The 288,358-nt window shown below is 47.5% G+C and overlaps 2 long non-coding RNA genes and 1 other non-coding gene across 3 annotated transcripts; all 3 read right to left on the reverse strand.

Annotated features, from left to right (window-relative positions):
- Positions 1–29,989: 29,989 nt before the first annotated feature.
- Positions 29,990–163,724, reverse strand: LOC104662249. Its single transcript, XR_004060114.1, has 3 exons — positions 163,581–163,724; positions 48,778–49,136; positions 29,990–33,327 (listed from the first exon to the last, which is right to left on the reverse strand). It is a non-coding gene; the product is annotated as an uncharacterized LOC104662249 (long non-coding RNA).
- Positions 61,931–62,048, reverse strand: LOC115900563. Its single transcript, XR_004060240.1, has one exon. It is a non-coding gene; the product is annotated as a small nucleolar RNA SNORA71 (small nucleolar RNA).
- Positions 163,725–180,040: 16,316 nt separating the features above from the next.
- LOC104662248 lies at positions 180,041–182,441 on the reverse strand. The gene is made up of 2 exons (XR_747960.2): positions 181,866–182,441; positions 180,041–180,657 (listed from the first exon to the last, which is right to left on the reverse strand). It is a non-coding gene; the product is annotated as an uncharacterized LOC104662248 (long non-coding RNA).
- Between the last annotated feature and the right edge of the window lie 105,917 nt (positions 182,442–288,358).

A 288,358-nucleotide genomic window follows, 5' to 3' on the forward strand; every position in this document is an offset into this window, starting at 1 on the left:
CATAACATATTCACTAGTTCCAGAGTGAACATCTTTAAGGGACCATATTCTGCCTACCACATCATCTAAAACAGGGGGGGAAAGTATGGACAAATACGTAAAACGACTGTTCTCAGACATTGAACAACAAGCATCAGAGTACTGTAGTGACTAAGAAAAAGAAAACAAAGGAGGTGTGCCCTACAATTCTGCAGATTTCTGCCTAGAAGCATTCAGCAGACATGGCAATTGTTCACAAGAACCCAAGCATATCGTGCAGTCTCCGTGAGCTGAAAAGACAGAGATGCAGGTTTGGGAAGGCTGAGGCTGCTGGAACTTGTGGGGCAGAAAACTAAAGAGGAAGAGGCTATGCAGAGTATGACGTCCAGATATCTTCATGAAGATACCCTGAGTCTTTGACTGAAGGCTAAGCTATAAATGTGTAAAGATTCCATTAAGCCAAGCAAAGAACAATCACCAGAGAGGGAGTAACTACTGGGGAACTATAAGCTGAACAAATACTAACTCTTGGTATGGTTGAAAGATATTTGAGTTCTGACCAAATAAAGAGACCTTATCAAATACTTGGAGCATTTCAGAAAAGTCTCATAAAAGGCACACCTTGGTGGTATAACTTAGCTATCCTTCGAGTAAAGACTACTTTAGACCCTATGAAACAAAACCAAGCTCAGAAGTGCAAGATGATCTGAAAGTCAACTATTGGCTATCAGAACACAACTCAATGTGCTTTATGGGAAAAAAAAAAATCTAGACACTCAATAACTTCAAATACACAATGTCCAGCATCTTATTAAAAATAACCAAACACGCAAAAAAAAAAAAAAAAAAAAAAAAACATTAAAAAGTAACCCAATAAATTTCAATACAATAAACCTATAGAATCAAGACCAGGAATTACAGAGGTAATGGAATTAGCAGAAAAGAACTTTAAAACAGCTACTATAAATATATTCAAGGCTTAAGAAAAACATAGCACACTGAAGAGACAAAAGGTTTTTTTAATCAAGAACACCTAGAACCAAAAAAATTATAATATCTAAAATGGAATATTCACCAGACAGGCTTAAGAGCAGATTAAACATTGCAAAAAGAAATTGTAAATAAGACTGAATAGAAGGCAAGAACTATCCAAATAGAAGCAAAGAGATTTTTTTTAAAAAGCTAATAAATTAAACAGAGTCTCAGTGACCGAAAGGACAATATTCAGTGACCTACCATTCTGAAGAAAAAAACACATTGTTTTTTGTCTACCCTCACGCACACAACACAGAAAACGTCTGTGTCCAAAATGTGTGAAGATTTCTTTCCACAAACAACCAATTCTTCGGCAGATACCAGCTGGGTGTCCTATAATTCAATTCAGTTTGATACTATCTACCTGGAGGTAGGGTCAGATCCCACAGGTGAAGGACTCAGTTCCACAAGACTGTGCCCATCAACTTCAGATGCTAATTGTAAGTCTGGGTTTTATATCTTGTGACTAACCAGATCTAAACTAGGCGGTCCCATGACCTTCTCCTCAAGTTTAATTAATTTGCTAGAGGGCTCACAGAACTCAGGGAAACATTTTATTATACTTACACTTACCCATTTAATACAAATACTATTGTAAACAACACGAATGAACAGTCAAATAAAGAGACAAATGATTCAGAAGGGTACCAAGCACAAGAGTTCTGTCTCTGTGGATTTGGGGCACACCACCTTTCCAGTGTATGAATGTGTTCTTATTGACCAACCTGGAAGCTCCTCAAACCCTGTCCTTTTGGGTTTTTATGGAAGCTTCATTATGTAAGCATGATTGATTATATTATTGAGTGATTTGGTAATCAACTCAACTTTTAGCCCCTCTTCCCTCCCAGAAGGTGAGGGAGTGAGGCCAAAAGTTTCAACCCTCCAATCACATGGTCAGTCCCACTGGCAACCAGCCCCAATCCTGTGATTATCTAAGGGCTTTCAAAAAATAATCACCTCATTAATATAAACTCAGGTGTGGTTGTAAGAGACCTGCTATGAATAATAAAAGACACGTTTTTCACTTGTATCATCATGCAGCTATTTCAGGAACTGAGGACAAAAGTCTAAATTTTTAGCAAAAAAAATATCCCTATTGCTCTAGTCACTTGGGAAATTATGAGGGTTGTAGGAGCTGGGAACCAGAAGCTGTGACAAAAGCCAAAATATGTATTTTTTTATTATATCACAATAGCACAACTATATTATATAATATAGAGTCTTCAAAGAAAAGGAAGAGAGCACTAAAATTATTTGAAGAAGTAATAGCTGAGTCTTCTAAATGTTTTTGAAAGTATAAGTTGACATAGTCAACAAACTCAAGAATACCCCAGTCAGGATAAATACAAAGAAAATCATGTCAAGGCATTTCATAACCAAGTTTATGAAAATGAGAAAAATCTTAAAAGTTGCCAGAGAAAAAATACTCATGTACAGAGTAAAATAACTAAAAAATAATAAAGACTCGCATGAAACTATGCAAGCCAGAAGACGATGGACATCTCTAGTGTATACAGAGGAAAAGAAAAGAGACTGTTGATCTAGAATTCTATAGCCAGTGAAAATATCCTTCAAAGGTAAAGACAAAATAAAGAATTTTCAGACAAATTTTCATTATCACTAGCAGACCTGCATTATAAGAATTATTAAACAAATTTCTTCTAGCTGAAGGAAAATGTCAGACAGAAATCAAGTTTATACAAATGAATGAAGAGTCCCAGAAATGCTAAATATGCAGGTAGCTTAAAAAAAATCTTTGTGTTTTCTAATTTATTATTTTCCTTAAAAGGTGGTTGATGATTTAATGTAAAAATAATGTGGTGTGGGGTTTATAATGTATGTATAAGTAAAATACGTGACAATAAGAGCACAAAGGACAGGAGGGAAGAAAGGAATGATATTGCTGTAAGATTCTTATATCACACATAAAGTGGTACCAGTAACTGACAAAACAAGGAGACAGAAAATCTAAAAGGATATAGGAGACTTAAACAACATATCAACCAGCTTAACCAAATAGACCTTTATGGAACACTCTACCCAACAGCAACAAAATACATATAACTTTCCAGTGCACCTGGAATACTTACCAAGCAGACCATATTCCCAGTGTTGTGCTGGAGCTGGCTTGTAGCAGCTCACAAAATTGTGCACATTTCTTTCCAGTAGTACATTTAGTAACATCATGTTGAATTTGGCCATGGTGCAGGTATTTATACCATGAAAATTGGCAAATGCTACAAATCCGACCTTTTGTTTCCACAAGACCTGATTTACCTGTACATTACCACATAATCTGGTGTGCATGACACAGGTAATTGACATAAAACAGATACCAATAAGTTTTAAAGTACTGACATAGTATTGTGTATGTTCTCTGGCCACAGTGGGATTAAATTTTAAATTCATAATAATAAGATATATGCACAAGCCCAAAATATTTAGAAATTAAACAAGGTACTTTTAAATAACCCATAGCTCAAAGAATGAATTACAAGAGAGATTTTTAAATATTTGGAACTAAATGAAAATAAAAGCAAAATATATGAAGTTTGTGAAATACAGATAAAGCAGCTCTAAGATGCAATGACAACTTTGTATTGATATCAGAAAGGACAAAGTCCTAAAGTCAATCATTTAAGCCCCTATTTGATAAATGAAGACAAAGAAGGACAAAATAAACCCAAAGAAAGTAGAAGGAAGAAAATAGCAAAAATAAGAGCATGAAACACTGAAGTAGAAAATGACAAACACAGGGGGAAATGAGTACAAAGGCTGGTAGTTCCACAAGGTCAAAAAACTAGTACTGTTGACAATTGGTAGGCCTCTAGCCAGACTGATCAAGAAACAAGGAAGACGCAATTTACCAGTCTCAGGGAAAAAAAGAACATCACATTACAGACCCTACTTTAATTAAATGGCTTATATGGAAATAGCATGAACAATTCTGTGTCACAAATTCAACAACTTAGAGAAAATGTACAAATTCCTTGAAATGTACAAATTACCAAAGCTCACTCAAGAAGAAATAGAAAGCATAAATAACCCTATATGTACTAACGAAATGGAATTTGTAGTTATAAACCTTCCCACAAGGAAAGCACTAGGTTCCAATAGTTTCACTGGCAGATTCTATTTTTAAAAATTAGGTTAAAAATATCAGACCTATCAAATTATTTTAGAAAACAGAGAAAGAAAACTCTTCCCAATTTGTTTTATGGAGCAAACTTATTCTGATACCTAAACCAAAAAACATATATTATTAAAATAGAAAACTACAGACCAATACCCTTCATGGAGCACAAATGCTGCTAAAATATAAGCAAATTGTATTCAACAATACATTAATACAAAAAAAGATAATACACGATGACCCAGTGGGGTTTATCCTAGGAATTAAAGGTTAAAGGTTAGTTTAATATTCAAACGCAAGTGAATTTATATGATTATCTCAATAGAATCTTGAAAAAAATTGACACAATTCAACATCATTTATGGTAAAAAAAAAAAACTTGCAGTGCAAGAAAATATATATATATATATATATATATATTTGCTTCCAGGCTGCTCTTTGCATTGAGGCTCAAGGTATTGGTGCTTTCTTCCCTGCACTGGCCCCCTCCCCAGGACCTCAATTACACTGCAGCCCAGCAGTCCAAAGTCTAGTTCTATTCAAGGGAGCTTCTCTACCACCTTGGTGTAAGCCCTCAGCACCACATGTGCAGAGCCATTGCACTGGGAAATCAGGGTTTCCCAGTCAAGGGAAAAAGCTTTGATTTAGTCAGCACTTATTTTTGTCTGAGCATGAAAGAAACCTGGCTCAGCCCGGATTAAGCCAAAAAGAAGTGTTATCAACTCACATGACCAGAGTTAGGCCTGGCTGAACCCAGGTGCCAGGTGGAATGATTTGTTCTGTTTCTCAGCTTCCGTTCTTCTCTGTTGACTTCATCCTCAGGCTGGCTGTCCCCACATGGTGGCAGAAATGGCCCCAGCAGCTCCAGGCTCACGTCCTACTGTGTCCAGAGTTGGTTCCTTTTGGTGGGTTCTTGGTCTCTCTGACTTCAAGAATGAAGCTGAAGACCTTTGCAGTGAATGTTACAGCTCTTAAAGGTGGCACAGACCCAAAGAGTGAGCAGCAGTAAGATTTTTTGTGAACAGCAAAAGAGCAAAGCTTCCACAGGGTGGAAGGCGACCCAAGCAAGTTGCTGCTGCTCACTCGGGGGTGCAGGGAGGGGGGGGCAGCTTTTATTCCCTTATTTGTCCCCACCCATGTCCTGCTGATTGGTCCATTTTATGGAGTGCTGATTGGTTCATTTTACAGAGTGCTGATTAGTGCATTTACAATCTTTTAGCTAGACACAGAGGACTGATTGGTGCGTTTTTACACAGTGCTGATTGGTGCATTTACAATCCGTTAGCTAGACACAGAGCACTGATTGGTGCATTTACAGTCCTCTACCTAGACAGAAAAGTTCTCAAAGTCCCCACTCCCTCCAGGAAGTCCAGCTGGCTTCACCTCTCAATTCCAGCACTTTGGGAGGCCGAGGCGGGTGGATCATGAGGTTAGGAGTTTGAGACCAGCCTGGCCAAGATGGCAAAACCCCGTCTCTATTAAAAGTACAAAAATTAGCCAAGTGCAGTGGTGGGCACCTGTAATTCCTGCTACTCAGGAGGCTGAGGCAGGAGAATCACGTGAACCCGGGGCAGTGGGAGGTTGCAATGAACTGAGATGGCACCACTGCACTCTAGCCTGGGCAACAGAGCAAGACTCTGTCTCAAAAACAAAAACCAAAAGAAAGGGGAAAAAAAAGCTATACGAGGCTGGTAAACAGGGGCAGGTCACTTCCCTGGTGAATGAGCCTAGCCAACCCCGCAGCATCTTCCGCTCTTGAAGGAGGAGTTACAGACTCTGCCAGCCACTTTGGTATTCACAGCAGCCTTGGGACCGGGCTACTGGGAGTGGGTTTTCCCTGGTAGAACGAGTAGCTACTTAGGTGCCAGGCATTTTACCAGACAGACATTCCACATGAATTCCACGTCTCCTCAAGACAGTCTGGAGAGAGGAACATTGTTCTCATGTCATAATCAGGGAAACCAAGTCCCAAAGACTTAAGTGACTTCACAAAGTCACGAAACACTGGTGATAGATTCCATTCTAGATCTAGAAAAAATACGTTTCCCATAGCACCTCTATCTTTTCCCATTAACGTTAGTAGGTGTTCAATAAATATGCATGAGATAGGGAAGAGAATTTGAACTGTCTGCACTCTGCACGCTAGCCATTTGGCCAGTAAACTGGAAGGCAAGAATATGGTCCCCGTATACACTTACAGCATGTTGAGAGAAGCAGGGCTTCCCAGATGGGCGAGGGCTCTTTTCAGGAAGGGTGGAGCAGGCTCTGAGCAGCCTGGCTTTTTAAACAAGAATCGAAGGTGATTCTTGTGATTAAGCGTTGTCGGCAGCTGTGCCACAGGGACCCACAAAGGACAGAAAATGGCCATGACACTTGTCTTACTCAGACTGCAGTGGAGGGAGCAGAGCCGCATAGTTTCTGGAAGAGGGCAGCCTATTCTCTCTCCCTTGAAGCCAGTGGAGGCTTGAGAAGGGTGGGGCCAGAGGTGATGAAGGAAAATTACTGCTGCCCAGAGTAGCAAACAGAGTCCTGTCTTTTCTTTTCCTTTTTTTTTTTTTTTTTTTTTTTTTTTTTAAATGGAGTCTCGCTCTGTTACCCAGGCTGGAGTGCAGTGGCGCGATCTGAGTAGCTGGGACTACAGGCGCCCGCCACAAAGCCTGGCTAATTTTTTGTATTTTTATTAGGCTTCCACCATGTTAGCAAGGATGGTCTCGATCTCCCAACCATGTGATCTGCTCGCCTCAGCCTCCCAAAGTGCTGGGATTACAGGTGTGAGCCACTACGCCTGGCCCAGAGTGTTTTCTTTTTCCTCAAACCAACCAGTAATGACCAAGTGTTTCTCTGTGCCTAGACGGTGGCCAGGACTGTTGGTCTGTGCCGTTGAGCAGGTCACACTACTTGGAGAAATATCACATGCGTATCTTTGATTACCATTTCACTTCTTTGACCCGTCTCTACTGCAAAGGTGATGAATAGAGCTTTCAAGACATTGACTAAAAGCTCACAGAAGAGAGTAGACCCAAGGATGCCTCAAATGTCTGCTGCCAACGTCCACTGCCCCATCAGACCAGGGAGCCTGACATGTGTCAATCACATGTATGACTCCCCCACAACCATTGCAAGGGGACGTAGGAGACCCCTCTACTGGATGGGTCAAAGCAGCCTTTACCTGCAACTATATTCGCCTGGATGTGGGGAAAGGTGTTGGCCTCCCTTTCCACATCTGAAAATGGGGGTAATCATTGTATTTCTCATAGTCTTCCTTTGATGATTAAATGGGTGTAAATACTGCATATAAAGTACCTGATTTAGCAATTCAAAATGTTAGCTAATATGATATCTGTTGTTGGTATTCTCACCCTCATCTAAATGCAGATTCTACCTGCAAAGATTCATTGGTTTTTTACCTGACTCAGAGCACATAATTACATAGTGCCAGGGCTGGAGAAGAGGCTTCTAGAGGTGCCCTATTCAGTCAAACCCCTTTATTCCACAGATGAAAGAACAATGAGACCCAGCAAGAGTCAAACTCTTAGAAAGGTCACATAGGAGTGTGTACAGAGCCAAAAGAAGCCCCAGCCCACCCAGCCCTCAAGTCCCCACCACCCCACTGGCAATCAGCAGCTTCTCATACTGCTGACGTGGTAAGTCCAACAAGAATTTTGGTGTATTTTAAAAAAAAAGATTGATTTTGATGTTTTGAGGCTTCGTGAAACCAGCAATTTTAATCAATTTTTCAAAATTGCTAATTTCATCCATCCAAGGAACTCACACACAAACAGAAGGGCTGATTGAAATTTAAATGGCGGCTGGCGTGTTAGCTGCAGGCACAGGCTGGGTATTTTCATATGCAAGTCTGGAACTGTGTCCCGGCCTGCCAGCAAGAGGAAGCAATCTCCCTGAGACACTCAAAGGCATTAAGAATTCAGGCAGCCAAAATGAGAAGCAACAACAAGAAATGATAAAACAAAGACAGATCATTATTAGCGCCAACATAATGTGTTCCAGTGTCCTCAAATCTCATTTAGAACCCGGTCCGTTGTCTATTGAAACTGTAATTAGGCTGATAGGAACCAGAGGATTAAAGTAACTTTCTCCCCTCAATTGCAGGGATTTCAAATGAGCGAGATGGGGAGAAGATAAACCTGAGAAAGATTTTAATATTCTGAGCCACAGCTCCTAGGACAGCACAGGCTGACAAACAATGGCTATTCCCACCGAGACAGCCCAGGGAGGGATGTGACATCACTGCCTGCCCCTCCTCCAGCATGGGGAAGGTGAGTCCCCCCAATCCCCAGCCAAACCTGGGGCACTGGCACCAGCACCATGGTCCTTGACGCCTCCCTCTCCTTGACCCCTCACCAATCCATCCCTCCTCTCACTTCCCACATCCTCTTTTGGGACAGTTCCAACACACCAGTCTTGCCCCAGTTGTTGCAAGGACCTCCTGACTGACCTGGGAGAGCAAGGAAGGCAGTAGCTCCCCTACGTCTTCCTTGCTTCAGCCTCTGGTGCCTTTAGTTAGATGCCAGTTTCCTCACCTCCATCGGGCCACCAGGTGACTTTTGCAACCACACACTTGATCTTGTCCCTTCTCTCTTTAAACCCATCCCATGACCCCTACCCCATCCAGAGAATAAAGGCAGACCCTTGGCAAGGCATTGAATTCTCTTCCTCACCTGTCCCCATGCTGCCTCTCTGGCCCCTCTTGTCTCAGGCTCTGGTCGCACAGGACCCCTTGTCCACCCTAAATATACTGCAGGCTTCACCCTCTGGCTGGTGCACATGCTGTCCTCTGGCCTAGAACACCCTGCCACCCTCTTTTATTTGGCACCATTCAAGCAGCCTTCACGGTCTTCCATACTTCATTCTTGGCAAAGTCTTGATTGGAGCCCCTGCAGGAAGGAGTCCGACATTCCGTCTTCAGGGCACCCAGAGGACCCTGTTTAGACATGTGTCTTATTAGCCCTCCTCCAAGCTCTGCCCCTCCATGTTGGTGACCACACAGTGACCTTCCACTGGACTATAAGCTCTACAAGGGAAGGGACTAGACTGTTTTCACCATGACACTGGTGAGACCTGGTGCTTGGCTAGAAATTCAGCATTAAAGTTTATGTCAACACTCATCAGCTGGACATGTTATTTGGGACTCCAGTGGCAGGCAGCCTGGGGACTCCTACTGCCTCTCCCTGTATCTGCTTTTACCTGTTACCAACCTGGACAGGTTTTCTTGTGTGAGTCTGTAGACAGAGAGAGAGAGAGAGGAGAGTGTGTGTGTGTGTGTGTGTGTGCATACGCACACGCGTGCTCCCACGTGTGCCTGCAGTGGGTGTACACTCATGAGCACAGCAAATCCCAATGAGCTGGGTGAAGGGGAGCGCTCATGTGCTGGGTGAGGTGTTGACACAAGGCAGGGAAGAGTGGTCGCATTACCCAGGACTAGAGGAGCAGACCAGCCTCCACACTCCCCTCAATCCTTGTATGAAATTTAATATTGCCTTGTCGAGTCCCTCATATTCCAAGTCCTCAAAGCCTCATGAGCTGCTTGGAAGATGGCAGAAGAGCAGCATCTGACAGTCATTCACCCAGTGTCCACTGGGGAACTGGCAAGTGACAGTCATTGTTCTAAGCGCTCGGTCCTTAATCTTCCTGTGCCTCAGTTTCTCTACCTGTGAAATAAGGGAGAATCTTTCATGGTGTCAGTGTGTGCAGCTCTGACAGTGTGACCCTTACGAATGTCCCTTCAGGGTGTCACTGCCACATTTCCCTACTCAAGCCAGCAGGGCATGGCTTGACCTTGGAATAGGCTCTGTGACCGGTAATGGGGAATTCAGCCTTGAGGAAGCCCACCCAGGACTCATCTGAACAGTTTCCCATCCCTGCATCGGATGATATGATACCCACAGAGGCCATGGGAAGGGGCTGGAAGGGAGTTTTATCCCCACTTAAGACTTGCGGAAACTGAAATCTAGAGGGGTAAAAACACCAAGCAGTTCATCCCCAGAGAGATCCTCACTAGGCCCCCAGCCACCTCCAACCTGCCCTCTTTTGCTTTTGCTTTTCTGCATAAAAAGCTTGTCACCTTTGAGAGTTGTGGGAGATGACAGAAAGCAGCTAAGAACTGCTGGCTCACTTTCCCCTTCTCTCCTAGAAAAGATAGAATTTCTTTGCTCAGAGAAGAGCTGTGTAAATGTGAGTTTTCTCACTATGTGGATTAGTCTGTTGTGTATGTGTGTTAGCATGTCCACCTGAGAGGCAGTGTGTGTGTGTGCGTGTGTGTGTGTGTGCGTGTGTGTGTGTGAAGGCAATTTGATGTGAGCTGTGTCTATTAAGTAGTCCTGTGGGTATGTGGGTGTGAGGACACACGCAGGTGTACGTGAGTGTATCACATGTGAGCATCATCATGACCGTCTGTTCATACGTGTGAGTAAGGATGTATGTAGACAGGTGTGTGGACTTTTAAGAGTGTATCCATAGTTGGGCGCGGTGGCTCATGCCTCTAATCTCAGCACTTGGGGAGGCTGAGGCAGGCAGATCACTTGAGGTCAGGAGTTTGAGACCAGCCTGACTAACATGGAGAAACCCCGTCTCTAAGAAAAATACAAGATTAGCAGGGCATGGTGGCGCATGCCTGTAATCCCAGCTACTCAGGAGGCTGAGGCAGGAGAAATGCTTGAACCCAGGAGGCAGAGGTTGAGGTGAGCCGAGATCGTGCCTTTGCACTCCAGCCTAGGCAACAAGAGTGAAACTCTGTCAAAAAAAAAAAAAAAAAAAAGAGAGAGAGAGAGTGAATCCATGTAGATATACGTGTGTTCATTGTGTGTGTCGCCTATGTACATTGTATTTGAGATTAGAGAGAGAAAGAAGCCACAAAATACACATCTTTCCTAGGATGAAAACCACAGCCTGATCCCAGCCTCAAGAGTTGATGTTTTGCTCCCAGACCTCTGCCATATAAAATCATCCTCATTTAGGCTACCTTATAACCCCGAACTTCAGACAAGTAACTTGCAGATCGTGTTGCATGCTGTTCCCCATGTCCTGAATGGGTTCATTGGCTTCATGGCACCAAGGAAACTGCTGTGAGTTCCTTTGAGTTCTAGTCGAGTTAGATTTGCTTGGAGTCAGGCCAACTTCAAGGCAGCTTCTTGATCTGTAACTGGATGGACAGTGTCTACATGGCAGGGCTGTGGTAAGGGTGCAGGGAGATGGCAGATGCGTGAGGCCCAAAGCCAGCACCCTGTGCATCATAGATGCTCAGCCCCCATCCCCAGCACTTCATCCCACATGACAGCCAAGGGGACTGGGCTTCGGCTGCCAAATGCTATTCACACTCGCTCCTCTGGTGCTGGACCAAACAGGCTTTGGCAGTTTCCACTGGGGCCCACCTCCCCCACCCATAGCCCCTATCATACATGCCCCATTAGGTGCACAGTGCCCCAAAGTACAAGAGAAATGTTTCCTACGCCATTTCCTCTGCTAAATGCCTCCATGACAGCTTCCTGGCAGGAGGAAAGCACCAAGGTTAACACATGCTAAGAACATGTGTTGCAGGCATCCCACCTCAGCATGGAGGCAAGAGGGGGCCTCACCTCATTGTGGCCTTTCCTGTTCCTGCAGCCCATGTCACTGACTTCCCAGGTGTCCCCTCGGCTTCTCCCGGGAAGTCACCGAGGAATCTCAGCCCAGACATATCTAGATGGGCATCTCTCTGTTCAGAACGCCTCACATGGCCTCCCTGCCCAGTGACCTCTGGCCTCAGCTAACACATCCTGCCAACAGGGACTTGCCACTGCTGGGGATGTCAGTAGCCCTTCAGCACTATCCATGGGCCAAGCTCTGAGTAGGCCCTGGGAATAGATTGTGAAAAAGACACAGCCACATCCCTGAAGGCCTGACAAGTTTCAACTCATATCATGGTGAGGGCAGGGATCACTTGTCCCCTCATAGTTTGAGCTCTAGTTTGCCAGTCAGTCCCAGTCCAAGAAAGGGCAATGATTGGATCATGTGGTAGGCCATGGTCTGTGGGTTTGTGGCTCTACAAAGCACCTCTCTCTATTATACTATAGTTTTAGCTTCTTTACTTCCAAAATCCAGGAGCATCATAGCTACATCGACACAGTCACGTGGGCCCCAGAAGCCCCTATCTCCTGGAAACAGGATGGCCTTCCTAGAAGGGCAGTGATGGGGGCTCCAGGTCCTCTAGAGCTCTGATATCATTTGGTCACTTTGCAGATGTGGAACTTGTGGCTTTGAGAGGGCACATGATTATCCCAAAGTCAACAGCTAAAGGAATCTCAGTCCTGATTTTGAATCTAAGTCAGCATGCTACAGCATCCCAGGGTTTGGCCAATGAAGTCAGGATGGATAGTGGCTTATCCAGGAGGTCAATTTCAAGAGTAGTTTTCACTGGGCATGCTGCTGAGAACACCCTCTTAAGCTGTTTCATTTATGAATTCCACATCTATTAGCATCCCATGAAATGCATCATTTAGATGAAAAAGCCCACTGAATCCATGCTGGGTGACCAGTCTGTGCTCAGAGCTGCCAGGCAGAGAACAGTGGAGGTGGAGGGAACAAACAAGATGTTGTATTAACATTGAGCAATGCTAGCTGCTGCAGCAGAAAAAGCCCAAATCTCAGAGACTTAAGATGATGGAGTTTGTTTCTTGCTCATATTACATGTCTAATGCAGGACAGTGGGAAGCTTTGATCCACACAGATTCAGAGAACCAGGCTGACAAAGGATCTATCATCTTATAACTGTAGCATCTGGATCACATGGCATCTGTGGTCACTGTGGCATAGAAGAAAGGAATGGAGGACTTCTGCCAGCTCTTAACTGCCTCAGTCAAGAAGTGACACATGCCACTTCTGCTCACAGCCTACAGCTAGTCACATGGCCCCATCTTCCAGCAAGAAAGGCTGGAAACGTAGGAATGCACACGAGAGGTTTAATGAGTACTCACTGTCTCTGGCATAGACTTTTGGTCTGAGCCCTCCAGGGACTTGCAAATTAGCCAAAGAGAAGAAAGAGGCCCACCAGAGAAGAGAAACTTGTCTGTGTGGGTTTGTGCAATACTGATGATCAGAGGTGGAGGTCAGAGGAGGGAGAAGACAGTGAGGAACATAAAGATATTAATTGTGGGGAAAACTGCCTGTAGGAGGTCAGCTTAGAAAGAAGTATTCACCAACACCAAAGTGGGGACAGACAGAACCTCTTTGACTAGTTTCTGAAGAAGGAAGATGGAGGTCAAGGTTGGGGAGAATTTGGCCAGGTCCATGGGGCCAGAGAATAAGGCCCTTGGAAGACAAGCCTGGGAAGTCATGTTGGGAGGGGTGGGCAGTTAGGATAAAGCAGGCAATTAGCAAAGGTAAGGCTTGTGGTGTCCCCAGGACAGGCTGGGAAGGATCAGAAGTAGGGACATATTGAGGGGATCTTCCGGGAATCATGGAGAAAAGAGAGGAAGACAGAGGAGATGCCACTGAGCTGGTTAGACAGGAGAGACATCTTGGAGGGAGCCAGAAGTCCTGAAAACTGTCACTGAGCTAGTGAGAAAATGCATCTGAGCCCATAAAATTTTGACCTCCATTCCACATAAGTTTCCGGAAAAGCTGTAGCATTAAACCCAATGGGAATGCCTGTTCAACAACTGCCCTGAAAATTAGATGATTTGATTTCAGAAGGTAAAGTACTTCTTGAAGTAAAATTCTTGGCTCTACTTTGAAATCCTCTCAGGTAGGCTAGAACAGCTGGTTCATCCTTAATGGATGAAGTCAGGCACTCCCTTCCCCTCCCAGCCACTTGAGAGGTGTAAGGACACACAAGGTCTCCCTTCTGATAGCACATCTCTCCCATGCACAGAGGAACAGATTGAACTACATTTGAGGGTTCAGGGGGAATGCCTGCCGACCTGGATTCTAGAAGGCAAGAGGGAGCAGGCAAACCTCCTCTGCAGAGGGTCCTCTTGCGTTTCAGCTAGCTTCTGTTCTGGTGCCAGTGATCCTCTTATGCCAAGTCTTGGATCGTGTCCTGAGGAATGTGGGAAAGTGGAGGGAAGGGTCCTAATGTCATGACCAGCAATGTACTGGCAGATGTTTGCTTGGAAGGTCCATGGTGTGGACTTCAATGGTCCAATTGGTTGATTAACATCATATGCTTGGCCCTGTGGGGTAAAATTCCAGCTGACAATTGGATTCATGGAATTTACTGGAAGGCTAAATTTTCCAAAAGTTGAACTTATCCACCAATGGAGTGAATAGGAAAAGGACTTAAACTTACTCACCTTTAGGAAAAGGACTGGTGTTTCCATCACTGGAAAGCCCAGACAACCATCACTGACTCAGATGGCATAAAGAGGGGACAGGACCACATCTAAAGCCTGGGTAGTTCTGACACGCTAAGTTGCTTGTTTATAATCCTGGCTACCAGACAAATCTACACTTTGTAGTAAAGTAACTAGTCCATCTTGGTTTGCCCAGGACATTCTCAGTGTTAGCAATGAAAGTCCCTTATCCTGGGAAATCCCTCAGCCCCCAGCACACAGGGACAATTGATCACCCTACTTTGTAGGCTCCATAGGTGACAACCTCATAACTCACCATGTGTCACTATTATTTGTTATAAATACTAGGTTTTGTTAAAAAAAAAAAAAAAAAAAAGACTCAAACTTCTGGAAGACTTTAAAAACTAAGAGTCAATTCAAGGTTGTCCACATATAAACCTTATTCTAACCTACATGCATCTTAATATGCCTTTTAGTGGGGGACAGAAAGGGGCAAAATAGCACGCCAAGAGTCTGCATTCCCAGCAGCTGTGATGAGCAGCCTATGCTGATAAGCCGAGGATGCATTCCTAGAGTTACCATCTCAAAGCACACTTCATTTGAATAAGGAGGGAGGTGCCACCCATGAAGGATTCTTGTCAAAAGAATAGAACCTGAACCTAAGCCTTTGGACCTAACACTTAGTGTAAGGAAATACCAGGATAGAGGAAAAAGTTCAACACCACCACAAGAAGGGCGCCAACCAAATCCCAAATGCAGGGTGCCCCATGGAACAACGAACCCATATTCTTCACCAAGTCAACAGCATGAGAAATAAAGAGAGTCAGGGGAGGCTGATCTGTTCAGAGCTATAAAAACCAACTACGGAGACAGGGCTGAGTCTGAACTTGGTTCAAAGTAACTAGGGTGCGGGGTAGGCATCTTTTCTGGAATAACAAGAACATTTGATTAAGGATCATGCATTTGAGTACTCTACTCAATTCCCTCTGAATTATGAGATTTTTTTTCCAGCCTAGCTGGTGGGAACAGGAACTATTCACACCCCTGTGAGCACTCCATGCTGTCCCCTCAAACCCTTTTAGACGTTTTTTTTTTTTTTTTCCCTGGTCTCAGGTAATTTCCTCACACATATGTGCCGACCAGAACTCTGCCGAGTACTTGGCGGAGTCTCTGCAGCTCTCTAGGGGTGTGTGTGTGTCTTGTCTCCGGTACTCTGTCCTCTGTACCATCCTGTGAACTCTTGCCACCTGGGTGTCCCTTCACTCTCAGCTCCATCTCATCAAATCAGGGAGTCCACTGGGCTCCATTTTGGCCCGCCTCCCTGTGCTGCAGCCTGGGAACTCTCTCTCCAGGCAGGTGCCTAGGGCCATCCCAGGGCTCAATTCCTTGTTTCCCATCTCTGAGAAATCACAGTACTTCACTTCTTGATGCCCACTGTCTTGAAAACTGTGGGTTCATAGATTTTGTCTATTTGTTGCTGTTGCTGACATTGTTGCTGCTATTTCAGGCAGGAAGCTGGGGACCATTCCGGTGATCCCACTTTGGCCAAAAGTGATGTCCTCCCAGTGGTTTCATTGGGAGGACGGTGCAGAAATGACCGTGTTACCTTCACAGACTAGGACCTGGCACTCTGAGAACGGAGCAGTCTGCCTGTGCAATTAGCCCCAGGCTCCCATTTCAAGGCCCTTTCCACTGGAGAAGTCTCCTCAGGTAGGTTCCTAGGCAAGCATCATGTTCAGCAGGGGGGCTGCCCTGCTGGGAGGAAGTACGTTCTAGCACTTCCCACTACGGTCTAAAGAGCTGGCACCAGCCTGTGCTATTTGTGAGTTTCCATCAGCATTTTTTCCCTGTTATCAACACTAAATAAAATAAACATTTGTCTGACTTGAGGTTTTTGGCTTTCACGGACTGTTTCCCATCTGTCTCTTTTCTCCTTCCCCCTGCCCTATTCCCTGACTCTCATTCTCAGCTCCTGCCTTCCCCCCACACCACAACACCATTCCCACTCACCCCCCAACACACACATGTGCCCTCACACACACACGCTAGACTGTGTTGTTTCAGGAAGCACTTGTAATCTCTTTCCTGTCTTCCCACTTCTTTGTTTTTTTTTTTTTTTTTTTTTTTTTTTTTTTGCCCTTTTGTCCCATATCATACTCTTTTCTGAGTATCTTCCTATTCTGGCATCAAGCATGAGAATTCTAACGCCAACTCTGCTCTTGCTGTGTGACCTTGGACAAGGTAAAGGTACAAAAAACCCTCTAAGCTTTTATTTTCTCTAAGTTGTAAATCCCCATTAGGTATTGAGGATATGGGCCTAGAGATTTCTACTGGAACCACTTCCTGCTGACCAGCAGCGGTGGCATGGTGTGAGGCAAACCTGGTCTGGAAGTCCGAGTTCCAACCCCAGTAGGGCTGCTCCCTGACTGTGTGGCCCTGCACAAGTCACTAGACCTCTCTGAGTCTCCAGTTTCTAATCTGTAAAGGGGAGGTCATTGTTCCTGCTAGCAGTAGAGGATAGGACTGAAGCTCTCTGCCTTCCTCTCTGGGAAGGAATATTTATGGGGTCCTGGCTGCACATAGACACATGTGACAGGAATGATCCCCATCAAACAGGCTCAGGAAAGGGAGGGTCCCTCTGGGGACACAGTCCTGACCTAACACCTTCCTGTGACCTGGTTCACACCATCTACTGGCCCAATTTGCCTGACTTGAAGAACAGTGTAAACCCACAGTTCATAGCTATATAATTATTCTCTTTCTGATCATAGAGGTAGTTCATGTTTACTTTAGAAAATTGAAAAGATACAGTAGAGTATATTAAGGAAAATTAAAAGTAGTCCATAATCCCTTCATCCAGAGATAACCAATAAACTTTGGTTAATTTTCTTTCTTTCAGTTTATATATTAACACACATAAGTACACATATTTTGAAATTATGTACAGGAAGGATAACATATGGTGGTGAGATTTTCATAAGCCACATAGGCATGTACACAAAATATATAATTTTCATTATTTTTCTATCACTGAACTTCATTTCTCTCTTGAGCCTCATTCTCCCTGAAAGCAGAAATTTCCACTCTAGTCAATCCTGGATAAATTCAGTCACTTCAAGTTTTTTCTTTGGTAAATGCAGATTACAACTCAGTCAACTGAGAATTTTTCTCCCTCCATCTGGTCTTTCCTGAAAGGCTTGTCTAAGTTGCCGGTGAGGATGGGGTGGGGGGCTTTGGGCAAGGATGGAGAGATGACATCTGGTCAGCTGTCCTGCCCTGGCACTCGGCTGTGGTCATCATGGAACTGTCCATGGCCTTGCTAACCCACTCAGTCCACTCTGTGTCACCCTGCAGCATCCCCTCCTCACAGCCACAAGGCCCCCGCATGGGCCACCACCTCCTCTTCACGTGACCTCTCCATTAATACACACTCTGTTTAAAGGACCAGAGAATTGAGCTGCCTCAGGTGTCACACAGGGTTGTGGGAGAGGAGAAGGAACTGAGGTATGCAGAATAAGGGAAATATACTGGTTACTCCCTTACAAGGCCCATGCACTATTATCAATGCATCTACCTCTCCATCTAGCTCCTTCCATCCCTATTTACTGATTATAGTAACAAGCACTTACTTAGTGATTACTAGAGGCCACACACTGTTCTAGGTGTTCTGTGTGTAATAATTCACTTTGTCCTCGCAATAACCCTGTCAGGTATCGTGATTACCCCTATGTTACAGAAGGGGAAACTGAGGCCCAGAGAGCTTAGGCATCTCACCCCAAATCACAGAACCAGGATGCTCCAAACAGAACTCAGCGCCCACACTCCAGTCATGACCTCCAAGCCTCCCCAGTTTCTGTGCCCTGCCTCCCCAGACACACACACACGGCATGTGTGCACACAGCAGGTTTCACACCCTGCTTTTTCATTTAAGATTATAGGACTAGAGCAATTGTTCTCAAGTTAGGATTCCAGTGAGGCCCATGGGAAGGGTCAGAGTCACAGATTCACTCATTTGCCCCTTGTTTAGCCAACCAATATGAAGCACCCACTTGCTCTTGGGGGCTGATGGTATGGAGCAAAGTTAGGCATGATCCTCACCCAGGCAAATCCATGCCTCTGAAGGGGTATCTGGGCATGAAGACAAATGAGGCCTCCCTGAGATGGGATGGTCATCGGGGCCTCTCTCACAAGGCTGGTGTGCAGATGAGATTAGATAAAGTGTGTAAGTGCTCAGCTACGAGACTCCATGTGGCATTGGATAAATATCAGCTATTAACAGTATTTTAAAATGTCACCACCCCAATGAGCTGGAGCAAAGAAGAGAGCTCATGCTTCCCCGAACAGGCTGGATAGACGGGTTACAAAGGGGGGACATCGTGGGAGCCAGCACCGGAGCGCAGACACTCTCAGACAAGGGACCTGCCCACAGCACAATCGAGGCCAGCCAGAGAGCCCTCTGCAATGGGTGCCACAGCACCCAAAATCCACTACCATTTGCCAGCTCCCCTCAATGTTAAAATGCAAATGTTCCCCAAAGGGTGGCCCATCAAGGAATCCAAGAAAATCATCTCAGGGCACATGGTATCTTCCCCACTCTCCTCCTGAGACACTGAAGGGAAAGGGACTCGGGTCACCCGGTTCCCAGACCTATTGCATTGCCTCCACTCTTGGCTCATGCATGCTGTCCTTCATCCATGTAATCCACAAACATTTTGGGAAACTGAAAATGAATGGGCTGTGGAATTTGCCCTCCAGGTTCTCATGGTCTGGAGAAGGCGAAGGGCCCTTTCGGTCACTTCACACCCAGTGGCCTAGGATGCCGAAGGAGCCCAGAGCAGGGGAGAGGTCTCCTCCTTAAAGATAGGCTTCAATGTGGCCTGACTGAGGAAGCTTCTGGGACCAAGGCACAGAGGAGGGAAGGCAGGGACTGAGATGGAGAAGATCAGCCTGTAGCAGGGAAAGAGCAGTGAGGACCTCGGCTGGAGGGCCAGTGTGGAGAGCCAAGAAAGCCATGCAGTTGTCCCATCAAATTTTCAAGCGAGAGAAAGAGGATTATTGAGTAGTCACGGGCACTGGAGAGAGGCTCTGCCAGGAGGGGAGTCTTCAAGGACAGTGGATAGGCACCAAGGACTGCCACTTCCCTCACTTCTGGGCCCCAGGTATCTACAGATGACACTGCTCATCCACACAAGGGACCAGGACAGAGGGCTGAGACCATGTCCCCCACAAGGACCTCAAGCTGGGTAGTACACAGGGCCCTCGTCCTTATCATATAGTCCCTTATGTCCCTGCCAACTCTTCTGAGACACCCTGCCCTTGGTACGTGGACCCTATTTGTGGGCACCCTAGCTAACATAAACCCACCTGGCATCTATACATGTAGCACCTATACTGAATTGAGCCAGCTCCACCTCAGTAAGATGCATTGCACTCCAAGGGAGGCAGGGAGTGGAGGGGGCAGGAGCATGGAGGCTGCTGTGGGACCAGAAGACCTAGGACCCCCTCCTGTGCTGTTAAGGTGGGAAGTGGGCTCTGGAGCCCAACAGCCTGGCTTCAAACCTGGAGTGACTGGCAAGTTCTCAACCTCATAGCACCTCCATCGTCTCAATCTTAACTAACAATCATGATCCCCATCTTGCAGGGATGTGGAGTGACTCTCTTGGGCGATGTAGAACACAGGCCAGCAGGGTCTGTGAGCCGAGCCTCCATCCCTGTGCAGCATGAACGGAGACAGTGCACATGGGCATGCCTCCTAAAGGATGATGCTTCCATGCAGGTCCCCTCCCTAGAGGCAGTTAACAGGCATTGGTGTGAGTTCCCAGCCCAGCTCGCACAACTGGGAGTAGTTGGTCCCCTGTGTGGATTAGGGGGCGCTAACAACCATGCTCCCATTTTTCAGCCAGGGCCATGCATACAGAGGCCGGTTGCTGGGTCCCTTCAGGCCTCCATGAAGTTGGTCTTCCCACTGCTGAGAAGTGCTTGACACAGAATGACTGGAGCCCCGCCAGACGCTCAGACTGAGCCTGCTTGGCACCAGCCCCTGGGAAAGAAAGCTGCAGAGCGCAGACAGTTCCCAGAAACCGGAGACCCAGGGCTTCTGATAAGGCCAGGCTGCTTTCCCGAGCCTGCCAGCCAGCCCCAAAACACACACAGGCAGGGGAGAGGGGACTGTTTGTGGCACGTCCAGGCCAAGAGGGGCCATCTCAGAGCCCCTGAGAACTGATGCATTGGCACTGGGGAGGCACAGGCCAGCTCCCTGCCTTCCCCAGTAGCTTGGGCCTATGCAGGGCTCTGGGGCATTGGCCAAGACTCACCCAGGATAAGGGGGCTCCATGGCAGAGGAGCAGGCGGGAGCTGCCCCTGCCTGTCCACAGAGCCAGTTCCCATCCCACATCTTTGTCCTCAGAGCAACTGCTTGAGGAAAGCTACACACAGATCAGCATCCCTGGGCAACACCCAAGGAAATGGAGGCTCAGAGAAGGAGGACAAATTGCTCAAGGTCACATCAGTAACAAGCCAGGACTCACGGCTGGTCTCCAGCTTCAGCCCTCAATGCCTTCCTCCTTGTCTCGTGGCCAACCCCTTCTAGTCCTCCTGACCTGGTGTTAAGGCCACCGAGAGCTTTATGTGATTTGCTGAGATGAGTGGGATGAGCACCTGAGAGGGACGAAGAGGACGCGAGTTCCGGTCCTGGTTATACCACTGAATAGCTGTGCAGCCCTGGGCAAGTTTATTTCCCTCTCTGGTCTGTCTCTGTTACTTAGGAAGGATACCAGGCATCAAGCACACTGACTGGGCTGTGGCAGACCATGGGAGCCCAGGTACAGACTGGCCGGGCCACCATCACTTCCTCGTGCTCAGTGTTGAGATACAGAACCAGCTGTGGATGAAGTCAAGCTCGCCACTTCCTCTGCAGGCCACGGTGAGCCCAGTCACCCACCTTTCTGTGCATCAGTTTTGTTGCCTGTAAATGAACTCAATGAAGCTCAGAAGGTAGTGTGCATGAAACGTCCTCGGGAGGGGTAGCTGTTAGCCTACACATTGCCCCATTTGAGATGGCTGAGTAATTGCATTTGATTTCTCCAGGTCATGAGTATAACAAACATCACATGGTACCATGTTTAATATTTAAAAGGCTGTCCTGGACTGAGACCACCCCATACCCAGCCCCTGAGCTAGGTAAGGTAAGTGAGGGGGGTAGGTAAGGTAAACACAATCATCTTCAGTTTCCTCCACTTACAAAACTGAACACAGAGACCTACACCACCAGAGATGACTGAGTAAGCCCTGAGACCAAGATCCAACTGTCTCAGGGGACATGAGGAGGACCCAGGGGTGCACCAGCTTCACACCTACAGGCAGACGTACCCAGGGGTGCACTGTCTTGACATCCACAGAAAGGAGTTCTCAGGTATACACTGACTTCACACCCACAAAGAGGGGGACCCAGAGGTGCACCAGCTTCATGCCCACAGGAGAGGGACCCAGGGGTGCACTGACTTCACGCCAACGGTGGGGGAGGGCCTAGGGATGCACCAGCTTCACACCCACAGGCAGAGGTACCCAAGGGTGCACTGGCTTTCACATCCACAGGAGGGAGTGTCAGGGGTGCACCAACCTCACATCCACGGGGAGGAGGACTCAAGGGTGCACCAGCTTCATGGCCACAGGGAGGGACCCCCAGGAGGGAGTGAACTGGCTTCATGCACACTGGCTGCAGGAAAGGGGAGTTCTTCAGAGCAGCTTCACAATGAGCTAAGCTGGAAACGGAGAACCACCAAATCCCCCAGAACATGCAGGCCCAGTCAAAGCCCCTCCCCCAGCCCCCAGTGGCTCAAGCCCAACTGGCAGCCATGGAAATGGGGCAGGAATGTTTACCGGCTGCAGGCCTTGGCCAGGAAGCCTGAGACTGCCCTGCCGCCCCCGCAACATCCAGCCAGGTGGGGTCGATCATGGATGCTGTGAAGAGGTCCAGCTGGGCCCTCCCTCGTCTCCCTAGGTGGAAATCAGGCCTGCTAATACCCTGAATCGTGTCTGGTATTTCGATACGGTGAGAGATCTTGGGGGAGGAGAACAGGGAGAGCTGGAGGGACTCAGCGACCCTGGGAGTGGTGGGTGGAGCTAGGCAGTTCATTGGCTCCTGGGTGTGTCAATCACCACGGCTCTGCAATGATGAGCAGAGGAGCGGCAGAAAGGAGGGCAGGCGCCTAGGAGGCATATTAAGAAAAAGACCTGCTTCTGGGAGCTGTCGGAAAGATCAGAAGGGATGCAGACAGGCTCTGGAGAGAGGGTGTGAGCAAATGCATGGCCTCTGTTTCTAGTCCTGCCCGAAATGAAACGTTAGTACCGAAGCCTTCCCCAGCATGAGGTAGCTTTGCCAGCAACGCCATCACTGCTGTGAGGCATCCCCAGGACTGGCCCCCTCCCTTACCCAGGGGCTCCAGCCAGCTACCTAGGAGTCCTCTGACAACCCCCTCTTCCTCACCTACCTGCTACAGCCAACATTCCATCAAGCACTGATGAATTCTTCTATTCTCTGTCTTTGGACTCCATCCACTTTCCCTGGCCCCACTACCACCCTCCAAGCCCACCCCACACCATCTCCTACCTGAACACGGCCCTCACTTTCAACCTTCTTGGATTTCCCCCCAAGACTTCTATAATCCGTCTCACTCCCCTATTCCACACTACAGGAGCTCCCCACTGCTCTTCCATAAGGGCAGGGGCGGTATTTATTCTCCTCACTCCAGGGTCCCCCAAGACTTAGGGCATTGCCCAGTATCCTAGGAGGCATTGCAAGAAAGAATTTGCTGAACAATAATTTGTTAAATGAATGAAAGGAAAGCAGGAAGGGAGAAAAGAGAGGAGCACGGGCTCCTTGCCAAAGGGAAGTTAGACCACCAAAGAGAAGAGTAAAGGGAGGCCGGGAAGGTTGGTGAGCACCAGGACAGCCACAACAATTTGTTCCCCTCCTTTTACCCCAGGGGGTTAAAATCTTGCTACACCAGGATGGGCTTGTCTCTTCTCAGAGTCTGAGAATCACACATGGCAAGGGGTCTCCAAGGTCACCTGGTCCCTTCTCCTTCCATGGGAGCCTCGCTGCAGAGCCTAGATGGGCAGTTAGGTCTTCTGCTCAGCCACCTCCAGAGACAGGGTAGTCACTCCCCATCAGGATCACCCATGTGGAGTAACCTCTGCCTCCCCAGAACTGGAACCATCCCAGAGAGAAGGATTAGGAGCATGGGCAAAGTCCAGCAATGCACTCAGCCACCCGGCATCCTCAGGGTGGAAGCCAGCTCTCCAGCCCCCGGGTCTCCTCCCCTCAGATGACACTTGCACTGCTCTATCAGGAGTTGGCGTTCCTTCCCCACTCACCCTGGCTGTCTGCTCTGGCCTCGCACCAGTCACTTAATGCCACTCCTTGAGTTTGGAGCCGAGAACAAAACACAGCTCTCCCAGGAGTCTTGGAGGGAAACTGACCAAATGTGAAGGAAGCTGAAGAGGAGAATGAATGTGCCCATACCCATGCCAGGGATGGACTTCATTAGCTGGAGAAAGACATTTTCTAGAGCTGCCACCGGGCTTGATGAAGGCCGGTCTCAGGCAGGGCATGGGGCTTGTCCCATGCCCCATACTGAGGATCTATCATCTTGATTTTCCAAGCCCACCATCAAGCTCCATCTGGAAAGAATGGAGAAAAGCCTGAGCTAGGAACCTGTTATGAACCCACCTGTTTCTCTTCCGTCCCTGAAAGCAGCCCCTCTACCCCACATTCCCTCCCACAAAAACAGACTCTCAGGAGAGACGATGGACCTCAGTCTGCCTGGGGTAGGTGATTAATAACATCTTAATGCATCATCCTTCGAGAGGGATTAGCATTGATAGGATCCAGGATTTAAGCTAAAGCAGCAAAGCAATAATGAGGGAATTTCAGGCCCTGACCAGCAGCTGGGGATGAAGCACAGCCCTGGGAATCTTCCCAGCATCTTTGAGACCATTCAGAAGTCATCAACAGTAGAGACGCTGGCCTGAGTTTTTTCAGGTTGGCCACTTGCTTGCTGTGTGGACACATCACTGAACCTTTCTCACCCAGTTTCATCTGTACAATGTGGATAATACTTCTACTCTCATCAAATCATTGTGAAGAGCAAATGAAATAATTGAGGTCAGCCACCTGGCACAGAATGGGTGCTCCATCACCATTTCCTTGCTTCCGTCTTCCATATACTAAGCATCTAGACCATTTTCTTGGAGTGGACAGTACAGGGACCAGGATGTGTGTAAAGGCGTTGTACCTGTGCACTTGCACCTAGTTATTCCCCACAGTCTGAGGAAACTAGACCTTGAAACAGTCCCAACCCTCCCTCTGTCTTTTGCCCCAGAGCAGTGTGCAAATTGGAGAAAGCATCTCAGAGGCTAGCGGGCCTTACAATGGAGATCTTGTGGTTCCCAACTCCAAGTCCCTTCCTCTACATCCTGAGAAATCATAGGCAGGGGGCTTTCTGGAGTCACCCTTTGGAGACAGAGAAGTGGTCAGCAGTCACTTCTTCCTCCAGTTGGCACCAAGTCCAACTTGGTGTTCTGTTTATCTATTGCCACCACAAAGCTTGGTGACTTCAAGCAAATATTTATCACCATCTCTCACATTTCTATGGATTGACTGGGTTCAGCTGAGCAGCTCACACACCAGGTCTCACATGGAATTGCAGTCAAATGTCTGCTGGGGCTAGCATCATCTGAAGGTTTGGCCCGTCTGGATATCCCAGATGGCTCACTCACCTGGCTGGGCTGTTGTGGGGAGCTCAGCCAAGGCTGTCCACCAGAGCACCTACACATGGCCTCTTGTATGGCTTAGCCATCTCATAGTGTGGCGGCTGGCTTTTCAGTAGGAGCATCCCAAGAGAGAATTCTAAAGGACCCAGGCGGAAGCTGCACAGCTTCTTATGGCTTAACCTTGGAAGTCTCAGAACATCCCTTCCATCCCACTGTATTGATGAAGTAGGCTCAAGCCCACATTCAAGGTGGGGGAGATAGGAGTCTGCATCTTCATGGGGGAGGGGCAAGTTCACGCTACGGAAGGGAATATGGCATGGAGACAGTGTGGTGAACATCTCTGGAAAGTACCATGTTTCATGTGCATCAACCTGCCCCTCCCAGGCAACTGAACATGTGCTAACTGGGGAGAAGAGCAAGCACTGTCCGAAGAGTCAGACCAGGGCATGTCTTGCAGCTGCCTGGGGCCAGCCAGCTGTCACTTATACCAACAAAGTAGCAGCTAAGCCCCAACAGGCTGCTAGTATCTCCCCATCTGCTTTAGGGGTTGTAGTAAGGACAAAAGGAGATTAGCTGCTTCTTCATTCTAATCTGGCAAGCATTCACCAAGCATCTTGTTCATTCATTCCTTCAACAACTGTTTGCTGTGAGTCTACTCATGCTGGCCCAGAGATGACTCCAACATGGCCAGAGGACACCGAGTTCAATGGAGACATATGCTTACTCGGGTGGTTACAACACACTGCTTAGCACAGGAGACCTGGGGTAGACAGTCAATGGGGGAGGTCACAGGAAGGCTGGCTTTGGTTAAAGAAGGAGAAATCAAGGAGGGATTCTCTACCTTCAAATACAAACTGAAGGACCTCTTGAAGAACCCATGTAGGACTCCAGGGAGGTAAGGAGGAGAGAGCAGAGGTCCCCCAGGAACAGCAGGGGATGAGAAGCTATGGCAAGTTTAGCAAATGGCAGGCCATCTGCAGTGTCTGTAAGGTAGAGAGGAGAAAAGTGGGCATGGCCGTTTGGAAAGGTGATCAAGAGGAGGAAAGCAGGGGTCTGAAGGCCATGGAAAAGTTTGAACTTTCAACAGAGCCTTTGAATGACTTTACTATAATCAGAACTGACCTAGAAAGATCGCTAAGGTTGTGTGATGGAGACAGCCTAGAAGAAGGTGACTCAAGAGGTAGCACAACCGAGTCATTATGATTTTGTTACTTATGGACGAGATTCCAGGCCCTATTTCACACTCTTTGCACTCATTAACCTATTGAACTTCATGCCAACTACATAAATTAAGGACTGCTGTCATCACCCCCACTCTTTATTTATTTATTTTTTTAAGACGGAGTTTCACTCTTGTTGCCCAGGCTGAAGTGCAACAGCGCCATCTCAGCTCACTACAACCTCTGCCTCCCGGGTTCAAGTGATTCTCCTGCCTCATATCTCGAGTAGCTGGGATTACAGGTGCCCGACACCATGCCCAGCTAATTTTTTGTATTTTTAGTAGAGACGGAGTTTCACTATGTTGATTAGGCGGGTCGTGGCACAGAGAAGGTAAGTTTCTTGCCCCAAATCAGAACCCAAGGGAGAGGTGAGCTGAGAGCTGAGCCAAGGTGGTCTGGCTGTAGAGTTTGCCTGCTCCACCACGTGGCTTGCTCTGCCTGTCATCCAGGCGGAGACATGACAGGGCCTTTGCAAAGGGTATCAGAGAGGCAGGGGCCATGCTTCCTGTCCCTGACTGAGTGCCCAGGGGCTGAACTAGAGGCTGGCAGGGAATTACTACATGCAAGCACATGAATAAAGAAGAGGCAAGGCCCAAGTGCCCACTATAAACCTCTGCATCACTGAGATTCTTAACAGTCTTTTCTTTTTCCTTTTCTTAGACACAGGATGTCGATCTGTCACCCAGGCTAGAATTCACTGCAGCCTCAGACTCCAAGGCTCAAGTGATCCTCCCACTCAGCCTCCCAAGTAGCTGGGATACAGGTACAGTCCTAGCCAATTTTTTAGAAAAAAAATGTTTAGAGTCAGTGTCTTGCTCAGGCTACTCTCAAATTCCTGACCTCAAGCAATTCTTCTGCCTCTGCCTCCCAAAGCATTGAGATTACAGGAGTGAGCCACTATGCCTGGCCTAACCTCCTTTTCTTGAAGTAACATGACCAGTAGCTATCTGGCTGCTTGTCTCAGTGGCTGCACCCCCTGCCAACCCAGCTCACCAAGTGCTAGGGGCATTGATTGACAAATGAGGCACTAGGCCGGCCTGCAGGCTGATGAGTCAGCCTCCGCAGGCATGCACAGACAGACCCTGTGTGCCACAGCATCCCAGAAACCACGAACCAGGCCCACTGCCTCATCACCCTCCATCCACCACCATCCCTTCCCATCCCCTGCTGAGTGCAGCAACTAAAGCCCCTGCTGAAGCTCACATTAGGATTCAAAGCAAGAAGCCCCTGCTGGAAGGCTGCTGGCAGCCAAAGTGAGCTGGGAAGGCATTGCTTTGGAGCACACAGGGGGCCTGCCGAGAATTTCCTGAAGGCTTGGTGCTGAGAGAAGCAAAACAGATGCTTGCTGGGGACAAGTTGCACTTCACAAACAGCTAGCGCCAACCCAGTCCTGGGGACACAGAGAGAGGCACTCATTGGCATTGGAACTGCAGGTGCTCAAATCGTCCTCTCATTAAATCCTCAGTCACTGTCCTGCCTGTCACAAGGCTCCAGCAAAAGCTCAGCTCTCTCTGGCTTGCTGCTCTCCTGTGTTCTTTCTTTCGAGAAGTGCTGGGGTGGCCTAATGCACCAGGCATTGGCCTTCTGATCATCTGCTCCGTGACCCAAGCTTTTGCACAGCACTTCGTCCCCCTGCCCCCTGGCATTTAGCCCTCCTAACAAGTAAGGGCATGAGAGAGGTGTAATCAGCCCCATGCAGCAGGGCAACAGGTAGGGAAGACAAGAAAGTGAAGCAACTTGGCTCAGCAAATATTCAGTAGAGTCAGGATTTCAAACCCAGATGTTCTGACTCCAAGGCCAGTGCTCTGCCTCCCTCATACCTTTCATTTTTAGTTTTTTTTTTTTTCACATTAAACAAGGTTATAGTTTATACTTTGCTAAATATTTATAAACTGAATATACCCATTTAACCAACACTTGGATTAAGAAATAAGGACATCACTGCATATGATGTATACATGTGCATCATATATGTATATGTATGTATATGTATATGATATCTATACTTATATGATGTAGATGGTCTCCAAAATATGATAGTCTGACATACTGATTATTTTATGATGGTAAGAAAGTGATACATGTTCGGTAGAAACTGGACTTCAAGAAAGCTGAGCACAATGGCTCACACCTGTAATCCCAAAGCTTTGGGAGGCCAAGGCAGGTGGATCACTTGAGGTCAGGAGTTCAAGACCAGCCTGGTCAACATGGCAAAGCCCCATCTCTACTAAAAATACAAAAGATTAGCCAGGTGTGATGGTGTGCGCTTGTAATCCCAGCTACTCGGGAGGCTGAAGCAAGAGAATCACTTGAACCCAGGAGGCAGAGGTAGCAGTGAACTGAGATCGCACCACTGCACTCCAGCCTGGGTGACAAAGTGAGACTCCATCTTTAAAAAAAAAAAAGAGAAGAAAGAAAGAAAAGAAACTGGATGTAAAATACTTATACAACCATAAGTTTTTCCATTTCAGTACAGTATTCAATAAATTACACCTCACGTCTATCTTTCTCATGACACCATTCTGGGGGAAGACCTTACTAAAGGTCAGGCTTTGGGCCAGTGGACATGGAGAAGGACACGTTGCAGAGAAAGGCTCCTGCAAGGAGAAAAGTGAAACAGAGGACTTCGTGTTGGTGAGCCGTGAATACCCCAGCAGGTCAGAGCTTCCTTCTTGAGGCAAACAGCATGGAGGAGCAATGGAGGAGGCTAAGAGGTGACTTTTTCATCCTCAACCAGTCACCTGGACTAGTAACCAGAAGCCTGCAAAGCATGGCCAAGCAGAAGGTCTACTGAAAAGCTGGGTCACCTCAGTCCTGGGAGCATTTACTGCATGGGCCACTCACCTATTTCTTTGAAGGAAGTTCTGTATCTGCAAGCAACAGAGGCACTAGGAGAGAACACAGACCTGGATTTTATATCTGAGCTCATGAAGCAGAGTATAAATATTCAAAAATACAAGAGCAAGTTTCAGAATCTGCTAAAATACATGTCCCCAAATCTAACCCTTTTGTATTCTTAGATACTCCTGGGCGAGATGCCACCAAGCGGCTTCCACCAGATCTATAGATCCTCCCTGTCATGTCAGTCTGACCCTGGGACCACATTTGGATCCTGGGACACTGTCCAAGGTCACCTGCTGGGGACACTGATGGACCAGGCAGGAAGCGGTGTGGCATATTGCAGCAGTGGTGGGAGCTCCAGAGCCCAGGTTCCCTGCATCTGTTTCTGTGCCCAGCATATAGCAGCCACACGGCAGTGTGATCCTGGCCAAGTGTCTTTGTCTCGTGCACTTGCTCCATTCTCTATCTCAAAGACTCCTCTGGGCACTGACATTCAGTGATTCTTATCACACAAGGCCCTGGCCAACCCTGAATCTCCAGAGAGATGTCCAGGGAGGAGACTCTGGATGCTGAACCCACGGCATCAGCTAAGCCCAGAGATTGGGGCAGGCTGGTCTAGGGGCTGGCCAGGGTTACACTCATTTTGTCCAACTGACCACTCGGGCTGAGACACAGACTCCCCAGGGCCTGAAAGTACCAAGTTGCATGGCCTTGATTTTTTTAATCTTTAAAATAAGAATTTATTTCTTTGTTTTATCATAAAACAGTGTTAACTGTGTGGAGATGAGAGAGCCTATGTCAAGCCCCAACAATTATGTGTCCCCACCTTTCCTGTTCTTTCTGGATTACCCACTTTTCGACATGATGAGTGGAATGGTTGTTGTAAGGGGTTTGAGATGGGGAAGGCTTCTTGAAGATCTACCACTGGTTGGCTGTGGACCATGGGCAGGTTATCTGATTCTCACAACCCATGAAAAGGCCAAGCCAGAGTTATCAGACCCACAGATTAGTCAGAGTCCCTTTCACTGCTAAAAAAATACTCAAGTTCACCAGCTCTCTCAAAAAGAGGGGTGGTCCAGACTCAGCACAGTGGGATCCAGGCACCCAAGTGCCCTAGGATGCTGTCTCTAACCTCCATCTGTTTCTCAGACTGCTGACTTTATTCTTCGAGTTTCAGCTTTTCAAGAGGTTGAAACACTGGCCACAGGCATCTCTGGCTTATATCTAAACAGCTTTATACGAAAAAGGATAACAAGCTCTTTGGGCCAGCTTAAGTGGCAAAAAAATGCCAGGGAAAGGATCTGATTGGCCTGGCTTGGAGCCCATAGCCCCCATGGTCACTAGGAGGAGCAGATGGTCAGGACAGGAGAACGCAAGGTGAAGGGCTGGGGCAAAGACAGTAGCCACCACACCCCAGTTGGCAAAGCAGGCTGGCTGAGCCCTAAAGAGGGTAAAGAGTGAGGAAAGACTCTGAAAAATGGCACATGTCACTGGGGCACCAGTGGACTATGCCAGCAGGTGCCATGGTTGGCATGGAGGAAGCTGCAGTCTCCTGGGTGCTGGGCCAGTCTGTCAGAGGCATACGAATCAGCCCCTCTCTCAAGTGTTCCCAAAACTGTGTTCCCAAAGTGATGACCAGAATGAGGACAACTTTTATTTTCTCAATTTCATCATCTACAAGGTCCCCAGAGTCTGAATAGAGCAGCACAGAGAAGAGGCTGCCACAGTCCTGCCCCAATCCTGTCGGCAAGTGAGCAAAGGAAAGATTTCTGAGCAGAAAATGTCATGGGCCAGATCATGCAGGTGGAGAGGCTGTGGCGGGTACAGAGGTGTGGCACAGTGAGGGCTCACAGGCTGGCTTCCCAGGATTCCTGGGCATCCTCTGCTGCTGGCTCCAGGGCAGGCGCAGCTAGAGCAGGGTCTGCACCTCTTGCTGGTGTGTCCTGATCAGAGAGAAGTAGGACCACCAGGAGGCTGTTCACTTCTTGTTTCTCCTACCACCTAACCAACATTCAGACACATTCCTCTCTCTACCTCTTGTTAATTCTCCTTGCCCTAAGAACATTGGCTTTCAACTTGCCAGAAGCAGTGGGGTGCAGTGGAAAGACCACGAGTCTAGAACCAGGAACCATGTTTCTATTCTGCCTCCAATTTGCTGGGTGACCTAAGGCAGAAGTCATTTCCTCTCTGGGCCTTATCCACTTCCTCTGCAAACCCATGGAGGTGGACCAGTCACTGTCTGAGCCCTTCCCAACTTTTTCTGGGAGGACATGGTGTAGTTGGGCCTCGCATTGCTGTTTAACCTCTCTCCATCTCCCTTCTCTACCACTTATCAACTCTGCCACACTTACTTCCAGCATTTCCAGCTTTAGTTCCTTACAAGCTTAGCCACCCTACAGACCAGCCGCAGGCTATCACATTAGCTTGGTAATGATGAAAGGGAGAGATAAATCATAGTAACACTCTACCCTGTCTCCCTGCCAAACCTCAGGGCAGGAGGCATCTGAGCTTAGAGAAGCTATAGACCAGCTCAGCTAACAGAAGGCCTCTCTCCCAACAAGGGCTCTCTTCCAGGGTTTGGTGAATCAAGCAATCTCCAAAGATATGCATTACAGGGGCAACATACTTGAGGTTGTTCTTGTTCTAAAGCACCCATTGTACAGATGACAACATCAAGCCCCGAAGAAGGGAGATGACTTGCCCAAGATCATAGAACAAGTCAAGGTCAGAGCCAAAGTTTGATTCTAGGTTTCCTAAGCCTTGAATCCGGGCTGAACTCTGGGCTAAAACCAATGCTACCTTCTAGATAGACCATGATACAACCAGAGAGCACGCCAACCCTCCCCTCTTTTCTCTTTTGTCTTGCTCCAGAATATACTCCATTTGCTCCAATCAGGCTGAGCTTCTTCCCATACCTTTTTTCCTGCTGTTGCTCCTGCCTGGCTCTCCATACCCTGAAGCCTTTGCGCATGCAGATTCTCCCTGCAGAACTCACCTGCCTCCTTGACTTTCAAGGCACCTTCCTTGACTCCTGCAGTTCTTGGTAATCTCTCCAGTGACTTGGCATCACACTCAGGGTAAAAGCCACAGTGCTTACCGTGGCCAATCTGATTTTGTGGCCTGGTCCCTGCCTAACTCTTCAGCTCCTCTTCGCATCTCAGGTCCCTTCTACCCTGGCCACGCTGGCTCCACTGTTGTCCCCAATCCCCTGCAGGGTGTTCCCACCCAGGGCCTGGCACCTACTGTCCTCCCCAGCTCTCCACACAGCACACCCTGCACTTAATTCTGTCCCTAAGTCACCTCCCTAGAAAGGCCTTCCCCACCATCCCATTGAATCTGACATTGTGCCCAGGAACTTTGTATCCTAAAGCTAATTCATTTTCTTTCGAAAGACTTGTGATTGCCTGAAATTGTATTAAGTATTTGATTAGCAGTTAGTTTGTTGTCTGTCTTCCCCATGAGAACACACACTCCATAGGGGTAGAAACTTTGCCGCACCCACTGCTGTGCCTCTCACTCCTAAAACAATGTCTGGCCCATAGGGGGCCCTCGACAAATAAATCAATAAACAAACTGTTGTAATAAAACGACGTCTCAGAATTCAAAGATGCTAGGATGCCCCTAGTGTGTGTAAGGCAGATCTTATTTTGAAGTTTTTGTCTATCTAAACAAGTCATTAAAAATCAGTGCATCCGCACCATTCATGAGCAATCACATACTATCCCACAAAAGAAATATCATATAGTGAACAATCTCAAAATGAAACTAAGAAAACAACTTCATTTACAACAATGTCAAAAAGAATACTTTGGAATACATTTAACAAAAGAAGTGTAATATTTTTACTCTAAAAACTACAAAACGTTGTTGAAGACAATTAAATATCTAAATACATGGGAAAATATAATATGTTCATGGGTGAGAAGACTTAATACTGTTAAGATGCAAATGCTCTCCAACTTGATCTACAGATTCAATGCAATTCCAATCAAACTCTCAGCTGGTTTCTTTGCACAAATGGACAAGCTGATCCTAAAATTCATGTAGAAATTCAAGGAATCTGGAATAGAAAAAAATATATATTGCAAAAGAACAAAATTGGAGGACTCACACTTCCTGATTTCTAAGCGTACTTCTAAGTTACAGTAATAAAGACAGTGTGGTACCAGCATAGGAGCATAGGATAACATGGAGGCTAATTTAACTGGCTTGAGAATCCAGAAATTAATCCTCACATTTAAAGTCAATTCATCTTCAGCAAGGATGTCAAAACAATTCAATGGGGAAATAATAATCTTTTCAACAAAATGATGCTGGGACAACATGCAGAAGGATGAAATTGGATCCCTACATCAAACCATATGAAAAAAATTAACTAAAAGTGGATCAAAACCCCAAACAGAAGAGCTAAAACTATAGACCTCTTAGAAGTAAACATGAGGGTAAATTGTTGTGATCTTGGATTGGACAATGGCTTCTTAGATGTGTCCCCAAATGAACAAGCAACAAAATTAAAAATAGAAAAATTGGATTTCATAGAATTTTAACTTTTAAAAGTTTTAAAATTTAAAACTTTTGTCCTTCAAAGGCACCATGAAGACTGTGAAAAGACAACTCACTAAATAGGAGGAAATTTTTGCTAACTGTATGTCTGCTAAGGGACTGTATATAGCATATAAAAAGAAGTTTTATGACTCAATAATAAAATGACAACCCAATTAAAAATGGGCAAATGATCTGAATAGATATTTCTTCAGAAAAGACTTACAAATCACCAACAAGCACATAAGCACGTGACAAGATGTTCAATATCATTATTGAGGGAAATACAAATCAAAACCACAGTGAGATACCACTTCACACCAACTAGGATGACTAGCATCAAAAAGTCAGAAAATAGTAAGTGCTGGGCAGCATGTAGAAAAATTAGAACCCTAATACACTGCTTTCAGGACTGGAAAATAGTACTGCCACTTTGGAAAAGAGTCTGATTGTGTAACATAGAATTAACACATGACCCAGCAATTCCACTCCTAGTGGGTTGCTGCAAAAGTAATTGTGGCTTTTGTCATTAAAAGTAATGGCAAAAACCACAATAATTTTTGCACCAATCTAATTGATATATACTCGAGACATGAAAACCTGTGTCTTTACAAAAACTTGTATATATGTTCTTAGCAACATCATTCATAATAGCCAAAAGTTGGAAACAACCCGAAGGTCTATCAGTGGACAAATGGATAAACAGAATGTGATATATCCCTACAATTGCATATTATTCAGCCATAAAAAGGAATGAAGTACTGATTCTTGCTACCCTGTGGGTGAACCTTGAAAACATTATGTTAAGTGAATGAATTCAGTGATGAAAGACCACATAATATATTATTCCATTCATATGAAATGTCCAGAACATGAAACTCTGTAGAGGCAGAATATACATTAGTGGTTGCTTCGGGCTAGGGGAAATAGGGGAGATGGGGGGGGGTGATGGCTAAAAGGTACAAGATTTCTTTTCAGGCAATAAAAATGTTCTGAAATTGATTGTGGTGATGGGTGCACAACTCTTGAATACACTAAAACCCATTGAACGGTCACTTAAAATGGGTGAATTATATAGTGTGTGATCTGTATCTTAATAGTACTGTTATTTAAAAGAAAAGGGGAAAATACTACGCTGGCCAACATAGGTAATCTACTCAATAGTTTGCCCTTCTAGAATTGAGCCAGGAACAGCCCCATAGACACAAATCCCACAACCTACCCGATTTGCAGGGATGGGAGAAAACCAGCCAAGTGAAAAAATGAGGACTGCGGTTAGCTACACACTTTCTGAAAACTTGGAGAAAGGCCCTGCAAAGCATGGGAACTGGGCAGAAGCTGGGCTTGTCCAGGTCTAAGAACAGGAGCATCTAGAGAGGTCACATAGACCTAGATGGAAAATCTCATCTGGCAAGTCTGATCAATTGCAGAGCCCACCTGGAGCCCATGTCAGGAAGCACTATGAATGAGACAATGTCCAAACTCCACCAGGTGTCTGTTCCATCGATAATGTCTGCTAGGGACAGGGAGTGCTGGTATCTGAATCACACATTTGACAGCTGTGTGTCAATTCACCCCCTCCTGGCAGAGGAGAAACTAAGTCACTGGGAGTAGTGGAGTGGCCAGGGACCTAGACCCCAGGAAAGATGAAGCCCAGCCTTGGCCTGCGCTCTGGTCTCAGCTCTCTGGACGTGCCTACCAATCCAGCCACACATCTCGTCACACCCTCACTCTTGCCAATGCTGTCGCTGTGTGCATTACAGCCTGGACAGCATATAGCTGGGCCTGAACCCAGGCAGGCAGTCTGGCTCAAAAGTCTGTTCTCTTAACCACCATCCTGTCCCTCAGACAATACTGATGCTCTGACCATCTAATCCATGTCAGACTCTTCTACAAACCTTTTCTCATTGAAGCCCAGAACTACCTTGGGAGAGAAATATTGTTATCCCCATTTTAGAGATAACAACACTGAGTTCCAAGTACTTGGCCCAGATCACACTGTGGCGGAACCAAATATTCTAAACCAGGTCTGTCCAACCCCAATGCCCATGTCATCCCACAGTCCCAAGAAAAGAACAACTTTTCCTTCTCTCTCTTTAGTCCCAGCACACAGACATATAGACACACTCACACAACGCACACACACGCGCACGCACACACACACACAGTCTGAAGGAAAGAAAACTTGGAATGCAAACCCTGAAGTCCCTCAAGTTCACCATTATCCTTGATCTTTGCACATTCTTCATCCTCAGTGAGTTCTCCATTCTGTGTCTACCATTGGTTATTGTCAGATTCCTTGTCTTTCCTTCACAGCTGACAATCCAGAAAAAAAAAAATCACTTATGCCATTTTCTCTGCTTCTTCACTGCCCTCTCATTCCTCAGCCCAGTGCAACTTGGCTCTGACCCTACCTGTCCACTGAACCCCAATGCAAACCCAACTCTTTCCATCCTGGACCTTTCCATCCAAGACTTCTCCATGACAGGAAACCTGCCAACCCATCCTCCTTCTTGAAACTCACTCTTTCCTTGACTCCTTTAGCAAATACTTTGTGTGCTCCCTGTCACATCTTTTTGGTCCTCCTGACATCAGCACAGCTGAGAAAGACAGCTGTGTACCTGCTGTCAGCGTTTCACTTCAAGTGTGCTGATGTGACTCTCTCCCTTTCTGCGTCAGGGTGACCCTTTGGCTCAAACACAAGCATGGACAAAAAATAGAGGAGTTAACACCCCCAGGGGCAATCCCAACCAGTGGAAGATGGGAGCGGGTGAGTCAACTTCCCATCCTTGGGAGGGAGAGTTCCAAGGCATCTTCTCCACAGTTCTTTAGAGGGTGCTAGTGGGCTTGTGTTCAGTTGCGCACAGTAATTATGCACTCTTTATTCCCCTGTTCTCGCACACTGTCTCTCTCCCCGCTCCCTCACTCCAGCTTTCACGATCACCTGACAAATAAGCTGCCTGCACCTGTGTTTTTGCAGGCTCTAGGCTCTACTCTGGGGCGCCTATCATTGTCTCATTGTCTTCCTTCACCTTCTGACCCATTCATTGCCATCTCCTTATGGACTGCTCCTTTAAGGGTGAACCCCTTCTCTGTTGCTGCTGCCTGGCTCCTCTGCTAAGCCCTGCCCTGTGCCCTTCCACTCACTTGCCTGGGTCACATGAGTCCCTTCCACATGGCCTTGCCTCTGTCCATGAGGTACTTCCTGCCCACAGCACCATGGCCTCTGTCCCTTAACCATCAGGTGAGCACCTCCCCAGCTTGCAACAAGCAAATCACACATCACCCCTCTACTGAGCCTTTTCCAATGCTCCCCCAGGACCAACCGCTCCCACCTGAGCAACCGCAACTTGCTGAGGGCGATTCCATACTGCGTCTAGTGACAGCCCTTCCAATAGGCTCTTTGCTTCCTTTTACTGTAATGTAATCTCCCTGAGAGCAAAGGCTGTGGAATTTTTACTTCATATGCCCAGAAGTCAGCCCTATCCTGGCCCATGATCCATGCTCAATAAATGTTTGTGGATAAAGGAAAAAGTATTCACGCTACTTTTATCAGACTCGGAGCAAACTTCTCTGCTCCTCCCTCTTCACATGCCCCTCCCCCAGTAGGATTTGGGTCCTTACGTACACGGTTTTCCCTGCATAGGGTGGGTACATCCATTAGTTTCAGCAGGGAGATGGGAACTCAGCTACCTCTTGCAAGCACAGTCATTCCTGGGTATCCTCTAGGGACTGGTTCCAGCACCCATCATGGATACCAAAATCCAGGGATGCTCAAATCCCTAGTTTAAAATGAGATAGTATTTGCATTATAACCTATGCACATCCTTCCGTATACTTTGTCATCTCTAATTACTTATACTATAGTAGCTAATACAATGTCTACACATCACTTCATTCGTGTGGATTCAGCATAGGACTCAGTGCACAGCAAATTCAAGTTTTGCTTTTGGAACTTTGTGGATTTTTTTTTCCTGAGTATTGTTGATCCACAGTTGGTTAAGTCTATGGACGCAGATCCCATGGATACAAAGGGGCAATGGTACTTCAATCCCAATGTGGTAAGACTTTAAACTTGCAAACATCCCCAGGTCTCTTTAAGGAGCAGGAAGCAGGCACAGAGCCGAGAATATCTGCCTTCAATTCCTCTCCTGGGTCAGCACCTGAGAAGTGGGGCTTCCCACATATGCACCTTCTTGTGAGATTTTCCTGACGAGCCAACAGGAAAAAGGAAAGACCAACAGGCCCACCTGATGGCATCTGTGGCTTGTGATGCTGGAAAGGACCCAGGGATAGCCACAGGTCAGCCAGAGTGAAACGGATGTCCACCCAGGTCAAGCTGGAAAAATGCCAACTGAGAGAGCATTGCCCACCGCCTCCTGCAGGCCAGGCCTGTGCTAGATGCCAGGAGAATAAAAGGAGATCCCTGTCCTCAAGTGGAACTTAGTCTAGTGGTAAAATACACCTAACCTCAGCCCCTGACTTCACCAAAGTTCCAGTCGAGAATCATAATAGTAAGTAAGAAGATTAGCTAACATTTTATGGAGGGCTTACTCAATATGTCAGGGTTTTCTGAACATTTGGAAAACATTCAATTATTTACCCCCCACAGTAACCCTGGGGTGGCATGCTGGAGCCAGCTTGTACCGGTTCACAAGAGCCAATTGTTAAATTTTCAGCAATTTTACAAGCTGGGTGTTAAATATGACTATTATTTTTAAATTAAATTACATAAATTCAAAATAAATTATGCTAAAAACAAAAGTAACAAATCCTCAAAACTCATCACTTCCGAATGATCTCACTGCACTTTATTATTCTCTATACTACCAGGGCCATTGTATTTCTGTGGTGGAAATGCCATGTCATGGTGGCTACTAAGCCTCTCTTCCCAATGCTGTGTTTAGTGATGAAACTATGAAAATTGACAAAGGCTTAATTATCTTTTATTGATTTTTCTAGACTTAAAAAAGTGATGGAGAAAATATTAATTTTCCAAATGAAACTTAAAAGTATGTCTGTGTCGGGTCTATAGTTGTTGGTTTGTGAGTAGCCCCCCAAAAAAAGATTTTTTTTCTGTATTCAAAAGCTATCATCCAATTCAGCAAAGTCACTCATGCTTTTGACAAGTGAGTGTCAAGTCTGTACCTACCTCTTCATTGTTTCACGTTCCCCTCAATCACTGAAGTACAGAAAAATACCAACCAATTTTCAGGTTGGAACTATACTCCAAGAGCCGGTTGCTATGCACTGACTGGCCTTGGAGGTAAGCGCTATCTGTAAGCCCCATTTTACAAAGGAGGAAACTAGTTAGGAAGGGCCAGAGCAGGATTCCTACCGAGGAGCCCAGCACCACACCCCAAGTTCTTTTTTTTTTTTTTTTTTTTTTTTGAGACTGAGTCTCACCCTTTCACCCAGGCTGGAGTGCAGTGGCACCATCTCGGCTCACTGCAAGCTCCGCCTGCCAGGTTCACGCCCTTCTCCTGCCTCAGCCTTGCGAATAGCTGGGACTACAGGTGCCCGCCACCACACCCGGCTAATTTTTTGTATTTTTAGAAGAGACGCGGTTTCACCGTGTTAGCCAGGATGGTCTCAATCTCCTGACTCCGCACACCTCAGCCTCCCAAAGTGCTAGGATTACAGGCTTGAGCCACCGCGCCTGGCCCACACCCCAAGTTCTTAACATATGCAAGGGAATAGGAGACCCTGGTCACCCCCAGTTCTCCCAGGCAGTCCTGGGAAAGCCCTCAGGGAGACTTGGTTTCTGGTACCGTCTGTCAGATTCCCCCACCCCAGATAAGAGAATAGCCCTGTCCCAGAGAGAGGAGTGCAGGACAGACATGGGGATGGGGATGGGATGGGCGGCGTTCAGCCTGGGCTGAGATGGTGCTTCACAGGACAAAACCGCAGGCCTGGATTCGGGAAGGCAGGTTAGGTCCAGAGGATGCAAAGCAGAAGGTGGGACATGGGGCCGCCTAAGACTCCCAGTGCAGAGGTCAACTCCATAGGTCACTCTTACAGGGACTGCCACCTCAGGCAAAAGCCAGGAAGTCCCTGTGATGCCACCCAAGCTTGGAAACTTGCCCACCTCCTGCCAGACATGTCATTTCAGGCTCCCTGGTGCACCCTCACCAAGGAGCAGCTTCCAAGAAGGCTTAAGGGCAGGCCAAGATCAAGAGATTCAGTGGCATTTTGTGAGTAAGAAAAGCTGGCCTGGATGGCTCATTCTCACGGTGACAATGGAGCCAAGCCCCATTGTCATCCCAGGTCTTTTCCTCTGGCTTAGGTCCCTTTCCAGGCTCTTCTTCAAGTAGTGGACATTCCAGTCACACAAAACTTCCCACTGTCTTCCAGATGAATAGGGCCCTCTCCTACCTCTGACTCTGTGCAGGGCTTGACTTCTCTGGATGGGGAAGTTAGGGAAGGCTTCATGGAAGAGGTGATGCCTATGTCTGATATGCCCAAATGAGCTAAGGTGTAGGGGAAAGGGATTGAAAATAGCCTGTAGCTCCCTCTTCCATGTGCACAGCCTTCATTACATAAACAGCCCTCCTGTAATATTATTAGTGCTCTAACAGAGGACACACCATCTCTCTGGCGTCCAGTAGGTGCTCCAGTAAAAGTGCAGGCTGCATAGCTTGGGCAGGTTGCCCAGCTTTGAGACCTGCAGTCATGCTAGCTGTGAGCCACAAGCAATTGCTGATACAGAACTATGTTTGACCTACAAAACTAGCAATTTCATATGTTCCAACCTAATAGCCTCTCTGTGACTCTGTAAATGGGGTTAATAGCACTACCACTCTCACAAGATTGTTGGGGAGATTAAATGAATTAACACCTGTGTGAACACCTGGGCTGCTGCCTGGAACATGACAAATAGGTGGTAACAACAGCTAACACTTATACAGCACCTACTATGTTCCAGGCACTGTGCAAATCATGCTATCTTATCATCTCATGGGCTCCTCTAGCCAGTCTCTGCAGCTAGCCCTGTTCTTAGGCTCACTTCTCAGAGGAGGAAGCTGAGCCACAGAGACATGGAAAACTCACCTAAGTTTGCACAGCAGGTTGTGGGGAGCCAGGATCTGAAGCCAGCAGCCTGTGCTGTTATGCTATAATTCAGCCTCTCTGATCGGGTCAAGCTGAGCTATTATTACTCGAGGATGACTCCACCGAATGTGTAGGTGTTAAGCAACTAGTCTTAACATAGCATTTGAGTTTTTAGTGCTTACACAGATGCAGGTGGGCTGGGCAGATCAAGGTCTGGGAGAGGACCAGAGGAAGGCACCAACAGCCTGAAGCACGGGAACAGGTGGGTAGGTGGGAAGGAAGTGGGGGCTATGGAGGCTGCTGCCTCTGGGGGACCTGCAGTTCAGCACTTGGTGGCTACCTCGGGGGCCTCCACTGGTGAGGTGGGTAAGGCCAAGAGTCGGAAAGATGAATGGGACCCTGGACGCCTGTGGGCACTTCTGCATCTGTCATAATGTCTGATGGTCCTGACCTTCTGAGAATGATTAATTCTTCTCTGCTTTCACCTTCCAAATCTCCCACAGCTTCACATGTGGCCAGCCCTAACACAGAACCCCAAAGAGAAGGGGACGTGAGGAAATGCAGACCCCAGCCTTGTCCAAACCTGCAGAATCCAGTCTACTGCATATGGTAATCCTGGGATAGTGCCACCATGAGAACCCAAGGAGGGAGGGATTGGGCTTGCTCAGCGTGTTTCTCATTTCCCTTCTCCTGTCCACAGAAGTCCACTCTCCTAGGGAGATCCCATTCCCCAGGATGGCATTCAAGGGCCTGCCCTTGGGCATCAGCCTCTCAGCCCCTTCTCCATCTGACTCCTATCATCTCCCAAACACACAAGTCCTGACGCCAACCTTTACCATGGCCTGTTCCCTCAGCCAGAAATGCCCTTCCATGCATCTTCCCCTCCTCTGATGTGGACTCTCTTCATTGCTACCCATCCTCCCTGCCTCCTGTCCGGCCTCTGTTTGGTTCTGTTATCCCCCACCCCCGATTCCCCGCACAACCCAGTGGCTCAAGGGCAGTTGATCTCATCCTCCCCAGGGGTGGGCCCTATTATTCTAAGTCAATCAACACAGGGGACTGCCATGTGACTTAATGGTCCAGGGGCAGGTTCTTTTCCAAAATTGTCCAATCCAATTATAATTTACGCTTGGAAGAGTGATTCCCCTCTCTCCCGCTAGACAAGGACAAGGACACACATAGCCCCCAATGTTGCTGACAGCCATCGTTTGACTATAGAATGCGATCAACACTGTGGGTGACAGAATAGAGAAAGAACCTGAGTCCCAGATAGCATCTGAGAGCTGCTAAATCAGCCAGCCCTGAAGTCTGCCCTACCTGTTTGAGATTTTCTTTTCCTATCACTGTAATTCATGAAGTATCCTGGCAGATACACTCCTACCAGGTATACTCTTGACCAGCTACACTCCTACTCATTCCCTCTGAGCCCAGTGCAAATGCTACCCCTCTGTGAGTCCCTCCCTCATGTGCCCACCCATAGTGCCCTGAACCTCCATCTATTCCAGCTCTTTGGTCCATTCTTCATCCCCATCCCTGAGGTGACATCTCGCCTGTGAGTTGCTGAGCTCTTAGACAGCAAACCATCTCATGGATGCTAGAGCAAGATAAGTGTATCTGTTTAATCTAATTCATTCCACATTCATTCAGCAAACATTTACTGAGTGCCTTTAAGACAGTGAGTGCCAAGACAGGATGGGTTTTGCATACACATCTGTGCAGGGAGTAGGGGTGCATTCATGCAGGAGACAGAGAGACAGCAGGGAAGAGCAGGACACCACCAGACGTGGCATGAGTGGTAGGCAGGACTTGGCTTAGTGCAGGGGTGGGGTTGACCTCGGGCTTTGGGGCTTTGACCCTCTTTCTATGTAGCTCTCCTTTTAGGGAGGGGGTGCAGGCGAGCAGGGGACAGGGAGGATTGGAAGGCTCTGGAAGGAAGCCAGAATTGCTAGGACATGTCTAAGACAGAGGCTGCATCCTCCTCCACTGCTTTGGAAGAGAAGTGAGCTTAGCAGAGCTGAACATGCATGAATTTTTGCATTCATTCATTCATCCAGCTCACATTATGATTATGAAGTACCTCCTGTGTACCAGGTACCACATTTGGCACTCAGGATTAATCCGTGAACACAGAGTAAATGGGCCTTGTTCTGGCTCAAGGGTCAGACGTCCTCTCCCTGAGATCTGGCGATATTCGTGCTCCTCCTTCAAGGTGAAGACGTAAGATGTTAGAATCTGCTTTTGGAGTCATGAGTCCAACCCCAGGCTAGGTGACATCTGGGAATCAGGGGTGTCCCTTTATATCCTTGAGAGTCACTAATCAGCCTGTACAAACTTGTCCCCTGCAGATGGATCCTGTCTGCACCCCAAATCTCTGAACGGAACCCCCTTCTCCATGCTCCCCTGCCCAGTGACCTTGCAGCTGTGCACAGTGCCATGCACGTAGGACCAGCCCTGTAAATATCTCATGAGCATATGAATGGCAAATGCTTCCACATGGGGCACGTGTCAGTCAGAACTCATGTTGCCAGTGACAGAAATCCAACTCTAACTAGCTGAGGCCGAAAGGGGAATGTATTCACTCACAGAATCCAAAAGAAGGTTTGATGATCAAACTGAGGAAAGGCAGGAAGCAGCTGGGCCTCAGAAAGATGGGAACCAGAATTGGAAGAGAACGTCCTCCCTCCATCTCTCATCTCTGATTCTCTTGGCAGGGGCTTCATTCCCTCTCACCTGCAGGCCAGCTCCTCAGCATGGCATGCAATGCAGAGGCCAAGTGCTCCTGGCTTTGACCACCCTAGAGCCTGCATTGTGGGGAGAGTCTGGAGACTCCCTTTCAGCTCCATCTTAAAAATTTCAGGCCAAAGATTTGCCTGGGATAGGCCCAGCTTGGATGCAACGCTCAGCCCTGAACCAATTATCCCTGGCCAGATGGGAAAAAGCATTGAAATTGGCTCAACTTTGGTCACATATCCATGTCCAGGCCAATCAAGTGAGGCTAAAAAAGTGGGGTCCTCTGTAAACATGGCAGAATCTGCAGGAGTCTAAGGGAGGGAGCAAGAACAGAAACTTCTAGAGGAGGGAGGATGTTTAGGAGAAGGGGGATATCCCAGTTAAAGTGGGCAGGCACTCGTTCATGACAGTCATCTGTTAGAGTCCAGAAGTTGAATCAGAGAAAAGATTTCTAGGTCACTTGCAAAATTCACCCCCCCTTCCAGCATCGCTGTCCATTCAGTATCTGATAACTGAATTATCTGGCTATATGAAAAACTGCCCTGAAGCTAGAGTCAAGAAAACTAAGTTTAAAACTGAATTCTGCCACTTACTAACATAGGCAAGTCACTTGAGCTATCTACCTTGACTTTCTCATCCATTAAATGGGTGCAGTACCTGCTCCTCACAGGTTTAAATGGACCGTGCAAGTGAACATCACCAGCACCATGTTGGCAGGTGCTTCATCAGAGTTCATGAAAGACCTTAATCCAAACATCAGTTCCAGGTCAGCCAAGTGGATCACAAAGCTCCTAGTGCACAGCTTCGTTCCTCACAGCCATGTGTATCAGCCGAATAAGGATAGCTAGAAAATGTCTGCTCATTTCATCTGGCACACGCTCCTTCCTCTATCAGTTTCTCTTCTCCTTAATCCCACCACTAGACTCCTGCAGATGAGGCCAAGTTTTTAGGGGACCTCACTTCTGGGGTTGATTGCTTGGTGCATGGGAATGGAAGGAAAGCATAATCTGGCTTCTCCTACTCAATGGACCAATGTGTGCACCTGGAGAGGTTCCTTTTCCCTGCAGTGGCCAGGCTGCTCCAAACAGGAGCACTTCCTCCTGCTCATGTTCTGCTAGGCTTGGCCAGAAATGCCCTTCCATGCATCTTCCCCCATGTCAAAATAGTCCCGTGTAGCTCTCCTGTCCAGCAACAACAACGGCTCCCACTGCTACCAACTCTACCTGGACCTCAAGCCCTCTGAAGTCAGAGACCAGACTTGGCCCTCGGCTCTTTCTCCCACAGCTCCTCAACACCTTGCTCCCTGACATGTACCCTCCTCTCCCCTCCACCTACCCCATCCTGCCCGTTCTTTGGGACCTTGATCAGCCCTCTACCTCTCAGGGAAGCTGACCTCTATATGCTCTCGCTGACTTCTGATCCCCTCCCCTCTTGCAGCCCTAACTCTGTACACAGAGTGATGCTGGCTATACTCCTTACTGGAGTTTTCATGCGTAGTTACCAGGACACCTGCTCTCCTGAAACTTAAAATCAAGTTGGGAAGATAGTAGGATCTGACCTCAGCATAGCCTCTTTGAGAGGTTAGATAGCATGAACACAGGTTAGCAGGCAAAATTTGGGAAGATAAGAAAATACTATTTGGAAAACAGGTGCCAGATACAGAGATCTGCCTTTAGGAATGGCAGATACATGACACACGTGCTACTAAAGCCTCCTGTATTATCCATGGCAGACATCACTAACTGATTACAGCACTCTTTCCAGTGAACCTGGACCCAGACTCAGAATCTACAGCCTAGCACTCCAAGCAGGCATGACCAATCAGTTGGAGTTGGCAAATGAAGTAAAATCCATTTACCGATTGTGGTATAATACAAAGAACATATTTGGTTTTTGAGCTTCAAAAACGCATAGAATTTCTTGAGTGATAGGAGTGTCTTTTGTTGTTCATAATAGGCCTTTTGGTTATACCTAAGTTTGTGAGGTGATTCAAGGTGGGACCTTAGATAGTTTCAAGAGAGGGGTTGGCCACACCAGAAACACTAAGCATGTGATTAGAGAGCCAGAACTTTCACCATCCCCACCAACCCCTGGGGAGAGAGGGTACAGCTGGAAATTGAATTCAATCTCATGGCCAATGATTTCATCAATCACGCCTACTAATGAAGCCCCAGATAGAAACTCTGGAACAAGGTTTGGGTAACTTCCATGCTGCTGGTAGAGTGACACACCCACATTCCACTGGGAGAGAGTATGGAAGCTCTGCAGCACTCTATTTGTGAAATGTATACACATAAAATACAAGAGAATGCAATATTTTCCTGAGGCTTGAAAATTAAACAGTTGAAACTTAAGGGGGGATCTGGGAGGTATAATGTGGCTTTGGAGAACATTTCCTGATGCGGTGGTCAGGATCGTCAAACTTTTTCTGTAAAGGGCAAGTTAGTCAATATTTTAGGCTTCACGGGCCCCTCACTCCCAAGACCTTGCCTGGTGAATATGTTCATTTGTATCATTTATAATAAAACAATAGTCATAAGGATAGCACTTTCCTGAGTTCTGTGAGTCACTCTAGCAAATATTCAAGCCTGGAATGGGGATAGGGGAACCCGGAAAATTGTAGTTGGCCAGGCAGAAGTGCATATGAAATGGAGGTTGAGCCCTTAACTTGCAGGATCTGCCTTGGGAAATTTGTGTCAGAATTGAATGAAACGTAGGACACCTAGTTAGTGTCATACACTGCTCTCAGATGTGTCTACTAAGAAACCTATAAAAACAAAGCAGGGTACCCACACAGACCTGGAGCAGGGACCAGCAACTATGGCCAAACCCAGCCCACCATCTGTTTTTCTAAATAAAGTTTTATTGGAACACACCCACACCCATTCCTTTACATGTTATCTAAGGCTGTTACTAATTACAAAAGCAGAGTTGAGTGATTGCAACAGAGACTATATGGCCTAAACTACTTACTGTCTTGCCTTTTACAGAGAAATTTTGAGGACCCTGTTCAAGAGCACCAGAAGATGTTATCCAAAGCAACATTATAACCCCCAAATCCCTTTCCAGTCTCACGTTTTATTTTGAAGCTTCAGGTGAATGTTGCATTCTCTTCTATTTTGTGTGTATACATTTCACATAAAAGCAATGTTTAAACTACTTACTCCTTGTTAAGTAACAAATTCTGTTTGCTTAGTGAGTGGGAGTCATTCTTCATTTCCCTAAAAGCTTGCAATTTCAGGATGGGAGATAGAGTACTGGTGTGAGGCTGGGACTGAGCGGTGAGGGTTCCTCCAGAAAAAAAATTAGGAATAACAAGGAGATTCAAACTCTAGGCTGAAGCACTGATTCAGATATTCATTCTAAGACTTGCTTTTACCCTATAAAAATGAACAGTTGCTAAGGGCTTCTCAAGTTCTGCCCATCTTGTCTCCAAGATGATGGTTTCAGCGAGGTATCTGCTGGTGTGTTCAATGGGTGGCTGGAATCTTGTCACTTATTTGTTCTGAAGGAAAACCATTTGCAAACTGTGTTCTGTGGGGCCCTAGAGTTCCCACAAACTTTGAAGAACTACTGGGGTAGAATGTGGGGTCCAAGTGAGTGGGATTCCAAGTCTATGCCAACCTTAACCGTGATATTCCCGATAGATGTTCTCTATTGCCCATCTCATCTGTTTGAGAAAAGGCAGCTGCTGATAAAATAAGATTTGAACATCACAGGTCTAAATAGTTCACTCAAGTTCGAACACAAACAGGTATGGAAACAGACAGATAACATAAGTGAATAAGTCTGGCAAGGCATGGGATGATAGGGAGTGGTAGGACCTGTGGCAAACTGTCTTAAAAGAGCAGGTGCCCCTGAGATCTAGCCATACAGAACTACAAATTTAATGTGTCCAAGTCTTCCAATTTCTCAGTAAATCTGGAAATTTAAGTGTCTGTTTCCCAATTATTAAGACATGTGCAGGTCAAACAGATTCATACCTACAAACCAGATGCAGCTGGTAGACAGAATGCAACTGCTGGCTTGGACATTGCCTTTAAGAAAACCAGCCAGGAAGGGCTGCTATTTCCTTGAATTCGCTTAGTAGGCCAACATGGAGCAGCAGAAGAACCCACAAAAAAGACAAACATCCTATCCTGGCACTAGCCCTTGCTAACCGTGTGAACCTGGATAAGGCCCTGAACCCTTAGCAGGTACCTGCCCAAATGTGGTGATCATAGCAAATCCCAGGCAAGTGGTAGGGACGGAAGAGAACACACTGTGGGTGATGGCACCCCTGGCCCAAGAGGCACCAGGTGGGCACATATGAAAGGTGTTCTCTGCTGGCAACAGGAGGAGTGCCCAGGGTGAGTGGTACATGGGGCATGGGTGGATCCCGATCAGCCCTAGGGATGTGGCTGGCCCAGAAAGCTTGAGCCCCCACTACTAAGGGAGATGAAAAATGACCACCTTCCATCTCCGCTCTTCTGTGCACAGATGAGGAGCGAGAGAGGAGCGGGCGCCTGGGCCCGCGGCTGTCGAGTGGGATCATTAATAAGATAGATGTTCCTAATGGCTCCAAGAAGGATCATGGAGCTACTCATTATCAGGGGTTGAAATCGCTAATTATTCGTTTCTCTGCAGCTGTCACTCGCCGCGCCCACCCAAAACACCGGTCCCAGCAGCGGTCCTTTCTCTCGTGGCCAACAGGGGGCCGCCAGCATGCATGGCCAGGCCTGGGGGCTGAGGGCAAAGTCTCCATCCTGCATTAAATACTTATTAAACTTGATTAGAACTCAATGCACCATAAAATCTCTTTCAAGTCAGTGAAACGCCTTTGGCTACAGATTTTTTTTCCCCCAATTCTATCCAAAAGGAACTCCCAAGCACTCAGAGAGTATTGGAAAAATTAGATGATGGTTGAGGCGGGGGAGTGTGGCACCGGATTGGGAAGGGGGGAGGTGGATTTGGAATATTTATGGTAGAAGACAGCAACGCCTGGAATGAGGGGCATCAGGAACGAAAAAGGGAGTGTGGATTCAGGCGGGTGGGAAGGCTGCCGGATGCACATATTTTTAGGAACGATATTACCCTGGACCTAAAAATATGAGACATGGCTTTCTTTAAAAGCGATCTAGGTCCTATTTACATTTCAGAGCAAACAGCATATTGTTTTCATCAGGGGGAAATAAGCACTCATGTTTACCTTATGTTTCCTTCAAAATATTTGCATTTCAAAGCCTTCTGAGCTTTAAGTTTCAGAGCTGTTCAAAATGTGGCACCTGGGCTTCTCCCAGATGGGCCATGTTTACAGCAGAAATCCATACCACCCAGCCAGGATGACACCCCAAAAAGGGACAAGGGCCCCTTTCAGGGGCATAATGCATCCCCCAAGGGCACAGCAGCTGGGACCAAAGCTGGTGGCCAAATGAGCGATGGGAGAACCAGACAGACCAATTCTCAAAACCTCTCTATGAGGTTCTGTGAGTCTTTCTCTTGCCATGTTCTTTCATCCTCTCTGTGGATGAAGGAGACAGGGCTGGTCTGCACAGAGCCTTTGGGGGCCTTTTGGGAGAAGGAGGAAACAGGCAGTGCTGGAACCCACAGGAGATGTTCCAACAGAGGCAACAACCAAGTGGGCAGGGTAGCAATCCCAGTGCCAGAGGGTTGGACTAAATAACCTCAGCTCCCTCTTCCTGTCCCCAAAGTTTCATTCATTCATTCCACAAACAGTTATTGAGGGCCCACTCTGTGCCAGGATTTGGGCTCACGACTGGGGCCACAATGATGAACTAAAGCAATCAGAGCTCACCTTTACTGGATGCTTCCTCTCTGCTAGCCACTGTTCTTGGCTGCATGTGGCAGCCATCTAGCAAACTTGTAAAAATCCCAAAGCCCAAGCCACACCCCAGACCTGTTAGATTCCAGTGTCTGTATCTGACACAAGCCTTGCTGTTTTTTACTTTCTCCAGTGACCAGGACCAACCCACTGCACCCCCCTTTCTAGAGGTTCCCTGTGGACCTTGGTAGAGGGACAGCTGCTGGTCAACTTGACCAAAAGCACCAAATTCCCAGGTAACCAGCCTGAGAAAGTCCAGGGTAAATTTCAGGGTCCAGGCACCATTAAATTTTCAAACTCCCCACATGATTTTAGCCTGCAGCCAATTTTGAGAACTGGCATTCTGTGCTTCACATATATGAACCCACTTACTCCTCAAACAACCTTCTGAGGTAGGTGAGAATGCTTGCCTCTCCCCCTTAAATGATGAAGTGCAGGAACGTTAACTCAGCCACAAGCAGTAGAGCCAGGATTTGAATCAGGCTCCAAAGGATGCACTCTTAAGAGCTCTGCAATGGTGTCCCTGGTGCCGGCTACTGTGCTTAGGGAACTCTCACTCCAGAGAGAGGCCAATGAACAGACACTACACAGAGGGATAATGTTAAGGCATTGCTGCCTTTCCAGCCACCAGCCATTCCCAACCCTGGTCTTTGCCTGACTCATCCAGAGACTAACTGTCCCTGCCTCCCTTGCAGCTATGGTTCTGGCCAACAAGATGCAGTGGGAAGCCTGCTTGGAGCTTTTGGAGAGAGTTTTCCTCCAAGGTTAAAGGGCAGGGGTATGAGAAGGAACCTTTTCCAACCCATGCTCATCCTTCCACCTGAGATGTTTCCATGTGAGAATATGATATTTGCAGCTGCAGAGGCCATGCTGTGACCACAAGGAAAAGGCTGAGAGAACCATAGACACTGATCAGACTGTCCAACCATTCCGGAACAGGCCCCCTCCAGATGTCTTGTTAAAAGAGAGATCTAAAATGTCTTCCTTACTTTCAGGTGTTCAATTACTTGCACCTGCATCAATTAGAATTAGATTTGACTGTGATTAATAGAAAACCCCCAAATAACAGTGGTTTTTGCAAGATAGAGGCTTATTTCTCTTTCATATATAAGAAGTCTGAAAATAAGCAGCTCAGAATGACAGGGGCAGCTTTAAAGTCATCAGAGAGCCAAGCATCTTTTCTCTCACTGCCCTGCCATTCTTAGCATGTGACTTCCACTCACATGGCTCAAAGAGGGTTGCCCAGGCTCCGGGCATCACATTTGCTTTCCAGCTAGCAGGAAGGAGGAGAGGTAGAAGAAGTATCCCCTCTCCTTTTAAGAACACCTCCCAGAAACTCTTCTGTCTATATCCCATTGACTAGAATTCAACGACATGACCACATCTGGCTGTAAGGGAGGCTGGGAGCCACATTTGTCCTGGGAAGCCATAAACCAAAAAGGGGGATTCCATAGATAAGAAAGTAGGATATTTGGGAAAATAAACCGTCTCTTTTATACAATTAAGGCCATCCTAATTAAGAAAGATAATGTCTCTGATGAAGAAGGGATAGGAGTTAGCCAGGACAAAAGAAGGGAGAACAGTGTCCCAGGAGCAATAGCTTAGACACAGGCCTAGGAGCAAGACAAAGTGCCATATATTTGGAGAACTGAAGAAATCCTGTGACTAGATGACAAAGCAAGGTTGATGGGCGATGAGGTGGGAAAGCATCAAGACAGCAAGATTTGCAGGGCCCTTACATAACACCGCCCTAAGGAACTTGGACTTGGAGACCCACTGGAAGGTGTTTGGCAGGAAAGCAATATGGCCAGGGTTACATAGAAAACACACTCTGGTTGCAGGGTGGAGGATGCTTTCGGTTGGAAGACGATAAGATTGGAGGCAGAGAGACCCAGTGGGAAGCTCCTGGAGGCCCCTAGAGAGGGAATGTTGGCCTGGGCAGCACAGAGGCAGATCCCATCTCCACTGGGAGGCAGGTGAGAGGTGGTGGAGAGCAGTGTTATTCAGAGGGCTTGTCTGCAGTGGCATTCGAAGCTTGCACTAGAACCTGAATCCATGCATTGCTGCCTTCATCGAGAGTGTCTTGTAATACAAATTATAGGCATGTGTGTTTGGGTGCATATATAAGCTGAATTAAATATGTGTTTAGTGTTGTATTTGCTTTATGCTCTGATGCAACCTCCTTACTCCTTCGTGGACCACTAACGGTTTGTGAACCAGCAACACAGATCTGTGAACCACACTTGGAACATCACTGGTCTCAAGGAGAGAAAACTGAATTCCTCATGTAAAGCTGCCCTTCTGTATCTGACATAGGCCTTGCTATTCCTTACTTTCTCTAGTGCCCCAAACCACCCCGCGGCACCCCTCCAGAAGTTCCCTGTGGCCCTTGGCAGAAGGACAACTGCTGATCAACTTGTCTAAGAGCCAAATTCCCAGATAACCAACCTGTGAAAGGAGGCTGGCCTGAGGGTTCCTCACCACCCGCAGGGAGCCCCAGGGGCCTACAAAGCCCTCCCTAGCCAAGCTTTTCCAGGAACAATGCGATTGCCTTAGGGAAGGCAGAGGGAGAAAATGGTCCTCAAACTCACTCCCTGGAGAGAGGCCAATGCAAACTGTGGGATTAACTCCTGGGGGGCGTCTCAATTCTGAGGCCATTCTAATAGGAAAGAATGAAGGGGCCCCAGTCAGTTCTCCTGAAAGCAAGAGCTCCCCTCAGCCCAGTGAAAAGGGCTGGAGACCCTCAGGGGCTCCCCAGGCTCCAGGACCAGGCTACATTGAGCACTCCCTCCCCACTTGTGCTGAGACTGTTCGATGTTGGGCTGTCCCCTCTCTCCCAGCTCCTTGGAGGCAGTGGCTGTGCAAGTGTTTCCGCGTCTGCACAACCTTCTCATGCCACCATGGCCAATGAGCACCGATGGCTCGTATGTGCTGAGCACTCATCAAACTGCTTCGCATGTATTAGCTCATTTAGTGCTGACCCTCATGTCGCATCAATTCAGCAAGTAATCTGAATGCATCAGTACTTGGAGGTGTTGGCCTGGTCACTCACCAGCTTGGTCCAACATCCCTCTGGCAAAGGCCAACATGCAGGAGTGGGCTCCCAGAATAGGAGCCTTCTGATTTAAGCTCAGAAGTACAGGCAGTCAGTTCCCTTAGGGCAAGCTCATCCCTGTGTCCACACAGGCTTCCCTGGGATATCTCAGTGGTCAATTTATCAGTCACAGAATCTGAGAGAAAGACAGCTTCAGACTCTTTGGGCAGAACTCCAAGGAGAGCTGGGGTCTGGAGATCTGCAGGAGCATGGGGACAGGATCTCAGACTCTCAGACTCTCAGAGCAGGCTCTGCCAAGGGCATCCAGCCCACGTGCTCGGGGGCAGATGGCAGATCTGAGGTCAAGAAGGGGAAGTAGTGAGTCCAGTGTCACACCAAGGAAGACAGGACTGAGGCTGGCTTTATCCCCAGTGCACTGCCTGACAGGGATGAAGCAGCTGACATGGTTCTGCTGAACACACGGGATACCTGGAGGCCATGACCTTGAAGAGGACACCAGCTCCTAACTTAGGCCCTTTGCAGCGCTGACCAAGGAGTGGGGCTGGGGAGCTCGCAATCTTCCTCTAAGCATGACACCGAGAAGTCAGGCCAGGGTCCTGGAAGCTAGTCGAGGGACATCGGAGGACCCGGCCAGCTAGCTGACCCCACAGCCAGAGCTAAGGCACCCACCCCCAGACCTGGCTTCTGGGCCCCTCCGCCATAGGGGACAGCCCACACTGGGCTCCTCCACCCTGGCTAGTGGAGCCCTGCCCTCTGTGCAGGCCTCATCTCCAGCTTCATGTTTTATGTAAAGGGAATTGGTGCTCGGGAGGGGAGGGTAGCCAGTAGCAGACCAGAGAGGCAGGAGGGAGGCAGTGAATAAAATTCTTTGTTTAAGGAAGGCGTGAGCTATGCGTCCGCAAGCCCGGGAGAGGCATGTCATTTTGCTGGAAATGCGATTTTCCCTAACAAGTACAGAATTCTACATGACATGTTGAAAAGTGTATCTCTTTGAGAAGCTGCTCTGTATCTCAGAGGCATCGTCAGTACAGAAGCGTGTAATGTGGCAGTTGCCATGGCAACGCCTCGTTTTCCATAACAGGAAAATCAGAGTGGCTACGTCGATTGAAAGGCCCCAAATAATGTCTCAAGACCAGGCTGAGATCTGGCAAAGGCTTTTGCAGAGGCTGAGGTGCTATTTGGGGGTCTAGGGGCCACTTTATATGTGCTTCGTAGAGAATCCCCAAGATAATGTTCAGTGCCTCCTCCTAATTTGGCTGAGTCAATGGGATCTGTCCAATGCCACCCAGAAGGGCAGTGACAGGGCCAGGGTGATAAAGCTCCCACTTCGTGGACAGGCGATACCTGTGGCTGAGGTGATGTTGGCCCCTGCTCCCCTCCCTCCAGCGACCCCTTCTATCACTGTTTCTACAAAAGAAGTCGTTGTCTTGAAGACAGACATTGCGCTTAGCACCAGACAGTTGCAGCCAAGTCAGAAGCAAACATGTTCCCCGCATCTACCCCCATATGCACCACCCACTCATGCGTGCCTATGGTGCATGTGCTTCCAGTGTGAGCACACGGACAGACTTACCCAGAGTAGGTGCTCCACCCATGGGTGCAGCTCTAGCTTTCATACCCACACCTGGGCCCCCCAGGTACAGAGGCTACAGCCCCATCACCCCAGGGCCTGGCACAGTGTCTAGCAAGGGTGGATGTGCACAGATGTGACACCCTGAATTCAACACACACATGTGCACACTCACAAGCCTGCACACACTGCAGCCAAGGCTCTGCCCCAACCTCCTGCCCCCCTACACTGACAGGCATCAGCATGAAGCAGGGTGGCCTCCTCCCTCAGTAGAGTGCCCTGTGGTTTGCAAGGGGCAAGGGCAGGACTCTCAGAGGGAATCGGCCGAATTTGGAACCCAGCAGGAACGAAGTATCCTTCCACTGTGGGTTCCTGAGTCACCAGGGCTGGCTCTGTGCTGCTCCCCTCTCCCACCTGAGGGAGCTCAGGTTCGGGGCTCCCTCTCTTGTCTGTTGGCTGTGCACTCCACCTTCCGACTCCCAGGAGGTGACTGGCAGCTAACACAGGGCAGGAACAAGAAAAGCATTCATCCTGCTCCGTCATCTCCAAACATAAGTTAGCGTGGGGGACTGGGGAGTTACAGTGAGGGGAGAGGCAAAGGCCCCCCTCAACTTCCCAGAGGAAAAATTTTATATAACTGTCAGAGATGTAATAGAACTGTCAAAAGTACAGGAAATCAGCTCCACAGATTACAAAAACACATGTCAGGGACCTATTGGTTTAGTGACAGTGTGAAAATCACAATTTTTCTGTCAAGATAGAAAATAGAAACAGAGAAAAACCAGGAGCACCTCAGCATACACCCACTGACAGTGGCTAATGCAGCTCACCATATTTGGGACACCCCCAGAAGCAAGTCTGAGTGCTCCAGGCTTCCCTGCCCCAGCCCCAGCACTGAGCCACACCAGCCTTCACCTCCCAGGAGAGGCGCCTCGCCCCTTGGATCCCTCTGTCTGAGAAAGTAGAGGCATGGCCCTTCCCGCTGCAAGGTCAGCTGCTCCCAATTGCACCATGGTCGCTAGCTGTCCTCCAATGACAGGTCCCAGACAGAGATCGGGTCTCACGGTGGTAAAAGAGCCAGCCTCAATCCCAGGCCTCCTTGCCTTTCATTTAAGGTCAGGAGAAAGCCAGTGTGCCCCAACCCTCCGACTCTGGGCGTGCAGGAGGAGGCCAAGTCTTGAGCAAAACCATGGTGCTGCAAAAGTTGTCTACACATCTCTCAGCTGTGTGGGGGTTCTGTGGCCTGCTCTAGAGAGTCACGGCCCGGCACGGTGGCTCACGCCAGTAATCCCAGCACTTTGGAAGGCTGAGGCAGGAGGATTGCTTGAGTCCAGGAGTCCACGACCAGCCTGGGCAACATAACAAGATTTGATCTCTAAAAAATAAAATAAAATAAAAAATAAAAAATTAGCTGGGCATGGTGGGCATGGTGGTGCACACCTGCAGTCTTTCCTACTCAGGAGGCCAAGGCAGAAGGCTAGCTTAGTCCAGGAGGTCAAAGGTCAAAGCTGCAGTGAGCTATGATCGTGACCCTGCACTCCAGCCTGGGTGACAGAGCAAAGCCCTGTCTCTAAAAAAGTAACTAAATAAAAATAAATTTTAAATAAATTTTAAAAATGGAGAGTTGCCTTTTCTCTATACAACTTCGCATCCCAGGTCAGTCAGCCTGACCGCATTTCCTGCTGTTTCAACTGGAGTGTGGGTGGAAGTATCCTCCTGCCAACTGGAGCCGAGGTGACAGGTTTTGATTGTCCCTTGGCACATGAACAGCGTCTAGACACCCCAGAAGATTGGGACACACTTTGCCGTCAGACAGACCTGGGTTCCCATCCCAGACCCAAAGTCGATGCACCAAAGGTGGTGCATATCTGAGCCCCTCTCTCCTCCGGCGGTCACGGACACAAGTGCACTTCCCTTTCTCCACCGGGGGGATTTTATGAGATGGAAAGTGTGCCTTCAGGTTTCCAGGAAGTGGCTGCTCCAGCACCTAACCCCTTCCACAGCCATCAACAGGGCCTATCTTCAGAAGTCATGTTGCAGCTTAAAAAGTATTTTGCATCTAGAACTTTGTGGAGGCTTTGTTCCCTTGTTGTAAAATGGAAATCACAATTTCACCCTCACACTTTACCCAGAGGCCAGAATAAACTCCCTTCAATTCCTGAAGCACTTCCTGCTTGTGTTAGTCTGGGTCCTACAAGAAGCAGACACCCATATGGGATGCAATGTGTGAGGAATTTATTAGGGAAACGTCCATGTGCGAGAAAATGGAGAGGGGGTGAGGAAAGGCTGGGAGAGCTGCCGCCAGATCCCAGAGCAAGTCTGGCCATGAGTGAAGAAAATATGCTATGCAGTCTCAAGAAGGCTTGGCAAGGCCAAATCTAGGGGTCAGGGCACGGCCCTTATCTACTGGGACACGCCTGTGCACTCAATCGCTGGCTGGGAGCATAGACACAGCGGTGACATCAGAACATGGCAGCTGGAGCTCTCATGGGGCTGTGCTCCCACAGCGAGGTCTTCAGGGCACCCCTCATAGCCACCACAGGGTCCCCTCTCATGTGCCATGCTCCTGCCGACAATACTCCTTTCCACTCTTTGCCTGACGAATCCTGGCTTGTCCAGTGAGTCTAGAAGCAGAGGCTCTTTCCTCCAGGCAGCCCACTCTGATCTCTGTCCCCTTTTCTCACCGGACATTGACTGCTATGTGCTGCAATTGTGTGGAGACTCCTTCTTTCCGCCACTACATGGTATGTCCTGCTGTCACTTACCCACTTCCCAACCCCAGCTGGCCCTGGGCCTGGGACTGAGCCAGAGCTCACAAATATGGACCAATGGTAAAGCAAGATAGATGCCCCCAAGGCTGGCAAGGTGTCTGGATTTGGGAGTGCTGATTCTAGAACCCTTCGTCTGTCCCATTATGAAGCCCTCCAACTCATATTATTAGTCATGGGAAGGGCCTGGGCACCAACTGCTCAGAATGGCAGTAGACATGAGCAGATGTCTGCCCTGCCGCTGCCTCAGCTCACATCCAGGATACTGGGGCCCATGTACCCCTGTGCCAGGAAATAGACAGGTACTCAGCGTCCCTCTGGATTCTGGTCCAGGAAAGACAGATCCAGGAAGCAGAGTTCCACATCAATAAGCAGGAAGACAGAGTCACCAAGCATCCACTGCAAAAGGGACATCTGAGCTCATCTACCTGATAGTCCCCACTGGTGTGCCCCACTCACTGAGCTGTCAATCGCCTTAACCCTCCTGATCACCAGAGGAGGTTCTGGGGCACCCAGGGTCTCCTAATCTGGTCACTCCTTGCCTGTTGATGCTGTAGGCTTTATGAATTGTATCCTACTGTACGCATGCCATGACCTTATAAAAAGGCCAGGAGGCATTCTAGTCTGACCCCATTATGCGGAGGAGGAAACTAAGGCCCAAGAAGAGAAAGGATACCTATTCAGAAGCACCAAGAATGAGGAAGTCTGGGATCTCATCCCAGAGAGCAGCTGGATCCACCATCCTAGAACATCTCAGCTCTGCTGCTACCCACCTCAGTACCCCGTCAGCTTCAGCTCCATCTGGGCCTCCATTCCCAGAGCAGCTTCCCCTCCTCCCACCAACACTGTGGCCCAAAGATCCCCACATCCCTCCTGACATTCTCTGCAAAGAGTGAGCTCATCTCTCCAGCAGCCACCTCCACCTTCTCTGGTTTCCCATCATGGGAAGGCCTCGTCGGGAAAGGCATCATGCCGGAATAGGAAGTTCAGCTGATAAATATGTATGCAGGATTTTTATTACTTAATAGTTGTAAGGTTAATCGTCGTGGTGAACGCCTATATTTAATGTGTCAATGGAGCTGCAAAATGCCAAACTGAATAGCTTTAACACACATTAGTTCTACTTGTGAATCTACAAATAGGAACCTTGTCAGAAAAGTATTCAAACTGAGATCAGTATTGATTGTGGTCCTCGGGAAAGGCACTGGACTGTGACAGTTTAAAATGATAAATGTCTAGAGAATTATTTGCCTGTATTGATAAAAAGAAGCAGATATAAAGCTGACAGTCTCAGAGGAGGCGGCACTGGTGAGTGTGGCCAGCACATCCAGCATCGTTAGGGACTTGGAGCTAATCTCCCCTTTGATATGGAGACGATCCCCAAGGGGTCTGGCCTTGCCCTGTGCTGGGGCTTGTAGTAATTGCAAAGGAGGGGGCTCTCTGGGCATGCTCAGTCTGCTCCTGGGTCCCTGCACTGGCCAACCCACTGTAATTTTGGAAGGGAGCCTTCTGCAGAGACCCAAGGGCTTTTCATTCCATTGCTCACCTCCTGCACAGCAGCCTTCTGAGGCTCACCAAACAAGACTGAAGTCCTCAACCCAGCCTTAGAACTCTCATCCAAACAGCACTGTCTCCTTTCCAACCTCACCACTCAAAGCTCACCCCCACAGAGTCTCTGCAGCAGCAGGACTGGCGGGTTGCAGCTCCCATGAACTCCTCCCCGAAGGCTTCACTCACACTCCCTGTCCATCAGAGCTGAGCAAAGCCAATGCATTCTTTAGGACAAATCAACCCCCACATTCTCTTCAGGTATTCTACTCCAATACCACCCCCTCTAGAAGCTTCCTCCGGCTGCCCTAGTTGGAAGAGCATCCCCTCTCACTCTCAGTCTCCTTACCCTGCAATGATATCTTCTGAGCCTGCATCACCACCTGGAATGCATGTTTATATGTTGATTAAGGTTTGCCCATTTCCCACCCACAATGTAAGTGCCATGGGGAAGACACTCTATTACATTCATCACCATGAGCAGTGTCTGGCACATGGAAGGTGCTAGATAAGCCTTTGTTGAGTTAATGAATGAATGAATGAATGAGTCCTTCAGGAAGCCTTCCAAACCACTCCCAGCTCAGTAATTACCCGTTCCACCCTTCTCTTTAAAATCACTCAGGACCTTTCCTGTCTCTCACCACTCACATCCGTGTTCAAAAACCACCCATGGCTCCCTACTGCCTGAGGACCAGGCTTGAATTCCTGAGCCTGACCTGCAAAACCATACCCCATCTGGGGCCATTCCCAGACTCCACCTCTGCTCCTCTCTTCTGCAGTTTCAGGCTAGGTTTCTACTGCCCTCCTGCTTCACAGGATCTGGCTATGCTCTCTCTGCATACCACCAGCAGGACTGAGGCTTCTGTGGACATCCTGCATGACCCAAGTATGGCTTCGTATCATGGTTGGCTCTCGGTTATACAGCCAAGGATCTGTCCTGTCCTGTCCCCACCCTGGGGCCTGGGTGGCACTGCAGAATCCAGTTTATATCTGAGCTCTGCTTGTTTCATGGGGACCTTAGTCACAAGCCTAGGGGCAGGCACTCATGTTCACATGTGCTTCTACATGGGAACATAGTATCCGGGATGGTACCCAGATACTACTTTAAAATCCCATCTCAGATGGCCTGTTCATTCCTGAGTTTTCTGCTCTCCCTTTCCTGAGTTTTCTGTTCTCCCTTTCCTGTCCCTTCCCGCTGTGCACCCTTGTTTCACAAGACACCAGCTGCACAGGGGAAAGCAGAAGGCACCCACGGGATGTCCTGGCTTTTGTTTCCACAGGCATAAGTCTGTTAGAAAATGTGGAGGCTTTGCGGAGAAAGAAAGCAGGACAGCCAGGCTCTTAGCAAGAAGCAAGGGATCTTGGAAGAAACGTAAATGTGGAAGTATTGCTCCCAAACCAAAAGGAGATTTCCCCAAGCTGGAGGGAGGAGAGTAGTGAAAGCTGTTCCTTGAGAGAGGGACCCTGCCTTCTCTTCTCCTGCTGAGCAACAGCCTACAGCAAAGGCTCCTGGGGAGACCTCTGGGGGCCAGGGCTGGGGAAAGGAAGCCTTGTGCCTTAGTCAAGTCTAGAAGGCAGCAGAGGGCAGGCTGTGCCCTGAAGGGGCCTTACAGGCAGGGAGAGTGAGGGCCCAGGGGCCTGAGGGGTGATACCCAGAGGACCCTCCCTCTGACTCCTGGGATGAACCATGCCCAGAGGGGTAATCTGAGAGGCAGGAGGACAACCCCAGAGGAGCCGAGGTGATGAGTTTCCACCAGCCCCACAGAATGGATCGTGGAAGCAGCTGTGGGACAAGTGATTTGTGTCACCAGCTGAGGGAGGGGACTAAGATTCATGACCTCAGCAGCAGGTACTGCTGCCTGTCCCGCCAGTCTACATGGCCTGACAGCAGGTGCTGAGCTTCCTCCTGTCACTTCATACCTGCCCAGGTTGGTGCCAACATGAATAGGTGGGACTTTGCTACATGTGGAGGGCCGACTTTCTGCACTTCGGCAGATGTTTCCTGCCCACTTCCCATCAGGGAGGCATTTGTCACAAGTGGATCCCTAGGAAGAACCATGGAATGAAGATACAGAGCATGGAACTGCTCACTGCCCCAGCGAGGGCTTCCAGGAGGGGCAGCAGGCAGGCCCCACACTGCACTCACTCTGGGGCCCCGAGACAAGACCATGTGGGGAGAAGGAGCTGTCATGGTCCTTCTTCCACGGGAATACCAGGGTCATCCCGTCCTGCTCCACGTGCTCTTGTCTGCTGCCACAAGCTTCTCCCTCATGCCTCGAGAAAGATCCTGACATTACCTAGAGCAGAGGGACCCTGAAGAGGCCTTGACACTTCCCAGAGTCAATCCACTCACTGTAGAACTAGAGGTGCCAAGGCCCAGAGAGGGCAAGCTGCTCATCCAACATCACACAGCCGCTTAGCAGATCTGAGACCACAAGCAGGTCTCTTGCCTCCCAGGAAGTTACTTCCTCTAGCACCCCATAGTATCTTGCCAGAGTTTGTTTGGGCCTCCATGTAACTGCCAGACCTCCACAGTCACAACAAGGGTCCTCTAGTTAATGTACCTGCTGAGGGACATGTGGCTTCAGCAGGAGTGATGAGAAGTGGACTGAGAATCAGAGACCTGGCTTGTAGGGTCACCTGTGGCACGTCCCATGCCAGAGCCTCCAGGAGTCTGGAAGGCTGATCTCCTCAAGAAGGAAGGGAGGGTCATGGACTAGGCCAATGTGAGTGGGAGTGGGGGAGGCATGGGTGCACGATAAGAGAAGACTCCAGAATCCACCCCCCTATGGTCCTCCAAGAGGCTTGCTTCCAGGCAACTTGTTTTCAGATGTCTTTCACTGGGGCCTCTGCTTACAGTCGTCCCAAAAGGGATTGCACTATTAAAATAAATAGGTGACCCGCCAGCCCCAGCCTGGGCAGACTCTTTCAGAGATTACACTGTGGCTTAGTGGGAGGAACTGCACTTGGGCAAAGGATACCCCAAGAGAGCCTTAGCCTCTGACCCAGCCACTGTCCCAAGGCAAAGTTTTGAGAAGGAACTGAAAACCAGCAGGCAATGTGTGGACTCTGAAGGGGGCTGCCAGGTGCTCTGTGAGACCGCGGTGGTGCTGCCTGGGAAGAGAGCTACCATCATCTTTTCTTTAAAAGGCCACATCCAGGGCCCTTTGCCTGGTTTGAAATAGCTGCCCCTTCTGCAGAGCAGGCCAGGAGCTGCTGCCAAGGAGAACAGGCTGGGCTGGAGTCCAACAGAGACCAGAGAGACACATCTGGCCAGCATAGCCTGGGTGTGCAGGGAGCACTAAAGGAGTGGTGTTTCTGAGTTTCTGGGATGACCAGATTGGAAAACCCACCCAGTCTGCCCTCACCTTTCCCCAGGCCTGGGCTGACACAGATAGAGGGTCAGACAGAAAAAAAGTTTCTTTTCTTTCTTTCTTTCTTTCTTTCTTTTTTTTTTTTTTTAATGTATACCTTGGTTAAAGCCTCACAGACACCAGCACTGAACCTCACACAGGGAGCACTCCATAAGCCAGACTTCAGGTTTCAGGAGGCATCTAAAAGGTGATGAAAAGGAGGAGGTGTGGAAAAACTCCAGAGTTTAGAAGGGACAGCAGTGGACCCTCCAAACAAGGGGAAATGCTTTCAGCAGTTTCTCTCCCTGGACTGTCAATGACCAGGATCACCTTAGAATATAGGGGCGCAAAATTTTCAAAGACCCAAAGGTGAGGAAGGAGGGGAGCCTTGGAGCTTGAAGTGCCTGGCAAATGAGGCAGCGGATACAGTGAGCCTTACAGACTTGAGAGCCTGAGACCCCCGACCCCAGGGGAAGACGGGGAGACTGCAGGAGGACCAGAGACAAATCGCAGGGAGTTTTCAAGAGGCTGGGGAGCAAGAGGTCAGCAACAGAGAGGCCACAGTAGCCTCCACCGACAGCTCAGGCAGTTGACGGATGCCAGAAGGAGATGACCAGGCTCCATGTGGATCGGAGCCGGAGGGCTGCGCACCCCGCTCAGAGATGACAGCCAAGGAGGGCGGGGGACCCAGAAGAAAACAGCTCTGCTGATTGAACACAGGGAGGACAGCCATCTCCCCTGCCTGGGGCATTCCCAATGACTTGGAGCCCCAGTGGGCCTGGGGAGGTGGGCTGTGGGTAGTTGGCCCCTGGTCACTGCTTTGCAAGAGCCGTTCTTGCCCCTCTGCGTCTGATTCCGTGGCATCCTCACACTCCCTCAAGTCGCACTCCCTGTCTGCACAGATGTGACTGTTTTTCTGGAGATATCAAATTCAGCACAATAAAACTAGTTATGAAACACACACTTGTTAAAGGACGTAGCAAAATCTGGTTTTCCGAACCTAGTACCTTTACCACACAAACACGAGAGACTCTAAGTGATCTTGGAGCCCAGTGGTGGTCCAGTGCTTCTGGCAGCAGAAAACTGTTCTTCATGTATAACCTTCCTTAGAAAACTGAATGTAGGACCAATGAAACAAAAGCCAATGTGGTTGGGGTAAAGGAGGTGGGTCTCACCCCTGCCTACCCCCTTTCCTCTTCCCATCTCTGCCAGTGAGCCCCAGGGTTCCACAAATCAAGAGTTTGGAACCTGACAGATTTATCCAATCCCCTAATTTTACAAATAGAAAAATGGGATAACAGAGAGAAAAGGGCACTTGTTCGAGACCACACAGTACCCAGAATTTGGGACCTAGAACACAGTAAGAAGGAACAGTCCTGGTCATTATTTTTCTAGTATCAGAAAACCATGATGAATGCAGTGTGTGAACAGAGGTCCTAGGAGTCCCTAAACAGTCTCAGGCAAAGCTCCTTCCCCTTGGAGAAGCTGCACACCCTCCAGTAAAGAGAAATCCTCTTATTGCTGCAGAAACTGCTCTTCTCCTTCCTGGACTGCCTTCTTGGGTCTTTCCCTCCCTTTCTTTTCAACAGTCAGAGCAGACGCAGCCCCACACAGTTCCCCGACGCAGGGCCTGGAGCCCTCACTCCCTGCCTCTAATTACCCTGTGATAGATGTTGGCGTTGCTGCTAAAGGTATCTGCGTTCAGCCTTTATGGTCATTTTCCAACAGCCCAGACCTTTTAAACTCTCTTGTGGGAGCAGGTTAAGATGATTATGCAGATGGATGGACCCCGGTGCAATATTATGTCAGCGATGGAGATGTAGGAGCTGCAAATGGGCCATGATTACCACCAAGAGGAGGCTGCTGCAGCCACTGCAAGCCGAAGGGAAGTGCACAAGATCCCTGGGCTCCAAGAGCAGCCTCAGACACAACACACACTCACACACACTCCTCCTCAGCCTCTCTAGTTAGTTGTCTGGCTACAGTCAGACTCTGTTCCCATGGAAACGTGAAATGTCAACCATGGCTGTTGGGATGCCAGGAAGACACAGGTCTCCTGGAAAGAGAAGCAGCCAGAACCCAGGGAGGTCCTGCTCTCCAGCTGGCTTGATGAGGCTGGGGAGAACCAAGTCAGATGCAGAGCTGGACCCCAAAGGACAGCACAAAGAGCAGTTCTGGGAACCAGCAGGCTCCGGTCAATCATTAGACAAGGGCGAGGTTATACACCATGGTGTCGATGCTTCAGTCCTGGGAACCTCCTAGAAATGGGCTATGCATTGGGCTCTGTGCTTCCTAGCAGACAAAGCAGAGAGGAAGACACAGTCTCATTCAACCTGGTTTCCATAGATAAAAAGGAACTCTCCATAATTGGCCCTCCTTTTCCTGGTTCTAAAGGTGAGAAAAATGTCTCCCAGCAATTTCCTTGGCACTCTTCCTCCTGCAACAGGCACAATAACTAGCTACTTAAGGGCTGCTTCTCCCAACATCCTGCCTTCAGCACAAGCCCATGATACCATACATAAGTGGAGCTGGGCGGTGAGGCAATGCTACCTGGAACAGAACACACGGCAAGGCAGGGGATGGTCTGACTTTAAATGAAGGAAAGGCGCAGGCTCTTCTGGGAGATGAATGGGCAGCACAACCTTCTGGTAACCCTCCAGAAACAGAGGGTCTCCTTCAGACTGCAGAGTTTATGGTTGTCATCTTGGAAGGGAACCAGTAGGGCAAACATCCTGTGTTCCAAGCAGTGGATGTGGGTGATGTGTGTGGAGCACCTGGAGAAAACAGGTCCCAAATGCAAGACTTACAGCAGCAGGAGCATTGAACACATGGTTGCTCCAGACTCACCCTGGCCTTGGTCTTTGTAACTAATCTTAAGACCACCTGTGAATGGGGTTGACGTTCCATGCTGAAGGACCATGTCTGGGCTAGAGACCCGGGATTGGGTTGAGCCTGGGCCTGAGAAGGAACAGCCATGGGAAGCCAGGGGGCAGTGATGGGGAAACCAGGACAGGGAGGGAAGCCAGGGGGCAGTGATGGGGGAAACAGGACAGGGTGGGAAGCCAGGAGGCAGTGACGGGGGAAACAGGACAGGGAGGTCACTGCCTTTCCCATACAGATCCCTCCCCTGTGTCTGAGTTTAGGAGCTTGAGGAAGCCCAGGACCTGTATCTTCTGAAGCCAGGAACTGGAAACAGACAGAGGTGGATTCTTTCTTGTAATAGAAGCAGGGAATCAACGCCAACTCACATCGTCCCGCACCATGATTAGAAGCCCTCATTAGCCAGGCATCCAGTGACAGGCACTGTCCTGAGTAACGTGTGTTCATCACACCTCTCTATGCCTCATAATGAGCCTGGGAGGGAGATGTAATTATTCCTAGTTTATATGTGGAGATACTGAGGCCTAGAGAAGCTGTAAGACTTTCCCAGGCGTACCCAAGGTACAAAGGGGCAGGCCTGGCAGAGGGAGCCTGCATAGGAGCCCAAGAGACCAAAAGAATCAGCATCAAATGGCCCAGCCTTTGGAGTCAAGCTCATATGGACTGGAAACCCAGTGTGGTTAGTTCCCTAACTGTGCGACCTCAGCCAAGTGATTGAACTGCTCTGAGCTTCAGGACCTTCATCTGGAGGTTGAGGTTAATTATACCCATCCTCAAGAGTCATTGTCAAGATGAGTGAGGTGATGCAGGAAGTGCACCTAGACCCACCACGGCAGGTGCCCACTAACTGCGAGAGAGGGTTGCACTCTGGGAAGGCGAGGGCTGCCCTGTCTAGCGTATCCCTGTACCAGTAGGGTCTCTGAAGACTGGCACAAGATAAATAGGCACTGGTGAAATAGCTGGGGAACTAACGTGGGCTTTTTCCTTCTTGAAAAGCAACATATGCTCATGGAACATGAGAAATGGAAATATGCATTTTTAAAATGTCATGCCAGAGTCCCACCTCCAAAAAAAAATAATCCCTGTTCTGCTTTTTCTTTTAGGTAAATCATTCGAGTCCTGTGGATTCCTCATTCCCAGCCAAGACTTCTGCTGCCGGTATTTTAGTCAAAGACTTCCCCAGGCAAACCAAGCCAGGAATTGTCCTGATGCTCATGTCCCTCCTATTGGAGATAGGACCCAAAGGGAGCTGCCTCGTCCTCCATCCTGCTCAGGTCTCTGCTGCCCACCTATCACCCCCACCTGCTCTTCTGCAATCAATGTGGGAAGTCCTCCCTTCTCAGAAATGCTGGTGACTCAAGTGCTTGCAGCTTAAGGGCTGCCACCATGTGAAGAAAGTGTCCAACTAGGCCCTTCAAAACAGAAGCCTTGGGGTGGAGGGAGGACTGCCCAACAGCTCACTCTGACATGTTTCTGGGAAGTGCTCCCTACTGTGGCACAGTCCCCAGGACGTTTCGTGACCTGCTCCCTGCCTGTCCCTCATGCCTTCCCATAATGTCATCTCCTCTATGCTCCAGTCACACCCAGCATCTTTGCATTCAGCCCCCGCTTTCATGCTTCAATCACTCAACATAAAATGTTCTTCTTGTGTCTGAGTGGCAAACTCCTACTCATCCTTCAAGGTCCCACTCAGACACCACCTCTTCCAAGCCAGGAAGCTTACCCTAAACCCCCAAAGTTGGTGAGTTGGCCCTGCCCTGTGTTTCCACATCCCTGGGCTTGCCTCCACTAGAGTCCGACCACTCTAGTATCACGGCCTGGTCACTCGGCAGAGCAGGAGCTCCTGGCAGATGTGGGATGGTGACTGGTAACTGTTGGAGCATTCTGCCACCTCTGTACGAGTGCACTGGGAGCTGTCCCATATCTATGCCCCCCAGGGTTTAAAGCAGGGCCTGGGACAGAGTCAGGCTCACTGAATGTCCAGGATAGGAAAGTAGGGAGGACATAATGGGGAGGAAGACCACTGGGTGGGAAGACAAGAGGAAGCTGAGTGGGACCCTCCTATGGGTCTGGGGTTGGCTACTTGGGCCCATAATGTGATGAAGAAACACCAACTCCACGCTGAGAAAGCTATTGACAAGCAGGGCCAGCTGGCTGTCTATGGGACGACCACCAAGTGCCCTCTGCTTCTTCTCGCCCCTGTCCCAATCTGGAAGCACTCAGGAGAGGCAAGAGAGAAAACTGCTGAGTCGTATGGACTTGCGCAAGGGCAGAATTCATGGTGAGAAAAATGCCCTCCTCCCCTAAGTCAGGCAGGAGAAAGGCCTCCAGGAGAATCATGCCTAGAGACAGGAATGACTCCAGGAAAAGGAGATCAGCGCCTCCCCACCCCAGCTGGATGCTGGCTGAATGCGGAAGTGGGAAGCGCGGCCTAGGGAAGGGCATAGCATACTCCCCCGGAATGTGAACACAGGAAGTGGTGCCTTCTTGCCTGGCAGTCTCTGCAGGAAGGAGGCTGCAGCTTGCTGTAGAGGCCTGCACTTGCAAAATGAAAACAGACCAAAGCTTAGAGGGCTGGGATCACTGACCCCATGCTTCCTGGCTTTCCCAGGAGAAAGAACCCATGGAGAGGACCTTGAGGCTCCACATACACAAGCACAGAAGTTAGAGCTGGGGCGGGACGTGTGGGCTGCCCAGGTGGCTGCCACCCAGATGAGGTCCTTCCTGGGGGCACACTCAGGAATGAGGGAGGCAAAGTGAAGCTGGACACTGCCCCTGAAGAACCCACACTCACCTTCTGCATGGAGACTACCACTAGAGAGGGGCCACTAATGGGATGGGCAGATGCACACCAGGCAGATGCAGCTTTATCCAGCCCAAGCAAAAGCTGGCCATCTCACTGAGAGGAGGCAAGTGAAGCAAGACGGTCTCCACCCTTCCCATCCTGGAAAACCCAAGAAAGGAGGAAGAAGAGTGGCCTCAAGACGAAAAGCCTGTTTCTCCTTCCCCACTCCATGGAGACAGGTTTGACTCAGCGGTGAGACTGCTGTTTTGTGTCAGACCAGAGGAGGTCCTGATACATGAAAGTGGCCAGAAGTTATGGGACAAAAGGAGTCAACAGAGTGAGAGGGACAGGAGAAAACAAAACCATGTAATAACTCCACTCCACTGTGTGGCATCTTCACTAAACTAGTTACAGGGGGAAGAAAGAGAGGCAGATGAAAGAGGTGCTGCAAGAAAGTAAAAGAAAGAAAGAATTGGGACAGGAAGGAAAGGTAGACTTGGGCATCGGAAGTCAACACTCAGAAGCAGGTAGTAAAGCCAGCACCCAGGTGTCCACATCCTGCTAGCTATTGCTAATCCAAGCTGAACCTCTCAGCAACTGGGCGAGAGTTCCCCTGGAAACAGGCCTACATTCCAGGAAAGGGCCCCCACTCAACCCAAAGTGCACATCAGAGTCACCTGGAGAATCTTTAAAAAATATCTACCCTGACCCTGCTTCAGCCCACCAGAACCCAGCCTGGTCAGAGGGCTGGGAAATGATCAGTTTAAAAACTCCCCAAGGGATTCGAATGTTCACCCAGGATTGAAAACCATAAGACAAGATGACTCTCAAACGGTGGTCTTTGGACCAGAAGCAGCAGCAGCACCTGGGAACTTCTAGGAATTCAGATTCTCAAGCCCTGCCCCTCCTCCACTGAATCAGAGACCCTGGAAGTGGGGCCCAGCAATCGGTTTTGACAAGTGCCCCAGGTGATTCTGACACAGGTCAAAGTCTGCAAACCACTGGACTAGAGTCTACCTGAAGAGAAAAGGTGAAGTGGGGGAGGAGGGAGGAAGTGGTGGTGTGGGCTGTGGGGTAAGGAGAACTGTGGGAGCATGGGGCAGTGATGCCCTTTCCAGGCAAACACACCAGGTCCCTGACATCCCATCCAGGCCCACGTCCCCACGTCCCACTCTCTCCAGTTCTTCAGCTCCCCAAAGACCCATGGGGAAAGCCATGAGCACAAGGCATCCTGTGATGCAGACGGTCTTACTCCAGCACAAAATGCTGAACTCCTGTGAACACGGTCCATGGATTCACTCTTGGTTTCCAAGGCACGTCGGGAGTGAGGGGAACTGCTAGCGCTCCCATTAACCAACCCCGATTAAATCAGCTGAGATTCTCAAAGGCTAGCACCACACAAATGGAAACTAATCATAATAATTTACTAATTGTCTCCAAGCTGGAGTCACTCTAATCTCCATGGACAAAAGACAGCAATTAAAAGTCTTCCAAATTCTAAGAGCTGAGGCTGTACCCTTCTCCCAGCCAGGAGGGTGCAGGTGGCAGGGAGTTGTTCTGAGGACCAGAGAAGCAAGGCAGAGGGAAGGGTACAGGGATGGATGCTTCCTGGATGGGGACGTAGGCAATGATGAGAAGGTCCAGGAACTGAGGAATGGATGCCACCCAGGCTTACTGCTGGGAGTCCTACAAAAGCTCAGCTTGCAGTGGTCAGACTCAGCTGGCCCTGGCTTTTATGCAGCATCTAGCTTCTCTGCCACCTCCTCCAGGAAGCCTTCCCAGGCTGCTGCGTGAGAGAATGGGCTGAGCAGGTGTGGAGTTACACGTTGGAAATGATCTATTCCTATGCACCAATGAGCTTTAACCGTGTTTTACAGTGGAAGAATCTGAGGCTCCAAGAGGTACCATGACTTGGCCAAGGTCACACCTGGAGATACAGCTGGGATTAAAACCCAGCTCTGCAAACACAAGACTCTTCTCCGAGGCAGAGCTAGAGGAGCATGTGGGAAAGTAGCTGTTCTTTTAAAGCACTTTCTACCCAAGTGTCATCTTTTCAACTATTTTTAAGGTAATAAGTTGACAGGAGAGTTGTTTTGACTGTGGTGAGAAGTCATTAAAGAAAGCAGTGTAAAAACAAGCCTGTAAGACACACAGAGCAGACAGGCAGAGGGGCTGGAACTTTCTACACACTGGCTCCCTCTGAGCAATGCACAGGACCCGCCCTCCGGGACCTGCCCCCAGGCTCCCTCCTGCTCACCTCTAAAGCAGCTTCTCTTCTCCAGAAGCCCCCCTAATCTCCTATTACCAGTTCCCAGACCCACTTATGTGAGACTTGACAGCTCCCTGTCTAGACTGCAGACTCCTAAAGTCTTAATTGCTCTTTCATCAACAGAGAAGGGCTGCTTCTTCGTCAAGCAGCCAACCACTCAGGAGTCCTTGTTGAGCTCCTACAGGGTACCAGGCTGCACAGGGATTCAGAGATGCCTAAGGATTTGATGGATCATCTGGGGTCAGAGGAGGACAAGTTCAGGCACTGCTTGGCTCAGGCCTCGTGCCAGATGTGAGGCTCCCAGCAAAAGTGAGACTCAAGGCTTCTGGATGCTGCACTAGCCCCCCTCACTGCCCAGAGGGAGAGTGGGGAGAGAAACTGGCTGCAAACAGCCTCTTCATGTTGCCTTTCAACAACCCGTTCTCAAGGTGCAATGGCCTCTGAGTCCTCCAGACCAATGCCTTGGCACCCACTCCCCTCAGCAGGGATTCCTGGGCCCTCACTTATCACTCCACTCCTGTATTGAGCACTAGTATGTGCTGGGCCCTGTACTCAGCTCTGGGAGAGTGGACAAGATCCACATGGCCCTTGTCCTGGAGTGTAGCCTTTAGTGTTGTAGTGATCTGCTAATTTAAGGGTAGGCGTTAATGGGTTACTAATGCTCCATGGGTCCAGCTCCCACTGGCTGCCTGCTTTCTCCCTATCCTGTCTTCTATACTCACCCCCGACTCTGAGCCCACATAGGCAGCTACCTCTCCCATAGCAGTCAGCTCTGGGCACCCGCGCTGCCTTTTTTCCCAGCCCACCCACTTCAGCCTCCGTGCAATGTGCTTGTCACCATCTGGCTTCATGTGCTGTGGCTACAGCTGAGTGATGATGCCATGTCTCCTGGGGAAGACTAAGGCAGGGGGTCCATGGGCACCTTCGGTGCCTGTCCCCAAAGGATGGCACCTCAGGGCTTAGTGGAACCACAACCAACCCCTCGCACCCAGGGCAAAAGACAAGAGTCCTTCTCTGCCATCATTCTGGAAAGGATGGCTCCCTGGGGACAAGGCTTTGGGTTGTCACAAACAGGACTGTCAAACCAAGAGCCATTTACTCATCGCACAATTGCCCAAATGTCTCTGATTTTTTTTTTAAATCATTGATTGTGCACAACATGTCAAGCCCATCACCGGCTTCCACCTTGAATCCCCACCACCTTCTGCAGTGAAGAAGCTGGGTTCAGGGTGGGAAGGGCACTGTTCAGTAACCCAGCAAGCCCAGAGATGCTGGAATCCAGCCCCAGCCTGGGGCAGACCCCTGCCCGTGGGCCCCTTGCCTGCAGTCGCTACCTTTGTCACTACTCTCTCAGCTTCTCCAGGCAGCGGAAGGCATCAGCGTTGCTGCAGGAGCCCAGGGGATGTACTGTGGATTAACTACCTGAAGTTGTGCCTCGCTCTCTCTCCCAGCCACCACTGCGGCAGCAACTGCAGTCAAGAAGAAATAGAGCCTCGGAAAGACCAGCAGAGCCGAGGCCATAAACCATCTCTCTCTGCCAGGAATTGCCCAGTGCCTCTCATAGGAGGGGGGACGACTGTCTCAGGATATGGCAGCTAGAATAGGAGAGGGGAGAGTGAAGGGGCCCTTCCTTGATCCACACCATACTCTGGGAGGTTGGAAAGGGGAGGGGGGAAGATGGATGTTCTGCTAGACAGAGGCCAGATGCTGTTCTATGGACTGCAAGCAGGGGAAGGGTGGCCAGTGGGGGGCAGCCAGTCCCATCTGCAGCTGTTTGTATTGAGGGACCTCTGGCAGTGGCCATATTTCTGTAGGAGAGCCTCACAGTGGCCTAATAACAGAATAGTGAGAGCTCTGCTGTACTGATATGTCCCTCAAATCTGCCTGAGGGGGGAATCATGCCTTCCAGAGAGGAGAACAATGGACACCCAGCCGAGGATGTGTGTGAGTGTGTGTGTGTACATGTTAGCATTCTCCCAGACACTGCCAAAGGAAGAGATCAATTTAGAGAATTAGAGACCAGCCCACTTTGCATGGCTTCTAGGAGGCATGTACGGTAAATAAGGATTCGAGAAAAGAAATGTTGCATCATTCAATTAATTTTAGCCTTGAACCACAGTGGCTGGGTGGGGGAGATTGTGGGGAGAGAGTAATCAATACCAAGCATTCAGCTTGCTAACATGAAGCACATTTCATACAAAGCTGGACATTTTTCTCCTTGTCATACAGAATTATCTTAATTATTGTTTCAAGGAACAGCCTTATATAGCATCATCTAGTAGTCCAGGAGGCGGCTCCGAAACTCGTCACTGGAATAATTTATGATTTTTCTTTCTAACATCTTGGTCTTGTTTGATATGCTTGCCATTTCTCCCTGACAGGGAGGTCGATTAAATCACATTTATATTGTAAACGTATGCATTGCTTTTTACCCAAGGCGCTGGATGAAGAGATACAGGGGCCCCAAGGGAGGGAGAAGCCAATCCACTTTCATATTGCAAATTTCTGCTGTTCGGAAGAAATGAATGGTTGCCAGGGAGAACTGGGAATTACTTGAGGATGCAAAATGTTATTTTAGAATCCTTTTGAGAGGGTTTTTCCCTCCCCCACCTCCTCCAGCATTTTCACTTCTCTAGCTGCTAATGGGGGACAGCACCAGTCTCTAGACAAATGCACTTCACCGGCATTCTTCAGGGGATTGGCCTGAGCCAAATTTGGGCTGGCCAACCTTTAAACAGGCTGCCTCTTGGCCTCAAAGCCGGGTGGGTGACGTGCAGAGAAAAAAGGAGCCATTCACATTCTGCAAGGCATTTCATCCTTCCATCAGAGGCTAGCTGGGGCCACACTCCGGAAGCTGGTTTTTGGATTTGTGTTGGGAGGGAACTTGCAAATAACACAAAGTGTTCAAAATGAAGAGTGGAAAGGTCATTAACGGGACCGGGAAGAAGTGACGCTGCACCATCATTAACCTAACCGAACTAATTAGGAAACATTCAGGTTTTATAAATTATGCAAGACGCTCAATTTATACTTTTTCAAATTCCTACCATAACATAGATAATGAGGGAACATTTACAGTAACAGCGTAACCTAATCAAGAAACCCTTTCATTAGCATGAAATCTTCCAACACGGTGTTTGCGAGCACAACAAACGGAATTATAGATGCCAGGGGAGGCCAGGGGGAAGGATGGATTTGGGGGAGGTTGGGAGGGTGCGCTGACTTCACATTTGGCCAAGCCCAGGGCTCTAAGATACCTCCCCCTCCCACCCTCGACATGAAATGGTGTTTTCCCCAGGTTGAGTCTTCCAAAAGAGGCAGAAAGGTTCCACTCACTTTCCAGCTTACTCTGGGTGATTTATAACCACCTTCTGTGTACTGACCCTTTAATACTAGAAGACTGATAGCCACAGCTCAGACCAGCCCTTTCTCCGGGCCAAAAATACAGAGGTAATGAGTCAGGCTCCCATAGAAGGTGCCATCCTCCATAAATGCTAGACACGTGCCTTCAGTTCCACTGCCAGTGGTTACTTTGCCTGGTGGTTTTGAGCCTGCTGCCAGTGGACAAAAGGCAAGGGGCATGGTCCAGGGGCTACCATGCAATCACAGAATTCAAGGGGACCCCATCACATTGTCCCAGATCTGTGGAGCCCATTGAACCCCCTCATAAGAACTCAATGCCTCCTTGGGAAGCGGTGTCTATGCTGGAAAGTCAGAAAGGCTCTGAAAGGCTTCCATGGGGAAGAGAAGAGGAGCATTGGCTGCCCCTGACCACTGCCCCTGACCACCACTGGCCTGCTCCATAGTGTGTTGAATGGTAGTTCCTGTATTAGCCAGCTCAGGTTGCCATTAAAAAAATACTATAGACTGGGTAGCTTATAAAACAACAGAAATTTATTTCCCATGCTCTAGAAGAGTCCAAAATCAAGGTGTTGGTCAGGTAGCTTTCATCCTGAGGCTTCTTCGCATGGGCTCATGGTAGCCAAGTTCTCACTCTGCTCACATGGCCTCTTCTTCCTGCAAGCTCTCTGGTCTGGTCTCTCCAGTAACAAGAGCACTAATCCCATCACAAGAGCCCTACCTTCATGACCTCCCTTAACCCTAAGCACCTCACAAAGGCCTCATCTCCAAGTGCTATTACACTGGGGGTTAGGACTTCAACATATGAATTTTGGGGGGAAGCAGACACCCAGTCCATAACACCCCCATACTCAGAGCATGTGCATGTGACCTTATGTGGGATAAGAGTCTTTGCAGATGTAGGCCGGGCGCGGTGGCTCAAGCCTGTAATCCCAGCACTTTGGGAGGCCAAGGCGGGCGGATCACAAGGTCAGGAGGTCGAGACCATCCTGGCTAACACAGTGAAACCCCGTCTCCACTTAAAAAATACAAAAAATTAGCCGGGCAAGATGGCGGCGCCTGTAGTCCCAGCTACTCAGGAGGCTGAGGCAGGAGAATGTCGTGGACCCGGGAGGCGGAGCTTGCAGTGAGCTGAGATCCGGCCACTGCACTCCAGCCTGGGCGACAGAGCGAGACTCCATCTCAAAAAAAAAAAAAAAAAAAAAAGAGTCTTTGCAGATGTAATTGAAAGGAAGGATTTGGGTGATATCACATTGGACTGTCAGAGTAGGCCCTCAATCCAAATCAAGACACAGAGGAGCAGGCCATGAGAAGACAGGCAGAGACTGCAGTGATGAGTCCACAGCCAAGAACAGTGCCAGGATTGCCAACAGCCACCAGGAGCTAGGAGAGGCAAGGAAGGATTCTTCCCTAAAGCTGTCAAACAGAATGCAACCCTACCATCTTTTTTTTTTTTTTTTTTTTTTTGAAATGAAGTTTTGCTCTTGTTGCCCAGGCTGGAGTGCAATGGCCCGATCTCGGCTCACTGCAACCTCTGCCTCCTGGGTTCAAGGGATTCTCCTGCCTCAGCCTCCCAAGTGCTGGGATTACGAGCATCTGCCACCTGGCCCAGCTAAATTTTTTGTATTTTTAGCAGAGACTGGGTTTCACCATGTTGGCCAGGCTGGTCTCAAACTCCTGACCTCAGGCGATCCACCCACCTTGGCCTCCCAAAGTGCTGGGATTACAGGCATGAGCCACCGCACCTGGCCCTGCTATCTTGATTTTGGATTTCTGACATTCAGAACTGTAAGACAGTACATTTCTGTTGTTTAAAGTCACCAAGTTTGTGGTCATTTGTGACAGCAGCCCAGGAAACCTATATACTCCCTAAGCCTTAGTGTCTATCATCTGCAATAGCAAAAGTATGCCCTGCACATATGAAGCACTCAATCAATGTGAGCAGTGATATTGGGGGACCCCAGATCTGCCTCTGAGTTCTAGGCATTGGCCTTAACTCTAACTCACTAGTGTCTGCTGCCTTCAGAAACTTGAAGACAGGAAACTGTTATGCTAACCATTAAATACCTTTCATTCTTTCTACTGCCTTCTGAATGACATAGTTGAGCATCACCTCATTATTCTGACCGCTATCTTCTGGGCAAGCCAAGGTGTAAGCCATGAGATGAACACAGGTGGAACACAACAGAACTGTCAATTCACTTATTCTAGAGTCATCCATTTATTCACGCATCATTCATTCATTCATCCATTGAACAAAAAATATTAAAGATCTCCTAAGTGGCAGGAGCCATGCTTGAAGCCAGGGATATGGTGCTGAAAAGGCAGAGTCCCTCCCTTTGCTGAGATTATGCTTTAGGCTCGCCTTCTTCCTACTTCTACTACCCAATGAGGACCCCACTTTGTGAGTAAGGGCCCAACTTAGTTATAAGTTTCTGGAAACCCTGGGACCTTGTATGGGTCCAAGCCCAAGCATCCCTGATTCTGTCTCATTCATCAGTGTCTGACTTCCCCGCCACCACCCTCCTCCCTGTACACTGGGAAAATTTCAAATGCTGCCATGGAGATTACCTTTGCTATAACCATTTGGCACATGAGCTTCAATTACCCCATCTCTGGTTCTCTGGCACAGGGAAATCCACGTCAGCACTGGGGAATGTTCTCTCCCACATCATGACCCAGGTTTCCATATTCCCTCCAGTAATTTGCAAGCTGCAGACTATAAATTCTGCCAGGTGGAGCCAGGGACTACAGAGTCCTGCTTTCCCTCCTTAGCCGTGTGGGAGGGAAGATTTCAGGGCTTTTCTCCCTCTCCTCTTACCACTTGCAAAGAAAAAGGAAAGAAGCAAAATGTTTCCAAAATTACTCCCAAATGTTCCTCTAAAAACCTTCAGCTGACCCTGAATGCCCGTGAACTATTCATAAGGTGGCAATTTCATAAATCTTGGTCAGTGAGCATAAATCTCTGGTTTGGGGGTGTGGTGGCTTATGGCCTCAGTTTTGGCCAGCTTTTATACAGATATTCCCAAACTTGTAACTGTTTGACAGCAGAACAGCACATCTGGATAAGAGGTTAAAGGTTTCACATCCAGAGGTTTGGAGGCCAGGCCAAGACAGCGCAAGCTAGTAGCTGAAATGACTGCCTTCCAAGGGCATCCCCTTTAGCAGCCGGTGGAAGAAAAGCACCCGAGCCCCATGCCTGGCACCACTTCCCCCAAGTTCGCAGAGCCAGCCAGTAGAAAGAGATCTCTCCATTTTATAGACGAGGGAACTGAGGCCCCCAGAGGCCAGAAAAGGAAACAGCTTAGAATTAACAGATGTCTTAATTAGATTATTTTTGAAGCTAGATGGGGAGATGATGTGATCCAGTGCGGTCAGCAGGACACAAGGGTCATCTCCATCCAATGGCAGGGCCAATAGAGGCCTGGTGAGATGCTGTACAGAACTCGCAACCGTCATCAGTCATTACAAAACTAGGGACGTAGACTCAGCCATAGCTCTTGCCTCCACCACAACCGCCTCTCCATCCACCGGTCTATGTTGAGTTTGAATACTGCCCAGCTCTGAAGGAGAAGAAGAAGTGTGTATTCACCTCTGAACATTGGGTCTTAGATATTTCATGGGCACAAGTGAAAGGCCTGGGAGGCAATATAGGTTTTAATTGCATCATTTTGGTACTTTAAACTTAATAAGAATAAGAGGTGAGGGTGCGGGGTGGGAGGAAGTACAAAAAGGGCTGTCTCTTAAAGTCTAGATAAGGTTGAGCCTGCAAAAGGAGAATAAGCAAGGCTGGAAGTCCATACAAGTCAGCACAGAAGAGGCTCTTCTGCTTATTGACTATTGCTTACGGTTGGTTGAAGTCCCTGGGCCTTAGTTTCTTCATCTGTAAAATGAGGAGAATAACCACTACCCTTTAGGGTTATTGTAAAGCTTAAAACACTATGATATGAGCAAAGCGAAAAGCACAGTACCTGGTGTATCCTAAGCATGCCAACATCGTTGGCCAGTACTTAAGGCTGAAGCTAGAAAAGACAGTGTGTGGGATAGCAGGGAGGAGGTGTGGCCAAAGCAGTGGAGGGAGTGCGACTGATAATGTTGTACACATGCAACCTTCCAATGCCACATGGGGAGTGTCAAATTGATACAGTGGGAACACATGACTCACCTTGAGCCTGGATGGTGACAGGATGAAGCTGCTGTTTGTGGGTTATAAAGGGTTTTTGAAGGCCAGAAGATCCTGGTCCACACCCGAAGACTACTTGGTCAGTGCGTAGCAGTTGTGGTCCTCTCTCTCCCAAGGCCATGCCTTGGACACTGGTTGACTTTACACTAGTCCTCCCCAAAGCCACACATGGTATCCACCTTTGGTTCCTCTGCACAGCATGTGGCCGTGTATGGCTCTGGTTAAGCAGATATGACTTACTATTAAATACATCTATATCTATATATCTATCCATACATATATAAAATTATGTGTGTGTATATGGATGTAAAATCTCCTTTTCTCTTGCATTATAAACTGTGATCTAGAAAGTGGTGCTATAGAACCATTTCAACTGTCTGCCAAAGAGATTCCACTCTACCATCCATTATCCATCACCCACACTTCATCCATCCATCCATCCATCCATCCATCCATCCATCCTCACATGCTTTTAGCTATCATATGCTGCACAGTAGCTACTCGTGTATAAAAACCAGTGTTGTAGAATACTCCCTGCTTTTACCTAACCCCCTTTAAAATAATCTGCCTCACCCCAACCACCATTATCTAAAAGATCATCTTCTGTACCACCTGACCCTGACCCCCCAGACACCAAGTCCTGGTGCTGATCCAAGAGTACTGCATCCATTCATTGGTCAGCAACCTTTGTTGTATTGAGTTGGATTATAAATTCCTTTCTTAGAAATTGAGATCCAAGGAACTAGGAAACTGTGAGAGATAACAGAAGGACCAGGAGCCCAAAGTTCACAGGAATGTAATGGAGAAGCTCAGCCAAATTGGACTTTGACAAACCCAAGTTTCCAGGGAGTGGAAGTTATGAGCAAAAGAAGGAAGCCAATCTGAGGATGGAGTAGGGCAGAACCAGTGTGCGGGGAGAAGCAGTAACACCTGAACAGAAGAAGCTGCTCCACACAGCACTGTAATTCCTTACTGGGCTCAATCCTGTGAGGCCCCACTAGGATGCAAGTTCTGCATCTAGAACCCCATGATAGCCTCGTATTCTCCAATAAACATTTTTCAACAGGTGCTTGAGCAGGTCTCTATCCGTAGCAATTAAATGAGCCCAGCTGAAGGTGCCCGTGATTATGTCTCCAACCAGTCTTTGCCAGTACACAGGGTCCATCCTTTCCTCCTCCAAGATACATAGGAGTAACAACTTTCCAATGCACAGCCCTCTCTTGTGATCTCTGTGTCCTGGCTACAAGTGAAAGGGAGAAGTCATGGCATAGAAATGCCCAGATCCATGCCAAAGTCATTAGCTGCAATGCTTTATTGACAGTCACAGCTCACCCGCTGATGAAATGTGAGTTGCTGCACCATGGTGGGACACACTCTGAGCTATTGGATTTTTGTTACAGGCCAGGGACACAAAAGTAAACAACATTGAAGATGGAACAGAGGAGCAAGCAAAGTTTGTTGGGGGCCAGAAGAGACAGCAACCAGGGAAGGTCAAGGAGGTGTCCCAGAGGGGAGGCCTTCTTAGCTAGACCTTGATAGAATATCCCCTTTGGGAAGGGTGGGGAGAGGGCAGGAGGGGCATTCCGGGCAATGGAATGGCATAGGTTAAGGTACAGGAGCATGAACACATCGAGTTTATCTGGAGAATGCTGATGTATCCTATCGACCTCAGCTGGATTCATCAGCTATCAGCTGTGGCCACTAATACCTCTGGGGAACATGGGCAGTAGGGGAGAAGGAAGAAATGTAGGCATATTTCCTTTCAAATTCTGTGCTTTGGTCCTGTCTATTAAAGGCCAGTGATGTCACCAGATGTTATTGTTATATGATACACCAGCCCTGGGGATGGGTTCCCTCCAAATTTCACAGCAGAGGTGCTTGTGGCCCAGAAAGGTGAAGTAATTTACCTGAGGTCACCCAGCAAGACAATGAAACAACCATGACAAAGATCCATTTTTGCTAACCCCAGACCCCTAGCATCTTCCACTAGACCCTTCCCAGGGCAACCAGCTGTGAGCATCTTTTGATTCTCTCCCCAGTGGACTCTATAGCAAGGCCTTCCAGGGTTTGGCCTTTCATTATGTTTAATGCTGTTTACATATGAGAGAGAAGATACCAAAGGCAGTCAAGAGGTATAAAAAGGCACTCTGTCCAATTTCAAGCCCCTGGAGGCCACATTCTCTTACCTTTCCTGCTCTACCTCTCCTCCAAATCCTTCTGGTTGTTAGGAAAATAATTGAGGCCACCATCTGACTCCCATCTGAGGGCTAGGGCTGGGTCAGGGAACTGATGGCCTCTCCTGGCAGTGATGGAGGGGCTGGAGGCAGAGAGGGTGAGAAATGCAATTTCACAGATGAGTTTAAGGTGCGATGGGGGAGGGGCTGTGGGGCAGAGGGGAGAGGGGATGCCTTATCGCAGGAGGAAGGAGCGATTAGTGTGGATTGCTGCAGAGGGCTAGAGCAGCCTCTGCAGTCAAGCTCTGGCTGCTCCACGGAGCCTGCAGGAAATTGAACTCTCTTGCCCATGGGTTTCTACACAGAGTTAGTTCTTTCTGAGGGGAATAGCTTTTCCCCCTACTGAGTCCTTCCTGTCCTTTAAAATTCAGCTCACTTCCCCCAGGAACCATTCCTTGACACCCCTCAAGGCTGAGCTACAAAACCCTCCTCACTTGCAGTCTCCAGATATTCATCCACCTCATCTCTTATTGCATAGTGTTGGAACTGCATGCACACATGCGTGTGTGTGCATGTGCATGTGTATGCATGCATGTGTGCATGTGCATGTACATGTATGCATATGTGCATTTGTGTGTGTTTGTGTATGTGCATGTTGATGTGTGTGCGTTGGTTCCTCGCTGAACATGGGCTGCTTAAGGGGAAACACCAGATTCATGCCATTTCTGCATCCCAAGAAAAAACCTCAAACTGTGAAGATTGAACAAGTGAATGAAAAAACTTAAGGGGGAAACTAACAAATGAACTACCTTCAGGGCACCACTTGGAGGACAGGGACCTGCTCTGAGATGATCTGTCCATCCCCACTAGCACCTAGCTTTTCTGAGGGTAGGGATTTTGTCCAGATCTGTCACCTCTGGGAGCCCACTGTGCAGAGCAGGCTTTCCCAAGCCCAGCATTGTTCACATCTTGGGGCAGATTGTGCTTTGCTGTGGAGACAGATTCTGTGCTTTGTAGAATGTGTAGCAGCATCCCCGGTCTCTACCCATTAGATGCCAGTAGTAGCCACTGCCTCCCAGCTGTGTCAATCAAAAATGTCTCCAGACATTGCCAAATGTCCCCTGGTGGGTAAGGTTGGGGGGAGGGGCACATAATAGCCCCTGGTTGAGAACCACAGATGAGAGTATACCTGGCACAGAGTCAGTACCACCTAATATTGTTGACTAACTGGCTGACTTTTCACAGAGTGGGGCCATCTCAGGCTTGTCCAGAATGCCTGCCAACCCAGGACATTGGCACCTGGGTCCGGGCTGAAATGCCAAAGGAGTGTGAGGGCAGAACTTTCAGTCCCCATCCGCAAGATCGGAAGCCTGCACTGCGCAAAGATAGGTTGTAGAATCTGGGCTCGCTGCTTTGAGAGAGTTGCCAGCCTCCCCCGGCAGGCAGGAGCCACCTTTAACACACCCCAGCCTGGGCCTGAGATGGTAAGGATGACACTTCCTCCTCCACCGCTCAGCATTCACACACCTAACGGAGACTGACTCCAGTTCCTGAACAGAGAATAACCACCCCCATGGCTCCCCTATGGAGCCTGTTTCTCCAACGGTGCCTGAGGTAACACCCAGCTCTCAGGTTAGCTCAGCCAAACTAGGCTAAGTCCTTTTGGCATTTTTCCAAAATGCCTCCCTCTGAGATCAATGTGTAAATGTTGTCTCAAGAAGAGGCTACCAAATTCTCCAGCCCCTAAGCCACAGTGGATGGTAAGCAATGGGACTTGGAGGCTCTCCACTTGGTGGGAAAATCGAGAAATTTCATGTGTGTGCACATGTGTATGTGTATGTGTCCCATTTACCTTTCCTGAGAGGGTATGGGACTGAGACCAGAGGCTGAAGACTGCCAGGACAATGTCCCAGGGGGTGGGGGTGGTGAGGAAACAGTTATGACTTGGCTGAGGCAGAAAACTGCAGAAGTACAAAGTAGAAGCTGGGCATGTTTTCAGAAATTGGACCACCCATCAAGAAAAGTGGAGAATGAGAAGAGCCCAGAGGGCTGAAAGGCCTTCTTATGCAGTCCCTGCACCAATCAGCATCAGCATGCTGGGCACTCTTACTGGAACCAGGAATACAGGAACAACAATGGTGATCATTACAGGGCTGAGATTGAGAGGCCATCTAAGGACTCATTCAACTGAATCTGCTGGTGTTTTTCCAGCAACTACATTGTCAGCATCTCAAGGACAGGGACCAGGCACCTCACATTATGTTATCTTCCACAGTGCTTTGCATATGGTACAGAGAGTGATAAGGGTTTCTAGATCCATGTTTGATGGGTAAGACACACGATGCACATTTACTGAGAAAAGTGGGCTTTTGGATACTGTTGGACCCCTTTGACTTTCTGGCTTCAGGCCAGGTATACCTGCTGACTCCCAGGAAACAAGAAACCGGAGGCAGTTCTGACCATTCTTCCATTCAAAAGTAATCCTGAGAACCTTCTGGGCCACCTGGACCCCCTGCCATGTACATCCACCCTCTACAGGGAGCTGGGGATACATGATAATAAGAGAGGTTCCCTTCCTCCGTGGTGCTGAACAATCCCCAGAGTGCTAGGGACACAGCCACTACTTGGGAGGGAGTGTGGATGGAAGGGATGTACACATGTCAGGAAGGCACCAGCTAGACTAGCTGGAGGGCCCTGCCGCAGCAATCCTTCTAGATAGAATCACAATATGCACCCCATCCCTCCCACTTCAGCTCCCTAAAATAGCCTTTCTCCCCCAACCCTGCCTGCTGCACTCAGGATGCAGACCTACCTGCAGGATCTTCTCCAGTCTCCAGAGGACTGAGATGCCCAAATTACATCTCACTTTCTGTCTAAGCCATATATTTACCTAACCAGAAGACTCCTATGGACTTACCAGTAACTGCAGTGATCCATGATCCACTGAGCTCAGGCCCCACAAAAGGCTTTTAACTGTGCAAGGGCCCACACACAAAATTATATGCCTCTATAAACAACCTGAATCGACCTATATAAGAAGTAAAGAGACTGAATCAGTAATTTTTAAACTACCCACCAAGAAAACCCCAAACTCTGATCTCTTCACCACTGTCTTCTACCAATCATTCAGAAAACAACCAATACCAATTTTTCATAAACTCTTCCAAAAACATAGAGGAGGAGGGAACACTCTCAACTCATTTTATGAAGCCAGTATTACCCCGATACCAAACCCAAAAACATTACAAGAAAATCACAGAGCAATATCACTTATAAATATAGATACAATAATCAGATCTTCAGCAAAATACTAGCAAACCAAATCCAGCAACATATAAAAAAGAATCATATACCATGGACTAACTGAGATTTATCCCAGATACACAAAATTGGTTTAACATCTGAAAAGTCAATTAATATAATACATTGTATCAACAGAACAAAACAAAAATCACATGGCCGTCTCAACAGATGCATAAAAATCATTTGAAAAAACATGAACAATTTCATGATCAAAAACATGAAACAAATTAGGAATAGAAAAGAACTTCCCCAGTCTGACAAAGAGTGTCTGTGAAAAACCCACAGCTATCATCATTTATTTTTTGAAACAGGGACTGTCTTTGTCACCCAAGCTGGAATATAGTGACACAAACGTGGTTCACCGCAGCCTCAACCTCCCACCTCAGCTCCCCAAGTAGCAGGGACTACAGGTGCATGCCACCACACCTGGCTTATTTATTTATTTATTTGTTTATTTATTTATTTATTTAGTAGAGACAGAGTTTTGTCATGTTGCCCAGTTGCCCAGACTGGTCTCAAACTCCTGAACTCAGGAGATCCACCTGCCTCGGCCTTTCAAAGTGTTGAGATTATAGGTGTGATCCACTATGCCCAGTCTTACTTCATATTTAAGGGTAAAAGACAAGGTGCTTTCCTCCCAAGATCAGGAACAAGGCAAGGATGTCTAGTTTTACCAGTCCTATTCAACATTGTACTGGTGATTCTAGCTAGGGTAATTAGGCAAGAAAAAGAAATAAAATTTATCCAGATTGGAAAGAAAGAAGCAAAACATGAAGACGGCATGACCTTATATAGAGAAAATCCTAAAGAATTCACTAAAACTATTAAAATTAGTAAACAAATTCAACAAAGTTGCAAGATACAAGATCAATATACAAAAACCAATCATTTTTCTATATATTGTCAATGAAGAATCCAAAAATAAAGTCAAGAAAACAATAATTCCATTTGCAATAGTATCAAAAAGAACAAAATACTTAAGAATAAACTTAAAAAGAGAAATGCAAAATTGTACTCTGAAAACAAGAAAATATCGTTGAAAGAAATTAAAGATCTAAATAAATAGAAAAAAATTCTCACATTCATGAATTGAAAGACTTAATAATGTTAAGATGATAACACTCCCCAAACCAGTCTACAGATTTAAACCAATCTCTATCAGAATCCCAGCTGGATTTTTTGTAGAAACTGAGAAATTGATTCTAAAATTCATATGGAATTGGACAGGATAAAGAAGAGCCAAAACAATCTGGGAAAAAGAAGCACAAAGTGGGAAGATTCACGGTTTCTGATTTCAAAACTTACTGCAAAACAACAGTAATCGAGACAGTGTGGTCCTGGCATAAGGATAAACATATATGTCAATGAAATATACTTAAAAGTCCAAAAATAAACCCATAAACCTATTATCAACAGATTTTGGACAAGGGTTACAATGTGACAATTCCATGGGACAATAGGTATAGTCCTTTCAACAAAACGGAGCTGGGAGAGCTGGCTAAGCACCTGCCCAGGAATGAGGTCAGAGGCCAGGCACAGTGGCTCATGCCTATAATTCCAGCTATTTGGGAGGCTGAGGTAGGCAGATTGCTTGAGCCCAGGAGTTTGGGACCAGCCTGAGCAACATGGCAAAATCCCTATCTCCACAAAAAATACAAAAATTAGCTGGGCTGATGGTGTGCACCTTGGTCCCAGCTACTCAGGAGGCTGAAGTGGTAGGCCGAAGTTGGAGGATTATGTGAGCCCAGGGAGGTCAAGGCTGCAGTCAGCCATGATCGTCCCACTGTACTCCAGCCTGGGTGACAAAGTGAGACCCTGTCTCAAAAAAAAAAAAAAAAAAAAAGAATGAAGTTAGATGCCTACCTCACACCATATGCAAAAATTAACTCAAAATGGAGCAAAGACCTAAATGAGAGAGCAAAAACTATAAAATTCTTAAAAGAAAACCTAAGAGTAAATCTTTATGATCTTGGACTTGATAAATAATTCTTAGATATGACATTAAAAGAACAAGCAATAAAAAATAGATAAATTGAACTTCATCAAAATTAAGTTTTTGTGCTTCAAAAGGCACCACCAAGGAAGTGAAAACAGAGCCCACATAATTGGAGAAAATATTTGCAAATCATATATTATTTGATAAAACATTTGAATCTAGAATATATAATGAATTCTTACAATGCAATAATAAAAGGACTAATTACCCAATTAATAAAGATGCAAAAGATCTGAATAGATCTGTACTTCAAAAAAAGTTACACAAATAGCCAATACACACATAAAAGATGGTCAATATTACTAGTCAATATTATTAGTCATTAAGGAAGTGCAAATCCAAACCATGATACGGTAGTACTTATACTCACTAGCACAGCTGGAATTTAAAAATCAGGTAACAGGCCGGGCGCGGTGGCTCAAGCCTGTAATCCCAGCACTTTGGGAGGCCGAGTTGGGCGGATCACGAAGTCAGGAGATCGAAACCATCCTGGCTAACACGGTGAAACCCCGTCTCTACTAAAAAATACAAAAAACTAGCCGGGCGAGGTGGCGGGCGCCTGTAGTCCCAGCTACTCGGGAGGCTGAGGCAGGAGAATGGCGTAAATCCGGGAGGCGGAGCTTTCAGTGAGCTGAGATCCGGCCACTGCACTCCAGCCTGGGCGGCAGAGCGAGACTCCGTCTCAAAAAAAAAAAAAAAAAAAATCAGATAACAGTGTCGGATGTGAAGAAATTAAAACCCTCATACACTACTTATGGGAGTTTAAAATGGTGTGGCCACTTTGGAAAACTGTATGGCAGCTCTTCAACTGATTAAACTATAAAGCTACCATATGATCCAGCAATTCACTCCTAAGTAGATGCTTGAGAGAAATGAAAACATATATCCATACAGAAACTCACACATGAATGTTTATAGCAGCATTACGTATAATAGACAAAAGGTGGAAACAACCCAAATGTGCATCAAAGGACAAAAAGACAAAGAAAATGTGGTATCTTTACATAATGGAATATTACTTAGCCATAAAAAGGGATGAAGTACTGATTCATGCTACAATGTGGATGAACTTTTAAAACATTAGGCTAAGTTTAAAAAACAGTCACAAAATATTATATGATTTCGTTCATATGAAAAATCTGTAGAAATAAAAAATAGAGGCCAGGCACGGTGGTTCATACCTGTAATCCCAGAGCTTTGGGAGATCAAGGCAAGCAGATTGCCTAAGCTCAGGAGTTTAAAACCAGCCTGGGCAACATGGTGAAACCCTGTCTCTACTAAAAATAGTTTTTAAATTAGCTGGGCATGGTGGCGCATGCCTGTAATCTCAGCTACTGGGGAGCCTGAGGCAGAAGAATCGCTTGAACCTGGGAGGCTGAGGTTGCAGTGAGCTGAGATCGTGCACCTCCACTCCACCCCAGGTGACAGAGTGAGACTCTGCATCCAGAAAAAAAAAGAAAAGAAAAGAGCTTAGTGGTTTCTTAGGGCTAGGGGTGCAGGACAGGGGTACAAGGAGGTAATAGTTAAAGGATACAGAGGGGGTTTTTTGAGATGATGATAATGTTCTAAAACTGTGATGGTTACACATATCTGTGAACATACCCCAAACCATTGAATTGTATCCTTTAAATGGGCAAATTGTACGGTATGTAAATCATGTCTCAATAAAGCTGTTTTAGAAAACTTTTTTTTTTAAGAAAAGAAAGAAAAAACTACATGCCCTCTAACACATGGGTTGGGTTAGAATTTTAGCAGAGACATCTTCCACTCTAACCTTGTCATTTTATGAATGGGGAAACACGGGGGCCCAGAGAAGGGTCTTAACCAAACCTAGGTCACACAGCATGTAGGTAGCAGGGCCAGAACTAGAACTGCTCTCTAACTACCACAGATTTGAGGCTGCACAGATCCTCTGACTCAATTTCCCTATTTGTAAGATGGAAACTCTCCTTCAGTCTTTATCCCCCAAACCCTGGCTCTAGTGCTGAAAACAGAGAGGATGTGCATAAAGGTTCAGGATTTCAGGGAAGGAGAAGCATTGCTCCTACAGCATGGTTTGGGGTGTCATACTTATTTCCCGTGTGCCTGAGCCTTAGCCTTGGGCTCCACTGCTTCCTGGAATCATCACCCAGGGCAGGTTAACCAAGCGATTCTCCTGATCCTGATTCCCCAGACAGCGTCTCACAGACTCACTGGGTTCTTGTTTCTGGAGAGTGTCCATGATGTATTGGTGATGCCTGGAAGCACTTTACAACAAGCGACAAATCATCCTTAATTCTTGTGTTCATTAGCGTGACATTAATCCTGATAGACTCAATTGGGGTATAAGGTGAGAGCACTCTGCACACCCAGTTCTCCATGAACCACCCAAGTCTCATTCCAGAATAACTGGGAGACCCTTTTCTTTAAAAGTCCGCCTGGGATTCTGCAGATAACTGTCTTTATCAGGAGGTGGAGATGTGATTAGGAGACACGCTGTTGTCTCAGTGTCCCACTAAGGAGTGGAGGAGAGAGTCGTAAGGCCCTCCGTTGAGGAGGGAGAGAGGGAGGCAGCAGTGTGGGAGGTAACAATGTTGGCTGCAGTGAGCCAGCCCCTGCCAGGGAGGCCTGTGCTTAATGGAGAGGTATGGGGTTCTGAGATCCAGACAGCAGCCTGGGCTCCAGCCACCACTGGGGCCGACCCGCAACCCACAATTTCCTCCGTAGCATACCCAGGATTCCCAGACGTCAATGTTCTGCCCTGGGCCTGCAGGAGCTCCTTGTCATCCACAGGGCTCCATCCAAGCTCCTCCAAGGGCCCTGGACCACGTGACAGGCAGCCTGGCATGGAATCACGCTGCGGCTCTCACCCTGTGTGCAGACCAAGCAAGCAGCTTCTACTCATAAGACTGCAGTTCCCTCATTCTTCAAATCGAAAGAGGGGCATGGTTGGAAGCTAGAACCAGTAAGTCACGTCAATGGGTGGAGTGGAGGAGACTGGGGGTAACTGGAAAATGCAGGCTGTATCTAAAAGATTTTGAAAATTAACAAAAGTAATAATAATAGTTAACAACAGGTGAGCCGAAGAGATATCTGCAATGTGCACTATCTGGTCTAGGGCCACCGGGTGATGATCCCCAACTCTAGGCTTTTCCCAAGGTCCCTTATAACTTTGATACTCTCTGGTCTTAAAAGCAATCTATCGAACCTCCCCAGCCCTGACTCTGCCCATCCCTTCACTCCTGTATCACCAGGCTGACTTGTTCTCTATGACCCTCTGCACCAATCTCGCCACCAACCAGCTCTATGCTGTGCACTCGTCATACACACTACTTCTCTCTAGGGCCTCCGTCCAAGCCCTCCCTGCCTCCCAGGCCCAGGTCAAGGCTGAACTTGTCCCATCAGCCTCCCAAGGCCTGAATAGCCTCACCTGATTCTCTTGCTGTGACTGCAGATGTGACTCCCAGAGACACATTCATCATTGCAAACTTCTGACAGCACTCATGTGGGCCCTTGGTGACGTGACGACAGGAGCCGCATGCTAAGGTCCAGAGATGCACCAAGGATGGTGCAGAGGCCCAAGGCACTGCTCACTGATGCAGCAAGGAAGAACCCACCCCCAGCCAGGCAGCGGCCTCGTGTGAGACGTGGGTCTGTGTGTTCCTCCACGTTCAGCCCCTTTACCCTCATAATAGTCCTAGCACGTTTGTTCTTTTACCCTAATTTTACTTATGAGGAAACTGAGGCTCTAAAAGGACCTAAGAAAGGCAAAAAGGGATCCAAAAATATTGGATCAACATTTGTCTTTGTGTTTTAGTAAAACAAAATGGCCACAATCTCCTCTTCCCAGCTAGAGCAGAGAAAGGGATGGGAATGGAGAAATGTAATTCTCACTGGGTCAGGCAAAGTCATCAACATCCTGTTTAAGAGAAATACGTGGTTAACTAATTACGACATATGAGGAAGGGAATGGAGGCAACAGCATCCAACTCTCCTTAGTAATCCCTTCTTCCCACAATATCAAAACATTTTGGCATCTTTAAGATTAAGGCAGGATACAGCCCCTGGCCTCTAATTGCTCTCAGTCAGACTGTAGCTAACATGTTATTAAATATGTAAATAATATGAAAGCCAGAAGAGAATTAATATTTCATATCTAATGAAGTTAAGATGAATTCTCCTGTGTCTAATTTTCTGTTTTTAAATACATAATGCACTGTGGAGTCCAAAGTGATTCATGGTATTTTATATTGGTTAAAGACTTTCGGGGTTTCTCTGAAGCAGCTTCCTAAATGATTAACCTGAATATTATTATTACAAATAGGGTTTGTTTTTTAAAAAATTAATTTTGTAGTTAATCAGAATGAAGAGCATGGTGTTCTATGCTGGTGGGCCAATTTTAAATGGGAAAAAGGAACTGAGAGGGGCTACAAATCCTAACGCCTAGAGGGGCCCGGCAAGTAAATGACTGAAGCAGTCTGGGTGGCAACAGGGAAAGGTAGAGACTATGGCAAATTGTGAGAGCACATGCCCTTCAGAAGTAGAGGCCAGAAATTCAGATTTTTTTTTTTTTTGGTGAAATTTACTGATACATAAAGTTGGCTGTTCACACCAACACGGCACATGTATACATATGTAACAAATCCGCAGGTTGTGCACATGTACCCTAGTACTTAAAGTCTAATAAGAAAAAAAAGAGAAAAAAGTTGGCTGTTAATTCAAATATATATATTTGAGACAGAGTCTTGCTGTGTCACCCAGGCTGGAGTATAGTGGTGCTATCTCAGCTCACTGCAACCTCCACCTCCCAGGTTCAAGTGATTCTCCTGCCTCAGCCTCCGGAATAGCTGGGATTACAGGTGCACGCTACTGCACCTGGCTAAGTTTTGTATCTTTAGTAGAGATGGGATTTCACCATGTTGGCCAGGCTGGTCTTGAACTCTTGACCCCATGTGATCTGCCCATCTCGGCCTCCCAAAGTGCTGGGATTACAGGTGTGAGCCACCACATCCAGTATAATATATATATATGTGTGTGTATTTTAAAAACAGAGTCTCACTGTATCACCTAAGCTAGAATGCCATTGTACAATCATAGCTCACTGAGGCCTCAAACTCCAGGACTCAAGCTATCCTCCTGCCTCAGCCTCCTGAGTAGCTGGAGGTGCAGGTGTTAGCAACTGCACCTGGCTTTACTTCAAATATTTTAAAACATCATAGATTCAAAAGAAGATGGTTCATGGCTTCCAGTTTACAACCTCCAGACTGAGATATGTGACTTGAGGGAAAGTTGCTACCAAAGACAGGTCCTTCAATCTCTGGTGCAAAGAGTTTGCTCTCACATTGACAGTACAATAAACTGGTAAATATAAACTCTGATTAGTCAACCTTTTGGGAGGGCAATTTGGCAAAATGCACAAAAGTGTAAATCCTTCACCAGTTCTACTTCAGTTCAAATTCTAAGAATGTATGCTAAAGCAATAATTAAAAATTGGCCAAATTTTTCACTGTAATGATGTTCTTCATTGATCTGTTTATAATAACAAAAAATAGAACCAACTTTAAGATCCAAAAATCATGTCTGATTACTGAATTATATTGTAGCGCAACTAAAAACATTAAAACTATACAGTCTTTGACAAATATGAATAGAGACTTACAAATATGTTTAAAGCATGGGTGAAACACATTTGTAGTGTAATCATAGTATTGTTTTTAAAAATGGACATACATCTATCTGCCCAGGGAGAAGAAGGGAAGGTAACATGCCAAGTAATCAGCAATGGTTATCTCTGGTTAGGCGGTGCAATTACTAAGCAAATTCCATCTTTTCTCTTTTTGTTTGTCTGTATTTGATGAATGATTTCACATGAACTTTCAGTGCTTCTGTATAAAGTCAACAAAAGAAATAAACTCTGCATGACATAGTAAAATGTTAAAAAAAAAAAAATACAGTGGTCTTTGTTTGGAAGTTCACCAATCTAGATTCAATATTTACTCCTTCACCGAGAACTTTCACCTCCTCGATGAACCTCACAGTTCTCATCTGTGGAATGAATCATTAGGCTACATGATTTCCAAGGTCCCTCTGTGATTTGAGACCACAGTTGAGGGACTTTGGGGGTAGGCCAGCTTGCCTATTTTTTCATGAGAATTGATTGACTGCCAGACAAGCCTTGTGCTGGGCTCTGGACTCAAACTTGCCCTCCAAGAACACACAGGGGAGAGGAGGGGCAGCACTCCCTCTGCCTTCCCATAGCATGTTTATATACAGGAGTCTACAAGAATGCAGAGGAGGCACACTTACTTTGGGGACTGTTAAGAAAAGCTTCCTAAAACAAATGATGTGTTAACTGAGTTGGAAAAGTTGAGAAGGAATTAGCCATAGCCATCTAGACAGAGAGGAAGCAGAGAAAGGCATTGCACGACAAACAGAGAGTGTGCACAAAGGGACAGAGTTGGGTGTGGGGTGCAGGGTGGGGGAGAGAAGAGGCTGCAGAAGACACAGGAGCCTGGATCATAAAGGTGCCCTGTTTTGGAGTTTGGATTTAAAACTGGGGTGAAGGGACCCTTGAAGGTTTTAAAAATTAGGGAATTCATTGAACTAGATTTTTGTAAATCCCTGTGGCAGCAGGGAGATGGATTGGAAAGAACAAGGTGCGGAAGAGCCTGCTGTCCTATTCCAGGTTGGAGATGGTGGCAGTGGCTATGGAGGAGGTCAGGCTTCAGGACCTACTGTGGAGACAGGCAGAAGAAGGAAGCAGGGAGGGCTCTGGAGTTTCTGGTTTCCACGGCTGGTGGATACGTACACCATTGACTGAAACAAGAATGACTAGACACGAGGACAATTTGGGAGAAAGGCCATGTTCAGTTGTAGGAGCTTGTTGGATATCCAAGTGGACATGTCAACTAGGCACATGGATGAACATACCTGGAATTCCAGAAAGAGGTCTGGGTTTGTGATTCATCAATGATGGGCTGCAGAAGCTCATGGTAGGGATTAGAAGGCCAAAAAGAGAAAACATGAACTATGGATGGAGCTCTGCAGACCATAGACACCCAGGGGCCAGATGGAGAGACAGTCCCTGCTCCAGCCTTTCCCACTGTGCCATGGCACTCCACCAGCCTCTGCCAGGGTGGGGTCGACCTTGTAGCAGCAAGAAGAGCTCTGCGCCTGGAGTTCCCTAGCCCTGAAAGGAAGCCATGGCTCATGTAGCAGCCACTAATGCTGTTCTTCTAATAGTTCCAGTTCTCCACCTTCTGGACACTTAGTAGGACTGACCATCCTGGCCCCTTTGCTTGGATAGGGGCAAGTGACCAGTCTGACCAATGAACTGTAAGCAGAAGTGATGTGTGTGACCTCCAGGCCAAACAAAATCTCCAGCATGAGACCAATGCCTCAGATGGCTACAGTTTTGACAGCCTATGTCCCAGAGGAAGGATGGCAAGATGCAGAGCCCCCAGCCGACCCCTGATGGACAGATAACATGAGTAGGAGCCAAGACCTTATTGTCTTGACCCACCAAGCCCTGGGGGTTGTTACAGCAGCAAAACCTGGCTTATCCTGATTGATACAGGCTGGCTCCAGGACAACCTTGAGGAAGCACCCATCCCTTTGAGGCCAGCATCTTCACCTGCAAAGCTAGGGCATGACCATCAGCTGCCCTGAGAGCTGGTGTGGATTGGAGGATGGGGAGCATGCGACATGAGCCTCGCTCACACACAGCAGGCACATGTTAAGGGCACCATGCTTCCCATGGCAGGAGGCAGTGCCCCTGGAGCATGCCTATTCCAGGAGCCACAGAATTCTGACAGCTACACAATTTGTCCTCGGGCTCCCCCTTGGCCCTCCCAGAACATGTTCGCTCCTTCTTCTTTATGACAGTCATTCAGAGATTTTAGGAAATGTGGAGTGTGTGTGTGCATGTTTCAGAAAAAGAGAGATGGAGAGTTTGAAGCTACCCAGCACATGCGGAGCCTTGTGCTGGGACTGTCACACACCTTATCAATAATCCTCCCCTTGGGGTTGTGCAGTGATTATGACAGCCATCATTGTAGGGAAAGAAAAGAGGTGTGCTGGTATCCTCTCTTCTCCCCAGGCTGCCCCTCAGTTCCTTGCCCTTCCCTTGCCCTGCTCCAGCCTGGGAGGTGGCCCCTATTGACTACATCAGTGGCTCCCTCCAGCAGCTGGCAAGGATCTAGAAAGGAGTGAGGAGAGAGCTTGTGCATTTCCTCCCCTCTTTCTTCCTGCTCAGGCCGCCTTCCAGGCAGTGGCTGCTGGCACCCTCTTCTGTGAGTCTGGCTCTCCTGGGGTTCGGCTAGCACTGTCCCTCCCACCCCCACTGACCCTTCAGCCTTAGGGAGGGTCATGTGGTGCCACTGTTGCTAGTCAATGAGAGCATCCTTATCTCTTGGGAGTTTCCCTGACGCTGCTCACACAACGACCTTGTCTCTTCACTGGAAGCATCTGGAGTGAATTCTGTTTCCTGCTAGAGCCCTGAATTCACACCCAGGCCTCTGCTGCTAGGCCTTGCCTCTCTTATCCCCCAGCCCACCCCTGCCTACCTCCCAGGTCCCCTGCATCTTCTCTCCTCAGCAGACACATCCAATGCGCCCACCGTGCTGTGTGGGACACTGTCTGGAGGCCCCTCCCTCCTCCACCTTGCTCCCAGGGTATGGAAACTTGGGCAGGGGAAGGCTGGAAACAGTGTGTGGGCACAGCTCTGGGAACCTTAGAGGTTGCTCTCGCTCTGCTCCTTCTCACTTTTTCCCTGGCCTGCACCTAGATGGGTGGGGACCTTGGGTACTTCCTCTATCCTGGCTGACCCCAGAGCTCCAGGGCACCAGGATCCTGGCCAGGCCTCAGGGCACAGCATTCTGGGAAGGCTCAGAGCCAAGGCAGCGGAGGCCAAGGGAGGCCAGGCCTGTTTCCAGTTTGGCCTTCCTTTGTTTTGCTGTTTCTGCTGTGGCCAGTGTGTCAGATCAATGTCATCCTTAAATCAACAACTTGCATGGAGCCATGGCCCTCATTGACCATCAATTACCACAGGCCTGTCATCTTTGAAAGCATGTCAGCTGGCGCTTAGCATCCGCTCCTGCCACCTGCACCCTGCAGCTGAGCAAACACGGAGTGACCAGAGCTCACCAGGGTCAGCCAGGGGTGGCTTCATCTTCCTTCCCCTCCGTGGCCCGATCCCTAAACCAAGGGGAAGAAAGCTGGCTTCCTTGTGGGAAAGGCCCTAAACACTGCATGAAAGCAGGTCTCTGAGTATCTCTGGGAGTGATGGAAGCAGTTAGCTCGGGGAGAGATTTCTGGGTCAGGCCTGTCTCTGTCACTTATTAGCTTTGGGATCTTAGACAAGTCTCTCCACTTCTAAGCCTCATTCTCATCTCTATTTCACCAAAAATGAAGACAGTCTTGACTCTTAAGAGCTGCTGTAAGGTGCACACTCGGTAACCATAATAATGCAAATATTTCTAGAATGTCTCCTATGTGCATGGCACTGGGCTGAGCACTTGAATTCCACCATTTGATTCCTCCACCATCCCATGAGGTTTTGCTTAGTGAGAGCCCATAGAGCAGAGGAAACCAAGGCTCAGTGTGGCCAAGTGGCTTGTCCAACATCTCACAGCTAATGAACAGCGAAGCTGAGATCCCAGTCCTGTGCTCTCTGATTTCAGAGTCCTCATTATTTTTAATCTTTTTTCTTTTTTAGGCTTGCATCTCTCTGGCCTTACTTTTTAAGTTTTTTGCTATGGATATTTTCAGAGATGCACAAACATAAAAGAATAATACAATGAACTCCCATGGGCCCATTACCCAGCTTCTATGATTACCAACACTCTGCTGTTCTTTCATCTATCCCCATTCCCACTCTTTTTTCTTTTAGGGCATTTTAAAACAAATGCCAGGCATGGGATTCCACCAGTAAATACATGAGTGCCACAGAGCCTCGATTCTGCATCATTGTCTGACCCCCTTGAATCACTCTTCATCAAGGCTCTGCAGACGGGCAGTGCAGAAAGATCAGGGGCCAATTCAGACCTGGGCTCAAACCCAAGCCTTGTTATTGTGTCTCTGTGGGCTTTTAATATGTCACTGCACCTCTCTGACCATCCAGCTTTTCTGTAAAATGAAGACCATGATTGGAACTTCTCTGAGGTATCATGTAAACAAGATAATGAATGCTGGTGGGCCAGCATGTGGGACAGGCTTAATACACCAGGTTCCCCTTCCTGGGCCCACTGTATTTGTTTCCTGGGGCTGCTGTGACAAAACACCACAAACTGGGTGACTCAGAACAACAGCGATTTATTCTGCCACAGTTCTGGAGGTCCTAAGTCTGAAGCTAAGTTATCAGCAGGGCCATGCTCTCACTGCAGGTACCAGGAGCGGCTCTGCTTGGGCCTCTCCTGGCCTTCTGGTGGGTGCTGGCCATCCTTGGCTTGTGGCAGCATCACTCTGACCTCTGCATCCATCTTCACATGGCTTCTCCATCTGTGTGTCTGTGTCCAAATTTCCCTTTTCTTTTAAGCACACCAGTTATTGGATTAGGACCCACCCTGATCCACTGTGGCCTCATCTTAACTTGATTACATCTGCAAAGACCCTATGTCCAAATAAGGTCACATTCACAAGTTCAGGGTGGACATGAACCCAGCACCCCCAAGCTGCTGCCTACTGCTCAGGTTTGGGGGAGCTTTCTAGGGCAGGTCTGGGGACCTCCCATGCTGCCCGCTTGAGACTGAGAAACTCAATTCCCAGAGGAGGGAAGAGTCTCCCTGATGCCCTTTGCCCTGCACCAGTCGTCCTGGTCGCCATCTTCCCAGAAAGCAGCCACTGAGCTCTGGCACTTGCGAGAAGGAAACCCATCCTCAAGGTGGCTGCCTGCCACATGCCTTCCCACCACACTCAGAACAAAGTCCTATTTCCTGGTCCACAGCCCTTGCTGGGTTCACCTCAGCACCCCCTTTACCCCCTGCCACCCACATCAGCCTTCCTTGGGGCCCTAAGTGCCATGAGCCCAGCTGCCTCCTGTCCCTCGCTTGTGCTCTCTGTCTCCACAACCCTTCACCTGGGTAACTCCCATCATCCGTTGGGCCTCACCTTAACCATCACCCCCCCTTCCTGATCCCACACAGCAGTCCTTCATGCTATCCTTTCTTGAAACATCCTGTTCTTTCTCTCCAATGCACTAATCACAATATCTATCCATTCTAGTGTTTACGTGTGCCCTAACTTTCTCCCCCACTATAAGCCCCATGAGGGCAGTAACCAGATATTCCATCTACCTCCGCACCCAGCACTCAACACAATGTCTGGCACACCGCAGATGCCCAATAAACATATACTCACCCATCAATAATGAAGTCACTCTTCAGAACCTTCTAATTGTGCAGGGGAGAGAGGTCAAAGAGAGAGGGATTTCTTCTTTTGCTGAGAAGGTAGGGCCTCCATCTGGAGGCCCACAAATGCGCCTTTGTTGGAAAATCTCTGCTTCTCATGGGCTCCACACACAGCTCTGGGCTTGGTCTTTGGAGTCACACGGAAGCCCCAGCACCTCTGCACCATTCCTGCCTTTCCTTCATGAGCAGATGACTCCATGCTCCTCCACATGGGCCTTTCCTTCCCCATGGTGGCAGTCCCAGTTTGTTCTTTTCCTCCCCTTCCATCAGGGTCCAGGCTTCATGCCTTCTCCTTCTCTGCTCCATTTCCTCCATGTCCCACCTCAGGTTCCACGTCCGGATCTGAGACCTCACAGGGAGCCATTCCAGGCATTCAAGATGGAGGGGCCCTTTGGCCTGAGCCACCAAATAAGCCTCACAGGGAGGCGTTCCATGCACTCAAGATGAGGGGGAGCCCTTTGGCCTGGGCCACCACACCTCAGGTTGGCCTGGCCCTTATTTTAGGCTGGCTTTCCCTTGCCAATGTGTGGGATTTCTGGAGGGGAGGCCCTGGACCCAAAACATGAAGTTGGCGATAGGACTGGCCCTAGGCAGCAGATGAGTGGGAGGTGCCTGTGACCCTTGCATGGGAAGCATGGGGACAGTATCATGATGTGATCCACCCAGAACTCAAGGCACAGTGTGTGTTAGCGGCACCCTTCCCACACCAAGCCCTGCAACCCAAAGATGCAGCTTATTTGGCTGCCACACGACATAAGACCCCACTTGTGCCTATCGACCACTGGAATCCCAAACTGAAAGCCAGAGGACACAAAAGCACCCTTTTATGAGGACAAACTCTTTACAATCCAAATTAGACCCACAAGGTCTAGCTGGGACTGAGTTCCACAACTTTGAAGGTAAGGCCTGCACATGATCCCTGATGACCAGACAGAAACAAGAGATGTCATTCCCTGAATGCATGACACGGGAGAAAAATGACTATATAGGGACATTGAGCTGGAAAAATGCCACAAACATTATCAGGTTCAGCCCTCTGCCTTCAAGTAACAAAGGAACCCTGATAAGACACCTGAGACCCTCACTGGGGAATCATCCCGGCCAAAGTGCCCCAGCGAGTTCGGGTGGGAATCAGGGCCCTGTAAGCCCTGGACAGTGTTTGCTCCACCACTGCTGCAGGAAAAGGCAGCAGGAGCCCATACCAAGGAGGAGGTGGAGAGGATGGGAGGACCTGGCAACACCCATTTACACCTATGCCAGCACCTCTGGGCACTGTCCAGGGCACATCCTCTACCCAACAGCCCTACTCTACTGCACTGGGAAGGCTGCTCCCAGTGATTTCTCGCCCAGCAAAGTGAAATTGACCACGGCATGCTAAAAATCTAAAATCCAAGGAAATGGCAAACAAAGGGACCGAGGCTTCAGCCAGTTTTTAAGTAAACAGAACCAGACCTTGCACCCCTGGCCTTTGCTGGTCCTCTCTTCCCTGTTGCAGACATCTTCACTCCCACTCTCTTGCCCTGAGTGTGCCTTGGGTGTCACTAGAAAACCTAGGCTGTTTAGGGAAAGACCCAGCCCTCCCCAGAAGCACCCCCACAAGGCAGATATGGATGAGTTTCAAGCAGGCGTCATGGAAATGTCACTTCCACCAGCCGCACCCCTTCCATTCACCCCCACACAGCAGGGCCCTCTTCCCAATCCTGCCTGTCTGAAATGGGAGGCCAACCCTGGAACTTTTCAATCAGACAGAATTCCCACTGCTCTGCTTTTTGTTTTATTTTCTCTCTCTCTCTCCCTCCCCAGCATTAGTAATAACTGGCTTGGATGCTGGGATGAGTCAGCCCCACTGGAGGACCAATTAACTCGCCCACAGGCAGCCTATTAACTCTTCCCAGGACCCCAGGTATCAGGCAGCAGGCTCCCCTCTTCATGAACCCCAAGGGCTAGTGCATTCAGGGGCTCCTCCTTCGGGCCCTCTCCAGCCGTGACATCCAACCCATTTCCCTCGCCTCCTGCCACTGCCTGCATCCAGGCCTCATCACCTCCTCTGGACTTGTTCCCCACCCTCTAACAGGTCTCCCTGCCTCAGATACCATCTCCTGCCATTCTCTTCCCTCCCTAACTGCTTGTACAGTGACTTCATAAAACCAGATCTGCTCATGGCACAACCCTGCTCAAAAACTCTCTGTGGCTCCTTGTTGCCCAAAAAGGTAAAATTCACTCTTGCCAGACTTGCACTTACCGTCCACTCTAAAATCTGTTGTCCTCCTTTTCTAACCCTCTCTGGAGCTGGTCCCCTATGTGAACCCTGCCCAGGGCCTAAAGAGCTACCCAACCCCTAGACTCTGCACCTTTACTGTTGCTGGTTCTTCTATTTCCAATACAATCTCTTAACCTGTGGAAATCCAGCCCCTCTCTCAAAGCTTGGCTCCAACCCTACCTACTCTTTAAAGCCTCCCCACCACCCTTCATTCGAGTGAATGTCAGGCTTTCAGAACTCTATTTCATTTCTGCCACTCAGCACATAGCAAGTTCCAATTGTAATTTCATGGAACTACTCCTCACAGGCTTGGTCTTCTCAACAAGATTGGAACTTTCTTATCATCAACTTCAGTATTCAACAATGGGGGATCATTTTAATAAATTACAGAATATCCTAACAGTAGGTTAAAAATAAGTGACAGAAGAAAGGATTGAAGATTGATACAAAAAGATATTGATTATATATTAATTTGGGAGAAAAAAGATTACAAAACAAGGTGCGGGGCCGGGCGCGGTGGCTCAAGCCTGTAATCCCAGCACTTTGGGAGGCCGAGACGGGTGGATCACGAGGTCAGGAGATCGAGACCATCCTGGCTAACACGGTGAAACCCCGTCTCTACTAAAAAATACAAAAAAAAAAAAACTAGCCGGGCGAGGTGGCGGGCGCTTGTAGTCCCAGCTACTCAGGAGGCTGAGGCAGGAGAATGGCGTAAACCCAGGAGGCGGAGCTTGCAGTGAGCTGAGATCCGGCCACTGCACTCCAGCCTGGGTGACAGGGCGAGACTCCGTCTCAAAAAAAAAAAAAAAAAAAAAAACAAGGTGCGCCCGAAGTGTCCAGTTTTGCTTGAAATACATGCATGCATAAGAAATGAGTCAGATTCTTCAACATAAGGTTGAACAGTATTTTTTAAACCTGGATAGTGATATTATGAATCATTTTCTATTTTTAATCTGTATTTTCAATAGTAAATATGTATCATTGTATAATAAAAAGCAATAAAATGTGTGTTTAAGATTGAGGGATTAGATATTTTAAAGTACTTTGGGACCAGGAAGATGAGTTCTTCAGGCTCTTCGTATTCATCACAGGGCTGGAAATATAGAGCACACTCATTTTGTGCGTGCATTGGCAGTGCAGCTGTTGAGGATTATGAAGATCTAAACTTTTCAGCGTCCATCAGTCCCAAACCCTTCCTTTTGAAGTGGAAGGAGCCCACGGTCTTTTCATCCTACTCTTGAGCATTTCTCTGGGCCAGACCGTTTGCTGGGTGCTTCACCTGTAGTCCAAAATCCACCACTCAGGACCTGCCTCCTGGCTTTGGGAAAAAAGCCAGGAGGGTTAAGATCTTCTTTTGTTCCCACCTTTTTAGTTTTTGATCTGAAAAGTGAGAGATGCTATTGCCAGCCTGATTTAAGGATTGAGAGAAGCAGCACACACAAAATACAGCCAGGCGCAGAGTAAGCAATAAATGTTTGCTATTATTGCTATAATATACTTGTGTGGTCCTGACAGACTCTAAGTGGGCACTTACCACTGCCATTTTATACTTAACGAAAACAAAGAGGAGTAGAGAACTTAAAACTTATACACACGGCTGGATGCAGTGGCTTATGCCTGTGATCCCGGAATTTTGGGAGGCCAAGGCAGGCGGATCATTGGAGGCCAGGAGTTTGAGATCAGCCTGGCCAACATGGCGAAATCCCATCTCTACTAAAAATACAAAACTTAGCTGGGTGTAGTGGTGTGCACCTGTAGTCCCAGCTGCTCAGGAGGCTGAGGCACAAGAATCGCTTGAACCCAGGAGGCGGAGGTTGCAGTGAGCCGAGATCATGCCACTGCACTCCAGCTTCAGTGACAGAATGAGACTCTGTCTCAAAAGAAAGAAAGAAAAAAAGTACACACACACAAATCAAATGCACACACAAATAAGCAAAAATCCTGCTCAGAGCACTGCATCTCAGAGACAGAAGAGGCAGATTTCACATTCAGGTCTGTGGACTGTATGGAAGCTATGCTTCCAGTGGTAAACTGCTGTGATATCAAGGGTGGGGCTAGGAGAAGTGGGGTGACTTGTCCAAGGCCACACAACTAATTAGGGGCAGAGCTGGGATTAAGCCCAACATACACTTCAGCAAGTCATTTACTGAGAGGGCTTCAGGATGGCTGAATAGAGGTGCCTGGCGCCAGAGGAGATAACCACAGGTGAACTAGCGTGTCTAAGACAGAATGGTGGGATTCAGCAGGGAGGCAGCAAGGAGCCTCAGAGGCATGGAAGAAGAAGGAAGTGAAGCAGCTGGACTGGCCAGGATCAGCTCAGAGCCTGGATAAACTCCCCACTGCAATGAAAAGGTAAGGAGAGATCCCAGTAGCCCACATTCCCCTCGTGGACTCCTGCAATCCTAGCCACGGGAGAGCCCCTTGACCTTCCTGGGCCCTGAGACGAGTAGAGGGAGCTGTATGGAATCTGCATGATGGTTTTGTTCGAGAGAGACAGCTTGTGCTGGGTGCCACACACCCCCGAGATGCAATCAGCTGCAGCACAGCACCATGTTGAGATCCTAGCCCCCACTAGACTGCATCCTGTCCTGGAGCCCAACATCCCCTGCATCTCCACATCCCTGAAGCCCCACTGACATCCCTCACACATCCACCCAGAGACCTGCAGCATTGTGATGCCAGGACCTGGCAAGAGTGGCCAGGTCTCCAGCACTCTAGCCCACACAGTGTGCTACACCCTGGGGAATGAGTGGCACAGCACGCCAGGAAGGCGTCCCCTGAGCCAAAGGAACTGAAGCACGTGCTCCTCAGAGCCAACTGCCTGGGGCTAATGTCCCTAACAGCAACCCTGACCACTTCAGTGGCAGAATCACTGGGCAGCTGCGTGTATCTTCAGGGGGTCTAGAGATTGGCACATATGGATGCCACCCTAGGGCCTGAGGACAGGCTGTCCCCACCTGTCACTGCCATCACTGGCACTTGCATATGCCATTTAGGGTCCTGAGGACATCGCCATGGCACTCACTGCCACCACTGCCAGTATCTGTGCACACTACCTAGAGTCCTAGGAGTCAGTCCACCTCACCTGCCACCACTGGTACTCTTGCACACCTTCCAGGGTCCTAAGGACAGGCCTGTCCTGCCTGCTGAATTGACTCACCCTGCCCACTACTGCCATCAGCACCCGTGTGGATTGTCTTGGATTCTGGGGATTGACCTACCCTGTCTGCTCCAGCACACACTATCTAGAAGCCTGACAACAAGGCTGACCCACCCACTGCCACCACTGCTAACATACAAACACACCTTCTGGGGGTCTGGGGATTGACCCACCTTGCACACCATTCCCAGTGCCCACACACACCTTTCAGGGACCTGAAGACAGCTCCGTCCTATCCACCTAAACTGCCTGAATGCACTAATTGGAGGCCTGGGGATTGGCCCACCCTGCCAGCCACCAGCACCCATGTGTGCCTCTCAGGAACCTAGGAACTGGTGTATCTAGTCTGCCTCTGCCACCACCAGTGGCATCCACCTGCACACCACTGCTCATGCTTGCACATGCTGCTTGGAGGCCCAAGAATTGGCCCTCCACCACTGCTGCCTCCACAAATAAATACTACACACACCAACCAGGGGCTCAAAGACATGCCCACCTACCTGGTCCACTGCTGCCAATTCTGGCATTCAAGCAAGCTGCCTGGTGGCCCAAGGACTGGCTCACTTGGACCCACCACCAACAACACCCACATACACTATCAGGGGACTGAGGACCAGCATGCCCAGCTTGCTGCCACCACCACTGGGTACCCAAGGACTACTGGCCTGCCTGACATCCCTGTCCCTAGTAAAGTCTTGCCACAGCCTCCACTAATGAGCACTGCCTAAGCCACTGAGGAACTCACAAATACCACTGATGCTGATTACAGATGAAAAAATCATACAAAGACCACACTACTGCAACTATCCAGAATCAAAGCTAAAAAACCCTACCCAACCAACACTACAGATACACCTATGGAAAAAAGTCTTTTCCTACAAAAGCCAATCTATAAAATTGGAAAATGTAATTAGTAAATTAGATGTCCAGAAATCAGTGTAAAAACACATGAAGGAAACATGACACCTCCAAAGGAATACAATAAGCCTTTAGTAATAGTTCCCAACAAAAAGGAAATCTATAAAATGCCTGACAAAGAATTTAAAATAATTATATTTAAGAAACTCAGTGAGATATAAGAGAACACAGAAAAGTAATACATGTAAGTCAGAAAAACAATTTATGATATGAATGAGAAGTTAAATAAAGAGATAAGCATAATTAAAAAAAGAAATTCTGGAAATGAAAACTTCAATAAATAAAATTGAAAAACAACTGAGAGTTTAAACAATAGGCTAGATTAAGCAAAAGAAAGAATTTTGAAGTAACCCAGTCAGACAAAAAAAGAAAAGAAAAAAGAATGAAAAAACCTACATGGTATATAAGACACCATAAAGTGATCATATAGTCGAATTTTAGGATTTATTGGAGAAGATATGGGCAATGATATAGAAAACCTATTTAACAAAATAATAGCTGAAAATTTCCCATGTCTTACAAGAAATATAGACAGATACAGGAAGTTCAAGAATCTCCAAAAAGATTAAACCCAAAGAGCTTCACCAAAGCATATTATAGCCAAATTGTCAAAAGTTGAAGATAAAGAGAGAATTCTAAAAACAGTAAAAGAGTCAAGTCACATATAAGGAAGTCCAGTTCAACTAACAGTGAAGATTTCTTAGCCAAAACCTTACAGACCAGGAGGGAATAAAATGACATATTCAAAGAGCTGAAAGAAGAAAAAAAACTGCCAGCCAAGAATACTTTACCAAGCAAAGCTATCCTTCAAAAATGAAGGAGAAATAAAGTCTTTCCTAGATAAGAGAAAACTGAGGGAATTTATCACCACTAGACCAGGCCTATAAGAAAAGCTTGAGGAAGCCCTACATCTGGAAGCAAAAGAACGGTATCTACCAACATAAAAGCACACAAAATATAAAACTCATTTGTAGAGCAGGTATAAAAGTGAGAAAAAGAGAAAGAGAAATGATTCAAATATTACCACTACAGAAAACCAGCAAACTGCAAAAAATCAATAAGAGAGGAAGAAAGGAAAAAAGGACATACAAAATAATGAGAAAACAATTAACAAAATGACTTGAATACATCCTCACCTATCAATAATAACCTTAAATGTAAACAGATTAAATTCCCTACTTCAAAGATATAGACTGGCTAAAGGGGAAAAAAGAAACATGAACCAAATATGTACTTGCTACAAGAAATTAACTTCACTTACAAAGATACATACAAACTGAAAGTGAAGAGATAAAAAAAATATATTCCACACAAATGGAAATAAAAAATGAGCAAGAGTAGTTATATGAGATAAAACAGATGAATGATCTTTGCCTCTTTTTACCATTTTTGACTTAAAGATCATTATATGGCTGGGTGTGGTGGCTCACACCTCTAATCCCAGCACTTTGGGAGGCCAAGGCAGGTAGATCATGAGGTCAGGAGATTGAGACCATCCTGGCTAACACAGTGAAATCCCATCTCTACTAAAAATACAAAATATTAGCTGTGGGGTGGCAGGGACCTGTAGTCCCAGCTACTTGGGAGGCTGAGGCAGGAGAATGGTGTGAACCCAGGAGGCAGAGCTTGCAGTGAGCTGAGATTGTGCCACTGCTCTCCAGCCTGGGTGACAGAGTGAGACTCTGTAAAAAAAAAAAAAAAAAAAAAAAAAAAAAAAAAAAAAAGATCGTTATATGATGATAAAGGGATCAATTCATCAAGAAGCTATAATAATTTTGAATATATATATGCCCAACACCAGAGCAGTATTACTACAAATAATAATAGTTGGGGACTTGAACACCTCACTCTCAGTATTATACAGATCATCTAAACTGAAAAATCAACAAAGAAACATTGGATTTAAACTACACTTTAGGCCAAATGGACCCAACAGACATTTACAGAACATTTCATCCAACAGTAGCAGAACGTACATTTTTCTCATTAGCACATGGAACATTCTCTAGGATATACCATATGTAAGAACACAAAACAAGTCTCAACAATTTTTTTTTTTTTTTTTTTTAGACAGAGTCTCGCTCTGTCACCCAGGCTGGAGTGCAGTGGCATGATCTCAGCTCACTGCAAGCTCCACCTCCCGGGTTCATGCCATTTTCCTGCCTCAGCCTCCCAAGTAGCTGGGACTACAGGCGCCCGCCACCACGCCTGGCTAATTTTTTGTATTTTTAGTAGAGACGGGGTTTCACCATGTTAGCCAGGATGGTCTTGATCTCCTGACCTCGTGATCCACCTGCCTTGGCCTCCCAAAGTGCTGGAACAAGTTTTTAAATATCAAAATTACATCAGGTATCTTCTCAGACAACAATGGAATAAAACTAGAAATCAATAACAAAAAGGAACTTTGGAAACTATAAAAATACTTGGAAATTAAATAACATGCTCCAGAACAACCAATGGACCGATGAAGGTGTTAAGAGGAGAATTTAAAAATTTTTTGAAACAAACGAAAATGAAAACACAACATACCAAAACCTATAGGATACAGCAAAACATTGCTAAGAGGGACATTTATAACAATAAATGCCTACATCAAAAAAAGTAGAAAGACTTCAAATAAGCAACCTAGTGATGTACCTTAAGGAACTAGAAAAGCAAGAACAAATAAAGCACAAAATTAGCAGAAAGAAAGAGATAATAAAGATCAAAGCAGCTAAATGAAATAGAGACTTATAAAACAATACAAAGAATCAATGGAAAAAAGTTGATTTTATAAAGCGGTAAACAAAATCAATAAACCACCAGTTAAACTAACCAAGCAAAAAAGAGAAATGACCCAAATATATAAAATCAGCAACAAAGAAGACATTACAACATGATACCATGGAAATACAAAGGATTATTAGAGACTATCAGGAACGCTAACAAACTGGGGAACCTGGAGGAAATGGTTAAATCCCTGGACACATACAACCTACCAAGATTAATCAGGAAGAAACAGAAAACCTGAACAGACCAATAATGAGTAGTAAGATTGAATTAGTAACGAAAAGTCTCCCAACAAAGAAAAGCCAAAGATTTTTCTTTAAAAAGTAGCTTTACTGCTGAATTCTACCAAATTTTTAGAGAACTAACACAAATTCTTCTGAAGCTATTCCAAAAAATTGAAGAGGAGTAAATTCTTTCTAACTTATTCTATGAGGCCAGCATTGTCCTGATATCAAAATCAGACAAGAACATAACAAAAAAAGAAAAATACAGACCAATATCCCTGATGAACATAGGGATTCTGAACAAAATGCTAACAAACTGTATCTTACAACACATTAAAAAGATAACACACTGTGATCAAGTGAGACTTAGCCCAGGGATGCAAATCCACATATGCAAATCAATAAATGTGATACATTACATTAACAAAATGAAGGCAAAAACCATATGATATCTCAATAAGTGCAAAAAACAGTTGATAAAATTTAGCATCCCTTCATGATAAAAACTCGACAAACAAAGCATAGAAGGACTATATCTCAACAAAAAAAAAGGCCACACATGACAAACCCTAAGCTAACATATTGAATGGGGAAAAGCTGAAAGCTTTTCCTCTAAGAACTGGAACAAGACAAAGATGTCCACTTTTACCACTCTTATTCAATACAGTACTGGAAGTCCTAACCAAAGCAATCAGGCCAGAAAAAGAAATGAAAGGCATTCAAGTTGGAAAAGAGAAAGTCATATTGTCTCTCTTTGCAGATAATATAATCTTACATCTAGATGTTGTTACATCTAGAAACAAACTCATAGAATAGATGAACAAATTTAGTAAAGTTGTGGGATACAAAATCAACATTCGAAAATCAAAATATATATATATATAGTTTTTTCTACATGCTAGTAAACTAGCTGAAAAAAGAAATCAGGAAAACAATCCCATTTACAATAGCTACAAAAAACGATAAAATCCCTAGGAATAAATTTAACTCAGGAGGTGAAAACCTCCACAATGAAAACTACAAAATACTGATAAAAGAAATTGAAGAGAAAACAAACAAATGGAAAGACATCCCATGCTCATAGATCAGAAGAATTAATATTGTTAAAATGATCACACAACGCACAGCAATCTGCAGACTCAATGCAATGCTTATCAAAATGTCAATGACATTCTTTACAGAAGTTTTTGTAAGACACCAAAATTCCTACGGAACCACAAAAGACCCCAAATAGCCAAAGCAACACTGAGCAAAAAGAACAAAGCTGGAGGCATTATACTTCCTGACATCAAAATATATTATATCTATGGTAACCAAACCGGAATGATATTGGTATAAAAACAGACAGAGCAATGGAACAGAACAGAGAATTCAGAAATAAATCCATGTATTTACAGCCAACTGATTTTCAACAAAGGCACCAAGAACATACCCTGGGGAAAGGGCACTCTCTTCAATGAATGGTGTTGGGAAAACTGGATATCCATATGCAGAAGAATGAAATTAGCCCATATCTCTCACCATATACAAAAATCAACTCAAGATGAATTGAAGATCTAAATCTAAGACTCAAAACTTCAAGATACTTAAAGAAAACAAAGAAGAAACACTTCAGGACATTGGTCTAACAAAGACCTTATGTCTAAGACTTCAAAAGCACAGGCAACAAAAACAAAAGTAGACAAATAGGACTACACTAAGTTAAAAAGCTTCTGGATTCCAAAGGAAACAATCAAGAGAGTGAACGGATAACTTATAGAATGGGAGAAAATATTTACAACTATTCATTCAACAAGGAAGTAATATCCAGAATATACAAGGAACTCAAACAACTCAACAGCAAAACAAATAATCCCATTAAAAAGTGGGCAAAGGACATGAATAAACATTTCTCAAAGGAAAACATACAAGTGGCCAATAGGTATATGAAAAAATGTTCAACATCCCTAATCAACAGGGAAATGCAAATCAAAACCACAATAAAATAGCATCTCATCCCAATTAGAATGACTATAATAAAAAAAAAACAAATGCTACCAAGGACACAAAGAAAAGGGAACTCTTACACACTCTTTGTACGAATATAAACTAATACACTCGTACAGCCATTATGGAAAACAGTCTAAAGTTTCCTCAGAAAACTAAAAGTATAACTACCATACAATATCACAATCCCAGTACTGAGCATTTGTCCAAAGGAAAGGAAATCAGGACATCAAAGGGATACCTGCACCCCCATGTTTAGCAGAGCATTATTCACAATAGCCAAGATATGGAATAAACGTAAGTGTCCATCAATGGACAAATGGATAAAGAAAATGTGGCATATATATACAGTGGAATACTATTTGGCCATAAAAATGAATGAAATTGTATTATTTTCAGCATTATGGATGGAACTGGAGGTTATTATGTTAATGAAATAAGCCAGACACAGAAAGAAAAATACCACATGTTCTTATTCATATGTGAGAGCTAAAAAAACTGATCTCATGGAAGCGGAGCTTAGAATGACAGCTATCAGAGGCTGGGAAGGATAAAGAGGGGAAAAAGAGATGTTGGAAAATGGGTACAAACATACAGTTAGAGGAAGTAAGTTCTAGTGTTCAATGACACAGTAAGGTGATTAGAATTAGCAATTATTTAACGTATATCTCAAAATAGCTATAAGAGAAGATTTGAAATGTTCCCAACAAAAAAAAGGATAAATATTTGAGGCAATAGATATCCTAAATAACCTGATTTGATCGTTATACATTGTATCCATGTATCAAAATATCACGAGTGTGTACCTCATAAATGAGTTTAGCCCATTTATGTTCAGCGTTCCAATAATGGAACGCTAAGCATGTGGGAATTATTTATATCCTACTGCTCAAGGGCATCGCCAAGGTCCGTTTGCAAAAATTTTAAAAATTGCAACCTCAGCATAAATGAGTTAATATATATGATTATTATACACCAACTTAAAAAGACATTTATATTCATACGTCTTTCAGTGTATTAATAAAACAATTGGGGTCATCCTTTTCATGAATAACTAGTCTTTCAATATTGTGGCCACAGAGAGCCAATTCTGGGTTTTCTAGGAATGGGTATGAACTGGGCCAGATCCCCAAGGGGTGGGTCTGCTTGGAAAGCTTGTGGACACCATGCCTCAGCCATGTCTCAAGGAAGTGCTCAGAAAACAAGCAGTGTCAGGGATGGACACAAGATGAGCCTGCAAAGGGGTGGACACAGTCCCCTAGCAACGACCTTGTCCTCAGGAGATATGAGCAAAGTCCAGTGGGCCAGGCAGCTTACATGAAGTAAGGAGACCACAAGGTCAAAGGGGTTTAGACGCCAGCTGCCTTTACACCCCTAGACTGGTAGAGGGACAATATCTGCACTCAAGGGTCCACCAACACCTGCCGTGAGAAGACATGTGTGGCTACACCTCAGCCAAGTACTCTTGCTCTACACTTTCTGCTGCGTCAGCCATGGCCAGTCAAATATATGACCAGGGTAGTTAGAACTTCAGGTTGATTCTGCTGCTAGCAATTTGTAGGGCAAGGAGAAATCAAATATCCCTGAGGTCTCTTGTCTGAGACACTGTGAAGCAGAGAGAGTTGTACTCCACCCCCAGGTTAATTCTCAGGACATAACACTACTCTCCCCAACTCCTATCTCCCCACTCCCCACCCAGCCACCATCCCTGTTCTTTTGTCCTGGCTCATCTGTGAAAGCACCCCCGCACAGTGGAGTCACGTGCACACACCATATGAGCCGACGTGGGAGTTCCCATCAGGGCCCAAACCCACACATGAAACCTTATCTGTCACCACTACATGTAAGTCTGCAAATAAATTTCAAATGTCAGCAAGCAACTGGGAGATGAATGGGTGAATGCAGTCACATGTTCCTTAAGTTTTGTACTATAAGACAGCACTATATCAGATGTAGGGAGAGAACTATTAATTTGGCAGACTTTGACTGAGCATCTGATGTGTACAAGACACTGGGAGCACTCATCCTTTTTCTGCCCCAGAAAGCAAACCAGAAGGACATCAAAGTCCCTGCCTAGTTGCCCATCCAACTTGGTGTTTCTTGAAGCTAAGCATCACTTATGAGAACAATGAGACATCCACAAAGCTGTGATTTTCCCCCACTGCATTAAAGACTGTCACTTATTAAAATAAGCGCTGTGCTTTACAAAGCAAGCTTCAGGACTCAGGCATGCATAATGCAATGCATCCTGCAGCTTTATACACTCAGCATCCTTGCATCTCTTTCTGATGACCAGCCACTGTGTTACCATATTTTCCTGTGCCTCTTGGTAACAAAGGAATGCCCGTCCAGGGCACATGATTGCTGTTTGCTGTGATACTGCAGTGAACAACCCCAGAGTTCTATAGAACCCCAACTCACTCTATCTTCTCTCACTGTCAGCCTCAGCACTCCTTCCTTCCTGTCCTTACAAGTTCATGACATCCATCAACAAAAATACAGAATCCCTGCCATATTCTTGTTACCCAAGTTCAATACCCATTCATTCATTCATTCACCAAAGGCTCTCTGAGCACTTGCTCTGTGCCAGGCTTTCAGAGATCCCTAAGAGATCAGAAATGAATAAAGCCTGTCCCTACCTCCCTTCCAGCCACATTTGCAAACCGGGGCAAACTTACACCTGTCAGAGCCTCAGTCTCTTTCTCCACCCAGGTGGGAGGTCAAAGCTTAAATAGTCCTTAGAGATGATCTAGAGTGAAAGTCCCCAAACTATGACCAGGTGGTCAAATCCAGCCTCTCATAAAGGAAAGTATCTAAGATCTACATAGTCAAAGAAAAGAGCCCTCCACCTGACTCCCAGGTGGCCACCTCCACACAACCTTCAGGCTTCCTCTTTGGGCCTGGAGACCCCCTCTTCCACGTACGATCTCAGCCAGGGAACAAGGATACAGGAGGAGGGACTGTGTCTCACTCCATGTGTTCCTGGAAGCCAGGGATACCTGCCTCCCTGTTGTGGGCCCTTGGCCTCTCTTTTGTGCCTGAATTCTTAATGTCTGTCCCAGATCTGACTGCTCCAAGGGTAGAGTGAGCCTTTGGGGTGCAACTGCCTTCTTCTATCACCTGGTCTCACACTCGGCCCTAGGCCCATGTGCCATACCCCTTCTCTCTAGGATAAAATTACAGCCACAGACAAAAGTTAGAGGTTAGGAAGGGATTCTCAGCCCACTACAACACGAATACTCCAGGAAAGTTATTTTATAATCTCATCAACTAGAGAAACATTCCTTTATGCCCCCGAACACACAGGTCTGAAGTCCGAAGGGGGTTGTTGTGTAATGACTGCGGGAAGTACACAGGCTTTGCACTGCTTCCAGCAGTGTGGACTTGAGCCTGTACATTACCTCTCACCGTCTGAAGGAAACCAGGACACAAATAAGAGGCATTTCACAATGATGTGCTGGGGATTAATGAGATTACAGAGGCAGAGGCCTAGCACAGTGGCCAGCACAGGGCAGATATTGAGTTAGCCTGAACCTGCTCCCTGAGACACGTGCACACACCACCGCTGGATGTGGAAACTGCCGGCACCGCAAAGGCAAATAAATAAGTTGCCCAAGGTCACATAGCTAGTAAAATGGCAGGGCCGGGGTTTGAACCTGTCTCCTAAGATGGCCTGTGCTTGTTACCTCTTACAGGTAGACAGAAATTAAATCAGTAAACAAATGAATGGACAAGGTAGGGATAGGTGCTGTGAAGAAAACAAGTCAGGTGGATGTGATTGTCTCATGGGGACTGCATTAGATTTGCTCATCAGAGCTGGTGTTTGAGCAGAGAAAGAGCCAGCTTTGAGAACATCTGGGGAAATACCTGTAGACAGAGGAGGCAGCAAGTGCAAAGGCCCTGAGATGATGCAGTGAATATTCATCACTCTCAGTTGGGACTCCCCTTGAAAACCAGGGCCTTCCATAGGACATAAAATGCCAGATACTTGTTTCATCAATGATATGGTTTGGCTGTGTCTCTGCCCAAATCTCATCTTGAAATGCAGCTCCCATAATCCCCATGTATCATGGGAGGGACCCGTGGGGAGGTAATTAAATCATGGAGGCAGGTCTTTCTCATGCTGTTCTCGTGATAGTGAATAAGTCTCATGGGATCTGATGGTTTTATAAATGGGAGCTCCCCTGCACAAGCTCTCTTGCCAGCCGCCATGTAAGATATATCTTTGCCATCCATGATTGTGAGGCCTCCCTAGCCACGTGAGACTATGAGTCCAGTGTTCTTCTAGAAAGAGAAAGAATCTCTTTTTCTTTTTTAATTATCCAGTCTTGGGTATGTCTTTATTAGCAGTGTAAGAACAGACTAATACAGTCAGCCTCCCTTGCAGCTAGCACATGGCTCATTTAGGCTCCTCAATCAGACATGCTGACCCTAGACCATGAGTCAGAAGTGAGTGACACAAAGGAGCTGGGGCTGTTCAGGCTGCAGGCTGACAAGGGTGTCCCTAATGCAGTAACCATGTCCAGTCTCTGGGGCAGCTATGGCTATGGCTATGTGGCAGAGTCCATGTTCAGTGCCAGCACTGTTGGCAGGGGTGGTCATGGTGTCTCTACCCAGGAGTAACTTCTCAGAGCTGCTCTGCAGCATGACTGGGGGTGCTATTTCTAGCTACATCACCTTCAAGCTTAATTTTCTGGCTCTTTAGGCGATTCAGTAAACTCCATAGTATGTTTTAGTAAATTTATTTTCTGCTTGAAACACCTAAAGTCACTTTCCATTGCTTGCAATTTGGAACCCTGACAGATACATGCCCAGACCATGAGTGCCCACCCAATATCCATGTGCTCCCGTTCAATGCCCATGCCTCCCCTGCATTTGTGCTTTGGCTATGTGACTAGTTCTAGCCAACAGACTGTGAGCATAAGTGACAAGTGTCAATGCTGGACCAAATAAATTTCCCACCAGGGCCACATTGGATGCCACATTTTGGGCCAGCGGCATCATAAAAGGGAGGGAACCTGTATTCCTGAGTCACTAGGTGGAGAACAGACCTGCCAGCCCACATGAATAGTCCATAAAGAAGAATCAAACACATAAGGAGCTGAGCCACTGAGATTCCAGGGTTTGTATGTTACTGCAGCACAGCCCAGTCTATCCTAACTAGAGGCCAAGTTTAAGGGTGAGAAAAAGGTAGGTGGCATTGAGCACGGTGAACAATGGAGAGAATGGTATGAAATAATACAGAAGTGACTACTGACTTGGGAAAATTTTTCTTGATTTTATTTTTTTATTTTTTATTTTTTCGAGACAGACTCTCGCACTGTCACCCAGGTTGGAGTGCAGTGGCACAATCTCCTCTCACTGCAACCTACACCTCCTGGGTTCAAGCAATTCTCCTGCCTCAGCCTCCCAAGTAGCTGAAATTACAGGTGCCCACCACAACACCTGGCTAATTTTTTGTATTTTTAGTAGAGACGGGGTTTCACTATGTTGGCCAGGCTGGTCTTGAACTCCTGACCTTGGTCTCCCAAAGTGCTGGGATTACAGGTGTGAGCCACCACGCCCAACCTTCATGATTTTATTCTAAGTGTGATGAAAAGCCACTGGTAGGTTTTAAGCAGAAGCAGGCATAGCCAAACACCAAGGCAGATTGCCTTCCACATAGTTTGCAGACACAGGGAGCTTAAAGGTGCCTCAAAAGGCATTTCATCAACCCTTAGCTACTGTCTCACGCTCTCCCATGTTGATGCTTATAAGGAGTTTCCTGCCTCTTCTTGCGCATTTCCACTGATAGGAAGTGCACATCTTTCTAGGACTTCTCATTTTATTTGGGGACTGTGCTGAACTTTTTTTTTATTACTTCCCTGTGACCTCTCTCTACTGGTAAACCTCAACAAAAGTGAACACATCCCCTATTCCTCAGCAGCTAGCTCAGCTCTTCACAGACTTGCTGCCCTGGTTCTGCTCTGCTGAACGCATAGCCACTGGCCATTGGCCTCCCAAAAATCTATTTCTAGCAGAACTGGATTCTGAAAGCAGAGTATGGGATTACGGATCCAGGATCTCTGCACTGACAGCATAACCAGCCCACTGTGCAACATTCCAGTGATGGATTCACAGGATCTCTTATGTTTTCATCACCCTCCTCACCCCCTGGAGAGAACACAGGGGACATTTGAATCTCCGTGTCTAGTTCCCTCTGCCTGCCCTGGCCCACATCCCTAGCCTAACCTTCAGCTCCATGAGCCGATGCAGCAGGAATTTATTTACCAGCTCATTATCCCTGTGAATCATGTCCAGCTTGAGCTGGGACTTAACAAGGAGCTGAGGAGTGGTCCTTGGAGCAGCTGAGCACGTGAGGCCTGGGGAGAGGTTGGGCCAGGACAAGCAGGGCTTCACTGCACGAGGAGTCAAGAGGGCAAATGGGAGCAGTGGATGGGAGGTGGCTCCTGCCAGTCCTGGAGTTTGTCCTGGCTCCAGCAGTTCTAGGGCTTTTCCAAACTCTGGCTTAATTCCAATACAGAGGCTGCAAATGGAAGATTTGGCTGGCCATTCATTCTTTACTTCCAATCCCCAAAATACACCAGGGAATCCAAGAGAGGAGAAAAGCAAGTGACCAACGTCTTTCTGACTTCTATCCCACCAGAGCAGCCCCTGCCCTCTGGCCTCTGCTCCAGCGGTCCCCAGGTGAGAAGATTTCACAGCGTGGTGTTATTCAAATGCAGGATATGATCATTAATCTATTCAAACTTCTTTTACAACCATTGTTTTACTTGATGGCTGCACATAAGTTTAACCATGTTCATTTGAGAGAGAAGGGCTCAAGACTCCGAAGAGACTGGCCCAAGGTTGACTTGCAACTAGTGGCACAGTCCAGGACTTAAACCCAAATCCTTAACCCTCAGCCCACTACTTAATCCAAGTCTCAATACCTGCCTCTTTAGTGAGCCTTTGTGCATTAGCAAGCCCAACCAAGACCAGAAATACAGAGTGATGTTACATCTTCAAGGTTTGTTTAGGGAAATAAAAACTCTCCGGGTCTTTGAAGCAGGAAGGTTATTTAACATAAGAAATAGATGCTGTGGTAGACTGCAAAATTGGCCCTGATGATTCTTTTCCCTGTATCCATGTGATATAAATTTGAATTTGGCCTGCTCTTGTAAAATGCATTACTGAGTCTAACCAAGACCAGAAGAACCACTCAGCTGTGCCTAGCACAAATTCTGATCCACAACCTTGTGAACTAAATATATAATTGTTGCTTTAAGCAACTAGGTTTTGGGTGATTTGGTGTACAGCAAATGTTATACAGCACTTAACAGAACTTTTGGAATAGCGGGAAAAATGAAGATCATTGGATATTTATATAATAAAGGTTCTCTACAAATTTTCAGAAAGCAGAAAAGTTGCAGGATCTGCAGCAGCTCCTGCAAGGATCACAGATGCCCCCAACACTGTTGCTTCAGGAAAATTTTGAGGTTGATTTAAAATCAGGCATCTGCCAAAGCCCACAACTCTACTCACCACAGCTGAAGGTGAGTAACTCCAGGGTTGGCAGGAGCCACCTCCCATATGGCTTTTCTGCCTTCTGAATCTCATGCATCTGCTTCTCATGGAAAGATTCTAACCTGTAACCTATGTTGCATGAGTTCTTGGAAATACAGTTCTCAGGCCTCTAGCCCTCTGTGCAGAGAGGAGAGTGTGGAAGCATTGAGTTGTTAGCCAATAACCCAGGTCCAAGAGCCTACTCTGTTCCAGGCATCGCTTCTAAAGATGCTTAGTATCAGGAGGGACTTTCTGTTCCCCTGTAACTCCCTCTACTACTCCTGATTGGCACTAGTTCTCCCTTTGGAAATACATGGGCATTGTTAGCTCATTTGATTATCATCTAAACTGGTTCGTCAACTCCAACCCTGGTGAACCTCTATGAAAGTAAGAAGATTTCACCTGTGTGCCTGTTATTCTCCAGGTTGAACAATAGAAGGAAGGAACAGAGTGCCTGGATGTGTTCACTAAACCCTATGCATTAAAATCTCCTTGCTTCCTCTCTCATCAGGCTAGTCTAGCACTCACCGCAACCAAGTAGTGGCTGCGGATGCAGGCACCCAAAGGTGCAGAATGGTTTGGATAAGTCCCCAGAAATGAGGACAACCTGCATCACTTCCTCAGCTGTCACTCTGCTGACTCCATCCTTCTTGTGTCTACAATAACAACTTTGGGGCAGAAGCAGCTGACAAAATCCAGTTCTCCCTTTTGTAGAGATGGAAACTGGTACAGGGTACGATAAAGTGTGGCAATGACAAGGTAACAGTAAAGAGCAGGGGCCCTTAGATATCCTCTCTTGGCCCTTAAGCCACTATGTCATACTAGGGTCTAATCATAATAGCCTGGATTCAAGACAGACAGACAGGATTTGAGGAGAGGGGAGGTTTCTCTTGAGGAGAGAAACCAGTTCCTCCGAGAATTTGAATCTGTAAGAAATCTGGACTGCTAGGTGTCTGCAGAACCTCTTTAGCAGAATTCACTTCCCTGCCCCCCTGAAGGGTCAAGCTACCCAGGGTTGCCTTGATCTTGACCCTCTCTGAACAATCCCATACACTCTTATGAGTTCAATTACTATTGAAATACCCTCAGTTCCCAGATCTATCTCTTCGGCCCACATATTCAACCGCCTGTTGAATACTGCGACTTGAATTGCCCACAGAGTCCTCCAAGTCAACATGATTCAAGCTCAGGACTTACATCTAAATCAGTACCAATCATCAATTCAATTAGTGGCATCGTCAAGTCACCCAAGCCAAATCTTTCCCCATCTCCCAGTTTGATTTCAATAACCAGCTCTCCCTAATCTCTAGGCTTCCAGGCTTGGCTTCTCCAACCAATGAATCCTATCACATGCCAGAGGGAGCTTCCTAAATGCACATTTGTCATGACACTCACTTGACAGAAACACTCTGCTAGCTCCCTAGCCCCCATAGGATAAGACCTCAACTCTTTGCTCTGGTGTTCAAGGCCTTCCCTGTGATGGTCCCTACCATCGTCTTCAACACCATCAATTCTCATCTCATTCCCTGGCCACACCAGACTGCCTGGGATGCCCAAAGCTGGCTGGCACCTTCATGTCATTGGCCTGCAACATCCTTCCCATGCCCCTATTACCCCTGCCCCTCAGTCTGGGCTAGGTGCTCCTCCTGTGGGCTCTCATAGTACTCTGTTCTTACCATCTCTCTTTGTAATAATCTCTAACATGCCTGTTCTACCCCCACAGAATTGGGAGCCCCATGAAGGCGGGGACATACCACCAGACTCATCTCTGTGTCTCCAGTCCATTAGGAGTAGACACCAACAAGTGATTGTTAAACATGAGTGCCCCCAGCACTGTGAATTTCATGGCAAAGAGTGTGTGTATTCAATCCATAATAATAGCTCAATACTTTTGCACTTACTATGAACCAAATAGTTTAATTAGCTCATTTAATCCTTACTACAACCTCAAGAGATATTATTATTATTCTGATTTATAGATAGCAAATTGAGACTTAGAGATATTAAATAACTTGTCCAGATCATTCAGCTAGCATGTGGTGAAATCAGGATTCAAAAGCAAGCAGTCCATGCCCCTAACCATTAGACGTATAGCCTCTCTAGTATACATTCTTCACAGTAAAGTCAGCTCCCCATCACAACAGGATGAGAGCCAGGGTGGGAAACTTTTCCTCTTTAATCACCTTCTCAACAAGTATACCTTATTCCACAAACATTTTAGGGAAGTGCTTGTCTACTTAAATAAGCTTTCTTGCTGCAAGACTTATCAGAGCCTTTAATATGCCAACGTGCATATTAAGACAAAAAAGATAAGTAGCATTTCCCGAACTCACTGGATCACAGAACATTTTATTTTCTCAGGCATCTGCTAGGAGTAGGAAACCATGGAACACACTTTGGCAAATGTTGACTCCTGGGTCCCATGCCTCAGGAGGTTCGGCAGCCCTTGTCTTGTGTGAGATAAACCAGATTCTTTCCAGTGAATTTCCTTCCCTGCTGAAGTTAACTCAAGTCAGTTTCCATTACCTACAACAACAGAACCTTGACTGAGTCATGCCCTCACTTCTCAGAAAGGCCAAACCTCTGGAGCCCGATGGGATTACACGCAGGATAGAAGGCGAGGGAAGTGTCTAGGGAGGCACCAGCCTATCAGAAATGGTCATGGCAGGCTTCATCTGAGACCCACCACTGAGGGGTCATCCCCAGAAAAGCACGCTAAAGTGCTTGTAGCTCTTTTTGGTTTTCAATTTTCCTTCCTAATAAGAAATTTGCCATTTTTACATAAGAACTGTGACTTGTGTTTTCAGATTCCTGTGGCTGAGGTCATGTCCTTTGGACAATTCTATCCTGTTTCTGGCCATTGCCAACAGTTCCCCTTCCTCTGGGAAGTTGAGGGAGGGGGTCACATGTTCCTCTCCCCAACCCGCCAACTCACCCCAGCTCTGACACATATACACGCGAATGCCCTACTTCTGCTTAATTTCCCTCCAAGCATGTTCTTTAGATAGATGAGGGATTTGAATGTAGGGATTCTGCCCTCCCACAACCAGTGAATATTCTGTGTGGGTCTGATGGAAAGCCAGAAGCTCTGGCCATCAGAGCATCCCCTCTCCAGGTAATTAGATAGCTGAAGTTCTGTTCTGGAGGCCAGCACAGCCTACTTCGAATGCAAGTTGAGCTGGGTTGGATGCTGCCAAGGTGACTTCTCAGAAGTTCATCTAGGAAAATAGAATTGTGCTAGATTTCTCCAACCCTCCTCTTTCAATCTGTCCTGACTGCCTGAGCCATGCTGTTTGGACACTGTGCTAGTTCATTGTGTGTTGCTGTAACAGAATACAACAGAATGGGTGATGAAAGAAAAAGAGAGAAAGAGAGAAAGACAGAGAGAGAGAGGGAGGGAGGGAGGGAGGGAGAGAAGAAGGAAAGAAGGAAGGAAGGAAGGAAGGAAGGAAGGAAGGAAGGAAGGAAGGAAGGAAGGAAGGAGGGAGAAAGAAAGAAGGAAGAAAAAGAAAGAAGAAAGTAAGGAAGGAAGGAAGAAAAAGAAAGAAGGAAAGAAAGAAAGAAAGAAAAAAGAAAGAAAGAGAGAGAGAGAGGGAGGGAGGGAGGAAGGAAAGAAGGAAGGAAGGAAGGAAGGAAGGAAGGAAGGAAGGAAGGAAGGAAGGAAGGAAGGAAGGAAGGAAGGAAGAAAGAAAGACAAACATTTATTTCTTGGAGTTTCTGGGCTGAGAAGTCCCAGATTGAGGGACCCGCATCTGGTAAGGGTCTTGCTGCATCATCCCGTGGAGGAAGGCCAATGGGCAAGAGAGTATAAGAGAGCAAGAGGGAGCTGAGCTCACATTTTTAACAAGTCCACTCAAACCATTACTATCTCACTTTCATAATGACATTAATCCATTCATAAGACAGAGCTCTCATGACCTAATCACTGCATATTAGATCCCACCTCTTAACACTGTCAAACTAGGGATTAAGTTTTCAACACATGAACTTTTGGGGACACATTCAAACCATAGCAGTCCTTCTAGGAGCAAAGGCAGTGACTTCAGGACAGAGCCAGACCTGTGACCCTGCCTCAAGGGGAAGACACTGCTTACCTGAGCCCTGGCTGGCCAATCATTCCCACACTCTCCACACCCCAGGCTAAGAATGAGTCCATGCCTCTCTCTCCTCACCATGACCCACCACCATATGTGACATTCCCCCCTGCTCCTTGAGGCTCATACCACCTGGCTGCAGAACTCATGCTCCAACATCTTATCTGTGTCATCCACTAGTCTTCAAGTCCCACCCCAACATCATGGAAGACATTAGCATCAGGTTTACAGCCTTTATCTCCACCCAGACCTCACCGTGGTGACTTCAGTTTCCACATGGATGTGCTGCCCAACACCCTAGATGCTCAGTTTCTTAACCTCATCTCTGATGATCTGTTCTTCTCTCTTCTCCAGCCACCCACATCTCTGGCCATGATCTGGACCTATCATCATCCAGGACTGCTGTACATCTGAAATCATAATTGTAGATCATCCCTTTCTTTAAAGAGTATCTCCAATCCTTCTGCATCTCTCACTTATAGATGATCCAGGATTTTTAATCACATGGGGACCTAGCTACTCTTGTCCGTCAACATTCTCCCAAACTATCCCTGTCTTGGCCTTACACTTTTTTCTACCCAGTGAAGACCCCATGGTTCGTTCTCTTGTCAGTACCATTTACTCTTTGCCTTCTTCTCCTTCCTAATAAAACTCTAACCTCAGATACATTCCAGGCTCTGATTTTCTTTTTATCTCACACTGGAGATACTGAGCATAATCAGGAAAAAGGTCATATACAACCATGATTGTGGGTGTCATTGCAAATGTGTGGACTCTGACTTTGAATGAGCCCACTCGTCTTGGCCCTGGTTGTTTCTTTCTCTCTCTCTCTCCACAAATATGTCAAAATTCATACATTATCTATAAACATACTACCTACCACCACCATAAACCCTCTTGTCTAAACAGAGAATTTCACTTCCTTCATCATTCAAAAACCAGAGCAATCCAGCACTCTGCTTTCTGGTCCCATCCATCCACATCTAACCCTACCCTTGCCTTCTTCCTCTCTTCCAATGAAAAGGGTGCCCCTTCCTGCCCAGAGCTATTTTCATCTCAATGCTCTGGATCCTAATCCTGTCGGTTTTCACACACACACAAAAAAAGGCTCACTTTCTTTCTTGATGATCCCTATTAACCAGGCTTCAAAGATGCCCCCTGCTGCCAATGAACTGTGCCTCCTGGTATTCAGACCCTTATGTAGCCCCCACCACACTGACTTTGGCCTGGTCATATGTAACCAAGAGAATGCAATAGAAGTAACTCTGCATGACTTCCAAGACTAGGTCATAAGAACCTTGGACTTTGCACTTGGGCTCCTGGGACCCAGGGACCCTCAGTATGCTGTCAAGAAGCTCGAGCCAGCCATGTGGAGAACTCACATGGAAAATGAGTGATGCTGGCCAGACCCTAGCTGTTCCAGCCATCCCAGCCCAGGTGCCAGACATGAAGAAGCCATCTTACATGCAGAGAAAAATTGAGGCACTCACACAGCGCCAGCCACCCCCTGAGTCAAAGGCATCCCAAAGGAGGCCTGTACATTGTAGAGCAGAGACAAAGTGTCCCTGCTGTGCCCTGTCAGAATTCCAGACACAAAGAACTGCAAGTATAATAAAACAGTGGCAGTTTTATGCTTCTAAGTTTTGAGGTGATTTGTTACACAGCAACAGATAACCAGTCCCCTCTGACTCCTGTAACTTGCAGGGATTCTTCTTTACTAGCTTGCTATCACTAGCCAAACATGCACACTTTGCCTCTTTTAAATAATAATAATTATAATGAGGAAGAGGCAAGGAAGGGAAAGAAGATGGGGACAAAGAAGGAGGAGAGGGAAAAGGAGGAAAAGGAAGAGGAGGAAAAAGAAAAGGAGAAGGGAAAAATGAGAAGGAAAAGGAGCAAGAGTAGAAGAGAAGGAGAAAGGGAAGGAGGAAAAGGAGAATAAAGAGGAGACAGGAGGAGAAGGAGAAGGAAGAGAGGGAGTAGAAGGAGGAAAAGGAGGAGGAGAAGAAAAGCAGAAGGAGGAGGAGAAAGAGAAGAAGAAAGAGACACCAACAAGCTGCCCTGTCTTCCATCAGCTTCCACCTTCTCATCTTCCTTTCATGACCAAGCTTTCTGTAAGTGTTTACTATATCCAATTCTGCACACTTCATTCTCTCCTAAAGATTGCATTCAGGCTAACACAGTCACATACCCAACTGAATTGAACCCACTCTCACTGAGGTCACCATGGACCTGATGAACACACTGACTGCACATCTCCAAGTCCTCATCTAAATTCTTAATGTCTTTGCAGCATTCAGGCCAGGGTCGTAACTCCTTCTTGAGCAGTTCTCCTTGGTGGGCTTCTCCAGTGCAACTCTCTTCTGCTTTCTCTCTGAAACTCCAACTGCACAGGCTTAGTCTCTGTCATGGGCTCCCTATCTTCTGCTCACTCTGTTATTTTTGTGGGGAAACCCTACAGAGGTAATGTATTTTCAATTTCCAAAGGTATAAAAATGTGTATAGCAAGAAGTTTCCCTTCTCATCCCCGCCTCCCAATGATGAGGTTCCTCTCCCCAGAGACAACCAACCTTATCAGGTTCTTATATATTCCTCCACAGACATATTAAGTAGAAGTGTGCATGTATGCACACATATATCTACAAATTCTTCCACACAAACACCTTTACTTTTTCACAAGAATGGCAATATTCTATGCACACTGAAGTATGCCTTGCTTTCTTCCCAACAACCTAGCTTGGAAATCTTTCCGTATCTGTACATCACAGGAATACTCGTATATGCATGCACATGATTTATCTTAACATCTCTCTTTTGATGCCTATTTGGGCTGCTTTCAGTGTTTGCCATTACAAACAATGTAACAACTCATCTTACATGCATCATTTTTCATGTGTGGGAATCTTTCCAAAGCATAAATTCTTACAAGTGGAATTGTTGGGTCAGAAGCATTTGTAATGTCTGTAGATACTCCAGATATCCCCCCATTGAGATGTGCCCCCCAATTTTCACTTCCATCAGCAATGCATGTCTGTTTTTCCTTCCACACTGTTATCCACTGTTTGATCTTAAGCAAACTGAGAGATGAAAATGATGTCTCAGTGAAATTTTAATTATATTTTTCTTATTATGTATAAAGAGGCATATTCTCCTAGATTTTGATAACTCTTTATATCTTGTCCATCTATCTTTTGTGTTATTGATCTGTTTTATAGTGTATTGTGGACACTTTTTATGTTATGAGGAAATATGCTTTTTGTCAGTGATACGAGTTACAAAGCTTTTCCAAGTCTGTCTTTTAGCTTTGTGTATTTGGGTTTTGCCATGCAGTTTTGTTTTAAAAGTTAAAATTAGCCAGGTGCGGTGGCTCACGCCTGTAATCCCAGCAGGTTGGGAGGCTGAGGCGGGCGAATCATGAGGTCAGGAGATCAAGACCATCCTGGCTAACATGGTGAAACCCCATCTCTACTAAAAATACAAAAAATTAGCTGGGCGTGGTGGGAGGTGCCTGTAGTCCCAGCTACTCAGGAGGCTGAGGCGGGAGAATGGTGTGAACCCAGGAGGAGGAATTTGCAGTGAGCCGAGATCAGTGGCACGATCTCAGCTCACTGCAGGCTCTGCCTCCCAGGTTCACACCATTCTCCATCGTGCCACTGCACTCCAGCCTGGGCGACAGAGCTGAGACTCCATCTAAAAAAAGAAAAAGTTAAAATTATCAGTCTTTTATGGCTTCTGGGTCATGTGTCATACTTAGAAAGCTCTTCCCATTCTGAGAGTTTTTCAATTCTCACGTTTCTGGTACATTTATTATATTATCATTTTGTTACAGTTACATTTTTGTTTCTTATGGAGTTTATTCTAGTATAAAGTATGAGATATGGATCCAACACTTTTTTCTAGATGGTTCTTCAGTTGCTTCAACTCCATTTATTGAATAATGTATATGTGTAATTTCTGGAATTGGATTTTGTTCTGCTGTGTTGTGTAGTACCACATTGTTTATGTAATATGGTTTTATAGTATGGTTTAATGTCTGATAGGGCAAGGTAGCCCCCATTCCTTACTGTTCTTCTTTCAGATATTTGCTAGTTATTCTTCTTGTCAAGAATTGTGAAGGGTGTAAGAGGGTTTTTACTCTGCCTGCAAACCAACAAGTTAGCCTGTCCTGTTTCTGTGATGGCAGAAGACACAAGACTTCTGGGTCAGAGACAAAGGACTTTATTATTCATGGCAATAGCAGTAGCCAGAGTGTCAGCATTTGTGATGGTTACACAAGCCCCAAGTGCCACAGTATGACAGGTGATACCTGCACAGGCAGTGAGTTGTGTTACAGGAGAAAAACCTTGAGTTTAGGGAACCTAAATCTTTTATAATGTGCAGTAAGCTTGCCTGATTTGTACCTTAGAAGGAGACATTATCTTTGTTATACTGGACAGTAAACAAATTGCCCTTTGCTCCAGAGGAAAACACTATCTCTATCTTCCAAACATGTTCACTAGTCTGTCTTTGCAAAGACAGTCTGGAACAGAGGTAGTCATTACTTCTGCTCATGCAGAAACATGAGAAGTCCATGGAGAATTGCATCTCAACACTTATTTATTTTTCCATGTGAATGTTAGAATCAGTTTGTCTAAACAACAACAACAAAGCCTTCATTTTTATTGAAAACCTTATTAAATTCTAAATTATCTGAGGGAGAATGGACAATTTTATGATGTTAGTTTTCCATCCAAGAGCATTATTCAGATGCTTTTTTGTCCCTTGGAAGCATTTTAATGCTTTCTCCACTTAGATTTTGCACATTTCTTGTTATGTTGATTCCCAGGTTTTTTATCTTTTTTGTTGCTGTTATAAATGTGTTCTATTCCCATTTTATCTTTTAACAGGTTGTCATTAATTCCTGCTCTTTAAATGAATGGTTTCCCTCCAGAGTCCCTCCTCTCCCTTCTTCTCTTCTTATTTCTAAGATTTCCCTGATGATCTCATTCTTTCCCAAAACTTCAATGAGCATCTGTCAGCCGATGCCTCCTATACTGTCATCTCCAGCCCTGGGCTCTCTCAGAAGCTCCTGGCGTCTATGCCCTGGACGTCCCACAGGCTCTTAACATCCAGGCAGCTTTGAAATTAAATTCCTCAGCCTTCCCGCTAGACCAGCTCCTCCTCCTCCTGAATTCCAGTCTCAGTCTACCGTGCCACCACTCACCCAGGTGCCTCCCAGAAAAAGGGGGAGGTCTTTCACTCTCTTTTCCAGTCATTCATCAAGTTCTGTCTACGCTTCCTCCTCAGTTTCTCTTTAACCTGTGCACTGACTCCATCCTCACTGCATGGGCTGAGCTCCACACCATTGACTGGGAAGTCCGCTAGGTGACTACCCAGTCTTACATCTCCGCTCTGGAATTTCTTCCTAGCCTGCTGCAGGAGTGGTCTATGGTTGGGATTATGTCATTCTCCAGAGGCTCTAGGATCAAACAAGCTAGCACAGAATCCTTGGCTGGCTATTGATGACCTGGCCTCATTCTCCAACACCTTGAACTTCAAGTCTTCCATTCCTACACTATCCTGCACCTGCACTTCTGTACATCCCTGTGCCTTAGCACTGACCTTCACCTGGAGTATCTCAACCTGCCACTGCCCTCTCTACCTGGCTCCCTTCTATACCTCCCTAAGGATGCAACTCAGGTGTCAACAACTCCAAAAGACTTCCCAACACTCTCATCTGGATGAGATGCCTTTCATTCATTCATTCATTCATTTATTTATTCATTCGTTTACTTCAATAGGCATTTAATTGATTTTCCATTTGTCAAGCTGTTAGCTAGGTACCAGGGATACCAAGATGAACTGAACACAAGTCATTGCCCTCTAGGGACTCGCTTTCCAAGTATTTGTCATTTAAAATATAGTCCTCAACCAGCAGCATTAGCACCACCAAGAAGCTTGTTAAAAATGCAGAGACACCAGACCAGACCAGCTGGATCTCCATTTGGAAAAGATCCCCAAGTGGTTCATGTGCATGATAAATTTTGAGAAGCATTGGTCTGGGTGGTATGTAAACAGAGAAATACAACAAATGAGGTAAATGCAAAATCAAGGCAATATATGCAGGGTGCTCTAAGCAGAACATGAGAGAGAGGTAATAAACTGAATATAAAGGGAGGCTGGAGGGTCAGGATAGGTGAGCTCAGGACAGAAAGCAGAGCTGGAATTGTGGGGAAGGGGGTTTCCAGGCAGAGAGCACAGCTTGGGCAAAGGCATGGAGGGGAGAAAGTGTGTATGCTAGGTGGGAGTGAAGGGTCCACTGGCTGCTAAATGTGAGGTCTGGCAGACACAGGACGGTCAGAGAAAAAGCACACATCCAGCTTTACTTCCTAAAATTTCACCCTAGACCCATGGCTATCCTTTCAGCCGCGCAGTGACTGCCAGGTTGTGAAGCTTGGACGTGCACGTTAAGTGTGGAGTGATACAGTGTGCGTTTCAAAGGCAGCAGTAAGACTAGATTTAAGTTGGAGGAGCCTGCAGCCTGGGAACCTGGCTAGGGGCCACAAGTGTACAGGCCAGAGGCAACACCAAACCAAACCAGAGCAGAGGTGACACCAAACCAAACCAGAGCAGAGGCACCCTGGGTGAGAGGAGAGCGCAAACTCCAGAGATATTGGGGAGGTCAAATTGACAGGACTGAATATGTGGAAGATGCAAAGAGAGGAGCAGGAGTAATTCTCAGCATCCTGTCCTGGGTTGGTGAAAGTACAAACCAACCAAGGTGGCAGCAGTGGAAGGAAGAACCAGCTAAAGTTAAAAAGCACTGGTATTGACTGAGCACTGGATCTGTGTTGGGCACCAACTCTTTGCTTTGTGTAAATTTCCTCAATTAATCCTCACTGGGCAATCCTCAAAGCAGGTACTATTATGGTTCTCAGTTTGCAGAGGAGGACACTGAAGGCACAGAGGGCAATTACTTGCCCAGGGTGACACAGGGAGGGAGTAGGAGATCTGGGATCTGAGCTCAGGCTATACTCACTTTGGACACCCCACCTGAGGTCACCCCACTTCACAGACTGGCTTTGGACATGCTGAGAGTCAAGGATATGCCAGATTTCCAGTGGAGAAGAATAAGTGAGACAGATGCTCAGGTGAGCCATCGGGCAGGGTGTCAGCCCTTGGAGGTAGCCAGAGCCCTTGAGTGGACGACATGATGCAGGAGTAAGGGGTGCCAGGACTGGTGGGCTGTGGGTGGCACTAACATTCACATAGCTCCCCATTGCCTCTTGGGCCATTCACTGGTTTAGCCAGAGCCTGACATCGTGCAGACACCCAGAAGCTTCAGGAACTGGCCTCTCCCTCTGTGAACCAGGTGTCCCCACCAGGCCAGAGGCTGAGAGGAACAATATCAGAGAGGGGAGACAGATGTGCCAGAGCCAGGCAGGAACCAGCTTCAGGGGCACCTTGAAGTAGAGGCACCCTGCTCCCCCTCCCACCCTTCAGCTACAGTGATCGCAAGCCCCATCTGCACTTTCCAGCTAGGTAGTTATATCATTACTCCCAAGCCGCCATCTTCTCAACTGTAAGATGGAAGCACTAGGGCTATCCTCCCGGAGCTGTCAGCAGAACCACATGGTCCTTGCCTGAAAAGGGTACTTTGCAGACTGCAGAGGGATTTCTTATGGCTGGCAGCACCCCCAACATCATACAGTGGGGAGGGTCTCCTTGCTGTGGACGTCAGGGCTAAAGCTAGTTAGCCCAACTCCAAAGTCAGGGATAGGGCTGAGGCTCCACGTGGGAATTCCTGGCTAGGGAAGAAGGAACCAGCATGGGGAGGGGGCCATTGGGTGGAGGTAGGGGAACTTTAAGCACAGACTGAGGCGGTCCCGGCAGCTCAGCCCCAGCTCATTATGGTAAGCTGGGAGTATACCTCAATTTTCCCGGGCTTCTGATTTTGCAAAAGAAGCCAGAAATCCAGACCTATGGGTGAAATCTCCAGGTTTTTTACGTAGTTTCTCAAACGCAACTAATTTATAAGTAGTGTAAACACTGGGGAAGAGGGGTACCGAGTCTACACTAGATCCTGTCTCAGATCTAAATTAGGTGTTTTGTCCCTCCCTCAACCTTTGGCAAGGACAAGGGCCGCACCTGCTGTGCCTGTGAGTGTATATATAGACGTGCCCACGGGTTTTCCTACATTTGAGTGTGTAAAAAGCGCATGGCTGCACGAGTCCACACGTGATGCGTGTGCCTATGTGAACACACGTAAAGACATTTTGGAGGTAAGTCTGTGGGCGACCACGGCCCCCACGTATGCGTCTGTGAACACGCATGGACGAGCACGGGTGTACAATGCACGACAACACGTGTGACCGTGGGTTCGTGCACCTGTGCGTTAATGCACGTGCATATAGGCTCCGGTATGGGCCCGTGTTTGCAGCCACTAGTGAGGCCGGCCCGGGGCAGAGAGGCATTGCTGTTCCCTGCACTGCCCCTGGCGGGGAGCCGCGTCCTCGCGGGCTGGCGGCCAAGGGAGGGCGCAGGAGGACGCGCATGCGCGCTGGTGGGGCGGGGCGGCGCGGCCGGCTGGAGGTGGGCGTCCTTGGCCCTTCGGAAACCAGGGCATCGATCCTGCCCGCCCCGCGCCCCCGCGCTGGTCCACCGAGCGGAGGGAAGAGGAGGGGAGAAGAGGGAGGAGGAGGCAGCGCGGCAGCTGCACCCCGGGCGCTGCGGGAGGGAGGAGCGCGGCGCGCAGCCGCGGCCATTAGTCACCAGATGTCACCTTCTGCTGCCAAGGCGGCGCCGGGCGCAGACAATGGCCGCGCAGGCCGAGGGGCGGGCCGTGCCGACCCCAAAGCCGCGCCTCTGCTGACACCTACAGCCCCGCTCCACGTTCCGCTGCCCCTCTGGGCCCCTTTGCCCAGGCCGTTCCTGCCGCCGCGCCTGGCCAGCGCCAACTTCCCCACGTCCCTTCCCCCAAGTCCGCGTAACGCCTCATCTCTCAGGGCACAGCGCAGGTGTCACCAACTGAATTTCCTGGCCGTCCTCCCTGCCCCTCCTTCCATTCTCATAGCCCCTTCTTCCAACTCGGATACCCAAGAGGGGCTCCCCTGCTTCCACACACTGAGCTATATGAGGTCCGCAGGGACCGTGCTTTCTTCCTGTGCACCTGGCACTATGCCTGACACTCAGGGCTGGTGCCTGGGGTGGCACTGGTGCCTTCCAATTTGCAGAGGAATCACGCTAGATGTCGAAGTTCATTGCCACCCACACATAGCTGCATTTGACCCCATGCTAAGATAAAACCCCTTCACCCTAGTAAATCCAACAAGGATCACTGAGCTTTTCCCTGGGCACAGATATCCCCCCAAAATATATGTGGGAAAGTGAGTCGATCTCCCTGTGTAGCAGTGCCCTAATTGTGGCAGACCTTTTACAGCTCATTTTTAAAATGCCCTCCATCACAGTGCTTTGATGCCGCAGTCACAGCTCGCATGCAGCCTTGGACCACCAAATGTGGAGGATGAAGACGTGCGGGACCTCCTTGGACCTCAGGACCCTAAGCTAGGAGTCAACTTTTTCTCCTAAGGCCAGGAAGTAAATACGTTAGACTTTGCCCAGCCATGTATATTTCTGTCACATAATCTTTGAGTTTTGTTTTTACAACCCTTTAAAAATGTAAAAATCATTCTCAGCTCAGGGACCATGCAAAGGCAGGCAGAGGGCAGTATTTGGCCCTAGTTTGCCTCACCTGTCCTAGACTGGCGGAACACCAGTAGCCAGAGAAGCAAGATCACACAGAAGCACACTAGGGTCAAGATCAGTGTCAGAGAAACCTGAGCTGGAATCCCAGGTCACCCTGGGCAGCCGGTGATGCTGGGTAAATCATGCCACCGGGCAAGCTTAAGGGTAAATGGGAACATCATTAGAACCTACCTTGCAGGTTTGCTGGAAGAAGAGTTTCAAACACAGTGCCTGGGTGGGTGCCCACTAACTGTTTTTGTCACTCTGTCACTCAGTGTGTATGTGTCTGTGTACACACACACACACACACACACACAAACACACAGGCCTCTGGCAAGAAGAGGCTAATCCATGATAATCTGGAGATGCTGCCACAAGATAAGGAAGTCATCCAAGCCAGACAGATTGAAGCTGATATCTTGGCTCTGCCCTTGCCTGGCTGTGTGACCTCCAGCAAAATACTGAACCTTTCTGAGCCTCAGTTTCCCCATTTAAAACCAATAGAATATCAGTACCAACTTAGTCGCAGCATGCCCATGGTGACTTATTGAAGTTACCTGTGAAGGCACTGAACACAGTAGCTTGACACGTGGGAAGATGGGCAGATGGGGTGACTCACTACGGCTGTCGTGGTGTTAGCCTCCGTGGTGGAAAGGCAGGCTCATCCAGGAGAGGGACTGCTTATTCTGGCACTCCCAAAGGCCTCCAATGTCAAGAATCCAGGGCTCAGCCTGTGCTCCAGGGCGTGGGGTCCTTCTCAAAGTGGCCTTGAGGCCTTCTTTCTCAATGCTGGTGGCCTGTCATTGCTCTCTCTGCCTCCCCAGCCCTTGGTCCTCTTGGAAGAGCACTGCCCGGGTCGTGGAGACACAGGCACTCCCAAAATCCCCAAGAAACCCAGCCTCATTTCCGTTTGGTTTTGTGTGTTTGTTACCTTTTAAAAATAATGTTTATTTTTAAAAATTTGACTCCAAAAGGCATATGTATTGTTAGAAACAACCTGGAAAAGAATAGGAATTTTTAAAATTACCCTTTCACCTACCATCACTGAAAAACAGCGTGACCATTTCGTGCAAGTTCTCCAGGCTTTTTCCTATATATAGCACACATTATATACGTAGATCCACATTTTCGTAAAAAAATGGGAACATATGCTGTATTCTGCAATCTTTTTTTCTTTTCACACAACACAGCTTGAACATCTCCTCATATCCTCGTCTCCTACATTATTGTTTTTGATGCCTGTGTAATATTCTATCATAAAGAGAGCTAAACCATTTTATAAATCAACTATCTATCATCAGAAGCAACACAGATATTTTAAATGGCAAAGAGTCAAGAGGATTTCCAAGACTCGTGAGCACATCTGTGAGGGAGGATATTCAACCCAGAATGGGAAAACGGGAAGGGGTCTGTATGCAGAGAGTATTTTCTTCACTTTCTCCTTGAGGGTCTCAGGTTTTCCACCAGCAAAGGGCCATATTGCTCTCCTGGACGCTCCAGGAATGCCCCTGCAGCTCAGCTGCTCTCTGGGAGAGGCTTGTTAGCCATAAACATGAAGTCAGCATGGCAGGGAGGAGGCAGGTCTCCCAATTAGGGGACCAGTGGCTACCCTGCCATGCCATGCCACACAGCCTCAGTGCCTTGCCCACTGCCATGTGAAACATGGTGCTCACGTGAACTATCTCCCTCCAATACAGCAAGAGGAACCCAGTTGTGAATGCTGGGAAAACAGAAAGAAAGTGAGAGGTGAGGCCAGCTGGACTTCCTGGGTCAGTGGGGACTTGGCAAACTTTTCTGTATAGCTAGAGGGCTGTAAATGCACCAATCAGCACTCTGTGTCTAGTTAAAGGATTATAAATGCACCAATCAGCACTCTGTAGCTAGGATTGTAAAAATGCACCAATCAGTGCTCTGTGTCTAGCTAAAGGATTGTAAATGGAACAATCAGCACTCTGTAAAATGGACCAGTCAGCACTCTGTAAAATGGACCAATCAGCAGAATGTGGGAGGGGACAGATAAGGAAATAAAAGCTGGGCACCCCAGCCAGCAGCAGCAACCTGCTCAGGTACCCTTCTAGGCTGTGGAAGGTTTGTTCTTTCACTTTTAACAATAAATCTTGTTGCTGCTCACTCTTTGGTCCATGCCACCTTTAAGAGCTGTAACACTCACCAAGAAGTTCTGTGGCTTCATTCTTGAAGTCAGGGAGACCAAGAACCCACCAGAAAGAACCAACTCAGACATGAGAGACAGAGAAAGGAAGGAGGAAGGGAGGGAAAGAGAGAGAGAAAGAAAGAAAGAAAAAGGAAAGAAAAACTCTGTGCAGTCAACAATGCTACAGTTGCCAGTGCAGCAAAGAGGAAGTGTGGCAGGCAGGCCAAGGCTGGGAGCAATCTGAGGTCTCTCTGCTGGTCTGAGCTCTCCGGCGATGAGGCTTCAAGCTAGAATTTCTAGTCGCATGACCTTGGGTGAGCCATTTCTCCTCTCAGAGCCTCCATTTCCCTGAAAGTAACAAAGAGGTGTAATAGCTACCCACAATCCCTGCTTACATTGTAAGGCTGTGTACACAGCAAGGACTTCTTAAAGGTTTTTCACCGACCTGCCTCCACTTCCATGCTGGGCCCTGACAGTCAGATGCCGGGTATCTACTGAGTGCCACTATGTGCTGGATGCCTGGGGTGCAGAAAGGAGGAAAACAAATGGAATGCCTGCCCTCACAGCACTCAAAATTAATGAGCAAACAAAGCATTTCCAGTAAATAAATGATTGTTAAGTGTGTGATATGCTATGAAGAAGTATTACATACCCTGAGAGTACCAATCACCTCTTGTGGTGGGAGACGGGGTATCAGGGAGGATTCTCTGAGAAGCAGTCATTTCCTTTTTTTTTTTTTTTTTTTTTTTTTTTTGAGATGGAGTCTCGATCTGTCACCCAGAAGCTGGAGTGCAATGGCACAATCTCAACTCACTGCAACCTCTGCCTCCCAGGTTCAAGTGATTCTCCTGCCTCAGCATCCTGAGTAGCTGGGATTGCAGGCACACGCCACCATGCCCAGCTAATTTTTGTATTTTTAGTAAAGATGGGGTTTCACCATGTTGGCCAGGCTGGTCTCAAACTCCTGACCTCAGGTGATCCATCCACCTCGGCCTCCCAAAGTGCTGGGATTATAGGTGTGAGCCATGGCGCCTGGCCAGAAGCAGTCATTTCTACGAAAGAGAAGGATTAGTAGGAATAATATACAGAAGAGAAGTTTAGGAAAGGGTGCTGCATGCAGAAGAAGTGGCCCTGAGGTGGAAAAGGGCATGGCCTGAGCCAAGGCTGACCACAGGCCAGTGGGGCTGGAGTGTCAAGAGTGGGGGCAAATGGGTAAAGATAGGGCTGGAGGAGGCAGGGCCTTGCTGGCCGTGGAGCTGTCTTGCAAGAGTGTGTATCAGGCAGGTATGTTTGAGGAATAACAAAGAAGCCACCAATGAGCAAAGGTGAGGTAAAAGGGCACAGTCCAGACACAGTCTGAAGCTAGGTTATTCACAGCTTCATAGGCCATTGTGAGCATTTGGGTTTTTGAGTAAAATGGGAGCCATCGAGGGTAAGGAGAGTTGAGGGGAGGAATGGCATGGTCTAAGAAGTTTTAAAAAGAACACTCTGGAAGTTTCTTTTCCAGTGGAGTGGAGTGAACTCTTAACAGATATACCCTCCCACAAATAATATCTATAAATTCTGGGTATAATACAGAAAACAATTGCTGGAAGGCTCTGAAACAGTCAAAATGTTCAAACGACCAAAATGACCAAAAGCAGGCAGATTTTGGAAGGATGTTGAAACTTGTAAGAAGGGACGAGCATGTGGTAAGTTTTCCACTTTGATGGCTTTACCCAGAGGGCAGGCTGCAGCTGTGGCCTTATGCAGGGCTGCTAAACGTCCAGTAGAAAATGCTGTCTGTTTGGCCTGAAGAACCAGACGACAGAATTTAGAGCAACCAGAGCCCCTGGAAAGGAACGGGGATTTTCTGGAAAGGAAAGTGCCAGAAAAGGCCCAAATTCTGTTAGTAAATTCTGATCAAGTATCTGGCTCACTTCTGAATCACACATACATAGACAAGATTCAAGACAACGTGCAACTAAGGCTTAAAGAACTGAGCTGTGATTTGAGGTGCAGCCCACGAAAGGCAAAATGGTTAGTAGTTTGAGTCTAACGAAGTGAAATGCCTGCTAAAACAAAGACATCAGCACTCTTTGGAGGAATATGACCAACTCCAGAATCTCTACAACATAGCATTTCCAATGTCCAGGATAAAACCCAAAATCAACACACAAGAAATTAGAAAAATATAATCCATCTTCAAGGGAAAAGATAGTCAATTGAGATCAACTCTCAGATGACTTAGAATTTGAAGCTATCAGACAAGTACCATGGTTATTATAATTGTGCTAAACAAGGCAAAAGAAAATACATTCATAATGAATGAAGAGATAGGAAACCTCTAAAGAGAAATAAAAATATAAAAAGAACCAAGTGGAAATTTCAGTAATTTCAGTACTAAAAATACAATACCTGGAATATTTTAAACAATTACTGTATGGGCTTAAAACAGAATGAAGATGGCCAGGCATGGTGGCTCATGCCTTTAATCCCATCACTTTGGGTGGCCGAGGAGGGCAGATCACTGAGGTCAGGAGTTCGAGACCAGCCTGACTAACAGGGTAAACCCTGTCTCTACTAAAAACACAAAAAATTACCTGGACATGGTGGCACACAACTGTAATCCCAGCTACTCAGGAGGCTGAGGCAGGAGGCCTTGACCCCAGGAGGCAGGGAGCTGTGATCATGCCACTGCACTCCAGCTGGGGTGACAGAGCAACATTCTGTCTCAAATAATAATAATAATAATAATAATAGTAATAACAGCTATCCGTGAGCTTAAGTTGATCAACAGAATCCATTTAACCTTAAAAAAAAAAAAAGAGGAAGGGAAAGGGTGGTATAAAAAAAATGAACAGTGTCTAAGAGGCTTGTGGGATAACATCAAAGATCTAATATATGCATAATTGGAGTGCCGGAAGGAAGAGAGAAATAAGAGAGCATATTTTTTTTCTTAAGAAATAATGGCAAAACGGCACGGTGACACACACCCACCTGCTCAAGAGGCTGAGGCTAGAGGATCGCTTCAGCCTGGGAGTTCAAGACCAGCAGCCTCCTCAGAAAAAAAAAAAAAAGAGAGAGAGAAAGAAAAAGAAATAGTAGCAAAAAAACAGCAACACCCACTTTCCAAATTGGTGCAAAACAAATTTACATACACTCATTCAAACCGCTAAAAATAAAAGATAAAAAGAAAACCTTGAAAGCAGCCAGAGAAAAAAAGACACATTACAAAGACAAACAAAGATTCAAATAACCACAGACTTCTTACCAGAAACTATGGAGGCCTGAAGCCGAACACAGTCATGGGACCTCAGATGGAAAATGGTTTTCAAAGATAAAATATAACAATACAATGATAAAAAAGAGTAAAAATTTTTAAATGATATAACAACTATTTACATAGCATTTACATTGTATTAGGTATTATAAGTAATCTAGAGATGTTTTGAAGTGTATGAGAGAATGTGCAGAAGTTATATGCAAATACTACGCCATTTTACGTAAAAGACTTGAGCATCCATGGATTTTGGCATCCATGGGGAGGTCCTGAACCCAATTCCCTCTAAGGATAGCAGGAATACTATAACATCATTTAAAGGGCAAAGAAAAAAAAACTGTAACCCAGAATTCTAAATCTAGTGAAAATATTAGTTAATAAGGAAGACAAAATATATTTTCATTTAAAAGAAAATGTATGGAATGTGTCACCAGAAGACCTGAACTATAAGAATACTAAAAGAAATTCTTCAGAATGAAGCAAAATAAAATCAAAGAGGCACTGGATCCTCAGGGAAAGAAAAAAAAAAAAAGAACATCAGAAATGGTAAATATTTGCTAAATATATAAAATTATAAGTTAATTTTCCTCTTAATTTCCTTAATATGCAGATAATTAAAGCAAAAATGATAACATTGTCTTATAGGGTTTATAATGTATATAGATGTCATGCATGTGAAAACTATAGCATACACGGGGGATGGCAAATATTTTTAAGAGGTTTATATTTTACATAAAGTGATACAGTATTAACTCTAAACTGTGAAAAGTTAAGGATGTATATGTAATCTCTAGAACTGACAAATAAACCACTTTAAAAAATGTAAAGTAGTATAGCTAAAAGGACAAATAGTTGCGTGAAAAGTGGAATTCCAAAACAATCTCCCTGGCTTCTATGCAAAGGGTGACAGGAGGCAAACTAGTCAAGGTGTTACTGAAATAATCCAGGTGGGTAATGTTGCTGGCTTGGACTAGAAGGGAGCTGTGGAGATGGTGAGAGGCAGTCAGATTCTGGATGGATTCTGAAGGTAGAACCCAGAGGATTCGCTCATAGATTGGGTTTGTGGTGTAAGAGAAAGAGCCAAGGATGACCCTAAGGCCTATGACCCTATAAGCTGTAGGGACAGAGCTGCGTTTACTGAGACTACAAAGAAGACTTTTCTCCTCCCTTGCCCTCCCCACTTCTCTGTGGCTTCTGAGACCTGCAGCAGCTCCATGTTTGGGAACGAGCTGGGCTGGAGGCCCAGTGAGGAAAGAGGGGGACAGAGTCATATGCCACCCAGCCTAGCCCTCAAGTTGGAGCAGGGACGACAGAGCATGTGTGCCTCTCGGCAAGGTTCACGTCAGATCAAAACATCATCCTTATGGCTTCTTCCAGCTTCCAGAGCTCCATCTCCAAGAGTCCCTTCCCAAAGAGAAGTAATTGAGAAATAATTGCTAATATTTCACAGAGATGGCAGAAGCCTCAGCCCCAGCCTCTGGAAACAAATTAGAGATGAGGATGAGGTTTAGAAATGGAGAGCAGCCCTGCTTCTCATTAGCAATTGCAAATAAGATTACAGAAAAAAATGTTTCTGCCATGAGGATGGCGTCTGCCTGGAAAAAATTAAACCAGTTGCAGGGTAATTTAGAGACCCTGGACCAGGATTCAGATTCTGGGTTGGGGGTAGGGTTCTAGGACTGACTTGCCCCAAATCAAAGAGCAGATCTGCGGCAACCTGTCTGAGCCTCAGTTTCCATGCCTGTTAGATGGGAAGAGGCTGTAGGACTCAACTCTGGGACTGGACAATGACTTATGGGTCTAAGTCACTCTGGGCAGCCAGTCAGCCCGGGCCCCACCAGCACAGGTAGCTCAGACTCACAGACATGCGAAGACAGCAGGGAACACTGGCTTAGAGGTCTTTGCCTTCCCTGGCGTGGCCTAAAGCCCCTGTATCCTGGCTCCATCCTGAGTAAGAATGGCTGACATTTATCGAATGATAGCACTGTTTGGAATTCTTCGTGGGTGTACATTCATTTAACCCTCACAACAACCCTGTGAGGTAGGTACTATTAATATCCCCACTTTATAGAGAAAGAAAGTAAACTACACAAAGGCAAATTAACTTGGCCAAGGCCAGACAGCAAGCAAGCTACAGAGCCAGGAGAGTGAACTCAGTCTAATTTCAAAACCTGTGCTCCTAACCGCCAGCCTATGTGGTCCTTCGAGGCTTGTGGGGCTCCCTAGCTCTGCCCACTGACTTCGAGACTGCAGAAGTTTTGGCAGTTAGTCCACGAAAAGTCCCAGGCTCCAAAGGCCCCATAGACTTAAGTGTGAGTTCTGATTCTACCACTACAGCTGCACAACTCTGAGCCCGTGTTTGCTTGTGTGAATTTTTTTTTAATTAATTATAGATTTGGCACAGACTTGCTCTAAGGAAGAAAGAAGACCTAGATATAAGAAATCAGGCCGGATGCAGTGGCTCATGCCTATAATCCCAGCACTTTGGGAGGCCGAGGTGGGCAGATCACTTGAGATCAGGAGTTCAAGAGCAGCCTGGCCAACATGGCAAGACCAAATACAAAAATTAGCCAATTGTGGTGGCACATGCCTGTAATCCTAGCTACTCGGAAGGCTGAGGCAGGAGAATCACTTGAACCCGGGAGGCAGAGGCTGCAGTGAATCGAGATTGTGCTACTGAACTCCAGCCTGCGTGACACAGTGAGATTCTGTCTCAAAAAAAGAAAAGGAAGGGAGGGAGGGAGGGAGGGAGGGAAAGAGGGAGGGAGAGAGAGAGAAATCAGGCCCTGTCTAAGGGTCAGTTACTCTCCCTGCAGCCCCATCTCTGGCCAAGAGCTAAAGGACCCTCAGGGCTCCTTGAAATACTCTCACCCCTCCAGGCTTGTCAGTCATCTTCCTGACCCAGCCCCAAGGCCACCCCTGAGTGAATCCCTCCTCTGTTCTCCCACCTCAAACCCAACCCCTAACCCACACGCACCACTCCTTTCTGGGCACCTGCCACTCCAAGTGTCACCTGTGTGGTCCTCTTTCCATCCTGAAATGTAGTACCCCATGGCTACCTGGTCTTCAGGTGTTTTCCCATCCCTCCTTTGCCATTAAAGGTGGTGTTTGAGGATGGCCAAATTCTGCAGCCTGGCTTTCAAGGCACTCCCTACCCTAGCTTTTGCACTCTGGAGAAGCTGACCTCATTTCTATATCCTCCCCAGGTTCATTGCCCCTACACACACTAGAGTCTTTGTCCAAATCCCTCTCCCCAGCCCCCACCCAGAAGCCAGGAGAAGAGAATGGATTCTGAAGTACTAGAAGAATATTCTGGCCACAGCTGCCCTGGAGACAGTCCATGAAAGGGAATCCTGAGACCAAGGCAGAGGGGTCGGGTTACTGGAGAGCTAATCTGATTAGATCCAGTTAAAGGGGGAGGGGGAGGGCAGTGGGGACCGGAGCCTTGAGACTGGAAAAATAGAGTAATAGACCAGGATGCTGATGCCGGATATGGGTACAGGGCAAGGAGAGGACAGAACACAGAGGGAACAGAAGGACCTGGTTTCCAGTCCCAGCTCCAGCACTTACCTGTGTCTACCAGCTGGGTGGCCCTGCATAGGCCACATAAGCTCTTTGAGGCCCAGGATCTTATTTCAAGGTCAGGCCAATCTACTCAGTGCCCCAGGATTTCTGGGGATTCTTTAAGAAAGCACAGGGGACCATGGGCTGGGTGCTGAGCTTGGCCCTACCAGGGCTTTCTAAAGGGAGCTTCCCCTCATCCCCTCTCCGTGCACAGAGCAGGACAAAGTGGCCCCCATTGCACCCTGGGGGCTGGCAAGGACCCTACAGCAGCCAGCAGCTGGTCTGTCAACCTGAGAGAGCCTCTGCCCCTAGGGAGGCTCCTAATTTAATCAGCTTTGCAAATCAGCTCGATGGGCTTAATTGATCTTTTTCACTCCTAATATTGTCGCTGTCACTTTCTGGGTTGTGCCTCCCCCAGCCACCCCCTGTGTCAGCCAGCTGGAGAGGGAAAAGGAGCGCAGAGGCCACAGCAGGAGGGAGCTGTGAACGGGAGGGTAAGGAGGGCAGGGAGATTGAGGGAGGACCCAGACTGACACCTCAAGCCAGACTTTGGGGACTGCGAAATGCCGTGGTGGCAATGGTGGGAGTGGAGAGCAGAAGGGCTTCTAGAGATTCACCTGGCTGGGGCATTAAGCAGGTCACTCTAGGGCTCTCTGGGGCTCCACTTCCTCATCTATAAAGATCACAGCAGTACTCTGCCTCTCCAGATCCATTTATTCTACATGTGTTTGTTGAACACCTACTATATTCCAGACATGGTGCTAGCTAGACACAGGGAATGGTGGTTAGCAAAAACAAATCTGTCCCAGACCCCGTGGGGCACTCTAGACAGGCTGTCCTCCCCTGGGTGACATCCCCATGGAGCACAGACTAGTGGGGGGTCTGCCATCAGTGGAATAAGTACTCAAGCACATGTCAAAGTGCAGCAGTGAGAAGCGCTATAAAGAGGAAGTCCCTGGTGCTGCATGGGTGGATGCTGGGTGAGGGTAGGGGTGGGGAAGGCCAAGGAGGGCTCATGGAGAAAGCAGTGCCTGAGCTGAGATTGAAAGAATGAGGTCAGGCTGGGCGCAGTGGCTCACGCCTGTGATCCCAGCACTTTGGGAGGCCTAGGCAGGTGGATCATCTGAGGTAAGGAGTTCGAGACCAGCCTGGCCAACATGATGAAACCCTGTCTCTACTAAAAATATTTTTAAAAAATTAGCTGGGCATGGTGGCAGGTGCCTGTAATCCCAGCTACTGGAGAGGCTGAGGCAGGAGAATCGCTTGAACCTGGGAGGCAGAGGTTAGCTGAGATCATGCCATTGCCCTCCAGCCTAGTCAACAGGAGTGAAACTCTTTCTCAAAAAGAAAGAAAGAAAGAAAGAAAGAAAGAAAGAAAGAAAGAAAGAAAGAAAGAAAGAAAGAAAGAAAGAAAGAAAGAAAGAAAGAAAGAAAGAAAGAAAGAAAGAAAGAAAGAAAGGGATCGAGTTATCCAAATGAAGAGGCAGGAACAACATTCCAGGCAAAAGAAAGAAAGAAAGAAAGAAAGAAAGAGAGAGAGAGAGAGAGAGAGAGAGAGAGAGAGAGAGAGAGAGAGAGAAAGAAAGAAAGAAAGAAAGAAAGAAAGAAAGAAAGAAAGAAAGAAAGAAAGAAAGAAAGAAAGAGATCGAGTTATCCAAATGAAGAGGCAGAAACAACATTCCAGGCAAAAGCCCTGTGTCTTTGACTAAAAGCTGAAAGGGGCTTAAAGCTGACCATGTGACTGTGAGCTAAGAGGCAGGGGGTGTGGGCTACATGAACTTGGATCAGGAGCTCCTGTATAACTGAATTCCCACATTTTTTATGATGTCCTATGGTAAGAAACACATTTTGCATGCTGACCCAGAACACAGAACACACACATGTGCGTACATGTATAATTACCTGCATATATCCACTTCAAAAAGACTGATGAAACAGTTATTCTTGCCACATTAAATGTGACCTCTCAGAGTTTCTATTCTATTTCTATTGTAGCTCATTCTATGTCTTTGCTTTAAGGTCACAAGCCATGACATTGATTTCTCAGCCCACTGATAGCTCATGGCTGCTGGTTAAGAGGCCGTGTGATTGGTAGGGTCTGGTGGGCGGCATTCAGGAACTACGTCCTTAGCCCATAAGCAATGGGAATCACCAGTTCTCTGAGACACTCTATTGAGATTTGCCTGCTGAGGTCACCCTGGCTGCTGCCAGGGGGAGTCATTTGGAGGGACAGAAGGGGAGTCAGGGAGCCAGGGAGGAGGCTACTGCAGTAGCCAGCCCAGAGATGGGGCAGCTTAGAGCTGACTGGTTTGCAAAGCCATTCAGGTAACAGGTATGAAAAACAGTGCCAACTAGAACAATGTTTTATGAAAAGCTGCCCAATGGCACTGCAAGATTGCCGTATCTAGATTCAGGTAACCCAGGTACCAAGACCAGCTGCATCATTTCTCACTTGTAATCTTGGAAAAATCACTTTGCCCCAGTGGGTCTCACTTTCCTAACTGTAAAATGGAATGTAAGAGTCCCTATCCCTTAGAGGCATTGCCAGATTAGATATAATGCAACATGCTTGGCCAAATGCCTGGCCTGTAGCAAGCGCTAGATAAATCATAGTTATTAATATAGATGGATATGTTAGAACTCATTCAGTCATCAATGCATTCAGTGTCCCTTCAGTGCCAGGTGTGGAAGAGATGATGGGGAATAAAGTCACACAGCCCCTGTTCTGCATTCCTGGTCCAGGGAGAATTTCTAGAACCATAATAGATTTATTTTGGTCAAAACTGATCTTTAATCTGACAGCTGCCAAGCTCACCTGGCTATGCTCTCCCATTTACAAGCTGCTTTCTCATTGCAACTGGCCCAGACCAGTTAAGGTTCCTTTTAAACAGGTTGCACTTTCATACAAACACTTACCTAGTGCCTATTGCCTGAGCTCAATTTATGCTTGCAGAGTAACATGACCATTCTGGTGTATCTGGTTTGTCTGTGCCATATCTCTTAAACATGTGTGCTCCCTCTCCTCCTCCCCCTCAGAAACTTCTGAGGGGCAGAGTTGTGGGGAGGCCAGAGCGACAGCAGGCTGTGCAGCCAGGAGCCAGCACAACAGAGCAGGCTCTCTGCTCCCTGCAAGCCAAGCTCGAGCTGGCAGATGGGGATCAGGGCTGGCACCTTCTTGACAATGATCATCGCCACCGCTGAGGCTCAGTAAAATGGCCAGGGGCAGGTGGGTGCAAGATCTGTACTACCCACCCTTGAGTTGGGCTCTGGATACCTCATCCAGGTGCAGAGGGAAGGCTCGGCCTTCACTCCACACCCTCTCTGCAGCCACAGACTCACCAACCCCAATTTCTGAGCCATGTGCTGACTGACCATCAGGGGACTGACTCTCTCAAGATCTGCTGGGCTTCATCCAGCAAATTATTTTCTCCTCTCCTCGGCTGATCTTCCTGGGAATAAGAGACTTTGTGTGGCTGGCTCTGTCTCTCTCCTTGTCTTGCTATCTTCATGCCTCCATGTGCATGCATTAACATCTCTCCTGCATCTCTGCCTTCCTAGGTATCTGGGTGCATCTCTCTGGCTACTCACCTGTCTCTCTAAGTCTGGACCACTCTCTCAGGCTTCATTTGCCTTGGGTATTTCTCTCTGGCTTGCATCTCTGTGGATGCTGGTGAGCTCTTCTCTCAGTTGCCCCTGTGGCTCCCTATGTCTTGGGCCAGTCTTCACGTTCCTTTTTCTGTTTGTTGTCTCTGTGTTTATCTCTTTCTGAGGTTTCATGTGGCTGCGTCTGTCTCTCTCTGTACCCCACCTGGCATGGGGGAGTGAGGAGGTGTCTCTCTCTGAGTCTCAAGGCACCTGCCTCTGGTGACAGGCTGTCCTTGAAATGAGCCAGTTAGACTGCAAAAGTCATCTCTCCACATTCCCTTCCCACCCACCAGCTCCCACCAGCACACACAGAGACACACCTGCTTCCCTAAGCTTTGCGAAGACAACATGCCCAGGAACCCTTGACTCTGCTGAACAAGTCTCCCCTCCCGCCCCTAGCAGTTGAAGTTCTCACTCTGATCCATAGAAAGTAGCCCTCAAATGCTGCCCCTGCATCCCACAGCTGTGTGACCTTGGGCACATCCCTTAATCTCTCCTTCCCCTGTTCCCCCAAAAAAGGTCTCAGTACAGCATGATGCTGCCTTCTCAACTGACCCCTCCAGGAGAGGATGATGAGGACTCGATACCCATTGGGAAGTCCTTCCCGTTAAAGGAGGAAAACGTTGAGTTTGCCAGCATGACAGCACTCACCTCCTCCCAAGAGGAGCCTCAGCATTGGGGCAGTAATGGCACTCAGGATCAGAGGTGGGACCAGCCATTTCACCTGGAGAAGAGCCGGGCTGTCCTTCCAGCAACTTGCTGGACAAGAGGGGAAGAGATCCGCTCCTTAAGAGGCTGTTGCTCAATGAAAAATAAAACTAAATGTAGCCATAGATAGCACACTGATGGTAGGAAAATCTTACCTGACCCTCCTAATTCTGTGCCTTTCTGAGGGCAAGAGGAAAATGGAAGTAGCCTTATCTGATGATTCCTGTCTAAGGAGGCAGGAAAACGCCAGCTGGTAATAGGTCCCTACTTTCTTCCAGATACCCACACAGATGCTCCCAGTGTCCAGAAGAAGCCATGCATGGAGCCTGCAGGAGAAGGGGGCAGTGTGTACCATCTCTGGGGGCAGTTTTTATAGATGAAGGGCCTGGACTATGGGGTCTGCAGAGTTGCAGCAGATGTGTGCAGACTCCACTCTCTGGACCAGGGGCTGTGCTGAGGCCAACTGTGATAGGGAAGGCTTTTGGAGCACAGCTGCACACCAGGCACTCGACATATGATGCATCATTAGTGACCACAGCCTCTGATGAGGTAGGTGTCATTATTAGCCCCCATTTTACAGATGAGGAAGGTGAGGCACAGAGAGGTCAGGAACTGGCCCAGAGTCACTCAGTCCCCTAGCTAGACATGAACCCAGGCAGTCTAATTCCAGAGTGTGCACTCTTAACTACTGTGTGGTGTATGTGAACTAGAAAGCAGGACACTCAGCCAGCAGGGAAATTCACTCCGTGTGGTATGGGCACTTAGCATGACTTCTTGGGAACCAGAGAGGCTCCCACTATCATATTTTGTTTTTATTAGTAATGGTTTTATAAAATGCCAACAATCACTTGAGCCAACTTCTCATAATAAATCCTTTATATTTAAAAAAAGGTCAAAACAAGGTAACAACATCGTGGGTGATTTTAAATGTTTACATTTCACAAATTAATGTTTTTAGCCTTATCAATACAATGCAATAAAAATTGTGCTCTTTCCAAGATAGCTACATTATTTTCAAAAATAACGTGATTTCAGAGTGCACTCAAGTAATATGGGCTGGCAATGGGGCAAAAGATGTAAGCCGTGGATGATCATCTCTCTTTGAATGTTGTTGCTCTGAGGCTACAAGTCTAACTATCCTCTTTAGAGGATAACATCAAAAGTCCAATCTGGGAGGAATCAGCCCGATGTTGCTGGCTTTGAAGATGAAGGAAGGTGGCCATGAGCCAAAGAAAGGACTTCTGTTCCACAGATTTGTAAGATAATAAATGTGTTGTTTTAAGAAAAATAAAAGAAAGTAAGTAAGTTTAACCTGGAGACCCTTCATGAACCTAATGTTTCTTCTCTCCCACTCCCTTGGAAAATACTAAGTATTTACAAAAAACAGAAGTAGTGTAGGAAGGAGGTGTGATCAGTCTGTCATGGGGAGGGGTTGGGAATCAATCAAGGATGGTGTCACAGAGGTGATGACCATGGAACAGGGGTTCTGCAGGCTGAATAGGAGTTCGTCAGGCAGATAAAGGGGGAAAGAGCATTTCCGACAGAGGGGAAAGCCTGTGTAAAGGCTCAAAGTTAATGAGCAGTCTGTGTAAGGCCACGAGCCATGGTTCCGGACTACCTGATTAAAGCACAGAGAGAAACTGTGGTTGATGGGAAGATAAAGCTCGAGAACAGATTTTGCAGGGCCTTCATGGTAAGGCCTACTCTGCGGAAAAGAGAAAGAAATAGAAGAGGCTGGAGTTCACTTCCTTAGAGGAAGTTTCAAATATCCTGGAAATGCTTAGGCTGGAGGCTAAAGATTTAGGGGAAGACCAGAGTGTGATTATATCTACAGGACAACTTTCACATTTTTGTGAAGAATTTTTCATTCCACCCAGATGCACGGGGCTAAGAATATGCATGAAAGTTAACAAGTGGTAATGATAATCAAAGGTGTCTAAGAATGGAATGGGCCACAGAGGTAATGAGTTCCCTATCATTGGAGGTATTTAAGTAGAAAGCAAAGGGCTGCATGGCAGAGATGTTGACAGAAGACTCAAACATCAGGTGAAGGCTGGACTAGTTAATTTCTGAGTTTCCTTCTAGCCCTGAAAATCTCAGATACTATTTTGCCTTGTATTAGAATAGATTCAAGACATTGCCTTTGGGGGGGAAATAGTAATCAAAATGTAAATACCGTGGGAATAATAGATTTGGCCTAATTATCAGCGATTACTCAGAGTTTGTCATTATTTCCGTACAATATATCCCAAAGTTCCGGAAAAACAAATCAAAGAAAGTACCACGGTTGATGCCATTTATAGAAGCAAAACACTTCAAGACGAGAATTTAATTTACTGGGTGAGTTCTTGAGGCACGTTTTTGTTGATGAATATTTATAAAAGTGGATTAGGCTGGACCTGGTAACGACTGCGAAATATTTTAATGCTGTCCCCCTCATTAATTTACTTTTAATGAATGACTTGGTAAAGCGTAACCATTTGTACGTAATGATTTCATTAATGGCTATGGCATATGCAACCGTTTTTCACACGTTTGAATGTCACTTGAATAAAATGATACCTTAAATTATACAGTATAATAAAGTATGTTTGTTGAAAAGTGACAAGTTTCTGCCTCTTTGTACTCAGGCTCCAAGAATTAGTTGCATTTGGAATAGCAACAGTTTAATGGGACTCAAGTGATGGATTACTTTTTCCATTTCTGAGTTTTCTCTCAAAACCGGTTCCGGTGAACCCTGTGCATGAAAACTTAGAGCCAGAGAACGGCAGTGAGCCTCTCCTAGGCCCCCACCTCCCTCTCCTCTTCTCAGTCTTTGGGATTCACTTAAACCCATTCCTAGGAGTATCAGGTCAGGCAGATTATCCTATGTAAGAAGAGTGCCAGTGGGCAGAACCAGGCCAGGGGAGGGGCCATTATGGGGATGGGACTCAGACAGGAGAGGAGTCTGGGAGGGGTGTGGCCTGGCCAGGAGGCTGGGCCTGGGGAACATTGCCTGGTGAAAGCAGCACACCAGAAGATGCTTCCCTTGGCTTACTCTTTCTATTCATCTCACTGTCTGACTCTCATCTGTGTCCTCTAAGGACTTTCTAGCCTTGGTCATATGGGGTGCCATCCCAACATAGGTCAGCTTTGTAGAACCAGCTTGGGAAAACAGAGAGGCCTCCACCTATTTAAAATGGGTCTCCTGTCTGTTTCTCGCAGAGTGCTTATCCAGTATGCACCTGCTGGATTTATTTGTTTGTTGCTTATTTAGTGCAGGGACCACACTGCTCATGTTTGCTGTTGATTCCCCACCCCTGGAACACTAGCAAGTGATCCGAAAACATTTGTTGGCAGAGAGAGAGACAGACAACGAGGAGGGAAGGGAGGAAGGCAGGAAGGGAGGAATGGGAAGAGAAGAAGGGAGGAGTGGGGAGGGAGGAAGGAGGAAGATGGACTGAATTAGATTTGAAGCATAAAGCAAGGCAAGCCACTGGCCAGGAAAAGAAAGGCTTAGGACCAATGCCCTTGGCTCCGTAGAGCAGCCATGCCCCTTCCTGCCACCCACCACCCCGCTCCCATCAGGCCGTGCCCCCTGCCTGCTTCACCTCTCCCCACCCCTGGTTTCTTATTCCCTCATGTCACCATGAAAGTGATTGGGAAATGAATCAGGTGTTTAAACAACAATGAGACCATATTCCTCTGCAGGTGTATGCTGGTGTGTGATTTTCAAAGTGCTTTCCCATCTTTGATCTCTTCAAATTCCTGCCCTTCCTGTCTACCTCATAGGGTTGTTTCATTATTCCCACTTTTTTCCAGAGGAAACAAACTCTGTGGAATTGAATGCTGCCTCAAGGTCATGGAGCCAGGAAATGGCTGAGCTAAGACTTCAACTCAGGTCGTGGATTATGCGGCTGAACAGCTTTTAAAGTTTCTCAGCCACTTAATAGGTTACCTCTCCCAGGAGTGTTTGCATTTTAAAAGAGAACTAAAAGAAAGAAATGTATAATCCAAATGAATGAATGGTGTCTAGTGCAAAAGCAGGGGCACAGATGATACTTTGGCACAAGGGCCAGAGGGACACGGTGGTCCTAGAAGACTCTTAACACATAGGCTTTCAGGGCCAACAGACCTGGGTCCAGATTGCTTCTGTTCCACTTACTAACCCAGTGATCTGGAGCCAGCTGTTTCTATTTCCTGAGCCTATTTCCTAATCTGTGAAATGGGGATGATAATCCCACCTCGAAAGGTTGATGTAAGGTTGACAGGTGTGCAAATTGGCATACAATGGGTGACAGCAAACAGCATCACTACACAGAGCACCAAGAGAACAGGGCCCATCCACAGCTGGCCTCAGCACGAATAAGGGTGCTGAGCAGGAACTGGGTCCTCACCCTCCCAGCTCTGCAGGGGAAGGAGAGAGAAGACAGGAGATGGTGAGCCCAAGACTGCTTCTCCGGGCCCATCTCGGTGCCCAACTCTGGGTTGGAACCACCTACATTTGGGTTAATTCCTCCGTTATTAGGATCAAGCCCAGACAGGAAGGGCCAGGGTACCTGCAACTACATTGCAGCCCTCATCTCGGAGTCTTCCCCCACCTCCTCGGAAAGATTTATGGAAAGATTAAGGGGCCTTTTTTTCAATATCTATTAATATTCATGGCAGTCTTCACAGCCATCTGCTTTTAACGATTTTGTTTGCAAAGACCTGAGATTAAAATATGGCCTGCTAGTGCTCTGAAGCATCTGAACTGAAGGCGATAAAACAAAGGCCTTTTCAGGAGCTCCTGAGCCTGCCTGTCACTCTACCTGCAGCGGGGGAGACTAATGACTAGTGGGAGGGAGGCTGAGATTGGATCCTGGGCCAGTGCTCCCCTCGGGCAGGCAGGGTTAATTGTGGGGGAATGAACAGCCCCAGCTCCCTCCTCACCAGCATGCAGAGGGGCTCTGGGGACAAGGGGGCTTGGATAGGGCAGAAGGGAGATGCTGCCAGCATCACAGGGGACACTCAGAGCTTTGAGGGCTCTGAAACCCTGAGATCAGCATTCTGGAGAGAAGGCTGTCAGCAGTGGATGTGCCCAAGGGTCCAGAGAGGGCAGAGGGAGCCCCTTACTGTGAAACTGCAACCCAAATCCCACCAGTGTGGGTTTTAAATGAGATCTAAGAAGAAAGGGAAATACATAATCCAAATGAACGAGTTCTGCTCAGTTCAAAAGCATGTGGGCCGGGTGCAGTGGTTCACACCTGTAATCCCAGCACTTTGAGAGGCTGAGGTGGGTGGATCACTTGAGGTCAGAAGTTCAAGACCACCCTTGCCAATATGTCAAAACCCCATCTCTACTAAAAATACAAAAATTAGCCAGGCATGGTCTTTCACATCTGCAATCCCAGCTACTCATGAGGCTGAGGCAGAAGAATTTCTTAAACCCGGGAGGCAGAGGCTGCAGTGAGCCAAGATCGCACCACTGCTCTCCAGCCTGGGTGATAGAGCAAGACTGCATCTCAAACACACACACACACACACACACACACACACACAAGCATGTGCACAGGTGACACTTTGACACAGGGGTCAGAGGGACAAGGTACCCCAGAATATTCTTAACACAGAGGCTTCTAGGGCCAAAGAGGGCATCAGTACAATGCAAGCTAAAGCCTAGCGTCTTTGTCCAAGCTTCCAAAGGCAGTCACCTCAATATAGCTCTGACTTGCATGGAATTCCCCCTTAGTTACCAATATCTAGGGGTGCCTTGGCCAATCTGGTGACCCTCACTTGGCCTCATCCAGATGATGAGTTTTCAGTGAGCTTCTAGGACGTGGCTTGGGGACAAGGGCAGGACAACCAGTGGAGTGGGCCAGGGCCAGCCTGTGTGGCTGGGCTGATTGTGCCTTACACAACTACAGGGGGTGTCCCTCCTAGCCTCTGCAGCTGTCCTGAGTGGGCCTGCAGGCCTCCCACCTACAGCAGGCCCAGGTCTTTCTACTTTATGTGAGGAGGAGGCTCATTTGACTGAAGGCCTCTGCTGCTTTGGAATGTTTGCAAAACAGCGGAATTCCATTCACTCCTCCCAGTGCACAGACTCCTCTTCTCTCTGGCTCAATTTGAGGTTGCACACTTCCAGAAGATCCCAGCAGGGCAAATGCCTGCTTCCTAGAGCAGGCAGGTGTGGTCAAAGATGATGGGATTCCATGTGCCTTGCCCTGGTGTCCTTCTTGAGCCAATAGGGTCACCTCTTAGTCCAAGCCTCAAATTTCCTGCCCCAGTCTCCTGCTTTCCAGGGTATAGAGTCACCAGTCTTCTCTACCTGCCTGCTTCTGTGGGTCAAGACCTGACCACAAATACCAGGAAATCCCCCTTGCTGATTGTCATGGGAAAGGGAGAATTTGAGGACAGGATCTCCCCGGAAAACCACTTCGCGCTAAGGGAAGAGACTCTGTGACCTCACGAGGTTGGGATATTCTCGCTTTATTCTGGCTCCCTCCCTACTTATTGTGTCCACCTGTGACTCTAGAGTCAGGCAGCCTTTTTAAAATGTGGCGGACCCCACTTGCCATGGGTCTCCATGGCCTACAAACATCCATGCAATCTTCTGCCAGGCTTCCGAACCTGAAGCGAGGGAAAGTGGTGGCCGGTGAAGCCCCCACAATCCTGCAAAAACATGGGTTTTTGCCCATAGTAGTACGCCACCTCTTCTGTCAAATCCGATTAGACCCAAGTGGGACCCATAAGATTCTCTCCCCAAAGAACCCTGGTTCCTCAGTCTAGGTTGTGGCAAACTGAGAAGGAGTGGCTGTTTTCCTCACAAGCCAGGCAGCCTCAAGTAGAAAAAAAAAGAGCAAAAACGGTATGAGAAGAAAACCAGAGGTTGACGGGTCCCCCAGGCTGGCCAATTGTGCGACCAGCAGCTCCTGAAGGCCAACAGCTCCTCCCGCCCTGGTGCCCATAGGACACTTTGTGGAGCCTTCCTGAACCTCCCTGCCTCCACTGGAGCCACTTTGCGTTACCGTCTAAAACAAGACTAAGGTCTCCAAATACCCACACCTTCCTAGCCATGCCCCTCCAGGTCTCACTTTCTGAGCTCCAGGCAGTCAAAACGGGTCCCAAGCACATCCTGAGCTTCTTCCTGGGCCCAGGCTATGCCCAGTGCCTGGGATGTTCACCTTCCCTTTCCCCCAGAGGCCTGGCTCAGTCTACACACGCTGCCCCTTCCAACCAAATGGAGTGCCACCTCTCCCTCACTCAGCACCCAGGGACCTTGGCGTCACCTTCCAGACAGTGTCTGTCCTCCAGGGACTTCCACTGTAACAGGAGGGCTGGGGCCAGGAGGGAGCAGGACAGAGATATCCTCTCCCACTCAGGTTTGAATCCCCTCCAGCACCTGGCTCTGTGCCTGGTACTCAGTAGACTGTTATCCCAAAACTGCCTTTTGCTTTGAAATGAGCTCACTGCTTTGTGGGGGGCATTTCTAGCATACACTGATGTGATTGTTTAGCCCTCATGAAGACCCTAGAACAATCTCATTAGATGGGCTCTTGGAGAACAAGTTCAATTCTCCCATTTTACAGCTGGGGAGACTGAGACCAGAACCAGATGCCAGGTCTCCTGCCCAAAGCTATTGCCAGCCCGTGCTTCTCTACCTCAGAGGCACTCCCTTCATATCACAGAGGAGCACATAAGGCCTCCAGAGGTTTATTTTGGCAATTTCTGCCATTAATCGCATCTCTGCCAACCCACTACCAGGTAATTGAGGAGTCAAGAGCCACTGCAGAGAAACGGAGTTTCACTTTAAAAGTCCACCTACAAGTGCCATTTGGGAAACAAGAGGAAAGGAAAGTTTGTGTGCATTGGTGTGGAACTGTAAGCCTGTGGATGAGTGGTTATGGACACATGTAGGTGTGCGTGTGTGTCAGCGAGTGAGTGTGGGGGTGCCCCATGACCTCTCAGAACACCCTGGTCTCTTATTTCCAGGCCCACTCCAGGCCATTCCCACCTGCCCCCTGATTCTCCATGGCTCCCCCCATCTGACAGGCGTGCTCAACAGACCACAGCCCTTCAGCAGCCCCCAGCTCCTCAAGGGAAACTCCACCCTCAATGAAACCCAAAGTCTGTGGCCACTCAAGTACATCCTGCCTACCTTTCCAGAACCTTCACCCATCCATTTCTCCTCCTGATACCTCACACTGTCCTCCAGTCACACCAGATGTTCACCACGGACGGGACATGAATGCACCGCCATGCCTGTAAGTCTTTTCACAAGCTGTTTTTTTCTGCCTGGGATATATGCTCCTTTTCCTCTAACCTTCAAGCCTGCAAACTCAAATATCGCCTCTTCCATGAAGCCTTTTGGTAACGCCAGGCCACTCCTCCTCAGGCAGAGTCAGTCACTCTGCACACCTCTAAATGACAGCTAGCATTTGGGGAACACTTTGTCTGTGTTACTTCATGTACCTCATCTTGTACCTCCTCCTGTCCGGGACACCCTATTATTGTCCCCATTTTACAGGTGAAGACATTCCAGCACAGAGAAGTCGAATGACTTGCCCCAGGTCACACAGCTACAACAAGATAGCGCCAGAATTCAAACCCAGGCAGCCTGGCCCACAGCCTGTGCTCCTGCTCCCTTCACCACATGGTTCTTAGGTGCCCACATGGCACACGACACCTGTGCAGTGTGACACAAGAGAAAACAGAAAACAAGCTACTGTCTGCCTGTGTGTCTTCCCTGCTGTCCCGCTACCCTGAGAGGACTCTCTTTCAAGCCTGTGTCCCTGGCACCAACTGGGGGCATGGGAGGGGTTCTGAACCATCCAATGAAGGAAGGAGTACTCTACTCGTGTGATTGTGTGTGTGTGTGTGTGTGCATGCGTGTGTAGCAAAGGACTTTGTGAGAGGGTTATGAAGGTGAGTGCCCATAACCACATGTATGGTGTGTAAAGGGGTCTGGGAGCAGATCCGAGTGCGTGTGTGCGTGTGTGCCTGTGTGAGTGTGTGAGTGTGTGTGTGCATGCACCCTGAGGCACACTCAAGCTTCCCAGTGGGAGGGTAGAGGCCCCATCTCAGCCACATGAATACTTAAAGCCCTTAAACCGCGCCACTTCATCACTGATATTTTTACAAAGTTGTCACAGAGAAATATCATTTTTCTCCCTCCTTTATTTCATTTTCTTTGGGATATAGTAATTAACAAAAGCCGTTAGATGCCAGCAAAACTGTTTCTTTTGAAGTTTCTACATGGCTGTCATCCGGGAGATAAAGGCAGATTATTCAATCTTGACATTATAATTGTGGATGCCAGATGAAAGCCTGGATTAGACTTCACAGCCCACTCGGAGGGGAGGCTGAGATCACCAGGCGGCGATCCTCCCTCAGCTGGGAGGGCAGGGGAGCTGGGCGGGGGGCAGGGGGCACCCCACATTGGGGAGGGGGTGGCTTACTGCGTGGCTTGGCTTCTTTCATTTGAGTTGGACGGTCCCCAAATCACACAGTGTTAGACAGAAGGAACATATTCCATACAGAGGTGGAAAAATCCAGAAGTCAGGAGTAGAACCCTCAAGCCTGGTCTATTAGCTCCCATGCCCCAAGGCTGCCTCCCCCACCAGCCCACACCCCCTCCTTGATTGGCAGGGACTTCTTGGCTCCCTGACTGGAGGCCAAGTTCCCCAAATGCAGAGGGGGTCCGGATCCTCCGAGGCCATGGACCCTGGGTTCCAGTGCTGACGACTCCCTCACGTGGCTGGGCTGTGGAGAAGGCTGGAGAGGTCAGGGGAGGGAGAAAGTCATTTGCCTGCATGGAGCCCACCCAATCCCCCTTCATAAAAGAAGTCACCAGGCTAGGCGCAATGGCTCACACCTGTAATCCCACTTCCCCTTTGGGAGGCCGAGGCAGGCGGATGGCTTGAACACAGGAGTTCGAGACCAGCCTGGGCAGGTCTCTTTTACAGAGACCTTATCTCTATAAAAATACAAAAAACAATTAAACAGGCATTGTGGTGTGCCTGTGGTCCCAGCTACTTGGGAGGCTGAGGTGGGAAGATCACTTGAGCCCAGGAGGTCGAGGCTGCAAGAAGCCATGATCATGTCACTACCCTCCAGCCTGGGGTGACAAAGAAAGGCCCAGTCTCAAAAAAAAAAAAAAAGAACCACAAATCAGGGAGAGGGTGAGCAGGGCAGGGCCAGAAGAAGTCCCAGCAGTGGAGAATGAGAGGTCATATTTTAGTGGAGGAAGAGGGGCCAGATGCCGATGCCCTGGAGAGTATACAAGACTGGAAGCTTCTACAGTGACTGATACTGTCTGATTTCCCAGGTCTACCCTGAACCAAATTATAACCTGGAATCTTCACACCCTATCCAGCCACCCACAGACAAGATTTTTGCTCTTCATTATGTTCATTAATAATAATGTCTAATAATAAAATTATGAAATGTATCAGTCAGGATCCAACCAGGAACCCAAAAACCATGGGAAGTATTTAAAACCGAGGGAATTTAACATGAGGGCTGGAGACTCAGGTGAGGAGAAACCAGCAAGGCAACCCAGAGATCAGCACCAGCTCCAGCCCCTAGGGAGGTGAGGAGGGAGGAAGGTGGTGTTGGTGACGAAACCCAGGAGCTAGGATGACCCAGCCACCCTGGACCCTCAATAGGTCACAGAGAGACATGGCCAGCCCCTGAGAGCAGAGCAGGGGATGTGGAAGAAGGGGCTCTGAGGACAAATGGAGCAAGGGCTGGCCCGCTCATCAACATTTGAAATCCCAAGCTGGATTTCCAGTTTCTCTGCAAACAGCAACATCAGGCCTGCTTTCTCTTATGGCCACAAGCATCTGAAGGGGTAGAGGGGGTCTCCTTCGGATAGGGCATGCTCCTCTATGGCTTTTCCCGGGTCCCACCGGGACTGCCTTATTCATTGATGGTACCTATGAGTATTTGAATTTGCAACCCCTGGTTTCAATCAGTGTACCCATTTTGTAGAAAGAGAAGCTGAGACCCAACCAACAGAAAGTGATTTACCCAAGGTTACAGGATGGGTCAGGAGCAGAGGCAAGACCAGAACTTAGAGCCCCTGGATTATTTTAAGTGCAGAATTGATTAGCAAAGATGGAAAGCATCTGTGGAGTGACTGCATCTGTCAGCAGGGAATGACTCGCCTCCCTTGCTGTGGCCGGGCTGTGGAGCAGGCCAGAAAGTGGTACTTGCTAGACCAGCAGTGCCATTGCTCCTATGCACCCTGGCCATCAGCCTTGTCATGAGGGCCAGCAGGAGAAACACCAGCAGTGATCATGAGGACACAATTCAGGCAGGAGAGCCTGTTCTGAGGCTGGTGCAGCCACTTAGGTGCTGTGTGACCATAGCAGAATCCCTCTCTGTGCTCCATAACAAAAGGTGGTTGGGCCCGACGCCCTCCTGGAGCCTTCTCCACTCCACCAGGCTGGAATTCTATTTCCTGGGGAGAGGTGGGAGGAAACCATCCCCCCATAGAAGCCAGCTGAGTGCATGAGGGTCCTTAGCAAGGAAGGTCGAGGGGGAGACACTGGGAAACATAAATCTGCCGGCACGGCTCTCTCAGAAAGGGTTTTAATTAATTGTTTTTATACGACATAAGAGCAACTCATTACCGAACAGCTTTGATTTGTGACACCTGCATTATAGATGATTTTTAAATTAACATTTCCCCAATAAAAGGTGTCAGTAGAGAGCTGAAGGCGCCCAGAGAAGTATAAAAGGATAATAGTATGAAAATACAAATAAACACCAGCCCAGCCTAACAAAGGGGGCTGCTTAATCAATTTTACAATTAATTAAGGCTGCCTGGGATGGCTGAGGCCCTGGAGGCAGTTCAAGGTACCGGGTTGAGGGGCTCAGGCATCAAATGCTAGGACAAGGGAAAGTGTTTGGGGCTTGCGAGAGAAATGCAGTGAGAATGTAAGACACTCTGCTAGGCTTCCCTGGAAGGGGAGAGAAACGGGAGGCAAATCTGTCCCGGTGAGTATCCTTTCTCCCTTTGTTGTCCTGGATTTGTCATGTGTGCATTCAGTAAATATTTAGAGAGCTCCTACAAGCTATGGCAGGCAGAGCAGAGGCACTCAGGTGAGAGGGAGGAGCGGCACACTGGAGACGCTGAGAGCTCCATGTGTCTGACACAGAGTGAAGGGCAAAGAAGGAGAGAAAACTGGCAGGGTAGGCAGGGGCTAGACTATCACAGCCTCTGAAAAGGGTCATATGGTATTTGGGGTTGTTTTCAGATGTCGTTTGCAGAGTGTAGGTAAGGGAACCACATGAGAAGATTTCCATTTTAGACAGAGGCTCCTGGCTGCCATGTGAATCATACATTGGAAGAGCAGAGGGAGGAAAGACAAGTGACCCAAGCAAGACCTGCTCATGAATCTAGTTCAGACAGCGGTAGCTGAGGGACAGGAACAGACCCAGGAGAGGCACAAGAGCTAGAGCCCACACACAGGTGTTGCTGCTGTGTGGCTGTTGGAGGAGAAGGGAAGGGGAATTGAGAATAATTCAAGCCAAGGACAGTGCTGGAGAAGCAGCTGTGAACAATGCACAAATAAGGTCCTTGCCCTCAGGGATTTGACATGGTCAGGAGAAACAGGAAAAAGACCCACAAAGGAATGAGCAAAGGACTTGGTAGCTCAGGACTATAATTCTAGCACTTTGGGAGGCCAAGGCAGGAGGATTGTTTGAGCCCGGGAGCTCAAGACCAGCCTGGGCAACAGAGTGAGACCCTGTCTCAAAAAACAAAAAAAAATTAGCTGGGTGTGGTAGTCCTCATGAATAGTCGCAGCTACTCAGGAGGCTGAGCTGAGAGGATCACTTGAGCCTAGGAGTTCAAGACTGCAGTGAGCTGTGATTGTGCCATGGCACTCTAGCCTGGGTGACACAGCAACATCCTGTCTCTAAAACAAGGAGAGACAGAGAGAGAGAGAGAGAGAGAGAGAGAGAGAGAGAGAGGAAGGAAGGACAAGAAGACAAGAAAGTCAAATCAGTTGCTGTGGCTGGGACAGGTGAAAGCAGCACAGTTTGGGACAGGGTATTCAGATGGTGATCAGGGAAGGTGACATTTGACCTGAAGGCTGAGGAGCCAGTCAGACCAACGTCCGGGGAAGGGGTGGTCCAGGAATTTATGCAACAAGTGCAAAGAGCCTGTGGCTGGGATGAGTAGGAGAAGGCACCAAAACAATGCTCATCCTCCTCCATTTCTACTACACTGTCTCTTAGTTTTATCTTTCTTTTCCTCTGGTTGGCCAAGAGGGGTTATATAATTGGTATATAATATGAGGACTGTACATAGAGGCTGTGGAGCATTGAGAAAAGTTTCCAGTGCTCCATGCCAGGCCCTGTCCACTCCTCTCTGAAAGACCTGAGCCCTCCAGAGGAGCCCGTCTCCACCTCTATACCTCCGACTTCCCATCTTGATCACTACCTACCCTAGACCTCTCTCCTGAACTCCAGATCCACCTGGGGGTTTTGCAGGCAATCATCTTCCTCCCAAATGGATAAAAGTCCATTTATCCCTCTGTGTTTCCAATCTTAATTAAAGATGCCACCATTCACCCAGACACTCAAAAGGGAGACCTAAGAACAGCCGTGATGCTCCCTCTCCCCAGATCCAAGTCCTGTGGGCTCTTCCTCCTTAGAGCTCTTGAACCCATCTCAACCCATTGCATGTCATTCTAATGGTTCTAGCTTTCCACATGTCTTACCTGGGTGACCTCAGCAGTTTCCACTCTCCTCCTATCCGTGTACCCCGGACACAGCAGCCAGAGGAGTCCTTCTAAAGTGAAAACCTGTCCCGCTGTACAGCCGCCAGAAAAGCGTTGGGGGCTTCCCTTGCCCTCCAGCTAAAGTTCAAACACTATTGTCACGCTTTTTGGGGCCCATAGAGTCTAGCCCCTCCCTACCCCCTCAGAGTGCCACATTGCCCGTCCCCATGCTTTGGTATCCGAACACAAGCGTCTCCCTTCAGCTCTCCCACCTGTTTTCTTTTCTCTCTGCCTGGAACATTTTGGGTGCTCTGCCCTATACCCTGGCCCTCACCATTGCCTGTTCACCTTTAACTCCATAGCCCAGGCTGCAGGCTCATCATATCAAATCCTTTTGTAATTGTTTGTTTCACTGTGTAGCTCCTCCCAGGCTGTAAGCTCCACCAGACCCGGAACTATTTCTGTCTTGTTTGCCCCATATTCCCAGCACCTATGGACAGACCACATACACTGAATGGAAAAGGAATTGATGAATGGATGAATTAAATGATGTCACATACCACAACATGCATGGCTGGCTCACTTCTTCACGTGTTCCCTAAGAGGATCACTCTCCCAGGGTGGTCATTGATCCATCATTTGTATGGTGACAGGAGGAGGGGACAGAGCTCCACTAGAGACAGCATTTCCTGCTTCCACAAAGCCAGTGGGAAATGTGAGGCCAATAGAATGTCTGCACGGTCTGTGGACCAGCTGGTTGCTGTGCTCTCCACGTCACCCCAGGGTCCAAGAGGACGTGGCTATCAACAGGGGCTCCTGGCTGGGAGATCTGGGTGCTTTGTCTCCTTTGCATAACAAGGATGTGAGATTGGTGACCTCTCCCAGGCTAACCCCAGAACAGGGCACCTCCAGCCCACACTTATGGGATGGGAGGAGCAACTGAACAGCAGGGCTCGTTGTGTCCAACACCCAAGTCAAACAAGTGAGTGTGTCTGAATGGGCTGTTAAAGCAAGGGTGTCTTAAAGCAAATGTTGGGACCTGGGGCTCAGGGAGGGTTAAAGCCAGTAAGTGGGGCCAGTGTCGCCGACAGAGCTATGATGTGTGTGTGCATGTGAGACCCATTCACAGAGCTCCAGGTGGGGTTAGGGTGAGGGTTGGGGTTAGGATCAGTTATCAGAGTGGCTACAGGGAGTTTACCTCCAGCAAATTCCCCAGGCAGACCAGAAAGTAGACAACAAAGGCTGGGGTAGAGGTCAAGTTTAAATACATGGGTCCCTAAGAAACAGGAGAAATGGCCTGGGCCTGAAGAAATCTAGGAGAGCATCCTAGAGGAGGTGGGCTTGCACTGTGCCCAGAAAGCCTGGGAAAGTTGGAGAGCAGGAAGTTCCTAATCAAGTCACTGCTTTCATCTTCTTCAAAACCTCCCTGTAGAAGGAAGCACCTGTGAAGGGCAGTGTTCTCCTTCAAAGTCAGAGACTCAACCATCAGTGGTGCAGAGACTGAAAGTCACAGTGGGAACAGCCCGTGGAGTCCAACCATCCACTTGACACATGAGAAGACTGAGACCCACAGAGACAAACCAAAGTCTTCCTTTGCCGTTGAGCAATGCTCCGAAATGGGCTTCTCCCCACGAACCTGAACAATAGGTTTTTCTCACCTCCATTTGACAAATGAGGGGACTGAGTCCCAGAGGGGTCACAGGGCTTGTGGAAGTCACACAGGACCTGTCAGAACCGGCACTGTCAGAACCCAGGCTGGCCTGACTCCATGTCTAACACCCTTAAGTGAATTTTTCAGTCTTTGGTTCTGATTATTCTGAGACAGAAAGAATAATTGGCAGTTGATGCTAAAAATATGTGTAGCTGTTTTGATTGACAGTATAAACTCAGTGATGTACAAACAGGGAATGATTCTATTTTTCTCAATAACTGATATCAGCTTTGCTTGGCAAGCTCCCACCCCCACATTGGGAGTTGATGGGGAGGAGGGAGGGATGGAGAAAAACACGTTCCAAATAATGGTATCTTCATTCCTTCTGACAGATTTTTTGGTCACATTTTATATTTGTAGCTGTCACTTTCTAATTATTAAAAATTGTCATTGTCTGGTTGAAAGTCACCTCCTGCATGGTGTCCTCAAGCCCTAGTGGCAGGGATGGGGTGCTGCCACCTGTCTCCCAGTGTCACTGGTTCCTTCTGGATGGCAAGCTTCTAGCCCTGGGAGGTCAGCTTAGAGCTCCTTATCTGGCATTGCAGAAGACCTTCCAGGGATGATCTGACACTTTCTCCACAATCTGCTGACATCAGAAGCCCCCCACCATGGCTTCTCCCTCCCCTTGCTCCTGAAAAGTTTGGGAAGAGAGGCATGGCTGTTCCCCTTCACCAAGTGAATTCTGCTCTTCTCTTTGTACAGAGAAGCAGGCAGGGGGCACGCTGCTTTTGCTAAAGCACCTCTCTCTAAGCAAGCCCTGCATTAGATGTAGTGGTAGAGATCACTCACTCTCTGCCAAAATCCAATCCAATCCCTAACAAAGTGTGACCAAGCCCAAAATCACCGTCCAGACCAGCAGTAACACAGGAGTCCACAAACTGTGACCCACCAGCCAGTTCCAAACCACTAGTTAGTTTTGAATGGCCGTGAGCTAGGAAGGGCTTTTACATTTTTTAATGCTTGGAAAAAAAGAATAATATTGATGACACATGAAAGTGACATTAAATTCAAATGTAGGTGTCCATGAATAAAGTCTTTATTGGAACACAGCCATGCCCATTCATTTGCATATTTTCTATGGTCTTTGTCAAGCTACAAGGGCAGAGTTGAGTACTTGCAATGGAGAGTGTATGGCCCTGCAAAGCTGAAACTATTTCCAATACAGCCCTTTACAGAAAGCATTTGCCAACCCTGGTAAAGACTACACTTCCCAGGCTCTCTTGCAACTAGGTGAGACCAAGTGCTAAGTTCTCACCAGCGGAAGGGGAGTGGAGATGACTTGGGACATCAGGTGCCCCTCCATGCTCTCTTACAGCTGTGGCAGAACCAGGCATGGCACCTCCCTGCTCCAACACTGAGATTACACCAAGGGTCTCAGGGACGGTGGGGCAGTGGCTTGGAGGACCCCAATCCCTGGATAGCTGTGAGGCTCAGTGCTGCCCTGCCAACCCAGGCCATTCATTTTAGAACTGTGCAGTGAGAAAGAAAGAAACTTCAATCCTCCATAAGCCACTTACCTTATCCTTACCCTGACTAATACAGATGTTTATATCCAGCTGGGCACTGTGTCCAGAGTACTTTACCCATCTATCCCAGTTATATTTAAGAATATTGTGGGCCGGGTCTGCTGGCTCACATCTGTAATCCCAGCACTTTGGGAAGCTAAGACAGACAGATTGCTTGAGGTCAGTAGTCAGAGACCAGCCTGGCCAATATGGCAAAACCCCGTCTCTACTAAAAACACAAAATTCAGCCAGGCATGGTCACACACACCCATAGTCCAAGCTACTCAGAAGGCTGAGGCACAAGAATCGCTTGAAACCAGGAGGCAGAGGTTGCAGTGAGCTGAGATCATGCCACTGCACTCCAGCCTGGATGACAGAGAGAGACTGTCTCAAAAAAAAAAAAAAAAATTAAAACAAATTTTTAAAAAAGGATATTGTTCTTTTGCAGAAGCCTTGCTTGATAGATGGGGTTGAGCCCCACCTCACTTTGGTGCTATGCTATAGAGCTGAAAAGATAATTGTTCACATTAGCGTTCTTCTGTTTCTAAGGAAGAGAGAGGCTGCTAGTTCAATCAGAGAAACTCAAAAACAGAAATTACAGACAGTCCCCAACTTATGATGGTTCCCCTTGGGATTTTTTGACTTTACAATGGTGCAAAAGCAATACACATTCAGTCTTCTCCTGAACTTACAATGGGTCTACATCCCAACAAACCCATCAAAAGTCGAACATATCTTAAATAAAAAGTGCATTTTTTTTTTTTTTTTTGAGATAGGGTTTCACTTTGTGCAGAGGCATGTCTCGGCTCACTGCAACTTCCACCTCCTGGGTTCAAGCGATCCTCCCGCCTCAGCCTCCTGAGTAGCTGGAACTATAGGCATACACCATCACATCCAGCTAATGTTTGTATTTTTTGTAGAGACGGGGCTTCGCCATGTGGACTCAAGTGATCTGCCTGACTCGGCCTCCCAAAGTGCTGGGATTACAGGCATGAGCCACTGTGCACAGCCCAAAAGTGCATCTTTGACTTACAGTGTTTTCAGCTTACCATGGGTTTATTAGGACATGGCCCCATCGCAATTCAAGGGGCATCTGTAGTTCGACATAAAGCACATCTTTACCAGAATACCTAAACAGGAGGCCAGGAGCAGCCTGACTCCATGGGAGCCAGCACCCTGAGACTATTGGGGAAAGCTGCCCTTCCAGGACTGAGGTCTCTCTCCAGGCATTCACTTACCTTTCTGTCTCCTTTCTCAGTCAGCCAGCTTCCTCCAATCACTCATAGCTGGTTATCATGATGAGTCTCCAGCCCTAAGTCAAGCTCATCAACTCTCCCCACCTCCAGGCTCAGCTTCTTCCATACCTTTCCCCAGATGGAACTCAGATTGGCCCAGCCCGCACTTTTGAGCCGGATCACTCAAATTATATAGTGTGGACAGTCTCTGCTTCAAGTGTCCACCCTGGATAAATCAGCAGGTGTCCAGAGAACACAGACCTGTGGCACCAACACAGTTGCCACCCACACAGCACACACTGGGGAACAGGGGTTTCCCTTAGCCAGGAAATCGACCTCTCTAAGAGGTCAGAGAGTTCCGTGGCTAAGGGCTTGGACAGTGAGCTAGAATGCCGGGTTCATATCTACCTCTGACATGCTGCATAGCCATGGGCAACTTGCTGTATCTGCTGCTGCTTTTTTGAAATAGGACTCATAACAAAAACACCCGTATCGCAGGATTGTCAGGAGAATGAAATGAATGAATACATGTGAAGCCCTTTTAGAACAGCACTTCCTGACACGTAGTAAGCTTTCAGGGAAAGTTAGTGATGCGAATTACTGTCACTATCTGTAAAACAAGAAGGAAATAATACATCAAGGCTCTATTCCTTTCCTGTAAAATCTCTCAGTGTGCGCTCAGTGAATGGTCCAGGTCAGCCTGAGGAGAGCACAATGGTTTGCTCACAGACCACCTCCTTAGGTAGCACAGGGGCATAGGCACTGCCACCTGCTGAGGACCCACTCTCTCCATGCCATCCCCATGCTTGGTCCCCTTTACTACTGTGCATTCAGCCTCACCTTGAGCCGGTGAGGATAAAGCTGAGAGAGTCAATGAGCTGCCCAAATTCACAGACTTAGGATTAATTCCACTCACTGTTTCCATCAGAATGGATGACCCAAGGGGTCCACTGCAGAGTGCTTGCTTGCGGAGTCCAGTCCATTTGGAGATGCTAAAGACAGAGAAAGGGGTTCCAGGAGCAAGGTATAGCAGGACTCCAGTGGGAGTGGGAAGGGTGGAATGATGTGGATGCGATGGTTGGAGGCCCAGAAACGGCAAAAGAAGGGCAACACCCTCTTGGGAAAAGAGGGTAAGATTGGGGCAGGCAGAGGACGTGGCCATGAGCTTGGTCTCTCCTCCCACACTGGGTTCTTCAAATGTATCCGGCAGAGTCCCCATTTAGCAAACAGAGCCCTGGCCAGCAGCAAGGCCAGCAGCCCTGGGTGCCCATCCCAGCTCTGCTTCCCTGTCCCTGTGTGACCTTGAGAATAAGGCCCTGCCCCTGTCCCAGTCCCAGCCACAGTAGCCACATATAGTAGACCAGATGACCCAAAGGGCCTCTTAACTCTGGGTCCCACTGTGGTGATGTCCTAGTTTCTGTTGTGTTCTTAGGGCAGATCCAGAGCACAGGCTACCCCGTGACTCCCATCCAAATCTGGGCCCATGGCATTTCACTCCCCAATTTATTGTATGCTTAAGAGTCATGGAAAAAAATAAGTAAAACTATTATCCTCAAAACCCCAGTAGGTCTCTTAATGACTACTCCACTAATTAGTAGCAGCTGTTAATGAAGTGTGCAGGTACAAGCCTAACCTCGTCAATTAATCCATACATGCTCCTGGGCTGCAGTAATATTTAAAGGGGAAATCGATACTTGGCAGCTGGGCCTGGGGAGGTCTCTGTCCGGGTGGGCAGGGAAGGTGTAGCATTTCAAGGAATTTGTAACTAAAATAGCTTATGCCTGGAGCATAGTGCAGGGGCCAGAAATGAATACAGCCCATAAGGGGCACAGGAATGCAGGCATGCCTGTGGGGAGCTGCGGGAAGCAGGGTTTAGGTGAGCAGGGTGAACAGGCATCTGCTCCCCCCATGGGTGGGCAGACAGGCCAATAGGGGCACACCTTTCAATTATTTTCCAGTTCATCATTGATATGCTTTGGCTGTGTTCCCACCCAAATCTCATCTTGAATTGTAGCTCCCATAATTCCCACATGTTGTGGGCGGGACCCGGTGGGAGATAATTGAATCATGAGGGCCGTTTCACCCATACTGTTCTCGTGGTAGTGAATAAGTCTTATGAGATCTGAGGGTTTTATAAGGGGAAACATACCCAGTCTTGGGTATGTCTTTATCAGCAGTGTGAAAACAGACTAATACAATCATATAACAAAATTCACTTATTCCTGGGGGTAAGGGGGTTGGAGGGGGGTTGCTATACCTTCTCTGGGCAGATGTCATGATCAAAGCCACCAAATGAGGCATTAGGTCACCTAAGGTTGCCAAGCAAGTAAAAGTAACAGTCACTTTTCTGGCCTACACTGGGCTAAACACCTTACATGCATCATCTCATTTAATCCTTATGCTAGTCCAATGAGATGAGAACTATGATTCCCCACTTTTAGAGCTGAAAATGCTGCAGCTTTGAGAAAGCTGGTTATTGGCCAAGGTGGTATTCAAACCCTCATAATCTAAGCTTATATGCTTAACATACACAGACTCCTAAGTAGTGATAAGCCTTGAGCCCTACAGAACAAAATCCAAACCTCTTGACATGGCTTACAGCATCTTGAAATCTGGCCCCTGACATTAGATTCCAGTTGCTGCTATAACGAAGTACCACAAACTTAGCGGCTGAACACAACACAAACCTAGTATCTTACAGTTCTGGAGATCGGAAGTCTGAATGAGTTTCATTGAACTAAAAATGAGGTGTTGGCGGGGCTGTGCTCCTTCTGGAGGCTCTAGGGGAGAATCTGTTCTGTTGCCTTTTTCAGCATCTTGAGGCCGCCCAAATTCCTTGGCTCATGGCCTTTCCTCCGTCTTCAAGCCAGCAATCACATCCCTCCAACCTGTGCTTGCATTGTCCCATCTCTCTCTGACTCTCTTCTGTCTTCTTCTTGAGAGAGCTGAGAAGCCCAGCGGGGGCTTTGGAAGCAACTTAGAAATGAGCAATAACAAGAAGCAACCTTTCTGAACCTTCCCCACTCCACTCACACAGACACATGTGGTCAAGGTCAACAGCCCCTCCTCTGAGCTGCAATAACCTCATGTCAAAGAAATGGCTGAGGTCTGTGAGCCTCTGTCTGATCCATGGTGCGCCCTCAGCACTGAGCCCAGAGCCGTGCACGGAACAGTTGCTCAAAGAAAGATTCCCTGGGCCAGGGCTCCTTCCTCCACACCAGAGGTGAGGGCACTGCCCCAGCCCAGGGCTCCCAGAAGAGGTCATGGTGGCAGTTAGGCAGATAAATAAAATGCATTGGCTCAACAGCTGACCTTGGCTGCTGAAAGCCAGGGCTGTTGTGTTGATGTGCACTTCACTGCCAATCACGTGCTTGGCCACACCAGTCTTACCTACTTGGAGAAAACAGTGAGGGGCAGACAGATCACCCCTATCAAGGAACAGACCCTGGGCCAGGGGTGTAGGGTGCTTGCTCTGAAGGGTCTGGCAGGAATCTGTCCACGATGCAGCTTAAAGGAAACACTGAGCTTTTTCTTAGCTTAAGCAGTTGAGGCTGGCTTGTTACCATGCAAGAGACACAGGGCGACACCATAATTAGAATCCTGGATTAATAACCTTCCCTGATTGGACGTTTCCACAGCTCCTCTCCCCCAGCTGTTTATCTTGAGATCGCTGCTGAAGGGGAAGGGAGGAGACTGGGAAACTATACCAGGGAGGAAGGGAATGGAAGCAGAAAGGAAAAGGGGTAGAGAAAAGAGCCCAGAAGTAGGCTTTACTAAGCAAACCTGGGCCAGGCCCAGAACAGGACGCCTAATACCATGCAGTGATCTCACCTCTCCCACCCACTCAGAGCTGCAATTCATCACCACCCCATCCTGGGACTAGGTCTCCTCCAGGGGCCCCATCCTGGTTAGTGTCCCCACTCGTCCCTCCCTGCCAGCAGGCTAGATACCCTGGAGTGGCCCTGGACTCTTTTCTCCCTAGAGGCCCTCTCGTCACACACCAGTCATTCGGTCAACAGGCCATAGCCATTCCAGCCATCCTCCGTCCATATCCTTAGCGCCATAGGCTTGATGGGGCTCCTGCTACCCCCTCTTCTGGCTTCTTCCAACAGCCTGCTAGTGAGTGGCCCTGCCTCTGGCCTCACCTCCTAATCTATTCTCTTTTTTTTTTTTTTGAGACTATTTTTACTCCCGTTGCCCAGGCTAGAGTGCAATGGCGGGATCTCAGCTCACTGCAACCTCTGCCTCCTGGGTTCAAGCAATTCTCCTGCCTCAGCTTCCCAAGTAGCTGGGATTACGGGTTCCCACCACCATGCCCGGCTAATTTTTATATTTTTAGTACAGACGGGGTTTCACCATGTTGGCCAGGCTGGTCTTGAACTCCTGACCTCAGGTGACCTGCCCACCTCTGCCTCCCAAAGTGCTGGGATTGCAGGTATGAGCCACTGTGCCCAGCCTCCAGCTGCCAGGATTGTTTTTCTAAAATAGAAATGATCACACTAGCCCTTACCTAAACCCTTCATGGGCCTCCTGCCACATCCAGGGAAATTCAAGGCCTTCACAGCCTGGACCTCACCTCCCTCACCAGCTCCTTCTCCTCTCACCTCCTCCCTCCTCCTACCCACCTCCCTCATGTCACTGTCCAGAAACTTCATCAGTTCACTCATGGACACACACACACACATGCTAGTGTGCACACAAGTCCACATGCACACGTGCTCTCACACACACAATGCACAGGCACGCATGCACACACATATGCGCACACACACTGCCTTTTCACGTTTCCACTTGCTGTTTTCTCTGCCTGGAATTCTCCCCTCACCTTGTACAGAAGCTTACAGTCTGAAGAAGCTTTAGAAATTTGATCTAAATCTCGAATCTCTGCAATTGCATTCAGGAGTCAGCCTCTGTGACCTCCCCACCCTGACCCCACACCCTCCTGCTGCCCCATTCTGCTCCTCTACCTGTCTGCACCTGGTTTGTGCCTTACTTCTGTAACTAGCTGTGAACTCCTGGCAGAAAAGACCTCCAAGACCACCTCAGGGCATAGCATGGGGCTGGACACCAAGCAGAGGCTCCCACAGCCTCAGGGAGTGAGGGGGAAGGCTATCTACAGAGAGGCCCCACACACTTGGTGGGGGAGGAAATTGGATGTCTATTCATAAGCATTGATGTTCTGCTGCGTTTTCCATCAGGATCCTCCCTCCTTTTAATATCCCTGGTCGGTCCCACAGTGACCTGAGTAACAGAAGACAGCAATCAGTTCTGGTGTTTACTGAAGTTCAGGAAATGTTACTGACATATGATATGGTTTGGATGTTCATCCCCTCCAAATCCCATGTTGAAATGTGATTCTCTTTGTAGGAGATGGGACTAGTGGGAAGTGTTTGTACCACAGGGCTGATTCCCTCATGAATGGTTTGGTGCTGTCCTCGAGGTAATGAGTGTTCTAAATCCGTTAGTTCAAGAAAGAGCTGGTGTGTTTAAAGGAGCCTGGCACCTCCTCCTCTCCCTTGCTTCCTCTTGCCGTGTGATACACTGGGTCCCTTCCACTTTCCACCATGACTGGAAGCTTCCTAAGGCCTCACCAGGAGCAGATGCCAGTGCCATGTGGTAAAGACTGAAGAACTGTGAGCCAAAATAAACCTCTTTTCTTTATAAATTACCCAGCCTCAGATAGCAATGCAAACGGACTAACACATCTTAACACCTACCAACACCATGGGAAAAGAGTATCCTCCTTCTCGATCTTATTTCAAAAGACATCATTTGAACCAAGGCTCTCTGAAAAACCCACTCTCCCTTTGTGAGAGGTCCAGTTCAGCCCTGCCATCACCATGACAGTTAACACCCCACAACAAGGCATGATTATCAGGAGGCACAGAAGGGGGCAGCCTGCCAGGGTGGCCCTTAGCATAACTTCAGGGTCATTTTATCATCTTCTGGGGAGCTCTGGGCATCCTACAATATTTACCACCCACCCTTGGGCATTGCAAGGTCTTGAATGAATGTGAATTTGGGCTTGGATGAATTACTTGACATCTTGCCATGTGATTCTTCCCCATGACAGGTGATCAAGGAGCCATCCATCCGACTGCCATTCACTCACTGATTCTTCAGATATGCAGCAAAAGCCTACTGGTTGCTGCAGTCCTCTAAGGGCTTTGGGTAGAGTAGCAAACCTAGCAGTGAGGTCCCCACCCTCACAGAGCTGAGATTCTAATGTGGGAAACAGAAAGCAGTAAATACATGGTGCAGAGATGAAGAGAAGCACTACGGAGAACAATAGACAGAGAGAGGGGGGTGGGAAGGCTGGTGCATGGGTGGTTTACAATGTCACAAGAGGACAACTATTCCAACCCCAAGGGAGTGCAGCTCCCCCACTGCGTAAGAGCTAACAAAAAGTAAAATAACAGAGAACTGAATAACAGTGTCTAGTCCTGGAGAAGAATGGGGAAGAAAAGGTTACCCCAACATACTGCACCATAAGTAAAGAGCTGAGGCTAGCACCCCCAGATGCTATCCGTGCTCCCCAGTGCTCAAAACATTGAGACCCAAACACCCCTCCCTCAATGTGCCTACACAGAAATACCATCTTGTATGGAGTGTTCACCTGCACACACCCCACCACACAGGTTTGCTTTCTTTTCTGAGCTTCTGTGCACCCATGCATTAACCCAAACTGTTCTCTGCCCTGAAATGATCTTCCTTCCTTCTCCTTCAAGTGCCAAGCCACTCCAGACTCAACTCAGCACCATCCATGAAACCCTTTCTGCTCAGGCCTCTTACTCCTCTGAGTCCCCAGGCCGTGGGGCCCTAGTTACTTCCTGCTCTGCAGCGGTGGCATTTCTGGACACACACTAGCTGCCCTGCCATGGGTCTGTTCATGCTTAAAGACAGTCGCATTTTCTGAATGGCCTCAGTGTCCTCTGTGATGTCTCAAATGTTGCTGTGTACACAGAGAGAGGAAAGAGGCAGGTATGGGGGGAGTCCCACTCTGTGTCAGGAACACTGCCTCGCTCATCCTCGCAGGATGAGGCATGTAGGGTGCATGGCCACATCGCTGGGGTGAGGAGCCATCTGTGCAGGCCCACACCAGTTAGTGATTAAGCTGGGTGCATGTGGAGCTCCCCTGACTATAGACTTCTTTCCACTCTCTCATGCCACTTGGTCATCGGAGGTGCTCAATAGATATTTGATGAGCAAGAGTGACTCAACAAGGAAACAGACACACTGTCTCATCCCCAGGCCCAGATGCCTTCCATGGGCCTCCAACTAGGCACATGGCCAGGCTAGGCTTTGAGCTCAGCCCACTGCCTTGCCTCCAGGGAGGAGAGCTCTTCTGGTGCCTTCTGTAGTGACGTATTTTGAGGGAAGGACTTTATCCAACCACTGATTTGGCTTCTTAACTCTCTCTTCTAGAGAGCTTTCTAGACCCTTCCTCCAACACAGAAAATGGGAACCCAGTTTACAGATTCTAAGACTGTACTCAGTGATAGCCTAGAATCAGCAAGTGTCAGGTCTAATGGACCAGCCCTCTGCTCTCTTTGCGAGGAAGGGATTTGACCCCAACAGCACAGTTAGCAAATGGCAGGCTGGGCCCAGGTCCCCCCAGCTCCAAGCCTACTGTTCTTCCAACCATGCCTGTGCAGAGCTTCTACTCCCCTCATTTTAAATGCGCTGGGCATGTACTTAACTAACTGTGGTGGGCTACACTAGAACTTCTTAACCCCATCCTATGGCTGAGATAAAACGTGGCCATTGTCTGCAGATTCCAGAGACCATGTGGACCATGGGACTGTTCATTTGCCAGCTAATGTGAGGAAGCTTTCATCACGCAGCACAGGACACAGACTGTGGATGCTCCCTGAGCATAATCAGACCAGGGCTGTCATTTTACAAGAAATGGGGTCACAATTATGTTAATAGGAGGCACATGGATTTCTCACCTATCTGAAGGGGAGCTTGAGAAGGAATTAATTCTCACAGCGGTGAGGTGGATTTGATTACTGATGGTTCAGGAGAAATCAGCCCTAGCCTGCAGTGGGAGCCTCTGTACTCCCTGCTCCCCAGCACTCTCCAGCCTCACCCCTCCTCAGAGTGGACTCAAGCCTCCCTCTGCCAGCAGAAAATGGGCAGAGGAAAGCCACTGACAGTCAGCAGATGACAACAGAATTTGCAAGATGCAGGAGTAGGAGGAGAGAAAACTCATTACTCTGCAGGGAGGAGTAACTCAGGAAACCCTCCAAAGATGCAGGGAGCCTCCATGTGGCCACAGGACCCAGGCACTGCCCTGTCACCCCTCTGCAGGTCAAGGGGGCAAGATGCCCAAGCAAGGCACAAGGCCTGATTCTGCTTTCCCGTCCCCTCCTTCCTCCAGACCCTTCAATATATAATTGATTAAAAGGTCATCACAGTTGCAAGTTGTGCTTGATTCAGGAAGGAAGACAGAAGTTGGCTTTGAGAAATGGGGACTTTTCACCTTCATAGCTCCCTAGTGGGCACTACAGCCTCCTGCCTAGGAATTACTGAGTAGTGGCAAGTAGCTTCCTGAAGACAGCTGCAAGGAATATCCCACCCACCCACAGCCCAAACAATCCCCAACAAGGGGTTCTTAGGGACAGACCACATGAAACAGGACAGAAACCAGCCAGCCACAAGGATTAGAGCACTAGTTTGTTGCAGGATTCAGAGACCTAGGTGAAATCTCTGTCCTATGCAGAGCCCAAGACAATGTTAGAGGAAAGAAACCTTGTGAAGCCTACCTACACCATGGCCACCCCCCGAGGCAGGGTGTGTGCTCTGCGCCAACCCTGCTAGGCTGTGAGGGCAGCTGAGGATGGGGCAGGGAAGGAGATCCATCTCCCACGCTAATCGTCAAATCATAGACCTATTTCAAGAGGCCTGATCTCCAGTGCCCACTGCCAAGCTCACATAGGCCCACCACTCTAAAGAGCTCATTAAAACAATAACCCCTAGACAAAGAGTCCTGCTTGAAGATTGCCCATCTCAATTTCATTCAAGCCAGGAACCCCAGACTCAAGATTTCCCTCTTGCTCCCCACCACACCCCCTTTCATCTTGCCGGCTCACTTACTGACTCAGATTATTTGCTATTGGGAACCTACCATCTGCTAGGCACTGTTCTAAGTGCTGGGAATACAACTGTGAGCCACGGCCCCTGCCTTCCTGAAGTTTACAGTCCCACAAGGGGTCCAAGTATGCAACCAGCATGGCCATGCAGCTGGAAAGTGCTCTGATGGGGGAAAGGCAGAGCAAGCATTGCAAAGCATGGGAGAGAGTTGGAGGGCTGGAGAGAAAGGAGAGTGCTCCAGGTAGTGAGGATGCCTCTGCCAAATCCTGCGGGTCAGAAAAGCTGAAAGGTCAGCACACCCAGTGGCCAGCATTTGAGGTGGAGAGTTGCAGGGAGATAGGTAGCGGTCAGATCGTAGCCAGCCTCCTAAACCACTTTAAGGAGTTTGGAATTCTTCCAAGAACAATATAGTCTTCAAAGGCACTAACATAATCAGATGCATAATGGAGAAGGATTTTTCTGGCAACACAGAAGAGGGGAGATCAGAGAGAGGTGCACAGAGGAGACCAGTTCCAAAGCTGTTGTCACAAGTGAAGGGAGAGGTGAGGAGAGGATGGTGAAAATGGAAAGAGGGCCTTAAGAAAAAGTTAGAGCTTGTAACATGCTGTAATAAGTAGCCACAGGAAGGGAGTGGAACCAAAGATATTTCCAGTAACTATTGAGCACTTACACTGTGCCAGCCACTGCCACAAGCTCTTAGTGGCATCATCTCATTTAATCACACAACAGCTTTGTGAAGCAGATATGGCTAATATCCCCACCTTACATATGTGGAAACTGAGGCTCAGAGAGGTTTTCTTCTCTGACTTACTTTAGGACAAAGAGCTAGCAACTGGCAGGACTGAGATGATTCAAGGTTTCATGAGAACCAGATGGGCGTGTGTATCATTGCCCTGAAAGGAAGAAAGGACCCAGTGGGCTTGTCTGAGGACTGGAGGACATTAAGGCAGCAATGAGCAGGTGAATATGTGAGTTTCACTGAAGCTCAAGGGTGAAAGAGGTAGCTTTGGGAGACTCTTTGTCTAGAGAAAGGAAGCTGCCATGGAGGAGGAGGTGCTCCGTATTACACATATAGAGTAAGAAAAGCAGAGACCAAGGTCAGAGCTCTGGGAAACACCAGCATGTTGGAGGTGGGCAAAGCAGGTCGGGGAGGGAGAGGGCCAGCTGCACGCCTGCAGTTCATTCTCTACCTGTAGGAGGGACACCCAGGGCAAGACAGAAAGATGACCCCATCAAATCCCCTCATAATCTTCCAGGGACAGAGCCTCTAGCAAACACTCTAATGATGTTGGCCAGCAGAAGCGCTCTTATCTATGGAATGCTTTTAGCGAGACGTGCCCTATCTGCCTAAAACCGCTCATGGTAAACAAACCTGGAACCTATGGATTTATGGCAGATGGCTCCCTGGAAAATGTTGTGCAAGCTATGAAACCAGCAGAGAAAAAAGTGAAGATGTTTCGGGACCCAAATAGCTCCCCTTTCAAGAAGGATGGCTTGCATGTAGCGCGTAGAGACCCCTAGTGATAAATCTGAGCCAGGGCACAGCGTAATGTGGCAAAAAAAAAGTCCTGGGAGCTGTATTGTGGTTCAGACTTCACACTGTACCTGGGCCTCACAATTATTTGTATCCTTGCAGTTATTAGTAAGGCTTAGTACTGGGTGAGATCTCTGATTCTTATGAATCCAACTTGACAAGCTGACCCTTTTTATTTTAGCTCAATGACAGAAACTTAGTAAACTGTGCTACAATCATTTGAATTTTCTGCCTAGCCCTGGTGCTGAGCCAGGCTAGTGGAGTAGCTATTTGATTATCCTGGAGGATAAATACCTACAGGCAGAAGAGGAGCCAGGCTGAAGGGTGGATTTTGTCCAAACAGAAGCAACAGGATACTACTAAAGGCCTGAATGGAGGGGAGTGACAAGGTCAGACTGAACCTGTTCTTAAGTCACTGTGTGAAAAATAGTGGGAGAAGGCACGCTTAGAGGCAGAGAACCCAGGGAGAGGCTCATCCAGAAGAAAATTTGGGGGGTCCTGGACAGGCCAAGAGCAGTGGAAACGAAGAGCAACTGGAAACTTAAAACCTACGTAGGGGTTAGAATGTGCAGGACTTGAAGAGTGGTTGGGTCTTTGGCAGGGGCAGTGGAAAAGGAGGAGTCGAGTTTTCTCCCTTGCATAACTGGTTGGGCAATGGTGCCAGTCACAGGGAAGAGGAACATGGGACAGCAAGCATGGAAATGATGAGAAGGTCTGCTTTGAATGTTTCCACTGCCTGACACATCCTCATGAAGGTATCTTGTAGGTAGTTGGAGGTGTGGTTCTAAAGCTCAGGAGCAATGGCTGGGCTGGAGATAGAAAGTGGACTTGTCTTGGTTCATTCATGCTGCAACAATAAAGTACTTGGGACTGGGTAATTTATAAGGACAGAAATGTATTCCTTACATCTCTGGAGGCTGGGAAGTCCAATATCATAGCATCAAATCTGGTGTCTGGTGAGGGCTGATCAACTCTGCTTCCAAAAGGGTGCCTTGCTGCTGCATCCTCACATGGCAAAAGGACATAAGGCAAAAGGGGCCCAGATGCTTCCCTCAAGTCTTTTTAAAACGATACTAATCCCATTCATGAGGGTGCAGCCCTCATGACTTACCACCTTCTAAAGTCCCCACCCATTAACACTATCACATTGGGTCTTATGTATGCCTTCAACATACAAATTTTAGGGGTACACATACATTCAAACCTTAACATTGTACCCCTGACCCCTCAAAATTCATATTCTTCTTACATGCAAAATACATCCATTCCATCCCAATAGCCCCAAAATTCTTAACTCATTCCAGCATCAACTCAAAAGTCTAAAGTCCTAAGTCTCATCTAAATATCATCTAAATCAGATATGGGTGGACTCAAAGGTGTGATTCATCCTGAGGCAAATTGCCCTCTACCTGTAAGCCTGTGAAACTGAACAAGTTATGTGCTTCCAAAATACAATGGTGGAACAGGCATAGGAAAGATGTTCCCATTCCAACAGTGAGCAACAGGAAAAAAGAAAGGAGTAACAGGTCCCAAGTAAGTCCAAAACCCAGCAAGGCAAACAGTGGTAAATCTTGAGGCTTGAGAAGAATCTTTTTTGACTCCCTGTCCTGCCTTCTGGACACAATGAGTCAGGGATTGGGCCTCTGAGGCTCGCCACCAAGGTTGACAGCCTGTGCCCTCTGAAGTGGCAGCCCAAGCTGTACCAGGGCTCTCTTGAGCCGCACTTGAGCCCCAGCTGGGGTGGCTAAAGAGCACTGCACCAGAAGTATGAAGCAAAAATTGGAGGTAGCTCTGGGCAGCAAGCCCAAAGTCCCACAGGCACACTGAGCCCCTCCCTTCAAACAGTTCTACCACCCTCAAGGCTCTGGCACTCTGGGCCTGTGACAGGTGTGGCAGCCCTGAAGATCTCCAAAATGCCTTTAGGGCCATTCTTCCAGTGTCCTGATGGAAAGCATCTGGCTTCTTTCTGTTCCTACTAATCTTATCAAACAGTTGCTTAGCCACACTGTAGCTGTTCTCTCCTGAATACATTTTCTCAGGTGTTACAGGCTGAGAATTCTCCAACTCTTTGAGTTCTGCTTCCCTTTTGATTATAAATTCTGTATTTAATTTGCTTCTCTCTTCTCACATTTTACTCTTAGCACTCAAGAGAAGTTATGATGCACCTATATGAGATGTTGGGCCTGAGATCTGACCTGCATTCTTGCAACCACCCTGGATGATTTTTAGACACCTCAGAAATCACTGAGGTAAGGAACAGGTGGAGGGAGAATATTCCCAATCTGAAAGGGAAGAGGAGGGATAAGAAAACCAGGATAATTCAGTGTCATGAAAACCAAGGAAAGAGGTTTTGCAGGAGGGAACTGTTGAGGGTGTCAAATGTTTCTGCAAGTTTAAGTAAAGTAAGGACTGAAGTATCTCTGGGTATGGGAACGTGGAGGGCACTAGTGACATGGTCAGATCAATTTGGGAGGAGTATAGGTAGAAACCCTGTTGAAATGGATAGGGGACTGTGTGGGAGGAGAGTGTAGCTCATTATCTCAATAAGTTTAACTGCGAGTTGAGAAAAGAGTGATAAGGCAGAAGCTAGTGGGTGAGCTGCAAAGGAAGGGGAAGAAAGAACTCCATTGTAAATGTGGACAAGATGCAGACATACCTAAATCCTGACGGGAATGGCTTTGAAGATAGAGCAATGAGTGTGACCCTTTAGACCCTTAAGGAGCACGTGATTCCGTTAGCCTTGGTCAGTCAGAGGCCCGTGAAACCAGGACAAGGAGGCAGATGATTTTTTTATGTTTAGAGTTTTTGTAGTGAGAAGTTGGTGTCCCCATCTAACATCTTCTATTTTCTCTGCAAAGCAGGAAGAAAAGTTAACTGCAAAGAGTCAATGAGGTGAAGGTGATAGCAGAGATTTAGAGAGCTAAACAAGCAACAGAAGTGAGTCCATGCAAATGATGTCCCCAATTCCAACAGTGAGTATACTTTGGCTCAGGATATATCATGGATTAGAGATGATTTTGTCCAGGTTAACAGAGCCTAACCAGAGTGATGTTCTGCTTTCTACAATTACCATACTTGCACCCTTCTAAGTCACATAAAGTCATAGACCTTGTAGTAAATAGAACTTCCTTTCTCTACTTGTCTCCTCGGAGGGACCAAATGAGTGAAACCCACTCTTGATCCAGAAGTCTTGGGAGAAGGATCAGAGGAGGATTCATCCCCAACGTTGGTGCAGAGGATTTTGGGGCACTGCTTCTGTGCTCAGCCTTAGTCATTTAGAAACCTTTAGAGAGCCAACTCACAGCCTTTCCAGTAGCAAAAAGCCAAGTAACTGGAATGGTGGTCATTCCGGCCAAATCCTGGCCCCCAGAAGGTCATGACAATTACATCCACCCTAAGTCACCCTGTCCTGGAAGCAAAGCCCCAGTGGCACAAGATCCAACTATGGAGCCAGAAGCTGAAGATTCAGAGGAAGAACAACTGCCAGCAGTTCTGTTCTCTTTTTGTTCACACCTTCCAAATAAAGAGGCCCTTTTTCCTTCTCTAATGTCATTGTTGAGGGTTTAATTTCATGAAAGCCTACAGGGGGTCTCAGGAGAATTAAAGCGGGCTCCGTGTAAATTACTCATATGAACACGAAAGTCAATCAGCAGCACCCAGCGAAGAGGCTCAAAGGAGGCAGACAAGGGGGACCACAGGCAGCCAGGGGAGGCGCGGTAGCCTTGTGCAGGCCCTGAGTCTCAGTCTGGCTGTGCACGAGGCCTCCCTGAGGAGCTATTCAGGAGCTATTCAGACCACGCCCCGCAAACCAGAAACGCAGTGTCATTGATGACCAGACTTGACAAGCTCCAAGATGCTGACTCACAGCTCACAAGGACGATGAACAAAGCCCAAATGCCAGCTTACCCACTGCAAACGGTTGCGCTGCCTGACCAGCACATTCTCTCCCCATTGGCTAGCAAACATAGGAAGCCAACGTTTTCAGACATTGCTGGAGGAGCCAGTGGCATCAGGCTCTAGCGTGTTCTTGTTCACAACTGCCAGAAGCCCATAAGGCAGGCGAGACATTCCACAGGAAAGCAGGCCTCTGGGCCACCCCATTTTCTGTGCTCCTATTGGCTGCCAAGGCTCCCTTCTGATGGACATGGCCTTCATGTACATTCAGGAGTGATGTCTAAGCCTTCTGGGTCACTGCCCCTTGCAGGTGACTTTGTGTCTTTCTTCTGCTCCTTTTGATGGGTTAACATCTTAGTTGAGGATTCAAAGGACCATTATATTCCCCTGACATCCAAATCTTTGGAGACATTTCACATTTCAAGTGTAGTGCTCCATCCCCATTTCACAGGTAAGGAACAGAGGCCACCCTGGGTAGGTGTCAGTTCCAGAGCCAAATGGCTTCCTCCTAAGAAAGGCTGAGGTCTGAGCTAAGCAGGTGGTGGTGGAGATGGAAAAGCAGTAAGAAACTGTATCACATCAAAGAGAGGGAGGACGACAGCTTCCAGCTTGGAAACTGGGTCGGTGGAGTGATACTGACAAGACTGGGATGGCAGGAGAGTGTGCAGGCGGTTGGTGAGTGGTAAGGAAGGCTGTGCTGCCCCTCCATCAACCGGACAATCAGCACATTCACTGAGGACCATGCTGGGAGCTGCTAGCGGGGTGTGGAAGGGGACAAATGATGTGTGCCCGTTCTGACAAAGCTTTCAGAGCACAACGGGCCTATGATTAACCCTGTCAGTTTATGACTGTTGTGTACCTGTTTCTGGTGAGAACTCCTCTGGGCTGTGCTGATAGGACAAGAAAGAGCTCACAGCTGACAATGACAGTCTCTCTGTGGCTCAGGCATCCCTGTGGAGGGACTCACCTTGCCAGCATCATGTCAACTATCATTCAAGACTGACTTACAGCTTAAGCTGGCTTAATCCAGAAAGAGAATGGAAGATTTCATATAGTAGAAAAGTCTCCATGTAGGTCTTCCAGCTTCAGGTCCAGCTGGATCCAGAGGCTCAGACTCCATCCTCTGGACCTGTTTTCTCTCTCTCACTCTTTGATCCTCTCTCTGGTACACTTCTTAGCTTTGTTTTCCCTCTGTACTATACTCGCTCTCAGCACACTCTCCTCACTTGCACTCCAGAAACTCCAGCTTGACAGCAAGTCCAGAAAGAGAGTTCTTTCCTCTGTACAACCCCATAGTAGACCCAGCATGGACTTTGCCCATAGACCAATCCCTGAACCAATTACTGTGGCCAAGGGAAATCCGATGCATTGATTTGCCAGGCCTGGGTCCATGTCCACCCTGGAGTTAACCCACCCAATGCACCTGGACTCAGAGTGGGGCTAGAGTAAATTCCTGAGGAAAAAGGTGTTCTGTTGCCAGAAAAGGCAGGTGAATGTCAGGCAGGCAATGGATGCCTACTATTGTAGCAAGCAAAGAGCTCTGTCTAGGTCCAAGGCGAGAGAGATGATGGTCAGAAACCCTCTGGGCCCAGGACCGCACCCTAGGAACCTACCTCCCTCTTTACAGTGAGGCTGCTCTGCTAGTATCTATAGGCTTCACCTCTCAGTAGAAAAGACCCCAAAGATTTTACGGGTGGAGTGTTTGTTAAGGAAGAAAACATGGAAAGCTGAAAGAGATGGGAGAGGGCTTCTCCCAGCAGTCTTAGTCCCATTAAAAATTACAGCAAGAAGGAGCTGGTTTGCCAGAATAAGGTCAGTATTAGAAAGAGGCACAGGTGGGGGTCATTTGGGGCAAAGGAGAAAGGAAGTTTCTGATAAAGCAGTTCTGTAGGGGAGGAAGAAGAACGATGACAAGGGGAAAGAAATGCCATGGAGGAAAACCAGAGAAATAGGGCTGGGTTATGGGTGCAGCCTTTCCAGAATAATGAAAACAGAAAACTTTCCGAGACCTCACTGCCTCACAGCAAGGAACTGTATGGCTCAGATTGCACACCTGGATTTTCCATCAATTCCCCTTTGGCTTGTGAATAGCAGACCACAGGATGGAGAATGAGATGAGAGCTAGGAAAAGCTAGGTTAGTGCTGGGACAGCTCCACTTCCCATCTAGGGCCAGCATGGGCCCCTCTAGGAAGCCTGCTCTACACACACACTGTTCCCCAACCCTGGAGAGCCTTCCTCTCCTCTCAGTGCCTAAGCCCTCCCAAGTTTCTCTACTACATCCACATTTCACAGAAAATGGTCTTACCTGCTCCACTGGGTCTTAGAACACCAGTTCACAATACTGTGTAGTTCAGAACTAACTAGGGGTAACTGTTAAAAATACAGATCCTCAGGCCCATCCTTGGAAATTGCGATTTGACAAGGCTAGGGTGGGCCCCAGGCAACTGTATTCTCAACAGGCTCCTTGGGATCTGCTGATGTAGAGCCACGTCGGAGAACCACTGTCTTACCCGGATTGCTAAAGCTGAGAGTGAACTTCTCCTCTATGAAATGACAGCTGTCGACTAGAACCTGGGCCAGCACACTGTGTCCTGCAGGCCCAACCCAGCCTGCTACTTGTTTTTTATCAATAAAGCTTTACTGGAACACAGCCACACCCATTCGTTTACTTGTCTTCTGCCACTACTTCCACGGTATCATGGCAGAAGTCATGTGGGCCAGAAAGGAAAAAAAAATTTACTCTCCAACACTTTCCAGAGAAAGTTTGCCTCCTCCTGATTTAGAAGGTAATCTCTGAGGTTCAGAAATGTATCTCTCTCTTAGTCAGAGATTTGGAACCCAAAGAAACTGCTTTTTCCTCTTTTTGTCCAGTGGTCTCACTGCTGCCCCATAGCTTGGGATGTGTGGAGGGCGTTTGTTGTTTCCTCCACTCAGAATCCATCATTCTTCTGAAAACAATCTCTTAACCTTGGGGGAACTCCTGGCCCTCATTGGATAAGATCTCAATATAACTGTCAATCAAAACACCCCGCCCTCTCCTTGGGCATGGGACCCAAGCTGAGCCAATTCTATGTTCACTTACTGCAATTTAAATCTTGACCTGAGAAAAGAGCCATTGACAGCCATTAGGTCTCCTTCCTTTCACCACGGAGCCGGAAGGGAGCCCGCTTCCAGGTCCCTGCAGTTGCCCTGGTTATCTGTCCCTCGGACAGCCAATTTCTCAGCCTTTTCTGTGATTCTATGGGTAGCCCCATCTCCTCCTAAAATATTCCTTTTGATGGAAAATTAGACAGAATTTAAACCAGGTGTTTACACCCCAGAAAAGCCCAGCGGATGCCAAATGCAGGGATTGGATTAGGCCATGAGACATGGATCTGCCCATTTCACAGATGGACACACGGCCTCCAGGGAGGAAAAGAGGCAGTCGGGACAAGAATCCAGACCTCTGTCCTGTTCCCATAATTCCTCCTATCCCAATGTCACCCTTCATCATTCATAGTCAATAGCATCAGACAGCATCAATCCCAAAATACAGGCATCATTTTAGAAATTATAAATACGTAAGGAGGAGCCCTCCTCACACAGAGAGCAGTGATGACAACTCTATAGAAAGAATGATTCCCAACGAGAGCTGTGTGTGTATGTCATGTAATATCAGGAATTAAAAAGTGTCAAAAGATCAAGTGGGAGGAACATTAAATATGAATGGGATGAAAGACACATTTCTGTGCATGGAATAATGACTTTAATGAGTTTCCTCACCCAAGTCACGGCATCATAAAGTACAAAAGCTGGGAGAGGGATTGAGGAGGGGAACAGGGAGTGCAGGGGAGGCTTTGTGTGTGAAAGCGAAATGAGCAGGTAGGTAGGAGAGGAAAAGACAAGAGCTGAAAGAACTGTCAGGGTGAGTTCTGGGCCCTGATGCAAGTCGCCAGATTCCCAGGAGGTGTCTACGGGCACAGAGCAGCAGTACCTTCGGCCTCAGGTCAGCTGACAGTCCCCGGAGCCCCACAGAGTCCCACTATGACTCAACCCTCGCCCCAGCCCACCTGGACAGAGGTAGTGTGGGTGCCAATCAGTTGGCAAAGCACCTCTGCTGACCTTGGCCACCCAGGGTAACCAGATGGTAGCCATGCTTGGAAGCAGTGGTTTCCTCAGTGGCCCAGGAGCAACTGCACATGTGCTATGGTCAGAATGCCTGTGTCATGTCAGAATCCTAACCCTCAAAGTAATGGTATGGGCAAGTGGGGCCTTTGGGAGGGGATTAGGTCATGGGGGTGCAGCCCTCATGAATGGAATTGGTGACTCTATTTAAAGAGGTCCCACAGAGAACCCTGACCCCTTGCTGTGAGGCCACAGCGAGAAAGGGACATCTATGAACAAGGAAGTGGGTCCTCACCAAACACTGAACCTGCGGGAGCCTTGGTCTTGGACTTCCAGGCTCCAAAACTACGAGAAATAAATTTCTGTTGTTCATAAACTACCCAGGCTATGGTATTTTGCTGTAGCACCCTGTACAGACCGAGATAACACAGAAGGACATGACATAAGCTTTAAAGGCAGACAAACCCTGGCCACCAATCCTGGGGCTGTCACCACCCGGCTGTGAGGCTCAGAGCGGACAACTTAACAGTCCTTCAACTTGAGCTTCCTCGCCTGTGAGGTGGGATGCTCTATTTTTCTCACAGTGCTGTTGGAGGATTAAGTGAGAGGACACACAGAAGCCTGGTCATGAAGATGTCCAGTAACCATCAGTCCTCTTGCCCTCACCCTCCCTCAGGCCTTGCACTCAGCGGCCATCCAGGAAGTAGTTGTTTCCAATGTTATTCAGAGTCCACTATCTTGTGCCATATTCACAGTAGCTCAGGAGACCAGGAAAGCTTGAGTGTCTGTTCACACCGGCAACAGAAAGCCACAATGGCAGGCTGGTAGTGAGGAAAGATGTCTACCTTTGTCCAGCCTCCCGCTGACCCAGGTGAAGCTGAAGTCAGTGCATGGTAGGCCCATGCAGAGCCAGCCCAGAGCCCAGAGTGCAACGACTTGGAACAGGTGCATTTCCATGACAACCTTCTGCTTCCACAGTCATTGTCATCTTCCTCTTGCATAAGAAAACCCCCCAAAATGCCCAGTCAACATCCATTGACTTCTCAGCCTCCAGCACTGATCAGGCAGTCCACGAGAGGCAGAGACGAAAGTTCCTGCCTCATCTACATCATCAGGCTGACATGCCAGGAAAATTGTAACAGTAATAATGATAGAAAGGCTTAAATGGTACTAACTGTGAACCAAGAACTCTGCATATAATAACTTACTTAATCCTTACAGTAACTGTGCTAGATAGATATTATTATGCCCATTTTATAGAAAAAGAAACTGAGGCACAGAAATGTTAAGTAACATACCCAAGGTCATATGGCTAGTAAGTGGCAGAGATGGATTCCAACCTGGGTCACCTGGTTCTAAAGTTCATGCTTCTAACTCTGAAGAACTTCATGGAAATAAGCCTATCAGAAGAGGGAGCTGGTCAGAAGAAGGCTGGGAGGTAGTGGGTGGTAAGCACCATTTAGAAAGAAAGCAGAATGTGAAGCCCAAGGAGCCTTTTGTTTGCCATCACAGATGCCACTCAGGAAAGGCAGCGCAGGGACTGGTGCTTCAGCAGATGACACAGTCCTAGAGCCTTTGCTACATATCAGGTTGTTTTTATTGTCCCCTATTTCTCTGCAATGACCAACAGCAAAGCAGTTAACAAGGAAGGCCTGTGGCTTACCAAGGAAGGAAGTCATGGGGCCACCATAATCTGTCTTGCAGCCCAGCTTGGTGGGGTGTTAGGGAGGGATACCACAGATGTCCATACCCCACCCAGGAGCCAGGGCAGGTTCGGCTGGGGCACCAGGTAGACTTCAGAACTGGGGCAGGAGATCCATGTCAGATCTGGATTCCAGCTATAATAATAATTTATTTGTATCATTGTAATTATTTGTTTAGCATCCCCCAATTGGCTCTATGTGAGAAAGTGAGTGAAACTATGTCTGTCTTGTTCAGTTCACATCCCCAGCTGCTGGCTTAGAGCCTGGTGTATAGTAGGTACTCAATAAGTATGTATTACATCAATGAGCAAAGAAAATAAGTATAAGCCAGAGTTTCTCAACCACAGCACTATTGGCATCAGGGGCTGGATAATTCTTTGTTTTTAGATGCCTGAACTGTGCACTGTAAGTTGTTTCAGCAGAGTCCCTGGCCTCTGCACGTTAGGTGCCAGTAGGACTCCCTCCTCGATGTAAGAAGCAAAAATGTCCCCTGGGGGGCAAAATTGCCCCCAGCTGGGAATGACTAATATAAACCAATATCCTTAGCTAGTGCCACTAATTGAAAGAGAGAAGCCAAATTTAATCTGCATATGCAACAGGCAGGAGGGAATCTGAGCCCTAAAAGCCAGGAGGGGCTGAGAGGAAGAAGTTGTGAAAGCCGGGGCAAGCCACTGAGCTCTCAGATGACTACCAAGTGCACCCTCCAGTTTGTCTCTTGGGTTGTAAGGCATGAGGGCGATTTGTGCTGACTTTAACATACAGAATAGGGAAGGTGGGAATGAAGGGGGTGATGGCAGCATCCAGGAAAAAGAGGCGAACCCAAGACCAGACATGAAGTCAGGACAAAAACAGCCCCAGGCATGGGCCTGAGAACAGATTGGGCAGCAGAAATCCCTACACAGTTCCTGAACAAGGAACCTTTGACAGGTGGCCTTGCAACAGCGACCCTCTCTTGTCTCTACTTTGAAGGCTGCCCTGTGCAATGTGGCCTTACACCCAGGAGGCCCTCAGATCAAGGTGGTCTTGGCAGATCCGCCAGGAAGGATTAGACTGTGACATTACAGCTACATGACGGCCTCGTTCTTATTACACACACACTCACCCTGTCTAAGCTTGCGAACTCTGATTTGTTTATTTCTGAAAAACTGTCTCCACCAAGACACCAAGCTGGGCTGCGAGAGATAGCACTGACTCAGCCATTTCCCCATCCTCAGCATAAAAGGATCTAAAAAGAATAATTTAAGCTTCTCTGGAGTGAGATCATTTAACGAATCTTCTCGATGCTAAGAGGTTTTATATGCCTTTTTAAAAACCCTTCCCCAAGCACGGAGCTATGATATTACCTTGGAGAGCAGAGAGATGAAGTGATACACGTATGCACGGCACACAGGAGGAAGGAGGTGGTTTCCTTGGCAACAACATCCATGTTCTGGCTTCCCTCGGCTAAATTGGAATATATTGACATATCTGCTTTGGGCGCCTCTATTGCGAAGGGAAATGAGTGGTTTTCTATTCAGGCACTCTCAGAACTGCGGGCCGGCAGCTGGGGAGCGATGTTCTGTGAGTTCGATGCATCTGAATGGGGCAAGGCCGTTAGCAAGCTGGCAGAAGTCCCCAGCCTTCCTTTGCAAAACCAAACCATCATTTCCTCAGCCAAGAGAAAATGAAAGCAGCAAACACATGAGGTTCAACTGGCCAGACAGATAGGCTAGGACTCTGTCTCACACAGTCTTTCTATGGCCACTGCTCTGTAGCTTTCCAAACACACCCAGCTCGATAGATCAGACTCCAAAAGTCTACTCATGATGTGTTTAAAATGGAGAGTGGTTGTAAGAAAAATATAGACCTATTGAAAAAAGGTCCTCAAATCTGATCTGCTCAAAATCCTTGACAATAGGAAGGCAGCTATGCCCCCAAAGCACAGTACCTGGCACCCAGGAGGATGTTAACATCATGTTTGTGGAATTGGACTTGGACTCAGGCTGACCTTGGTTTTGGCCCTGGCTTCACTATTAACATTCCACATGACGTTGCACATATTCCATAAACCCTCTGGCCTCAGTTTCCTCCTCTCTAAAGCAGAGACAAGCATCCCTTCCTATAGAATTGTTGTGAAGATTAAATGGGGTGTCCTGTAAAATGCCTGGCATGAAGGAGGCATTCATTCCATTATGGTTACTTTTCCCCACCAAGAAACAAGGAGCATTCTGTTTCTTTCGGATAGGTGAAATTTACAGAAAAGAACAGTGTCTTAGGGAGAGCAGGAACAACCTCATCCAAGGAGCCGAACTCTTTTCCATTTTTATTTTCAGGGTGCTTTTGGAGAGCTGAGACAGCCTAGGTTGGGAAGTGTCTGGATTGGGAGGTCAGAAGGGTCAGCTCAGTCATAACCACAGAACCAGCCACAAGCTTCAGGGTAAATAAGACAAGGAGATAGCGAGGGGCTGAGGTCTCGGCAGGCCAGTGGCAGGTAGCACCGCAGAGACCAATGGCAGCATCAGCCATCAGCCTGGGACAAGGAGGGGATGCTGAAAGGGCAGGGAGGTGAGGTCTACTGGGGAGGAGGACCAGCCCCACACATCAGGAACATGGTCTTTATAATTGGCCCTCTATTTAAAGATCCTCACAGAAGATTGTACACTATGTTTTCTTGCAATAGCTCATACCTGTCACTCCTAAGAAGGTCTTTCATAGGACTCAGTTAGAATAGTTGCTTCAATGTAAACACATCAGGACCAAGGATTTCCCATTAGAAGCATAGACTTTAGAACTAATTCCTAGAGAGTCATTCTTTCTAAAAAGCCTTATGAATACAAAACAGCATTTCAGTTCTATTTCTAATATTTATTTGTGTGCCTTTGGGGGGAAAAAAGTCTTTTCTAAGCCTTGTACTTGTGCTCTACACAATGACTGTCCTTCCTAAAGTCACAGGACAGCAGTGAGAGTAAAATTAAAAGGCAGGCAGCATAGTGAGTGGGAACACACCATCTGTGTCTTTATATCATATGCTTTTATGTCTTCTGACCATCTGTGAAAGAGAGGTTTGCTACTTAGCTGAAGAATGTACAAGCTCACGCCCTTTCCCCCTGGGAAGGTAATAAATAAATAAATAAATAAACAAACAAAAAACACAATAATAATTCAAAAGATCCTCTAGAAAAATAAACTTCTACTGCTCACTAATAAATTTCTTTAAAAAGAACATCACTAAAGGGATATTTGTTCTGCAAATTTTAAAATGCATTCTAAAGCTACAATAATTAAAACAGTGTGGTACCAGCAAAAAAAAAAATTAGCAGAGGGAACAGTGAGGCAGACTCAATACATAATATGTTTAAACTCTAATATACTTTTAAGATAGAATTTCATGTCACTATGGGAAATATGGACTATTCAGTGAATTATGGCTTGAGGATAACTGACCAACCCACTAGGGAGCAACTTTAAACTCTATCCCTACCTCACACCACACTTTTTTATGTTTTGTTTTGTTTTGTTTTGAGACAGAATCTCACTCTGTCATCCAGGCTGGAGTACAGTGGTGCAATCTCGGCTCACTGCAAGCTCCACCTCCCAGGTTCATGCCATTCTCTTGCCTCAGCCTCCCAAGTAGCTGGGACTACAGGCACCCACCACCACACCCAACTAATTTTTTGTATTTTTAGTAGAGATGGGGTTTCACCATGTTAGCCAGGATGGTCTTGATCTCCTGACCTGTGATCTGCCCTCCTCGGCCTCCCAAAGTGCTGGGATTACAGGCGTGAGCCACTGGGCCTGGCCCCCCGACCATTTTTTTTTTTTTTTTTGAGACAGAGTCTCGCTCTGTTGCCCAGGCTGGAGTGCAGTGGCACGATCTCGGCTCACTGCAAGCTCCACCTTCCAGGTTTATGCCATTCCCCTGCCTCAGCCTCCCAAGTAGCTGGAACTACAGGCACCTGTCACCATGCCCCACTAATTTTTTTTGTATTTTTAGTAGAGATGGGGTTTCACTGTGTTAGCCAGGATGGTCTTGATCTCCTGACCTTGTGATCCACCCGCCTTGGCCTCCCAAGGTGCTGGGATTACTGGCATGAGCCACCACACCCAGCTCACACCACAGTTTAAAATAAATTCCAGGCCAGGTACAGTGGCTCACATCTGTAATTCCAACACTTTGGGAGGCCAAGGGAAGAGGATTACCTGTGGCCAGGAGTTCAAGACCAGCCTGGGCAACAAAGCAAGATCCTGTCTGTAGAAAAAATTTAAAATGTACCCAGGCATGGTGGCACAGGCCTGTAGTCCCAATTACTGGGGAGGCTGAAGCAGGAGGACCGCCTAAGCCCAGAAGTTTGAGGCTGCAGTAAACTGCAATTGTGCTACAGCACTCCAGCCTGGGCAACAGAGCAAGACCTCATCTCAAAAATATAAAATAAAATAAAATTCCAGATAGGTTAAATATTTTGAAAATAGAGTATTAAAAGGAAATATGAAGTAAGATTCACATTATCTTCAAGTTGCATGCCAGACATCTTTTATGCCCCCTGTCACAACCTCTCAGCTCCTCTTTTTGTTTCACCACCCCAGCCATCCACATCTCCCTCTCTCTCTGCTCCCAGCTTCTCTGGCCCAGCTCTTTGGGATACCTGCTGTCAGTGACCAACTCTGCCATTCTGCTGTGTACACAATACTGGGAGTGCAAGGAGTCCACATCTGCCAGGGCAGCCTTTGATCCTTGTGAAATAAAAACCTTCTTCCCTCTGCCAGGGAGCCAAATCTGAGGCACGTTCTCCAAAGTTCCTGACAGAACCCCAGCATGACTGAGCCCTATTTCTCCTGTGTTGTCCCCACGTCATGTCCTGTCTCCCTCTTTCACGCCTCCCACTCCTCTTCCCTGGGAGCCAATCACAAAATAAACTCTGCAGATAGACCTTTGTCACAGGTTCTGCTCTTTGGGGGACCCAAGCTAAGATGGGTAGGAAAGACCTAAGTATAGAGCTAAATTGACAAAACATGAAGAGAAAGGTCAATAGGTTTACTTTCTTTAAAATGTAAAACTTCTGTACATCAAAATATTTCACATATACTCTTCCCTTTCCTTCCAAAACAATTTAGGCTAGAAGCCACCAGGTGGGATTAAGCAAGGTTGGCATCTATGCAAAATGAGACAGTAGCCATTGGGGCACTGGGGTATATCATGGGGTGGTGGGGATCATGAGGTGTCAAAGGCTGAGCAGGTCAAAGGGGCCATACATGAGGGTGAGTGGTGGCCCAGTGTAAGTGGCCGAGCCCAAGTGGTGTGAAGTGGGCATCTGAGGAGTGGGGAACAGCCCAGCACGGGGTGTCACAGCCTAAGTAGGTTGAAGAGGTAGCCATGAAAGGTGGTGGCCCAGCACAGGGTGTTGGAGCCAGAACAGGATAAGAAAGGCAGCTCTAATACAGTGGTGGGGAGAGTGTCCCTAGGGCAATGGCAGTGATAAGGGGTTGGTTACATACAAGGCATTGATCAAATGACCAAATATATTACAGATGATGAGATGGGAGCCAGCTTTTTCACCGTCACAGAAGACAGTTATAACAATGGCCTGGTGTGGTGGCTCACACCTGTAATCTCAGCACTTTGGGAGGCCAAGGCAGGTGAATCACCTAAGCTCAGGAGTTCGAGACTAGCCTGGTAAACATGGTGAAAACTCATCTCTACTAAAAATACAAAAATTAGCCAGGTGTGGTGGTGGATGCCTGTAGTCCCAGCTACTTGGGAGGCTGAGACAGGAGAATTTCTTGAACCCAGGAGGCAGATATTGCAGTGAGCCAAGATTGCACCACTGCACTCCAGCGTGGGTGACAGAATAAGACTCTGTCTCAAACAAACAAACAAACAAACAAACAAAAGACAGTTACAACAATGGAAAGGGAGAAAGGCAAAATGTATCCTATGGTGTGTGATCAGTATTGGAGGCATTAACATGAACTTTGACATTCTACAGTGCCTCCTCCCCAACCCTGGCTTCTGTCCCATCTTACACAGATGCCAACCTTGTGTATATATAGATATATGATAACCACTAACAACTATTTTACAAATTTACTCCACTATGGCAACAATTTAAAAATAAGCAAATATGATTTAATGTATATGTATTAATCCGTTTTTATGCTGCTGATAAAGACATACCCAAGACTGGGAAGAAAAGGAGATTTAGTTTCACTTACAGTTCTGCATGGCTGCAGAGGTCTCATAATCATGGCGGAGGGCAAAAGGCACTTCTTACATGGTGGCGACAAGAGAGAAATGAGGAAGACGCAAAAGCGGAAACCCCTGATAAATGCATCAGCTCTTGTGAGACTTATTTTCTGTCATGAGAATGGCATGGGAAAGACTGGCCTCCATGATTCGATTACCTCCCCCTAAGTGCCTCCCAAAACATGTGGGAATTCTGGGAGACACAATTCAAGTTGAGATTTGAATGGGGACACAGACAAACCATATCATTCCACCCCTGGCCCCTCCAAATCTCATGTCCTCACATTTCAAAACCAATCATGCTTTCTCAACAGTCCCCCAAACTTTTAACCCATTTCAGCATCAACCCAAAATTCCATAGTCCAAAGTCTCATCCAAGACAAGGCTAGTCCCTTCTGCCTATGAGCCTGTAAAATCAAAAGCAAGCTAGTCACTTCCTAGATACAATGGGGGTACAGGCATTGGATAAATACAGCAGTTCCAAATGGGAGAAACTAGCCAAAATAAAGGGATTACCAGGCCCATGCAAGTCTGAAATCCAGCAAGGCAGTCAAATTTTAAAGCTCCAAAATTATCTCCTTTGACTCCAGGTCTCATATCCAGGTCATGCTGATGTAAGAGGTGGGTTCCCATGGTGTTGGGCAGCTCCACCCCTATGGCTTTGCAGGGTATAGCCTCCCACACAGCTGCTTTCTCATGAGGGCACTGAGTGTCTACACCTTTTCCAGGTGCAGAGTGCAAGCTGTTTGTGGATCTACCATTCTGGGGTCTGGAGGTCTGTGGCCCTCTTCTCACAGCTCTATTAGGCAGCACCCCAGTAGGGACTCTGCGTGAGGGTTCTGACCCCACATTTCCCTTCCACACTGCCCTAGCAGAGGTTCTCCATGAGGGCTCCACCCCTGCAGCAAACTTCTGCCTGGGCATCCAGGTGTTTCCATACATCTTCTAAAATCTAGGTAGAAGTTCCCAAACCTCAATTTTTGACTTCTGTGCACCCACAGGCTCAATGCCATGTGGAAGATGCTAAGGTTTGGGGTTTCCACCCTCTGAAGCCACAGCTCAAGCTGTACGTTGGCCTCGTTCAGCCATGGCTGGAGCTGCTAGGACACAGAGTACCAAGTCCCTAGGCTCCACACAGCATGGGGACCCTGGGCCAGGTCCATGAAACCAATTTTTCCTCCTGGGCCTCCAGGTCTGTGATGGGAGGGGCTGCTGTGAAGGTCTCTGACATGGTCTAGAGACATTTTCCCCATGGTCTTCAGAAGTCATATTAGGCTCCTTGCTCCTTATGCAAATTTCTGCAGTTGGCTTGAATTTCTTCTCAAAAAATGGGTTTTTCTCTTCTACTGCATCATCAGGCTGCAAATTTTTTGAACTTTTACACCCTGTTTCCTTTTTAAAATGGAGTGCTTTTAACAGTATCCAAGTCAGCCAGGCACAGTGGCTCACGCCTGTAATCCCAGCACTTTGGGAGGCCAAGGTGGGCAGATCACGAGGTCAGCAGATCAAGACCATCCTGGCTAACATGGTGAAATCCTGTCTCTACTACAAATACAAAAATTTAGCCAGGTGTGGTGGCGGGCTCCTGTAGTCCCAGCTACTCGGGAGGCTGAGGCAGGAGAATGGCGTGAACCTGGGAGGTGGAGCTTGCAGTGAGTCGAGAGCGTGCCACTACACTCCAGCTGGGCAACAGAGTGAGACTCCATCTCAAAAAAAAAAAAAACAAACAAACAAAAAACAGTACCCAAGTCACCTCTTGAACACTTTTCTGCTTAGAAATTTCTTCTGCCAGATACCCTAAATCATCTCTCTCAAGTTTAAAGTTCCACATATCTCTAGGGCAGGGGCAAAATGCCTCCAGTCTCTTTGCTGAAACATAGCAAGAGTCACCTTTGTACCAGTTTCTGACAAGTTGCTCATCTCTATCTGAGACCACCTCAGCCTGGACCTTGCTGTCCATATTGCTATCAGCCTTTCGGTCAAAACCATTCAACAAGTCTCTAGGAAGTTCTAAACTTTCCCAAATTTTTCTGTCTTCTTTCTGAGCCCTCCAAACTGTTCCAACCTCTGCCTGTTACCCAGTTCCAAAGTTGCTTCCACATTTTCAGGTATCTTTTCAGCAATGCCCCACTCTACTGATACCAATTTACTGTATTAGTCCATTTTTGCACTGATGATAAAGACATACCCAAGACTGGGAAGAAGAGGAGGTTTAATTTGACTCACAGTTCTGCATGGCTGGGGAGGTCTCATAATCATGGCAGAGGATGAAAGACATTTCTTACATGGCAGCAGCAAGAGAGAAATGAGGAAGAAGCAAAAGTGGAAACCCCTGATAAACTCATCGTATCTCGTGAGACTTATTCACTGTTATGAGAATAGCACAGGAAAGACTGGCCCTCATAATTCAATTACCTCCCTGGGTCCTTCTCACAACATATGGGAATTCTGGGAGATACAATTCAAGTTGAGATTTGAATGGGGACACAGCCATACCATATCAGTACATGTATACATATATAATATAGATGTAAATGTGTGAATGTGTGCTTACCTGTGTGTGTCCACTGAGAGAACCTGGGAGCCGGAGCCATGACACTCCAATAGTAATGAGCACACCTAAGATCCAGATCTTGTCTTCTAAATACCATTCTCCACTAAAAGGAACAAGGGCTCCCTGAGTAACAGCTGATTCCAAGGCTAAGGAGGAGTACCTTGGTTTACCAAAAATTAAAGAATGTTCAAAGAATGATGGTGACAAAATCAAAAAGATACAGAAGCCCACTTGAAGGGGCACCTACTGGTTGAATCTAGGACAGGTTGAGCATCAGAATAAATAATGATATTAATGAATTATAACGTATTGCATCAAATAGAAATTCATGAGTTTATATAGACAAAATATACAAATGAATAAATTGAAAGTTTAGGAGGAACAAGATATTTACACAGTCTCAAAGTACCTCTTCATTTAAAAAAAATGTATTAATTACAAACGGAAAAAAGTAACTTTACAGTGGAGAAAACTGACAGAAACCATCTTCAAGTGATCAAAGCTTCACTCTCCAGTAAGGAGAGAAATCAAAATCCCATGTGATATGAGGGGATGCAACAAGGAGAACTCAGCATCACTTCTGATATTCCTGCCAAATACGAATAAGATGAAGCAAGTCCTGAAAAAAACATCAGAAAAACCCACTGACAGATGTTCAAGAAAATAACTGACCTGTACTCTGCAACAGTGCCAAGGTCATGAAAGTCAAGGAAAGCCTGAGGAACTGTCCCAGATAGAGGAGAATGAAGAGACATGACAACTAAATGCAAACGTGATTCTGAACTGGATCTTTCTGCTGCAAAGGACATTGTTGGGGCAATTGGCAAAAGTTAAATGGTGTCTGAGGAATAGCTAGTCCTAACATACAAGGTCAGCATCCTGATACTGATGATCATATTAGGTTAGGTAAGAAAATGTCCTTTCTTGTAGGAAATGTGCACTAAAGTATCCAGGGATGAGGCGGCATCGGGTCAACAAATTACTGTCAAATGGGTTTAGAAAAACAAAGTTCTTTATACTCTACTTGCAACATTTTTTTTTTAGACAGAGTCTTGCTCTGTTGCCCAGGCTGGAGTGCAATGGTACAGTCTCAGCACACTGCAATCTCTACCTCCTGAGTTCAAGTGATTCTCCCCTGAGTAGCTGAGAATACAGGTGCATGCCACCGTGCCCAGCTAATACTTGCAACTTTTCTATAAGCTTGAGATTATTTCAAAATAAAAGTAAAAGCCGGGAGTAGTGGCTGATGCCTGTAATCCCAGCACTTTCGGAGGCCAAGGCAGGCAGATTGCTTGAGTTCAGGAGTTTGAGACCAGCCTGCCAACATGGTGAAAACCTGTCATTCTACTAAAAATACAAAAATTAGCTGTGCATGGTGGTGGGTGCCTATAATTTCAGCTACACAAGAGGCTGAGGGGGTAGAATCACTTGAACCCGGGAGGTGGAGGTTGCAGTGAGCCGAGATCATGCCACTGCACTCCAGCCTGGGTGACAGACCAAAATGTTGTTTCCCAAAAAATAAATAAACAAATAAAATAAAAGTTAAAAAAAACATAAGCATGTAACTGACACACTGGAAAAAATGCAAAACACAAGATAGAAAAGGGGTCACACATTGTTCCTGAGAGGTAGGCATGGAGGCTTCACTGCCAGCCTCCTCAAATAGCAGGCCCTCTGCCAGGCCAGCCTCCGAGAGGGAGAGAGAGAGAGGGATGGCTGAGCCAGGCCCCTGGGCCTGTCCTTCCTTGATTCCACTACACCTGGCTAAGGTTCCTCTACCTGCCCCACACCCAGTTCCCATCCCTGCCCCCAGCCCTGGGGTGAGTCTCCCTGGTACCAGCTCTGCTTCCTTTTCTGTGTTTTATTTAGACAAGAGACAGGAATGAGGTGGGAGGTGGAAGAAGGGGGAAGAAAGGTGACTTGAGCTGCCTTCCCCAGCATTAGAGCCTGGATGGGCTCTGTGCAGTCACTAGAGGTTGAAGCCAAGTGGGGTGCAGGGAGGAGGGAGAGGGACGTCACTGGAAAGGAGGAGAGCCTGCTGGGGCCCACCATAGAGGAGGAAGGCAAGAGAGGATGGAGGGGGTGTGGCAGTGGTTTTGGCAAACACTAAAGAACCCTTGCCTCCCCATTTCCCATCTGCACCTCTTCTCTCCTCCCCAAATCAATACACTAGTTATTTTTATCCCTGAAAAAGAAAACAGGGGGTCACAATCTCAACATACAAAAAATACTTCAAATTGTACTAGAAAGAATATGAATATCTAGATAGAAAAACACAGCAAAAGATATAAACAGATAATGTCAAAAAATTAAATGTCTTATAAACACATGAAAAAAGTTTACTTTCTTCTGAAACCAAAGAAATGCAAAAATGAAAATGAGAAATCATAATTTATGATTCTTCAATATGCAAAATATATTTTAAAATCATATCCCATCTTGGCAAGAGTGTGAGGAAACAGATATTTTACTTATCACTGGTAAATATGAATTCACATATTCCTTCTGGATGACATTTAACAATTCACATCAAAATCCTTAAAATTTTGCAAACTCTTCAGCAAAAAGAAATAACACCTGAAAAAAAATTTGCAAACCCATTACCCTAGTAAGTCTATTCCTAATAATGTTTCCTTAGGAAATAGTCACGAATGTTCACAAATATTTGTTGTAGAGTTGCTTATAGAGAGAAACAACTTAATATCCCAACAATAAAGGATCAGATCAACTAACTTCAATGCATCCAAACAACAGAATACTATGGCAACCTTTTAAAATTATTTAATAAAATTTTATTTAGTGACAGTTGTGCATATGAATGTAGTCACACTAGCATTATATTCAAATCTTAGTAGCTCTGGATCTTAACTGCCTAACTGAAGAGCGTTATCACCTCCCTTGGAAAATGTTCCCGAGTTGTTGAAAGACATCGCAGGCACCTCATGTGCTCAGAAGCAAGTCTGGCCGGCCCTCCTGTGGGGCTGTGAGCTAATCAAGGAGGCACCTGCAGACAGGGCCATCCATCTGGCTTGGCAAGGACTGCACCACTGAGGGACTGCTGCCGGGCCCCCATCCCATATTGTCACTCAGTTCTAGCACTGACCTGATGCTATATTGGCCCTGGATCCCAACATGGGCCGCCTCCTTCAGCTCAGAGTCTCCCCAGGCATTTTCTTAACTTCATTCAGGCAGTCTCTGCTCCATTTCCTCTTTCACCAGGGCCAAAATCCAATTCTTCAGGCCAGGTGGGGTCTCCCCTCTTGTCCCACCTATGTGCTCCAGAAAACAAAACAAAACAAAACAAAACTCCAAAACCATTTCTCTCCATACACAACCACAAAAAAAAAGAAAATCCCTCCACCCCTACAGAGACAACTGCTGGGGATAGGAGAGGAAGGAAACTAGGTCTAGCCCCAGAAGAATCAGTCAGTCCCAGCTCTGTCTCAGCCTGGACACACCCATAGGTAGAGACTGATGCAAATCAGCAAACACTGAACAAATAAAATGAGTCCATAAAACCCTGGAATGACCCACACCTAAAGATGGCCTGTGTTTGTGTATTAGTCCGTTTTCACTGTGTTTATGTATTGGTCCATTTTCATGCTGCTGATAAAGACATACCCATGACTGGGCAATTTACAAAAGTAAGAGGTTTAATGGACTCACAGTTCCACGTAGCTGGGGAGGCCTCACAATCATAGCAGAGGGTGAAAGGCACATCTCACACGGCAGCAGACAAGAGAAGAGAGCCAAGCAAAAGGGGTTTCCCCTTATAAAACCATCAGATCTTGTGAGACTTATTCACTACCATGAGAATAGTATGCAGGAATACTCCCATACGAGGAGGAACCCAGTTTCTCCCACTGGGTCCCTCCCACAATATGAGGGAATTATGGAAGCTAAGATTCGAGATGAGATTTGGGTGGGGACAGAACCAAACCATATCAGTTTGTCTCCTAGGGGAGAGATAACAAGCAACTTATTTTTTTGATTATTTATCTGTTACTTTATAAAATAACCACACTTGAAATCTGTTACATATTTATTGTAATGTAAAATAACAATTATAAAATATATGTAAGGTTACAATAAAAAGGCCAGGTGGAATGGTTCATGCCTGTAATCTCAACATTTTGCAAGACTTGAAGCCAGAAGTTCGAGACCAGCCTGGCAACACAGCAAGACCCTACCTCTAAAAAAATAAAATGAAAGTTTTAAAAAGAAAATAAAATATATGTATATAAATAAGAATACCCATAACACACCCATATACCCACCACCCAGCTGAACAAACTGAACTTGATCATTTTGGTCCCTTGTGTGATCCGCCTGATCCTAGTCCCTTTCCTTCCCATAGCAGTAACTGCCAATATCACCATCCTGAACTTTGTTCTTCTCACTCCTTTGCCCTTCTTTGTAATTTTACTATACATTATTTGTATCCCTAAACAGTAGTTTTGCATGTCTTTTTATTTCCTATAAATAAAATCACGCTCTGGGTATTCTTCTGAGACCCGCTCTTTTCACTCAACATTCATTACATTCCTGAGATTTATTCACATGTAGCTGTAGATCGCTCATTCTCCGTGGGATGAACATACACAGTTTACTGATCCGTTCTACTGCAATAAGCATTTGGGTTGTGTTCAGTAATGCAGCCCGAACATTCTTACTCATGTCTCCTGGAGCACAGGTCCAAGAGATTTTCTGTGTACTACTCCAAGGGCTCTCTGGGTCATAAGGTGTGGGCTTCTCAGACTTTTCTGGATAATGCCTAATTGTTTCTCATAATGGTGTGACAATTGACCCTCCCCCTAGCAGTGTTCAAACATCAAGGCTGGGATCCTTTTAGAAGTTCAAAATGAGGACTGTCTCCACCATGAAAGACCTCCTAGGGTACATCTTCTCTGGCTGTTGGAGTTGCTATCAGGCACCTAGAGTAATTCAATGGCACTTCTTTCCTAAGAATGCAAATGGCATTTTAGAATAACTTGAATCATATCCTAGTCTCCCACGTCATCTTCTATGGTTCTTGTTCTCTCTGGGCTCTCTGAGCTGTGTTCTTGGTAGAGCTCTTTGCTCTCTGGGGCCAGAAAAGCCTCTCTGAAGCACCACAGGAGGAGTCCTGGGATGAACAACAGGAAACCAGGTCCATGGGCCAGTCCCTGCCCCCACGCAGCATGTGGTCTTAGAGAAGTCAACTCCTTTCCTGGGGCCTCTGCCTCCTCTGGGGTGAATGAAGCAAAGAGATCAGCTGGAGAGTCTCGGAGGCTCCTTCCTTCTGGCTGCACGACTAAGTCTTCCCACTCCTCTGCACCGGCCTGATGAAGTCAGTCACAAAGTGAGAACCACTGCCGGCCACATCTAGTGCCTCACCAGTGCCTCCAGCCAACACACCACAAAAGCTGTCATTTCCTAGGGTCACATCTCTATCTGGCCTCTATCTGGCCAAGGGACAAAAAGCTGCATGGGACCCATGTAGTCATCCTCCCTGCCCTCGTTCCCCTGAGCTGTCTCTTACCCAGAGCCGTTGGATACGGACTCCCAATGAGAACCTTTTTTGTTCTGTTTTCGAGACAGTGTCTTGCTCTGTCACACAGGCCTGTGTGCAATGGCACAATCTCAGCTCAATGGCACAGTCTCAGCTCATGCAACCTCTGCCTCCCAAGCTCAAGCAGTTCTCATGCCTCAGCTTCCCAAGTAGCTGGGATTACAGGCGTTTGCCACCATATTCAGGAATTTTTGTATTTTTAGTAGAGATCAGGTCCTCACCATGTTAGCCAGGCTGATCTCAAACTCTGGCCTCAAGTTGATCTGTCTATCTCGGGCTCCCAAAGTGCTGGGATTACAGGCATGAGCCACCGTGCCTGACCCAAATGAGAACCTCTGTGGCCTCCTTCTCTTACTGTGTTTAAGGGTGGAATAACCATACCTGGATCTGAATCCTGGCTTATTCTGCCTTTTTGGACTGTGTGATCTTGAATTAGTCATTTAACCTCTCTGAGCTTCAGCTTCCTAGTATATAAAATGATGACAATACCTGTCCGACAGATTTGTTGTGAGGCTTAAATGAGATCACATACCTGGAGCACTTCACATGGTGCTTGGCACATAGGACATGCCCAATGAATGGCAGTTACTAGTAAAACAGGCTCCCTTGGGACAGAGTATGGACCCCATCCAGGCACTAAAGTTAATCGGAGCTTAGAGCATTCAGCTGCTCCTGATTTGCTCCTATTTGCAGAGAAATAATGTTTAGAAATGTTGGCCTGCTGTTCAGTATTGAAAAGAATGGAAAATGGTTTTATCCTGTTGTTAAGAGAAGGACAGAGCAGCCAGAGAGATGGCAGCAAAGACCAAAGGGAGGCCCACCTAGGGAGGCAGAGACACCTGAGGTCCACACAAAGGCCCAGAGAAGTAGCACTGCAGCACCCCGTAAGAAGCTTTCATGGATATGATGTGAGTTTTGTTTCCCAGAAATTCTCCTCACACACTGTGTGTCCCTCTCTTAATGCACTAGTGGCAATCAACCATCTATTGACTCAGTCTGTGTGTGTATGTGTGTGTGTGTGTACGTGAACATACCTTGCATGCCCCCATCCTCATCTTATGTAATCTGCTGAACGCAGAGATTGTGTTGGATTCATTCCTGGACCTGTTAGGAGACTAGTCCAGAGGTTTACATGAGAGCACTTATCAACTCTCATCAAGTGTGGATGGAATGTCTATCTTGCCATGGGTCTGGGGTTTGATAGGTGCTCGGAACAGCTCCTGGCCTTGGGGACTTCTCAATCCAGCAGGGAAGGCAAGACCGTAGTCAACTCTGAGAGCTGTCAGGGTAAAAGCATTCTAGAAGGAAGCCTCAGTCAGAGCAAAATCCTCTATTTCCCAGCAGGCAATTCTTTTATATGAATGAGAACTCTTGTGCCCCAGTGCGGGAAAAAATAAATAAATTTAGAAAGAGACCAGTAAGACTAAAAGAGTGTCTTTCCATCATGCATCCAGCATGGTGAGTTGGCTGGAGCAGATGCAGCATTGGCTACATGGAGAGGCTTAATGTGATGACTCTGGAGAAATGTGCTGGGGCCCACAGATCATACTAAAAACACAGGACTTCTCCTGTAGGCAATGGAAAGCCAGTAAGGCTTTAATATGATAAGTCTGTGTTTTAGCACACTCTCTCTGGAGCTGTGTGAGGGATGATTTGAAAATCAAATATAGTGCCACAATAAACATACGTGTGCATGTGTCTTTATAGCAGCAAAATTTATAATCTTTTGGGTATATACCCAGTAATGGGATGGCTGGGTCAAATGGTATTTCTAGTTCTAGATCCTTGAGGAATTGCCACACCGTCTTGCACAATGGTTGAACTAGTTTATGGTCCCACCAACAGTGTAAAACTGTTCCTATTTCTCCACATCCTCTCCAGCACCTGTTGTTTCCTGACTTTTTAATGATCACCATTCTAACCGGTGTGAGATGGTATCTCATTATGGTTTTGATTTGCAGTATATTTATTACGGCACTATTCACAATAGCAAAAACTTGGAAGCAACCCAAATGTCCATCAATGATAGATTGGATTAAGAAAATGTGGCACATATACACCATGGAATACTATGCAGCCATAAAAAAGGATGAGTTCATGTCCATTGTAGAGACATGGATGAAGCTGGAAACCATCATTCTCAGCAAACTATCGCAAGGACAAAAAAACAAACACTGCATGTTCTCACTCATAGGTTGGAATTGAACAATGAGAACACTAGGACACAGGACGGGGAACATCACATACCGGGGCCTGTCATGGGGTGGGGGGAGTGGGGAGGGATAGCATTAGGACATACACCTAATGTAAATGATGAGTTAATGGCTACAGCACACCAACATGACACATGTATACATATGTAACCTGCACGTTGTGCACATGTACCCTAGAACTTAAAGTATAATAAAAAAGAAAAAAGAATATCAAATATATAAAAGAATAAAGCAATAAAAATAAAAGGATTGGAAGATGAAGTTGAAGAGAGATTTCAAAAAAGAGCACAAAAATTCAAAGGGAAAAAATTAAGAAGAAAGATAAAATTAGAAGATCAATCCAAGAATTCTAATATATAAACTACAGAAGTTCTCAGAAAGATAAAAGCAAAAAAAATAGAGGAAAGAAAGTCATCCAAGAAATAATTTAGGAAAATTTCCCAAAACTGAAGAGCATGAGTTTCTAGACTGAAAGTTCCATCAAGTATTCAACACAAAGGATAAATATGAGTTTTCACCACAGCACAGCAAGATCATCTTTCAGATCTCTGGCAACAATGAGAAGAGCTCACAAGCTTCCTAATAAGAAGGGGAAAAAACAGGTAATATGTAAGAGATTTAGGAAGCAGAATGGCATTGACTTATTTACATCACTGGAAACAAAACGATAATAGTGAAAAGTTCATTTTCAAAAGAAAAAACTCACTCCTAAATTCTATATCCAACCAAATAATCAAGTATGATTTTCAGAACGGCAAAATTTTTGTCTCCCATGGATCTTTTCTGAGAAGCCATTAGAGGATGTGCTCTAACAAAACAAAGTTGTAAACCAAAATAGATGGAGACTGAACAGGCAGGAAACTCTGACACAGGAGAGGAGGGAAGGGCATCCCTAGGAAGCTGATAAAGGGAGATCCCAGGATGAGATGAAGCCCAGGCACAGAATGCTGCCTGTTCTGAGGGCACCAGGTCAGAAGGCTGTCAGGGAAACTCTTCAGGACAATGAAATTGATAAGCATCCGATGTGGGTGAAAATATTGGAATAGACAATCAGCAAAGACTCTGGAGTTGAATTAGTGATAAGTACACAGAAAGGCAAGCAAACAAAAGAATAAAATAGTTATTAGCTCCTAGGAAAACAAAAGTTATACAGGGAAGGAAAAATAAAGTAGGCCACATGGAACTCTTCACCTCTTTAAACTATAAACATGTATACCTTTGACAAAATTTTAAATGAAAACAGTAAGTTTATTAACACATATACATTAGTGTTATCCTGCCCCAACCCATGCTGCTTCCCCCAAAGTGCCCCGAGAGGATAAGCTGAACCCAAATATCTTCCTCTATCCATCTCCAAAAAGGCAACTTCCCTTCAGGAATGGAAGCTATTTGGCCCCAGAGGGAGGAAAAAAAGAGAAAAATAAATTTGAAAAGAGACCTGTAAAGCTAAAAGAGAGAAACCCGGTAATTAGTGCTTCAGACAGATAATAAATTCTGAATCTCACAAATAAGGCTTTACGAGTTGAGAGTGTATAATTGATACCCCAGCCTGGAGAGCCTATCAGATCACCTTAATCCCACTTTTTGTCTTGTGCATTTTAAATTATTCAGTTCCTTTGAAACCTAGAAATACTGCCTTTGTAGAATCAGATAGCTCACTCTATGGGGTGCCAATTTAGGATCTCCACAGTGGGTTCAGCCAGAGATGTTTGCCTTGAAGTCTGGAGATATGTATCCAGTCAAGCCAAATGACAGATGCTGGAGCTCAGGGCTGCTCTGTTCTGTTGACATTCTGAGGACCCCTCCAACCTGGTGACTCCACCAGGAGACAGCCATCTGTAGGGCACCAGGAAGCATGAGAATGGTACCAGGATGAGGCAGTTGAAAGGCCCAGAATGCTGCAGGCTGCACAGATCACCCCCCAAGCTAACTCCATGATCTTGCACATGGGTCTCAGTTGTGCACCTGCAGAATGGGTGTAATAATTCCCACTCTAAGAGACTGCCAGGATTGGCTTACACTTCCAACGGACAATATGTGTGAAGGCCCTCTATTAGCTAATGTACTTGACGAACATGAGGAGAGGAGGAGGGAACCACGGTGAACTGAAATCCTGCTATGCATCATGTCACAGGCAGACCTGACATGAAGATTCACGTACAAGCATTATGAAATTGCTCCTGGGAGAACCCAGAAAGGGAGTGGGGAAAACAAGACAGGGAAGAGAAGGAGCCACGTAACAATACAATTACAGGTGAAGTCCCCACCAAGGCCCGATCCTGCAGGGAGCTCTGTAGTGTACATTCCATCTCTGAGTTTGCCCGCCTTGAAGGAAAAGAGCTGGGCTTTCATACTCCCGCCTCCGGATCACTGTCTGCAGGCCTCTCCGGGACACTTCGGGCTCTCAGCACCTTTGAGCAAAGCAACTGCAATAGCCTGCAGGTATCTGAAGAAGGTTGCAACTGCAAGCTGTTAGGAGAGAAGCATGCAAGGGCTGGGGCAGGAATGCATGGAGCTCATAAAGGACATCCAAGAGGATCTGAGGGCATCAGGGCAGAGAACTGGCAGCTTCCACTCCGCAGATCCTCAGAACACATGTTGTCATTTAATTAATATTCAACTCAATGAAGGGGTATTAGTCCTACTTGACTGATAGGAAACTAAGGCTCAGAAAAGTGGCTCACTCAAGGTCCCATGGTGCATCAGAGATCAATTCCATCTGCCTCCAAATTCATGCTCCCATCAAAGATTTTACTGTACTGTCCCTCTGCTTCACTCTCCAGATCCCTTGGCACTGGTCACCTGGACCCTGCTCCCCTCAGTGGCTCGTCACTCCGCTTATTGCATCACTCTCACATAGGGACCACAGATCCATGGACTCTGACAGCAGTGAAAGTTTTCAATGCTGGTGCTTTCAGATTTTTAAAAGTAATGTCAAAGAAGCAGTGTGGATACTATGATGGTCAAGGTCCTCACTGACATGGAAGATGTGGAAACAGTGGTGTTGGTGGCAGAGAGGGTGGTGATTGTAGTAGTAGTGAGGGTGGCAGTGATAGTTCTGATGGTGTTGAGAGAGACAGTGACAGGGATTAGATTGGTGTGGAGGTAACAGTAAAAGTACTGGGATGTGGAGATAGTGGGAGTGGGGTAATGGTGGTGAAGATGGTGTTGGTTTAGCTGAGTGGAGTTAATCATGGCAGTGGAGACTGTGGTGGTAGAGGTGATGATAGTGGTGGTGGTGGAAGTAGCAGTGGAGGTGATGATGGTGATGAGGATAACAGCTGTGGGCAAGGTATCATTAGCACAGTGGAGGTGGTAGAAGTGATGGTGGTAATAGATATGATGGCAGTGGGGGTGGAATTGGTGATAGTGCTGGTCACAGTGATGGTGGGGGTGATTAGAGTGGTGGTGGAGGTGATGATGGTGACGTGATAATATTGGTTGTGGATGTATCAGCATGATAGAAGTAGTGGAGGGGATGATGAGGGAGGTGGTGGTAGTGGAAATGATAATGATGGTGATGGTGGAGGCGATGACGATGATGCTGATGTAATAAATAATAATAATGGCAATTATTGGTGAAGGTGGTATTATGAGGGTGGAAATACTAGGGGTTTTTTTGTATTTTGTTTGTTTGTTTGTTTGAGACGGTGTCTCGCTGTGTTACCCAGGCTAGAGTGCAGTGGCGCGATCTCGGCTCACTGCAAGCCCTGTCTCCCAGGTTCTGGCCATTGTCCTTCCTCAGTCTCCCAAGTAGCTGGGACTACAGGCGCCTGCCCCCATGCCTGGCTAATTTTTTGTACTTTTTAGTAGAGATGGAGTTTCACCGTGTTAGCCAGGATGGTGTTGATCTCCTGACCTTATGATCCACCCACCTCGGCCTCCCAAAGTGCTGGGATTACAGGCGGGAGCCACAGCGCCTGGCCAGAAATACTGTTTTGATAGTGGTAATGTTATTATTGGTGATGACAATGACTGACCAGGAAGATGGCAGCTGTCAATCCTGCCTCCCCAGGTACATGAGAAAAACGGAGCCCTCTGCGGGACCAGGGCTGGAATGAGAACACAGCCCGCCATCATAAAGCCAAATCTGCCAGGTACCACCTTCACCAGAGAGCCAGAAGTCTGCAGAGGGAGAAGAGGATAGCAGGGTGAGCCAGACAGTGGAGTGAGTCAGTCACACTATATTTCAGGAACAGCGTGTAGCTGCTTGTTAGCAGAGATCTGCTTTCCAACGGCAAATAATAAAATTATGCTTTTTGTGCGGCTAATGAAATGCAAATTGAAGCTGGATGCGCATTAATGCAAAGAGTTGAATATCCATTTAATCAGCTCCTCCCTGCAGGGGCCAATGATAAAAATGACAGAGGAATTGCATTGCTAATTCTAGGCCTGTCACATCTTATGCGTCCTTACCTTGTAAATCCACTACTCCTGGCTGGCACCTGCCTGAAGGGCCCAAGGTTTATGTTGATCAGGGTTCTGAAATTCTGGGAATCCCTTTAGGGGTGTGGACTAGGATGGGGCTGAGGGGAGCCTGAAGGGAATAGAGAGAAAAGACTGGATCTTTCCTGTAGTCCCAAAATAAACTGTGGATACTCCTTCTGAGTGCCCCCATCAGGCCAGCCTCTGTCCTACAGGGATGAGTAGGGTGAAGGTCAGGCTATTTCTTCCTGTGTTAGAAATCAGAGCCCAGTGATCTAATACTAACAGCTAACATGTAGGAACTGTTTACTTGATGTGCGGTTCTGTGCTAAGTAATTCACCTGCATCCTTTCATTCAATCAGCAACCGTGCGGTAGGAACCATTACTCCTGTTGGCAAGTGAGGAAACTAAGACTCAGAGGTGAAGTGCTTGCCACAGCCAGGAAGAGATTTGAACCCAGACAGTGTGAAAATGAAGTCCATATTCTTAACTAGCACATTATGCTGTTTCTTCTGAGGAAAGTGGCACCCATGGAAATAATCCACAGCAGACCACCTGATGCTCAGAGCCCAGTAATGAGGAGGAGCTCAGAGGAGGGAGAGGTGGACAGAAGGCTAGCTGAAAGAGGTGAGACTGGCTCTGGGAGTAAATGATGGCAAGTTCTGCCTAAATAGTAAGAGGTGCTGGACGTTGTGTTCGTTTGATTCCCAGTCCTGCCTAAGTTGGCAATTTGTGGGTGGAGGAAGCAACCCAGCCCATCGGGAGGGGGCAGAGGGGAATCAGGCCAGACACTGAAGCCCACATCACAGCAAGTCTTGAATGCAGGCTAACATGGGAGAATCTGACTGTGCGGGCAGGGCCAGCCATGCACTCGGTCTGCCCAGGAGAGAGACAATCCATGTTGACCTGCAAGTCAATGATTCCCGTGACAGCGACGAAGACAGATTCAAGGGGACAGGTCTGGGAGCAGAAGGAGCAGGGAGGGCTTGCTACAGAGGCAGCAGCAAGAGGTGATGGGCTGCAGGAGGGTCTGCCTGGGCACATCCCATCTGGGCCGCCACTCTCTCTTGCCAGAGGCATCCAAGGACAGTGAGAAAGCACTTGGGCCTTGGGTCCTCTCCTCCTCCTTCTCCCAGCACAGAAAGCAGCTTTGGTGGGCTCTGAGGGGCTTCAGTGTACTTGTTTAAGCATAGCCAAATGACAGGGGCAAGAGGTTCTTAACCTTCCCCAATGACTCCTCCGAAATAGGGGCAGGAGCAGGCATGCTGCGGAGTGACCCACTCTGCTTTCACAGAGCCTCAGCCATGACAACCTGTCTCAGGATTCTGATCCAATCTGCCAGGTTCCTTCCAGCCATCACACCACTGCTCGGGCAGGAATAGTTTCTCTCTGACGGAGCACACATGAGGAGATATAAGATGCCAGGTATATGCTGTAAACAAGAACTTCATCCTGCCAGCCCCAGAAGCTCCAGGGGAGATGTCGGGTCCTCCGAGCCAGCCCCGCAACCCACGCCTTCACAGACACACTGATGCCACTCACCTCAGGGAGTCACCATTTCTACCACTTATTGAGCACCTACTCTGTGCCAGACACTGAGCAGAGGGCTGCAGACTCAGCACTCCTTTGACTTATCTCAACCACAACCCTTTCAGGCAGGGACTATTATTGTCCCCATTTTGCAGCTATGAAAACAGAGGTCTCCAAGCTTACCAAGAATGTGACTCTACTAACTCCAGAAGTCTGTGCTCCGCCATGCCATTCCCAGCCACGGGCAAAGCCTGAGGCCAGCTAAGAAGAAGGGAGCATAGTCACTGTTCTCAAAGACCTTGTGAGTTTATTTAGGGTTAATGTCTTTTAAAAAGAGTGACGATCTCACATGTCACACAGGTATCTTGTATCTTATAGCTTAAAACACCACTTAAAAAGCAAAGCACAAAGCAGTGTGTTCACTATGCTGCCATTGGTGCAAAAGGAGAGAAATGAACATGTGTGTTTGCTTTATAGTAAACACATTCAAAAGAAACTCTTCAGGAAGTAGGAAACTTATAGCAGTGTCTAGCTAAGAGGTAGGGAATGGACAGACGGGGCAGAGGGAGCATTTCACTCGATGATCCTCTTATTTTTATTTTTGAATACGTAAATATATCCACTATTCAAAAAAATCAGAGTCTTTAACTAAAAAATTAAACGTCCTCGGCATGAATTTTACAGAAAAGGAACCTGAAGCTCAGAAGGAATGGCTTGGGGCTGTGACTTACAACTGGCCAGCCAGAGACCCAGGACAGGCCCTACCCATCCATCCCCTCATTCCACAAGCATTGGCTTTCCACCCTGGCGCCCACTGGGCCTCACGCATAGAAGGTCTCACTTCCATTACCACCACCCTCATCGCCTCTATTGTCAACACCTCCGCTACTTCCACCACGTCAACACAACCATGGCCCAACCTTTGTTAATGCCATCACCATCATCACCTCCACCACTACCTCTACCACCACCGTAATCATTTCTGGCGCCACCCTGCCCCTCATGACCTCCAATTCCATCACCACTACCACCATAACTGTCACCATCATCACCTGCATCACCTCCAGCATGCCAGTACGACCTTGGCCAAGAGTTTGTCACTGATGTGCTTAAAAGCGATAAGACAGAGGTGGACTTTGAGCTGCAAAACAACAAAATGAGGAAGGGAGAAAAATGTTCACAAAAGTTTTGAGCCAGCGCTTCTCTACCAACATACATATTCTAGATCCTGGCTTGGGATGGGGTGTCATGAAGAAGAATGAGACAGGCCTCACCACTCATCAAGGGAAGTCAATATAAAAACAGTACACGTAAAAGAAGGGAGAAGTAACTTTGGATCTCTCCAGTGGGGAAGAAACTTCAGAAAAAAGAGCAAGCTTTCTTTCACTGCTCACTGCATTTGTTCAAGACCAAGTCTACACTACGTAAGCAATCTACTACATATGTGAGCTGTAGATTCTACAGCAACACTGTCCCGTGGAACATTCTGCAGTGATGGAAATATCCTGTGTCTGTACTGTCTGACACATGTGTGGCTACTGATCACCTGAAATGCATCTAGTGCAACTAAAGAACTGAGTGTTTAAATTTTTTAAGTTTTTATTCATCTAAATTTAAACAGCCACATGTATCTCGTGGCTACTGCATCAGACAGTGTAGCCTTAAAGTTTCTAGAAGATTAAGAGTGAGAAATGCTGCCAACATGCAGTAGTCACTTGGCTGTCATGAGAGGAAGAGATTTCTGATGATTTAGGCTAGTCGAGGACAGAATGTTAGCACTGAGGAACTTCTAGACATCAAGCCAAGACTGGGGTCAAGCTGACCTCACCCACCCAGGCCAATCATGGACCATCTGATTTCCCCAGAAGCCCAGGACAGTGGCTACCCCTGAAATCACCACTGAACCAAGTTTGGGGTGGCTTGAATTGTCTTTGTTTGGGGCTGTTTGTTTTGAGTGGTGTCATTATTTTATTTTTAAATTACCTATAATGCACCCTTTAAAAATTCCCTAATTACAGATAGGATAAATACATAATTGCAGACTTTTAAAAAGCACATATTATTTACTCAATACTCCATAATTACGGTCTTTTCCATGAAATGTATTATTTCCTGGATGGTCCGTAATCGCTCCTTTGCAGCCGGCTAGGGAAGGCCGAATTGTTCCTCAGATTCAGTTCACGGGTCACTGGTCCCATCCCATCAGGCAGTTTATGAGCCACTGCCACTGGCTGCCAGAGCCCAGCAGGCCCTCACCACAGGAAACACTGGGCTTGGTTACCGTACAGGCAGCTCGCTACCACCAAGGGCACTGGTCTGGCTGAAGTCGAGTGGGGTTTGGGGGTCTCCTGTTTCTTTCATAGTTCTTCCAATGACAAGAGGATTGGTTTGTTGGTCATGAGCTCAGGCTCAAGGTTGGCCGGCCTGGTGTATATCCCTAGGCCATCTATTGTTAACCCTGAAATCTTGGACAAGGGCCTTAGTTTGGGTTATACCAGAAGCAGCCCCCGAGCCCAGGATTTGGGTGAAGTGATCCCAGAAAGTCCAGATGAGAACGAGAGAAAATCAGACAAGGAAGACAGAAAAGCCACACTAATATGCACATGCGAGCAGGTTACTGCCATGCACACCTCAAGAGACTGCCGAACACACCTAGGAATTGTCCCCTAATGGCAAGGAAGCTGGACTGTTTATCCATCAACTCCCCTCTCCCACTTCCTGAGGGTTGTCACTCTGGGCATTAACTTCCTGGCATGCCCAAGCCACCTTGTACATAAGCAAGTCAGCCACTGTCCACCATGGCTACAGGTGACCTCCAAGAAGGACCAAAGGTTTGTGGGTGAGGCACCAATAGTATCTGCCAAAGCACATCACTTACTCTCCCCCGGCCTCAGCTCTCTCATCTTCAAATAAAGATAAAAATAATATCTGCCTCTTAGATCACAGTGGGGGAAAGTGAGTTTGAATAAATAGAAGTTGCTATTTATGTGCACCACCATGGATAAGGACTTAGTTCAGGTCCTGGACTGCTCTTATCCAGGCCTCCATCCGAGCCACCTTTCGCAGACTAGATGTCAGCCAGCACCAGCCCAGAGAGGCTTTCAGGACTAGCCGAAAACTTTTATCAGGCCCTGCAGAGCAGAGCCTGGTATGATGGCAGATTCTTTGCTATGTTGCTGTGTCCCCACACCCCGTTACCCTGAGTCAGACATTACTAGCTGATTCACCATCCCACCCCCCTTCTTCCTCACTACGGACCTCCAAGTTAGTCCAAGTATGAGTGGTTTCAGGAGGACAAAGCTGGGTCAGACTCAGCCAATCACAGTAATTCCATTATTTTCTCCCCCAAGTAGTTAACCTAGGCATCTGACCCCTTTCCAACCAATGAGGTGTCAAGAACAACAATGGAGAAAGTTTTTCTCCCCCCAAAAAGAAGAGATATTCTGTCTTCTGGTTCTGGACAGTGATGCTTGGTTCAGCTGCAATCATCTTGAATAAGGAAGGCATAAAACTGAGAACAAAATCAACACATTGACAGTGGCAAAGTAGACAATAGAAAAAATTCGATACCTTGTTTACATCACTGAACCCCGAAATTCATAAGCCTTGGAACCATCCCAACTCTGGTATAAATAGACAGCCAACAGTAACATAGCATTTCCCATGTGCCAGGCACTGTTCTAAGCATTTTGCATTTGGTAACCCATTTAATCCTCACCAGAGCCAAGTGAGCAAGGTACTGTTGCTAGCCCCATTTACAGATGTGAAAACTGAGGCCCAGAGAGGTTAATTAACTGGCCCAAGGTGATTACAGCTAACCATGATTTCACCTAAGGCAGTCTGGCTTTGGGCTCTTAGCGCTGCCTTAATCACTAAACTTTACTATCACTCTACTGTTCTTGTAATGTGCAAAAATAAACCGCCTTTTTCTTTAAGTCATTCTAACTCGGTTCTTCCGTTACATGCAACTGGAAGTATCTTAATTGATACACCTCACTGAGATGAGCCAGAAAACAGAATGTAAAATTAAAGGGGCCTGTATAAGTCTCAAGCGTGCATCAGGAAAGTGGCATCCAGGAGCCCATGTCTCATACACTCCACTGGCAGGACCCTTCCCTTGTGATATTAATGTGCGTGACCAGCCTGCTGTACTATGAGCCAAAACCTGTGCTCAGCATTTATGTAGACCATCTCATTTAATCCCCCAGCCAACTCTGCAAGGCAGACACTGCCTCCCTAGCTTACAAATTAGGAGGTCATAATATTACTATCTAGTATATATTGAGCTTTACTCTGTGCCAGCCTCCAGGCTAAGCACTTTCACGCCTTTCTCACCTAAACTTTGCAACAATCCAGTAAGGTCACCATCATCTTACAAATGAAGAAATCAAGGCTCAGAGAAGCTAAGTATCATGAGGAAGGTCACAAGATGATAGGGAGGGCAACTCGTTCCATCCCACACACATGGACATGTCCACACACAGCACGTGGGCCCAGCCTTGTTCTATGGAGGAAGCACAGACAGATGAGCCAAACCCACCCCATCTCCTTTCCCCAGCCATGAAGGGTGCCCCTCACCGTGACCTGAAGCTGGCTGCCTCCTGCCTCAGCCCAAGGGTAGATGCCCCAGCCACCTGCCCACTTTCCCCTGCAAGATGGCATTCCCAGAGCCCTGCTCATAAGCCTCCAATGACCAGCCATGGGTTAGGTGACTCCCACAGCCAGACATGCCCATTTCCTTGTGGGGCTGCTAGCAGCCAGGCAGCACTGCTAATGATCTCTCCTCCGCAGGGAGGTGAGTCATGAACATCTCACCAAATCTCTTCCAGAAGTCCCTCAAGGGGTGCTGAGCAAGGAGGTTCTGCCTTCTCTCTGCATAAGTAAGGACAGGGCGAGGAATCTCTAAGACCCCTCCCAGAGCTAACTGTCTGTGGGTGTGTGAACCCTGCATAGGGATGATCCAGCTCCAAGTCCCATTTCCAAATAAGCCCAGCCGCTGAAGGCCCTCTGGACAACGAGGAGGGGGTGGACTCTGGTGTAAGAGACTGCTGGAGTGGTCAGCCTAGGGAATCAGGGGACCTGGGTTCAGGTACCACAGCCACTTGCTCACTCACTGTGACCTTGCACCCCTGTTAGGGCCTCCAAACACCTCAGTCTTGGACCAAATGGGCGTCGATGTTTAGTATAATATGAGATCGGTCTCCACAAACCCCCACGTAGAAATGCAGTGAACACAGCAGAACCCAAGCTGAAGCTGGGAGTAGGAGCAGCAGCGCCTCAGGGTCCATCCACAGTTCCTCCACTCCCCTGAACCCCTTCATGTTCCTGGGGAGGCTTTGGAGGAATGCATCACCTCTGCCCTGTGTGCACGGCACAGCAGAGTGCCAGGGAGTAGACACACCCCAGGAACAGCCTTTACCGAGAGAGACAGGAACTGGTAAGTGCCCACCTGGGCTCCCTCACCCCACAATGGGGCAATGGCGAGATGCATCCCATGCATCCTCTCAGGGACCCATGGTGAGCTAAGCCTCAGTTGCCCACTAGCCCCTGGCAGCTATGGTGTGGCAGATGACTTAGTTCCACAGGTCAGAGACAGCTGCCTGGCAATTTTGAATCTGAGCTGAGGACACACAGGTAAAAGAGGTTCCATTCTTCTCATGGCTGCAGCAGCTGCACAAACATCCTGTTTCCAAAGGCTACATGGCCTCAAGGCCACAGAACTGTCCAATGCCCTGGCCTGGCAATGTCCTCCCAGACAGCCTTGTGGCAAGATTGCGACTGTGTTCCTGCCTGCCATCCGGGCCCCCTGCCTCCTGCCTGAACCTGGTTCTTTGGGTTTCCGGCAATTCAGCGAGTACACACTACTTTTTCACTAAACCATCTACTTACACCAGCCACACTCCTTTTTTGTGGCTTAGAACTAAAACCCCAGCTGATAGACACACACGGAACAATGCAAGAATGACCACAAGGTCCCCAGGTCTCTTTCCAGATCCAAGAATCCTGGATTCAAATCACAGTAAGAAGACAACTCTGGAGAGAGACAAAGCGAGATGCTGGGGTCAATTCAACCACAATCACAAGCCAGCTCTGCTAAAAGGAAGCCCAGCCCTGCCTTCAGGGAACGCCCAGTCCAGGAGGGAGACAGGCATGAAGGTAGATCATCCCACAACCCCAGGTGATGGCATAAAACCAGAGGAAAGCTCGAAGCAGAGGAGGGGGCAGGGGGCAGGGATCAGGAAGGGCTGGCCAGAGAGATGATATCTGAGTGTGGTGAAGTGAAAAAGAAAAGAATAAAGGGGATGGAAACAGAGTGGGCGCAACGCTTCCCAGCCATGAGCAGTCTCACCCAGAGTCCATCGCAGGATAAACCACGAGCCAGTGCCTGCTCTAATGAGAAACCTGGGGAGATAAATGGTCAGGAGGGACCATTGCTCTCTGGGAAGTTCCCCAAGTTTGTCTCTAGCTTACGGGAATTAAAAACATGTCCATTTGTGTGGGCAGGGCTGTGTAAATCTGCATACACACACACAGGTCCCAAGGAAGGGCACAAAGGGAAAACGGCCATTTGCTGCAGACACGTCTTGTTTATGAGAATTGGTGATTGGGACAGCACTCAACCCTGCCTTCGAGGTAGGAACTTCAGGGAAGATAGCTGCTCAGCCCAGACCCAAGGCGACCTCTCTTAGGAGCAAGATTCCTTTCCCTTGCTGCTGCTGTCAACAGCAAAGAGAGACGACAGTGTGGGAGGACACGGGAGTGCCAGCTTGTGAGGCAGGCCACCGGCCTTCCAGCCTCATCTTTCCCAAACTATTTGGATGACCTCAAGAGAGTCTCCTTCCCTGTCTGGTCCTCAGTTTCCCCCATGTGTACAATGTGGAGGTTAGCCTAGATCTGCAATGGCAAAGAATTGTCATTTTGTATACCAACTCTAATCAATTGATAGTGACTTCCTGGAGCACTCAGATGAGAAGAATTCTGAGCTTATCAGAGACACAATTGATTAGTGATGTCTGCCACAGGCACAAGTGGGAGTGGAGGTGGCATGTGTGCTACTCCATCCTTTATCTTCTGAGTCTTGACACTGTGTGGGTCTCTGACCTGACTCCTTGGGTTTATACTGGACTCCAACCTGCGGTGTGCTGGAGGTGGCTCACACCCACTTGTGAGACTCAAGTGTGCTCATCTCTTCCCAACTCTGCATTTGATGATGTCACATTGGTATCATGGAGTCGGTCATGATGGGGATGTTTACCAGGAACCGTTAAACATTTTTGAGCACACTAGCTCTATCCCTCCCACAGCAGGCCAGGGCTGAGAGAGAGGGGAATCCAGGCAGCCCCCAACAGTCTTGAGATCTATGGGAATCCGTGTCCCCTAGAGAGTGGCCAGTGCCAACAAATGCTGGAGTCCAGATTGTTCTATCAGAGACTCACAACCCCTGTAGCCCACTTTATTCACAATCCTCATCACAGATCTTGCTGCCCACAGCCCCATTCAGGCACTCTACCCCATCTACCTGGGCACCATTCATTCCTTCTTCCTCCAGGAAGCCTTCCGAGACTGCATTCACAATTATTCCTCCCCCTATGAGCTCACATTTCACTGTCTGTCTTTGTTGGTTCTTGAAGGAAAACTGCCTCTTTAGGACAGCTTCTCAGTTGAAGACTTACATCTCCTCCTTCCCCAGCACCCCCAGTCAAGACCCCACATAGGCCTAGCCATGGAATAGACACCCAGGGAGACACCAGCTGAGTCATCCACCACCTGGGGCACAGTCCTGACATGCCCATGGTCGTCATCCCAACCAGCTCCTCATTTCCCAGATGGAGAAATGTAGTCTCAAAACAACATACAACTGCCTGAGCAGCTGAGCTGACTCTCGAAGTGAGGTCTCCAGACTCCCATTGTGTTCACAGTTGGTTCCTTCCGGTGGGTTCTTGGTCTTGCTGACTTCAAGAATGAAGCTGCAGACCTTCGCGATGAGTGTTACAGCTCTTAAAGGTGGCACAGACCCAAAGAGAGAACTGCAGAAAGATTCATTGTGAAGAGCAAAAGAACAAAGTTTCCACAATGTGGAAAGGAACCCTAGCAAGTTGCTGCTGCCCATTGGGGTGGCCAACTTTTATTCCCTTATTTGTCCCCACCCACATTCTGCTGGTTGGTCCACTTTACAGAGCACTGATTGGTCCACTTTACAGAGTGCTGATTGGTCTATTTTACAGAGTGCTGATTGGTGCATTTACAATCCTTTAGCTAGACACAGAGTGCTGATTGGCACGTTTTTGCAGAATGCTGATTGGTGCATTTACAACCCTTTAGCTAGACGCAGAGCACTGATTGGTGCGTTTACAATCCTCTAGCTAAACAGAGAAGTTCTCCAAGTCCCCCACTCGACCCAGGAATTCCAGCTGGCTTCACCTCTCACCATCACAACGCCTGGGGCACCCTCCCACCACACTGCCTTGGCGCCCTATCACAGAGGCTACAGAAACAGAGACTGAAGCCCACGGGGATAAGGGATCTACCCAAGATCACAGAGCAGCCTGGGAGCAGAACCAGGCAGAAACCCAGGTCGCAGCAACCCTCTATGCCAGCACCCTTGCCTTTCCCTTCACACCACCCTGGTCTGCCAAACCAGGCCTTGACACCCCAGGGCAGGGCTCTAGGGCACATTCTCCACCTTTCTCTCCACCTCCAGGGTTAGACAGCACCAAACTACAGGGTCACCCAGCAACCAGGGGGCCACTCTCTCCAGCAGGCTGCAAGGCCCCAGCTGCATTTGGGGCCATCTCCTCCCACCTCTTTCTCCTCCGGCTGCTGCTTAACATGCACACAGGAACCTCTACGCTGAGCGTATAGATTTCTCTTTGTCTTTGGTGGTAATTATTAGCTGTCTCGGCGGGTGAATGCAGGCAGAAACAAAGGCAGCAAGGGTTGTAAAACCTTTTATCTCGATCAGGCCGCATTATTTGATAAGGTGCTAAGCTAATAGCAACGCATGTCAAATTGTGTTTAGACAGATCGAGGGGCTGGGAATGGAGGGTATATTTGTCTCCGGAAACCTGCACCTGGAAGGATAAAAAGAAAGGCACACTGATATTCGCAGTCCCAGGCTGAATGCAGACAGCCCAGCCTCTGGGACTCCTGGCTGAAAGACTCCTGGAAAGGGGGCAAAAATGAGAGGCTGAGAAAGGAGAGAGTAGGCTGGTACTGTGCTTATTCCCATTCAAGCCCACCTCGGGGCCCTTGCCTGGAGACCCACAGGTCCCCACCAAAGATAGCAGCAAAGGTAGATTCACATCTGGGTTCCCTGGCTTTCTTACCTCAAGCATTTATTGAACCCCAAACGTGTAAATATGTCATGTGTGTAACATTGACTGTTACTACCCACAGAATGTGTCATGACCTGTATAGAATTAGTACCAAATCACGTGCAGCCTCAAGAGGAGGCCCACAAGGCAGGAAAGGTCAAGGGATGCTTCCTGGAGGAGGTGATATTTCAACTGAGCCTTGTAGAATGGGAAGAGTTTAGAAGAGGAACCTGGGAAGAAGCACCCATCAGCACTAAGCTCTAGGAGCCTCCCTATGAACTCCAGGTGGATATTCAGCCGTCTCCCTGGATCCTGCCATGTATTCCCTGTGTTCTGCCTTTCCCCGTCCTTGTGAGAGAGGCTCGTTCCAGAGCATATCCAAGGTTGGCTCCTCTGTACCCTCTGTGGGAAGCAGGGCAGGATTAGAACAAGATGAGAAGGGGAGAATGCAGATGCCACAAAGTTATCAAAGCCTTACAACGATGCATGTCTTTTGAACCAGTGGCTTTATGTCTAAGAATAGTTTCTAAAGCAATAATTTAAAATGTACACAGCCATTGAGCTAGAAGGATGTCTACCACGAAACTGTTTATAATAGTGAAACAAAAATGGAAACAACCTTCGATGTCCAGCAATGCAGGATCTGTTGAGAGAAATATTTAGGACATTCACATGGAGCCATTAAAAAGTAACCACTGATCAGTTTTAGTTGAGCTTCTTTCCGGAGCAAACCCAGGACTCTAATGCAGGAAGATTTAAATTTGGAGAGGTGAGTAGGGAGGAGTGGGGAAGTGAGACAAGGAAGGAGGGCAGCCAATAATGGGCATATTTTCAAGCCAGCTACTACAGTGGAACTGGAGCCTGATCCCTCTGGGGAAGCATAGGGATCAGTGTAAAACACTTGCCTCGACGTTATCTCACCCGAGAGGTGAGGGAGCTGGGGCTTCTCTACACCAATCCCTTCAATCATTGGTTGAGGGCTGCCGGGGCTGGGGCACAGAGAGCACCGGGTCCCCAGCATGCCCAGCCTGCCACAAGGCAGCCCCACAGGTCCCTGCAGCAAGAGAAACCAGACACAGGTACAAAGCACAGTTTTTCAGCAGGCGGAATTGGGACCAGAAGCACACTGAGCAGCAGGGCCAAGGGGATGTGGGTCAGGCACTGCCGCTGTCTGCTGCAATCTGTGTTTCCTACACCGCAACCCTCTAAAGCCAGGCTAAATGAAGACAAACTTGTTTCTTTACTTCAGGACACCTTTTGACATACTAATGGGCACTGGTGAATTTCCAAGAGCATTTCAGTGAATCTATTCGACTGTACATTGAATGTATTCAACCGTACACCTGCCCTGATTTTTTATCTCCCTAGATGCACCTATCAGGGTTTCCCAGCACACAGCGCTGTCCTGAGCACAGTTTGGGAAATGCTGTCAGAGCTGCCTTCATATTAGCACAGAAAAGTGGAGAAGGCAGATTCTTATGGCAGTTGATCCAAGGTGCTCCCATTTTCTTAATGCGTGTAAAAAGAGAGTAACTAGCCATTTCTCACCTTGGCTTTGACCCTTAAGAAGCTTTCTTACCCAAGGAGGCACATATGGGAGCACTGAAAGGCAGCATTGTGCACACACACAAACACACACACACACACACACAGTGAATGCAATCAAAAAGTCTATCACAAGGGAAATGCCTAAATAAACTCTGATGTATGCATGCAAGGGAATTCTACCCAGCCGTTAGAACAAATGAGTTAGAGCTCTAAACACTGACACTGAGAGGACCCCAAGACTAATAGTTAGGTGACAAAATCAAAGTGTAGAACAACACATGCAATATGCTACCATTTCTGTTGGGAAAAAAGCCCATCCAAACACACTAAAAGTAAAACCACATATCTCTATATGATATGAATGTGTGTATACACTTAAAAAAAATCAGGAACGATATACATCAAAATTAGAACCGTGATTACCTCTGCAGAAAAGGGAAGCCCAGTTGTGGAGGGAGAGAGACGACTTTGGCTTGATCTGTATTGTTTGAATTTTTCTAACAAGAATGTGTTCCCGTATTACATGTGTAATTAAAAATAAATGAAAATGTTTTACAGAAGAAAAAGGAAAAGCCCGGTGGTATATTCACCAACATACCAAAATATTTACAGGGTTTATCTCTGAGTGCTGGGATTATGGGTGTTTTTAATTTTCTTGTTTGCTTATCTGTATTTTTAAATTTTCTACAAAGAGCATGCATTGTTTTTATAATAAGAAGGGAAAAAACATAAAGTAATTTTTAATTAAATATCCACTACACAAACTCCTCATCTCCTGAGCTGGTTTGGACTTCGACTCTAGGCTTCCTAGACATTGCATTCCCACGGGGACGCCCCAAGGACAGAGGGGGCTGACCCTCCTAAGGGCCAGCTTTGTTATTCCCTCTCTGTGTGACCTCAGGTCCCTAGATGCCCTCTCTGGGCCTGGGTTTCCTCCCCTACCCAACAACAATCCTAAGACTTGCCCTGTTTTCTCCACATGATATCTGGGACACCGAGGAGACGATCACTGGGCTTTTTATGTAGAGCCCCGTGCTTGTATGCAGGTCACAATTCTGATGGCCAACAGAAGGAAGGGGAGCCTGACCAGGAGCCATCACCACCCACCAAGTGCAAGGACCCCAGGCCCTGTCCAGGAGGCTGTGGGTCAGTTCCGGGGAGCCAGCTGGAATTCAAAGTAGTCGGGCTGCTCAGAGAAACATGCAAGATGCAAATTAGACACGTGAGTGGCGCCCGGCTGGAAGAACTGTGTCTCCCTCCAAGCGGGGCTCTGAGTGTCAGATTTTCCACTCTGTTTCTCTGTAGCATGTTCTGCACATCCCAGTGCTAAAAATAACTGTGGCGCGTGAGTGGGGGAGCAGCCCCAGAGTGGCTCTAAGAGCCGCCGGGGCGGTTTGGCACGCCAACCTCCTTCATCTGGGTAGTACAGGCCCCAGTGGCAGAGGTTGGGGTCTGTTCCCCCAACATGAACCCTTCTCCCTTTTCCTACCACCTTCTTCCCTGTGTCTGGAAATTCTTCCTCCCTTTGTGACCCCAGGGACCCAGAGAGCTGGCAGCTCTGGAAATTACAGGGAGAGAAAGCCCAAAAGAGGTCATCTCATCCACCTCTTGGGAGAACACAGTCACCCCTAAATCCTTAAGGACGACAGAGAAAGTCCTCTAAGTCTAAAACCAATCACTGAAATCCAATCTGGCAAATGGCACACAGTCTCTGCTACTTGGAAAGTTATTCCTTGAGTCTAGCTGGGATCTCTGCTGCTACAGCCAAAGTCCAGCTCCTGTTGTTCCCACACTAGGGAGAGGAGAAGAGAATTGCTAATCCCAAATACAAATTGAACTGAACATAGGAGACATGTGTGGACCAGTGGCCTCTACTGTCCTGAGAGCCTGGGATTCTCATACCACAGCAAGAAGGAATTATGTGTTTCTCCCTACTGAGGGTGAAATGCCAGCTGAGCCAGCCTGTTGCCATGTATCACAATGCCTTACTCTATTCAACTTTGCTGAGCACCAGCTGCCCACCAATGCAGCCGTAAGATGCATTGCCAATGCTTCTGCAAGCCTGGGGAGGAAGTCAGGAGATGCAGAAACCCAAGATGGCACTTGTACCCTTAAAGAGCTTAGGGTTGAGTTTGGGACTCAGGGTTCATGCCTGGAAAGAAAACTTACATTGCACCCAACCAATGGCTGAGTGAGACGCAGCAGTCAGTGCATAGCCAAGGGGTGAGAGGTTGGGGGTGTCCCTGGAGAAACAGAGCTCTGAGTTGAGAGGTCTGAGCAAAAACAGGGAAGGTGAGACCATGGATTCTGTGGGCATCAGGGACTACTGAGGGGAGGGCAAGGGCTCTGGACATCCAAGAGAGGCACGGTGGAAAACAAGGTTGAGATCTGATGGTGAAGCTGTTTGGACGCCAAGAGGAGAGATTTGAACTTCATTCCTCAGGCCACATTTCTTAGAGAATATTCCAAAATGGGGTATTAAAAAGTGATATCATGAAACAAAAGAAGGTGCATGGGGGTGTGGCATCATTAAATTTGGCAAACTGAGAAGGAAGGGACAAAGGAAGCCACGTTTCCCAAACTATTTGACCATGAGGCCCTTTCATCGCAGAGCTCCTGTGGGACTGCCATTCTGGTGAACATACTCCAGGAAAAGGGTTTGAAAAAGCCAGGAACATCATGGCATTATCGCTTTAGGACGTTGATCTAAAGGGCTGCTGGAGGTGGTGGCAGCTGCAGTGCAGGGCAAGGTGAGAGGGGTAGGAGACGTGCAGGCAGTGGGCAGACCTGGAGGTGGAACGATGGCAGGCCCAGGACAGGCAGAGGGACCAGGAAGAGTCCGAAGAGCCACAGTGAAGCTACATGGGACCCTGTACCTTCTCCAAGTCTCAGTTTCCCCTCCTGTGGAATGGGATGGCCTCTTTTCACAGGAGAGTTGGGAGGACCCTTGAGTCTGTGTGGGTGGAAGTCTGGAAAACTGGAAAGAGTCCAGAGCTCTTCTATCGACATTCAGAGGAAAGGAGGCTGGCGATGGAGTGGTCGGATTAGGACAGAAAAGCCAACGATGGATTACAGAGAGAGCAAGTACTATGAGGCTGGAAGCCCCCAGTACCTCGATTTCCCTTCTGCTGCCTCATCTTTGTGTTGTTTCTTCCTTTCCAGTCCCTCTGATCCTTCTTCCAACAATGCAGAGCCTCAGAGAAAACAGTGTGCAATTAGAGGGAGACTGCTGGTCTTTCAGGCTGGCTCTGGCAATTCCAAGCTGTACATCTCTGAGCCAGTCCCTCAACTTCTCTGAGCCTCAGTTTCCTCATCTGTGAAAAGAAGAGAAGGGCGATGATAATAACAACGCATTTGAGGTCTCTCCAGGTGATGGGCCGAGTTCTTGCTTTATGACAACTCAATGAAACAGGAACTATTACCACTCCTGTTTGACACGTGGAAACTGAGGTGCTGAGAAGTGAAGGGAGTGGTGCAGGGTGACACAGGGAGTGATTAAGCCAGGACAGGCCCGCTGCAGATGGCTGTTGGGAGGGTTGGATGAAATGATGGAGAAGAAACATTCTTAAGACTGGCATTTGGTTGTCATCTTACAATGCCATTAGGATGCTGTGGCAGATTGCATTTTCCAAAGATGCCCACCATACCATCACCCATCCCACAGGCTTTTTGGCAATATGACCTTCCCCCCCCTCTATAAAGAAGTGGGTTCTATTTCTCTGCCTTCTTGAATTTGGGTGGGTCGTGATGATTTTTTCCAAAAGAACAGGAGGAAGAGACCTTGTGCCAGTCCAAGCCTAGCCCTTAACTGGCCTGACAGCCTCCACTGGCTGTGTCCTGGGAGCTAGCTGCTACATAAAAAGCATAACTACCCTGAGCCTACACTGCTGGGAGAGGCCCAAGCTACGTGGAGAGGCCCTGGAGGATGAGATGCTGCAAGGAGAGAGGCAAAGACCCGAAGAAGCCGCCTCAACCACCACATGAGAGACCCAGGTGAGTCCCAGACAACCCAGAGAACAGAGCAAAGTAAGAAGACATTGCTCAAAGTCCCTGTCCTGGGGTGGTTGTTACACAGCAGTAGAGAACCAGTCAGGTATGGCCCTCTTTCCACTTTCAGCTGTAATGGAGAAGGTCGCCACAAAAAGATGAGGAGGAGGAAAGAAGAGGGAGGGGTGGAATCAGGACTGCAAGGAGCTGAGGCAGGGAGCTCCCCTCTGCCTCTGCCTCTGCCTCTGGGCCCCAGCCTCGGAATCAGCCCAGCTTAGAGCCCTCAGACAGTGGCCAGGCCATGACTTACGATGGAGGGGGGTCAGGCTACTGGCCCCTATGGGCTGCCGTCTCCTCTCCTGTTATGTGGGGAGCTGTGGGCTGCCCTCCCCTCTCCTGTTATGTGGAGAGCTGGATGGAGTCGATGAGCCCTGAGGGCCAGTGCAGCTCTTGCATTCTGGATCTCCACTGTCAGCGGCAGGGAGAGCGAGGGTTCATTCTGGCTGTGGCTCTATCCAGCAGAGCCAGGAAACACTAGGGCTGGGCAGACCCCAGAGCCCTCAGGACATCCCCACCCCTGGACCTTCATACCCCTAGAGAGGCCAACACCGCAGGCCTGAGGGCCAGCAGGCCCAGCCCAGCCAGACAGTGGAGCTGGAGAGCAGGAGGCCACACCTGCCGACTCTCAAACAGACACACTGTGGCCCTGAGCCTACTGGGCCCATGCCAGGATAGGCCCTTTACACGGAAGAGCCTATTTAATCCTCACAGTCATCCAGAGTGCCAGATAATGCTATTATCTCATTTCTCAGATGAAGAGTCTGAGGCTCAGAGACCAGCAACGGTCAAAATCACACCACTGCAGTGTGAAGCCAGAATTTAAACCTGGAGGTCTGAGTCCATGATTTTCCCTCCCTTCCACTGTGCTTCCACTGGTGGGCACATCCGCAGACACAAACACATCACCCTGCTCCCCACACAGCCCGACCTGCCCTGCTCGCTCACACACATACTTTCATGTGTGATGGCGCACACGTGTAGACACATCCCATGCTGGTACACCCCAGTTCATACTGAAACCCACATTCACACGGGTTGTGTGGGTCGCACACAGACACTCCCATCCATACACATGTAGACCCAGGCACCCAGGGCCCTGACATGTGCTCACACACACACCCCTACACTCCAGCCCCACAGGCTCAGGTGCAGACATCTGCATGCATACATCCTCATCACACACGTACGCACACAAACACTGCACCTTGTTTAATGATGCCCAGGAAATGAGAGTCATTATTTTTATTTTTTTTTTAAAGAGCCTCTCAAATGCCAATAGATTCCAGCATGTTTTTTCAATGCTAAAAGGTTTCACAAGCAAAAGTCACCCAACAGTGCCACCTGCTGAAGGCTGGCTATTCTCTTCCCTCCTGCCTCTCCCATCCTTAGCAGGGCGAAACCCTCAGTTTCCCCCACAGTGCTCAGGACTTGGGAGCTGGGTGGGGAAAGGTGGGGGAGAAAGTGGGTGCAGGTGGACACAGGAGAGGTTATACTGAGGCAGGGGCACACATGGAGAAGGACTTCCAGGGCAGGCAAGGAGAGGAAGACGAAAGAGACAGGGAGACAGAGAAGCCAGGCAGGGAGTGGAGAGAAGGCCATGGGACTCAGAGAATAAGAGAGAGAGCACAGATAGAAAAGACTGGGGAGGGAAAGTCTGGCATGCAGGAAAGTAGATGGGAGAGATGGGGAGGGAAGATGAAAGCGACCCGAGGAAGGACTAGAGGGGCAGCCAGAAATGGCGGAGAGCCCTCCCCAACATCAGCCCCCTGGACCCACAAGTGGCAGGCGTCTGGCAGCTGGCCCTCCCTCCCTCCAGGGGTGCCTCTGCTGCAGGGGCCTGGGGTTGCAGTGTTGTCCTGGAGGTGGGGATGCCCTGAAGCTCCCCTCAGCCCTCCAAACTTTTTGTCAAGCAGCCCCTGTCCCTCAGGGGCTCGGGTCCCCGCCGCACACCCTGACGGCAGGTCAGGATGAGCCGACTGTCAACAGGAAAGGGCTCTTACCTGAAGTATCTGGCTTCTAAGCTGCAGAGAGACATCCAGAGAGAGGATTTGCTCAAGGCCACACAGAAAATTAGGAAGAGTCAGCCCTACAAGCTTCAGGAGCCCAGGCACAGGCCTCTACCCCCTGTGTCAACTGAAATGAGGATCCTCACCTTCTTCTTTCTTGATAGAATCATGGAGGAAAGAGAGATTCGAATCCCCATTCAGTGGTTCCAGACCACAGGAGAGCAGGGGATTAACCCCGAGGCCCCAGGAGGAGACCGAGGCCACATTCTTGTGTCACCATGTCAGTACTCACCCCTCTGGAGTCAGATGGGTCAGAACAGGACAGTCATCACTCCAAGAGAAAACCACTGACCTTCAACTCATGCGACATTGGCACTGAAAGCTCCCACTGATCCCTTCCCATGGGGACACTGAGCCCAGGGGAGTGGGGCATGCTGGGGTGAAGCAGAAGGCCTGAGCAGAGGGCATGAGAACCCCCCACCCTCCCAAGCCGGCTGCCCACACCAACCTCTTGACACTGATGGAACCAACTCCTCAAAATCCTGAGGTCTGGGCTCCCTAGAAGGTGGCAACTTTGGGGGCTTCATCCTTCCCTTCTGAGGCCTAAATTCTGGTCCTCTTCTGTCTCCCAAGGGGACACTTCTTCCAACAGAAAGGCCCCTGGCAGGGAAAGTCTTGGGGTAATTTTCTTTTTTATGAAGCGCCTGATACGTCTCATAGCTCAGCTGGAGTCACAAGGAGGCACCTCTCTCACCTTTGTAGAAATACACAGGGCTGCAGAAAGCTGGCTGACTACACAATGCAGAGCAGGTGCCGGCTTGCATCTCATTTGCATATGTTTGCATATGCTTTCTTACTTCTCAAAATACCAGGAAACTATCCTCCATTCTCCATCCTATAGCTTCTTGGCATTTACAATCTCTCCTGACTTACACAGGGCATCTCAATGCTGTGGACTTCCATTTGCTTAGCTGGAGAAGGACTTGGATTATAAATCCAACAGAATCTAAACTCCTTAAAAGAGGCATCCTGGCGCCAACCTGCTCCCTTCCCTCCTGCCAGGCCAGACCATTCACCCCCTCGCTAAACATACCCTGTTCTTCTGTGCCAAAAAGAGTTGGCTGATGCTGTTCCCTCTGACTGAAAGACCCTCTCCTCTCCTTCTCTACCTGAAAAGTTCCTACTCAGACATCAAAACTCAGTTCAAATGGAACTTCTGCAAAGCTATGGCTTGTGAGTTTCTCTAGTTTCTCCAGCACCTCCAAGCAGAATAATCACTTCTCAGTGGGCCCCAGCCCTTTGGCTCATTAATGGCCAACAACTAAAGGAAAAATTTATTATACCACAAAATGATACTATTCAGCACATGTCTTTCCTATTAGACAGTGAATTTGTTGAGGGCAGGAACCATGGGAGACGCAGCCATCACTACATAGCCTATAGCTCCTAGCTCTGGGAAAATGACTGCGTAATCATTGTTTGATGAATGGATGAATGAATGATTCTCTCCACAGTCTTTATGCTCACAGATTCTGTGATTCTTCCTGCTTCATGGCTAGCTCAGACTCGGTTAAAGAGCAGTGATATTCTACTTAATATTTTACAACTTGAAATAGCACGGACAGAGGGTCCATGTGGACCCTGTCTGCTTTTGAGCACCAACCCTTCACAAACAGAACCCCAATCAGGGTCTGCAACCCCAGGTGGGGCCTTGGGCCCAGAGGTGAAGGAGGCAATGGGGCCAAGGCTGCCGTTTAGGAAACAAATAACCAAGTGGGGAAATTTACAGTCAGATAATTGGCAGCTCTGGTGCACAGTCAAATGCAGTAAATTAAGTGTTTTCCTGTAAATCAAGTTTATGATTTGCACTGGAGATGTAATTGTTAAAACTGTTCATTTTACCCGCAAATAGCAGTTGAAAGAAACCAATTTAGGAGTGACAGATTGGTTTTGATTCTAACTGTAGTGCTAAAACAGTTAATTTTAATAACATCCTTTGGACAGGAGTCTGCTTGTTACTTAATATCATAGTCAACAATTTGAAAACTGCACGTTCAGCCACTGCTGCTTCCGCTAAAAATTAATCCCATTTTTCCCCCGAATGGAGGCATTTCTCAGCAGGAAGCAGCATGTCCATGCAGAAGGGCTTTCCTCATTTGCGGGGTTACAACCCTTCCACTCTGGGGAAGGGAGGTCATAAGAAGGTGAGCTATAGGCTCAAACAAAACAGGTCCTGGAATGTTGAGGCCAATGGGGACCCTCCCCGATGTAGGAACCCCTTCAGTGGCAAAAAGGATCACAGTCTGAAGCTCCTGCCTGCACACCTCCATTGACCAGGAGCTCACTCTCGCATGCCTCCTCTCCCCTGGGGTTCTACCCAGCTCTGCACCCTGAAACCATGTAGACATCAACTCCACTAACCATGGTCCAGCCCCCCAGTAACTAGAAGGCAGTCTCCAGGTCTCTGTCTCTCCCATGTAACATCTTCCCTTCTCCAGGTTAAACATGCGCATGCCTGGTCCCCTCCTCACCCCTCGAGAGACAGAGGGGCAGTGTGGTGTGAAGGAAGACCCTTGGGCATGCATGGGTATCCACTGGGTAATTCTGAATAAACAGGACAGATTCTAACTTTCAGACTTGTCACCATCCTCCTTCCCATCTCAGGACACATACCTGAGGAGTCTGTCAACATTCAAGTCTAGTCTATGGTGTCCAAGACTGGATTACTTTTGTCACTCACCAACTTGGATCCTAAGCACCCAGTAGGCTTACAGCTCCCAGGACCAGGATGCCACTGGATTACCGGAACTCATAAACACTTTCAGCAGTTCACTCTGACCCCTGACAGGCTTCTAGCTCTGCTTCCAAATAGTCAGAGCTTCCCAAATATGAGCGTGTATTAGAATTACCTGGACAGCCTTCTCGCACAGATTGCTGGGCCCTACCTCCGAGATTCTGATTTAGCAAGTCTGGGCAGAGCCAGGGAATCTGCATTTCTAGCAAGCTCTTAGGTGATGTTGATGCTGCCAGCCCACAATCCTGGCTTTGAGTAGCACTGATGTCGGAGATCTATGTTATTACCACTATCACCACCCCACCATTACAGAGGAGGAAGCTGGGGCCCAGCGGGGCAGGAAGGAGGACAAATAGCATCAGCAGGCACAACCTCCAGGGCCTTCCTCCCGGGCCCACTCTGGGAGACTCATCCTTTCCCAAAACATTCCTGGGAGGCTCGACTCCCAGCAAGGAAGATGTGTGAATCAGCCCATTTACCCAGTTTTTGTTCGATTAATTTCAAGAGGTATTAGAAAGGAAAACTTTTGTAAAGAAAGGAAAAGCTGTTCATTTTCATGGCCAGCACTTGGAGGAACAGTTCTTCTGGAGCCTAGGCAATCGTTTGTAGAGTCTATTATAAAGGGAAACCTAAATCACATTTATGGCTCATACTGTAAGGCAAATGTAGGTATTAAAATTGTTCCTTTTAAATGATAAACATACGCTGAAATGGTGCAATAGAACTGCATCAGAGACTGTTTTCACCCAAAACAAACTGACTCAGGAAAGGCAGTAAATAGGGAATTTGACTGCAGTCCCCATAACTGCTATTTACTGTAAGGAGTAGGGAGGGAGGGGCCATGGAGAGAAATTAGCTCGTGGAGACCATGTTTGATTTAGTCACTTTAGCAACTTAACCTTGCATGGCTCTGTCTTCTCCAAGATCTGAGTGCAACAATTTCTCCCCAAAAGGGACATGGCTCCTTGTGGGGTGGATATTTTTGTTTTTTTCTGGCCTGGTTTCAGATAGTGGGGATTTCATTTTACTGTGCATATCACAATCGTTGTGGTTTTGCTTTTGAGAGAGAAGTAATAGAAAAAATAGTTAATCACCCATTCATAATCTCTTAAACATTATTTTTAAGCTGATAGTAGCAAAACAAAATGCAATCTTTCTAACATCTTCTAGCAATTACTTGTCATTTTTCTGGTTTTCATAATAAAAGGAAATTAGTTTGGGGGAGGTGGAGTGGGGGACAAACTCCTGACATTGAGCTTTGGGAAAATGAAGAACAGACTTACAGTAAATCCTACCCGGGTTTTCCTGATGAAAATGAAAGCAGGAGCCAAGCAAGGGCAAGGGGTGCAATTGGGGGATGAGGCTTCTCCTGGCCCTACCCCCGACAATATGATACAATTCAGATCTGCCTCTGCCTGAAGAAATCTGGGGAACATACAGATATCTGTCATCTACCCCAACAAAGCTCAATGAATGAAGAGTCACAGCCAGAGCCAAATTTAGCTCCTCTGAGCATCCACCGTGAGGGGTGAATTCATGTTGGATGGATGGATGGATGGATGGATGGATGGATGGATGGATGGATGGATGGATGGATGGATTGGTGGGTGGATGGGTGGGTGGGTGGATAGGTGGATGGATGAGTGGGTGGATGGATGGGTGGGTGGGCATACGGGTGGATGGGTGGATGGATGAGTGGGTGGATGGATGGGTGGGTGGGCGTATGGGTGGATGGGTGGGTGGATGGATGGATGGATGAAAATAACCACTGTTTCTTGAGATTTCCTCCATGCTGACTAAGACTTCTCAAACTCTAAGTGTGGAAGAACCCATTTGTTTCATTTCCAGTCAGTTTATTTTCCAATTTGTTGGAAATGCTTTCATGAAATAAGCTAAAATGTCACCATCATGTCAAGCTGCTGTACAAGTATTCTTACTCTCCATTTCTATCATGACCAGTCTGCAGATGGCACCAGTCCTGGGCCCCACTTGGAACAGAACTGTTCTCAGGCTGGCTGCTAGGCACATCACACACATTCATTCACTGTCTTGCAGTCACTCTCTGAGATGGGTGCTTTTATACCCACTTTCTGGATGGGAAACCTGAGGATCAGGGAGAGTTTGTGAGTTGCCCAAATTCCAAAGCCGATGACCATAGAGCTAAACTTTAAACTCAGAGCTCTTGGGCTCCAAACCTGTATAGTTTCCTGATGCTGGGCTCTAGAAGCAGTCTCAAAGGACATGGAGTGGAGGGATGCCCTCCCAGTTGGAACCTAGGGAGGGTTCCTCCGAGGCCTCGGGTCAGGAGCTAGGAGGGGAAGGAGATGCTTGGCGGAGGCCAGGCCCCCACAAAAACAGAAGCAGGAGTGTGCAGTGGGGGTTCAGAGAGTCATGGACCAAGCTAGAGCTGGGCAGAGAGAAGGGATCGAGGGAGCCTGGCCCTGTGGCTACTCTCTTTGGAAGCGGGGTGAGAAGCAGCCCTTGGCCCAGGGCAGAATGATGAGAAAAGTCAGCCACCCAGCTCTCTGCAACTTGATCTTCACTCTAGAGCCTGGGCTTCCCATTCTGTAGAGCAGTGACTGGCATTTTGTTTTAAATGTAAATCTGCCAGAAGACACTCCCATCAGGGTATTTCTTCCTTTAAAAGAGTTTAAGGGACTAGAGAGGTCAGAGCACTCTCATTTCCCGCTGAGCTGCTTCTGTGAAGCTTTGAGCACCAAGGATGGAGGGCACAGGGCCGGATGTTCAGAGAGGCCCAGAATGAAAGGGAGGATCAGAGAGGGCTGTGCCACTTGCCCTAGCTGGGCCCGGCCATGCTCTCTGGAGTACCCAGGGAGGGGACAAGGCTCACTTGGAGGTACAGAGGCCTCAAACTAGGCCCACATACAAAATCAGACCTGGGAAATGAGAGTTAACATCTCACTGTGTGTCCTAGGGACCACCTGCCTAGCTCTGCCATTCAAGATTCTATAGGGAGAGGCTCCACAGATCCTGAGAGCAGGGCCTTCCACTCCCATGCCCACCTGCATTCTGACTCCCAGGAAATTGCCCTGATCTGAAAGTCCAGAAATCCCTCCCGTTGTCTCACCTTAGAGTAGTTCCATAGGCAGGGAGGCTGCTCTGCCAGGCTGTACGCTGCAGTAGGGGTGAGGCCCCTCAGACCAGGCCTGGTACTAGCGTGGGTGAGACACGAGTGCCTTAAGAGAGGAAAGCCAGTGTTATGCCCAGAGGACTCTAACCCACCTGGGGGCGTGGGTGGTCAGGGAAGGCTTCCACGAGGAAGGTGGAGTGGGGGAAGCAGGCCTACCTGAAGTGAGCCTTTCCTAGGGGAAGGAGGAAGGGTTGCATTTTAGGTACACCCACACACACTACCACCACCACCACCACCACCACCACCACCACCACCACCACCACCAGCATCACCACCAGCATCACCACCACCACCACAACTTTGAGTGAAAGTCTCCTTTTACTTTTCCTGGTGAAGAGAAACAGAATAATTTTCATAGTTTTTTGGAGCTGTAGACTAAGCCCTTTACTTCCCAGGTAGGGAAACTGAGGCTCAGAGAGGTGAGGTTCTGCACCCACTGTCACACAGCAAGCAGGGCATGGGGCCAGAAGTCTCCCCGCCACTGTGATTCAAGTTGTTCCTCCCCAGCCAGGCATTACCACGCAGAAGGGAGAGAAAGGCCTCCGGAGGGAGCAAAGTCATGGCTCCCCCTCGCCTGGCTGTTCCCAGGAGAGAAGGAGCTGGGGGAGCAGCCTGTCCTGCCTGGTCCTCAGGGAGTGTATTTGCCAAGTGAAACAGCAGGGAGGCACAGCAGAAGCAGCAGTCACAATATTAAGATCCCTCACGGCAAACAGGAGCTGTGTTGTTCCAACATCCCCCACCACTCACCTGCCCCTCCCAGAACCACCCCTGGTGGGGAGAAGGGCGCTGCCTCCTCCCACTGGGCTCTCCTTCCCTCTCCAGAAATCCCAGCACATACATAGCTCCCTCCTCAAACCCTGGCAGCTCTGAGACCTCAGAGGTGGGAGGGACAAGGGTAGGCAGACTGGCTGGACTCTGGCATTGGGCCCACCCGTTCCACCCAGGATACCCCACTTCCTTATCTGCTCTGTGGCCTTGGGAGTGTTAGTGACCACAGCAACAATAATAACAATAATGGCAGCAAACACTCACACAGACCTTAGGGGAAGCTGGACCCCCATCCTAACCAATCTCAGACAGGGTACTCACATGATATCCACTACAACCCGGCCAAGCAAAGGCTGACAACATTCCCACTGTGAAGAGGAGGACACTGAGGCTCAGAGAGGGGAGGACACTTGCCCCAAGTCACAGAGCTGGGGAGTGGCAGAGCTGGGAATTGAATCCAGGCATTTTTCCTCCCTTAGCCTTGGCTGTGAGGCTGGGGAGGTAAAGGGCCTGATAAAGGCACTCTGCACCCTCCGGGGAACTGAGGCAGGGAGAGACAGTCACAGCTGTGCCAGGAACAGAGAGAAGTGGAGGGTCCGGATGGCGGGGCAGCCTGCAGATGGGACCTTGTAGAGGAAGGGCCTGGGCTGTAGGGTACCCAGAGGAAAGAGCGTGAATCAAGAGGGATTCTGAGAACCAGGCCCGGTCAGGGGGCGAGTAAGGGGTCTCCGATTCAGAGCAACAGCAAGAGGGCATTTCAGGCACAAGTGACAGCAAAGGCTTGGCGATGGAATGTTTCACCGCACAGAATGCTTTATCTTTGGAGTCCTGGTGCCAGGATGAGGGCAATGATGCTGGAGAGGTAATGAAAGTACTGGCCACACTTCCAGAGCATGCACAGGCCAGGTGCTGGGCAGGTACCAGGTAACTGTCATGCACGGCATCACCCAGCCCTCACCACAGACTAGGGTGGGGGCTGGATTCTCACCCATCCTGCAGGGAGAAGCTCCAAGCTCAGAGAGGTGAGTGCCTTGCCCCAGGCCAGCTGCAGAGGTGGTCAGGGTGGAGCAGGGTTTGGGTCCAGGCGATCAGGCCCCGATCCTGCTCTCTCTTCCACACTGTCCCATCCCCACACCAAAGGCAGCACTTAAGAACATAGGTTGGAGAAGCAGAAACCAAGGCACAGAGGAAAGGAAGGGGCAAGGACAAGGGCACAGCAATATGAGGCCACGCCAGGACTCAGTCCCTGCTCCAGCTTCCCATCTTGGGAAAAGGGGCAGGGCTTCCTAGAGGCCCTATTGTGGTCCATGTGCCAGTGTGAGGGGATGGGGAGGGCGCAGGGAGCAGGCCGGTCACAAGCAGCTGGAGCCACCGTTAATGTCATTCCTGGGGTGATGATGAGTGATGCAAAGACCCAGGCAGTGGCTTGAAAAGATGATCCCATCCCTGCAGAACTGCCCCTGTAGGGAGAGAAAGGGTCCCTGCTCCATGTCAAGCAGGGAAGCTGTATCATTCATTCAGCTGACGCTGCCTGAGGCCCTGCTCTGAGCTGGCCCTGGGCCCACCACTGTGCAGCCTCGTCCAAGCCCTTCCCCTCTGTGGGCTTTGTGAAAGGGCTGGACCAGATCCTCTCATTGATGCATGCATACATGCATTCTCTCCTTCCTTCATTCACCAAGGGTAATACGGACCACAAGACCCAGGCCCTACTCTCAAGATACCCAAGGCTCCCTTTCAACACCAAGAGTTCAAGTTTCCCAGTGCACTGAATAGAGCCCAGCCTGCGGGTCCGGAGACGGAGACCTGGGTTCCTGTTCTGCCTGCCCTTGACTTCCCACATGACCTTGTTTTATTCTTGCATTCCACAGACATTTACTGCACGCCTATTATGTGCCAGTCCTGAACCCTGGGGCAAGCGTTAGTCCACAGAACAGTCACAGGTCCTACCTTCCTAGAGCCTTCGCTGACTGGGGAGACAGACTATACAAAAAGAAAAAAGTAGCCTCCCCGCTGAACCTCAGTTTCCCCAACCTTACAGTGAGATAATATCAGGTGGGACTGATGAAGCCTGTACTATGTGGCAGAACAAGATGACACCAGCAGCCAGTCACTGTCTATGCCTCTAACTTGATGTGGGACCTCAGGAAAGGCCCTTCACTCCTCTGGAGTGTGGTTTTCTTATCTGTCAGAATGGACATGTTGCATTTCTGTATCCAGTTAAAAAAATATATCATCTAGGCCGGGTGCGGTGGCTCAAGCCTGTAATCTCAGCACTTTGGGAGGCCGAGACGGGCGGATCACGAGGTCAGGAGATCGAGACCATCCTGGCTAATGAGGTGAAACCCCGTCTCTACTAAAAAAATACAAAAAACTAGCCGGGCGAGGTGGCGGGCGCCTGTAGTCCCAGCTACTCAGGAGACTGAGGCAGGAGAATGGCGTAAACCCGGGAGGCGGAGCTTGCAGTGATCCAAGATCCCGCCACTGCACTCCAGCCTGGGCGACAGAGCGAGACTCTGTCTCAAAATATATATATATATATATATATATACACACATACACACACACACACACATACACACACACACACACACACATCACACACATACACACATATATATCATCTATTCTTCATCACCTAAAAGCAAACATGGATTTGAGTATAGGAGGTCTGAACCCTGCCCACAAGCTCTTTCATTGATCCCTCCAGTCTCATCTCAGCTGCTCCCCTGTGATCCCCAAATCTGACCCCTCACTACTCCCTCTGATCACTCCTGCCTCTGAGCATTTGCACACACCGCTTTTCCCAGCCACAATGCCCATCCTCCAGCTCTTTTCTCTGCCTGGGTGATCCTTTAAGGTCCAGCTCCAACGTAACCTCCTCAGTTACCTTTCCCAGCTCCCACTTTACCCCAGACAGAAAGAGATTCCTCCCTGGTGGTTGGTCAATTTGTTTTCGTTTATTTTGAAATAAAAGTTTAAAAGATGCCCATGATAAAAATTTTGAACTGTTCATAAAGATGTAAAATAAGAAGATGTCTCTCCTGCTAGTATTTTGTGTTCTCCAAGAATATAAAGACATATATATGCATATACAGTAATAATAACAGCCAATGAGGTCTTATTCTGGGCCCAGCTCTTTTCATGTTCTCTCTATATATTAACACATGAGACCTCACAGCAGCTCTATGATGAGACGCTATTATTAGTTCCAGTTTACAGCCTAGGTAACGACTCCCAGAGAGGTTAAGTGACTTGCCCAAGTCACACAGCAGGTAAGTGGCAGAGCCAGGGTTCACATCACCTGTCTTTTACACACAGAATGTGTTCATACACAAACTGCTCTGCTCCTTGCTTTATTTTGCTGAAACTGCATCTCTGAATCTCTCCATATCAGCACATATCTCCATACCTACCTCATTCTCTCCTAGGGCCGTTGGCATGGAAGCACCACGTCTCACACACAAAATGTCCCTTCTGATGGACATTTTGGGGCTTTCTAGTTGCTGTTGCAAACTATTTTGTAACCGTCGGGCTTGCGTCTGTATCTTGATGCACTTTTACAAACTCATCTGCGGAATGTGGCCCTGGAACACCTGGACCAAAGAGCATGAGATTTTCAAGTTTTGATAGATGTCGGGGGTGGGGGGTAGGTTTGCATTCTCACCAAGGCTGATGTGCCCACGGTATGCGTACCCACTTCTAGGATGCTCAGGTTGGGTGTTGGCCTATCAGGGTCCCTTCCCCAAGCTGAGCTCACTCATGAAGGGGCTAGCACTTTTTCTCCTCCAGAACACATGGATGGAGCTGTGGAATTATTTCAAGGAAGATCAGGACCTTTTAAGGAGAACCATCTGGAATCAGTTTCATGCAACAAATGGCAAGAATTTTTTTGGCACCTACTATATGCCCAGTTTTGGTATATAGGAGGCAGAGATCAATCAAGGTTCCCAAACTCAAGTGCCTGCTGGGGCCAGGCAGGTGGCACAGAGGAGAATAATATGGGCTATGTGAAGGGAGGCTGGGAGGGTGCCACAGCTCAGTGCCAGCCAACAGCTGCCGGGTAAGAACGTGGGGTGGGGAGCCAAATCTGACCATTTTTCCAGAATGCCAGAAATCTGGATATTTAGGTGAATTTATCCTGACACTCAGCTGAACACCTGGCACTTGAGGACTCCATAGTTATTAAATGAATAGAAGAAAGAAAAAATAATTCCAGGCTTGGCAGGGTGACCCATGCCTATAACTTCAGTGCTTTGGAGGCTGAGGCAGGAGCATCACTTGAAGCCAGGAGTTCAAGATCAGCATGGGCAAGATAGTGAAGCGACCCTGTCCACACAAAAATAAACAAATAAAATTAGCCAGGCATAGTGGTGCACAACTCTAGCCCCCAGGTACTAGGGAGGCTGAGGCAGGAGGATCACTTGAGCCCAAGAGTTCAAGGCTACAATGAGCTATGATTGCACCACTGCACTCCAGCCTGGGCAATAGATCAAGGGTCTGTCTCTTAAAAATTAAAAAAAAAAAAAAAAAAAAGTGAATTCAAAAAATCAACCTCAAAATGTGGAGGAATATTCATCTTGTTTCCCCATCCTACCTTCAGTAACCTTCAAAAAAGCAAGGATCATACCTTATTCCAAATACGTGTCAATTATCCAAAATTACTTAACTGTAAGTATGTGTGATTAGTCTCCACGGTTCCATGTTGTGGGTGATCAAGACTGAGATATACCATGGTGCCATGCCCGGGTTTGGACAGTGGGTTTGCTGATCCTTCCTCAAGCGTCACTACCTCAGGAGACCTGGGGCAGAATGAAGTGTGCCTTCAAGGTTTGCCTTCCAAATGTGCAGCAAGAGGCCCTGGAGGCTGAGAGCCCATGAGCAGGCAGGAGCTGGACAAGCTGAGGCAGAGAGAGGGCAGTGGCAGTTTGGACACACTCCAAGAGGAAATCACCTGGGCTGGGAGCAGGAGCACCCAGGGAGCCTGGAGCTGAGCCTCTATGGAGCTCCATGTCCCCAGACAATGCTCTTTGGCTCTCAGTACCTCAGTTTCCCACATATAAAGGGCGTATTTACCATAACCAGGTAAGTTATCAAACAAACCAAGAGCTATTTCTATATTTAGATTAAACCATATGAAATTGTTATTTGGTCCATCAAAAACATTTAAATATTGGCAGCAGCACTCAATCCAACCTCAGAATATCTGCAGGACATTGGGCATAAATTGGGACTATCCTGTACAATCCGAAACATGCGGTCACCCCATGGCTCATGACCATGCCACCTGCTTTTCCCCACTTACTTGCAATCCAAAGCCCCCCTCCCGCCCCCCAGCCCCTCTGTCATTAGGCTGAGGTATAAAGATTAAGTTAATGGCGGGCGGAGAAAATCGGCTTTGTTGGCAAATTGTCTCTGATATTTATTTTGAACATTAAAACGAATCATTCAGACTAAAGAGGGCTGTAGTGCGTGGCCCATTAAAATGCATGCATTATGTATAACTCTCCCAGCTTCACCTCCAAGTATTATCAGCCTAAAAAGCAAACATGGTTTTTAAAGCCCCTTGTTGACGACATCCCATGACAGCTGATTAATGGCCACACTTTTGAGATCTGAAAGCTTAGTAACCCAAGCTAGAAAATTCAATCTTATTCTAATATAGATGGTAGGGGGGTTAGTGAGAGGAGGGGGAGAGTGTAGCAAAACAGGAACAGAGCAGAGCTCTTCACAACAGATGCAAGCAGAGGGTCATAATCACAGGAGCAGTATGAGCTGGGGCTTCTCACGGGGCATTGTACTGTTTCCTAGGGCTGCCACAGCAAATTACCACAAACTTAGTGGCTTAACACAACAGAAATGCAACCTCTCACAGCTCTGGAGGCCACAAGTCTGAAATCAAAGTGTCAGGAGCAGCAGGCTCCCTCTGAACGCTTCAAGGGAGAACGCTTCCTTGCCTCTTCCAGCTTCTGGGGGCTCCTGGAGATCCTTGGCTTGTGGCTACATCACTCCAATCTCTGCCTCTGTCTTCATAACACCTTCCTTCCTGTGTCTCAGCGTCTTTTCTGTTGCTTATGAGGACACTTGCCCTTGGATTTAGGGACCAGCCTAATGCAGATTGATCTCACCTTGATATCCTTACCTTAGTTGCATCTGCAAAAACCTTTATTCCAAATAAGGTCACATTCTGAGGTTCCAATAGACAGAACTTGTGAAGGTACCCCATTCAACTTCCAACCTGCTGCAGGTTTCTTCCAGCTCCCAGCATGGCCCTCCTTTTCTTAGGATGGTCTTGGGACCAACCAGGCCTTCAGGTTCTACCAGATCCAAGGAAGCTCTGCCATCTGTCCACACTTGCGCATCCTCCCTGCCACCTCCTTAAGTCTGGCTTCATCCAGACTCAGCACTAGTGTCTCTCCTGCCTCACCCCCTTCCAGTGTGCCCCCTTTAAGGAGCCCATCTGGTCCTGTTGCTTCTCCTCTTGGCCACACAATTACTACAATGGCATCTTATACTTAGCTTTCATAGCCTCTTGCAGCACTTCATTAGTACAGTTCCTTGTTTTGTCAACATTTACATGTTAGACTGTTATGGCTATCATATCCCTCCTGGAGCACTTACAAAACCTCCAACCACTAGACACAGCCCTGCATGATGGGTCCCGCCCCTCCACCTCAGCCTCCTCTCCTTCCCTCCTCTCCTCTGATCACTAGCTGGGCTCCAGCCACAGCAGCCTCCTTCTATTCCTCCAGAATGCAAGCCCAGACCTTTCTCCGGGCCTTTGCACATGCAGTTTGCTCCACCGGAAATGCTCTTTCTCTAAATCTTCCCCATCTGGCTTAAGTGCACCAAGCAAGACTCAGTTTAGAGGGCACCTTCTGGGAGAGACCTTTCCTGACCCTGTTTCCACCAGTCCGCACAGCAATCACTCTTCCCCTCTTTTATTATCTTCATAGCAATTATCACTACCCCAGGTCATCTGGCACCTCTGGTTTCATTTTCATTTTGGTTTTGGTTGCTTTCTGATTTATCCTCTGTCCTCCCCAACTAAAAAAGTAAGCTTCCTGTGGACAGGGACCTTGACTGTCTCATTCTCTACTCTCTCTCGGAGGCCTAGGATGCTTCCCCATCACCTCTGCCATCTGTTGGATGAGCAATGAGGGTTTGTCTTCCACAGATTCTATAACCTCCATGAGAGGATTAGTGTGATTAGTGTGTCCGTGTCCCTGGAGCCTGGCTCAGTTTCCAGGACAGAGCAAGCTCTTCACAAATTCACTGCTTGTAGCTCTCTCTGTGTTACAGGTGAGAAATCACCCTTGGGAGAACTTCTAAGATCATCCAGGTTTTCATCTAAAGGCAGCACTGTCAGCTTCTCTCTCTCTCTTTCTTTCTCTCTCACAAATACACACACACACACACACACACACTCTCTGTCTCTCTCTCTCTCTCACACACACACACACAGTCTCACACACACACACACAGTCTCTGTCTCACACACACTGTCTCTCTCACACACACAGTCTCTGTCTCACACACACACTGTCTCTCTCTCTCACACACACAGTCTCTGACACACACACTGTCTCACACACGCAGTCTCTGTCTCTCACACATACACACACACACAGTCTCTGTCTCACACACACAGTCTCTGTCTCTATCTCTCTCACACACACATACACACACACACTCACACACACATAGTCTCTGTCTCACACACAGTCTCTCACACACACACACAGTCTGTCTCACACACATACATACTGTCTCTCTCACACACGCAGTCTCTCTCTCTCTCTCACACACACATACACACACACTTTCTCTCTCACACACACACATACACACACACTGTCTCTCATCACACACACAGTCTCTGTCTCACACACACACTGTCTCTCACACACACACAGTCTCTGTCTCACACACACACTGTCTCTCTCACACACACACGCAGTCTCTCTCACACACACATACACACACACTTTCTCTCTCTCACACACACATACACACAGTCTCTCACACACACACAGTCTCTCTCTGATTCACACACACACTCTCTCACACACACACTGTCTCTCTCACATGCAAACACACACGCACACATTCTCTCTTTCTCACACACAGTCTCTCTCACACACAGTCTCTCTCTGACTCACACACACACTCTATCTCTCACACACACATACAAACACTGTCTCTCACACGCAAACACACACATACTCTCTCTCACACACACGTACACAAACTGTCTCTCACATGCACACACACACACATACACACACACTCTCTCACACACACACACAATACACACTGTCTCTCACACGCAAACACACATACACACACACATACTCTCTGTCTCTCTCACACACACACACATACACACACATACTCTGTCTCTCTCTTTCTCTCTCTCCTTGGAAGTCCCCTACATTTATTCACGTGTTCATTTTGCAAACATTTACTGTGCACTTGCTGTGACTCAGGCTCTACTCTGACCATGGAGGTGCAATGCTGAGCAAGCCAGTGCAGCCCTACCCTTGCAGAGCTGACATCCTGGTGCAGACACCCCTTTTTGTCTGTACCTGTCCTAAACCATCTCTGGCAGAGCAGCAAAACAGGCCCCTTTTCTGAGTCTTAGTTTCCTTACTGTCTGATGGGAGCAAAATCTAACCGGTCAGGCTGGAGATCCCAGTGCCAAATGAGATCTGAGAAATTATTTTGGAAAAGAGAGTCCCCATAGTGTCTCTGGCCTGTCCCTTTTGCTAGTCCCCCTCTGCTCTCTGACTACACCCTCTCCTGTCTCTGCCCATGTCCTAGTGTCCCCATAAGACAGACAGACCTGAACTCAAACCCACCTCTGTGTGTGAACATAAAAAATCACCTAGCCTTGCAAAGCCTGCACTTCCTCATCTGCAAGATGGAGATAATATTGTCCACACACCACTGTGGGAAGGATAGAACAGGACATGCTTCATAAAGTTCCTGGCAGTCTCCAGGCACTCAGTCATGTTTCTATTCCCCTGGAATACCCTCATTCCTCCAACTGCCTAACTCCTGCTCATCCCTCAAAGTTCAAGCCAAGTGCTCCTCTCGAGAAGCCCCCCGATCCCGTTCCTGGAGTCCTCACATGCCCACCTTCTGTCCACACGACCCAACCCTGTTAGCCACTCTCCATTTTCCTCCACGGCACACGTTTGGAGCAATGATCAGACCACTCCTCAGCATCCCCTGCAGTGCCTGATGCTGCTGGACACCCGGCAGGGGCTCAGAAAGAATTGTGATTCACATTTGCTCCCTGACCACCTACTCCCACCAGGCCCTGTGCCAGGTTCTGGGGGCACAGCAATGATGTGGTTTCCAAGCCAGAGGCACTCACATCTAGGAAAGCCACAGACACACTAGCAAACCCCTCCCATGCAGTGTCGCACAGGAGAAATTGGGAGGTCTTCCTGGAAGAGCTGGGCTTTCAAGGAGCCCTTCTTGGCTGAGTGAAAACATTCACTGTATCAATGTGTTCCTGGAAAGGTTCAGAGGGATTAGCGTTCCCACTGGCATCTACCGTCAGTCCACGAGTCCTTAATCCTGACTTCTTAATTGGTGACGGCTAGGTTCTGGTTGTCTGGTCCCTGGTTCTTGATCATGTAATTTAAGATTTGTAAACACACAAATGGGATAGAATCAGAGGCTGTTTACTTCTGGGACCCTTCATGCCAGTAGGAGGGTTGCTGGCCTCAGTCACCCCTTACTTACTAGGGTTGTTTGAAAAACTAGAATTGTATTGCTTATATATTTTCCAAAACACTCAAAAGGCAGAATGTTTGTCTTGAAAGCTCTTTCTTATCTAGTATGAAAACATTTTATCGACACCGTCAATGTCATTTTCCCCATTTGTTGGAGAGGAAGCTGAGACAGAGGGAGGAATGACAGGCCCAAGTTTCCCCAGTGGATCAGTGCTGGGCCAGGGCCAGAACCAGGCACCTGTTGCGCAGCCCAGGACTCTACCCGCATCCTCTGCCTTCATACCAGGGCCCCTGGGAGGGGAGGCCCTTGCTGTGGGTTCATCTTAATCAACTCTTTCTTCCCTCCCTGAGAGGAAGACTTTCTCCCTTCCCAGCCAGTAGGGAAGAGCAGCCCTTCCACCTTCTGAAGGCCAGGGAGGGAGGCGAGGTGATGCCAAGGGATGAAAGCGGAGCTCCCAGCGAGGTCTGAGAACTGATGGAGGGTTGGTGCCACCGCTGAGCTTGGGAGGCAGTCATTTAGCTTAATAACTGTGAATTGGGGGCTGCAGCCGTGACACAGCCATCCCGGCCCCCCACAGGGAGACCGCTGAGCTGAGCTCTTAGCAGGGCCACCCCTCCCAGGGTGCCCTTTGTGGGAAGAACAGCAATTGCCTGCTTTTGATGTCTGTTCTTATGTAGTCACTGGAGCCGCGGCCCTAACAGTCATCTCCTGGCGTCTGTCCCAAATGCAGGAGCCATTCACACCACCCCCGCTGGTCCCTGCAGGCCCCAGGGTCTATGTCATCAGGACACGCCACAGTGCTGGCCAAACTCGGTACAGCTCCGGTGGTGCAGGCTCACATGCAATCTGCCCACCGGCAGAAGAATGACAGCAGCCAGGTGGTGAAACCAGGGCCCTTAGCATAAAACCCAGCCTCCTGGGCTGGCACTCGAGACTTTCCCATTCTCCAACCCCAGCCTGGCTTCCAGCAGTCCTGGCTATGCTGTTCTCCTTGTCTAGAATGCCACAGCCCTCACCCACTGCCATATCCAAGCCCTCTATCAAATCCTAGCCCTAGAGTCTGCCACCAGGAAGCCTTCCATGATTGCTCCAGGCCACCAAGCTGTCCCTCTCCTGTGAATGGCAATAAAACTTTCTATCTGTCCCACTTACTTCAGACTTATGACATGTGTGTTTTATTTTCATTTCATTAGTTATCTTTCACGTAGGCTCACCGAATGCTGACCTGGGCTGTGAGCTCCAGGGGAGCAGGGACTTTGTTGGAGTCACCTCTGAGTCCCCAGGACATTGCATATGGCTTATCACAAAGTGGTGCTCCACATATATTTGCCGTTTGCCTCCATTGGGCAGATAGGCCATGCCAGTTGAAACTCAAAGGAGAAAGATGGTATGAATTCGTTCCACAACTGAATTCTAGGATACCTAAAAAGAAACGCAGGTTATTTCTTTTGCGCACATGAACAGAGACTTACCTCATGCCTCTTTCTAGAATTCCCTACCCATTTTTCCAGCTGGAGAACTCCTGATCTACCCTCAGTGCCCAGCTTGAACATGAGTCTCTCCAGGAAGCCTTCTTTGAATCCTCCAGGTTGACTCATCACGTCCTTTTTATGACCTACAGAAAAACCTGTGTTTGAGTTCTGAATTGTGTTCACCCCAAAAGACGTGGAAATCCTAGCCCTGGTATCTGTAAATGTGACCTTATTTGGAAATAGGGTTCTTGCAGATGATCAAATTAAGGTGAGGCTATTAGGGTGGCTTTAATCCAGTATGACTGATGTCCTCAGACCCAAAGACAGAAACACATACAGGGGAGACAAGGTGAATACAGAGAATGCCATCTACAAGTCAAGGAGCGCCTGAGGCTACCAGAAGTCAGGGGAGAGGCATGAAACAGATTTTCTCTCAACCCTCAGGAGGAACCGAACCTGCTAACACTTCGATTTCTGACTTCTGGTTTTCAGAGCCATGACACAACACATTCCTATTGTTTAAGCCTCCTAATGTGTGGTACTTTTGTTATGGCAGCCTTAGCAAATTCATACAAATTCTGCATTTACCTCTTACTAGCTGACTGACCCTTGGCAAGCTACTTAAATCTCTGAATCTCAGTCTCCTCTTTGAAACGGGCACGGCAAATCTCCTTCAAGCCCCCTTCTCTTTTCCCATCACCACACAACGAACCTACATTCCCAGCAACCCTTGCAGGTAGGTGTGACCAGGTGGTTAAGTTCTGACCCATAGACCAGGGGGTGGAAGCCATGTGCCGTGCCCAGCCCAGCCCAGAAACTCTCCACACAGTCCTCCACACTCACTCTCGCTTCTTCATCTGCCAGCAGAGAACCATGTGGCCCTCAGAGGTGGCAGAGCTACAAGACAGAAAGAACCTGGGTCCCTGATTGACTGCAAGGAGGCTCCCCCTGTGGAGCACTATACTGAACTAGTTCATAAAATGCTGAGGTTTATGCAAAAGTTGTTAATATACTCTAATATAAATATTAGTCAGGTAATAGTCTCATGAGCATCAGAAATGTTATGGTAGGCAGTTAATACCATGTTTTTAATATTTTGATCCTCGAACTGCCCCACCACCGAACACAAATCAGCATAAAATAGGGTATGAAAAATGCTCACTGAATTTTTTGTCAGTTAAAGAGTACTGCCATGGGTGCAACTGTCTGGGGCTGGTGTGGCAGGCAGTAAAGGAATTCACCAAAACAGTCACAGGTAAAGAAAGGCAAATTTATTAGAGAAAGGGTTGCAAAGGTGCAAAGGGCAGCACAGCAGAGAAGGGGCCATCTGCAAAGGGGCTGGAGGGAAGTTTTATAAGATCATGCTAGAGAGGTTACATGTGGAACAGGCGTTTGGGAACAGGATGTTGTGCTAGCAGGTTGTTTGTGATGAGCTGTCTCCCAGAAAAATTGTTCTCCCCCGCCTAGAATTCCTTCCTCCTTGTTCCTTCCTTATCTTGTCAGGATTCCACAAGCACTAGTATCGGAGTTATTGGTTGGTTCCAGCTCTGCCCCAAGTTTAGGCCAAAGGTTTAACTCTCTGGCCCTCAATTTCTTTGCTTATGAAATGTAAGGGTTAAATAAGACCAAAAATCACATCCATGCTTCAGCTCACTCATCAATGAAAGCTTGCTTTCCCCTGACCCAGCCAAGACTGCCTCAGAATCCTTCTTAACACAGAGACCTAGAGAGCCCTTCCCTGGGTGAGCTGGCCCTCTAGATAACACACATTAGCCATCTCTGAACACCCGTAACCCAATTCTGGAACTAATCTGCCTCAATATCTACTCTGGGGGTAAGAACCTCAGTCTTCAAACTCAAGCTTACAGGAAGAATCCCATTTAGCCTTTTCCATAAATCATTGTAGCTTTGAATTCTGGAGCCCTCCTTCTGCAATGCTCCCTGGAAATGTAACCCTAGTCCATCACGGCCAGGGGCTCTTCCCCCCAGGCAAAAATTATGTGAAGGTCACAGAGTCTTACACAACATGTAGGTTTGGGGAAGACCTCAGGGCCTCGGGCCCCTCTGCCTGCTTCAGAAACAATCGCTGTTCCCCGCCTTAGTCTTTTTAGGTGCCCTGCACTCTGCTTTTGTCCCACAATTGGGGCTGGAAACCTTCAGGGGTGCTGGAAATCACTCAGCCATTCCTCCTGGGTTGCTGCAGGGAGAGGTGGGGTCCCACTACTTACAAAACCTGCACCCACTGGAGACATCTCCAGGGACCAGGAAGCACCTTTTCTCCCTATTCCTGTTTCCCTTGGAGCTCTCCCTTTCCCCTTCTTCCTCCTCCCACCTCCAGCATCATCCCCTCAGGGGTGGCTTTAGAAAGGAAAGCCAGGGAAAAAAACTGTCTTATAGACAACTCTTTCCTCTTGGCCACAAGCTACCCCTAGGTGAGAAAACTGGGAGCTGCTGCCTGATTTAAAATATATATATATATATATATATATGTGTGTGTGTGTATCTGGGATTCAAAAAATATGCAGCCTCAAGCTGAGAAGGTAAAGGCATTAAGTATTGGCAGGACAAATGGGAACAGGCACATAGTTGCCCTTGGAGGTCGTCGCCTTTCTGATCAGTTTTACTTTTTTTCTATATTGATTGGGCAGAGTCCGTACTGAGCTTTGATGTCCCCCAAAATGCCAGTGAGAGGTAGAGCCAGGCATAGTTTGCCACGACACTTTGTGCTAAGAGCCCTGGGGTCACATCACATGCAGGTAACCCAATCAGGTGGGAGATGTGTCACAGTCATTTCGTATAAATGCTGATTATTATAAATGATTTATTATTTTTACAACCGTCACTCCCATTCTGATATGCTCCCTTTAGTGGGAGCAAAAGGAGTAGGGGTATTTCACAGCCATTTCTGGGGAAATTCCACAGGACCCAGTGGGAGAGACCCAGAGGTCTTAAAGTCAAGTGTCTCTCCGGCCCAGGTAGACTCCAGATGTGTGCAGCACGTGGGGACCCCGGGACTGGAGCACACTCACCTGCCCAAAGGGCATAGCCGCCACTCAGCCCCCTCAGCTCCAGGATGCTGGCCATCACTGGGGCTGGAGAGACTTCTCATTTTTCTAGAGAAAGTGAAAATTCTGAATTATTAGTATGCAATCTCTGGCTTGTGAATTGTTGATAGTTCAAAACTTTAAACATTGTGAGATGAAACAAAATTCATTTCAAGGTGGAATTTGACCCATGACTTACCAGATGGCCTCCACCAGCACCTAGGAAGCACCCCGTGCAGGTGGAACTTCGCTGGTGCTGGTGCAGGGGTTTGGCTGACAGTTGTGGTGCTATGCATGTGTGCATGGGTGTGTGAGGGGGTAGTGGGAGGCTTGGGTGAGTTCAAGTGGCAGAGTAAGAACAGATAAGAGTGAGGGGTAAAGTTCTTAAAGATGCTGGGTAAATGTCACCTCCTCTTTGAAGCCTCCCTGCAGCCTTCACTGTCCCCTACTCCACCCTCAGGCAGAAGTAGTCCCTGCTCTGCACTGCCTTGCCCCCAGTATTTTGCATTAAAATTAGCCATTGATGTGTCTAAATATTACACAGGATGCCGAGGTTGGTAGATGGCATCATCTCTTACTGCGGCTCAGTGAACATGCTGAGGATGGTAAGAATGAACGAATGCACGAACAACTTCTCAATGGAGCATCCGCTAAAGGCAAGGGCCCTGCTTGCCTCTCTGCACACCTGATATTGATTCCCACAACATGGCTAGGTGGGCACAGTTATGCACAGGTCCAGGGAGCAATGCATTCCCCTTAGCCAGGCAGCCTTGATGTGGTGAGGCAGGTGGGACCAGGCCCTGCAAAGGCAGAACCACTTCCAATGCCACTGTGCGGTGGACCTCCCTGGTGGGCTAGGCTGAGGGCACTCTCTTCTCCCTCAGTTCTATTCCACTTGACAAGCATGCATCAAGCCTGCTTCCTGCATGAGCCCTCAAAAGGCCGAGGAGCGGACACACCCAAAGGCCCGGGCAGCGGCACTTCTTGCCTTGCTGACTAGCTGTGCTGGGGGAGCAATGCAGGAACAGAACACAGCTCATTGTCAGGCAGAATAAGAGCACTGATGTCCTCTCGCCTCGACCCAGCCCTGTCAGCTACTGCTTTAGTGTTATCCCTAGGCAAGTGACTGAGAGCTCTAGGCCTCAGCATTCTCATCTGCAAATTGGGAGTGATTTAGAACTTATCTCAAAAGGCTGATGCGAAGATGAAATCATACAGTGCTTGGCCCAGGCCTGGCACACATTGGGTGCTCAATAAAAGGCACTGTTAGGAGTTTCATTGATCTCACTCTTCACACATTGTTTTTGTTTAATTGAGAAAGGCTGTGAAGTATCACTGTTGCACTATTTTAGAGTTGTGTTAACTGAGGTCAAGAGAGAGGGCCTGCGCCAGTTGCCCAGCTAGTGGTGGAAGGACTGGTGCTTCACCTCCCTTCTCTTGACCAGGCATTCCATCCTCTGATGCTTATGGTCCACTCTCTTCCCCTCCTCCTAAAGCTCCATGATGCACTGTCTCATGTGGCTGCTGCATGCTCCCTGGGGGTCAGTCTGTCTTGCCGCCACACCAATTCTGTGTCTATTCCTATGGTCACACCTTCCCCAACTCCCTCTCTCCATGTTGTAGGCCAAGGAGTAGGCTTATGGAGTGGAGGATGCAGTTGCACTCCATAGAGATTCACCAGTGGGCCGCGTAGACCTGAAGATGCCCAGATTCCAGCCTCAGAGAACTATTTTTTGATTTTGCTGTGCACGAGAATCACCTGGAGGGTTTTTAAAAACCTTGATTGGTGGACCCCACACCCATAGTTTCTGATTCAGTAGATCTGGGGTGCAGCTGGAGAATTTGCACCCCTGGTGATTCTGATGCCACAGGTCTAGGTTAGAGCCGGTGGGAGAAACAGGCCCAAGATCTTTGAGTAATCAGACAAAGATGCAAACTCAAGTCATATCCCAGCGAAGGAAACGAACAGGAGGCTGAGACAGAGAATACCAAGGAGAGCATTCACTGCTCATAGGCTGGTCAGGGAAGGGGACAAGGGCGGGCAAAGCATTTCTGGCAGAGGGAACAGCACCTGCAAAAAGGCCTGAGGTAGGAAGAGCATAGGCCCTTGGATGGATCAGTGGCCAGAACGTAGTTAAGTGAGGAGAAGGGTGGGGAATCTGGGGTCAGAGGTAGCCGGGCCTTGGCTGTCTAGCTGGACAGCATTTCTGGCCTCTTGTGTATGTGACTGAGGTCTGGAATGCGGGTTAGAGTGATGTCTGCCGCTTCCAGTCTGGCACATTAAGAACGTCCTGGTTCCTTTTTCCCTCCCCACAGTGTGCACCAGAGAGATGAGGACAATGCCCTGTGAGGAGATGGGAGAGAAATCAGAAAGAGGGCCCCTGGAAGACTGTGAGGGCTGGGTCAGCCCACAACCTGGACATTATTCTTCTAGCTACTGATTTGGCTTATTTTTGTCTCGGTAGCTGAGCTTACCATTGCTAATAAAGCCCGTTCACCTAGCCCTGGCCTTAAGTCCTATATGGGTCCTGGCTGGAGTCCTGGGATTCCAGCTGTTTCCTGTGTGGGACTGACTGCGGCCTCTGGCAATTCACATGGCCTCTCTAGGACTGGGATTTGCAAAACTGCCTCCAGGATCGCTTAGACCAGAGCCTCTCAAACCTTAGAGGGCAGGGCTCAGAACCCCACAGAGGTTTGTTCAAACCGATGGCTGCAAGAATCTGTCTTTTTTTTTTTTTTTTTTTTTTTTTTTTTTTTTTGAGACAGTCTCATTCTGTACCTCAGGCTGGAGTGCAGTGGTGTGATCTTGGCTACTGCAACCTCTGCCTCCTGGGTTCAAGCAATTCTCCTGCCTCAGCCTCCTGAGTAGCTAGGATTACAGATATACACCACCACACCTGGCTAATTTTTGTATTTTCAGTAGAGATGGGGTTTCACCATGTTGGCCAGGTTGGTCTCGAACTCCTGACCTCAAGTGATCTGCCTGCCTCGGCCTCCCAAAGTGCTGGGCATGAACCACCTCACCCAGCCCAAGAATCTGTATTTCTAACACGCTCCCAGATGATTCCGATGCTGCTGGTCTAGAATGCTTTAAGAGCCACCATAGGCCAGACATGGTGGTTCATGCCTATAATTTCAATGCTTTGGGAGGCCAAGCCAGGAGGATGCTTGAGGCCAGGAGTTTGGGACCAGCCTGGGCAACATAGTGAGTCCTTGCCTCTACAAAAAGTAAAAATGAATAAATAAATTAGCCAGGCATGGTGGTGTGCACTTGCAGTTCTAGCTACTCCAGAGGCTGAGGCAGGGGGATCGCTTGAGAACAGAAGTTCAAGCCTGCAGTGAGTTGTGATCATGCCACTGCAGCCTGAGCAACACAGCAAGACCCTGTCTCAAAAAAGAAAAAGTCACTGTCTTATGTCATCTAGCCATAATGTCATTTAAACTCAGGGGGTAAACACCATATGTGTAGGCAGGCCCTGCCTTGAAGGAGTCAGAAAAATTCACCAGATCTGAGATGTAAAAGGCTTAGATGAGGAAGGTGTGTGTCCCCCTCAGTCCTCTGCAGGAGAAAGACCACCATTAGGAAAGTTGGAAGTCCTGAATTCCACTTCTAACTTGACATATACTCAAAGTCCCTGAGCCTCAGTTTCTACATCTGTAGAATGCACAGATATGACACCTACTCTCTATTCCTCACAGGATTATTATACGAGTCACATGGAAGAATTAGGATGGCTGGGTGCCTCCACCAGTCCTGGAAGGAGAAAAAAAGCATAGACCTTCTGAGAGCTCCACATCCCTCTTGCACGACAGTGGGGGCCTATGTGCTGTGGATGGGGGAGTAAGAAGCCAGAAGGAGCCTGGGTCCCTGACACATGGACTGTCTTTCCAGCCCTGGGCTCCACACCAACAGACTTCTTTACATGAGGAAGAAATTAATTTTGATGTGGGGATGTTTGTTTCATGCATCTGAATCATATCCCTCCAGCTCTAGGCACTGTTCCAGCCTTCTGCTCCCTCCATCTCATCTGAGAGCAGTTTACCTTTACTTTTCATCTAGTAAAGGTGAAAGATCATTGTGATTTTGATGGTTGTCTCCATGACCGGTATTGGACATGGCAGAAAACCCAGGTGGCTAATATGCTGAGAGCTGCTCACACCCACTGGGAAAATTGTAGTACTCTGGGAGAGGCTCCCTTCAAAGGGAGCTGGGAAGATGCAAGAGGGAGATGGTCAGCCTGCAAGGCTGAATGATGAGCAAGGTCACCTCCCCCATTTCATCCAAGGAGGGTTTCTCAACCCCACCGCTACTGACATTTGGGGCTGGATGGTTCTCTGTTGTAGGGGCAGTCCTGTGCACTTTAGAGTGTTTAGCAGCATCCCAGGCCTCTACCAGCCAGATGCCAGTAGTACGTCCCCAGTTGTAACAATCAACAATGTCTCCAGACATTGCCACGTGTCCCCTGGGGGACAAAATCACCCCTTGTAGAGAATCACCCACTCTAAAGTAGCAGTTCTCCCCTTAGCTTCACAATGAAATCTCTAGGGAGCTTTAAAAATATTTACTGAGACCTGGGTTCCACACTCAAGATACTGACTTGATTGGTCAAGGGTGTGGCTGGGTATCGGGACTTTTTGAAGTACACCAGGAAACTCTAGTGGGCAACCAAGGCAAGAAGCACTGCTCTTATTCTTCCTTGGTAGTCAGTTGTCGTGGTAGTGGAGAGAAGGCAGAGACTGGGGGGACTGTGATGTGCTGAGCCTAGAGATTCAATAGGCCCATGAGAGCCAGGACAGGGACAGGTTATCATCTACCCCCAGGATGTCAGCCTACATTAGAACATAAAATAGTCTCCGATTCTGTACGCCTGTCCGGGCTCTGCCTTCTTCAAGTTCACCCAGGTCCCAGGGTTAATCCAACAGGACAGGGGTTCTAGTGAAAGCAACAAACCAACTTGGCCCTTCTTAGCCCATTTCCTCACCTTTGAAACAGGGAACTGTTTTCAGGTGGTACCTCCAGGTGTTTCTCTGAGGCTCCCTGTCAGCGAAGGCACTTTGACAAGTGACTTTGACAAGTCATTAAAAATGAGTACCAAGAGGCCCATTCTTCATCTGCCAGAAGCCCTCCCCAGTTGGTCTCTATAAGTCTCAAGCCAGACATGGCAGGCTCCATCTAGGCATGGCAATCTTTATAGGGTTGGTATGGAAGACATCATACCCAGCTGGAGCTGGCCAGGAGCCAGAGTACAACCATCATTTCCCCAGTTCGTGGGCTAGTGGGTCCAGGACCCACCCACAGGCTCCTGGAGGGCTTAATGTGGCCTAGAAGTAAACAGGGAAAGGGCTGGACTCACTGGGTCAAGCACTAGGCAGGGTGTCCTGCCCTGTCTTATGTCATCTAGCACTGTTGTGCTAGATGGACACACTGTTCCCATGGAATCAGTGTGTCTGAGCCAGACAGTTGACCAGGTCCAGGTCTTTGTAAATGCAGGAGCATGGACCAGTGCTGAGCCACTTGCATCCACACCACCAGGGAGCTTGCTGAAGACAATTCCAGGCCTCACCTCCAGAGATTCTGATTCTAAGCCTGGAGTAGTGCTGGGGAATCTGATTTTTCAAACTCCCCAGGTGGTTCTGACACAAGGTCTAGGAAGAACACAATCCTAATGCATCCTTCCCAGAGAGGAAATTCCCTACCTTATCATACCCAGGATGTCAGCAGCCTGTGCTTGGTCACTTCTTTGGCCTGCCCAGATCTCTGTACCATACAGCATCTTATCTTCCCCGTTCATAAAAGACCTCACCATCAGGAAGCACTATAATGTCTTCCTTGGCTCAGAGAGGGTAAGTGACTGGCTTGGGGTTACCCAGCAAAGTGGCTACAGAATGGGAACCAGAAGCTGGTTCTGTGCCTGCCTGGGCAGTACCACTGCAATTCAACCAGCACGGTTGGCACCTACTCTGTGCCAAGGCCCACAGCAGCCTGGGAAGTGCGGGAGGCTGTTTATACAAACTGACAGCCTCTGATCCACATAAGCGCCTGCCTCCAGCTCAGCCTCTAATAATAGCTCTTCCTCGGAATTCCTCCTGTCTTGGTGGCAGCGGAATATTTAGACATATCAAAGATTCTCTCCCCTTCTTTCATCGGGCCAACAGTGATATGAAAGGAGTACAATAAAAAGACAGGTCTCTATGACAAGCTTCAGAGAGCAGCCAATTCCCTGACATCCCTCAAGACTCCAATTGACTCCACGCTCTCTGACGGGAGTCAGCGCGGTTACATAATAATAACACCTTCCATTTCCGTGGCGCTATTATGGGGCTTTCACCAGAGTGCTTTCACACGCACTCGCTTATTGAGCCCACAAAGCATCCGGGTGGCAGGCAGGGCAGCGATGCTTCGCCTGGTTTTACAAATGAGAGAATTACAGTGCGCAGAGGTTAAGTGACTTGCCTAAGGTCACACAGCAAGTGAGTCGCTGATCGTGGAGTTCTCTGGCAGGTGGGAGTCTCTAAATCGTCTTCTCAGAAAAATAGAGAAGGGTCCTCCCTCATCGGTGGGCCCAACTGTGTCCCAGCCTCCTCTCTCCTCTCAAATCTTCTTCCAACCCTGCTCTCCAATCACACAGAATTCTTCTTGGTGTCCCCAAACCTGCTATCCTTTTAACACCTCTGTGTCTTTGCACCTTGTCCCCCCCCCCACCACCACCTCTGCTTCCTCTCCTTCCTCTTCCTCTCTTCATGACCAGCTTCTCTTTACTCTGTTGCACCACCACCTCCTCCAGGTAGCCTTCCTTGATGCCCACCTGACTGAGCCAGGCACTCCCTTCTCTGTGCATACTTATGTCCTGTATAGTACTGTATCACAGTCAGCAACCTTAGCATATCCCTCACCTAAGAACCCCCTGGACTAGTGAGCTTAGGCTGCCATAACAAGATGCCACAAACCGGATGCTATAAACAATAGACATTTCTTTACCCCCCTCTGGAGGCTAGAAGTCCAAGATCAAGGTGCCACTGGGGTTGGTTCTGAGGTGGGCTCTCCGCCTGACTTGTGGACTGCCACCTTCTTGCTGTGTCCTCACATGGCCTTCGCTCTGTGTGCTCACAGAATGAGAGTGAGCTTTCTGGTGTCTCTTCCTGTTCTCATAAGGACACCACCAGTCTTATCAGGTTAGGGCCCCACCCTTACAACCTCCTTTAGCCTTCATTACCAATTCTTAAGTAAAATCACATTAGGGGTTAGGGCTTCAACATACAGATTTGGGGAGTGGATACAATTCAGTCTGTAACACCCCTCAAAAGTGACGACTGGGTCTGGCTCTTTTCCAAGGAGGTGGTGTCTAGTCAAGACCTGGCCCACAGTGGGGCTGAATAAATGTCCAATGCAGCAATCCCTTTTTACCAGTCCTTGATGTCACCCAACATCTGTCTGACACCCCTGACAACGGGGAGCTCACCATTTCATTACTGGTCAATGGTATCATGACCCTATGGGAAAGCAGAAGAAAGAACAGGTATTAGAAGGAGCAAGATTAAATGAAAAAATAAATAATAACAATAAAAGAAGGAATAGGTAAGAAAATGTAGGGCTGGGCACAGTGGCTCACACCTGTCATTCCAGCATTTGGGGAGGCCAAGGTGGGAGGATCACTTGAGCCCAGGAGTTTGAGGCTACAGTGAATTATAATTATGCCACTGCTCTCTAGCCTGGGCAACAGAGCAAGAACTCAACTCAAAAAAGAAAAGAAAATGTACTAGGAAAGAAATTGTACTATCACCTTATAACATCTGCCCACAAAGCCTAGTTCTTCCTGCTGAAGCCACTGGAAAAGTCATCTGTCATTCTTGTTATTGGAAAATAACATCATTCTTTCCTGAGTCTTGGCTTTTCCAGCTCATCACTCCTGGATCACCCAACAGCCCAACAAGTGCCTGCCCCTTGCCTGCATCCCTGTTCACATGAACCCAACCCAGATTTGTGTGTGGAGCTTAGCAGAACCACCCAGAAGCACTGCTCTGCAGGCCCTTCTTCCTCACTGCCTGGGACAAAACGCAGGCACTCTTAGGCTCTTGAGGTTTATAGCAAGGCCACGCCTTGGAGATGATCTGTTCCCTCATACAGTGCCTGCCCAACACAAGAAATCATCTCAGATGCAGGTTCCTCCAGGAGGTGCTCCTGATTCCCCCTCAGTGCCCCCAGCACCCCAGCACTCCCTTCTTGTGCATAGCATAAATCCCACACCAGTGTGCATGTTGCCAGTCACCTATCCCCACCACCGGGGTCCCTTGAGGACAGAGTCAGTGTCGTGTTTCTCTCTAGGCCTCCAGCACCCAGACCAGTTGGAGGGTCTTCATCTGAGACATGAGGAGCCACAGTCCCTGCCAGAGGAGGCTGTCCCCTGAGCAAGGACACAGGTTTGGCAGAATGGCCAGGAGGCCTGCATGGGACCAGCCCCTCGGAGCTCACACGGGTGGCCCCCTGGCCTTTCCTCTCACCCTCACCCCCAAACACGCTGCCCATGGGTCTCACCACTTACCCGCGGCTGAATCTTAACAAATACTCCAAGAGATAATGGTTAATTTCACAGAGCCGTGAGTGGAGGCTGTTAAAATGTTAATATTATTTAAATTGTTTTACATTTTCGACAGTTTGAGCTGCAAATATAAATGTTTTCTGTGCTTTCCACGGAGCTGAGCTCACAAAAATGATTGATGAGGCACCCAATATGGAATTTCCCACTTTAAATTAAGAAACACGACGTGAAGGCAATGAGAAAAATACGACCCCGCCATATGTAGTCCCCGTGGCTAAATCCTCAGCACGGAGCCTGGGGCCAGGTCATTTGTCCCTCTGGTCCCTAGTGGCTGTGTGGCCCTGAGTTCCTCGGTTCACCTCCCTGGTCCTCCTGTCTTCTTCTGGAAACAGAGATCACACCTACCAGACCGAGGCACCCCAAAGGTTCCACAGTGGGCTTCAGTTAGCAGGCACTTACCACGGCTGGCACTGGGCACTGAGTGTTTCCTCTGTACCGTGTCCCCTGCCCTCCCGGCAACCACCTAGGTATGTGCCATTTCATACCCATTTTACACAATGTGCCCAAGGCCACACACCCAGGAACTGGGGGCGCCTGACTGTCACTAAAGCCAGTGCCTCCCACATCTTAGTAGGTAACTAATAAATGGTGGTTCTTCCCCACATCCCACCTTCCTCACCCACAGCCACATTCCAAACCCTCCCTGGGCCTCTGCTTCCCCATGTAGGTAATCTCAGTGTGGCCCAGTTCTAACTTTGGCTCCATTCAAAGGAAGGATGAGCTAATGATGAAAGCTCGGCCTCTACATGCCTGAGACCAGCCCAGAGGGGTGTGGGGAATGTCTTGCCCATGTCCCCACTTGCGCGCCTGGACTGTAGCCCCAGGGCTCATAGCACTCCTGATTGTCTTTGGCTACATTCAAAGGAAGGATGAGCTACTGGTGAGAGCTCAGCCTCCGAATGCTGAGGCCAGCCCAGAGGAGCGTGGGGAATGTCTTGCCCCTGTCTCTTCTTGTGTGCCTGAACTGAAGCCCCAGGACTCATGGTCCTCCTGATTGCAGAGCCAGGTCCACCCACTGTCTCAGAGAAGCTTGCAGCCTGACCCCAGCCTCAAGCCCCAGAGGGAGCACCACCTTATCCTCCTCTGTGCCCAGCACAGGGCTGGGTGCTGCCCAGGTATTATCTCCAGGGCCTCTCAGGACAAATTCTTGGTAAAGGAGTTGTCATTATCCCCATGTTGCATGCAAGCAAACAGGCAGGCAGAGGCCACACAGCTTGTATGCACTGGGGTCAGTTAAACTCCAAACATCACACCACCTCCCCGCTGCTAGGTTGCCACCTGCGTCTGAGTCCCTGACCCTTGCTGCACCTTGGGGGATTCCTGTCTTAGCCGTATCAGGCATCATTCATTCATTCATCATGCAGCCATCCCTTCCTGGAGGGCCTGCTGTGGAGCAGCCCCCATGTTACTCTAGGGGAGCAGTGGTGAAGGGGGCACACTCGTTGCCCTCCTGGAACTGATGGTCAATAGAGGGTGACAGACATACAGGAAAGAAAATGGGACAGTGCGTTTTGTGCAGTGTTAGGATGAAGCACATAAAAGCTATCAGGGAGGACTCCCTGGAAGAAAGGTGCTCTGCATTGGAGTTTGAACGGCGAGCAGAAATTCACCAGCCAAGGAGCAGCAGATGGTTCTCCTGCCGGGAGCACAGCACAGCCGAGACCCCAGCACGAGCAGGGGGGTAGCCATCAAGGGGCGGGCGGGAGGGTCCCGGAGACGCCAGGCTGAGTGCAGAATGTGGGCTCCATCCCATGCGAGGCAGTCAGGTTGAGTTTTAAGTGGAAGAACCAGAGGGCAGACATGGGCTCTAGAACAATCCCTCTGGCTACGGTGGGGAGAAGAAATTGGCAAGGTGAGGCCAGAGACCAGTAGGAGGCTGGGGCAGTCCCCCACAAGAGGGGCTGTGATGTGAGATTGTGGATTCAGGAAGATCTAGCTGGGAGAACCAAAGAGACTGGCCCCTGATTGAATGGGGGCCCTAGGGAGATGGGGGAGCCCAGAGAACTTGGTCTGGCTGCAGTAACCAGGTGGAGGGAAAGACAGAGTGCCTCTACCCATGGACCGCTGTCCTGCAATTCACCCTGTGCTGGGGTCCCCCAACCTGCCCTGGCCAGGGCTGTCCTCCATGGGACACTGATCACTGAATGTACTGTGCTGCTCTGGCCCCATCCCACTGTGGGGTACCTGATCTGCTCTACCCCATCGAGGAATGCAGAAAGGTGGAGGGGGCTTTCAACTCATACCCCTGGGCTCAGTGCTGCCCTAGTGCCTTCAGAGTGACCATGGCCCTCTTTGATGTCAGGTTCCACATCTACTGAATGGTAACAACTGTACCTATTGACGATCACGGGGTTCAATGAGATAAAATCTGTAATGTGCTGAGGTCTGCCTGGGCATGCTGACATTCAATACATGGTGCTCTTACTAGCATCACAGCCATGGCTGGGTATTGCCCCTCTCCTCTCTCTTCCCTGGAGCCAGGGAATGCAGGCTGAGGCCAAACCCCCGCTGTGAGCAGGGCAGGGAGGCAGGCGGAGGGAGGTGGCCTGATGGATGGTTTTCGGCAGTTCTGTGATGCGTCAAATGTTTAATGGAAGTCAGCCGAGTGAGTCAGCCCTTCCTGCACCACGGGGCACGGGTTTGGGGGCATTCCTCTCCCGCCTCGCTGATGTTTGCCGATGTTCCCTGACGTTCCGGGAGCACAGAAGGCACTTAGGTGCTTTACTAAGGAGGGAGGGAATACCAAATGAAGCTGAGACCTCCTTTCCTGGTCTCAACAAGGATGCACACGCTCCTTCAGGAAAGGAGAAGGAAACTGGGCCAATCTCCCCCAAAGATAAGAGGTCAGAAAGGAGCTCAATGCTGGTGGCCTGTGGGCTCCACCTCTTCCTGGCAGTGTGACCTCGGGCAAAGTTCAAGACTACTCCAGGCCTCAGCTTCTTCATCTCTAAAATGGGGATAGCAATGCTCCCTACTTGATAGGCTTGTCTTAGGACTAACTGGAAACCCATACCAAGACTTGGAACAGTGCCTGGTGCACAGAAGGTGCTCATCAGAGCTAGCTTTCACAACAGGAGAAAGAGACAGGAGGCACAGAGTGCGGTCCTGCCCTGCTGCTGACCCACAGTGAGGCTGAGTGAGCACCCTGCCCTTGCCCCTGAGGGTCTCGGTCTCTAGGATGCTTCCAGAGCTGCACAGCTCTGCTCTTCAGTTCTGCTCCCCTCTAACCAGATTCATCCTCTGACCAGCAAGGACACCAGATGGGTGCAAAGCAACCAAGAAAGGAGGGGCAGGGTTCCACCACCTCCCACCCTTCTCTCCCCCTTCTCCCCAGCACAGCACCTTGCCTCCCCTCCTCTCACTGCAGGCTGGCTTCCCCAGCCCTCCCTCTCTGCTTGTTCTTACCTCCAAGCCTCTCCTCTCTGATCTCCTTCATTCCTCCGCTCTCCAAATCCTCCCCACTGCTCAAGCCCAGTTCAAGCCACACCTCCTCCAGGCAGCCGTCCAGCTCAAATGGGCACTCCCCTTCACGGCCTCTCACAGGACATCACCTCTCACAGGTAGTCATCAGCACCATAGATTTCGAAGGGAGCAAGATAGAGTGGGGCAGAATTGGGCAGAACAGGACAGGGCAAGGAGGGGTGGGGCTGCTGACCAGAAATGACATGCCAGAACCTGAGCAGTGGGCCATGTTCCCCTAGTTGTGAGTGAGACGGAGCGTGCCATCATCACAGTAGAATCATATCCATCCTGTATGGGGCACGGTCCACCTCTCAGGCATGGTCCACATTCAGCTCACGTGGTCCTTACAACCCATTTTGCAAGTGAGAAACACTGAGGCCCCCGGTGAGTGAGCTGCACATAGATTAAAAGCTAGCACGTGGCAGATGAGCTTTCTCAGGATTCTCACAGTGGTCAGCACAGGCTCTCACGCTTCCCTCTCCAGAAAGCCTAGAAACACAGCTGGTGCCGGAGGCAGACCATGAGCTTAGGCAGGGGAGGCTCAGTCAAGGCAATCGCCCTGACTTCTCCTTGCTGGGCCGGTTTTCATCAGGGGAATTTCACCCACTGGGTCTTAACAGCCACTTGGCCTCTGACAAAAAAAATACTGTGGTAATGACTTCAGTACATACTCAAAAAGATGTTTCCAAAAGAGAGATAGACAACGCTTTGTGCCCCTTCTTCCCCCTTCACAACTTTACAGGCCATTGCCTGCTATAAGGTGGTTTTCTGAAAACCCACAGACCTCTCCCACCTCCTCCACATAGAGCACCAACAGGTGTGGTGTGGGTTCACCCCCTCAAGCAGTCGACAGCCTGGATTTCTAAGGGTCAACTTCAGTTCTCTCCCTTCCCTCTCTAGCACCTCTCTTTCCCCCAGTAAGTCATCCTAAGCTGGCTGTCCTGATAAACCGGGGGCTTGGGGACTTTCTTCAAGTGCCTTGTAAATGAAAGCATCTCAGATCAACAGCTCTGGGTGTTCAATGAGAGTATATTTCTTATTTAAATAGCTGATTAGAGAATTGGTTTCAAAGTAAGATGCTATACGCCCATGGCCTCCTCTGGGCTCCTGAGGAGAAGCAATATTGTGTGGCATTGTGCAGTGGCAGGAGCCTCTCCTTCTGAGCTCCCCACTCTCATTCAGATGCCTCCAGGACGGGGGGAGCAGGCCGCGGTGGGGGATGAAAGCTGCCTCCCCTCCTGGTTTAGGGGAGCTGGAGATTATGCCTTTCATTCGAGAGTGCCTTCTCCAGGGCTCCCCACCACGCTCTGTACCAGTTGTCTTCCCCTCTCAAAGCGATGGGGAGATAAAAGGCAATGTGTTCGCTTCATCCCACCTCCGGGGAGAGCTCAAATCAGGCTTTTGTCAGCAGAGGATAAGCGACACCATTTTAGGAACGGTTGTTGTTCAGGGAGCTCTGTTGGAAGGTTTTGTGCAAGCTTTATCCACCCCCTCCCCACAACTCGTGCCACGGTTCCCCTGGCCCCATGCTGGGCTCTGGGCGGGCTGATGCATCCTCTCTGATCGGTGCCCACAGTCGACCCTGAGAGGGGTGGCATCGCCGTGGGGAGCCGGCAATCCCTAGCCCTTCAGGAAGAGTAAGGTTTCACAGAACTAAATCCTGCTGTACGAACTAAATTGTGCTGTACGAATCCTATGAGCACCCGAGCTCTTAGCTTAGAGCAAATTTTGCAGTTAATTGTGTGTCAAAATAATGTATTAGAAACAGCAGCGTCTGGACCGTGTGCAATTCTTCTCCTTTCAAGCCTTTGTCTGCCCAGGGCCGGAGGGGCTTGTCAGGGCATCTTTGAGACAGGCTGGTGGCCCCTGTCAAAAGCAGCCCAAGGATTTCGGTGACTATCCCAGAGCCTTGGACAAGATAAAAGGCCAGTGGTGGCCTTGAAGAATGCCCGACTCTGTCCGCAGTGCTGGGCGGGGCCAGCGATCTTCATTACCAGTAGCTGCGGCACAGAGGCGGGCGGTTTGGTATGCCAGGCACATCCAGCGCCTCGTGCATCCAGGGACCGCAATCAGGTAGCTGATGGGGATGCAAGTCACATCGCCTGGACCATTGCCGCAGTGAACTGATTCATGCTGCTACTTTGAGGCAGGGAGAAGGGACAGCGGGGCCCTGAGACAAACCAGCCCAGCTTTATTATACAGCTGCTATTTTCAAACTGGAATATTCCAGCCTCCCCTCTCCTTCCCTTGCTGCCGGGCCTGCACTGGCTGCCTACCTGCAAAGAAAGTGCTCGTTCTGGCCCCTGGCTCTGGCTGAACAATGGCATTATGCGATGCATAAAGAGTACCCGGGCAACGGAGACAAGCATGGCTTAATTCGCTCAGTGCCCAGTGGCTTTTGAACGCCCCTGCATTCAGCCTTTATCCTGAGCAGCCTGGGCCTCCCTGGCCTTTATTCCCCAGCCCTCCCCATCACAGTCTTCCCCCAATTTCCACACAGGTCTGCAATGGAGCTGATGGCCATGAAATGAGAGGCACAAAGGAAGGGAAGACAGGACGCTCTGTCTCTAACCAGGAAAGATTCCTGCTTGTGGGTAAGGAGACCCAGGTTTTGGTCTCAGTTTTGCCATCAACTCAAGGAGTGGCCTTGGGAAAGTCCCGTTCTGGCTCTTGGCTCCAGGTCTATGTTTGCAAATAGGAGAGATAGGGACAAAGTTCCAGAAAGGCTTTTCCAACTCTGACATTCTGCCATTCGGATACACACAGCTTAGCTCAATGGCATTGTTCTGGCCTCACATATGATGGTAAAGGGTCCTCCACTGTATCACTGACATTCTCCTTGACTGTGACCTAAGACCAGGCCACAGGTCAGGACAATAAGTGAGTGACACAAGCCAAGTGATTTCCGAGGCACGCTGGGGTCACCCCCTCTGCCTAGAGCAGCAACCACTGCCCAGCTCCAGCTTACAGTTGCCTTGTAGGAGTAAGAAGCCCAGTCTTGCAAGGTCTTCCCATTTTTTAAAAGAAACCAGAAATGTGAAATGTTATGCAAAGTCTCACAATTGTAAAATGTTAGCTCAATTTCTTATCAACACTGGTAGGTCAAACAAAAACTATCAGAGGACCTTATCTGCTCAGCAGGCTACCAGATTGTGAAGTCAGGATCCAACAGGGTGTATCAGTCTGTTCTCACATTGCTATAAGAAACTACCTAATCCGGGGTAATTTATAAAGAAAGAGGTTTCATTGCCTTGTAGCTCCACGGGCTATACAGGAAGCATGGCTGGAGAGGCCTCAGGAAACGTACGATCACAGTGGAAGGTGAAGCGGAAGCAGGCATGTGCTGCATGGTTGGAGCAGGAGGAAGAGAGAGGAGGGGAAGGTGCCACACGCTTTTAAACAAACAGATCTCGGGAGAACTCTATCACAAGACAGCACTAGGGGGATGGTACTCAACCATTAGAAATCACCCGCATGATCTAATCACCTCCCACCAGGCCCCATCTCCAACAATGGGGACTACAATTCAACATGAGATTTGGGCAAGGGCATAGATCCAAATCATATCACAGGGCTACTATGTAGCTCAAGTCCAGGAACTCTGCCATAACACCCTAGTATTATGCAATGTGGGGCTCCCAGGACTGCACAAATTAGACTGGGAAAAGATATCCCTATTTGTTTTATTTTAAGGAAAAAGAAAAGAAACCAAAACTGGACCTAATACCTTTAGATCTCCTGCCATCTAATATCTGGATTAACTCCAGACTGGGCCCCTTTCCAGGAGTGATGGGAATGCTCCAGCAGGATCTCACCTCCTCACTGCCCCATCACCCAACCCAGTGGGGCCAGATGATGCCCCAGATTCCCAGCAGCCCCACCCCTGCATGGCTGAGGAAATGCTTCCACCACCTGAGCTTCTACCTGCCCTTAGGCCCTCAGTCTCCACATCCTGCCTTCCTGATACGAGCTCTCCCAGTAGGAGGCCTCTGCAGGTACTGTCACCTGGAGAACCCAGGACCTGGAAGGGACCACAGGACTCCAAGCAGAGCTCTGTCCATGGAGCCCACACTGGCTGCCACGTCCCATCAGCCCAGCTCACAGAAATACATCCTAAGGAAGAGATGCCACATCTACTATACACAGAGGTCTCTGAAGCCACAAGTTCATATTGTTTCAACAAGCATTGAACAACTAATATTTGCTGGCACTAAGGAAAAATATTAGGTACAAGGAGCTCCTTGAAGGCAGGGAGAAAAGACAGACTCTCATACACACATTCAGTTAGATAACAAGCCGTAAGCAGGCAACTGGGACTAAATGCAACCATCTTCTCTATTGATAGAGGGATCACTGTATTCCAACACCACACTCAGATGTCAGAAACATCTTGGCCAGACACAACATTAATACAGGAGGCATGAAGCTGACTCCCTACTCATCACTGCAATACAAAGTCAAAAAGCCTATATAGCTTTCCCAGGACATGGATCAGATTGTTATGGGAGGTAAGAGAAGAACGAGATGATATTTAATCTGTTCTCTAAACATACACAAAGAGACAGGAGGTGAAAGGGCTTGGATGATTCACTGGGAGAGTGGTCCCAAACTCCAGAGTAGTTCAGGCTGGGTGGAGCGGTGGGAACATGGAAGAAGAGAGCTGAAATTAAAGTGAGAAAGTTCGATTAGGACTTTCTCCAAATCACAATGGACCCCCTGACAGACAGAAAAGTTCAAATTTTATTCTGTAAATCATAGGGAGCCAATGAATGCTCACTGAGGGGGGATTCCATCAGAACTGCGATTCAGAAGGAGCCTCCACTGGCTATGTGGAGAGCAGACTAGGGGCTAGGAGAGTGGTCAGGAGATGAAAGCAATGCACCAGGGAAGAGGATGATGGCTTGAACGAGGGCGGTGGTGATGGGATGCACAGGAGGTATATGTCAGAACTCATATAGAGAAAGAATCCAAACAGCTTGGTAGGTGGCTGAACATTCTGGGTAATGATCAAAGATGCCTGAAGTGTTGGGGAGGATGACAATGCCGCCTTCAGAAGGAGGAAGAACAGGTTTGGAAAGAAGCAGATTTCAGACTCATGCCCTGGATGGATGATCAAAGACCAAGGAGCAACCTCAGGGCTTGGCTATGTGGGTTGGAGTGCCCTGGAAGAGCTTGTTGCACAGGAGGAGTGGTCTGGAGCTCAGGGATACTGGGCTGCAGAATCTCACATGGGCACCATGGAGGAACCAGCATCCCAGAAACACTCCCCAAGGCCCTGTCTAGTGGTTCTGGGCCAAGCTGCGAGCTGCAGCCTCTGGGGCCTGTGAAGCCCTGAGTGCCTTGTGGGGACTGTAAATATTTGCCTGGTTAAGAACCCCAACTGGAGACTCAGCAACAGCTCCTCCACATGCGGTAATCGACGCATCTTCCGTGGAGGGCTTAGAGAGGGGAAGCCATCTCAAGTGATGGCACTTCACACTCAGCACTTGACATTCCCAGGCACTCCACAGGCATTAGCTAATTAGTCCTTGAGTCTGTTTAGACCCCAAAAGAACTCCCAGAGGCTCCACTTATGCCCCATGTGCGGGGAGTTTCACACCCCTCTGAGTCAGGATCCAGAGCACTGGGGAGACAGCCTTGCAGATAGCCACTCGCCCACTCACTCCCTTGCAGAGAGATCAAAGGTCTGCAAGGGAGCTGGAAAGAAGAAGTTTTCACTGTATCATATTCTTCCTGGGAAAAAGATAGGAGACAGAGAAAGGGACAGGAGACCAATATCTACTCAAATCCCTACTAGTAATGCTCACCGCAGTTTATTTTTCTCTGAGCATTTTAAACAAATTCCCATTTAACCCTCAAAGTTATCCTATGATATACAATGTGTTTTTAGATTGAACTCTCCCAGGAGGAGTCACTGGGGCAAGGATTCAGGTGTAAGCAATTTATCTGGGATTTGAACACAGGAAGGAGAGGGAAGAAAAGAAAAAGAAGGGAAAGAAGCCAATAAAGTATGTTTTGGAGCACTCCACTACTGCAAGCCTGTGAGGCTCCATCACCCTGGGCCACTCTGGAGATGTGCACAGCACACCTCAGTCATCCCACTGAGGGGTGAGGGAGCTGGGGGATGTATCCTCCAACTCCTGCCAGTCATGGGTTGACGGTTGCTCCCAGTTGGGAGAATGGATTAACTCCCCAACAATGCCTGGCCTGTGCCACATACACACATACTCAGAACAACCTGAAAGCCCTTAGACAAATATCCACAGGTGCTTGTGTCAGAAGTCTCCAGTTTGGGTGCATAGGAATGGTGATTGCCAAGAGATACGGGCAAAGCACTGATAGTATCTTTTACTATACTACTATTCCATTTTCAAAGATGAAAAACCTGAGGTTCAGAGATAGGGCTACCATTTGGCCAAGGTCACACAAGTACAAAGTGATAAAACCTAAATTTAGACCAAGCCAGTTTGCCTCCACATCTTGGCTCATTTCACTACACACCACTGTCTTCTAAGCCTAGCTTCCCTCTTCTCCCTTCTTTCTCCTTATCCAGGAGACAAAGGACAGGGCTGTCTGCTAACAGTGACTCCTCTCCCTGAACATGCCTCTGAGATGCCTGACTCTTTCCAGCAAGTGTCCTTGAGATAAGGCTTGATGACAGATCTGCCTATTGGCAAAGTCTGAACCAGGTGGAGCACCCTTTCCTCTGCCACGCTTACTGCTGCTTACCAAATCCCCTTATCTTTTCTTTGGACCTTTAATTCATTTGATAACTTTGAGATGCACAGACCTGAGGGCTCTCAAAGGACAGTAAATTTCCCGTCCCCAATGCCACAGCCCTTGCTGCTGGGTTTGTGCTTTGTTTTTGCTTGCACAAGCCAGTGGTGAGCATTTATCGCTGGTTGGAGAATTGAATTTGGCAGGAGAGATTTCTGTGCATTTGGGGGATTAATTTGCCAAGCACCTTCGCCAGCAGAAATGCTAAGGATGGCAGCCAAGAGTAGGGTGGTGCAGGCAGTCTGGCAACGTAGGCCAAACCCTCTTTTGTAGCTGGTTCTCTCTAGCCCTGAGAAGAAATGCAACATCACTCAGCTTTCACACCCCAGAAGCATGGCTTTCCCTTAGACACACTGTCTTCTCCTCCCCAAATTAGCACTGTCTCATCAGGGGCCAACCCAACAGGGAAGCTGGGGTTGAGAAGGTGGTGGGGTGGCCAGACAGAATGAGGGGACCTGGGTACTAGGCATGCTCCCTTGGGTGGAACACATACTTGGGGCCTGCCTGAGAATACCAAATTCACTGGTGTGACAGGAAGTGAGAGAATGAGCCAGGAATGAGCATCAGAGGGGGTCGGCTACAGGCAAGGAGCACGAGAGTCCTCAGAAGTCTCAGAAACGCAACTAGGTAGAGATCTGGCAAGCAGACTGGTGGGTATAATAGTCATTGTCATTCAAAGGTGTGCTAGAGACAGCTTATACCACTTCTCTAGAGGCAATTGTTAAATTTTCAAAAAGTTTGCAAGCCAGTTGCTAAACACAGCCATTATTATAAAGTAAAATCTATAAATTTAGAGTTAAATAAATTATATTAAAATCAAAAGTTAAAGGATACTCAAAATATATCACTATGCTTTACTATGATCTATATTGTTGAGTTTACCTAGGATTCCTATGTCTGTGTGATGGGAATTCTGTACAATGGTGACTGTCACATACACATCTCTTCCCCACCCCAGGTTCAGCATCGGCACATTGGTAGCTTGAAACTGACCATGTTGGTAGTATTTACACCAAGGAAATTGGCAAATTCTAAAAATTAGGACTTTTTTTTTTTCATGAAAGCCAGTGTTTAGTAGAATTTACTGGCAATTGCTACCCTGAATCAAGGCAGTATCTACCCTGCATCATGCTAAATGTCTCACATTCGTTATATTATAACGTAGGCAGCACACACCTGTATGGCACGGCAGTCATTAAAATATTGAATTACTTTCATGTTGGTTGCTAAACAGCTTCTGTCCCAAGCCCCTGCTTGTCCTCCTTCCACCCTAGCCACCACTGCCCTCCTCTGATACCTCTAAAGGTTTGTGCCTAATCCTGTTCTACGACTGGCTGTCTGGCCCGTGCTCACACAATACAGGCTGTTCATATTTTTACCATAACCTCTGCTTACATTTACCCTAAAAGGTGGATATTATCATCCCCTTTTTACTAATGAGGAAACTGAGGCTCAGAGAGAAACCAACTTGCCCTGAGCCACACAGCTAGCAAAATACAAGAGCTGGGACAGAGCCTAAGTTGACCTGGGTCCACCCAATGTTCCTAACCATTGGGACACACCATTTCTCAGCAACATGGAGGTCTGGAGGCTGATGGCAGGGCCCGGGCCCATGAGGCCAGGGCAGTTCAAGAGGTCTCACAGCTGGGCCACTGGACACTGTAGGAGCTGAATGGATGGCTAGGGAGGGCCAGGAATTAGATACTTCTCCCCTCACTTCCTCTCCCCTCCTCTTCCCTTCATAACATCTCCTCCCCTCCCCTTCTGTGCCCAATCTGAGTCCTTAAACGGCAAAGTGTAAAACACCATATCTGCCCTCAGGAAGCTTACAGTCTGAGCTAAGGAGAAATTGCACATACCTATGAACAATATAAATACTAAATATTTGATTACAACACACAAGCCAAGTAACAAAGCAGGTGTCACGGCTGAGAGACAACAGGGAAGCTCTCAGAAACTGAGGGCCAAACACTCTCATCTATTAAGCAATGCAAAGATTTTCCTGTTGCTGCAATTCTTGGATATAATGTGCACCATTGTAAGAGTGAATCACTAAGTTAGAAGCTTCCTGGAGGAAAAATACTGCCTCATTAAACATATGCAACAATGATAAGAGCCATCCTGATTTCAGAAATGTGCATTGTAAGGCAGAAAAATATATCCTCATTCTCTAAGGTCGCTAGGACAATGGATACAGCAGAAAGCCAGTCCCCTCAAATCTTCCCTTGTGATTCATTCATTCATTCATTCAACAAATATTTTTGAGAGCCTGGTGCTGGGGACATGGCAGACAACAGTAAATGGGAGACTGGCTGCCTGCTCTCCCAGAGCTCCCAGCTGAGTGGAGCAGACAGCCATTATGTTAGTAACGCAACATACAAATATGCACTTACAAACAGGAATATGTGCTAAGAAAGAACAGAACTGGATGTTGTGAGACAAAGAACAAAGAGGAAGGAAGAGCTTTAAGCAGATATCCAGGGAAGGCCTCTCAGAAGAAGCTTCCCTGCAAAGGAGGGTGGGTGAGGAACAAGCTCCAGGAGAGGGAGAGGATGTGCCATGGACCCGAGGGGCAAGGAGTCCGGGGCGTGCTCCATTCTGAAGAAAGGCCAGTCCAGTGAGTGCAGCAGAAGCCACATCAGCTCAGCTGTATGGCCATGGCAAGGGGTTTTGGTTTCAATCTGAGTGCAATTGGGAGAATTTAGGCAAAAGTGACATGCAGGGAAGTGGCATAGGCTGATGCAATTCTTGGAAGGATCCCTCTGGGTGCTGGGTTAAGAATAGGCCCACTGGGACTGGTGGGAGGAGTAGAAGTAGATAAACCACAGATAAGGCTAGTGCGGTGCTCCCAGCAAATGCAGTGATGGTAGCTGGGACTAGGGTCGTGGCCATAGAGAAGAGAGTAGGTTGATTCAAGCTTTGAAGAGAGCCCGGAGCATGTTGTGATTGACTGCATATGGGAGAGAGAGGGGTGCTTCATGGGCATTGCCCTCTGGTAGGCAGAGTTGCTGCTCACTGAAAAGATGCTTGTGTCGGCAGACCTCCTTCTCGTCCCATCCCAGGGGAGGTGGAAAAACGACCAGGAAGAGAAGACACTTGCAGAAGCCTCAGGAGAGCCTCAGAGAGCAGTTACTGATGCTGACTGAAGCCTTCACTTGTTTGTCCTACACGCAGCAAGACCCACAATGCACGCTCCAAGGAGTAATATACAAAATTAATGCTGTAGAAGCATATAAGATGAAGAAAACACAACTCTGGTGTGGTCCTGGAAGGCTTCATGGAGGAAGCATTTTCTCTCTTAGATATAGAAGGACAACAGAATCTAAATAGGTGAGGAGGATAGGAAGGGCATGCCCTGACAGAGAGGACAGTGAGGGAAAAGGTGGGCAGGTAAAAAATGAGGGACATTGGCATTGGAGTCAGTAGCCTGTTCCATCTCTCCCTCTTCCCCTGGACAGCCAGTCACTTTCTTGAACTATTTTATCTGATCCAGGTGCTGCTGTTAGAGTCTTACCATCTCTTTCTTTTCTAACAGCATACTTAGGACATATAATTGACATATAATAAATGACATCATTAAAGTGTACATTTTGGTAAGTTATGACATATATAGAAACCCATGAAACCATCACAATTAAAGTAATGAACATATCCATCACCCCCAGAAATTTTCTCCCACCACTCACTGCCAGCCCCTTGCCCTCAACCCAGAGGCAAGCACTGATCTGCTCTTTGTCATGATAGACAAGCTTGCATCTTCTAAAATTTATATGAATGAAATACATATCAAGCTAGTATTACTCTTTTTTCTGGCTTCTTTCCTTATGCATAATTATTTTGATATTTGTTTATATTATTGCATATACCATTAGTTAATTCCTTTTTATTTCTGAACAGTATTCCAATATATGGACACATCGCAGTTTGTTTATGTATTCACCTGCTGATGGACTTTCAGGTTGTTTCCAGTTTTTGGCAATTACAGTAAAGCTGCTACGAACATTTGAGTACAAGTCTTTGTATGGACACACGCTTTCTTTTCTTTTCAGTACATAGCTAGCTGTGGACTGGCTGGATCATAACTGTAGGTGCACACTAAACTTGACAAGAAAGTCAAGCTGTTTTTCAGTATTTTACTTCCCAGTGGCAGTGTATGAGAGTTTCAGTCCCCATATTCTCACCAACACCTGGCATGGTCAGTCTTTTTCATTTTAGCCACTCTAACAGGATGTGTAGTGATATCTCATTGTGATTTCAGTTTGCATTTCCCTAATGACTAATGATGTTGAGCATCTTTTCATGTGTGCTTATTAACCATTTGCATATATTCTATAGTAAAATGTGCATTACAATCTTTTGTTTGCTTTTTATCAGGTTGTCTTATTTTTATTGTAAGCTGCTTCTATATTATAGATACAAGTTCATCAGATACACGATTTTTGTGTATTTTCTCCCAGCTTGTGACTTGCCTTTTAATTCCTTTGACAGTGTATTTCAAAGAGCAGAAGTTTTTCATTTGGATGAAGTCCAATATATTATTTTTTCTTTTGTGGATTATGCTCTTGGTGTCATATTTTAAAACTCTGCCTAAACCAAGGTCACAAAGATTTCTCCTGTTTTCTTCTGGAAGTGCTATAGTTTTAGGTTTTACATTTAGATTTGTCATCCATTTTGATCTAATTGTTACATACAGTGCAAGTTATGGATCAAAGCTTTTTTTTTTTTTTTTGCATATATCTAATTTTTTTATCATCATTTGTTTAAAAAAGACTATCTTTTCTTCACTGAATTGTCTTTGCAACTTTGTCAAAAAATCAGTTGTCCGTATATGCATGGGTCTATTTCTGTACTCCCAATTCCATTTTGTTGATCTATTTGTCTATCTTGATGCCAATACTACAGTGTCTTGATTACTGTAGTTTTATAATAAGCTTTAAAATCAGGCAGTGTTAGTCTTCCAACTTTGTTCTTTTTCAAAATTGTTTTGGCTATTCTAGGTCTTTTTCATTTCCATATGAATTATAGAATCAGCTTGCCAATTTCTACAATTTCCATACTGCTGCATACTCCCTCTTTCTACTTGCATAAGAAAACAAATAAGAGCGAAGATCTGAGCTGGGTTGGATACCATGACTCTAAACAAAGCAGATACTCAGGAAGACTGAATTGAACTGAAGAGGCGATCTCCCCATCTCCAAGGTGGAACAACGGTGGTTTTGTCCTTCAAACAAAGTATCATGGAGTCAAAGATGTTGGACCCATAAGCCCTCAGCAAGGCTGTCCCCTTCCTGAGAATTGCCCCTTTTTCCTCCATCAGAACACACTTTCTTCTGCTCTAGTCTTTCCTGGCTGTTGGGTATGGCTCCTGCCCCTGTAGAGTTCTCAGAATGTACCTGTTATCTTCTACATCTGAGTAAACACAGACTCAGAACAGAAAACCCAGTCCTCAGTGGATACTGGGGGGGAAAGATAGAAAGAAAAGGAAGAGTGTGTACTGGGGAAGTCAATGGAATAGCAATTGAGGGGCGTTGGCTTAATAGCTTTAAGAGTTTGTTTTTACGGATTTCTAGAAATAACAATAGTAGCTCCCATGTAGAACATGCCAGGCTAACCTTTGCTTTGCATGAATTTTCTCATTCAGGCCTCGAAACATCCGGTGGTGGATGAACACAGTCATGCCCATTTTCCTGATGAATTGAGGCCTACAGAGATTGAGCAACTTTCCCAAGTCATTTCTAGCAATGGCAGTGCTGGAGCATGAATTCTGGTCTGGTCTGACCCCAAAGCCCACACTCTGGACTAAACCCCAGGGTGATTCTGCCTTCAGGGATGGGAAATGGAAAAGCCCCATAAATGTATGCAGTCAGATTATTAACATGATTTAATGAGCCACTACAATGAGCCAGGATCGTACCCAGGACCATCTGACACCGCCATATGTGATTCCACACCCAGGGAAGATGCCTGACTCCTCTAGCCAGCTCGAGAAGCTGCCCCCGATGAGAAATGGGAGGCCTTAGGTGATGGATTTGAAACCAGGGAGGAAGACCTGGAAGGACCACTTCCTTTGAGAAAAGCGTCATCTAGCAGAATCTTAACCCCTAGAGGCTTCTCTAACTGGCTTAGGCACAGAAGATCTATTGTTTCAGCTATCAAGTGGCCAGGATGGTATAGCTTTGGGCACAGTTGGATCAGGATGGGAGTCATTCTCATCAGGTTCTTCCCAGGTGACAGATACATAGCCACCCACACCTTCAGGCCTACATTTCCCCTGCTTAGAAGCCTCCTCACTTGAAGAGAGTTCCAGCAAATGCCCCACATCACAACCTTATTGTCCCAGTTAGGCTCATTTCACAACCAATCCATGAGATGCTATTGGGCCGGGCTTGAGTTCTACATCCACTCCTCAAGGCAGAGGACAGAAGCCAGCGCAGTCCAACCCCACTGCCTGAAAGCAGGAAAGTCATGAATCCCCAAAGGAACATGGAAACATCATTGCCAGAAGATGGGCAGCACAGCAGGCAGAACATCAGAATACCCCTCTGACTTCTCTCTGACCACCTGCTCAGTTCACAAGGCATCAACCACTAAAACTGTTTTGTTTTTTTGGCCACTCCCAATATTGATTTCCACCAACTCTGAGACTTGCTGGCTTCAAGTTGCTTGATCCTCCTTCTCTGTCCTCTTCCAGCCAATGAATTTCAGGATCTGGCACCTGCAACCTGCAGAAGGCAGGGGCTTCTTTCTGATTTAACAGGGATCCTATTTCCGATGTACACATTTCTGTCCTCCATACATAAAAACTGTATTTTCTTTCCTAGACTTGTGGCATATAACTTGATCGGAACTTACAGAGACCAGTAGGGATGATGAGAAGAGGTATTGGGGATTAGAAATGTCTCCAAGCACCTAGGCTGCATGGTCACTCTACCCATTGCCCTTTACCTGCGCAGCATTCAGACACAGCCAGGAAACAATGCTTGCATCAGCAAGTTTTTAACCCTCTCACCAAATGTCCTGGCAGAATCACCCCTTGTTCTAAGCCCCAACAGGGCTGAGGGGTTTCTCCAAAAGCTATTGTTGGCTCCAATTAACCGGCCAATTTAACAGGACAGATGAAACTGAGTTGACCACCCAGACATCCATGACAAGTGACCAGGCCCAAAACTCCCGGGTCTCCTCAGACCCACCGCTGACCAGCCTCCAGGGCAAAGAATCCCAAATAGTGTGAAGCAGATGCCTCCCTCCTGGGGAGAAACGACTGTGTAAGATGTTTCACATGCAGCAGCAGTAGCCACTGCAGCAAAAAAGGCAAGTTCAAAGGTAATTGGACGAGGAGTTTTAAGCACGGCTGTTCCCGTAGCAAACTGTTTCATGAATACCCATCGGGATCTGTCCATATGGACAGCAGAAGGGTTCCTGCTGTTCTTTTGCTAATAAAAACTGTTGTGATTACATTTCCAATCCTCTTGGAATGGGGCCTCTGTGGGGCCGCAGCGTGACGTGCTGAGAATTTGTCTTCCAAATGATGGGCAGCACTGTTCCCTGCCACAGAGGGGTGCAGAGATTCACGCCCACTGCATGCAAAGGGAGGGTCCTTAGGGCAGCGTGGGGCTGAAGAAGTGTGTGAGTGTATCTGTGACTGTGTAGTCTCACACACCGTGCACACGCACAGGAAAATCTTAATTAATGGAATAACCTTCTATAAGTGGTTCTAGTTACTGGCATTTTCCGGTTAATTAGAGGTTAACCTGGAATCGCTTTTTTATTTCAACCTCCTTGTTGAAGTGCATTAGTTAAATTTCACCCTTACCATCATGCCTGAGCTCTGGCTGCTGTCTCTGGTAGGAACAGTCTCTCCTGAAGTCTCTATCAAAATCCTATCCCGTCCTCCCTGTCCTGAGTCAACTAAAATGCTGTCTTCCCTGTGAGGCTTTGCTGACTTCTCCCCTTAAGTGGGAAAAATTTCCCTTCCGAACTTTCTTAGTCCTCTGGGGGATCCCTATACAGTGTTTACCGCTGTCTTACTGGGTCACAGAGTTCTGGGTTCTTGTCTTTTCTCCCTTAGGAAGTTCCTTGGTTCTTCAAGGTCATTATCAGTACTTTGCCCCTGAAGCCCAGGTGCCTGGGACACAGTAGGCACACAATAATTGCTCATTAAATAAATGAATTAATACAACCTAAAGGTTTAGGAGCCTGGGTTTGAGAAAAATTCAAGACTTTCAAAATACTAAAAATTTTATAGTTTTAAAAAAAAGATTCCTACTTTTCCTTATTTTCTTCATTCTTATAAAATGATTAAACATTATGAAAAAGCTCAATTAATTGGGTATGTGTTGATCAAGAATGCATTGTCTGTAAATCTAGACACTTGGTACACACATACCCACAAGGCACACCAAAATATGCATACACACCTAAGTATATACGTACACAAAATATACATGGCATTACTATTTTTTAAAATCTTCAATATACAAAAATTCTAGTTTGCAAAAAAGAGAAAACCATTATTCATCTTCTTACAAAGTTCTTATTTCACTTAAGGACTCATCCCCATTCCCCTTTCAGAGCTGGCTCTCCTGCTACATTTGAGTGTTTGTTTATTGACATTAATTGCTTGACTACAGGGTGAATTTCACTTAAGGATAATCAAAATGATGATGAAGCACCACTGAGAGAATTGAGCAAAGCCAATGGGCAAATGAAATTCTCTTTATGAAAAAAACACTCACTTACATACTTGTTAAGACCAAGGTTATAAAGTCTAGCTATGCCACGAAACCAGCCACATGACCTTAAGTTTGTTACTTAACTTCTCTGAGCCTCAGTTTCCCTGTGTGTTGAGAGAATCAAGAAGATTGGTAACTGATGTTCAGCATAGAAACTGCTCCCCAGAACACAATATAAATGGAACTTGAACAAAAATATTTGCCAGCATCTAGGAAACATCAGTATCCTCCCATGCCATTACTATCAACTTTTGCAGGTATCTAATGTTCACTTTGCAGTGGAAACCACTCCAAAATCTCTGTGACTAAATGCAACAAAGGTTTGTTTCTTGCTCCCAGAGCCAGCTTGAGGCTGAGGTGGGCTCTGCTCCACATAGTCACTCATGGATCCTGGCTGGCAGAGACTCTTCCACCTAAAACGCTCAGCCTCTTCTATCACTGCAGCAGGGGAAGAGAAGTTGTAGGATATCACACCAGCTCTTCCATACTGCACCCCAGAAGTGACTCACCTTGCTTCTACTCACAGAAGCAGAAGCAATCACACGGTTCTGGGAGAGCAGATGGACTCTCAGTGATGTGATCACCACTGTCTCTGCCATATCCTAGGCCACTCCTACCTCCCTTCTACAGAGTCAGCTAAGTTACTCCCTCATCTACATGAAGTAAAGCCAGAATAAACTCCATAAGGTTATCCTCCATAAGAAAACCAGCTGGGCTATTCAGGCTCCCATTCACCGGGCCAAGGTTGCCAGCCCTTGCCATAAGACCAGTGAAGCCCTCCCCTACAGGACAAAGAGTCTGGTTGGATGCCAGCTCAGAACTAAACCAACTCAGCCATTCCTGGGCATTCACTACTTCTAGGCCAACCAGGTCACCCTGCTACAAAGGACTACTCCAGTCAGACCCCTGCTTCAGGCACCTGCTATCCTTGCCAGCTCCCTGCCTCTGTCCACTGGGAGGACCTGTGCCTCCCGGCAGCCACTGGCCATGCCTGCCTCAGATCACAGGCTCCCAAGGCCCCCTCCTCTCTAGTCTCCAGGCCTCTGCCTACAGTTCTGATGGCAAAAAGGGAAGGTGACCAACTTCTCTACCAAAAAAGCAGAGAAGTTTCCCCTTCTGCAGGCAAAGAGCGGCTTTAACCATGAGACAGGGAAGATGTGGACTGGTGCCCACCCTTTTCTGATGCTCCCAGGTGAGTCATACCAACTCTGAATGGATAAGAGAATGAGCGAATAAATGAATGTCACAGGACATTCCTAATTAACATCCATTTGTTTATTTTTTGTGTGATGCCAGCTTATGTCACACATCAACTGATCTTTGTTCCTGCTAGAGAATCAGTCAAGATTGCTGAGTAAAGAATAAGAATATGGGCCAGGCATGGTGGCTCACGCCTGTAATCCCAGCACTTTGGGAGGACGAGGCAGGTGGATCACAAGTTCAGGAGACTGAGACCATCCTGGCAAACATGGTGAAATCCTGTCTATACTAAAAACACAAAAATTAGCCAGGCATGGTGGCATGCACCTTTATCCCAGCTACTCGGGAGGCTGAGGCAAGAGAATCACTTGAACCACAGAGTGGAAAGTTGCAGTGAGCGAGACCATGCCACTGGACTCTAGCCTGGCGACAGAGCAAGACTTCATCTCAAAAAAAAAAAAAAAAAAAAAAAAAAGAATATGTGTGGCTAATTTTTTAGCATTCATTACACACTATGCATAATATACATGGTCTTCATTTGCATTAGCTCTTCCGATCCTCACACCACAGCCTCATGAAATAGGATTATGATTATTCCCCCATTACAGGTGAGCAAACTGAAGCCTAGAGTTGGTTATGAGAATAGCCTAGGTCATCCAGCCAGAAAATGGCAGCACCAGGCTATGAGCTCAAGGATCTGTCCAATCTCAAACCCTATGTGGGATCTGGGAACCATCCAGTTACAGCACTTGGTTGGAATTCAATTCAGTCAGAACTTAAGCACCTGCTACATGCTCGTGAGGTCTCGACAAGATGACATAGGGAATATGAAGAGGAGCTTGTGAGTCAGTAGAGGAGGTATGACGTGCACATAGGAGCTGTGACAAACCACACTCCACCCCCATGGCATTCTGCATTGTATCATGAAGTGACCCATGAGTTCACATTCATCTAAAAGAATCAGAAAGGGTTTCCCAGAGAAGATGGCATTTGAGCCAACTGCAGAGCCTCAAAAAAGAAGGACTTGTGCAGGCAGATGGTGAGGCAGGATAGGCCAGGGACTTAGAGATTGCACAATTACTGCAACAATGACAACTTAACTGAGAGAACCCTGATCTTGGAATCTCACAGCCTAAGTTCATGACCTCGGTCACTCACACAGTGCCTTTAGGCACGTCCCTGCATTTCTTGGAGTCTCAGTTTCCTCATCCAGAACACAGGGATAGTGATCATGATGCCACACTCCAGACCCATCGGGAGGATGCAATAGGAGATGGTTGTAAAAGCACTGGGTAAACAGGAAAGGCTGAACAAATGTGGATCATCATGGTTGCTATGGCTACATAGAGGGCACCGAAGGGAGCCACACTCCCAGCCGTGAGCATCACGATGAGGCAGAAACCACTGGTGTTACAAAGGAGGCAGGTTGTACCCCGCCTGCGTCTTCATCACAGAGAGCTTGAGACAGAGGCTCCGAGGAAGGGGGCCCCATTGCTCCTGGGGACACCCACAAATATAAAACACAGCTTAGGCAAACCTGAGGTGTTCTTTCTGAACACCAGGACTAAATCCCAGTGACATGGGAGGGATAGTGCGACGCAGGTGTGTCTCCTAAATATAGCCTGACTTCAGCTCCCCATGGAGCCTCAGAGCCTGAGCCATCTTCCAGGGCTGGCTCTAAAAATAAAGCTGCAAACAGCCCTTACACTCCCCTCACCTGTTCAGGGCCCATAGGCTGACAGTCTGCACCTGAGGGGTTAGCAGAAGAGGGTGGAAATAAGACACTGGACCATGGGCTGACTCTGTGATCCCTGGGACATTTCTGAGGATACAAGACTCTCTGGTCCTCTCTAAAAAGCAAAGTTGACGAATAAATACAACGTCACTGACTTCAGTAAGGATATTCTCTAAGGACTGCACTTAGTGTCTAGATTTGGCTAAGTGCCAGTAAGACATCTCAGTTCACCTAAAGTATCCATTACTCCCATTTTACATATGAAGAAAGTGAAGCTGCCCAGTGCAGTGACATGACCCAGCCAGGGTCACACTAATAGGAAACAGGATGTCACTGCATCTTTCTAGACCAGACCCCCTGAATGTTACACCACACAGCCTGCCTTCACCCTCTGCTCTCACACCACTCACCACCTCCATCAGTTGCACTTGCCTCCTTCTTCACCTCCTCGTCCCACACCCCAAGCCACCCCAGTCTTCTGCAAACAGGCAAGAAAGCGATGTGGGCTGTAAGGTCCATGAGGGAAGGGATCATATGTGTTTTGTTATCTACTATGCCCCAAACCTCTAGAAAAAATGCTAGGATAGAGACGGCACTCAATTAATATTTGTTGCATAAATAACCCCTCTCTCAAATCCCAGATCCAATCCATTACGAATCCTATAGGCTGTAGATTCAACACATATCCAGAACACTCACTAAAATGGCTCAAGTTTAAAAGACTAGGCATAGCAAGTGTTGGTGAGGATGTGGGGATTGATACTCTCATATGCTGCTTATGGGAAGGTAAAATAATACAGTCACTCCAGAAACAGTTTGACAGTTTTCTGTCAAATTAAACACTCACCTACCATGTGATCTCACAGCTTACTATTCATACAGGAGAAAAGAAAGCATATGTCCATACAAAGACTTGTATACAAATGTTCATAGCAGTTTTACACATCATTGCCAAAAACTAGAAACAGCCTGAATGTCCATCCACAGATGAATGGATAAACAAACTGTGGTGCATCCACATATTGGAATTCTACCCAGTGCTAAAAAGGAATGAACCACCGATGCATGCAACCACACGAATGAATCGTGAAATAATTAGACTAAGTGAAAGCAGTGAAAGAAAAAAAAAGAGTACCTAGTGTATGGTTCCATCAGTGCAAAATTCTTTAAAAAAAAGGCAAACTCCCCTACAGTGATAGATAGAAGATTAGTGGCTGCCTGGGACTTGGAGGAGGGTGAAAGGCAGGGTGCAAGGTACAATGAGAATGAGCAGGAGAGAGGGTCACAAAGGGCACAGGAAACTTTTGGGGGTTATGGAAATGTTCATTATCTTCATTATTGTGATGATTACATGGATCTATACGTGCACATGTTAAAAGTTATCAAATTGTACACTCTATATGCAGCTTATTTATTATATGTCAATTATACCTCAATAAAGTCATTTAAAAATTATATTCAGGCTGGGTACAGTGGCTCCTACCTGTAATCCCAGCACTTTGGGAGGCCTAGGTGGGAAGACGGCTTGAGTTCAGAAGTTCAAGACCAGCCTGGGCAACATAGCAAGACCTCGTCTCTACTAAAAATTAAAAAAAAAAAAAAAAAAAAAAAAATGAGCCGGGTGTGGTGGTGCACACCCGCAATTGGAGGGCAGACCCAGGTGAGGTCTGGACACAGGATATAATTGTCACAGTAGCAGAACTTCAGAGAAAGTTGCCTTCTTCCACCTGACAATTCTCATACACCAAGTCAAAGTCCTAATGGGAAGAAGTGAGACCCTGAAGTCTGGGAGAAAGATACCTACATGGGATACACTTGAACTCTTCAATCCCCAATCCTCCTGGACTCCCTGGGCCTGCAAAAAATGCTCACCCCTCATTGTTGGAAGAATCCTCCCCTGCCCCCTGCCTTGATTTAAGTTTGCATAGAAGCCTCAATGAGGCAAGTTCCTTAGAACACAATGCTAGCCCTCTTCACGAGGTATCCCTGCCTTCTTTCCTGACCACCAGAGCCATAACCACGACCAAATCACAGCCTGGTTTCACTGGGCAAGTGGCTTGACCTACTAAGGGAAGAGAGGAATTATGCAGCAAAGGAACTATAAGACCTGGCTAATAGGAAACAGCAGAAACCAGGAGAGTGTATATGAAAGTGGATGCTGAAAGTGTTGAGTCAAGAGGAGAAACTGAATATAAAACTGGATAAGAAAAATTTTGTTGATATAGGGGCACACCTCTTATCACAGGATTTAACACCTTGGCAATGACTCCAGGAGATGATTCTAATACGTTGCTGGGATGGCTTCTGGAAGCTGCTACACAGACTGTGAGAGGAGTCCAGAGACTCTTATATTATTATATAATGCCATATGGCCCTCAAAATCTAAAATATTTACTTTCTGGCTTTTTACAGAAAAAGTTTGCTGACCCCTGATATATGGTGTTGGTTAATAACAATGTGATGTTCCCATGATTCAACAAGAGTATTGCTTAATCTATAGAATCAAAAGAGATGAAGATTCAATGCAGTCCCTATCATAGTCCCAATGGCCTTTTTTACAGAAATGGAAAAGCCAATCCTCTAATTCTTGTGGAATTACAAGCAGTTTAAAGTAATCAAAACAATCTTGAAAAAGAACATATATTCAAAACATCCTAGTCACATGACTATAAATTCAAAGTGGAATCACCAAGTAGTTTGCACTACATTTCTAATATGAGTGTAGGTGGGTATCAAAACAAGACAAATGCTGTTCAGGGAAAAAAAATGGCAAACTTAAGGTTAAACAAAAATAAAATTTCTTTATATGTAAAAAAAAAAAAAAAGAAGAAGAACAAAGTTGGAGGACTCAAACTTCCCAATTTCAAAATTTACTGCAAAGTTACAGTAATCAAAACAATGTGGTATCATCATAAAGATAGACAGATAAACCAATGGAATAGAACTGAGAGTCCAAAAATAAACCCATACATTCATAGCCCATCGATTTTCAAAAAGGGTGCCAAGACCATTCAGTGAGGAAAGAGTAGTGCCTTCAGTAAAGGACGCTGGAACAACTAGATATCCACATACAAAAGAATGAAGTTGGACCCCTACCTCACACAATGTACAAAAATTAGTTCAAATGAATTAACTGCTTACATATAAGGCAAAAAAAATTGTAAAATTCCCTTGAGGTAAATCTTTATAAACTTGAATCAGTAATAGATTCTTAGATACGACAGCAAAGACAAGAGCGACAAAAGCTTTATCAAAGTTAAAATTGTTTTTGCAACCAAGGACACTATCAACAAAGTGAAAAGACCCACACAATGGGAAAAATATTTGCATATATCATATATCTGATAAGAGTCCAGTATCCAAAATATACATAAAGAACTCTTAGAAGTCAATAGCAGAAAAGACAACCCAATTAAAAAATGGGCAAAGTGCTTGAATCCACATTTTTCCAAAGAAAATATACAAATAGCCAACAAATACATGAAAAAGATGCTCAACATCATTAGTCATTTGGGATATGCAAATTAAAACCACAGTGAGGTACCACTTCACACCCACCAGGAGAACTATAATCAAAAAAACAAGTGTTGGCAAGGATGTGGAGAAGTTGCGACTCTTGCACATCGTTAGTGAGAATGCAAAATGATTCAACCACTGTAGAAAATAGTTTGGCAATTTCCGAAAAAGTTAAACATAGTATTGCCATATGACCCTACAATTCCACTCCTAGATATATACCCAAAATAATTGAAAACAGGTACCAAAAAGTATAGGTACATGTATGTTCGTAATAGCACTACTCACGGCAGCCAAAAGTGAAAACAGACCAAATGTCTATCAATGAATGAATAGGTAAGTTGTGATGTGTAGATATAGATGTACAAATATCAAGACATATACACACACAATGAAATATTATTCAGCTATAAAAAGGAATGAAGTACTGATACAGGCTACAACACGGATAAAACCTTAAAACATTATGCTAAGTGAAAGAAGACAGACATAAAAGGTCACATCTTTTTATGATTCCATTTGTGTAAAATATCTACAATAGATAAATCCAGAGAAACAAAATGAAGATTGGCAGTTGCTAAGGGCTGAAGTGGGGAGAAAAACTGCTTAATGGATGAGAGGTTTTACTGTGGAATGATGGAAGTGTTTTGGAATTAGTGATGATAGTCACACAACGTTGTGAATGTACTAAATGTCACTGAATTGTTCACATCATAATGCTTAATTTAATGTTACTTGAATTTTACCTCAATAAATTATCAAAGGAGAGATGGAGAATGGATGAGCTAGAGACTGGGATTAGAACACTAGCCAATTATGGCCCTTGCAGGGCCCAGAGGACATGCCATCTTCCCAGTGGATAAGGAGTGCACTGGTGAGGGGACAGTGGCACTGCCAATAGACTCAGTACTGCCTGTCCTCAGTAGGTTTGGACAGAGTTGGAAATGTCGCTACAGAACTGGGATCCCTAGTGGCAATGAGGGTGCTAAACTTACGATGTAGCTGAGACATGGTGGTGGCACTTGACTTTCAAAAGCAAAGTCAGTGGATTTACCATGTGTGCTTCTAAATTGGAATGGCAGCCAAGAAAGTAGGGCCCTGACCTGCAGATATCTATGGCAGGTGTCAGCAAACCACAGCCCTGCAGGTCTAATTCTGTTCACAATCTGTTTTCATAAATAAATTTTTATTGAACACAGTCACGCCCATTTGTTGCATATTATCTATGGCCGCTTTTGTACTACAATGACAGAGTTGAGTAATTGCAAAAGTGATTCTATGACCTGTAAAGCCTAAAATATTTACTATCTGGCCCTTTACAGAAGTTGCTTGCTAACCTCTAATTGATGAAAATAGCTAATAAAACGACATTCTCAGTTTCCAACCAGGGTATCATTTAATATAGAGAATCAAAAGAGTTCAAGAATGGATAAGCAGGAGACTGAGATTAGAAACCCCATTGGAAAGTCATGGTCCCATGTCCAGTTTCCAGATCTAAACCACTTCTCACATCCTGAATCCATCAACTGAAAAGGAGGCTAGGTCCCCATAAGAAAGACCTCTGCGATGCCACAGTGAATATGCATGCTAGTTATTTCCCAATTGGATCTATGGCCATTAACTGAAGAGAAAGGGTAATTACAATGGGGAAATGAAAAATCCACACCTTCTGAGGGATGTTAGATACAGGATGTAAACTGGTACTGAGACACTGAGACCCAAAACCCCATCATAGTTCCTCCATGGTAGTAGAGGCATATGGGGTCAGGTAAAAAATGGAGTCCTGGCCCAAGAACTGCAAGATCACTTCCAGTTCCAGAATATATGATTGCAACATATATACTTACCAGTTGGCAGAACATCACCATAGTTTCTTGACCAGTAGATTAGGAGCTCCTGTACTACAAAAGGTCAAGTGGAAGCCTCTGAAGATGCCCCTATCCCCGGGCCAAGAGGGTAAACCAAAAACATTATCACTTCTTAGGGGAATGGCAGAGATTAGTGTCACCTCAAAGACAAAAAATGCAGAGGAAGCCGAGCACGGTGGCTCATGCTTGTAATCCCAACACTTTGGGAGGCAGATTACCTGAGGTCAGGAGTTCGAGACCAGTGGGGCCAATATGGTGAAACCCCATCTCTACTAAAAATATAAAAATTACCCAGGCATAGTGGCACACGCCTGTAACCCCAGCTACTCAGGAGGCTGAGGAAGGAGAATAATTTGAACCCAGGAGGCAGGGGTTGCAGTGAGCCAAGATCACACCACCGTGCTCCAGCCTGGGCAACAGAACAAGACTCTGTCTCAAAAACAAAAACAAAAAAATGCAGAGGAGATGGTCCAGATCATATGTCCCACTTAATACACTAGCCTGGCCCCTGTCATGGCAGATGACAATGAACTATGACAAACTTAACCAATTAGTAACCCATGTGCAGCTTCTGAGCTGGATGTGGGAATTACCCAGAGCAACTTAACATAGTTGGAGGTAAGTGGTATGCAGCTATTGATCTGGCAAATGCTTTCTTTTCCGTGTCCAGCAGAAGGAAATATCTAAAACAGTTCACATTCGTACCTATGGGATGAACAGCAGTATTCACTCAGTGCTGCCCCGGGGGTCTGTTAATTCTCCTTGATTCTGTCATAATATATCCAGAGGGGCTTGGGCCATCTGGACATTCCACAGAGCATCACAAAGGTCATGCTGATGGCACCCCTGATGACATCACATAAATCAGGCCTTTCTGAGTAAGGAGTAACAAGTGAGACACAAGTACTCACAGAAGCAGGAGGTCAATCCTACAAAGAGCCAGAAACCTGCCAGTTCTTGTTTTTAGAGGTCTCAAGGTCTTGGGGATGCTGAGAACCCCTCCAACCAAAACCAAGAACAAGTTAGTGTGCCCACCTTCTACCACTAAGAAAGAAGCACAATACATCAGAGGTAGCATATTTCACACTTGGGAATATTGCTCCAACCTGTTTGCCCAGTGTTTCAAGAGGCTGCTAGTTTTGGGTGAGGCCCAGAGTAAGAAAGTACTAGGCAACAGATTCAGTTGCCTCATACTGCAACTGCTGTGATACAAGCAGCATTTCTACTTGGACCATGTATTATTTCAATCTCACGCTGCTCTAAAGAACTGCCTGAGACTGGGTAATTTATAAAGAAAAGGTATTTAATTGACTCAGAGTTCTGCAAGGCTGGGGAAGCCTCAGGAAACTTACAATCATGGTGGAAAGGGAAGCAGACATGTCTTACAGGGCAGCAGGTGAGAGAGTTAAGGAAGAACTTCCAAACACTTAGAAAACCATCATGTTGTGAGACCTAACCCACTATCATGAGAAAAGCATGGGAGAAACTTCCCCCATGATCCAATCACCTCCTTCTGCTGATGCTTGGGGATTACAGGTCTCTCCCTTGACGCATGAGGATTACAATTTAAGATGAGATTTGGGTGGGGACACAGAGCCAAATTCTATCAGGCCATATGACCCAGTAGACTCCATAGTATCAGAGGTATTTGTGGTAGAAAAAAAAACATCATGTAGAATCTCTGCAAGTCCTAACAGCAGAGTCACAGGTGGACCTATAGGATTCTAGAACAAAACCATGCCATCTGCCGCAGAGATGTACACACAGTTCCAAAAACAGCTTCTAGCATGCTGCTGGAAAAGACTCTGGTAGAGACAAGAGTATTTGATCATGGGACACCAGGTAACTATGAGACCAGAACTGCCCCTCATGAGCTGGGTACTGTCAGCCCCACTGCTAAGTCAAAAAGCCAACAATCCATCGAACATAGAAGTGGAAGATCCAGGATCAAGTTCAGACAAATGCAGAGGGAAGAAGTAGCTGAACAAACAGGTGGCTCATACTCCATGTCACCAAAAACATTTGTGTCGATGTCTTCCTCAGCTCACATATGGTACTATGGAGGGTCCCCACGACCAGCCAACGGAGAAAGGAAAAGTTCAAGTTTTGATCCTAGATGTTGGCACAAGCTGAAAATGGAAATTGCTGCACTCCAGCCCCACTCATGGGGGCTCTGAAAGGCAGACAATGCACCTAGTTATCTGAAAGACAGTAGGGAGAGGAAATTCTTGAAATGGGAAGAGCTTCAGACAATGTACCTGGTCACCTGGTCATCCACTTTGTGCAGAGAGAAAAGTGGCCTGAGGTAGGAATATACATAGACTAGTGGGAAGTGGCAAATGGTATAGCCTATAAGTCAAGAGTCTGAAATGAACAAGGCTGGAGATCAGGAACAAGGAAGTCTTAGGTAGAAGTGTGTGAATGGGCCGTGGGAATGGACACATTTATCTCTGTATTGTATGTTAACACACACCAGAGAGCATCCACTGTGAAAGACTAGACAAGATGACTTAGCCTGGCAATATTAGCCAGTCTCAGTTCTTGGCCACTGTTGTCTTGCACAATGAGCCCATAAACAAAATAATCATGATGGCAGAGATTGAGTTATGCACAAATTCAACAGCATAGACTTCTCAACAAGATTGATCTAGCTACTGCCACTGCTTCTTGGGTTAGCAAATCAGTAGACACAGGAAGGGTTGCCATAGTGTCAGAGGTTGTTGACCCTGAACATCATGAGGAAGTGTGGCTTGCTGCCACATGAGACCATGGAGAAATGTGTTTGGAATTCAAGTGATCCACATCCACTGGATTGTCCCTTGGTACTCCTGTGCCCAATGTTATCTATACATAACCAACCATGACCTAGTAACCAGGTGCACAGGCCCCTTAGAGGTGATTGACTAGGTCACCCCACTAGGCAAGCCACCCAGCCCAGCAGAAGTGCTAGCCAAGTATATGAAAAATCTAAAGCAGGTAGTAGAGGAAGATGATATTGATGATCAATATCGGCCTTGAGAGCAACTACAGCAATAGATATAGTTCACCCCACTAATTCTCCTCTTGTAGGTTTCCTCAGAAGTGTAACCACAGAATTCGAGAGAAGCTGAGACCAGGTGGAGTGAACTGAATGTGAGAAACAAAAGAACCTGAGAGGTGCACGTGGCGGGTTGTACTACATGTTGTTGGTGCGTTGCAGAGATCCTCTTTTACAAGCAGGGCACCCATCTTCCAACTGCTGTGAGTGTTGGTTACTAATAGCTCGCAGCTGCCCCCTTTCTCCAGCAGCTCTTCCTTAGTTGACGGGAGGTGTTGCTTTGCTCAGAGGTTATACAACTCTTCCCAGAGAATACAGTCCACAGGCAGTGCCTGATTGACATAGAAGTATAAAAGGTTACTCCTCTTCCCAATGGATAAGAGAGGGCTGCAGTCTGAGTTACAATTCAGGGCTCCATTATCCTCATGGATCAGACCTAGGCAAGACTTCACATTGACTTTTCCTCCTTCACTCTCCTGTTTTACTCCTTTCATTAAAGGCTTTTCCTAATACCACTCCCTCTATGATTCACATGCATCCAAATACCTACCTCAGCCTCTGCTCTAGGAAACAGGACCAAGACTTTCTTTTAGCTGTGTCTTATGCATCACTGAAGCCTCACCACCTAGTATCATGATGCCTAGCACACAAATAAATCAATGCATGTCTGCATGCATGAATTAATCAATGAAATAATGAAACTCAGATGGGGAAACTCAGATGTCAAAGGTTTGCCTGAGGTCATCCACATCATAAGTAGCCAAGCCTTAAACTTGCACCTTTTGGAGACAGTCCCTGGTATAGTAATGCCTACATGAATGAATGAATTGCAGAAGGAATTTGTGCTTAAACAAAGATTGTCCTTTAGAAAGACTCATTCTAGGCCCCTATGATTGACCAACTAATACAAATGACTCAAAGTCTTGAAAGCTTTAAAAGGGGTATGGAAACCAATATTTTTCAAACCCTTCTATGTGCCAGGAAAATAACTTTATTTCAACTTACTCGTAACTACTTTGGGTAGATTTTCTTAACATCCCCATTTTTCAGATGTCCAGTAAAGCAGGGATTTCAAACTCAGATGTCCATAAGAATCAGGTTGGTACGAGGTGAGCAAAGAGGCCCAGTTAGAAGGCATCTGGAAATGGTGGGGACAATGACAAACCAGAGAGTGTTTGTCCCATAGAAATGGAGCAGCCTCTGCTCAGCTCTAGATGAACGATGTGCAAATCACTCCTTCTGATTATTCAAAGGAACTGGAAATCGTGATTTTTATGTGCAGTCTGCTAATTTGTAACTGTTAGTAACTAATTAGAGAAATTACAAAACACTGTGGAGCCATATCTGACCTGTGGACCACTGGTTTTCAACCTCAGTAGTCAAGGATTTAAGCATTAAGATACTTTAGAATAAAAGGCCTTAAGGGGCCTTAACATCCAATATTCTGTCCTTCTGTGTCTTCAAAGCACCTTCACTGCTATGACCCCAGATCTGTACAGAGAGGCTGTCTCCTCTCCTTTCCCAGGTAGGATCCCTCTTTCCCATAATTTTTGCCCACAAGCCTAGAGACATCCTAGTGCTTCCAGGATCTAATTTCACTTCCTCTAGGGGAGGGAGGAGTAAGCGTTCCAGGCCAGAGAAAAGAGATGTCTAACCCCTGACATCGTCATCGTTCCTTGCGCCTTTTGAGGAATTTCCACATGCCCTGACCTCTTCTGTCCCTCAGCGTGGCCAAGTGGGTGTTACGACCTTCCTGTCAGGTGCAGAAGCTGAGGCTCAGGTAAGTTTGATGACTCCTCTAAGGTAAGACTACAAGCTGAGACTAGACCTGAGTTTCCTGAGGTTTCATCTAGCGCTTTTGTCACAAAGCCCACCATCCATGATAACAGCTTCCCCAGAACAGAGCTGGAGCAGCCACACTCAGCCTTAAGCCCAGGGAAGTCCAGCTGTCATCATCATGCACCCCAGAGCCAAAGATGGCTCTAAGGGCCCTACTGCCCTCATGTTAGGTCCTTTGGGAACACCCCCCCCCACACACACACACACACACACACAAATGGAACACTAGATTGCTGACTTTCATCATGGCCCTGCTATCTCTCCCCAGTCCCCAGCTGGTAGTGAGAGGTTCATCTGCTTACTGAAACCCTGGGCATTGAAATGGCCAAGGAGGACTTCGTAACCACTGACTGCTGCTGTTGCTAAGAAACGGGTCCTTTAAATTCAATTTACAAAAAAAGATAGAGCGAGCGAGCAAGTGAGCGAGAGCAAGGAAGAGATGTTTGAACATCTGGTTATCTTTCCAGCTGTCTCCGGTGACTATGGAAATGAGATAAGGACATTCCAAGATGGATGCTGCCCCTCTTCAAGCCAACTTTCCTCTAGGCTAATATTTTAGATCAACACTGAGTTTGCTGGGGTGGGGGCATAAGAGTCTCCTTTCAGGAAACTCAGTAGGTTGAACAAATTCTGGTCACATTCCCCCTTCAGGGTGGATGCAGGTTCCCCCCAAAAGTGAGCTCCCTGGTCCTTCTGTTTGGTGCCCCCACCGCTTCCACTGTCAGAATAAATCATTCCGTGTATTTGTATAATCCTCTTCAGCTTACTCAGGATATTCACACATGTTACATTAGCTCTTATGGAGTCAATATTATTTTCTGCAGATCACAGATGAGGAGGGGGAGGAGTATAGTGGTTGGAAAACACATTTATCAGGAGCGGATGGGACATGTGTCCTAATTCCTGCTCTGCCAAGAATGGGTTCAGCTACTCCCTTCCCTCTTTGGGCCTCAGATAACTCAGCTATAAACTGCAAGGTAGGGTTAGATCATGATTTCTCACAGTGTGGACCACAGAATAATGCTCCCTGGGAGGTTACAAGGTGCTTGGTGAAAAAACAATTCTCTGGTCATGCAAGTTGGGAAACACTGTTAAAGTCAAACAGGTCTTCTCATGCCATGAACTAAATGTTTGTGTCTCCCCCCTAAAATAACGTATGTTGAAACTCTGGTCCCCAGTGTAATGGTATTTGGAGATGGGGCCTTTGGAAGGTAATTAGGTCACTAATGCCCTCAAGATGGCATTAGTGCCCTCATAACAAGAAACAGGAGAGACCCTGCTTTTACTCTTTTTCTGCTCTCTGCCATGTGAGGTCATGACAAGAAAACAGTTGTCTGCAAACCAGGAAGAGAGCCGGTTACCAGAACTTGCCTGACCTCACACCCATATCACAAATTCCTGCTAGGGCAGGCTTATGGTATTCCTGCTCCCAGGGTTCACTATGCCTCCCAGGTTTCTTGGGTCGACCAAACACTGGGAAATGATTTTCTACTCACTTCTCTCCTTCCAGCAGTCAGTAGGACCTGCAGCCTTATTTCTGAAAACTAACTAATCATACTAATATTAAGAGAAGTGGTAGCAGGGTGGTTAAGAGTATAAGTGCCTGGGGTCAAATTGTAACTCCACCATTCACTACCTGTGTCGCCTTCAGCAAGTTAGTTAACCTCTCTGTGCCCCAGGCTTCTATAAAATAGAGATGATGATAATGCTTTCCTTATAGAGTTATTATTAAAATGCATTACTTATTATTCAAATGTAAAGCACAGTGCTTGGGACAGTAAGTTCTCAATAATGATGTCATAACCCTATGACAGCAGTTAATGTTTAGTGAGGTCTTATCACATTCTAGGCACTGTGCTATGCATTTAAATGCTTACATCATTTAATCCCAGCTACCTACCCTACCTACCTATCTATGCTATTGCTCTAATTTTATTGATGTAAACCTGATGTTCAGAGTAGCCTCATCACAGGCCCAATGTCACCATGTGGGTAAACAACGAGAAAAAAAATCCTTTAAGTCATCAGAAATGGTTGTCTGATGGTGGGATCTCAGGCATCATGAAACAAGGTTTGGTGTTGCTCAGAGGCTACTTGAGTTTGCCTTCCAGCTGATCTCACCATGGCTGATCTTTTCTTTTCCCTCATCCCAGAAATCACGGTTTTTCATGGGCCCCAAGATAAATACCTGATCCCATTTGGAAGTAGAAGCTTTCCACCTCTATCCTCTCTGCCTTTCAAAGCCTGACCTGTGACATAAGGCCCTCTTCTTCCATGAAGCCATCTATGATTCTTTCTACACCCAACTGCAAAGAAGTCTCCCTTCCCCCGACCCCCGACTAGAGTACTACCCTCATGTGACACTCCTTTGGCATGTTGACCTTCTGACACCTTCATGTAGCTCTCTTCTCACATTTGATCTCATGAGCAGATGAGTTTGCTGCATAAGGCAGAGGCATTGCCTTAAACCCCAGGCTACAGTGCCAAACCCAGCTGCCATCTGTCACCGTTGGTCAATAGAGTCAAGCATCCTAACACTGAGAGGGACCTGAAAACCATCAGGCACCTCCCCACACACTCTCTCCCTGAATTTTATAGGAATAAAACCCAAGGCCCAGAGAGGCTCCAACCTGCTCAAGTCACCTAGCAGGCAATGAAGGAACCAGACTCAAGTCTAGGACTCCTGACTCCCAGGCCAGCGACCTCACTCTCAGGACCCAAAGGACTGTCTCCAGCATGGTTTATGATATTAAATCAATAGATAATATTTCTAGCTCGAACACACCCCCCTTCCCAACACCACCACCCATCAGGACCCTCAGTCCCCTTGCATCAACCTGGCCCACTTGCTCTTCCTCTCCTTCTTGTGACTTCTCTGTAATTTCAGTTCAGTGTCTGCAGGTTTATGTCCTGATGTGAGATGCTGGAATGTCAGCCATTAGTCTCCATTCTCCACACTTTCAAATGAGAGGGTTAAGATTAATGAAGCATCTTCTCTCAATCAAGAAGTCATTTCAGGCTGTGCTTTTAAGCCCAATGAGTTGTGCAGATAAATTAATACCATTTGATCTTTGTATTTTCCACTGAAAGATTTGTTGGGCTCCTCCCTACCCCCATTCTCATCTGAGGAGCGAGCTTGCTTCCAGCTACTTCCAGTTCATCAGCCACAGAGGGTGGGACCCAGGGGAAGACATCATTTCTCAGCACTGCAGTCATGTCCTGGGTAGTTACTCATAGGAGCAATTGGGTAAAGGAGAAGTAGGTGATGTAACTTTTGGGGTCTTCCCAAACTCAACACATCCATGCCTAACAGGACATGAGAGACCCTTCTCCCTAAACTGTCAGACAGAGCCTGGGGAGGCAGAGGCAGTATTAATCACGTGGGCCCAAACCAGCAGTAATTGCAGAATAATAAGCCCTTTGTGTGTGGTGGGAGGCACAGAACTGAGCTTTGAGCTAAGTCAGGGCAATATTCAAACTAGCTGATAACAAAGTACGGCACGAGCACCAACCAATCAGGGCAGATGCCCACCCTAAACCACGTAAGGCCATAGGGCAAATCCAGGAACTATCAGCTGGAGATGGCATGTGTTCTTCCCAAGAGATGAGAAGGATTGGGGTATTGAGAGAGAGAGAATGAGTAAAGAGAGAAGAGTGGAACATGGTGGAAGTTTAGAACTCAAGTCATAGAAAGAGTTGAGATTCATTTTAAGAAAAGAAAGAAATGTCTAATCTTAAATTCAAGTTGTGTGTATTTTTGCAATATAAATCACTTCTTCACACCCCATCAGTGAAGGCATCTATGCACACACATGCCTTGAGAAAACGGGGTGTGTGTGAAGGGGAGGAGTAATAAGAGAAAGAGCTAATCTACATCAGGTTCCCCATATTTGTGGACAAAATATACATGAGGGTACCCTAAGTCATCACTAACCTGAACTAATTCAACAGAAGCTTAGAGCCAGGTAACCATGAGCCACCCAGGAATTCTCTAAACTCTTGGTGTCGCATTTGCTTTTACAAATCCATTCAAGTTTCAAGGAAGCTTGGGCTCAAGGAAATCTTCTCCAGATCTTAACAGGTAGAGTGATCCAAGGTGACATGTAGGTTACATATGCAAGACTGAAGCCACCCTCTCCACTACCAGCATCTACTCCTTCCCCCAACATGTAGCTGAATGCCATCCCCAGCCAGCAGGGCCAGCATCTGGAATCATCTTTGATCTTGTGTTCTCACTGCTGGTGGCCAACACTGTCAGATGCCCTCCCAGCATCCATTCCCCACTGTTAGATCCATTCCCCACCTCTTCCCAGCTACCACAGCCCTGATTTGCTTTGGCATGGCACTGTGTCCAGCCCAAGGAAATGGATTGCAACTGGTCTGAACCAATCACAACAATCCCATTGCTCACATTCCCTGCCTTCCTTGCAGTTAGGAGAGGCCACATGACCCAGGTCTGGCCAAAAAGGCCGAAGTAAAAGTCTGCCAAAGATAAGCCGGAGCATTTAGTTGGCTCTTTGATACAAGGAACTGACGGACTGGCACTCCCTTCCTCTTCTTCCTGCCTGGGATATAGAGGAGATGTTTGGAACCCTAGTAGCTATCTTGTGAAGTCAATGACACGGTTGAAAAGACATCAGAAACAGACTCTGACAGTACTCAGCCACTGAACTGCTGCCTACAGCCACCTGTTCTCAGATGTTTGTCACATCAGAAAATGACCCCTATGTCTGTAAGCCCCCATCAGTCAAGTCTTCTGTGTCTTGCACCTGAACACATCCTAAGAGATGCACTCCCCTTTCCTCACATCCAGATGGTCACCAAATTCATCAGCCCAACCTCCCTTTGAGTCCCTGCTCTCCACCTCTGCTCAGTCCAGTCCTCCACACTGACTCAGAGAAGTCTTTTTAAAATGCAGATATATGTAAAGTGCTGCGGTGGCCCCCAATGCTTTATGAGAGGATTAAATTTAAGCTTCTTAATATGGCATTCGGGGTTCTTCGTGACATTAACCCATCTGTCTACAAGCCTCATCTCCCATTATGCCCCCACACTCACCCACTGTGTTAGTCCATTCTCACACTGCTATAAAGAACTGTCCAAGACTAGGTAATTTATAAAGGAAAGAGGTTTAATTGACTCACAGTTCTGCATGGCTGGGGAAGCCTCAGGAAACTTACAATCATGGTGGAAGGGGAAGCAAACACATCCTTCTTCACATGATGGCAGGAAAGAGAAGTGCTAAGCAAAGAGGGAAAAGCCCCTTATAAAACCATCAGATCTCATGAGAACTCACTCATTATCACAAGAACAGCAGCATGGTGGTAACCGCCCCATGATTCAATTACCTCCAACTGGGTCCTTCCCATGACACGTGGGAATTATGGGAACTACAATTCAAGATAAGATTTGGGTGGGGACACAGCCAAACTGTATCATTCCACCCTGGCCCCTCCCAAATGTCATATCCTCACATTTCAAAACACAATCATGCCTTCCCAACAGTCCCCCAAAGCCTTAACTCATTCCAGCATTAACCCAAAAGTCCAAGAACAAAGTCTTACCTGAGACAAGGCAAGTCCCTTCTGCCTATGAGCCTGTAAAACCAAAAGCAAGTTGGTTATGTCCTAGATACAATGGCATTGGGCATTAGTATGGGCATTGGGTAAATACACTTGATCCAAATGGGAGAAATTGGCCAAACAAAGGGGCTTTGGGCCCATGCAAGTCTGAAATCCAGTAGGGCAGTCAAATCTTAAAGCTCTGAAATCATATCCTTTGATTCCATGTCTCATATCCAGGTCACACCAATGCAAGAGGTGGGCTCCCATGACCTTGGGCAGCTCTGTCCCTGTGGCTTTGCAGGGTATAGCCCTCCCTCCCAGCTGCCTTCACAAGCTGGCATTGAGTATCTGCAGCTTTTCCAGGCACACGGTGTAAGCTGTCATTGGATCTATCATTCTGGGGTCTGGAGGATGGTAGCCCTCTTCTCACAACTCCACTAGGCAGTGTCCCGGTGGGGGCTCTGTGTGGGGGCTCTGAACCCACACTTCATTTCCACACACCCTAGCAGAGATTCTTCATGTGGGCTCCACCCCTGCAGAAAACTCCTGCCTGGACATCCAGGCATTTCCATACATCCTCTGAAATCTAGGTGGGAGTTTCCAAACCTCAATTCTTGACTTCTGTCCACCTGCAGACCCAACATCACGTGTCAGCCACCAAGGCTTGGGGCTTGCACCCACCAAATACTTACCAACCACATCAAACCACTCCCCATAACCCAGATACATGAGGTTCTCTCAGGCCCCATGCTTTTGCACATGTCATTCACTCCATCTAAAGCCCCTCCTGCTCTCTTGCTTTTGGGGGAATCAAAGAAGGCTTTATAGAGTAAGGGATATTTGAATTGGACCTGAGAGGACGAGTAGGAGTTTTCTGGTGTGGTGGTCTCTCCCTGGTGCTTCAATAGCAAGTCTGTTCCTATTGCTGCTGAAGCACTGGCAGAGCTCTAGAAGCATCTGTTTACACATGTCTCTTCTTCTAGAATGTGATTTCTGGCTGGAAGGGTCCCACTCCTTCTTTCTCTCCATCCTCAGCACCCAGCACATGCTCAGTCCAGAATTGTTGCTCTATCTGTTGTTCCCACAGGGATAATGCATTCAACCAGAAAAGCATTAGAAGGCAAAAG

The sequence above is a fragment of the Rhinopithecus roxellana genome, chromosome 11, assembly GCF_007565055.1.
Source record: "Rhinopithecus roxellana isolate Shanxi Qingling chromosome 11, ASM756505v1, whole genome shotgun sequence".
Taxonomy (NCBI): Eukaryota; Metazoa; Chordata; class Mammalia; order Primates; family Cercopithecidae; genus Rhinopithecus; species Rhinopithecus roxellana.